Here is a 256,781-nt window from a genome sequence, read left to right as displayed (position 1 = left end):
GATTATAAAGGCCAGAGAGACCATCAGGATCTGGGAGAAGGTAGGATTCAAGTAGAGCACTGAAGGAAATAAAATTTGAATATTGAAGAATGGAATACATCACAAGAATAATGCCCATGGCATGTCAGGGTACAATTTACTTATGATTGCACCATGAAGAGTATTTGCAGTAGCAGGAGTTATTAAATTTGAGGTGGAATTATAGCATCACAGTTAAGAATGACTGGAGGCAGATCTGGGTTTGAATCCTGTTTCTACCACTCCCTGGTAGAGTAATGTTGTCAAATTTATCCTCTCTGAAGCTCAGTTTCCACAACCCTAACATGAAGACAGTGTTAATTACACCTACCTATAAAGTTGTTATGAAGATTAAATGAAAGATACTCACCACAGTTCTTGGCAAATAAGTGCTCAGTAGGTGATAGTTCCATGCTCTCCTCTTAAGGTCTAAGTTTGTGGCCTGAAACTTCTAGAAATAAAAAAAATTTTTTTTTAATGACAAAAAGTATATAACTAAACAGAGCTATATAGAACAGACAGATAGCCCTTTTGCTTTCACTCCATCCAGTATGGCAGCATTTTCCCTGCTGATTTCCATTCGCAGCATCTTTACTGTTTGATTTTGAAACATCCTTCCTAAAAGTACTCTTTCTGGAGGTACTCTCCCTAAAAGTACTCTGAATCATGCTCATCACCACTATCATCCCCATGCTTTTCTAGACAATAGACTGTTTATGGAGGAAAACAAGCAACTGTGCAGATTTTAGATTTGTGTTATTTATTCATTCATTGATCTAATATTTATTGAACACCTATCTTTGAAAAATGAGAAGCCATCAAGTGGAAATTCCTTTTACTTCCCACCTCCTGCTTGCACCTGTACCTCTCTTTCCTTGTTCTCCCCTGTTGCAGACAGGAACGAAGAGGCCCTCAGATTAAAGGCTGGACCCTCCACCTGTGCTTGGAGCTCTGGCCTTCCTTGGGGGCCTTTGCACTAGGATTATCTCTTTCCTGTTTCCAACATCTTCCTTTTTAATGGCTCTTTTCTATTCAGCATTTAAGTAGCTCTCATTATAAAAAAGAAAAATCCTCTTTAGTTCATTCATATCCTTCTCCAGCTCTCACTCTCTCTCTCCCCCTCTCCTTCCCAAACTTGTGGAAAGTGTTGCCTACACTCTCTCCCTCTATTTTCTCACCTCCCACTCACTCCTCAACACCATCAATCTGGATTTTGTGCCTGTCATTCCTCCATTCCTCAAAAACTGCTCTCAGTAAGGTCATTAATTTTTTATTTCTCATTTTACTTGACCATTCCCTCTTTGAAATGCTTTCAAGTTTCTGGTTTCATTCTTTCTTCTCTAGCTGTTCCTTCTTGGCCATCTTTGATAGATCTTCCCTTTTCTTTTTCTTTTTTAAAAATCTTCACCCGAGGATATTTTTCCCATTGATTTTCAGAGAGAGTAGAAGGGAGGGAAGAGGGGGAGAGAGAGAGACAGAAATATCAATGTGAGAGAAACACATCAATTGGTTTCCTGACTGGTTGCATCCCAACTGGGATCCTTGACCTGAATCCAACTGTAACCCTTTGGTCCGTGGGCCAATGCTCTAACCACTGAGCAAAACTGGCTGGGGTAACACATCTTCCTTTATGTGACCACTAAATGGGTTTCACATTCTGTTCTAATACAAACATCTCTTCTCACTTTGGCTTTTACCTAAGGTAAATGCATTCATCTCCATGGTTTTATTATCAATGATATACCTAAAATTCTCAAATCTATAGCTCCAGACCCACATATCCAACTGCCTGCATAAGCTCTCCACCTGAATATTTCACTGGACCCAAACCTGGTCCTCCTCTGGTGTTCCTTAACTCAGTAAGTAATAGTACCAGCTGCTTTGCTTTGAGTCCCATTCTCAACCATTCCTTCTTCACCATTCATAACCAATCAATTATTGATTTTGTCATCATACTGCCTAGATATTTCTAAAAGTCATAATTTTCTCCATACCAGCCACCACCATCTCTTGTCTAAGCTACTGCAACAGCCTCCTTTTGAAAAGGACAAATCTGTTTATGTCACTTTCAATGCTTATGACTGTCCACTGACTTTGAGATAAAGTACAAAATCCTTAATATTATCCACAAGATCTTGTATATTCTTATTCCTGCCTACATTTCCACCTTCATCCCATGTCCCTTTCCCCCTTCTCTCTCATCTCAGCCATGTTGGTCTCCTTTCAGTGCTTTAATACATATCACTCTCGCCTGGCCAGGTGTGGCTCAGTAGTTGAGTATTGACCTAGGATCTAGGAGATCGCGGTTCGATTCCCGGTCAGAGCACATGCTCAGGTTGTGGGCTCGATCCCTGGTGGGGGGGTGCAGGAGGCAGCCAATCAATGACTCTCTCATCATTGATGTTTCTATCTCTCTCTCCCTCTCCCTTCCTCGCTCTGAAATCAATAAAGACATATTTAAAAAAACAAACAAAAAAAATCACTCTACCACCTTGCTGTCTTTCCCTCTCCTATCAATCTCTACCCTTCACCTAACTACTCCTATTCCCCTTTTCAAGGTTCAGATTAACTATTCCCAACTTGGAAGCTGAGTTGGTTAGTTCTCCCTTTATATGTTCATATGATGCCCATCTTTTACTTTCTAACACTCCTCACTTTTATACTGTCTTCCCTAAAAGTCTATAAGCTCCAAGAGGACAGGGGCCATACCTGCCTTTCTTATCAATGTATTACCAGTGCATAGCAGTGTCTAGCAAATAAAATAATAGGTAATAAGTAATAAAATATTTATTAGCCCTGGCCGGTGTGGCTCAGTTGGTTGGAGCATCATCCCACGCACAGAAGGCCGAAAGTTTGATTCCCAGTCAGGGCACATACCTAGGTTGTGGGTTCGATCCCCGTTTGGGCATGTATGGAAAGCAACCAATCAATGTATCTCTCTCACATCGATGTGTGTGTCTCTCTCTCCCTCCCTCTCTAAAATCAATAAAAATATATATTTATTAATTGATTCATATAATAAGCTACAGATCAACTTCATCTTCATTTCTGCAAAGCCTTCCTTGAACCACCCAAGCAGAGTTGATAACTTCCATGTTAACATCACTATATCAAAGACACAATCTCTATTTTTGCACTTACCACACTGTATTGCAATTACTTACTTATTGTTTATTTATTTATATATTTACACATTTAACTCCCCTTTTAAAATGTGAGCTTCTTGTATATCAGGATTGCATCTTATTTATCTTTTTATCCCTAGCACTTCACTTGGTGTCTGGAACAAAGTAAATGTTCAGTAAATGTTTATAGAATTGAATTGTGAAACTCTGCCAACTTACTGCATTGTGAGACTTAAAGGAATATGGAAAGTCAGAGATAAAGTCTGAAGTGTGGCCTAGCCTTTCACAGAAGAGGAGAGGTTGGTAAAGCAGGGCGACTTAGAAAATAAATATATGCAGTTCTGAGCACAGGTATTGATAATGGTGGTGACAGAGGGGAGAATTTATACTGAGTAAGAAGGTCAATAAAGCTATGAAGTCCTGGAAAGGAAAACATGAAGATAATTTCCAGGTCAGGAAGTAGTCTGCTATAGCCAGGAGAGGGTTAATGGGTAGGATACATTCTAATTTGCCTAGGACGGTCCCAGTTTACACCTGTTGTAGTAGCATAATAATTGATGGTTTCTGCTCTCTTACACTTTCAAAAGTGTCCAAATAAATTATATGGCTGGCCTCCTAGAAGACCATAAAATTTGGAACAGGGCAAGAACTTAAGGGCAAGAACATTTAGGACAAGAGCACAGAAAAGAATTAGAATGATTTCAAGTTGCAAATAGTTTAGGGATATACTGAACTGAATGGCATTTTATAAAGATCTAACTATGAAATGAAACAGCCACTTTTAAATAAGTGATGTCATTTAATTCTCACAAAACCCTGATAGGCATTTTCATCCATATTTTACAGATATAATAATTGAAGCGAAATCAAGTTACCAGCTCCAAAAGTTAGCTAAAACATAGTTTAAAAGCAAAACATTGCTAGAAAGTAAAAATAACTAACTAAATATAAATAAGGGCAACCACTACTATCAAGATCCATCAATGTAACCTATAAAATCAGTGTCCACTATTTTCTGGAATAATGAGCTTCACTGTAAGCCATCCTTCTTTTCCCAAGAGAGAAGTAATTCCAGGAAGTTCAGCAAAATGAAAAATAGACACTTCCAATTGGGACACACCTGGCTTCAAAATGGGCTTGTAGGCCCCAGCTGGATAGCTCATTTGATTAGAGTGTGGTCCCCATATGCCAAAGTTGCGGCTTTGATCCCCAGTCAGGGCACATACAAGAATCAACCAATGAATGCATAAATAAGTGGAGCAACAAATCTATATTCCTCTCTCTTTCACTTTCTCTCTCCCCTTCCTTTCTCTCAAATCAATAAATTAAAAAAATAAAATAAAATAAAATAAAATAAAATAAAATAAAATAAAATAAAATAAAATGAGCTTGTAGGTAGAGAAAAATCAAACATGCAGGGGCAAAAGGAAGTTAATCTTGGCTAAAATGCATGTCACTAAGATATCATTGCAATGAAAGCAAAAGCAGGAAAGGGATAACCTAAGGAGAGCCCTGAAATTTATGTGGAGAAGTGAAAAGCCAAACAGAAGCTAAGCAGTGGAGTGACACAATGAAGGAACATGCAGAGAAGGAGCCATGCAGTACAAAGGAATATAAACATCTCGAGAGAACAACTTAAAGGTTCAAAGTTGGAAAATGAGTTGACTCTTGTGGTGGTTCCTTCAAAGTGAGTGAAAATTGCATGTTTGCAGTAAATATCCTTCAATCTTTCCCAAGAGTGAAATAAGGTGCTCTTTACTATGCAATAACAGTAGTTTCACTTTTTACTGCCTCCCTCATTGAACAATGCCTAATAAGCAATTATACTTTAGCTCTGCTCCATCTCTTCCCTCTCTTTCTTTTGAAGACCAGAAAGAGATGAATGCAACAGCACATATGCAGTTAGAATATCACTTCAAGGTGATCAGTTTTAAGAAGCCCTTTGCAAAAATGGGCTGCATTTAAGAATGCTTTTGATACTTCTGCCTTTCCATGGGACAACACAGCCCAGTGAAAAGAACAAGTACTGTAAGCCAAGAAACCAAGACATTGACTAGTTGTGGAACTTTGGTAAATCATATACTTTATTATTTTTTTAAGTTTTTAAAAAATCTTCACCCGAGGATATGTTTTTATTGATTTTAGAAAGAGAGGAAGGAAGGGGGAGAGGGTAAAGGAGAGGGGAGAGAGCAAGAGTGAGAGCGAGAGTGAGAGAGCGAGAGAGAGAGAAACACCAATTGGTTGCTTCCCATACACAGCCAAACAGAGGATCAAACCCTGACAGGGAACTGAATCCATGACTTTTCAGTGTAAAGGATGACGTCCCAACCAACTGAGCCACACTGGCCAGGGCATCTCTATTATTCTTAGTCTTTTTTTCTACCTATATGATATTGCAGGGGGTTCTTGGGGGGGGGGATAAATTCCACACAAAGGTAAGGTAGGTATTATTAAGAAATGCCTTTTAAATGTTAGAACCATATTTAAGTCACTATAAAAGCAGGTAAATAATTACACTTTACTTATTCCTTTCCTCTTTTTTTGTAACAGTCAAATAATTTTATTAAATAAAGACTTATGAACCTTAAGAGTTTGAAGAAATGCTGGAGGTCAAGTTAAAGTTTGTATTTAAGAAATAATTCAAATTATATGGCCTCTTCTTAATTTACATATTAGTCAATAAATAAACAAACATTTGTTCAATGCTTACTGTTAGGCTGTGTGGGGGAGTGAAATAAAGTACTATATTTCACCAAATCAAAAATAGTTTGGATTATAAGAAGCATCCCAATTTCTGAACTGTTAAAATGTGGAAAAATATGCATCTAAGAAGTGATTATATGTGGGTAAAAAATAAAGCTCTACAGTGAGAAAATAATAGAATATATCCATAAAAAATACCAAATAGTATTAGAGATAAAAAAGATCTCAGAAGTTTGGTGGAGCAAGAAGTTACAAGGTGCTGAAGGTGGTGAGGGAAGTGCACCATGCATGATACTGGCCTAGTTCTGCTAATGAATTTTCTATTGATTCTATAAGGCACTGGCAAGAAAAGAACAAATTGAACACTAAGCTTTATATTTTTCCTCCTTAAATGTGACAACTTTAAGTTTTGTTAGGACTTCTGAATTCTATTATTATACCAATATGAAGACATGATTTCTCTTGTGTTAGAATTTAACTTAACAAAAACAATTATGTAAATAAAAAATTAAGCAAATACATAATATGCTAAAATAAGAATTACATTTGGGAGAATTGGCCAAAACTATTTAAAATCTGAGCCTGCAAAAACAAGTGTAAATGTTTTGAAATAATAGTTTAGGCATCATTTCTATACTTTGGGAGTGAAAGTAAAATTTGTGCCCCAATGGAAGTTCTAAACTATAATTGTACCTCTAGATCTGGCTTCAATTCCTGGGCCACTACTAAATCCATTCTTCCATACAACCGACCTCAAGCTACAAGCACCAAGACCTCCAATCCCTGATTAATTAGGACACTAGTAGATTCTGAGCCTAAGACTCTAATCGTCTTAGGACCACTGTTCATCCCTCCCCTTAAAGAACCTTGAACCTCAAGCTCCTTTACTCCCATTACTGTCCTCTGCTGCATATACTGCGACTAATAATACTTATGCATGAAAAGAAATACTTACAGGACCTTCCAGACCACAGGTGACTTGCATTAGCCTGTGTCCACTGGTCACCAAGAGTCAGCTGGAACCAAACCTGCCAAGTTCCATTCCTATTTTCATAGGTCAAAGCCCCAAATATAAATGCCTGCTCCCTTCCCATATTTGTCCTCTATGGAACTATCATTCCTAAAATCCCCAAAATTCCTCAGACTTAATCTAATCCCTTCTTCTCTCCCTGCCCAAACCTTCCATTTGCCCTCTGGTATCCCACCTCCTCTAAGCCCTTGATCACTTCTCTGAATGTTCCTTCCACTTCTTTCCTTATCCAGACCTGGCTCTCTCTAAGCTATTTCCCTGCAGCAACCTCCAGTGAAGTCTGCTCATGTTCTCACACCTATGTTAGTGCAGGAGATAAAGATACTCCCCAGGGCTACTCAGAATCCACTGCTTCTCTGCCCTTTTATAAAAACCCCTGCCACCCTCTCCGATTGGTCATTGTAATCTACCTACCTCCTGTGTGCTCATGGTTCACAGAAGACACTGGATGTGGCTTCCTGTCTTCTCTCGTAACACAAATCCTGCCTTTGTCCTAAGTGACTTCATTGTGTCCCCCTACAATGCTAATGCTACCTGACCACTTACCCCACAGTCACTCCCTGAACCTTGTCATCATCACCTGAAACCCCTCCATGTTTCTCTACTTTTAAAATCACTAATTCTAATAGTCTACTTTCTGACCACAATCACCTATCCTTGGAGCTTGCTTATTAAACTAGCCTGACTGCAGTTGTTACTCCCTTTCATTTGAATATCAGAATATTGATCCCTTCACCTTGTTTCTATTACTTCCTTCCTATCTTCACATCTCTATTTCTCAAGCTTAGCATTTATGGTGCATCATTTCATTCGCTCTCTTAGAATTACTCTGAACTATCTCCTTGAATACACTCTTTCCTTGTCTTCTAGGACACCACATTCTCCCAGTTCCTCTTACTTTTCCAGCAGCCTTTTCACAGACATTTTTACTGGTTCCTCTGCTACTAAACCTTTAAATATCAGTGTTTCAAGGATCTGCCCTAGGAGCTCTTCCCTTTTCATTCAATACTTTCCTTAGGTAATCTCAACTCTTCCCATGGCTTCAATTACTATCAGTATGCCTTGCTCCTCAAATTAATACCTTGATTTAGAATTGTTTGAGCTCCAGCATGTTCAAAAGTTAACTCCTCCTTTTCCCATTAAATCTGTTCCTTCTAGGAATCTGAGTCATCTTTGACATCTCCCTCTCTCATATCTTCCCTCTTTCATATCATATTTAAATAATCACTAACACCTGTTAATTTTATTTCCAAAAAATTTCTCAAAATTTGTCTACTTTTTTCCACTTTTCTGGTCCAAGCCACTACCATTTTTCATTTAACAAGTTTTGCTCACTATCTGCCATGTGCCATAACCTATAAGTACTAGAATATAGGCCTTCAGAGCAGCTTCTTGCTTGGGTCACTTAAATAACTGATCTTCTCGCAATCATTCTTTCCCCTCTCCAATCTATTTTCCACATTGAAGACAGACCATGTAGGGTTTTTTTTTTTGTAAATGCAAATCTAATTATGCTACTCTGATGTAAGGATTGAACTCAATTATGTATGTAAGGGATTTAGTAAGTGTCTGGCATATGATAAATAGTCAATACATGCTAATCAGTGCAGATATGTTGAATAATTCAGTAAATGATTTTGGAATAACTCATAAGCCATTTAGAAAAAATAAAGCTCTATCCCTACCTCACTCCTTAGACCTAAAGGGGTAAAAAAGTGAAACCATAAAAATACTTGAAGAAAACATGAAAAAATATTTGTATAATCTTGGAGGTGAAGAAAGCCTTTCAAAACATTTCCCAAAAGCAGCAGCCATAAAGGAAAACTATTAATCACATACAAATGAAAAGATTTTACATAACAAGAAATGCTCAAAAATATATAACAACATGACTGAAAGATAAATAACAATAGGGAAAAACTTATATACTTAATTAAAAAGAGCTAATAACCAATATCTAACTAGCTATTATAAATCAACAAGAAAATATTAGCAACCCAATAGAAAAAGGTCAAACTGCACAATTAGACAATTCACAAAGTAAGAAATATAAATAGCTAAAAGAAAATGTGAATAAAACAATGAACTATTATATTTTACCTATAAATTGTCAAAGATTAGGAAGATTGACTAAACTCACTGAAGGTAAGGAAAATGGGCACTCACCTGCACTTTTGGTGGGAGTATAAATTTGAACAACCTTTCTGGAAACAATTTGGCAATGGCTAACATAATATAACAAGTGTATACCTCCTGATACAGTAATCCTAATTCCAGAAATTTACTCTAAAGAGATCATTTAAATGGTTCAAAAAGATGTATGCTAAGAATGTTCACTGCATAATTTACAAAATTGAAATATATATTTATTGAAACAGCAATGGTCTTTGGCCCTATTCTTGGTGTTGATGATACAGAAATTACAACAGAGATAAAGTTCATTTTCTCGTGGAGTTTATGTTCCAAGGGTCAGAAAGACATTAAACTAATAAACAGATAAGATACTCACAAGTAGTGACAAATGCTTTAAAGACATAAAATCAGGTACTTTAATAAGTAACTAGAGAGTGGATACCCTTAGGAAGAGTAGGCAGAGAAAGCTTTTCTGAGTAGGTGATATTAGAACATATAGAAATTTGTTTTTTCCTAAGAGCTATAGTTTGAGGGTTGACTAAGGTAGTCTACATATCTGTATCCTGAGGACATACGGTAAGGGTGAGGAATGTTTAGCTGCTATGACTGCTAACCCCACTATTTTATGAAACACTCTCTTGGTAATTCTAAACCAAAACAATAAAATGTTAAAAAGAAACAGGTACCCATTTATTAATTGTCTTAGAACTCTGATTGGCCTTGTTTGCATATGTGCACACTCCTTGGATTAATAAGGTTGGACAGGTATCATGAAGAATTTCCTTCATAATATCAGCATGATAAATATGTAAGTATAACACAGCAAATGGAGAAAAAAAAAGAAAGTAAGAAAAGAACATGTTATGCAAAAAATAGATAAAGAATGCACTGTTGAGGAAAATATATTCAGAGGAAAAGAAAATTGTCCATGAGTGGTTTGTGCTATAAAAGAAAAATTTTAAATCACAAATTAAATAAAAGACCTCAAAGACAACACGATAAAAACAACAGAATGAGATGAAAAGAGATATTGTAGAGCAGAGAAACTGAATTAGGGACTCAATAAACACTATTGCATAACTTATAAGTAAAGTAAAACAGCAAGAAACAAAATAATTCTTGGTTTAATTATAGTGAATCAGAAAAGAAAGTCAATTTTCTAAAAAATTTGAGAGAATTTTTTTTTTAAGGAAGACACATAAAGATGATACAACCAAAGGAAAATGGATGTCCTCGAAGAATGCAACAAATTAAAAAGAAAAGGTGTTGCCCAGCCAGCATGGCTCAGTGGTTGAGTGTCGACCTATGAATCAGGAGGTCATGGTTCAATTCCAGGTCAGGGCACATGCCTGGGTTGCGGGCTCCATCCCCGGTGAGGGGTGTGCAGGAGACAGCCGAACAATGATTCTCTCATGATTGATGTTTCTCTCTCTCCCTGTCTCTTCCTCTCTCTGAAATCAATAAAAATATATTTTTAAAAATTGTATCTTATGGAAGGGGTGTATCACTGCAATTTAATTCCCTTACTTAAAAGTGAACTTGAACCATTTTTAAAATGTTTATTAGACATTAATATTGGACACTTTTTCTGTGACTTTCCTAATTCATATCCTTTGCCCATTTTTCTGTTTGGTTGTCTTTTCTTTATTCATTATTAGGCTCTCTTAACACATTGAGGATATCAATCCTTTGTTATATATGTTGCAAATATGTGACCCCAGTCTATCACTTCTTTCAAATTTGTTTATAGTGTTTTTCATTGTATAGAAGTTTAAATATTTTACTTTGCTAATTTTTTCCTTTACAGCTTCTAGATTTTATGTCTTACTTAAAAGAAGCATTTCAAACACAAGATTTAAAAAATATTCTGTTATTTTTCTAAACAAGATGGCAGCATAGGTAACAGCTGCACCCGCCACCTCCCACAACCATATCAAAATTACAACTAAAATACAGAACCACCATCACTCAGAGCCTCCTGAAATCTAGCTGAACAGAAGTCCTACAACCAGGGAACTGAAGCAGCACCTAGACCGGTAGGAGGGGCGGAGACGCGGGCGGATCAGGGCTGAATCACGGAAATGCGGCCCAGGGCCCACACCTGGTGCAGTGGTTGAAACCCAGGAGGGACATCTCCGCAGTGGAGGTTTCCCGGAGGAGTGAGAGGTCCCAGCCTCACATCAGACTCCCAGCCCAGGGCGCCAGGGCTGGGAAGAGAAATTCCCACAACTTGGGGCTGTGAAAACCAGCGGGGACTGTCACTGAAGGACTCGGAAGCTGCGGGAGCCCCAGGCAGCTCCTCTTAAAGGGCCTGAGCATGGATTCACTCAGACACGCTCCCTCTGAGCCCCAGCACTGGGCAGCAGCCAGAAAGGAACCTGGGACATTTGTGGAGGAACTAACCTGCCTGAAATTGGGGCCAGAGCTGGAGGAGCAGCTTTCTCCCAGGCAGAAGAGCTGGAAGAGGCCATGGCTCCTTTGGTGAGCCCTCCCCCAACAGAGCAGGCAGGCAGGCAGGCACCATATTTGAATGGCCAGCACCTGACTCACACCCTTGGCCCCACCCCAGTGATTCCCCAAGGCCCCGCCCCTCCCCACCTGCAAGCTCATCGAAACCATTTCCAAAGGCTTTTCTGTGCAAGTGGCCTCTCAAGCCTCATGCTTAGGACTTTCCTAAAATCTCTCAAACAAGCAGCAGCGGGCCCCATACAGCTTGGTAAGTGGCCCCAGGCCTGGCACTAGCAGCAGCCTGCATTGGTTCATAGCTTCGCCTCTCCTGGACAATGCCAAGCCCAGCACAAATAGCAGCCAACTACGGTTTGCTGTGGAGCTCATGCTGGGTGGCACTGGCAGAGGCTGCTTTTGCACCTCCAGGGAGGCCCCAGAGACAGTGCACCTGGTGGTCAGACTCAACCACGCTGGATTACAACCTGCCACATCCACGAGTGACACACTCAAGGGGCACACTTGGTGAACACTAAAGCTCCACTGAAGTAAATCCTGCTCCATAGGAGTGTCTCCAGCACAGCAGCTCTTTGGCTGTAGTTGCAGCTGGTCCTCACAGCTGGTTGGCCTGGGGGAAAATTTCTCCCAGTGAAGCCAATAGCAACCAAGGCTCAACTACAACAGGACAGTGCACACAGCCCACACAGGGGAGCACCTAGAAGGCCCAGCTCAGGTGACTGGGAAGGCTGAGCCACTCGATCCTATAGGACACCTACTACACAAAGCCACTCTACAAATTCCAGGAGACATAGCAGCTCTACCTAATACACAGAAACAAACACCAGGAAGCAGCCAAAATGTGGAGGCAAAGAAACATGTCACAAAGGAAAGAACAGAAGAAATCTCTAGAAGAGGAGCTAAATGAATTAGATCCAAGCAAGCTAACAGATACAGAATTCAGAATTATGTTTATGAGGATGCTCAACCATATTAGTAATAGTATTACAGAAACAACTGAGAAAATCGATTACATAATAAAGTACCAATTTGAAATGAAGGCTACACGAACTGAAATGAAGAATAATTTACAGGGAATCAACAGTAGAGTAGAGGATGCTGAGAATCAAATCAGCAATTTGGAACATGAAGAAACAAAAAACACCCAACCAGAAGAGCAAAAAGAAAAAAGAATCCAGAAATATGAAGATAGTATAAGGAGCCTCTGGGACAACTTCAAGAGGCCCAACGTTCGTATTATTGGGATGCCAAAAGGAGAAGAAAGAAAGAAATTGAAAACCTTTTTGAAAAATAGTTACAGAAAACTTCCCTTACCTGGGGAAAGACATAGACTTACAAGTCCAGGAAGCACAGAGGGTCCCAAACAAGAGGAACCCAAAGAGGCCCACAGCAAGACACATCATCATTAAAATGCCAAAGATTAAAGACAAAGAGAGAATCTTAAAAGTAGCAAGAGAAAAGCAGTTAGTTACCTACAAGGGAGCACCCATAAAACTGTCAGCTGATTTCTCAACAGAAACTTTGCAGCCCAGAAGGGAGTGGCAAGAAATATTCAAAGTGATGAAAAACATGGAACTACAACCAAGATTACTCTACCCAGTAAAGCTATCTTTTAGAATTGAAGGTCAGAGAAAGAGTTTCTCAGACAAGGAAAAGCTAAAGGATTTTATCACCACCAGATCAGCACTACAGGAAATGTTGAAGGGTCTTCTTTAAGAAGAAGCTAATTAACAAAAGAATCTGATGAACTAAATAGATCCAGAGACACTGACGCATGCAAAAGATTATCATATTTCAGAGGAAAGAGGGAAGGGGGTTGGAGGATGGGAAGAGATTAACCAAAGAAGTTACATGCATTATAAGCATAACCCATGGATACAGTCAATAACGGGGTGAAGGCCTGGGGAGAGGTGGGAGCGAGGTGGAGGGGGTCAATTGGGGGGAAAAATGGGACACCTGTAATACTCTCAACAATAAAGATAAATTTTAAAAAATATATTCTCCTGATTTGTAAGTTTCATCTTTTTCACTTAATCTTTACTTATCAGATTCACAAAAACTAGTATTACCTGACTTTGATTATCAGACTCACATAAACAAAGAAGATGTAACTTTTCATTGACTAGTATTGCTTCGGACCCTAGCAGAGGCACCCCATCTCAATCCGTAGGTACCTGGGAAGCAGAATTAGTAAACCAGAACCCTGATGGTATTCCCAGAACTAGTCATTAAAAGAGGGGAACATTTCATCCAGAAGATCAAAAGGAGAAGAATGCCGGCTATCTTAACTATAGAAATAGAATGTACAATGGACCAGGACCTCTCCTGGCCAGAGGAAATAAATAGCCCTGAAAACTAATGATTGAAATGCTCAGGTTCTCCTGTTTCCAATATCTTTCTCTCATGGACATGCTGGATGCATTCAGCTAAATTTTATCTCTCTAGCTTTCCTCTATTTTGGGTTGTACTGGAGACCACATTGAAGCTTTCTTTCCTTAGATGTGTTAATAACACTGATTAGTAGTCAAGTAACTGTTCCCAAGGGCCTGGGAGACACTGGGTTCCTTTCATCACCTGCTGATTAAGTTAAATTCTCTCAAGGGCAACCTTATTTTCCTTATTTGTAGGCTCTAAGTACTAACTACAACAGTTTATCTGGGAAGAGAGATCTAAATTGAAGAAAAATTACTGAACCATACAAGACAGTATATAACAGATGCAGAATTGTATAGTAAAAGAGAGTTATTGAAGGGTTTTAGGAATGGAAATGAGAGATGAAAGTGATGAGGAAGGTTGGTTTATCAGTCACATGAAGGTGGAAGTTGGAGCTAGGGAATAGTGGGAGACTATGAAGGTAGAGAGACTAGTCAGGAGGCTGTTATAGTAATCTAGGCAAAGCCAACTTCAAATTCTAGACTATGAGGTCTTTCCAAATTCATCTCTGTATCCTTGGCCCTTAGCCCAAACTGAATTGGAACTTTTAGGTACTTTAAAAATGTTGTGCCAGCCCAGCCGGGCGTGGCTCAGCCGTTGAGCGTCAACCTAGGATCCAGGCGATTGGGGTTCGATTTTCGGTCAGGGCACATGCCCAAGTTGTGGGCTTGATCAATGACTCTCTCATCATTGATGTTTCTGTCTCTCTCTCTCCCTCTCCCTTCCTCTCTCTGAAATCAATAAAGATATATTTTTTTAAAAAAAGTGCCAAAATATTGTTTATACTGTTAATTTATTAATACTCTTAATTTGGCTCAGCAATACCTTCTTTGTAATAATATCAACCACTGATCAGGGGCCCAAATGTAGCAGACATTTAAACATTTTTATATAATTCTTACAACAACCCTATAATGATTTACAGATATGCAAATCAAAGTTCAGAGAGTTGTAAGACATGTAACTAAGAGCTCCTACTAGGAATAGAAGTAATTGCTGTGCTTGCATTTTTTATGTGTTATTTAAAAGTCATGTTTTCTTTGCAGGAATCTTTTAAGAAGATGTTTAGCTAAAACTATGAAGATGTTTAGCTAAAACTTGTTAATATAACCAGTAAATCCCTTAACTGGGCACATGTAAACCGTAATATGTCATAAACACTACTGTCAACCCCCGTGTTGTTGAATTCCTTATCTCACCTCAGCATACATCATGTCCCCTACATGACAGGTGACCAAGTGAATTACCAAGTGAGGGTGCCTGTCTCAATGTGTATGTCAAATAAATACAATTTCTTTCTTTTTAACATTAAAAAATACACGTAAATTATAGTTCAATTATTATCTTCCTGACCTAAGGAATCATCTCTGAAGACCCCTAGATTGTCTCAAGTAATAAGGTCAGAACTTTTCTAGTTGGCTTTCTAATTTTTAATCCAGAGTCTCCCTAAAATGCTATTCCAAGGAAGAAATATGTATGTCTTTTTGTTCACTTGCATGGTAGGTGAGCCTACTCTGCCCCTGAAGCATGGGGAGGAGCCAGGGCTTGACCTGGTCATTTCAGTTTTAATGTTCCAGGGCCTAGAAAAGTCATAGCAAAACTCTAGAAGTCAACTCTGCTTCTTCATATCCCTGGTGGCAACCACAAAAAGAGACAGAATCTCAATTGGGCTCGTTGATGAAAAAGGCTTTAGGGGAACCTTGTCAGGGTCCCTTGTCTCACTGAAGAAGGAAATGTGGGGCGAGGTGACCAAGGCCCCACAAGACCATGGGCCTGGGGTTTTCCAGGACTCAGCCAGAGGCCAGGTTTCTTTGTCTGCTGGGCTCATCTCCACCTCATTAACACTTTGAGTCAGGGCCAGGAACCCAGGTGTCCCCCTTCCCTAGGAGGCCAGAGCCTGGGAAACAGAAGCTGGCTGATTAGCACACAGAACAGTGTAGGCAGCGTAGGGCAGTGGTGCAGGCCAGCCTGCCCGCTGCATAGATGTCCTCCCCCACCCCAGATTCTCCTGTATCTCCCTCCATCCCACTCCACCACTCCATACCCTTTCACAGGCATCCCAGACTGTGCTCAGAAAGGCAAGAGAATATACCATTCTCCCCACTAGTCTCAGATGTAACATCTAGTCCAGTCAAAGTGGGTGTCAGGCAGCCCCCACCACTCAATGCACACCAAAAGACTGAGGATCTTTGATTACATGGAACCAAGCCCTCTCCTTTCTATAACCCCTTTGGAATTCTCTGGACTTTACCAAGAGTTTCCTCAGCACCCCACCATACATACCACTTTTAGCCTAAATCTTGAATCCCTCTCCTCACCTCCCCTTCACTTTGAATGACTCAGAAATTTACTTCCAAATGCCTGGTTTGGGCACTACAGGCACCCCCAGGCCCTCCCAAGTCTCTTCCAAGTAAGTAATAATAGCTAACCTTTAACAAGCACTTACTATATTCCAAACACTTTATATGAATTAACTCAATCCTCACAGCAAGTCCATGACGTGCATACTATAGTTATCCACATTTTATAGGTGAGAAAACTGAATCACAGAGAAGTCAAAGCCCTTGTCTGAGGTCATCTAGCTGATTAATGGTGAAGCTGGAATTTGCACCCACGCAATCCAGCTCCAGAGTTCTGCTTTGGTTTTTTGTGGGGTTTTTAAAAATATTTTTATTGATTTTTTTAGAGAGAGAGGAAGGGAGAGAGAGACAGAAACATCTGTGAGAGACAAACTGATCAGCTGCCTCCTGCATGCCCCCCACTGGGGATCAAGCCTGAAACCCAGGCATGTGCCTCGAAACAGCAACCTTGTGGTGCATGGGCCAACGTTCAACCAGCTGAGCCACACAAGCCAGGGCTAGAGTTCTTCTTTTAACCACTATATTATACATTAAGATGAACTTTATACAGAAAACTGATGTTTTCTCAAATTTGTAAAGTATGACTAAAAACGGCCTAAGAAATGTTATTGACCTGTATTATACAAGCTATACAGAGGCAACTTTAAGGTTAGTCCTCCCAGCTGCCTTCCAGCCGAACTGCTGCTGCCCCAAAGACCTTCCTACATAGAAATTCTGGAACTGCTGCTATCAGTGCCCTTCATTTTGCTCCTCCTTGAGATCCTTGATATCCCTGTGGACACCTTCCTTGGTGGTCTTGTCTGCTCTCAATGATATTCCTTTCTACTCCTCAAGGGAACACCTGCAGTGTTCACTAGCTGAATGTTTACTCCTCTTTCTGGAAGAAAGATGAAAGCAAGGAAGGAGAGCTGGGTACACAGACATCCATCAACTGGGCTTTTGATCTCTCTGCCTGGGAAGCAGATTTCACACCCAAACCAACTGCAACAAGTTTTACTAGTAAAGTTTCCTGTGATATTCCATGCAGTATGGAATTGAATCTTCACAGTGGTGAGTCCCCTCAATGCCATGCCCCCCTCTCCAAGGGCCCAGGGCTTGCTCTGGTTTAGGTGCAGTGAACACTCTGCAAATGATAAAACATAACTTGCAGTCAAATCCTGTGGAGTTTGACCCCAAACTCAGAGTTTCTACTATGTACAGAGCTCATTGTGTATCCATAGTTGCAGCCATAACCAGCAGAACAGGAGAGAGACTTGCTGGACACCATGGCCACCTCTGCCCAGGGCTGCTGCCCTTGACCCCTTTAATCCTTTTGCAGGATCAGGTAACCTGGGCACAAATAAACTGTCTTATGGCTCTGAAGTAAAAGGGACTTGGTGAACAGATGAGGGGGCTGCCAGGAGGAGATGCCAGGTGGTAGCTGAAGAAGAAGAAAGGCAGTCAGTGAACGCAAGAAGGGCAGGTCACCAGCTGTGGCAGAGGCCAGACAGCTGGCTGGCCAGAAGAAACCCTTTAGGATGTTGTTTAGGAACCTAAATGCACCCTTAGTAGGGTAAGTTATTGCAACGCCCTTGCAAATATAAAGTGTGCTGTACAAACACTAAATCTAGAATGGCTAATAATTTTGTTATGTTAAAGCATTTGTGTCAGGTAATTAATGTACTCATTATGATCATTTAATTTTATGGCAGGTAGTGTAGGGCTGGACAGAAATAGGGCTCTTTGGCCCAGTTCTCTCATTTCTCTTTAGATGAGCCAGCACCACATTCTCCCTGATCTACTGCGCCAAGTGAGGAGCTCTGCACCTGGACCAGCGTCCTCCACACTTTGGGAATTTCATTTTCCTTGGCCCCTGGTGTCTAGAGGACCTAGTGCCCCCTGGTGGTGCCTGGGGCACCACCATTTCCTCAAAGGATATTCATAGCTGAATTAGTAAGGAAAAGATAAAATTGGTCTCCTAAAGGAAACTTCTCCCTTGACGAGTGTTCCTCAAAGCCACCAGGTGTTTGCACAGTAAAGGAGCAGGTGGCATTGCTGTATGGTGCTCCTTGGGAGACCAGCAGAGCAAAGACTTTGTAGCAGTTGGAGCACTTGGAGGGAGAGTTCCCGCTATATTGCCCCAGAAAACCCTGAAGAGAAGCTATTCAGGCTCCTGTCCACAGCACAGGCCACTATGGTGCTCTTGTGGAGCGAGGAGCTCTCCTTGTTCCTTGCCCAGTCTACTGAAGGCCCAGTTTGCAGCAGTGACTCCATCTTCCCTCTGCTCTCTCTCTTCCTTCTCTGCCTATTACCCCTTTACTTCCTCAACATACACTGAGCCAAGGCAATTACTCTTATTCTTTTTCCAAAACCTTTGCATAATCCCTTCCATGGAGCCCTTCCTGGTTAAATAGGTCCCAAAGAAGAACCTCACCTATCAGCTCTCAGGTGCAGTCTGTGTGCCAGCCTGGAGCAGGGCTCAAGAGGGTGTAAGGCTAGGTAGGCCTTGCCATGCCATGAATGAGCTTACAATCTCAAACATGTTTATATTCACACAAATGCACAGACAGCTATCTCCATATTGACCTTCTTATTTATCCCTGTGTGACTAGAGGTAGTGACCAAAAGGCTTCTCCGTGCTAGATATAATAAGATTAGCTTGGCTAAAAGGTTAAAGACAAAGAGAGAATCTTAAAAGCAGCAAGAGAAAAGCAATTAGTTACCTACAAAGGGAGCTCCCGTAAGACTGTCAGCTGATTTCTCAACAGAAACTTTGCAGGCCAGAAAGGATTGGCATGAAATATTCAAAGCGATGAAAAAAAAGGGCCTACAACCAAAATTACTCAGCAAGGCTATCATTTAAAATCGAAGGACAGACAAAGAGCTTCTCAGACAAGGAAAAGCGAAACTAATTCATCACCACCACACCAGTATTACAAGAAATGTTAAAGAGCCTTCTTTAAGAAGAAGAAGAAAAAAATATATCAAAAATATGAATAATATAATAACAATAAATACATATCTCTAAACAACTACTTTAAATGCAAATGAATTAAATGTTTCAATCAAAAGACATAGTGTAGCTGAATGGATAAAGTCCCTTACATATATATGCTGTCTACAAAATACCTCATTTAGAAAGACACACAAAGGCTGAAAGTAAAGGGATGGAAAAAGATATTTCATTAAAATGGAAATTTTTATAAAAAGCTAGGATAGCAATACTTATACCAGACAAAATAGACTTTACAACAAAGCCTATAACAACAGACAAAGAAGGACCCAGTAATTCCACTTCTGGGTATTTATCTTAAGAAACTCAAAACACTAAATGGAAAAGACATACGCATCCATATGTTCATTGCAGCATTATTTAAAATAGCCAAGATATGAAAGCAACCTAAGTGTCCATCAATAGATGAATGGATAAATAAGTGGTGCATATATACAACAGAGTATGACTCAGCCATAAAAAAGAATGAAATCTTGTCATCGGCAACATGGATGGACCTAGAGGGCATTGTGGTGAGTGAAATAGACAGAAAAAGGCAAGTACCATATGATTTCACTTACATGTGGAATCTAAAAGAGAAAATAAGTGGACAAGCAGAAGAGAAACAGACTCACAGATACAGAGAACAATTCTGATGGTTGCCAGATGAGCGGAGAGTTGAGGGGATAGGTGAAAAAGGTGAAGGGATTAAGAAGTACAAGTTGGTAATTACAGAATAGTCATGGGGATGTAAAGTACAGCATACGGAATACAGTCAATAATACTGTAATAAATATGTATGGTGTCAGTTGCATACTAGATTTATTGGGGTGATGAGTATGTTGTACACCTGAAACTAATATAATAGTGTATGTCAACTGTAATTGAAAAATAAAAAAGTATTAAAGATGGAAAAAAAAGATTAGCTTGGTTAGATACTGAGTTATAACATATAGAATCCTTAACTGTGGTCATTGTGCTCTTGCACTCTTTCTCTTTTCCTCTCCCCTCCCTCCATTTTTTGTTGGACACCCGCATGCCAGGAAACTATAGCAGCCTGCTTGCCCAATAACTGACATATTTGTTACTGACCTAGAAGGGTTTTGGGGGTACATTTTTTATAGTGCCTTTCTATGCTAAAGTCAGCAACAGCTGTATGAATGACCCATAAACTCCAGTTTACTTCTAACCTGGTGGATGGGGGCACAGGGAAGGCAGTGGATCCAGCCAGTTGATCATGACCTTGCCAGTCTCAGAATCATTGAGTGTTCAGGAAGCTCTCTGTATGGTAGGACCCTACCTTGCTCAGTTGAGGGTGGGACATGACTACTGCCTTCCAGACCAGTATTTAGCCTAGAGCTCCATGCTTACTTACTAGCATGAGTCTCACAAAGGAAAATAACAATACTACTAGCTATTGAGGCATTGTCATATGCCAGGGACTGTAGAAAATTATTTTATGTATATTGTCTCATTTAATACACCCATTACTCATATCGGGGCCATCTGTGGCCTCACTTTACAGATGCAAGAACTAAGTCTCAGAGAGGTTAAGTAGCTTGCTTAAGGACACATGGTTGCTGGGTGACAGAGCAGGGATTTGAATTCAAGCACTCTGGCATGCAAAACCACTGCTCTATACTGCTTTCTTCTGTGCTGTCTGGACATACTGGCCTTCCATTTCAAAGTAATTATTCTTATCTTTCATGCCAAGCACTGTGCCAGGCCCTTGGGAGGGGTGGGCTTTATATAAGATTGATTGATTTATTGACCTTTCCCATTTGCCAGTCACTGTGTTAAGCTGGAAAGGAATCTGTACTAGAGAGTTAATAACTGCCGCATCCACAGCTCCTCATGAGGAGAAGGGACTCTGGGTGCTTCCTTATGCAGAGATGACCATGCTTTGTATCAAGTGACTCTACTACTTTGCCCAAAGCTAACTGAATCAGGGATGGACACTTGACCCAAATGCAGATCCTATTGGCTGGCTAGGAGTCCATGAAGTAGACTGGCAAGAAAGCTCTGCTCAACAGTTATTGACTGGGGTGTGGCCAAACCAACTATATTTTTTTTTCTTGGAAAATATAAACTCATGTTGGTTGGAAGTATTAGGTGCTGCAGAAGCAAGGACACAGTACTAAGTGACTATAATGGTATATACAAGAGTGGAGATCAATGAATGCACATTCAGAGGCAGCAATGAAAACACCTGATTTATAGGACTATGCTGTAGCCTGAGTAACTTTTCGGCTTGCACAGTTTTTATGGTTTCTGTGAAGTCTCACTGTGTGGCTGCCTATGTGTCTTGACTTCCTTATTTCCATCTATATCCTCACAATGATCCCCTATTACCAATGCAATCTCAGTATGTCCTCATTGCATTCACAATTAAGTGGGTAATAGAGACAGACAATGAGGTGGTTATAATAAAGTGTAATAAATGCAACCATGGTGGAAGCCCAGGAGGCTGTGAGAGCACGAAGGAGGAACCAGAGAGGCTGCATATAGTTAGAGAGCATCAGGGAGGGCTTCCTGAAGAAAGATGAGTAAGATACAGTCCCTATTTTACTCAATGCAAAGCCATCATCCTTGAAATGGCCCTAAATAATCTGGCGCTCTACCCCCATGTTACTTCCCCAGTTTCTGTTCCTGTCACTGTATTCCCCTTTTGCTCATCCTCGCTGGCCTCCTAGGTGCTCCTGAAACACACTGGCTCCTGCCTTAGGAGCCAATTTGCTCCTGCTATTCTCTTTACTTGGAATGTCTCCAGATATCCACTTGGTCAACTCTCTCACCTCCTTTAAATTTTTCTCAACTCAATAAGACCTACTTTGATACCTGATTTAATACTGCCTCCCTTCTTCAGCTCCTACACCTAGGACCTACTGATCACCTTAGTGTGCTCTACTTTTTCTACATTCCTTAGAACTTATCATACTTATCATAGTCCAACATACTTAATGATTTACTTATGTTTGTTGGTTTTCGCCTACTTCCTCCACTAGAATGTAATCTCAACATGAAAAGAGATCTTATTTTGTTTATTGACTGTCATAGGTTGTATTCCCCAGAAAGCAGATCTGGGAAAAGATTAGCATGCAGGATGTTTATTAGAGAGCAATCTTGGGATCAACATCAGCAGAGGGAAGCAGATTAGGCAGAGGGAGAAGGTAAGTTATAATGCAGTTTCAACAAAGGTCTCAACTAGTCCTATAGGGAGCCCTGGAACTGGAATGGTCTTTCAAAATTATCTGGAATTGGAACAAATGGGCTGGATCTTTATGTCTCAGTGTTGATCAATCATTGATGTGAATTGTCCCTGGAAAGAGATGGGACCTTGGGCATTGAAGCTTTCTTTGGCTATAGCAATTCCCCAACAAGGGAAATAGTTGAGGGCTATCTGCTAGCAGCACTCCCAACAACTGGAGGAATAGGTCCTTCATTCCTGGAGGAAGATCTAGGCAGCAGATCATAGCATCCACTGCAATCTACCCTGGTACTACTTGGATTCAGTTTTCATATAGATTCTGAGAGCATCTTCTCCAGGATTTCAGTAGGCCTCTCTTCCTAGGGGAAACGAAGAAGAGGAAGGTTTTCAGAATGAACTACAGACCCCACTGTTGCAGGTGGTCTTGGGGGGGGGGTGTGTGTGTGTGTGTCACAATTTATATCCACTATATTCCTCTTCTACTCACAATTCTAGATGCCTTTCCCCCTCAGCTAGTACATCTGTTGGTCTTGGTAACTGATCTGGTGTCATCACCTAGATTCTTACCTCAGATGGGTGGCCATGCCCTTCTCAGGCTGAGGTTATTGCTCTTGTCCTTATACCATCAAATTAGGGGAAGGGAGTGCCAATAGGTGCCCAGATATCAAGTGGATCAGCTGGCTGCACCTACTGTGTAATAGCAACCCTACTGCCTCCTGATGATCAGAGTCAACTACCTCTGCCAAGATATGGTGACTTTCTTCTTGTCTGTTGGTCCCTTGGCATGAAGAACCTAAAGAACCCAGGCAGCAGCCATATCATATAGTTCAATGGGACTCGTCTCCTAATAGAAGTGTTCCCCCTTTGGAATCAGCTTCTCTGAATTTGCAAAGCTCAGAGTGGTACATATTCCACAAGTGGATCACTGGGAGTAATCATAAGTGGGGGCTTGGTTTCTGGACCCAGCTGGGTACATGTTCCATATGAAGGTCTTTGATTTAAAATGTATACTGTGGCCCTGGCGAGTGTGGCTCAGTTGGTTGGAGCATCATCCTGTACACCAAAAAGTGGCAGCTTCAACTCCCAGTCAGAGCGCATGCGGGAGGCAACCAATCGGTTTCTCACTCACATAGATGTTTCTCTCTCTCTCAAATCAATAAAAATAAATAAATAAATAAATAAATAAATAAATAAATAAATAAATAAATAAATAAAATGTATACTGTGTCCTAGAACAGAATTTCTCAGCCTTGGCACTATTGACATTTTTGATTGAATAATTCTTTTTTTTTTGGGGGGGGGGCTGCTGTCCTGTGCATTATAGGATGCATACACAGCTTCTACCTACTAGATGCCAGTAGCACTACCTCTTCCTCCCCCATCCCCAGATGTGAAATGAGAAATGTCTCCAGACATTAGCAAATGTCCCTTATGGGGCAAAACTTCCCCCAACTGAGAGACAGTATCCAAGAAATGTGTCCCATTCTCATAAAAAATCACCTCTTAGCTGATGTTTCAGCTGTGCCTTCAAAAGGCCATTCCATTGCTCAATTAGGCTGACAGCTTCTGGGTGTTACGGCATGTGATACAACCAATGGATCCCATGTTATGGGCTTACTCTTGCACCTCTTTTGCTATAAAGTGGGTCCCTTGGTCTGACATGGTGGATATTATGGGATCCTAAGCTGGTGGATCAAATATTCTGTGAGACTTCATTTGTTAATGTTGCCTGAAGACCTGTAGGCAGGGAAGGCAAACTCATAGCTGAATACGTCTTTTCCTGTCAAAGTGAATTTGTTCCTTCCAGAGTGGAAAGGGCCCAAAATAGTCAACTTGCTACCAACTGACTGAATGATCGCCTCAATCGATGTGCCATACTAGAGACTTAGCATTTAATGGCAGTATATAGATTAGCCTTGGTAAGTGGGAACCTACCACAGGCTATTGGGCCTGTACACAACTTCCATCCATCTCTGCCATCATAGCTACTTCATTCATGCATTCATTGCGCTGATATTGAAGTAGCCAGTGACAGGCTGGCTGATGTCAATGGGCTGAGCCATTTTGTTTACTTGTTGGTTTGGTGCCCCTTCCATGATGGAACTCTCTGGTGGGCATTAACATGTGATACAAAGATCTTCACACTTTGTGCCCCGTCTCATGTGTCCAATAACTGGCCTCCGTGTCTGTGATCTTTCAATCTTGCTCCTTCTGAGCCCCTGACCAGTTGGCCCAGTCATCAACCACTGCCCATGAGTTCATATATATTCTATCCTTGAATCACTTTTCTTTCCACACAAAGTGGATGACCAGTGCACTGCCCAATGGGAGGATTTTCCTCACTACTATCTTTCAGTGTAGCCACTGTCCATTTTCAGCTTGTACCCACATATGTCAACCAGTCCATGAACCAAAGTAGGGCTTTCCCTCCTATTCCCTGGTCGTAAGGAACTCCTCCATGAAAACTAGGTGTGAGCTGAGGAGAGACACTAGCGCACCAGCGGTAGATGACACGAGAGTCTGGGATCCCTGCTCTGCATCTTCTGTTCTCTAGTCCTGCTCATGCTCAACTTCACATGTATCTCTTCCGTCTTAGGATGGATTGTTACTGGGCTTTCCTAACCTTATGACTTGGGTCTCAGTTTTTATTAAAGAATAAGGTTATAAGACCTGCCTAAAAACCATGCAACAGTAGTAGGGTAAGTACAGGCCCACAGACAAAGTTTTAAAGGAATATAAAAGTGGAGGTGAAGAGAGAATTAAGATGTTTTCTCTACTACTATTTTTTCTCTACTGTTTTAATTTTACTGAATCTTACTCCATCTGTATAACAATTACTTTCTGTGTACCAGGTACTGTACTAAGCTCTTTACATGAACTCTTATAATTATTAATTTAATCCACACAACCTATGAAGTAGGTGCTATCATTATTATTCCCATTTTACAGAGGAGGAAACTGAGATTTGGGGAGGTTAAGTAACTTTCTAAGGAGCGCAGAGTCAGAGTTGGTGAGTAGTAGAGCAAAGTCTGAATCACAGGACTATGTTACTCCAAAGTCTATTCTTTAAACAGCCACACTATTAGCCATTATCTTCATGCCAGTGTCCACAAGACAGAATGAGGAAAGAGGGGTGTGTGTGTGTGTGTGTGTGTGTGTGTGTGTGTGTGTGTGTGTGTGGTGGTGGTAGGGACTTTTCTACCTATGGCTGTGTTATGCTGTGTTGAAGAACTTTAAGATTCTTAGTAGTTCATTCAGTCCTTTGTCCAACAAACATTCACTGAATACCTAGTTAATATAAAAAGTAGTAAAGTAGATTGTCCTGCCACTATACTCTTGGCATTGCCCTTAGGGGAGGCTCTCCTATAAGGGGAGGGTTGCTGCTCAGGACAGGAGCAGAGAAGGTAGGGCCTCTATGGGGAAAGACTGTACTCATCTGCCCAGGATTGCTCTGAGAGTTGGAGAAAGGATAAGATGGCTTGACTATTTGGCCCTAAGATGCAAACTGCTCTCCTCTGCTTCTAAGAGCTGCCTCTGTGGGGTCAGAGTAGAGATGTTGACAGTCTGGTCCTCAAAGTTCCTTTTTATATAGCCTATGTGTTGGTCTTCCCCTTCTCAGGGATCTCCCATCCCTAATGTCTCAGCAGCACCTTGTCCCACTTCATCATTAGAGCGATTGATTACTTTCTGCCTCGTGGGCCCAAGTTTCTACTTATCAAGTAGTCATTTCTCTGCTGGTTCCCTGGGTGCATTTGGAGCTGCAGGTCCCTATTACTGGCCCAGTTTTTTTAGTTCAGCCTGAAAATGTTAACAGTCATAATAATAATAATAATTTACATTTAGTAAACACTTACTGTGTGCCAGGCCTTGTGACAAAAGCTCTATGGATGACTATAGTTAATCCTGTGTCAACCCTATAATGGAGGTCCAGGTACTGTTAGAAGTAGAGCATATAACTGGCATGCATAAGCAGCTCTTCTGGCCAGGGTTCTGCTGCCCCCCAGGCCTGCCCTGTACATTTAGACCACTATAGGACCTGGGCCTGCCACTCTGGCCTCACATGGCATAGACCATCCCCTGCTGAGCCCAGTGGTATAACAGACTGGGAGGGTTTTTGGTCAGTTTTCCCCTGCCCATTCCCTTCCCTGAACAGGCATCTCTGCCAGGTTAGCTCCCTTCCCCTTGGCTTCCCTTGTATTTTCCTGGCCTTGGCTCATGCTGTTCCTTCTGCCCAGAATCCCTCTTTTCCCTTTTCTGCCTGGTAAAATCCTTATTTTTCAAGCCTTGCTTTAATGTCTTCCTGACCTCCCTGCCCTCCCCTGTCAGAATTAATTGCTCCCTCCTTTGTGTTGCTCAACAGCACTTATCACTGTGAACTGTAGTTACTTGTTTCTCCACTCAGCCGGGGGAAAGAGCCAGCAGAGGCCCTGTCTGATTCACCTCCTTGTCTAGGGACTCAGGGGCGGCCCAGTAAGCATTCGCTGAAGCCTGCTGGGATTGGGGCAGGAGGCTGTGAAGCTTGACTCGGGACGTGCCTGGGACAGGACCTGGGCTCTCCCTGCATCCCTGCTGTCTGTCTAACCTCTTCCTCCCTGACTGGCCAAAACCAGATTTCAAGAACTATGACAGGATTCCCCTCAGCAGGAATATGTCCATCTTCTCTCCCCTCTAGATGGATCTCCTTCAGTGCCTACCTCCCTCCTGATATTCTCTCTAGCACAAGGCTACCAGCTCTCCCCATTTAGCAGCATCTGCGGATTTCATTAACTTGCTACTTAACCCCTCTCACTCAGATCAGCTCTGAAGATGATAAATCAGGCCTGGGGCTCATCCCTGCAGCGGCCATCCTCTCCACACCCCCCTCTAACGAGGCTCTGGCTGCCCCTATTCATCACTGGCTGCCCTCTCATTCTCCCGCAGTTTCATTGCCAGTACCCCCCACGCAACACACACACAGTGTCGATGTTGTTATAGCCAGACGCTTTGGATTGAATCCTGGAGCCAGATTTCAGGACAGATCCTGGAGCTTGTGGGCTTCCTAAGTCGGACCACCTCTGCCCCGGGACGACTGTGGGCCTTAGCTACCCTGGGCAGTGGGGTTAGGCCAAAGGCAGCAGGGGAGGGTGGATCCTGGCCTCAGAAAGGATGGGGAGAGGTAAGGGAGCACAGGGCTCCCTTTCTTTCCATAAGACCATGTTCATTTGTGCATAAGAGGGGGTGTGGGCGGGAGCTACAGTGGATCTATATTCTTAATCTCTTACTTTCTTCCTCAAGATCTCCACACCCCCACACACACACCTAGATTTTTCCCAAGAGCCCGTCTTTAAATCTTTGCGACCCTGATAGTCTCACAGGCACCCACTGTGTCCCCAGCTCCTCAGAGAGAGTGGGTGGGATGAGTATTGCTGTCCCAGTGACCCTGGGTGGAGGGGTATGCAGAATAGCATCCAGATTCCGCCTTCCATCACCTTGCTCTCCCTGTGGTGGCCAGGCTGCTTCTTCTCTGGGACTTCTTTCCTACCCTCATCTTCCTAGCTCACCCTTCTTTTGTTTCTCAAAGCTCCCCTGCTACAGTCAACCTGTGACCCCTCTCCCCTACTGCCATCTGTCACTGTGGCTGCCATTCTGCTCACAGGGTAGGTCACCTGGGCCTCAGTGGAGTGCTAGACTTCGAAAGCAGTGTGGTTCCCGCCCATTCGCAAGCAGAATGGCCCTTTTCCCTCCTACTCTCCTTGCTGGCTCCTTCCCTAAGCCTCGCCCAAATACGATCTTTAATTCTCCTTCCTCCATATAAGTACCTTGCCCTCTCTTCTTTAGGCCCTAGATCTCTCCTCTTGACTTCTTTCTCCTTCCGTCCCATGTCTCCTCTTCTGTTACCTTCTCCTATTTATAGACAAAGACTCCATAAAAGGGACCACCCCAAATGTCAGGGGCCTAGCCTTTTTGTAGTTCTAATCAGGGATTTTCTACTTTTTCTCTGCCCTTAGCAATCTCTCCTCTCAGACTCTCTTCTATCACCTCCATCTACCCTCATTCTGTCTCTCCCTTTATCCACCCATCCCCCACCCTGATTCTTACCTTCATTCCATCATTTCAGTGGGCTCTCAAAAAACATCAATTAAGCCCAAATTGGAGTCTCTTAATCCTAGTTCTTTCCCCACCCCTTCCTGGACCCTGTAATGATTCCCTGTTCTCCTCTCAGTTGGCACCCTTCTTCTGGGGCAGGGTTGGGGAAAGGGTTGAGGCCATTGGGTATTCACTCAGTGCCTTCCCCCACTCCCCCCCACCAATGTGTGTTTTTGTCAGGTGTTATTTCTACAATGTCTTCATTACCTCCTAATTGGCCAAATCTCTTTTCTTTATTTTTCTTGTTAAAGACAGATTTAAAGAACGAGTTCAGTAGCTCAGCCATTTTCGGACCATCATTAATTTCCCATCTTCTTATTTATTAATGGGGCAACTTCCTTGCTGGTATTTCTTGTTCCCTGGATATCTCTGTAAAAGCCTGCCTGGCTCATGCAGCCCCTGGGACCAGCGCTAACTCACTCTGACTTTGTGCTGTCCTCAGCTGCTCTGGCATTCCCTCCACAGCGCCCCCCCCCCCCTGCTTTCACAGCCCTCCATGGTCAAAGCCCCTCCAACCAAGGCCTGCAGGGAGGAGAGTAGGCTATACCCCATGTTCTAGACACAGAGGCTTCCTTCCTATGCATGAAAGGGACTGAGCTCCCCAGTTTTCTCCTCCATCCCACCTCTTCTTCCACTGTGTTCCAGGTCCTACACTAAGCTGTACACATGCTGTCACACTGACTCCTCAAGACCTTTAGGAACAAAAGAGGAAACTGAAGTTTAGGGAGTAGCAATGACTTGCTCAGGGCCACTTAGCTTAGAAGGGGCCAGGATGTGATTCTAGTTTTACCAGCTCCACAGCTTGAGCTTTTTCCTTTACGCCAGCCTGCCTGAGGGAAGCCTGTGTAGAAAGGTCATGTTTAGGATAAGTCTTGATTCAGAAGAAGAAACCATGACCAGAGAGAAGGCAGCAAAACTGTGGGAAACTGAAGTTAGTGGCCTGAGGATTAACAGGGCTGAGATCAGCGAACTATGTTGGATGACTCCTCTCTCCCTTCCGAACCTTCACCTCTTTGTATTCCATGCTCTTAGCCTCCCGTGTCAGTGAGCTAAAGGACTCATGTTCTAATGGTGACCTTACTAACATGTGAGAAGTTAGTTACCTAAAGACTCTTTCCATGCCTCTGAAGGGTGGGCCTGTGCACATTGCTCCCTTTGAGGCCTTCTGAATGTGTTCTGTTGATGTCTTTTGATACTAGTTCTCCAGAAGCCCCAGACTTTCTCTCCAGGTGAGGGGGTTGGCCTTGCTGCTGCCCCCAAACGCTTGCCCATGCATGGGTATAGGTAAGAGTCAGTAAGCCTTGGGTTCCTTGGGCCAACAGCTACTGCCCCATAGCCCAGGCCTGGGTCTAAGCATATGCTCACCCCACTGATGGCTCCTAAACCTTCTCTGAGTGATAGGGACTTGAGGTATGGTCTTGTTAGGATCCTCCTTGGGCTTTCCATAATCAGGAATACTGTTATCTCCTAGGCTCTAGGCTGTGAGCCAAGACTCCAGGTAAGGCACTATCTTGCCCAGGGCTAGGGCTGTAACTGTTTCCACATGCTTGTGAGTGATGGGATGGTGATGAGGAGAGTGATCCCAAGTCAGGGTGCAGACCTAACACAGATAGCCTGTGGCTGCCACCAAAGGCCAAATCATTGCTCTTCTCTTTGGAAATGAAAGCTCTGGACAGGCCTTTAGAAGGATCAAGGGAAGAGAGAAGAAAGAACTCAGGGCAGAACTCTCCTGCCCAATCTGAAGGCTCTGCTGCCCGCCAGCAACAGTAGCTGGGAGCAGCAGCAGTGTGCGGAAAGGAGTCCCCTGGGGCCAAGCCCTGGGAGCTATGTTTTTACACTAAAAGACCTTGTTTCTTGTCTCATCCTGGTCATAACCTTGCTTAATAGAGACATTAAGATGAATGATTGAAGCTGCCTCTTTCCCTGCAGTCGGAAGGAGGGGCAGTCTGGGTGACCCTGGATAGAGGGGACACTGTGGGGATGGACTGAGGTAGGAAGGGATCCACAAAGCATCTCCCTTCAACCAAAGCCTCAGCTTTGGTTGGCTGGAACCTCCTGCCCCAAAGGCTGCCTCATCCAGCAGAGCTTGTCTATGCTCACCATCCAAGGCTGCATTCTGCCTCCCCAGCATTAGGGAGGTGGGAGCAATGCAAACAGGAAAAGCTATCATAGGTGGACAAGGGGTGACAGGGACTTTTACTTATATAGGCTTTCAAAGGGCTTTAATAAGCTTCTATGCACACAGGTTTTCATATTTATAAAAACAATAGCTAACAGTGATTGGGTGCTGTCTGTGTTTCAGAGGCTGTGCTTTATATGCATTGTTACATCTGATTCTCACAACAGCCTCATGATATAGGAAGAATTATCATACCCAGTTTACAGATGAGAAAACTGAAGCTTAGAAAAGTTAAGCCATTTGTTCATCATACGCTGCCTCCAGTTTTACAAATTGATGTAGCCCGGAATTGGGAAGAGGGTGGGGGAAGACTAAGGTTTTTGTATCAGAATGAGAATTAATGTAGAGGTCAGAGACAACTGTTAGGGATATAGAGTCTCATCTCCGGATAGGGCTGCGGAAGTGGTGGGGCCCTGATACAGGCCTCATTTACCATGTTTACGACAGGTGTAGCAGAGGGCAACTCAGGGAAAGCTTCCCCTTCATAGATGACATGAACACTTTGGGCAGGAAAATGTCTTGCTTTTTGTCTTTCCCCAAACCACCTGCCCCCTGCACCTGGTACTTTGCTGGGCATGGAGCAAACATTCAGTAAACAGTTTCTAAAATACAGATGCTAAATACACATCAAGAGCCACAGCAGACTTGAACCGTTTTCAGTGGAAAGCAGAATGCTTCGTGCAGATGTGAGTGGACACAATTGGGGAAGGCAGGCTGATGAGATTGCACTGTCTAAAACCTTGTTACTCCAGATGTAGTCTGAGGACCGGCAGCATCAGTATCACCAGGGAACTTGTTAGAAATGCAGAATCTGAGGCCTTTCCCAGACCCACAGAATCACAATTTGAGTTTTAAAGAGGTCCCCATGTGTTTGGAATGCACATGAAACTTTGAGTAGCACTGCTGTAACACAGAACTGACCCAGTCACTGCCGTTTAAAACCTTCCGTGTTTCTTTACTACCCTTAAATCAAGTTCAAACACATTACGAAGTCTTGCTTATAAGACGATGCATGATTTAACTCTTGGCTACTTCTTCAATCTTCTCTTTCACCATTCGCTTTGCCATACTTTCTGCTCCAATAGTACTCAGTTGCTTCCCACCCACATGTGGGCCATTTCTTTGCCTCGTACCTTTGCTCATGCTATTCCCTTTGCCTGGAATGCCCTCTCCTTTTAACTCTTTTCTTCCCCTCCTTAGACCTGAGAAATTCCTATTCAACCTTTAAGATAACTTAAATGTCACCTGTTCTGGGAAACCTTTCCAGCTGTGATCAATGCCTCATCTTCAAACCCTCATTGCAAGTGGCCTCTATGATCACAGTTATCACTCTCAGTGACACTCAGTTCTTTACCGGTTTGTCTCCCTCATTAGAGTGTTAAGGTTTGTGAAGGCAGGGACTGTGCTTGTTGTTCATGTTCCTGTCTGGTGCTTTTAAGGAGCCCAGCACAAAGTAAGTATTCAAAGAATGTTTGTTAAGTCTTTAAAAAGTATGCATTTGGAGGATAGGTTGAAGCTCTTAGTTACAATCCAGGAAAAGTGAGTGCTGGAGTTGCTGGAGGAAATCCCCTAAAGGTTTTGGATGCCCTCTTAAAAGCCCTATGGCATTCTCAGGTCCTGGGGGCTGTTGAGCAAGTCCCTGTCCTGTGCACTAGTGAATGCAGTGCAGGACTTTGGGGCTCAGAGGAGAAAGAGGACAGTCACTTGGGGGATCAGGAAATGCTTCTTGCAGCAGGTCACATTGCTCCAGGAGTTCCGTAGGTAGAGAGGGGAACAGAAAAGGCATCCCAGTTGAGAGACCACCACCAGCAAAGGCTTGGAGGCAGAAAAGTGCAAAGCACTGTGATGAGCAATAATTAGTCCCTTTGGCCTGGAAGAGAGAGGAAGTTAAAGAACTAACTACTAGAAAATAAGGCTGGAAGAGTAGGTTGGAGGCCAAGTATAGAGGACTTGAATGCCAAGTCAAGACCAGGAAGGATTCCAGTGTGAGGATAAGGCCCTACTATTCTGAAAAAAGCAGTAAAAGGAGTTTATTTACTAAGTCCTGAAGGGGAAAAAAAGGCAGTGTAATGGAGGCCCTAGTGGGTTTGAAGCTGATATTTGGCTACATCCAATGTAGGGCATTAGGCAACATCCCCTGATCCAAATATGTATTCAATCAGTCGATGAGTAGACATGAGCCGAAAAGCCTCTTAGAGAAAAGCAAATAAATTTGAAAAAGCCCATAACTGGATCCGGTATATACCAGGATGACTAGAATAGGGGTATATGGACAACCCAACAGACACCATATTGCTAGAAGGGCCAGCAGAGATTCAGAGGGAGAACTAATAATAGAGGGAGGAAGAGTCTGGTAGATGTCTGCCAGTTTCCACCATAGGACTAAGGATTGAAGAGGGATTACGACTCTGGTTCAGTATGATGGTTCTTACATAAACTCACATCACTTACATAAACTCTATTAGGTGTGCACAAGAATAAAGTGGACTGGTTGAATAAGTGGAAAGAGCTGTCTCTGAAACACTTAAGAGCTCAAGCAACCTTGCTGAAGGGCTCCACGTCCCCCTAGCTGAATGTGATATAAATGGAGTCTTCCTACTTTTGAGAGTGCGCCATGCTCTCGCACTGTCATGGCTTCATGAGAACTGAACACATCAGAGGGATTCAAGGCCAGTAGCCAGTAGCTCTTAACGACACAAGGCAGTGGAATGTGGTAGCTTGGATGATCCATGGGCACAATTGAGGCTTTTTTAAAGAAACATGTTAGAGACTGGTATTCCTGCTGGAGCAAATGGGGGCCTAGAATTAGCAAGACTGGTGCAGTAATTAATGTTAATGTAAATTCATTGGTACCACCAGCTGTATAGATGGTAGGGTACATCTGCTTTGCTATAGATGAACTACAAGGCAGTCCAGGGAACAGAAACAGAGCCACCCAGAGGCAGAAGCTTGTGAGTGGATCTGAAAAAACTGAAGGAGCCTGGTCTTGAGAAGTTCGCACCACTCTAAAGGGGCCAAGCTAAATGCTGGCATCTGATCAGTGATGGGAAAGCTCCAGTAGACAAGAGGAAAGAGATGAACTTGAAGCTGAGATAGAAACAGGCAAAAGGTGGGAGTGCTGGCGGCTGACGACCAACCTCAAGAGGAAAATGATGAAGGAAACTTCACTCACTGAGCACCTACCTTACATGGATGGGCACTGTGGTAGATGCTTTCTTTGTTTTATTAGTTATGCAGGTATTATCTCCATTTGATAGTGGAGGAAACAGGCCCAGAGAAGGTGACTTTACTTATTCATCAAATATATGTACTTGTAATATAAAGATGATAAAGACACAGTCTTCTTCCTTAAGGATCTTAGATTATTTTAGGTGAGAGATATAGAGGCAAATCATTTTATTACACAGTAGTCCTTAGATAAGAGTAGATGTAAACACAAGGTACAATGAAACCACAAAGAGTTTCCCCAAGTCACAGGATCAGTAAGTGTCAGATCCAGGATTCAAATCCTGGACTGTTTGAATCTAAACTTCAGCACCTGCCACCACTCTGGCAGCATAGCTATAGTTGTCAGGACCCTTAGTTATAGTCTGAGTTCTGAGGAAGGGCGGTAGCCCTTGCTACTGGCAGGGAATATTCAAGAGCAAGGAGAAGACACTGGGAATTGGTATGCAGCATGTACAGGTGACCCAGTGGCACTTCAGGCCCAGAAGAGGAGATGATGGTGTCCTCATGGTTACCAGGTTATAGAGACCCTCCCTGGGATAGGACTGATTCTGGAGCCTAGAGGTGGCAGTGAGTGGTTCTAGCTGTGGGAGCGATTGGAGGCAGGAAACCAGGTTGGTTCTTAGAGAGGCAGATTGGGACCAAAGAATGGAGGGTCTGAAAAATCAAGTTGGGTTGGAGAGGAGAGGCCATATTGGGAGTGGCAGTGAGGATATGACAATGAAATCAGACAATTCTTGGGTAGGAAGGAGAACTTGCCCATTCTCTAGGATCATTATCTCGCTTTTGCTTCTGTTGCATTCAATGGATCCTGACAGGATTGTCTGCCTTTTTGGAACTAACTCTTTTGCTTAAAAAGCATCTCCCTTCTTAGAAGTAGATCTGAAGAGGCCTGGGGCCCCAACCTTTCCTACGTATGCTTTCCTCTGACTAGTAATTGGACAGCCCAAGCCAACCTTCCACAGTTGGGAAAGGGCTGTGAGCCACACCTCTGGGGCATGTGAATGACAACTCTCTCTGGAACACTGGGCAAGGCAGGGTGAAGTCAGAGGATCAGAGTTGGGGAGGGCAGGACTACAGAGGGGACAGGGAAGGCAGAGAGTGAAGCAGCTTGGGGAAGAAAGCCTCCCTGGGCAGGTGGCTCCATTTGATTTCTGATTTAAAGGGGGAGGCTTAGATAGCCAAGAAGAAAAAGGCTAATAAGAAAAATATTAAACTGCAGTGTGTGTTTCCCCAGGGACTTCCTGTTGCCATGACTGACCTCCTAGAGAGTGCCATTCGTTCCCGAGCATGGCAGCTTTATAGGCACTTGTAGGCCTGCAAAGAACACCAATTTGCTGCTGCAGTTTGTTTTGATAACTGAAACTTTCAATAAATCTATATTAAAATCAAAGGGAAAATTAACTAGGCCCCAGTGAGGGGCAGGGAGATAAGGGAGCACATTACCACCCTGGCCTCAGCCACCCCACATCCGTCTCTTAGTTCAGATTCAGGTCACCAGGGAGATGAATGGCTCAGGCTCATGGGGAACTGCCCTGGGGAGAGCAAGGCGAAGAAGGCATGGCCAGATTCAGCCCTCACTGCTCCTGGAGCATAGAAATCTGTGGGAGTAGGATAGGGGGTGAGGAGGTGGGGTGATGGTGGTCATGGTCGGAAGAGGAGTTGGGGAGGGATGGGAGAACAGCAAAAATAATAAGTGATAGCCAATATTTACTGAACTCCAGATACTGTGCTAAGCACGTCTGTGTTTAATTCTAATTACAAGCAGGTACTAGCATTATCTCCACTCTATAGATGAAGAAACGGAGCCTCAGAGAGGCATGGGACTCTCCTAAGGTTGCAGACTGAGCCAGGACTCAAACCTGAAGAGGCTCTCTTTGAGCTCGCACTCCTCGTACCTGCACTATGCTGTCATATGTAGCTTACAGGGACTGTGAATAGCAGGAGCAGTTTTTCCAGTTCTCAGATAAAAATGTTTCAGACCCAGTTTGGGTTCTCTCAGCTGTGCCAAGTTTGGGGGCTGCCATGTAATGTCCTTGGGTCCTGGGTTCTCTACCTTTTGATTGCTGGTTAAGGTTCCAGCTTTGATGACCATCTTGCTGCTTTTCCTGGTGGTTTGACAGGGCAGTAGAAGAACCAACTTGGTCCTCTTTTGGTCTCTGTTCTCAGTGTTCACTTTAGCTCAGTCACTTAAACCAGCAGCCAGGAGGCTTTCCAGGATATATCTATGCCTGGGTGCTGAATTCAGTTCATCTGCCTCCAAAAATTCACTTACCCTGTCTTCACCCCTTACCTTGGGTCTTGGACACTTGTTTTTGGGACAGCCCAGTTGCCACTACTATCACTCATTTACTAACACATCTGGTTGTCTTAGCCTCCTCTGGGAGGAGGATTAGGTTTTGAAAGAGCCTCCAATGTACTCACTGTGGTGGAACTGCAATGAAGCTAATTTGACCAGAGGCTACGTATGACTCCTCTCACCATTTCTAGTCTCAGATGACCACTGTGCATTAGGGTGTGGGATTTGGTGCTCCCTGTGACTCCCCGAGTGGTGGGATAACACAACCCTCTCCCTGTTTGAGAAGTGATGGTTCTACATGGCCTGTATGACAAAGCAACTAGCTGTGTTTTCTTTGAAGCTCTGGTCAGCTTTATACTACCTTATGTTTTCTTTCCTTCCTTCCCTGCCTCACTTCCCTTTTCCCCTTCACTCTTGCTGCCCTGGGATTATACTTCCTAATGAAGTCTTACCACATAAGCTTCACCTCAGGCTTTGCTTTCTAGAAAATCAGACAACAGAGGGAATCACAACAGAGTTAAAGGCTTGATGGAGCCAAATGCTGGGTTAGTGGTGATATAAGGCCCCAAGTGTAAAGAGAGCTTTTAACGTGTTCTATTACTTGAATGTATTTTGTCTGGTCTTTGTCTAAAAAGAGCTTAGAGTCTGGTGAAGTCCTAGAAACCATACAGTTCAGCTCTAGAGCACCAAGGAGGAAAATGCAATTCCGAGGGAATCAAGGGGACCATGGGACGTTCGGTGGAGAATACTGGGGCTGGACCTTAAAGAAAGACTCCAATCCAGACAGTGTAGATTTACTTCATTTTTACAGCCAACAAGGTTGGCTGTGCCCTATTCTCAGGCCAGACTCAGGATATAATAAAGCCAGAGACAGGAGAGGCCATCTCGGGGCCTTTATTTGTTTACTTTTATTTACCTACTTACTTACTTGTTTATTTTCTATTCTTCCTCACCCTTCCCCTCCTCAATATAAAAGCTCTTTGAGGATACAGGTTTTGTGTGTCTTACTCAGCAACAAAAACAGTGCCTGAAACTTAGCAGAGGTACCATAAATATATGCTCACTGACTGATCAACTGGGATTAATATTTAGATGACATTAAAGAAAGAGAAAGACTCAATTCCAGCTCCAAGAATCAGGGGATATAGGCAGATGAGCCTCCACTTTACTGACCTTGGGCTAAGTGACATCTATCCCTGCTGATGTTTATTCATCTCATTTGTCCACAAACATTTATTGTGTGCCTGCTTTTGCCTGGCACTATGTTGGGTATTAATGATACAGCATGAACATATGGAAACAATGCTTACCTTAAAGGCGTTGACAGCCCTGGGGGAGAGACAAAAAGGAAACAATTATAAAACAATGCAATAACTTCTGTAGGTGCAGAGCAGAATCACCTAATCCATTATGTGGGAACCATTATGTTAAGGTTAGATCTCACAGAAGTGGCACGGCCCAGATATGACATAATTTCTCTTAAGTGAAAATATGCACACAGCAGACAGAGGGCTTGGTGACTAAAGCTAGGCCCAGGAGGCAGCTCTTGACTGGGAGGCTGTCAAAGCCATCATTGGTGGCCGAGGCTGGGGTTTCCCAGCTCCAACCTGGTACCCATCACTTCCCAGAGAACAAAACCTGGATGAAGAGATATATCTCTGGCTTGGCCAGAGTTCTCTCCAGCTGACGGAAGAGGCTGGAAGAAGCTGTCTGTGGAAGCACTCCACAGTTGAGGCCAGAATCCTTTTAACCCTTAAGTTCTCTCCGGAGCCGACCTGAACAAGTCATTTCCCTCATCCTTAGGAAGGCCCTTGGGAAACCTAAGAAAAAAATTTAAGCATTCTCTTCTTAGTCTGAAACACCCCTCCTCTCGGTTCTCTCCCCGCCCCTGACCCACGACAGAGAGTGGAAGGGAACTTGTTGAATGAACAAATCATGAGGTGTCATCTAAATATAACGTCGCCTTATGAGCCCACACTCACCGTACTGAATATATTCTGAGGTGGACCTTGGGTCGCTCTAGGCCTTGTAAAGTTTTTGTATTTAAAAAAAAAAATTCTTTCACAGTCGGAAGTCATCCCCCCTGCTCCCCCCGTCACTCTTCTGAGTACGTGCAACCTCAAAACTACAAATCCCACAAGGCCGGCCTCGGGGAATCACCATCTTGAGGTACCTCAGAGCGCATGTCGGCGCGAGGGCGAACTTTTGAGGAGAATAAGCTCCGCCTACCTTCATCCCATTGGTGGAAGGAGCCCGTGGCAGGCTCAGCGGTTGGCCACTGCCCCCGCCCGTCCGCCGCGTCGACTGGGGTCAGAGTGCGCGGAGGTGAGTCGGTGTGTTGTGGACTCGTGGTGCTGGCTGCTGCTTTGAGGCGGCCGGGAACGGGCGGTGGGGAGCGGGCGGAGCTGGCCCTGCCTCAGCCCGGCCGGCGCCTCAGTCGGCGCGGGCTGCGCCCGTCGCCGTAAACTGCCCTGAGCGCCTGCTGAGGCCGAGGGAGACGTCGGGGCCTGCACCTGGAGGGAGCCTGCCGCGCTGGCCCCAAGGAGCGGGCGTTGCCATGGCGACAGCCTCTCCTGCTGCTGACGGGGGGCGGGGGCGGCCCTGGGAAGGAGGACTGGTCTCCTGGCCCCCTGCCCCTCCCCTTACTCTCCCCTGGACTTGGATGGGCCCGAGTTGGGGGCAACACCCCGGGGTGGGTGACGCGGAGAGGCTACCCAGATTGGGCCCTGGTTGATGCATGCGGGGTGAGGGTCGCGGCGCGCACAGTTTGTGCAGCTTGGGTGCTGGCCCATGTGCTCACCCTGGATGCATGATCTACTGAGTAACGCTCAGGCGGAGAGGGAGTGGGGAGGGCTCTGCGAGACAGACTGGGTGAGATGACTACGGGTACTGACTTCTCACATGGGGTTACCAGGGAGGAGGGAGAGGTTTGACCAGAGAGAATTGAAACCCAGCAAAGAAATAGTAGATAGAACATCCTCTCCACCCTCCCCAACACACACAGACACACAAGGTTAGCAGTTTACCTCTTTGTAGGGCTGTAACAGTGGTAGTAGTGATGGTGGAAGGAGTAAATAAGGGGCCTAACAAGGCTAGTTTTCTGTTTTTCCTTCAAATGTTACAGCAACAGGTGCTTTCTTAAAACAAAAAAGCATGAGCTAGGATTGGGGCTTGACTTTGAGTTCTTAATATAACTGCTCCTGTTGACTTAGAATATGCTGAATGTGGCCCCTCATTGGGGGTTTGGATTCTTTCCTTAGGGCTGGATTTTGCAAACTGATGGTGTCTGTTATTGCCTCTGCTATAGGTGTCTGGCCACTTCTATGGCATTAGCTTTTTATCAGTCTCCCAGCGGAAGGGCAAAAAAATACCAATCCCATTGGCTAAAGACTCTGCACTGTTTGAACTATAGTACGTTGTGATTGGCTGAATGATTTTTGATTGTAGAGTTTCTACCAGAAATTGGCTTCATCAAATTCTGCTTTATTCTGACTTTATCATACACAGCATGCCTTGTTCTAGTGGGTTCATGCCTGGAGCTTAAGTATATTACACCTGAATCCCCTACCATTTAAAAGCCAATTTATAAACAGGGACTTGGAGTGTGACTCCACTAATGTGTGTTTCTGTGATCTTGGTTAGAAACCCACTTGGCTGCCTTTCCTCAGAGAGGTGGGGGGTGGGGGAAGGGAGCAGCCGGGAAGTGATTGATAAGGTTTCCTTTATGGATTCTGTGGTGCTTCACTGGAGCTCAGAGCACTTTGGCAACTTAAGCACTCCAAATTAAAAGCTCATTAACAATTCCTGCCCAAAGATCCTGTAAATAATCGGCTAGCTAGGTCATAGAGCTTGGCTGAGAGCTCTCCTTCCAACTTAAAATTCGAAATAAAAGTGCTTTTATTCCCTTTCATCTTGAAAAGAGTTTTGTTTGTGGTGGGCTAAGTTAACGAGTGGCATTTTCTCAGGGAATCTGAGTAGAATAGTCTTAAATGTGATAGAGGGGTAGACAGGAATAGATTGATTCCAAACCTAGGTGTTTCTTTGTGCAAAGGACATTGCTGGCTTATAAGGGCACCTCTGCAACTTGTGGTCTTTGGAAGATCTGAATTAGGTGATAAATATAATAAGTGTCCATTGATGATTTGATTTGGGATTTGGTTACCTTGATTTTCTAAGAACTTGAGGCAGACTTGGAAGTATCCTGCAAGTGTTTCCTGGTTTATGTGGCCATTTGCAATATGACTTGTGGCTTTGTGGCAACCAATCCCTCCTCCAGTGTTGGCCTCAGTTCCTGAGTTCTGAATATTGTCATTCTTACTAGTGTCCTCTCCTTGACTAGACTAGGATTCTGAGATTATCCAGAGAGCCAACACTTCATGGCCCTCTTTTTCAGTCCAAGCTTAGATATTGTAAATGTTTAGTGTTTCTAGGAGGTAAGCCTCCTTAGGAAGAAAAATATTCTACTAGAGAACATAAAATTCATCATTCCAAAATATATAGTACCTAGTAGCTTCTGAAACTTCTGTACAGGCACTGTCCTTCCACATAGATGGCTGTTATCCCAAAGTAGTTTCAGTTTAGGAGTTTGAAATATACTCTTGGTACTTAAATTATTTTGAACAGCAGCCCCCTGAGGATTTGATCGTATGTATTGAAATAGACTTGTTGCAGAGATGTGTATTTATCCACAGCATTGGGGCTTTCCTGCTCTCACAGAACCTTCAGCATCCCCAGCTACCAGCCTTGGCATCTTCGAAGTAAGGAGAGGTGAGAATTCTGCTGCATGGTCAAGTTTTGCTTGACTTCTTTCTTAAAAGTATTTGTGCTCGGAGGGTGAGGGGTCAGGGTTGGTGAAGATTGTATTTGTCTGTAGCTTTTTCTGATAAGACACCATATGCTCAAAGACCACTGAAATTTACCCAAAGTCTTTAAGTGTGAGAGTTGGAGGTAGGGTATCCAGACTCTCAAGTTCTGTCATGATTTCTTTGTGGGCATTGCATGAACACCTACTTTAGGTTCAGAAAGGTTTAATAGAACTGGAATAGTTCTTTATCCTGAGAAATACCCATCTTTAGACAGTAGGAAGGAACACATTCATTAGACTTTTGATAATACCTTTGAACAAGGCCTTTGGGATCTTGGTTTAATTTGGGTTGCGAGTCACCTTTGGGTGGATGCTTAATCCCAGCCTTTCTCCATTTTACAAGGATTGGAGCTAGCTAAAAAGGTAGACTCTAATATTGATATCCAGGATCTCAGAGGCTGTTTCTTTAATAACTAAGGGCCAGGCACTTTGCTAGGTCCTGGGATTGTGGTGATAAATAAGATAGCTACTGCCCCTGACACCAAAGAGCTTACAGATTCATGCGGGAGACAGTAAAGAAGCAATTATAATACAGTCTGAGAGTGCTATAATAAGGTAAGTGTAGGTGCTTTGGGAGTACTCAGAAGGTTTCTCACCCAGACCAGTGCGCTTAGAGAAGGCTTTTCAGAGGAAGTAACCTCCTCATCTGAAATTAGATGGAAATGTGAGGGACCAAGTGTGAAGGTCAGAGCTTTGTTTAATTTGAGAAACTGAAGTTTATTGTGATTGAAAAAGTACTCTGTGGACAGGGTGCAGGTAAGTAGGGTGAGAAATGAAGGAGAAAGGGTAAACAGAAGCCAGGACCTTATGGGCTCTTTAGGAGCAGGTGGTGGGTGGGGAGAAAAAGTAGACTAGGTCAGCAAACTTTTTCTGTAAAGGACCAGTACATATTAAGGCTTTGCAGGTCTCTGTCACAACTCTTCAACTCTACTCAACTCTGCTGTTACAGCATGAAAGCAGCCATAGTATAAAAATGAATGAGCATGGGTGTATTCCAGTAAGTTTTATAAAAACAGTGGCAGCTGGATTTGGCCTGTGGACCATAGTTTGCCAGTCTCTGGATCAGACTTTCAGAAGAGGAGTAAGAATCCATGAAAAGGTTTTAAGCAGTGGACTGATAATAGACTTGTGTTTTGGAAAATTTGCTCTGATTTCAGTGTTAAGAATAGATCTAAGGGGACAATACTGGATAAGAGAGATCATTAAGGAGACTTGCAGTTACATGAGCAGCATTTTGTATTTCCCTCTTTGAGGCAGTATTTTGACACTTAAAGATTGAGTATAACTGAATCTTTGCATATATGTATATACTTGTTCCCTTTACTAACTTCCAGGTCATCTGCTGGAGCTTAAAGGATGGCTACCAAAGAATTTGTTGATGATACCAGTTCCTATTTCACAGACTAGAAAAGGTGTAGGAAAGGAAAGTTGGTGTCATGATTGAAAAGACTTTGGGAATTCTTTTCTATTTAAAGAAGTGATGAATAAATGGAGCCCCGGTAGGGATCTTGGTCTTAGGGCTCATAGCTTAATGTCAGTTGCTTTGAACTTCTTGAAGTATACACACAGAGGAGGACCCATTTTCCTAAGTTTTCCAGGAATTATCCTCATTATATGTCCTACCCAGCCTCTCCTTGCTTGGGGCAGAATGATGACTTTTTTTTTCCTGGTTTTGGGAACGTCTCTTAGTCAGGCATAGGGACCAAATGAAGTTGAGTGTTTGAATTGTCTTCCTCCTCCTACAAGCCCCAGTGTACTTGCATTGCTGAAGGGAAGCCTGTAGGTTTCTGATAATAGTGTTATGTGACCTTGGTTAAGTGACTTACCTCTATGAATTTAGCTTTCTTACCTGTAAAATGGAGATAATGGAACTTAATAGGGTTGGTTAAAGAATTTAATGAGGTAATGTATGTAAAGCTCGTAGCACAGTGTCTTTAACTTCTGTTACTAATGGTATTTTACACAATTAATAATTTTTAAAAAGGCAGGCAGTAATTGGGTGAGTTGGCTTTTGGCTTAGTATGTTTTGGGTCCTCACAGTTGTAATTGTGGCCATGTGATAGAAGCGGGGACCCTGGCAGAGGCAGTCAGCAGACAGTAGGCAGTTACAACTAAAGCAAGGCACTGCTTTTCATAATGGAAATTTTCAGACAGCAAGAGTTCTGTTTAGAATCCCAGAGCTTTCTTTAGGGTGGACCTTAGTCCCAGTAACATCAGTGAAGAGAATTGAGAGAACAACTACCCAAAAGAAATTCACTGAAGTGTGACCAGTCATCTCTCCCAGATCCATTGGGGTCATTTGTTGCCACCCTTGTGGCCCTACATCTTTGTAAAGTACCTCTAAAATGTCTTTTATTACTTTTTGCCACCACTCTGGGAAGTGGGTCAGGTGGTCAGCATTATTATTATTTTTCAAATATGTCTTTATTGATTTCAGAGAGAGGAAGGGAAAGGGAGAGAGAAATATCAATGATGAGAGTCATTGATCGGCGCCTCCTGCACCCCCCCCCCCCCCACACACACAGACACTGGACATGTGCTTTGACCTGGAATCCAACTATCACCTCCTGGTTCATAGGTCGACGCTCAACCACTGAGCAACACTGGCTGGGCAGTGGTCAGCATTATTATCCCTGCTACCCAGGGATGATAATTGAGGAAATTGAGGCCCAGTAAGGTTAAACGTGTTGCCCAAGGTCATCTGTTAGGTATTGTGAGAGCTAGAGCAGATTTGCCTCCAGATGACATTGTGTTAGTTTATTGCTATGATTTCTCTTCCTTTGAGTGAAAGATGTATAGTCACTGCAGAAATGCATTCTGGCGCATGCCTTATCCAGTTCTTCTAGGCTTGATTTGGGTCCTACTTTATCCACTAGGTCCTGTTGGGTTTTAATTGATGGCTGCTAGGAACAGGCCTGTTGGGAAGCAGATTCCCTTTGGGTCATTGTTTTTATCCCGTCCTCCTTTGGGGACATTCTTGGGGGAGCCTTGGGTTACGAGAGATTGCTTTGATATGTTCAAAATTGTGCCTTGTGCCCCACAGCTACAGGTAAAATCAAAAGGCGGATAATTTATGGGAGTGTCAGAGCTGGCCGCTGGCACCTCAGGAGGCCATTAGTATGCCTGTTCAGATGCTCTGTGTCCTTGCAATTGATTCCTCTTTGCATGAGCTTGATTTGGGAAGCTGTAGATCTGTGGGTAGTGATTGGATGTGACAGTCCAAACACTGGTTCCTAAATTAATCCTTTTAATAGTATTCTGGCAACCAAGGCAGTGTTTCTCTTCTCTCTGTAACTGGGAGGCCAGAATGGGGTGGCTCAGGCTGAAAGGGGGAGAGAGAGAGAGACAGACAGAGAGAGAGGGGGAGGAGGAGGAGGGAGGGAGGGAGGGAGGAGGGAGGAGGGAGGAGCTTTGTTTGGTGCTTAGGTTCTGCTTTGCTCTAACATGTTCTGATTCCAGAGCATTTGACATCATGACTTTGGGTATATACATTCATTCAGCAAACATTGACTCACACTTGTGCCTGGCTCTGTGCTGGGAATACAGAAATGAATAAAACGTGGTCCTTGCCCTTAAGGATTTATGTCTAGCTTAGTGTTTCTCAAACTTTTTAAACTCATGCACTATTTAGATGGAAAAAACTAATCTTATGCTTTTCTTTCTATTAAAGGATCTGACCAAAAACAAGTAAAAAAATTACCATGTCAGATACGATTTTTAAACACACGTGCACGTGCACACATACAACTATACCTGCTATCTTCCATCCTCACCTCCCTGAAAATGACTGGTAGGAGGAGAAACAGATAACTAAAATCTTACAATATAGTGCGATAAAAGTTATGGAATAGGGATAAACTGTGCTACTGGATCACACTTAAGCAATTCACTTTATGATGGGATATCAGAGAAAGCTCCCAAAAGGGGGAGATTTGAGCTGGATTTTGATGAAGGAGCAATAATTTGCCTGGTGAAAATAGAAGTACATTTTAAAACAGAGGAAGGAGCATTTGCCAAGGCACAGATTTGTAAAAGGAAACATCACATTTGGGGAGCTGAGCAAGAGCTGGTTGTCACCTTGCCTCCTGCCAGATTCTCCGCTCTGTGAGATGGGAGGACTGGCTCCTCTGGAATTGTGTTTGAGAAGAGGCTTTGAGTTCCTTGTGCTTCTGTTGTTTTAATCCAGGGTACCCTTTCCTGTTTCTCCTTTTTGTATCCAGGGCTGCAATTTGTTTTTCTAGTTAAAATATATTTTTAAAAATTTGTTATGCAAACAAATTTGGATGAATTGGACAAACTTAATTATTGCTTGTGGTTGAGTTACTTTGAGTTAAAGTCACACCTTACTTCAAAAGAAAAAACTGAAGTTGATATGCATTGTTAGCTTTATGGCTGATGGGGGAATCAGTCCATTGGGGAAATGTGGGCCCTCAAACATGGGAGAGGAGAACAGGACCCTAAAGAGGTAAGAGCCTCTGAGCCTTAGTTTTCTCATATGTAAAATGGTAATAATGTTACCCATTTTGTTTGATAGCTGAGAGGATTAAATGAGATGAAATATGTAAATTCCTAATAATGTGCCTGGCTTATAGTAGATTTTCAGAAAATATTGTTTTCCTTTCCTCTTCATCATGTATTAACAGTAGCTCCCTTTTCCTGAGCACTTACTATTGTGCAAAGCTCTTTGTATACATTGTGTTACTAAATTGTGAACCCCAAAGAGATAGGTATTATTATAGCTGTTATTACAAAGAATATGTGGTAGAGTCAGGATTTGAACCTAAGCTTGGCTAATACCAACATTTTGACAACTAGCTATATGACTCCTTGTTTCTATATCAGTTCTCCATCTTATAAGCAGGAGTATAGAAGGTTTTGGGGTCAGATGCTGCCTGTGAGTGTGGGAGGTGCTGAACAGGGTAAGAGTACCATATCCTGCCCTTCATCCATTTCTATCCTATTTATAGTGTATTAGGAAATAAGCCTTTGCCCCTTCTTGTATGCAGTGGGGTCACAACTGACTTGTAGGATTTTGCGAAGAGGAGTTCCCCAGCTTTGGCCCCTCTACGGAGTTTGCCCAAGCTGCTGGATGTGGCTGATGGGTTAGCAAATAGCAGGCAAGTCACAGTCGCTTCTTTTTATGTGCTGCCTTGACCTGCTGAGACAGGCATGGGGGGAGGGAACCTCCAGTGGTCTGTGATGTTGCCACCAGAATTTGGTGTTCCTGGAGGTCTTTAGTGGCTTTAGCTCTGCTGATAGTTTGGGATTAGCAGCTGCTTCTGATGTTGGGTGAGCTTTCCCTAGTCCTGTGTTGGAGCAGAAGTAGCTGTGGCTAAAGGCCAAGGAGTGACAGATTATAGAGAGGAGAATGTTTTGTTGAATTGAGGACCCAGCTTTAGAGCTCCTTCTCCCATTCCACTTTGGGGCCATCAGGAAGTTGTGTAGAGATTCCAGGGTATGTCAAGCTTTGTTGTCTCAACCTCTGCCTTTCAGCACACTAGACCTAGCTCTCAGGCCCTTGGTGTCCACTGTGAGATTGCACAGAAGCTTGGGGAACAGGTGATGACACCTTGTGTTGGGGCAGTGGTCCAAGGCCCTGAACTGGGAGTTGGGAGCTCTGGGTTCTATTCTTACTCTTACTTGCTATGTGAACCTTGTGGCTCATTTTCATTGGCTGGCTGGACTATGTTGCCTCTTGGGTTTTCTTTCACCTTTGACAGTCTGATTTTCATAGAAAGTGCTCTGGCAGTAAGGATGCGTTCATCAGATTGAAGATTATCACTTTTGAAGCCCTGCAGTTTATTTATATTTTTCCCAGGCTATTTTTAGCTGCCTAAGCTAGAGCCTGTGACTGAGTAAGTTCCAGGCAGGTATTACAGTATTCTCTGTTGATCCCTCTGCGACTCAGGTGCCTGAGTGGTTGTGGTATTACAAGTCAGATTGGGACAGGGTCTTGCTCTAGGGACTGGGAACGGGAAAGCTGCTGCTGACCCAGGTACTTCCAGTCAGCTGAACTCAGAATCTGCCTCTGGTGCCTTGGAGTTTCTCTGGAATCTTGTGCCTCCCAGTCTAGCTTTTAATGGAAAGGATTGAATCCAAGGATGTACAACACCCCCCCCCCCCCCCCCCGTTCCCTGATTCCAAGTATATGTGGTTGGGGAGATAGGGTGGGAGTAGATGCCGTATTTCACGATGGGCTTTTCTTCTTTTCCATCCCCCAGGCTCCCCTGGCCTGTGGATGTGGATGTTAAAGGATGGCCCCCCTCCCTTTACCCTCCCTTCCCCCCTCCAGTAATGGAAGGCTATAAAATGTCTATTTACCCAAGACACCAGAATGACTCCTCTGTGGTTCCACTAATCTGGTGATTTGGTGCTTCTCTGGTCTCTCAGGTAAATACAGATTGAGGCTTTTTATAAAGGCATATTATTTCCCTCATTAAATGTGTGTTTTGGCACATGCGTTATTTACCTGACCGACAGTAATGGCTGCAGAGGAGCCATTGGTGTCTGTTGTGTAAACACTCTGCACAGAGACCATCCTCCAGGGGCTGTGGCGCAGGCCTGTTTCTCCAAATCTGACTGGCCCTGTGGCAGTCCTCTTTACCCCTCCCCTGCCCCAGAGGGCTGATCCCTTCATTTTGAGAAAAGAATTGTTCATTTTCCTCCTTGCCATAGGCTTCTTACTACCATTAATTTACTAGGAGAAAGAAAAGAGTATCTGAGAATAAATGTGTATAAATCTTGGACTCTGATGAAAGATCGTGAGCAAAAATACACAGAATCATAAACTGTTCCTTTTGTGTTCTTCCCCTCAACTAGATACCCAAGTCCCAGTTGATAATATAAGTTCTAGACTCATATTCTGCAAACTTGTGACTGAAGTGTAAAGACATCAGTAGAAAAGAGAGACTCCTAGATGCCAGAGGAAGCAAGGGCAGGTGAAGCTCCGCTGCACTGAGGGTGGGGGTGTTTCCCAAGGAAGCTGTAATCTTGGCAGGAGTGCCCAGTGAAGGGGCACCAATTGGGGGCTCTTATGATGGAGACTAGCCAGTTCCCTGCCAGAGGAGAGCATGCAGCCTACCTTTTGCGGACAGTGCGGGGAGATTGCTACCTTACACACTGTCTGTTCTCGGTTTCTTTTTTTAAACCACATTGCATATGGATTAAAAGGTAATTTTTTTAAAAGTTTGAAATAGACAAAATTTACATAAAAGTTGGAAATTTAATATAAAGAAAACATTTTTTGAACCATTTGAGAGTTACGTTGCCCACCTAATGTGCCATCACCCTGAATACTTTGCATGTATTTCCTACATGCAAGAACATTTTCCTACCTAACCAAAATGCAACCATGAAAACCAGGAAATTAACATTGATAACGTTACCTCTATCTAATCCTCAAACACCATTCAAATTTTTCCACTTGTCCCAGTAATGTTCTCTGTAGCAAAATGACCCAATTCAGAATTGTGCTTTTAGTTATCAAGTCTCTTTAATCTCCTTTAGACTTATCTAAGTAACTATACCTTGACCTTCACAACCTTGATACTTTTGAACATTATAGGCTGTCCCTCAATTAGTGTTTGTCCAATATTTTCTAATGATTATATTTAGGTAGTGCATCTTTGACAGGAATATCACAGAAATGATGCTTTGTTCTTCTCATTGCATTCTATCATGTGGTGCATGACTTTGATTTATCTCATTATTCATGATGTTCATTTTGTTCAGTGGATTAAGGTGATTCTGCCAGGTTTCCCATTGTAAACTTACTCCCTGTAATAATAAGCATTCTGTGGGGAGATACTTTCAAGCTATATGAATATCCCTTATCAAACTTAAATTTATTTATTTATATATATCTGTATGGATTCATGGGTTTCCCTTTTATTCAGTGCATTATAATCTATTAATATTATTTTGCCAGTGGGATTCCCTTGAAGCTGACTTCTGCATCCTTTTGATATGTTCCTATCATTGAGAATTTCCTTGCTGACACAGGATGTTCCAGGTTCATCTTGTCCCTTTCCCTGCCATAACCCTGGAATTAGCCATTTCTCCAAAGAGCTCTGGAGAATATTATTTAGAAAGCAACTGGGTGTGTGCTCACTGCTATTGGAGTGTTGTTCCTCCCAGGCCCTTCAGTAGACAGAGCTAGAAAATATATATGTGTGAGTTTATATATTTGTGTATGTACTTGTGTGTGTATTCATACATTTGCATCTAGCTTTATTTTTATATATTATATATCAGAAATTTATTTTTTCCCCTTTTTCCATATTTTAATTCTATCCTCTAATAGAAGGGTTTCCATTACCCTTAATATATGCCCTCTTTAATTAATTCCTCTGTATGTAAGTAATCTCCCATTGTTGCCACTGCTCTTTCCCCCTCTTGGGTGCCTTTTTACCCTGCCCATGACTCCCCACATCAGACTCCTCCAACCACTTCCCTGTGGGTGCCCTCCATACCCCACAGGGGCTCTGAATACTAAAACATCACGCCTTCCTGCATCTGTATGGATGCTCTCTTCACCTACTTGGGTTCTCATACTAACCTTCAGACCCTTCTGTTTCCCCCACTCCAACTGTTGTTAACACCTACCTAAAGCCATTAGACTGAATTTTTCAGTAAGGGAAGAGGAAGAGGTGCCCTCTGTTTCTTGACTTGAACTTGGTTTTTAGAAGCAAGGGAAATATAAAACCCAGTGACTGCTGGCATGTGGAGGCCTGGTCTCCTGATGTCTGCTCTCAAGACTTCCTACAAGAGAAGCTATTTGATGTGGGTGAAATCAGGTGAGAAAAGTATGGTCTGCAGTCAAGAGGACCTCTGGCCATCAATATGTTGTCCATGGAAGGGGATGGAGCATATATATAGTATGCTATATGAGAGGTCTAGAGCATGCAAGATGATATAGGAGACATTAATGTTACTTTCTGAGAGTGCCTTATGCATTAAGTAGATTTACAGGCCCAAAGGATGGGGATCCAGGTTTGACCAGGTGGGCATAGCCCAATAGGATAGTAGTAATAATAGTAAGCTAATATTTATTGATCTATAATTTAGTTGTAAATCCAGTTTGGTGCCAGGAAGAGGTGAGTGTAGCTTCTACCTATTCTGCAGCCATCTTGGAGTCTCCCAATAGTAAGCTAATATTTATTGAGCCCTCATGTGCCAAACAATTGCTTTTAGTGCTTTACGTGTGCCCTCTCATTTCATTCTCACTTAAGGAGTCGGAGCTGTTATTACTGTCATTTTACAGGTGAGGAATTGAAGAACAGAGCTTGCCCATTGTGCCATGGTAAATTACTGGTAAAGCCAGTATTCAAACCTGAAGTCCCCCTTAATCACAACACTTAATTGCCTATAGCATCTGGCAGATGAGGTCTGGTTGACTATATATACACCTTATACACTATATTCACACACTTGAGAACATTAAGTCTTTCAAAAGTCCTTATGCATGGCCTGACTTTGTGGGGTTAGAGAAGTATTCTAAGGCCCTGAGGGACTTTAGATCTAAACTAGAATGCATAATCTGAGCAGACTGGTGTCTCCCATCTCATCAAGGATTCAGTACTGCTCAGGATTGGGTGATGTGAAGAGTTATTTTAGATTCCAGCTTTCAAAGTAACATTGGCCCATTTGCCTTTCCAAGGAATTCCCTAATGAAACTTGAGAGAAGGTTCATTATCTACCCCTGGCTGAGTTTTGGCTGCATTTTTGGAGAGGCTGTGAAGCTATGATGAAAACAAGCACTGTGCTTATGCAGGAACCATGAAGAACGTAAAATACTTTTTGGTCTTAGCTCTACTGAATCCACATGGAATCTCACTGTAGAGATAGGGAAATTGAGAACACACACTATCATGTATCCTAATAAATGTGCAGGCAAGTTATTGTAGCTCATTCAGTGAGTCGGGAGAGCCAGGATGAGAAATGATACTTGGTATTGTCCCATGTCCACCCAGATAGTAGTGACTACACAGACTGCTTTCCCCCTCCCCCTACATGAGGGAGCAAGTGCCCATTTGCAGCCTTTCAGAGCCAAGCTTTTGGCTCTGTAAGAATGGGGTTCCAAAAGGCATTAACTAGGGCCATTTCTGTATTGGCAGTGAAACTTTTTTGACTTTGAGGGAATTTGAGTATTTAGTATAAAAGGGGGGGGAAACACCAAATTTCTGCTTTGTTCCTTTTTTTCTTTTTTTTAAAGAGAGCTTGAGTTATTTAAAACTTAGGCTTTGATTTTTATATTTAGTTAGCCCTCTAAGGAGCAGACATTCTGCAAATTTAAAGGGAAAACTTGAAAAGTCATTTGGATTTTTTTTTTTTTTTTTTTGCACATGTTCACTCAGAAACTTTACTAGACTTTTAGCAATGCTCCCATTACTGCCACATCTGGGTTTTCTCTTTTTCTTCCCTATTTAAAAAAGTCCTGCAGTCATTCAAGGCCTCTAGTGGAGAGAGTGATTCTAAAGGCAGCAAATGGGAAGGCCTAAGGCTGTTGCCAGCTGTGCTCTGCAGGCCTTATTCATCTCCCAGAGTGCCACTTACTGGTGTGGGGGCTGGAGATCAGCAGAATATCACGAGCAAGTTCCCCTGTGATTGGCTCTGTTTGCTTTCACGTTGGAGAAGGAAGGAAAGTATGGAGAGATGTCAAGATACAGACAGGAAAGCTAGGGACAAATGGCTGGGAATGGAATTGAGAGAATTTTGAGTGTTTTCTGCTTTCTGTCTGAGTCTACTTAGCTCCCAGGACTACTTGTGCAACTGGGTCACCTCCTGTTACTTTGGGACGCTTAGCTTTAATATTAACTGTTGCCACGTGAGAAGGGAACACAGAATTTTTCTCTCCTCTTTTGAACTTGAGAGCTCCATTTAAAGATGAACACCAGTTTTGCATGTTGTTTTGAGAATGATCTGGACAACTCCAAGCTGTCATAATGCTGCAGGAGCCAGTATTAGGGTCTTGAACTTTAATAATGAATACGGTGATTTAGGAAAGGGGCCCAGAAACAATCTGGGGAGTGGTTCATGTTGTGTGACTATCCCTGAAGACTAGATGGAACAGGGCCACAGTGGGAGGGAAGTAACCCAGGCTCTCTGTTTTTTTGTGTTTTTTGTTTTGTTTTGTTTTTTAAATTTTCCTCCCCTAAAGTTTTAGATGCTTCTGGATGTTCAATGCTAGCACCTTTGCAGACTGGAGCAGCTCGATTTTCTTCATATTTACTTTCAAGAGCAAGAAAAGTGCTGGGCTCCCACTTATTTGCTCCCTGTGGTGTTCCGGAGTTCTGCTCCATATCCACCAGAAAGCTGGCGGCCCACGGCTTTGGCGCATCCATGGCGGCAATGGTGTCCTTCCCTCCCCAGAGGTATCACTACTTTTTAGTGCTGGACTTTGAGGCCACGTGCGACAAGCCACAGATTCAACCTCAGGTAACTGTTGCATCATTGCTTCAGAAAAGGCGGGGTGGTAAGGAGGGAGGGAGGATAATCTTGCTTCCTGGGACCCGGAGGAACTTTCTCATGTCTTCCTGGCTTCTAGCTATTTATCTGGACTTCCTGCCTAGGAAGCAGGACTTAGGGTAAGGCAGACATGCTAGGGTAAGGCAGACCTGAGAAGTCTCTGGAGAGAACTGGGTACATTGTTTCTCTCTGGTCTCAGCTTTTGGGAATCAAATATTTCCTTTTGTCCCATCCTTTCCCTTCCCGCCTTCCTTCTCCCACTGCTACTGCTGCATGTTCTTTAAGGAATGCTGTGGTAGTCACCCTCCAAGATGGTCCCCGGCAATCCTTGCCTCTTGATAGTCATACCCTTGGTAGTTCCCCTCCCACACTAAATCAGAGCTGTATAACCAATACAATATAGTGGAAGAGACATTCTGGGGCGAAGTCATAGAAAGCAGTCCACTTGCTTTTTTGAATCACTTGTTCAGGAGGAAGCTAGCCACCATGCTATAAGGACACTCAAGCAGCCCTGTGGAGAGGCACATGTGTAGTGGAACTGAGGCTCTTAGCTAAAAGCCAGTATGAACTTGCTAGTCATGTTTCTTGGTGCTTTCTTGGAAGTGAATCTGCCAGCCCCAGTCAAGCCCTTAGATAATTCCAGCCCCAGTGGACATCTTACTTCAACCTCAGGAGAGACCCTGAGCCAGACTGGCCAGCTGAGCCACTCCTGAATTCCTGGCTTACAGAAACTGTGAGAGATAATAAATGATTATTGATGTTTTAAGCCACTAAATTTTGGGATGATTTGTTATGCAGTATTAGATAAACTGAACAAATACCATTGTGGTCTGTTGGAAAGGAACATTTTTTTGCTTGTTTTTTTTTCCCTAGTCACCAACTGTATCCAGAGACCTTTTAAGGTAGTGCTACTAGGAAGCTTGGATTAGCAGCAGGGGGACACCTTTGCTAGGTGATCTCAGAGTGCTTGGTGTTTGCTTTGGAGGAATGATTGGGAGCTGATGCGGCGTTCATTGTAGTGTGGGGACCTTGGGTATGCCTGGCTCTAGGACTAACTCTTCCCTGTTCGCCTGGGTTATCAGGTGTGTAGTTCTGGGATGCATTAGACATATTGATTGGGAATAGTAAGGAGAAGGGGTAAAAAAAGACTGGCATCAGGCACTTGGGAGACAGGGAGGAGTGGGGTCCATTTAGAGATAAACAGTTCATTGCTCATGGTTGATTTTTTCCCTCTCCCAGTAAGGTGTTCTTTCTTTAGAATACTAGATTGTTTTTCATAAAGCAGATACCACAATCCTTTTTCCTTCCCATTTCTCCTCTTTTCTATTCTCCCTTAAGCAGTGTCTGCCTTTGAGGCATTGGAATCAGGCCTACTAAGGCTTCAGAAGACAGGAGCAGATTGAGGAGCATGTCCTAAGGGAAGGAACCTTGTATGAAAGGGAATACAGCTTAGAAGCTACCTGAGCCACATTTACTTTCTCAGCCCATGCTGTAGGGTCTTCTCTGCCTCCCAGAACTGGAGATTCTGTGGTGGGTGTGGCTGGGTGGTGGGTGGGGATTTTGGTTATGTAGATTCTCTTAGACTGGGAATCAGGGATCCATATCCTAATATACCCTATTATTTCCCTTACTGGTATAGAATCTGAAATCCAACACATCTCTGTTACATATGATTCATCCCTCTTCTGAACCTCATGATTGCTTGGCACCGCCCTTATTGCCGTCCCTATTTTTTCTGCCTCCTCACCAATGTATGTTTGTTTCTGAACTTTTCATTTAGATTATAAGCTCAGATAATTGTGTAGCTCTGTTCTCTTGTTTTACAGAGGGTCCTACCAATGTTGTTGAAGGTGAAGCCTGATTCATGTCTCAGTTTGATGTGTCAGTATCACCTTTCATCTCTCTTTCAAGGACATTGTTTTTTTTATTTTTATTTTTTAAAATTTATTTATTGTATGCTGAAGACATAATGCAGTACAGATTTAAATCATCTGTATAACCAACTTCCTTCCCAGACTTAGGCACCAAGGCCTTTCAGACTTAGGCTGAGCTAGGGCTTCATGCTGTTTACCAGGATCTGGGCCTGATTAAAGATTATCTACAGAATCAATGAACCCTGATGATGTGATTCCAAGGGCACTTAAGGAATTGGCTGCCCTGGTTCATTATTAGCAAAGCATTAGCTGCTGCTTTAGAGAACTCAGGAAGACGCATTTGCTGTCTTGCTTATCTTTAAAAGGGGAATACGAATGATCTTGGAAATTATAGACCTGTTAGTTTACTGTGATTCCAGAGAAGATACTTGACCTGATCGTCAGATAATCAATCAACAAACAGCTAGAAGAGCAGAGGGTACTGAGTAATAACTTACATGGGTTTGTGAAGAAGAGCAAATCCTGTCAGATCAATCTAACTTCTTGCTGTGACATAGTGATGGATTTGAGTGGATCTAGGGCAAGTGATAAATGTAATGCATCTCTACTTCATTAAGCCTCTACAATGCTGTGATCAACAGGTAGGAGAGTGAGTTTGGGGCCAGGCAGCTCCGCTGGACTACCCATCAAACCAACGCCTGGAAAGGGATGGGCAGCTCAAGAGAAACTTATTGTTAGTGGCAACTTAAAGGCCCTATCTTCCTCTTTAAAAAATATATATATATATTTCCTAAAGTTTGCAGGTAACAGGATCGTGAAAAGATTCAGAGAAAGTTTGGAAGATGGACTAAAGAAGTTGTCAGTCCCAGATAGGACAGCATCCTTCCACTGAGTTCATCATAGTTCAGGTTCTCATTAGAGCTTCTGTGCTATTTTCATCTTCTGGTCAACAAGGGCAGTGGAGAAGTTACAAAAGCTCAGGATAAGAGAAATAAAAACATTAGAAACACATAAATAAGACTTAGGAAGAAAAAAAAATGAATAAGGTTTTAGTGACTGATTTCTTGTTCAGACTAAATAAATTTATGATGTGGGAAGTAATTGTTCCTAAGAGTGTGAAAATAATTTGCTCTTTATTTTAATATGGACAAAAAAAGAAATGAATTTAAATGGAAGTAGGAAAGATTGAGATTTTTGGGTGAGAATGAACTTTTAGAAGATATAGAAAATGGTGTGCTAGTTAGATCAGCCTTCCCTAGTGCTTTCTCAGATGGCTTGATGGCTGTCCACTTGACACAGACTTTATGGGCAGGTCTGCATGCCTCCTGGAATGGGCTTGGGACTGTGAATCAGAACCATCCAGCTCCCCTCCTGCCTGGCTTCTAGGAGCTTTCAATACTTAAGGCCTCTGCATAGCACAACTTCTGATTCTTGTGGGAGTGTGTCATACCCCTCAGTTAGGTAGGAGACTGAAACAAATTTTGGTACAGGGCCTATCTGAAGGCTTGGCATTGGGTTTTTCTCTCATCTGTCTCTCATTTTCAGAAGTCCCTGAATCAACTTACTGGGACTATCCTAAAGGAATGCCACTATGAAAAACTAACAGGTGTAAGCCCTGTTGTTCTTGGGTGAGTAACAGTATTGGTTATAAACATGGTAAAATGTGGTATTTTCCATTTGTCATCATTTTTGCTGTTTATTTTTGTACTTTGTTCAGTTAGGTGAAACTGGAGTGGTCTGTTTGCCAGTAATAGGCTTTCACTTTCTGGTTTTTGCACTCATTTTGTTTTACATGTTTTGATTCAGATTAACATAATAGGTATTGGTTGAATAAGAGACTTTTTCCATTTGAAAACATTTTTTTCACTTAAATTTTAATTTAGGTGGTTTAAAATGTTTTATAGACTCTAAATTTGAGGAATATGATTTCTTTCTTGCTTTAGGAATTATTTCCTGATATGAAAGTAGGTTTTTGTCTGGTTTGGGAGAATCATGGCTCCTTTATCCTGTTAGTAGAGGTTCATGTTGCTCATTTTGGTGTGGATGTGCTTGGAATGGTGGTGGTTGTGACCTCCAGGCCCAGGAGCAGCCTGAAAGCTTTGGTGGGATTCTACATTGTGTATCTTTAACCTGCAGGCAGTTCTCTCACCACCTCAGCGTTCAGAAAAGACCAAAACGTATGTAAATGAGGAAAAGGAGGTATAGGCCACCGCAAGAGGGGTGGAGGAAGTAACCCGACCTTTCCTGATAGCCAGGGATAGGGCAGCGCAGCTCTCCTTATCTGGAAATGGGAGGTTCTGGCTGCTGCCTACCCTCCCCCCCTGAGTTCCGTTTGGCCATCCATCTGCCTCCTGGGTATAGTTTTTTTCTCACTGCTCTGTAGCCCCCTGCTGACTGTTGTCCTTCTTGTCTTGTGTTCAAGTGCCAGTAACTTTGGAGAAAGATGACCTTTGGGATTGGGTATTTTTTTAGTGTTTGGTCTTTGTCCACAGGGGCTTTTTTTTTTTTTAAAGGAAACCTTAAAGAGGCATCTGCATTTTGAGTTAGAACTATGAGCAAAGGAGTTTCTTTTTTATAGAAAATTGCCCAGGTGCTGGGTTATTTTGGAAGGGGAGGGTTGATGGTGACATGAGAAGAAGTAATATAGAAGAGAGGCATTTGAAGAATTTCAGTATGACTTAGAGCTGGCACATCAGTGTTAGTCTTTTGTGAGAGACATTTTGGAAAACTTTATAGGAAATTGGTTAAGATTCCTACAACTAAACTATATTGATTCCTTTCTCCATTTAAGGCTGAAAGGAAGGATCCCCCTACCCTGTAACGCCCCCACCCAATACACACATACTGTTCTTGCTCTGTATTCAGCTTCTCCTTCTCTCTGCTCTTGATTCCTGCACACACAAGTAGACAGAAAGGCAGTTCCCTAGGAAAAGAACCCACTGTTTCCTCCTCACTCACTTGTCTTGGCTGCAGTTGCTCCAAGTGGGAGGGGTCGGGCCAGGTTTTTTAGCAGGAGGCTCAGTTGTTGGGTTGTGATCTGTCTGCCTATGGCCCCAGTCAGCCTGCACTTTTTTCTGTACAGACAGGCGAAGGCACTGACGCTATTCTTCTAAACTGGGAAATGAAATGCAAAACCGACGTTAATGTAACATTATGGTTGAGATTAAATGCACCAAAATCAGGAAATTCAAAGTTATGCTTCCCACAGCAACTATAACTCAGCCTCATCTGGCGTGTGTAGTATTTTGTGTTAGTGCGGATGGTGTTATATGTTAAGACATTAAAGTTAACACCATAAGCAGAGCACAAAATGCTTGAGGGCGCTGAGTTATGACGACTATGTAAGCCGTAAGTGTTCTTGCATAGGCTCCCAACTCCTGGAATAATTTTCCCCCTGCCCATCAGACCAATTATTGCCTCTCTTTTTAGTTATATCTCTGCTTTAACATATCTCTTCTTCTAGGGTCACTATAAATGAATTCCTCTATTGGTGACCAGTGATGGTGGTGGGAATGGGGCAGCTCACTGGCCCCTTTTGTCCTTTTTGTTGCTGCCTCCGTAAATGTAGTGCTTTCTCCTCCCCCTCCCAAAGCCCCCCTCCTCCACCTGCTGTTTCCTGGTGGTCCCTCATAGGGATGGGCCTCCCCCTGATTCTCACTGTGACTCCTCCCTACTGCTCCTTGAATGGGAACAAGCATTTGCTGTGTCCGTTTCTTGGCCCTGTTGTAACCTTATGTGAAAGCTGAAGAGCCCTTCTTTATTTGGAGCAGACATAGCAATGTAAAAGCAAAACATACATCTCAGGGAGTGGAGAAGTTGTGCATGGTGGTGTTACATGATCGAAGTGGGTTTGTTTGCTCCGCTCTTCTCTACCCTCTACCTTTAAGCTGCCATGGTGTGTAGTTAGGCTATGGAGTTGCCTAGGGGTGGGATGAGGAACTTTCCTTGGAGAGCACTGGGTCACTGGTAACAAAATCACCACATAATTTAGTGCAAATCAAGAAGCATTCTCCCCCCTACTCCCAGCCTATTATCCTGGTGGCCTCCCCAAGACTGAGACAGCTGTTGGAATGCAGATTTTGTTAGACACTGGGCTAAGGTTGGTGGTGGGGAAGAGCTCTAAAGAATAGGGCCATTGATAAATGATGAATGAAATCAGGGACTATAAACTAACGGTGACACTGAGCTGCCTTTTACGTTTTTTGTTGGACATGACAAAACCAACGAAGTGGGCAAAGGAATGGGGAGGACCTTATTGTAATCACCTTAAGAGGCAGTGAAAAGGCCTCTTTTTATTCTTTGGATAGTAACTTCAAGCTCTGTGTTAGATGCTGAGGATATAAAGATAAATAGAAAATGGTCCTTACCCTCAAGGAGCTCATATTTGAGGAGAGTAGATACTGTTTAGCAGTATGATAACTACTATCACATAGATAAGTACTTGGTACAGTAGGACACAAAGGAGGGGATTGATCAACCCTACTGTCAGTGTAGGGAAGCGTCTCATAGGCTTCCTGGTAAGAAACCTAGGAGACTAGAGAGGGCCTAGTAGGTCTGAGGCTTCTCAGAACTTTTGTAGAAGGTGCTCACAGACTTAGCCAGGAGGAATTGACCTAAGTCTGGAAAAAACTGACCTGGATTGCAGACTTGTTTGTGGGAACATTGAAAATGAGGAAGAGGGAGGATGAAGACTTTAAACCAGCAAATATTTTACCATTTGGTTAGTAGGTTTATTTGTGTCAGTTACATGGTGTTTCTCACATTCAAGCTAGAAGGTCTTATTGGGATGCTCTGCCTGAGAAGAGGTTTAAGAGAATTTTAGCCAATAAAGTGTGGGCAAAAAGGGTGAAGGTCACCCTTAGAAATATGTGACCTGAGGCCTTCAGGCATCCTCATGGAGGTTTCATCTGATACCTCAGCTGCCATTGAAGGCAGCACTGAATTAGGCTGCTAGGTCTCTAGAAAGAGGCAAGGACTAGGGAATGACATGACACCCCGCCCCCACCTCCAGAAGTACTGACTGTTTGGATCTGGATCTGCTAAGCATGCCTTGGGAAGACCCACCTTCCATTGATTAGGGAGGTTTGTACCCTTCAAACAGATAAACGGTGGTAAAGGAAGGATTAATGAAGACGCAGGAGGCCTGGGTAACTAGGGAGGATTTGCTACTTCGGAGATGACTGGAACACGTGTGTGGGGGGGGAGTTGAGCTCTCCCTCTGAGCAGCCACAATAGGTACAAAGCCATAGAGAGAAAGCCAGTAGGTCAGGAAGGGGTAGTGGGGAAGTGAAATCCAAAGGAGTAGTTATGGTAAGTCCACAGACTTCATTTTTCCCTGCCCCCCCATCCTGTCTTGCTTCTTTCTCCCCAGTATTGATTACATTTCTTACTTTGTAGACTGATCTCAGTTGTTTGACATGTGGAAACTGATGTTAGGAGACGTTTTCTCCATCTCTGTGTCTTGTCGGGACAAAGGATCCTGCATCATTTTGATTAAGATGCCATTGAGATGATTATTTTTTATTCTCTTATCCTGGGTGTTCAAATACTTAAAAAGCTCCCACAGTCACACATTTATGTGATGTTTTGAGCTCTAGCTGTGAAAATTGAGTCATAGCCTAAAAGCCTGAAATAAGAGCGTTCCCTGATTGACAGGAGCCCCCCAGGCTGGCAGGTCTGCAGCAGAAGGGTAAGCAGGCTGGGACAGGCAGAGAAGGGTTTGTGTGTACTGAGTGCTGCCATGGGCAAAGCCCTATTAGGTGCTGGGAGAATCAGAAAGGAGGTAAGTAGACTCTGGAGGGAGAGACAGACAACAGGGAAGCTTTCAGTCTGAAGGTGAGATGGGCTGCTGTTTTGGTCCCATTCCTGTATATAGTTGGCCAGTGGAGGATCTTGGTCTGTGGGCAGCAAAACATCTGTTACATGAGGTTCCACTTTTGTTCTAGTGCTGTGGTCAGTGTCTAGTCCTGGGGAGGTTCTTCTAGCCAAAGCCTGGTCTGAATGCTAAATGCTGGCAGAGGCTCTTAGTTGGAGATGCTGAAGTTGCTAAAAGGAAAGGAACATGCAGAGTCCACAGTGAGGCTGGAGGCAAAGTCGGTGAGCCAGAATAGGAAGTGTGAATGTATTGTTGAGAAGGAAGGAAGAAACAAATAGACATTGTAAGCCAGAGCTCATGAGAATGGAAGGGAAGGTGTTCCAGGGGGTTGAAAATGGACATAGGGAAACTGGTTAGGAGGCATTATTTGAAAGAGATGTTAGTGGGTTGAACTGAGGTGGTGATGGTGGGAATGGAGAGAAATTAGGTGGTGCAGCCATTACATGTACTGGGAAAGAAATGAGCTTGAGAAACATGCTCTTAAATAGCTCATAGCTCCTGTGGATACTGGTGAGCTCCTGGGAGTCAATGGTGCTAAGAGATTTAGTAAGGAGTGGAGTGTGGGACCGAGGGTGGTTATAAATGGGGGACTCTGAGCTGAAGATCTCTATTGGGGAGAATTGATATAGGTGAGTTCCTTAGTGGCGATGTAGGTGGTTACTCCTCTAGGATCTGTTTAATAAACTGTTTGTCCATTGGCCTATGGGAGATAGGTAGTAATGATTATGTAGATAGGATGATAACTGGCTAGAAAGCTTGGCATCTTGCTCTCCAAAAGTGAGATGGAAACAGAGCCATGGCTTGAGATTGTGGTGTTGGAAATGGAATCCAGGGACTATCAGCATTGTTCAGGATTTTTTTTCAGCATTTGAATGAAAGGCCAGCTGATCAGTTGAAAGGGACTGGTAGGTAGTTGGGGATGGAGGAGTCAGACTGATGAATGGGATGAAACATGACATTTTGATAAGGTCTACTTTCACATGACTAGAGAGACAATACTGGGGGTGGGGGGGGGTGGAGGGAGAGGCTTACAGGAAGTTGATGATGATGGTGTGAAATGTGGTAGTTCCTGATGTTAGTGAGGAGTCCCCAGCTTAGTGCCTCAGGATATTGCACAAACTTTGGCAAGCATCAGAATCACCTTGAGGGCTTATTAAAGCACAGATTGCTGGCCCACCCTCAGGGTTTCTGATTCAGAAAGTCTGGGGTAAAGGCGAGGAACTTGCATTTCTATTAAGTTCTCAGTTGATGGGAAGAGAGCATGTGTTGAGAACCACTGACTACCTTAGCTTTCTCCTCTATAAAATAGGGTAGTAATTCCTGCCTGCCTTCCAGAGATGTGGGATCAAACGAGCCAATGTGTGAGAAAAGTGTTCAGCACATTGTGGGCCAGATGCCAGTCTGTATATTGCTTGCTTTCTGGTCAGTGATTTTCAAAATCTGTCATGCTAGCACAGCCATTTCCCTGTCCTGGCATCTGGCCGTCGTCAGGTATGGACAGAGAACAGGGAATCTATGAAGCACCTCATGGGAATGCAGTCTTCTGTGATAAGACCAGCAGCCCCTGGAGCTATGGATAGGGTTCCTGAACAAGGCCTCCTGAAGCCCAGCCAGCCTCTCTGGGTTCTTATCCAAGTTGCCTGATCAGAACCCTCTGTCTGCCTGAGTGGGCCTGGTCCTGTCTTCATCGCCTGTTACTTACCCCTTACCTCTTCAACCTCAGCTAATGGATCTTTAGTACAGTATTTGTATTGATCGGAAAAATGGGCTTTGTCCAACCAAGCCTTAGATTCATCTTGTGGTCTCAAGCATGTTGCATGACTTATCCCCACCTTTTTGGGTGATTAACTGAACAGGCTTTGGCTGCATATGACCAAGTCCCAGAATGTGGAATCTAGACCTCCAAAGTGAGGGGAGCTGGGTAGACTCTGTTCAAATGAGAAGCTGTATGTCATAGTGGTTCAGAGCATGGACTCCAGAATTGGACTCTGTGGATTTGAACCTAGTTTCCACCACCTACTAGAAGTATGGCTTGCCTTGGGCAAGGCACTTGTATTCTTTATGCCTCACTTGCCTTATTGGTAAAATGGGGTTAACAATAGTACCAATCTTATAGGACTGTTGGGAGGATAAATCTAAGTGCTTAGAATAGTGCCTGGCATGTAACAGCTATATGTGTCAGCTCTTGTTAGTAGAATTACTACTAGTATTATTCTGACTCACAGCCTCATGGTAAGCTATTGGGATACACCCTTCTACTTCCATGCCCTCCCTTAGTGCTGCCTCCGGGGGCCTCTCCTGCACACAACCTGAGATTTGTTTAAATTAATTCCTGACAAATATATGTATACAGGTAGCTACAAAGAAATCATATGGTTGTTTGCTGGCCCGAAGGGTCGACTTCACAGAGGCCACTAATATCTGAAATTATTACAATTGAATATCTAAAAATGTTTGAACTGGGACTGATCGAGAGTCATGTGCATGGGGAGGTAGACACGGGCATGCACACCCCTGGATGAGGATGCAGTTTTTAAGACTTCTGATTTCCTTCATTTATTGGTATTATATACTTTTTTAAAATTTAGATTTCAGTAAAGTAAATCGTAATTCACTGTGCCCCTCCACCAATAAAAAAATAGCGGTATTCATTTTCAGCCTTTTTTCTACGTTTTAATTGCTTTGGAATCTGTGGGGATGGGGAAAGAGGGACGTGTAGGTGAAAAATCAGCCTTTTAAAGCTCCAATTCTTTTACCCTTCCTTGTCCTGAAACTTCGAGCATCAGCTCTCATCTGTCAAAGTGTAAATCAGCAATTAAAACCCAAACAGCCAAATGCCAAAGATGACCCGAAGCACAAAGCAACTGACAAACAAGTCCGGACAAATCGACGGGTAATTTATAAGCTTTGCCCTAAAATCTAATTATTTGGCAATTCGAATTTGCAGCCAGCCAGGGCTCGGCAATAAATTTAACCCGCCATAAATTATTTAGGAGCAGGCTGTGGTGTAAATCAAAACCACGAGTGTTTGTTTAAGAAATAAGCTCCTTGTGCATAAAATGTCTTTTTTTTCCCCCAAAGAAGAAACTGTTAAGCAAACCTTTCCCCATTCATTGCCCAGTTCAGCTCTTACTTCTCCCTCTCAACTTCCCCTCTTCACCCTGACCAGGAGGCTCTTTGATCTGTTGGAGAAAGGACCTGCCAATTCATGGGACTTTTATCCAAAAACCAAGTATTTGGATAAAACCCATGTTTTTGCCAAATACTACTTTTTCTACCTTGTGGTGTGGTGTTGCTTTTGGATTTTATCAAACCTTTCTGTGCAGGGGCACACACTCTTTGGAATTGTCTTCAGAGGGTGGAGGGAAGGGATAGATTAGTTGTTACTGTCTGTAAATTGAGGAAATGCCAGTTCCTAGGTTGAGAGGGGGAAGCCATGAAAAATGATCTGCTCATTCCCTTATTTCAGATAGGACCGTAGAACCATCAGCTCAGGCAAAGGAGAATCTGTGCTTTGGAAAAAAAGTCTGTAAGAATGCTACACTGTTAAACCCTCTGTCCCATTGTCAAGAAATTCCAACAGTCTAACCTAAGTCCCTCCTGCTTAAAATCCTTTTGTCGTAGTTCTATCTTCAACTATAATCTTATCACTACAGACACTTTAGTTGAAGGGAGTTTGAATACCCTATCAGCAATCTACACATTTATTTCTTGTAATCTACTGATTGTGGGTGTGAAATTTCATTTGAAATGCTGTTGCAGTTTTGTCCTCAGTATATCAAGAAAATCTCTGGGATTCCTAGTTGAGCAATTAGAAAGCAGCTGCATTTAGAATCTTGGCTCCAACTTAAACCTCTGCTCACTTAAAAAGGTAAAAGAATATTTACTTGATGCTTCCTTTTTACCTCTCTATCTTCCCTCCCCTAAAAAAAAGATTTGCAGCAGGCGTTTTATTGAGGGAGACGACATACAATCAGTTTAGTACCATGGATACTTTGAAAAACCCAAGTTCTAAGGCTTTGACCTTAGTTGTCAAGTTGTGGCCAATTCCCATCCACCATCAGCTTTTTGGGTTTATGGTGCTTTACTCTCGGACAACTTAGTGGTGCAGGCAACTTCTAGATGGTGTAGGGTGACGAACTGTCCCAATTTTAGCCCTAAAATCCTGTGTTCCAGGAAACCCTTGGTTTGAGCAAACAGAAAACTGGGACATTGGTGGTTTTTAGCAGTTGAGGGAGGAAGAGAAACCACTTAAAGATGAGAGGCAGGGGATCTGGTAGAAAGTGCTTTGGAGCATTCCATGTCTAGGTTTGAATTCTAGCTTTGTCACCTTAGGTAGATCACTTCACCTCTCTGTTCCTCTGGAGAGCTCTGTCAGAACAGAGTGGTTTCTGTTAGAGCCACGTGCTTGGCCTTTCTGTCTTGCCATTTATCATCCCCTTCATGTGCTTACCAAAAGTTGAGAGAGTGAAGTCTGCGTGCTAGAGTGGAGCTGAGTGCTGGTGATGCAAACTGAAGGCTCATGGTTTCTGCCCTCCCCAAGCTTAGAGCATAGTGCCATCTGTGTCACTGCAGCCATAGTGGAGGCTGTTCAGTAGTAGTCCTTAGGACTTGCTGCCTGGATAGTCCACATTTATTGCTCTGGTAACTTGAGAGCAGTCTCTCTTACTAGGAGATAGTAGACTGAGATCCCTAAAGACAGCCTTTCAGACTAAAAGAATCAGGTCTTCCTTGACCCTTCAGATTTTGAAAGCTTCTAGTTCTACTCTCTTTAAGTCTCTTTTTCCCCATTTGGAGTCCCAGCTCTGTCTCTTATTAGCAGTATAACCTTGAGCAAGTGACAACTTCTTTTGGGGCCTTAGTTTATTTGTAAAATAGAGGTAATAATGATTCCCACCTCATGAGTTGTTAGAGGATTCAATGAGATCATTCCTGTTAGCATTTAGCAGAGTATCTGCCACATAGTAAACAATAGATGGAAGGAATGAAATGATTCCATTTTCTGCATGTCTCCAAGGGTGTTGGGGTACCCCTTGCCCAGATTCTGAGCACCTCAGAAAGAGGAGCCACATCTCATTGCATTTATCTGTGTCCATACCCAGCCCGTACCTGGTAAATAGTAGTTGCTTAATAGTATTGTTTTATGACCTCATGATGATGATGATATGACCCATCTTTCAGAATTAATAAGGGTAAAATAAGAAAATATATTTGAAAGCACACTGTAAACTGAAAAACCTAACAGTCGGTATGTTCCTCCGCTAAGATATTTATCTTAGTGCGTTGTTCATTATTTGTTAATGTATCTTTTCTCCTCACTAGTCTGTGGACTTCTCCAAAGTGGAGACTACATCTTAATTCTGAATCCCATTCCAACACCTGTACAGTGTCCCTCACACAGTAGATGCTCAGGTGATTTAGTTGAATTCAAATGACATACAAATGTAAGGAATTGTGAAACTATTAATAAGAGAAGAAAAAGGGGCTGGTAAATGCAAATTGGTTCTTCTTTCCTTCCTGGTGCTACCTTTATACAAGCAGACACTCAGCTATTCCTTTAAAAAGGGACTTCTTTCATCATTCTAAAAGAATGATGAAATTGAGGGAGGGGAAAGGAGAAGGGACAGGAATAACTTTCATTCTCAAAGCAACTGCCCCTAGAAGCTGGCACTTAAGCACATCTTCATAAGCTCTTGAAATTAATGTGGTCATCATATAATTTGGGGGTAACCTCTCTGAGTTACCCCTTTTTTTTCTTGGAGCTGAGGCTGGCTTGTTCCTCCTCTCTAGGAGGGCAATAATGAGCGTGAGCACGTAGGTTGGTTCCATTTCCCCAGGGGTGAAGCCAGCAGCAGGAAAGTTGGAGCTGCAGTGGGGAAACCCACAGGCCAAGTTTTCAGAGAATCTACTGGGGATGCTGACTCGGTGCTGGTCAGAGCAGGAGCTGAAGCGCTTACTATTTTATAATAAATACTAATGAAATTTAGATCCATAATAACATTTCAGATATCTAAAACAAACCATGTGCATGTAAAAAAGTGGAAAGAGATCAACTTTAAGCCATAAATTCTTGGTAATAGAGGGGGTTTTTCTATTTGTGTTTGATAGATATTTTTGTTTCCAGAGGAATGTCAACTCCTAATTTCATAATGTATCACGGGTTTAAGAAAATTGAATTTAATAAAAGCCAAAGATGAATGACATCTTTAAAGGTCCCAACACTTGTCTTTATTAGCAGGACAAACTGCAGGTCTCCAAACACTGCTTCTCTCGAAATGAAAGTTTAAATGAAAAGTACAGTTGTGTCACAGGTTAAATTTCATTGTGGGCCCAGCTAACAATGTTACTGAGGAACTGGCTGTATTTGTTTCCTGAGACACCAGGGCAGCCGAACTCACCAGGCTATGGAGCTCTTTCTGTTGGGTAAATATTTTTTCTGCTTAGTGGGAGATGAAGGACACATCTGAAATTGAAGAGTCAGATGAGCGTGGCTCAGATGAGCCCCACCTCAGAGTTAGCTCTTGGAGATCTTGGATATCTGATTTTTCAGGGTAACTAATATGTATATTGTATGTGTGTATGTGCCTCAATTTTGCTTTTTAACAACACTCTCTTCCACTTGGCCAGTTTTGTAGAGCATTGTGGGGAATGAGAGGCCCAGGGAATTGGGGGGCGTGTTGAGAGAAGCATCACCTATTCTAAGCAGCAGCCTGGGCCTCCTCTCTGCCCCCCTTCAGCTTCAGCATTGCAGCCTCTCTACCCTTCCTATTTTGGGGGCTCCTGTGAGCTTCCCTATCTTTGGGAGCCACCCCAGGGAGATCAGGCAACCAGAACCTTTGAATTCCTCCAACATGAAATCTGACTGGCTTGATTTGCTCTTCAATCCTGCTGTAATGTGTTGGATAAAAATAGATGCTTGAAAACAAGCCCAATAGTAGTGGGTATGTTTAGGGGGCTGGAGGAAGGATACCTGTCTGCCCTGGGGTATCAAGGAGATTGGCCATTTCTCCTGCCTTTCCATGTGCCTGTTTCCTGAGTGTAGTCAGGTGTCAAGAGCTTCACTGCTGCTTTTCCAGGCTGTCCCTGAACAGAACCAATTTGCCTTGATTTTAGTGATGCTAGAAAGGTCCTCTCCAGAGTGGGGGACTTGGGATAGGGATGCCACTGGAACTGACTGCTGGGACGACTGAGTGGGCAGAGCCCCCCTTCTCTCTCTCTCTCTCTGCAGTGGAGGCCTTTTCCACATGCTAATTTTACTCAGAGGATTTTGCTTTTATTTATTTTTTTTATTATTTCCTATTTGTCTCTTCCAGATGTTTTCAGGGCAGTTTTTTTGTGTTGTAAACTAATTCCATTCATGTTTTAAAAATTTATGAAAGCGCTAATAAAAATGTCAAAGTGGTAAAAATGTTAGCTTTTCCTGTGCTTTGATTAAATTTTGCAAACTGTTTTTGAATATTAAAAAGCAATAATTTTTTTTATTCTCTCTGCTTGCTTTCCCTCTTCTCTCTGGTGTGTGTGTGCTCTCTCCTGCCCTCTCCCCACTCTGGTGCATTCCTCCCTTCCCAGGAGCGATGTATGAGGCTTGCTGCACAGCCAGCATTCTGCAAGCCTGTTTGCACACCAGGACCTTGGTGCTGTGCATCTCTATTAAATAACGGAGACAAATTAATCTTAGAGACACCAAACAAATTGTCACTCCTCCTTCTCTTCCATTACGTTCCAGTGGACTGGGAAGGTCTGGTTAAGCAATTTGGGGTGGGAGATCCAGCTGGGGGGAGGGCTTAATGCCTGAAAGAAAGGTGGAAGGCACCAGCTCTTATTACTCTTACTCAGTTTTCCCCTCTTTAGTATCCCCTTTGGCTTTCCTTTCCCCTTCCTTCCTTCCTTCCTTCCTTCCTTCCTTCCTTCCTTCCTTCCTTCCTTCCTTCCTTCCTTCCTTCCTTCCTTCCTTCTTTCCTTTCTTTTCTGGCAAAAACTGATGAATAAACTCCTCAGCTCTGTTTTAATTGATATACAGGAGGCTGTGCATTGGTCTGATGGCTAATTATCTATATGGCTGGAGATCCAGGCCCCTTCCAGGGCAGGGACCTGGTTAGGGGAAGGAGGGGCTGACTTTTAGGGGCTCGAGTGAGCAAGCCTTTGCTAGAGAACCACTTGGGAAAACTGGGGCAGATTGCACTACTGTCTTCCTTCGCCTTTTTAGAGACAAGGGGAATGGGGATGGGGCATGAGTCCAGTCCCTGGAACCTGTGAGCATATTCATAGTGGGAGGGTTAGGACTGTAACAGAGTTAGCACCATCTCACTCAGTCTTGGATTTGGCCTGGCAGGAGGTAATGAGTTCAAAACACTACCTCATTCTTGACTCTGAGTTATTATTTGAAGTGTCTTTGCTATTCCAGGAAATCATCGAGTTCCCCATCCTGAAGCTAAATGGCCGGACCATGGAGATTGAGTCTACTTTTCACATGTATGTCCAGCCCGTAATCCATCCACAGCTTACTCCCTTCTGCACAGAGGTAAGGGCCCTAGAGCTTGGCAGCAAGGGCCACTGGGGCAGGAGCTTTTGGATCACTGGTATACAGGGAAAGTTAGTCTTATCAGTAGTTAAGGCAGGTGCACGTTGGACCCAGCTGTTGGCTCTTTACAATCTGCTACTCTACTTGGGCCACTCTGGTCATTGGAGACCCAGGGAAAGCAGTGGCACAATCTGTCGCAGCTTCCCCAACATTTTCCCTTCCTTGTAATCCCTACCCTTCCTGGTGGCTGGACACTTGGAGTCAAGGAACAGGATGGTGCTTCTGGGGCTCAGATTCTTTTCAGTTTCATTTCCTGTAGGGTCCCTTGGCAAGTGGTGAAAATTTCAGCTTCTTAGAAGGAGAGGTTCAGGCTTTCTTAGCTTTCTGATGATGTTTCTCTGTTCTTGTGGAAAGTGGCCCTATGTGAAACATTGGTTGGGTTTGTGGGAAGCACACTCTATCACCAAGGAAAGGGAAGGGCAATCCAAGTGGGGCATGAGCACAGCCTGGCCAAGGCTGAAATGTCCTATCCTTGTCCTAGGCCAGTACTGTACGTAGCCACCTTGTCAGCAGATTAGTATTGGCCCCATTTTACAGACTGTGAAACTGGGACTAACTAAGATCTTCATTTCTGCTGGAGGTTCAAGTGAACCGTTGGCAGAGAGGAGGCACAGTTAAGAGTTCTGACTCTCATGAATGTATGGAGAGCCTTCTGTGGCTGCTTTCCCCTGTGATGTGTTATGTTATGCTCTTTGTGGTGTCCACAGGCTGTGTAAAATCATGAGAATGGTCAAGAATATGATGGGAGAACATGAGTATTTCTAGAATTCTTTCAGAATTTGGGGCTGGGGTACATTAGAGACTTTGTGCCTTCATTTAGAGACCTACTTTTACATATGAATGAAACAGGAGGAAAGACATTCTTGAGTAATCCCAAAACAATCTCATTGGTGTGGAGGAGACTGGGGGAGGGCCTGCCTGCTACTGGTGGGAGGGCCTAGATATGAGGTCCTGAGGGTCACTCTTGGGCTTGATGCCAGTGTTTGCTCCCTGACTCAAGTGGGCGTTTTTGTGGCAGGCATCCATCTGCCAAGGTGTCTAGTCTCTCAGGCCTTTTGTTGTTCCAGCTAATGACATTGAGGTTCTTTCTCCCTTTGGGGTCTACTGTTTTTCCCCCCTTTCCCTGGGAATTGCCTATACCACCAGGGGATACTAATTCACCTTTTTGCCCCTTTTGAAAAATCAACATTTTAATGACATGGAAATCCCCTTCCTTACGGGAGGAGAAGGGAAAAACGTTCCTTAAACCAGCCAGTTACCTGAGCCCTCCACTGGCCTGAAAGTGTAGTGTCCTCTGTCTTTCTCTTCCTCTTCTCTGTGTATAACTTCCCCTTGGGGGTCCAGCTCCAGCTAGGTGCTTGGCATAGACAAGGAGGCCCAAATTTGTCAAGGTTGCTACCTGTTTAGGGATGGAGCAGAGCACTTCTGGAGCTCAGCCTGGGCAAGAGTGGATGCTCCATAGTATTGGGAAAAGTGATCTTTTTTAAAGTAGGGCTGCAGCTGCTTTATTTTTTTTGGGAGGGAGGAGGGATTGTTGGACACTGATGAAAACTATGTTTCTTTTTTCTAGAAAGTTTCACTCAAGGACATACATACATAATTTGGATGGTAGGCATGATGGTATTGGGACTTCCTTGTTATGAAAGTAAAGGTGTGGCTGTGCTGCAGGCACTGAGTCTTCGTTTTGTCTCAGGCTTCTGGAGCTCAAAACTCTCCCTGACCTGGTCCCTGCCTTTTTGTCCAGCCTCATATCTCCCTGCTTCATCTTCCCCTCACTCCCTCATCCAAAGGTCACCCTCTCACAATCCGCCTCTGCACATGATGGTCCTTCGCCTGAATGATGCTCCCGCTCTCCGCCCCCAGCCCTACTTGTCTCCCTAGGATTCTGCTTAGGGTCATCTTCTCTGGGAAGCCTGGGAAGGCTGGATTGTGCTCAACCCAATCTAACACTGATCATGTACATTATACTGTAATTACTTACCTGTCTTCTCACTAAACTGAGTTCCTTGAGGGCAGAAACTAGATCTGATCCATCTGTGTCCCTCATTAGGGCCTGGTACCAAGCAAACACTTAATACATGTTCCTCATATGGATGAATATTGTCAAGGAATTATTCAACCATACCTTTTCTCCCCTAGAGTAACTGTACTGCTGACTTGCTCTTTTGAGTAAGTAAAGTGTTTGGAAAACCTCAGATCATCTAAATATTGCCCTATCTCCATACCATAAGAAACAGCTATGTAGAGAGAGGCATGGACACCAGATGGGGGTCATTGTTCTCAGACCTCATTCAAACTGGCAGTAACTGTCTTTTTCTAGCTAGAGGGAATCTTTCATTAGTAAGTGTGAGGAATAACCCCAAAGCTCCTGGTTGTGCCTAAGCAGCTCCTCTGGTAGAATTTTCTCTCATGCACAAGAAGTTCTTAAGAACTCTGGCAGCTGTGTGTATGTACACACACATGACACATGAGCACACATTGAGCACATGCTTGTGGGAGGAGATAGGCTCAGTGCTGGCAGAAGGAAGAGGGATTCTGCTTTGGGTGAGTCTGTAGCCCACATACAGACACTCTTACTGCTCTGTGTAATGAACATGTTATTGGCCTTCTTGAGGTCCTTTCTTAGTTTCAATTGATAGTCGGTCTGGAGACATGGTTCTGACAGAGATAGGATGGGATGTATTTCATTCTTTCCCAAGCCCTTTCCCTACCACCTCTAGAATATGCTCCAACTCATCAAATCTTTGTCACCAGCAGCTGGACTGCCACCTAGTCCCTGACCATGGGCAGTCTTTTTTGTCATTGTCATTTTCATGAAAAAAACTAGAAAAATAGCCATTTTGCTAAATGCCAGTAAAGGGCTTTGTCTTGCACCTGTACTTATAAAGGGTGAGATTTATTGGTCTCTTTGAGCAGAAAGAGTGGGTCTGATTATCAGATTGCACACCAGAGACAAGTGCTTATGTAATCAACAAACTGTCTTGGTGTCAGGATACGATTGTGTTGGAGATAAACTGTGAAAGGAGAAAGTGCTGGATGCTGACATGCTCTTGGCACTATGTCCTGGGCTGCTTCCTGTAGTTGCTAGTGTGGTGAAGCCAGCTTGTTCCTGGACAAAGCCCTTGTGTGGGTTGGGGATCTCAGTAACCAGCCATGTTATCAGTCAGGGTCAAAAGCCCCTTGCCTTGTGGTTTCTGAGTCTGGAGAAGCGGGAGTTAATCTGTAATCCCTTAGTGAAAGGAGCCACAGAGCACACATTAATTCTTTCTCTCACCTCTCTTGCTTTAAGTGGTTAAGGTCTCTGAGCTCTGTTTAGCCTGTGAGCTCTGGTTCTCAGCTTAATAATACTTGGTTTTGCTCTAGTACCTTTTATTTTAAGGATGTGAAAGCTTTTTACAAATATATATTAACCCAAGTGGGAATGAGCTTAAACTATAGCATGAAAGATTTAGGTTATGCCTAAGGTAGAACTTCCCAGTAGTTATTTTATTAAATTGTCCCTCTCCCTCATAGCTTGTGGTATAAGTCTTACAGGTGTCTTACCAGTTGTCAGCATCAGGTAGGGGGACTAACTTTCTTAATTTCACCCCCTCTTCAGATCTAGTGCCTTGTCAGAGCTGATAAGGTAGTAGTCCATCCTTGGACGAATTAATACAGGGGAATGAGGCCTCCCCTTGGAAGACTGACTCTAGTTGAACCAAGAGCTCAAGCCCTTGTGTCTCTGGGAGTAGAGTCAAGTCCTTTAGGAAGTCAGCTATAAGCCGCGTCTTGCTGCACCACAGGCTTGATATGGGAAGTATGGAGAGAGAGGGAGCGGAGCTCACTGGCTTCCTCCCAGGCCAATGATTCTAGGATTACTGACCACTGGGGAGCAGTTTGAGAAAGCCCCAAGATCCTAGAGCCCTACCCCGCACCCCGATGGTGGAAAGAGGCAGGCCTAGTCTGTAGTGAGAGCTCCTGTAGAGCAACAACCCTGGTTTCCTTTTTGGTAGAGTGATTTTCTCTCTGAAGTCTGTGATTTTCCTTCGGCTCACAGCAGGTGCTTCTAGGGTACACAAATGCTGCCCTTAAGTTCCATCTCCAAGGAGGGGAGGGTTCTTGGCAAGAGTGCCACTGGTTTCCTGTGTGTCTGGAAGCCCTTTGGCATTCAGCTTATCTGAGTTACCCTTGGTGGGAGTCAAGAGAAGGAGTAACCCTACCCTTACCCCAGAAACTCAGACCAGGTAGGAGACCGGCATGCAGACCCTCGAGCTTTCCAAGAAGTAAGAATGACTGTGGGCCCTCTTTTCCAGGATAGGCCCAGCTCTAGCTTGAGGATGTAGCTCCACCCTAGAAGAACTAAGTGGGAGAGAAGCTAGGCCAGAAAGGGCAGTTGTAGGTACATGGACAGTAGTCAGTAATCTGGATATGGGAACTGGAGTTGGTAACAAGTCTACTCTGGACTCTGGCACTTGTGAGCCTGAGACAAAAAACACAGGGCAACTGCCTGCTCAGTGTATGGCTCTGGAAGGTGTACAGGTTCTGGGTGCTAGCGGGGCTGGGCATAGGAGAGAGCTGCCAAAGAGAACACAGATCCAATAAAGGTTTTCATGTTTTTCTTCACTGCTAGCTCCCTAATTTCTAGAATGATCCCAGCACATTGTAGGCTATCCACGAATAGTTGTTGACTGAATAAAAGGAGTCTTAGCACTCCGAGATTAAAGCTGCTGACCCAGGGCTCATCTCCTCCCCGCCTCCCCCCCCCCCCCCCCCAGTCCCCGATCCCCCTCCTCAGCCCTCAGTAGACCCTCTTTTCTTCTCTTTGGCTCAGGCCCTCCCTCTGCTGGGCAGTTCTTTGGTCTCCCAAGCAAGGAAAGGGTGTGGAGGTGCCAGCCGGGTGGGCATGCTGTGGGTTAAAGCCTTGTGAAACAACAGTGTAGTTAATCTTTCTAATTTATTTTCCTTTTAGACCATGGGAAGTCTGTAGGCAGCAGCTGTTACCCAATTAAAATACAGATTAATATAAAAACAGTTTCTGGAATATAAAATAGAGTGGCTGTGTCCTTACACTTCCTTAAAATACCACCTAATAATGACTTGATGAACTACAGAAACCCACCTAGAGGAACTCAGCGTTCTTAAAATGAAAATTTCTTCCCTGAAAGGTGTGTATTACCATTCCATGTAAGTCTCTATGAGAAAATAACCTTCCCTCTTAGTGCCAGCGGTTTCTGTGAGTTGGGTATTTGGTATTCATTAAATGTAATTATAGTTTAATTGGAGTTTAATCTGCACCCCCAACACTTAAAAAAAAAAAGAAGTTTCCAAGCAAGCCTTAGATGCTACTCTTTCTGGAAGTAGCCAGGGGCACAGTGGGCACGGTGATTCCTAGCTGAGTCCAGTTCTGTGGACGGGGACCCCCTGCCTCAGATCCTTGAGGCAGTATGTTCTAGTCTGTCCTTGAGGGATATTTTCACTTCAAAACAAAGCAAAACAAAGCAACAAGCTTGTTTCAACCTAAGCCTGCCCTGGGTGGAGCATAGGCCTGTGAGTGAGAAATTCTCTAGACCAGATTTGTACCTTAGGCCTTTTTGCCTGAGTTTCCCTATCAGTTAAAGGTGCCTGTTTCCTGCTTGGCTAGTTGGTATTGAGGGCCCAGGTATGCAGGGTGAAGAGTGGGTGCCTGTGGGACTCCGCCGGCCCTTCACTGGTGTTAGAGGGGGAGATGCTGGACCTTGGGGCCCAGAGAAGGGTGGACTTGAAACCAAGTGTGCCTGTCCTGCCTGGTTATTCCCTAAGTCTGACCGGAGTTTCTGTGAAGCTTGGAGGGAAGTTTACTTTCGGCTGTAGTTTGTGGGGAGTTATTGAGCCTATTAAGCACAAAAGACAGGCAAAATCTTTTTTTTCTTTTTGCAAATGAAAGCTGAAAAGGGTGTGAGATGTACCCTGTGATCAGCACATAGATGTGTATCCCCATTTCAGGGCAGGATATTGTTGGGAAGTTTACAGTGTGTCCTGGGACTTTATTCCCAAGGCTTCTGTCAGCTTCTCAGCCTAAAGCAATGCAGGTCAGAGTTCTTTACAGTAGAAGGAGAGAAACAGAAAGGAAAGGATTCAGCCCAGCTGTGAGTTTTCCATTCATTGGCTCTTCATCTTTTCTTTTAGCTCACCGGGATTATTCAAGCCATGGTGGATGGTCAGCCAAGCCTGCAGCAAGTGCTGGAGGTAGGTTGAGTGACCTTTAATTCCTGACCTCTCACCCCTTCTTGCTGCCTTTCTCTCCCTCCCCTCCTGAGAATATAGCTGTGTAATTTGACTATGATTATGGCTTGATTAGAATAACATTTGCTGTCACATCAGTGACATGCTGTTGAGAGTATTGAACCATTGATCTGTCATCTCCAGCTGTTCCCATCAGGGTTACTGACAAGATGTCCCAGTACTTCCAGGAGGTGGGCAGAGGGCCCCCACCCCACCCCTTCCAGTGCTGGCTAGTTCTGGGCAGCCTGTGCTGGGCAGCTTGGGGAGTAGGGGAGCTGAGCTGAGGCACTGTGGGACTGGCTCCAGGGATTGGAGGGGTGTTTTTGTTTAGCTTTAGTGTTGGTTTCTTGTGGCATGTGAGCACTTCATTAACTCCCCCAGAACTCCCCATCGATGGCTTTTGTTTGCTGTCGGTTCCTCCAGGAGGTGCAGCTGGGCCCGCCTGCCCCACTGCAGCTTGCCGCTGGACGCATTGTGCTTGTTGGGTACAGAGGCTGTACTGGGTAATGATTCTTAATCAGAATAATTACAACAATTGCCTGTGTGAGGGAAATCAAATTAAAGGCTTTAGAACCCTTGGCAGAGACCACACTTCTAGGATGTTTTCCCTCTAGGAGCTGGAAAGGTTAAGGTACAGCTTCTTGTGCTCCAGCCTAAGGGAGAGAGGAAGGGCAGTGCTCTGCCTCAGCTTGTCTCCCAACTCCCTCCACCTGGGGGTTTTCAGAGAGGGAGAAGTTCCCCTTCCCACTCCCTTCTCTCTGGGGGCCCGGAGAAGATAAAAAGCCTGTGGATGTCCTTGGGTCCTTTATTTATCTTTAAGACCAAAACACCCAGAGCTGAGCCCCTGTGAAAGCACAGGAGAAAGCAGACTTTCTGGGGGAAAGCAGGGCACATCTGCTTTGGAGGTAGGTAGCCTAGAGAAAGGAGGGTGGTGGCAGGGAGAGGGAGGAACTGTTTATTTAGCCAAGAGGGCCTGTCCCACAGGGAGGGAAAATGCAAACTGAATTTCCTGGGGCTCCTCAGGATGGAGCCAGGGCCAGAGAGAAGGGTTTAGGCAGAGTGTGTTTCCTGTACCTGACAGTGTGCAAGCCTAGGCTCTGTGACCAGTCAGGCTCTGGGCAGGGGCAGGGTTAGGGTACCTGCAGTAGGTTGGGAAAAGATAAGATGAGCTCTACAGTTTCTCCCAACCCCATTGACCCTCTTTTTTTGATAGAAGATTCTCTCTTGTGACTGAGGGCCTCCTCAGCATGGACTGCTCCCCAAAGGACCAGACTCAAGTAGAAAGAAGGGACCTATCCTTCTCTATGTTATAGCCAGCATCCCCAGATAGGGCCTGGCTCCTGAGGGAGGCTCTAAGACAGACAGCTTTCCAGCAGGCGTGGCTCAGCAGTTGAGCCTCAACCTATGATCCAGGAGATCTTGGTTGGATTCCTGGTCAGAGCACATGCCCGGGGTTGTGGGCTCGATCCCCAGCAGGGGGTGTGCAAGACTCAGCCAATCAATGACTGTCTCTCATCATTGATGTTTCTATCTCTCTCTCCCTCTTCCTTCCTCTCTCTGAAATCAATAAAGATATATTAAAATAAAATAAAAAGATAGGCTGCTTGTTCTTGGAATGTCTCTGTTTGGGGTCCTAGGAGGAAGATGCTGATTCTAGGCTAGTACCACACCAGGGCTGGTGGGGTTAAGAGGTTTTTTTCCCTCAGTGGTGCCAGTTGAGGAGGAGATGTAGTCTTCAGAAGGCCAGCCCTAGATAGGAATGCTCAGAGGATTCTGAGTCTCACCCAGGAAGGGCTTTCTGCTATTCCAGCATACTTTATGGGGAAGAGGGAAGATTTCTGACATTGGCCTGAATAGGGAGTCTGGCAAGATAAGAGACCAGACTGGGCTCTGCTTTGTCTCATTAGCCCTAAGTTATTTATAGAGCTAAAGAGCTAACTTTTTGTCCTAAGCAAAGCCCTGAGCAGGTGTCTAGCTAAGTGTTTGCCTGACTCATTAGTTCTTCGTATTTTTTTCACCTTCACTTCGCTCATTTGGCCTGGCCATCCCCCACCTCCCTTGTCCATCGTGGAGCTGTTGGAGCCAGCAGAGAGAGAGAGAGGATACAGAAGTGAATGGTGGTCATTCCTTCATCCCAAGACAGAGTCATTTGATGAACTTTCTAGGCTCCTGAAAACCCATCCATCCATCTATCCATCCATCCACATAGCCATCCACACATTCATGCTCCACACATCCACTCATCTATTTATCCATCCATAGTCCACCCATCCATCTATCCATCTGAATTAGATGTTCTAAGTAGGCTCAGGCTGGGCTCCTCTAGACCTTCAGTAGCTGGAAGGGTCTCCTAACCTAGTTTCCAGCTTCAATTCCTGTTCCTCCTTCCTATACTCTGCGGACTGTGGTCACATTACTCTCTACTTATATTTCAATCAATCTGAAATATCTATTGAGAAGACACTGTTCTGGGTTAAAGATTACCACAGTGACTAAGACAGGTAAGAGTTCCTGCCTTCATGGTGCTTATAGTCTGGTGGGGAAGAGAGACATTCAACAGATAATTAGTTCTAAAATACAAAATGATTGGGCCTGTGCTTCTGCCTTTAATATCCTTTTCTCTGTTCCATCCTGTGAGGCAAACCCAATCACCAAGCCCCTAATTCAGTTATCTTCCTTATGTAGTCTTTCTGACTCCTTTCCCTGTGAATGGTAGACTAGCCACTTCCTCCTTTCGGTCCTACAGCATTCTGGTCACTTCCTTACTGCTTCATCTATTAAATTGTATTATGATGCTCTACCTCTCTCCCCTTCTTAGCCTACTGTTTATTTTGTGGTAGGCACTTAAATACATTACTACATTTAATTCTCAAAACAACCTGTAAGGTTAGTCATCCTACCTCGTTTTATAGATGAAGAAAACTGAAGTTCAGAAGGATTAAATGACTTTTAACTTCTCATCAGTGACACAGCCAAGATATTGAAGAGCCAAGGTTAGAACGCATATGTATCTGACTTTCAATCATGTGTCTCTAACTACTGTGCCATATGGTCTTTAACAATAATCCTGTGAGTGCAGCAGTGGTGTGATCTGTTGCACTCCTACCCCATGCCTGGGATCGTCTGAAAAATAGGCGATGCTTCATGAATTATTAATGATAATTCTGTCATTATATACTGATTTTTAGTATTTGTACTTCTAGTGTGAGTGCAAATAATAAAACCCATCAAAGGGATGAAGGGAGAACTAGACTTAAAGTGGTGTTTAGGAGCAGTTTCTTTCCCTGCCTAGGAATTGAGTTCAGCCTTCAAAAGAATCCACTGAACTTGAATCCTCAATGAGGAGAGGAGAGATGTAAAGTCTGGGGCTGGTTATAAGCTTTGCTTCCGCCCAGCAAAGGGGCTGCTTCTGCTAGACACATGGTGGAAATCAACTTCACTTTCATTTGGGGAATAACCAAATTCATAAGTTTGGTTAATAAACATTTGGTAGGAGGGTAAAATGAGTAAGTGAATGAATGAACCTGTGGACTGGAGTTCCTGCTTGGGAATCTAGCCTGTTCTCATGGCCCAGGACAGCCTATGTCTATGCTAGACTCTGCCTTTGAGGGCCAAAGGTATTTGAATTGATTTACTGGTATCTGTCCTTATCCTGTCTGGGGCAGGCTGCCAGGTAACAGGTGTGGAGGGTCTCCTTTCCCCCTCCCCCAACACTTGGGCTTGTGGGATCTTCCTGCAGGGATTGTCCTTCAGTTCTGAGCCAAGGCTGAGAGCCCAGAGCTGAGCCATGGCTGGATAAGATTACAATTTTCTCCTGCTCTGATTACAAGCAGCTTATCTGCGGTTCACTGTTGTGGCTCTTCACAGGCTCTGGGAGGGGGAAAAATAGGAAAATCTCATCTATTCTTGTGTACTTTTCAGAGGGTCGATGAGTGGATGGCGAAGGAAGGCCTCTTAGATCCAAACGTCAAGTCAATTTTTGTCACCTGCGGAGACTGGGACTTAAAAATCATGTGAGTATGAGAGGGGCTACTTTGCTGGCAGGGCTTGGAATCTGTGGGACCAGTTCTTGCTTTTTACAGAAATAAATGCCCAAACATGCAGGCCAGCTGGGTCAGGGAGTCCCTGGGTTTTTGGGCCTGCCGGGATGAGAAGAGGGCTGGGAGCCCTGCCTTCTGCTTCTGAAGCAGGGAATGGACAGATCAAGGACTCTACTGGGACTGCTGTTGTTGGGGCCTTCCTGCCTTTGCCAGGTCTTACTACTTAGGACAGCCCTTCAGTTGCAGGGCTACGTGGCATTGCCCTGGAAGGAAGGAGTTAAAAGAAGGTCTTTATTTTTTAACCAAATGCATAGTATTTATTATTCTGTGTGCATTAGAAACAGTAACTCATTTTATAACCATAGGTACTCTTATTATTTCTACTTTTATAGATGAGAAGATTAGGGTACAAAGAGGTGAAGTATCTTGCCCAAGAACACACAGTCCAGGATTCAAACCCAGGCAACCTAGCTCCAGGGTCCTTTTTCTTAACCGTTACACTGTGCTATTCCCTTATCTGGGATACAAGGCCCTGATGATCCAACTGAGATCCCAGTGGTAGGATGAGAGAGGGTTGTTTCTAGGAAGCTGCCTAAGTCACCAGCCTCCTCTATTCTTTGTCCCATTGCTTTTTCTCCTTTGTCTCCTGATCCTGGAAGACAAAACTGGTTCCTTTGCTGGGCTGACACTTCTGTCTCTTGTCTATCCTCATGGATACCTGGCTTCAGGCAGCCCCCAGGGAACTACAGTGGGGTGGAGGTGGTGGGGGCATTATTTGCTGAGGATTGATAGAATCGATAACACTGTGTTCTTTGTGACTGAAGGTGCCAGCAAGCACTATGTGTGTGTGTGTACACATACGAGCTTATGCCTGTGCTTTTGAGCATAGGGTGGGGTGTTGGTGGGGAGTTGGGAGTAGTGGTTTGGGAGTGACATTTCCTACCAAATCAGGCATTATTTTCTCACCAAGGTCCTTTTTATGCCTTTTGGATGCTGGGCATTGAGGCAAAGTTAGGTACCCAGCTTGGTGGGTGTCAGGCCTGCAGTTGGACACCAACTCTCTAGGTGAGACAGGAGGAAGAACAAGCCCAGGTCACATAAACACCCACATGCCTCATTTCCCACATCCCTTAGGTCATGTACACACACTGGCTGCACACCTTCAGGCTTACACACACAGCTCCCAGAACTCCAGAGGATCTCTGCTCTCCCGGATGATACCCATTTGTCAGGGAAAATTGTACAGGCTGGGCTGATATGAATCAGAGGAGGGTTCCATGGAGAAAGGAGGAGGAAGGCTGTTGTTGTTTATGGCATACTGGGCAGCTTTGTGCACTTGAAGCAGAAAAGGGACTTACGTGGGGCTCCACAGCACATGAGAAGCTATTTGGGGTGGGACAGGGTGCAGGCTGTGATATTCAAGAGTTCTGAAGCTCATGTGGTCTAGTCCAGAGGCCTGGTTCCTCCAGGTAGCCTCCCAGGATTCCCACTCTTCTAGTGGTTGCCTGTCTTTGGCGTGTTCATGTCCCAGATTCCCGAATTTCAGAATCTTTTGTGTTAACTATGGCTGGCATGTACATACATAGCGTGGGGCAAAAGTAGGTTTGTGAGTACGTGAAACAGAGTTTATTATTGTATTATTTTCCACACAAAACCTACCTTTGCCCCATCCTGTATATGCCTATGAAAATTTTCCTGGGTATGAGGCTGGGGACTGTGGCTAGGCCCCCTCAGCTTGGAGTCTGGCCCATTTTGGCCTACAGCATGGTGGGCCCTGGCAGATTTTGATGAATCAGGAGGCCGCTCTATATCTTCACAAGAAATTATGTTATCTAGAAGATGTGATCAAGAGGAAGGATTAGGTTGTTGAATCCAAGCATTTATGAAAAGGAACCACATTTTAATGAGCACATAACCATATGTCATTCAGTTCTCCTATCTTTTCTGGTAGGAGATGGTATCCTTTTTATAGCTGAAAAGGACAAAATAAAATTAAAAACTGAGACTCAAATTGGTAAAGACTCAGAGCTGGACAGAATTGAATTCTAAGACCACATTGCTTCCAAAAAGGAAAAAGGGGTTGGGCAGACTTGAGGCACTGGTTTGGGTTTGGGTTGGGAAAGCCACTGGAGCTCTGAAGACGTGTGCAGGGGGAAGCAGATGTCAGGCGGTAGGGATCTGGGGGAGGAGAGCTCTGTGGCTGCCTTTTAGAAGCAGGACTCCGCGTAACTGCTGGGAAGCCTCTTAATTAAATGTGTAACAAAATAAAAACAGCCAGAGAGGAAACGTAAGTAGTGCTGCGTGACAGCGCACAGCTTATCAGTGTTCCTGGAACCTCTCGTCATATGGCTCTCGTCAGAGCCCTCACCTTTTTATGCTCCTGGTAAAGGCTGATGATGAGTCTGACAACGGTGGTGGTTGACTGACACCCACAACTTGTTAGTATGTGGCTTAGTTCTTATTTTGACATCCATTTTCAGATTTAACTAAGTCTAAGGAATTCAGCAAATATTTTCATTTCCCACTGTAGTTTCCTAGAGCCATGGCTCCTCATTGCTGTCCTTCCTGTCTCTCCCAACCCCCGCTTCCCCCAGCCAGCTTCACATCACTTTTGTTGGAAAGGCCTGATTAGTGAAGCACTGAGAAATGGGAACTGAAGTGGCAGCAGAAATCCCACTGGAGAAAAGAAATCTCCCATCCTGACAAAATCATTTTGTGTCCATCTTTTGTCAAAACTGGATGAGTTTATACTCCAGGTTTACGTGGGCTTCGATGCTATAGTCACAGATCCTGCTTAGGAGGGTTTTAATTTAGTAAGTGCAGATTTAATTTTCTCTCTAAATATGTTCAAGGTATGACACTTTTTCTGGCATTGGCCCTTGGTCTACTTGCCTTCCCTACCTAACCTACCTTTGCTCTGCCTTACCTTGTGTTTTTTGAAGCTCCTCATGGGGTGTAGTGTTCTTTCACCAATTTTCTCTCTTCTCTTCTTACCTAGGCAGGAATGTCTCTGTAAAGGAATTCCATCTTTGGCGTGGTGGGAGGGTAGAGCTGGTGCAGAGTGAGGAGTGACACCAGCACAGGTGCCACCCTTGAGAAATTCAGAATTTAGCCCTGAGTGTGAAGATCTGGGTTCACCAACTGAACAGCACAGAGTAGCTGAGAAGCTAGACCAGAGTCTTTTCCAGTGGCCTGTGAGTCTGAGAAGAGGGGCAGATCAAGAAGAGAGAAAGATGGGGGTGGGAGTGAAAATGGAGGGGGTAGGGAAGAGCTGACATGAAGGAAAGCCGGGTCCTCAGTGCAGTCTGAGAAGAGGACCTTTGGAGAGGATCAGGATAATCAGACTCTGCTCTGGTAGAGCAGGGTCTAGGGCTGCTCAGAGCCTGTTGTGAGGACCCTCACCAAGCTCAGCCTCAGCTCTGGAATAGGTTTTCCTTCCATTGGAGGTTGAAAGTGTAAATGCTGGGCTGCTTTTCTCATGAGGTGTGCACACTACACCCCTCTGTTGGTGCTGTGCAGTATGGACCTGAAACACTTCAGGTTTTAGGAAATCTGGAGATTAAAAGATACTTGCTGAGATTACTCAGTTTTATTTGGTGGAGATGAACTCAGTGGGGACTACTGAGGGTGCCCTCAGAGCTGCAGTCAAGTGGCCAAGTCTGTTGAAGAACTATAGTCACCTGGAATGAAGTCCCATAGTAATGGAATCACCCACCTAGGAGAGAACTCTGGCGTAGTGAGTCCTGTGGGATATAGATGAGAGTGTAGGATATAGATGAAAGGCTGGGACCTCTTGGCATCATTCAGCAGAGCTGACCTGACCATTCCATCCTTCTTGGAATGTTCTTTATCTTTATTTTTCTGTCTCCTCTCCCTCTGGCATTTCCTTCACAGTGTCTTATGGATGCTTCTTTCCTTTTTTCTTAAATTCTGTTTCTTAAATATTGGTGTTTCTTTGATCTCTGTCCTAGCTATCTTTTCTTTTTATTCTGCACACTCACACTTACCAGAGTGATCTCATCTTTTGCCATAGATTCAACTATCCCTTTACTAATCTTTTTCTGCAACTGAGAAATGGAAACTGACATGGCAGCAGAGATCCCACTGGAAAAAAGACACTTCCATCTGCCGTCTGAATTCTAAGCCTTCATATCCAGCTCCTATTCTCCATCCCCGTCTAGATGTCCATGGGCCCCTAAAAGCTCAAGGGTTAGCTTTCTCTCAACACTAGACCTCCAGCATTCCCTCAGATACTGACTCATAGCTCTGTCAGAAACCTGAGAATCAAACTTGGTTCCTTTCTCTAGCCATAACCAGTTAGTTGCCAGATCCTGTTGAGTCTTCCTCCCAGAGCTTTCTCAGGGTCATTGCCTTCTTCCTATCCCTATTTCCACTGCCCTAGTTAAGGTCACAGTATTCTTTGTGGATTATTACAAAAGTCTACTAATTAGTCTTTTTTTACTCCAGTCTTGCTGCTTCTATTCCATTTTCATAATTGCAGCAGATTATTTCACATCCCTACTTAACACCCTCACCTTTGTTTGCACTGTGTGGCAGAGCCTTGGGATGTTCTCTGATTTCTTGGCTGCTGATACCTGGTCTGGTGTTGGTGGACCAGGGCTATTACATTCATTTTGATGTAGGGGCATGGTTGGCGAGGAGGTATGGTGGTGGACGATTTGAGGCTGGCTGAGAGCCTCCTTGCAGAGCTACAAATGAATGAATCCTCAGATCTGTTTTAAGAAAACCACTGCCAGGCACTGGCCTCTGTGGCTCAGTTGGTTGAGCATTGTCCCACACGCTGAAAGGTTGGTGGTTTGATTCCCAGTCAGAGCACATGTCCGTGTTATGGGCTCAATCCCAGGTAGGGGGTGTGCAGGAGTCAATGTTCTGCTCTCACATTGATGTTTCTTTTTCTCTCTCTCTCCCCCTCTCCCTTCCTCTTTCTCTCAAAATCAATAAAGAAATATTAAAAAACAAACAAGAAAAAAAACACCACTACCAGTATTGCTTTGGGCACCTCTATCTCTTAGTATGTTTGAAAGCATGTGGACCCTCTAAGCATACAGAACATCTTATTATGTCACTAAGCCCATGAAAGCCTCACCCCTTGCTCATGGGTGTGCCAGAGGGTCCCAGCACTGAGCTGTATCACCTCTGATTAGCAGCCTGCTGGGGGAAGGAGCTTGAGTAAGAAAGAACTCCTGGGCAGTCCTGACTTGTCTCATTTCCTGATACTTTTATCTGTCACTGCAAGCGCTTGGGCTCTCCTCCTGAACTAATTAAGTTTGCATGTGTTTAGACACATTGCCAAATAGGGCTTAGCAAAGCGGAACTGAGCTACATCTCTTTCTGAGTAGGAAAGGAAGGGTATATGAATGCTCCCCCATGAGGGCCCGGGAGAAGCATGGATGATGTGGAGTGGCTGTGTGTACAGATGATAGGCATTCTGCCCTGGCCCTCCTAGGGACACAGCAGGCCTGCAAAGCAACCTTCTGATTGGCTGGCAGGGGCAGGTGAGGCCCACCCACCACCTCTCTTAGTGAATTGGGCATTCTAAGAGGGCTGAGGATGGATAGAGGGCAGACTCTGAGGGATGACTTTTTCCAAGCACAAGCAAAACTGAATGTCAAGTTTAGTGGGATTAGCAGGGGGAGTTTGTAGGGCTGTGTCTATTTGCTGCCAGCCTGAACCTACCTAGGCCTAAAGCCACCTGTGTGGCTAGCGGAGTGCAGGTGGCCTTTCTAAGGCTGTGAGTACAGTGGAAATATGGACAACCGAAGGCCCAAGTTTTCCTCTCTGCCTACAAGCCCTCAGTTCCCCTGCTCAGTCTCAAGATCCTTGTGAGGTGGTGCCAGGCAGAGATGGAGAGAACGAGAGTAGCATTGCTCAGAATCTCCCCACCCCAGAGGTGGGGTTTAGCCTAATGGTTCACCATAGTGAGGTGATGGCTGACAATCTGTTTTTGTGTCAGATTGATGCCTGCCTTTTCCTTAGTGCTGGGCGCCTTGAGGGCTGAGATGCACTGGGTCAGGATATACTTGGGTCCTCTCCAGACAGCAGTTATGGGGGCATTTCCACATTGTGGCCTCCTCTGATGTAGAGAGTGAGGGTATTTTCTACAGAAGGCAAAAGAGTGAGCTGACAGCCATGGTCAAAATCTCAGTCCTATAGCTCTGAGGCCAATGGGATAGCTTCCTGGCCATGAAGAGGCTCAGTCAGGTCAGGCTTCCAGTGCACACAGTGTATGTATGTGTTGTGGGGAGGTTCTGGAGGTTGTATAGGAATTCTGGGCCCTTGAGCTGCAGCCAAAGCCCAGAGAGAACAAGAACCAGACCTTCTGCCCTCCCTTTAGCTTCCCTAGAGCCCTCTCGTCAGCAAAGGTGCATTGGGTTAGCCCCAGGAAGGCAGCTTGAGTTGATGGGGTCATGTTTCAGCTGCAGCTAATCCAAGTCACTCGATATAAATCTGTCCCTGCTGCCTCTCCCCTCCCTCCCATCCCCAACCCACAGACAAGGAAATGAATCCTGGCCCTCACCCTGAATACATCATGGGAGGCTTGCTTCTAATGAGAGAGGCCATTCATTGTGGGGTGAAGCTCCCTGCAGAGCCTGGGATGCCATTAATTAAAGAAGAGCCACCTGAAGCCAGTCGTGCGGTACAGCCTGCCACATGCTCAGATGGAGTGGTGGTGGGGTAGCCTCGTTAGCCTGACAGTTCCTTGGGCTGAGAGTTTCTGAGCTTGGAGGAACGACGGGTGCCCCACCTCCACCCAAGAGCTCACATTCCTCTGGGGCCAGCATCCTCACAAATGCATGAGACACCCCCACTTCTGCACATGTCTTGGGTCTTAGAGCTTGCATAAAGGGGCTCCTGATTGTGGGTTTGGCCATGGACTATCCACTTCCCATAGGCAGGCCCTAGGGCAAGAGCAGGTTTCTGTGGAGGCCAAGCAGGCTCCTGGCTCCCTATCTGTGCTCCCTTCCCAGTCTCCTCCATGTTCCTAGCACTGCAGGTCAACAGGCAGCTCATCTTGTATCCTTCCCTCAGAGCCTGAGTTTGTGGAAGTTGGTGTGCTCTGGAAGGACTTGGGGCTTACAGGGGCAATGAGGGGGATGCTTGTTGTCTCCCTGGCAGACAGAGCCTCTGGAGTTCCTCTTTCTGGGCACTGCTAGGCTAAAGGGTGAAACTCTAGTGGCAGCCTCTTCTCATGCCTTGGGAAGGTGTCAGAGGGTCTAAAGAACTAGTGATTATAGGAACCTCCAGAATGGAAGTTTTGCTCAGTTAAAATCCCAATAAAAGATAAAGATATTTGTGTAGTAAATAATCAGGCTTTGAGATGTTTTGGCAGTGGAAGCCTCATGCTTTGGTCTGCTATAGAGCTACTGGCAGGATGGCTTTTTACTGCTTAAAAAAACAGACTTACAACTGGAGCTCCCCTAGACCATCTGTGAGGGTCTTATCACCTCCTCCTTGCTGGCAGGAGGGGCTGCCAGGCATTGAGACCTTTGCTATAGCCCAGTGTTGGGGTAGCTCAGCCAGTCTCTGCGCAGGTTGTCAAGAAGACAAATTGGTCTTGTGTCTGTGGCTCTTCAGAGCAGTCTTTGGAAGTCTGGTTCTACTCTCTGTGGCAGAATTTGACAGACACGCTGCTTCAGAGAGCCTCAGAAACAGCTTGGAGCACGGCTTGGCCATCTGATCTGTCTCTGCTTCCCTAGAGCCCGCCAGGTGTGAAATAGAGGGTGCGTGGGCCTCCGACCAGGCTACAACGCCTAGGACTTGGGCTATACTCTTTCGTGACTGAATATTTTTGGATCTTTCGAGGCCCTGGCCACTTGCTTGGGCCCTCTTTCCTCTGGCAGATAAAGAGTAAAGGCTGAAGGGCTTGTGCCCTGAACTCAAGAAGGAGCCACTGTTGGCTTGGAAATTGTTTTCCTTTGGGTGAGATATTTTTGCTTTTTTAAAACTCTTTGTGCGACTCTTGAGACCCAACTTTTTGAAAAATATTTCTGGAAATTAAGGTATGAAGTAATTGCAGTGGGGTGCATAAAATATACAAATGTGAAGTGTACATCTCATTATATTTTTATACACATACACACCTGTGTAACCACCACCCAGATCAAGATGAAAGAGCTTTTCCATCATCCCAGAAAGTTTCTTTGTGCCCCTTCCCAGTCAGTAATGCCCTCCCCCTGCTAGGTAGCCACTGTTCTGACTTCTATTACTTTTGCTTGTTCTTGACATTCATATAAATGGAATCATGAAAGATGTACTGTATTGTTCTGACTTTCTTTGCTCAACATAATGTATAAGAGATTCATCCATGTTATTTTATGTATCAGTTCAGCCTTTTTATGGCTGTATAGTATTCCATTGTGATAATATACTATAGTTTATCTATTCTCCTTTTGTTGGACTACCTACCTTCTTTAGTCCTTGAAGACATATTTGTTGAATGACTATGTGAATGTTCAGTCTGATATGAGAATCTCCCTAGGCCTATCAGCTTGTCCCAATCCCCCTCATCTTTTAAAACTTAATTCCAGTCCCTTGGGTATGTGTTCTTTCTTGTCCCTTCTGAAATCCACACTGGCCTCCCTCTTCTCTGAACTCCTATGATAGGAAGAGGCTGGGCTGACCCCAGGCCTGTGGAAGTGGCCTTTGAGCCATACTGACCCATTTTTTTATTCTTTCAGCAGGTGTTTATTGAATAGCCATTATATGCCTTGCACTGTTCTAGGTATTGAGAGTATAGCAGTGTGCAAAGAGCTCAAACTTCTGAAACATAGTCCCTTTGTGGAGTTTACATTTCAGTGTATGCAGTTAGCACTGCCCTCTGCCTCTTGGACTCCAATGCCAGAAGAATCTTAGTCTGTTCCAGGCTCCTCTGTCCTGTGGGATTCTGCAGGAGCTAGGTGGCATTGGCCCTTGCCACCTTGATAAGGCCTCTCTAGGGCTTGTAGGTCTTGGTCTCCGTTTCCTGCTGCTACTGCTTGGCATTGAAAGGGTTTCTCAATATTGGTGCTTCCCTTCCATTAGCCAGGAGTCTGATTCCCTCTGTGAGGGAGAGAATTAATCTCCAACTTTCCATGCCTGTAAGGTGAGTGACCTCTGTTTTGTCAGCGCTTACCAATCTGTCCTCTAATTCCCAGCCAGGGTAATGGAGACATTACTTTGTGCTAAAGCAAAGCACCAGTTCTTTGAGCGCAGATGCTACACCCTTCCAGGCACTGGGAACGACAGGGAAGCTCTGTGGGAATCTCCTTGCAGGTGTGCAAGTGCTGGAGGCTACCGGGGCATTGGCACCTGAGCAGCTTTGGTCCTGAATGGTGTTTGGCAGATTCAAGGAAGGAAGGTACCCTGTCTTTATATTCTCCCTGACCACCGTGTATGCCAGAGGGGCAACTGCTTCATTGTGGTCTGAAGTAGGTTTCTTTTGCTGGGCTCCTAAGAGCGTGGAGAGGTTTTGAACATTCAGAAAGGAAGAAGGGTCAGGGAGCAGGGATATTGAAAGAGGAAGACCAGGGAACTCCAAGGCTGTGGCTGGCGTAGTGGCCCAGGGTTCAGTGATTTGTGGACTCGGGCTCAGCTCTGTGGGGCTTTGGGAATGGTGGCTATGAGATGCTGGAATCAATTCCCAGTGTTCCTGGCTAAAGGGTGACATGACTCAAACTTGTTAGTTCTGTAAAACTGTTTCTTCCAAAGCCTGCAAGGATGTTGGTTTGGGGAAGAAAGCCAGCTAGCCCAGAGACTCCGGGGAGCCTGACAGGCCTTTTTCTCTGCGATTCTTTCTTGCAGGCAGCCTGAGGCAGCCTGTCTCTTTGTTAACAGAGTGACAGCAATGTGACACCATGGAAATAATTACTAACAAATCACGGTGCTGACTGCAAACAGCTCTCTGTCTTCAGAGGCACGTCAGGGTGCATTAGAGCAGGACTGGAGGAGCGGCAATGTGGGGGCTGAGGCGCAGCCCGCACTCAGACACTGTCCTCTTCTCCCACCCTGACCCCTTTCTGCTATGTCTGACTTTCCTGCTTTTTCCCCACTCGGTCAGCTAAGGGACCAGCTGGATAAGCAGCATGTGGCTTGTCCCACTTCCTCTGGGAAGGTAGCTGAGATGCCCGTCTTTACTAAGGAACACCTGGGTAGTGATAAGATCCAGGAATTTTTCCCTTATAGAGCCTTCAAAAGGCAGGAGCCTATTCCATTTCTGACTTACTCTCTGCCAGTTGGGACTAGCTTCATCTGCCAGCGGTTTGGGGGGTGACAGTATTTTCTGCAGCTGGACCCTTGCATCTCAGTGTTGGTTCAGCTCCCTTCCCCCACCAACCCTGGTTTCTTCTTCAATTGCCATAGTCAATTTTTGGTAAGTCGACTTTGTCCATTCCCTCTTGGTTAGCAGTGTGATTGCTCTGTCTGTCAGGGCTGTAAATAATGTTCCTGGCATGTGTGGCTGGAGGCAGCTGTGTGGGATGGGGAAAGGAGTGGAAGGAGGAGCAGCACTCCGATGGCTCCCTAGTTCGCCCCCCTCCCCTCTCATACAATATTTATCCAGGGATGGGAGTCAGATGCAGCGACCTCAGGGGTCACCCAGTTAAATAGCTTCTGAACCTCCCTGCATTCTAATTGCTGCAGTTGTCCTTTGCTCTGGAGACTTCTCCTCCCCATTGTCTGCTGAGGCACACACTAATGGCTGTCCTCCCTGGCCCTGCTGGGAGGCATGTGTGTATGGGGGTGGGGTGAAGGGCTCATTGCTACCTTCCTTTCCCCAGAGATAAGGGAATCTAGGGCCTATTAACAAGTGGCTTTAGCTAGGAGGAGCACAGAACCCTGCCTCCCCCTTGCTTCCTCCCCAAAGCTGGCCAGAGGGGGACCAAACCGTGGGCTTGGTTAATGGGGCCAAGGGGCTTCACCCATTTCTAATCCTAGTGACTCCTCTACAGGGGCACAGACCCTTGCGTACTCAGCTGAGTACTATGGTTATCATCCAATATTCCAGTGGATCTACATTCAGGGTTTAGAAACTTAAGAGTGATATTTCCTATTGGAATGTGCTGTATTTTGCCCAAAGATTGGCCACATGCAGAAGTCTCTTTGGTCCCTTGGAGGTCAGTTTCAGTGATTGATGATGGTAGCAGGTATGCCCCGTTTGTTGACTTAAGAGTGCATGTGCCACACATCTTCACTAGGACTTTCTTTTCAATGTAAGTTAGCCTCTACTGCAGCTCTTTTCTTCTAAGGGATACTGTTGGAAACTTCATTGAAGGTGCTAAGTACTGCATATCCTAGAAGCACTGGCATTTCAGCAGTAGCCTGAAGTTAGCCCCTGTTGAGAGCTGCTCTGGGCCCAGTAAGTACTGTGCTGGGATCTGTAGGGACCGCCAGGTGATCAGGACAGAAAGAGCAGCATGTGTATAACTAACCACTAAGTGAGGTAGAATATGAGTACGCTATGAAGAAGATACAAAACAAATACTATGAGAACCCAGAGGAGCATAGTAGAAACACTAAATAGGTAGTATTTTTTTTTTTAGCTATAAACTTTTTTTAAAAACCCAAAATATTAAAGAAAGCCTAATTACAAAATATACAAAAGCTGAGCTCTTCTGGTTGAAGCTGGGACAAGGCCCAGCCCATTCTTCTTCCTCCTGCCCCAGTCTTCAAAGTAGCCTGGCATCCCTCCTGGAACCCTAGAGCTCCATGGAGCACATTTTACAAACCACTAACCTGTTCTAATGCCCACCCAGAAATGGTCTGTGTAGACCATTTGCTCACATGTCTTGAAAGATTCAAGGGAGCTGGGATCAGGGCAGAGTAGATCAGCCAGGAGTTAGAGGGAACAGGTGTTTCATTGGTGTATTGGAGCAGAGGCCAAACTGTATTCCAGATCCTGAACGCTTTGCAGGATGCCTCTCTGTGGAGCCTCCAGAGGGCAATGTAGGCCATACAAAGGCAGCCGAGGCAAAGGGTCAAGATGGCCATAGGCCAAGTAGAGACTAGTAGGGGATAAGTGAGGTATATTGGAGACAGTTCCAACTGCTAAGGAGCTCCTAATTTTTCCAGCAAAAGAGAATAAATAGCTCATCAGCTGAGACACTGACCAAAGTGCCCTGGAAACCTCCCATCCCCTGCTTCTTCTCTTCCTTCTACCCCACTCCCTGCTGCCTGCTGAGGCCTCTGCCATTGATCTGGGAAAGAGAGCTCTGGCCAGGTCCTGACAGCAGCTCCAATACTTCCTGCAGTCACAACAGGTGGAAGAATTGCCCTGGGAGGAACCCTGGAAAGACACTTGTCTCGTTTCACTAGAAAGGGGCTGGAGAGATACAAGTTATTTGATTTCAGGGGAGTATTTGTGGTACTGGGAAGGCGCATGTTATATTGTTCCAAAGGATGTCTGTGGCACTGTGTGCTTCATGTGGTCATTTATGTGGGCTCCATGTAGGAGAAATGGGAGTAGAGATAGTTGGCAAGTGGGCCAGAAAGCAGTGGAGCAGAGAGTCGCTGCATACATACATGTACAGTGCCTTTTGGAGGCTTTGAGCAACTGCCTGGCAATGGGGATTTGAGGTTGTTTTTCTCCGGAAGGACTGGCAACCTGGCCTATGGGGCGTCCCTCCGCACCCTGTGTTCTGGTTTCTGTTTGGGAACTCTCCAGAGCAGCATGTCTGGGAACACTTCCAGCTGTGCTGCCAGACCCAGACGCAGGTGACGGCCTTTCGTCTGTACCACAGGGAAACCGAGAGGAAATTAAATGTCATTTGCCCCCTGCATAGCAGGTCGCTGCCAGATCAGACACTGCTGATCAGAGCTGTGCAGAGGGCACCCAAGGGAAAGCTTGTGCCCGCAACCATGCCCTCTGAGCTGTAGAGACTCCCAGGTGATGGCCTGGCTCACTCCCAGGCCTTTCTTTGCCAGTCTGGGTTCACCCTGGCCTGGAGCCCAGCTCTGTGCTACATGACAGCTGTGGCCCATGCCAGGCCAGAGGTGTGTGTGTACCAGTGGGAGGGAATAGAGGACACAGGAGACAGTGAGGTGATCAGCCCTCCTTCAGAGGAGCTGCTTGGTATTGTGGAAAAAGATCAGGGCCTTTATTAAAAATTGAGAGAGAGACCTGGGTTCAAGTCCTGGCTCCACTACTTACTAGTTATAGAATCTTGGGGAAGTCACAATACTACTCTGAACCTCCATTTCCTCATCTGTAAAATGGAGATTATAATAAGCTCTTCCTCCTGTCATCTGCAGGGGAAGTAGCTTCCTTTTGGGACTGGTGCCAGAGTTTCCTCACCCTACTTCCCCTAGGTCTCTAGAAGGATGGTCTGGAGCCCCCTGCTCATCTGTGAAGTGAGTTGGCTGAAATTGATGGAAGTGGGATAGGTAGTAAGTCTGGTCAGGAAGGCACAACTGGTAATCTTTCCCTGCCTGAGGCCTTTCCTTCCTGTCCTAGTCCTCTCAACCAAGCATCATAGACTGTTATGAATGAGTATGGGTGATGGTGGTCACCCTCCTCTAACCATGGGCCTCAGCTGGCTCCCTCCAGCCTCACACTTACACTGCCCTTCCTGTTTGGGAGGGTTTTAGGGCTTATCCCAACACCTCCCTTGCCTTGAAGTCCTAGTGACAGACCCTCTGCAGTGACATTTATTAACAGGGCTTTGGGGAAAGATGTTTTAATACTGTAAGAGTTCTCCCTAGAAAACTCCCCCCACTCCTCCTCCATCTGAAGCATGGCTTGCTGGTGGTGAAATTCATTAGTGTTCCCTGACAGGCAGTGGCGACAGAGGTGCTCGCTGTCTGCTTCCCGCTCCCTCGCTCTCGTGCTCCTGCTTCACGCACACTGATATTTAAAGCTGATGGGATGCTTATAGACTCTTGTACCATGACAAGTTTGGGGAGGGGGGTGGGGGAGGAAGAGACAGACAAGAAGCCAGCTGTCACACTGGTATTTCAAACAGCACTCTCTCCTGACCCTTTGCAGGCTCCAGCAAGTGTATCATCTTTCTGAAGCCTGTGGTTGGAATTGTAACCTGCAGCTGTCCCAGAGGATGGGGGCAAGTGTGGGGCAAAGTGGGTTGAGAAGTCGGCAGTGCATTCTCCCAGGGCTGTGAGCAGGCAGAAAAGAACAGAGGGAGGGAGGGAGGGAGTGTGTGTGTGTGTGTGTGTGTGTGTGTGTGTGTGTGTGTGTGTGTGTGTTTTCAAAGAAAGGTCTTGTAAGTGCCCCCTGACTTTGTCCTCCCATCACCAGAAATGAGATTGCCCTTACTCAGTAGTCTCTCCTGGAGCGATCATTACGTTTTGTGCTGTGGCTATCTTCTGGGTGGGCCTGGAAGCTACCTGAGTATGGGAATCAGGCTTGATTGGCCTCTATCCCTTGAGGGTCCTGAGTCTCAATGATACCTGTAAATATGTGGTGGCAATTGAGGTAGAAAGTTATCCTATTTTGTGTCTAGACGGGGGCCTTGGCTTTTGTTCCCTGATATTTGGATTTGGAGAATGAGTCCCAAGCTGCCTCCTCCACCCACAACTTCTCCCTTTACCCCCAAGCTTCTTAGAATTCATTTTTGCAACTGTGGAGTGGTTCTGGAACTTCCCCTTTGGCTGTCATCCTCAGTAGTTTTCCCCAGTATCCAGAACCTGACTAAGGCACTGTCTTCTTAATGCAGGTGGCCTGGAAGCATCTTCAAACGTTGTTGCAGGTTTGGTTTCAGCTGACTTCTTATAGCCAGAATCATTCTATGAGCGCTTATTTATACAATGTTTCCCTTGGCTGGCTTCTTTAACCTTCCCAGAGTAAGGCATGGAGGTGAAGTAGCCTGCCTAAAAACACATGGTCGCTTGACCAGTTGTCTCTTAGTGTGACAGAGCCATGTGCTAGGTAGAGTTCTACTGCATTCCCTCTCCCCTACTCTGCCCCCCATCAGGGGCCCTTCTAGCCCCAGGCTCTGCAGTGGGGGAAGTCACTGGGGAGTAGACCAGGCTCCTCTACTCCCTGTTCTTTTAGTCTTGTCAGTGCCATCAGTGCTGCTGTTGGCTTCCTCAGTTTCAGCACAGCAGTGTATGTGTGTGTCTCCGTTTGAAGGCTGAGCAGGGTTTCTGGTAAAAACACCCTGGACATCTGGTGGAAGGTAGAACCAGAATGCCTTTTCTGTCTATAGACTCAAGTGTGTTGAACAGTCCAGGGTTGTCTTTAATATGATCACTTCTTTGCTCCCATCTTATCCCCTACTCTGCACTCTGTCCTCTAGGCTTCTAGAAGGGGTTGCTGGCATGAGGCTGCTGTCTATAGGCAGTGCCTTTCTCTCCCTTCCTGTTCTTGCTGATCCTGCATTGGCTGAAAGCACTGGGTTCTCAGCCCACCAAGGGTGGCCGTGCCATGTCTTCTGCCATGGTGCCATCTCGCAGGTGAGATGGAAACTAACTGGCTTTGATAAGTAGGAGGCTCAAGCATTAATGTTTTATACATCAGCAGCAGCCAAGTGAGTGAATTCAATTATTAGTCCGCTTTCTCTCTACCCTCCTCCCCCCAATGTGCTGGTTCAGAGCAGAAACTAAGGAACCTGTTGAAATGAGAAACCCCTATTTCCTGACTTGACCCCCTCACTAATTCGGGTTAAATTGCTACGCTATTGCAGTGGTGACACATTGTGCCTGCCTGTTTGTATAAGAGGGCTGCAGTGGGGGAGGAAGGACCAATTTGTGCAGAGATAAAAGGTGTCACGGGCAGATAACTAACGTCCCAGCCTCGTGCCTGCTCTCATTGTTGCTCAATTTGCTTCATGTGGAAGCCCAGCCTTCCCTTTTTCTCCCTTCCCTCCCCTTGCTCATATTTTACCTCGATGCCACAGTGTAATGATGCCCTGCGTAGTGGGGGAGGAGATAGGCACCTCTGGCTGACAGCCCTTCCTGATAACCAAATTCCAGCCCATCCATCACCAGCTACTCTCCTCAACTTGAGGAAAAGTGATCATGAAAGGCGGGCCGTTTATCACCCGGGTCTGTTTATCTCCTCTGGGTGGGGGAACAGAAACAGGAGGGACAAAAAGCTGTCTCCCCAGCTCAGTGTGGCCTCAGCTGGGGTAACCTGCTCACACTGGATGCAGACTCACATCCTGCTGACTGGAGGCTCTAACTAGGTAGGACTCCCAGACTGGGACCCAGTAGGAATGGAACCTTGCCTGAGGCTCACCTTCGGGACTTGGGGAGAAGCCTAGGAAGTGTGGCAGTCCTGAGAAGCAGGACAGCCAGCAACAACATTCCATGGGAATGTTTGTATTGGAATGAGCAAGTGGAGAGACCTTGCATGGAAACAAGCCCCACCCACCTTTCATACCTGTCCCCTTGGCAGGAGTTTCCATTTGGCTGGTTGGCTGGATCTGTTGGCCAACCTCTTCCCCACACTAGGCCTTCCGTGCCTTCATGGTCCGGCTATGACTGAAGAAGATAGAGCCTTTCTCCCTGCTCTTCTCCTTTGCTCCTCAACACTCCCCTTTGTATATCAAACAGGACAAAATAGTTTGCCCTGGCAGGTGAACAGTATGTGCATGTCCTAAAGCTTTTGGACACCAGAACTGACAGCCTATATCACTCCAAGGTCTGGGTCACAGCCTTTTCAGAGAGGCAGAAAGGGGCCAGATGTGGCTCCAGATTTGGCTGACCTCCTCTTCTTTAAAGGCTTGAGCCTGCTGAAAGTTAGAGTGGCATGCATCTCCCTGGTTTGGGGTTGCCCCTGAGACTTGCAAAGAGAAAAGCACAGAAGGAATAGTGTTCATGACCTTTTTTGTCACTGGTGCCTGCTCTCCTGCTGGTCCTAGCTGTTGGTGTCTGTCAGACCTCCATGGATGCTGCTCGCCTCCTTGACTCAAGACTAGCAATTCTAGCAGAGCCTCCCAGCACTGCTTGACCTAATCTTCAAAGCTGAGCTCCTGCTCACAATGGCTTCATCCTGCCCATACCCATTAGCGCGGGTGGCGTTCCCTTAATGAGCTAGTCCCCTGCCTTGGCTTGCACCCAGCTCCTCACACCTGTTTGCCATCAGGGCTGTCTGGACCAAGCCCGAGTGCTGGGCTGCAGGTGGTGGAGCTGGATGAGGGGTGGGTGGGGAAGGCTGGGCTCCTATTGCTTTGTGCTGTATACTTGTTGAGGGGCTGTTTCTCACAACCCTGTTCCTTCCATACTGTTCTCTCTTTTCTGAGCAGGGAGGGCTCTCTGCTTTTTTTGTTACTTAAAAGGATAATAAGGAAATGTGAGGCATATCCTATCTTCTCCAACCTCCCCCAGATGCAGTAGCAAGGAGCCAGTCAGGTGTCTGAGAGTAGGGTTTGATGTTCTGTTTTGATGACTCTAGGGGTCCAGTGTGATAAGAGCAGGGCTACGTGTTAAATGCCAAAGGCGGGGAGGTCTGGCCCTAAACCCCACAGTATTTGGAAAGCAATCATATTCCTCAGCTTAGAGTCCACAGGCAGGACTGGGGGGCCCTTCCTTAAAGGGAGCCCCTTGCATTCATGAAACTGAAGGAAGTTTTGATTTGGTTGAAAAAATCCCATTCCTTTTTATGGCCTGGACATAATTGGCTCTTTTCTATTGGCCATCAGTGATGTCATTCCGACCCTCATAAAGAAGGGGAAATCACACCTGTGGACTCGGTGCATAAAATTTCATTGGGCAGCAGTAATAAGTATGGCCAGATGATGTTTGGGCAGTTGAGGAGCTTTGTGCCCATGATTCCAGCTGCATGGAGACCTGGGCACCATAAACCTGCCTGCATGTTCATGCCCGTAGGCTAGTCCAGGGCCCACTGCCAGTGGCTCTTTTCTTGGGATCAGTATCTGGTAGGAACTCGCAGCACTCAGACCCTTTGTGCCAAGGGAACTTCTACCCTCTTCCTTTCCAAACTGGTGGGAACCATGTACCTACTTGTACCCACTGACCCTAGCTATAGGATCCTTTGAACCTTGGACCCAGGTGTGACCATGAGCCATGATCACCATGCTACCTACTTCTCTAAGGCCCTCCTAGACCTTGCCTTCTTAGGGACTGTGAAGAGCTCTGAGTGCATCTACATAACTGATTCCTTGTGCAGTCAGAAGACTTAGATTCCATTTCTACTTCTGCCCTTGGCTTGTTTTATGGTCAAGCAAGTCCTTTTTCTTCTCTGGGTCTCAGTTTCATCTTCTATGTAAGGAATGACCACTCAAACTCACCTTCTTCACAAGTTACTCTTGGTGCTCTCTAAGCTGGGATAGGGTTCTGTCACAGAAATGGGTAGCTGTCTTCCCATGAGGCACCTGACAGTTCAAGTTGCAGCATTTGGCTCTGTCCTTTGTGTAGATGGGCCTGGGCCCTGCTACATCTGTACTTGTGTCTTGAAGTCATAGGGCTAGGACCAGCTGCAGGCTAGAGGACTCAACAACCGGAATGTTTGTGAGTGCAAACTGCATGTGTACCTGCAGGTGACTGGAGCCCTGAGTGAGAATGATAGTCCCCTCTCCTCTGCCTCAGTCAGTTATGGGATACAGACAGCAGTCAGGATTGCTGCTGAGCCATACTTGAGGCTAAGTGTCCAACCTAACAATCTGTCTGCCTCATCTGTCCTCAGTGTGGCCCCTCTGGTATAATTCAGCTTCCAACAGGAGCAGGCAGGATTCTACTGAGCTAGACCCTTACTACCTGAGTAGGAATGTCTATACCTGATGTCTACTTTTGAAATCTTGCTAAAGAGGCTCTCTCTCCCTCCCCCAAGGCTAGCCACAGCCTATAGCATTCCCAGCCTGTGTCAACTAAGAGAATCAGGGTGCTGGGCTTGGCTAACGGAGAATATGATCGGTGCCTAGGACCTCTGCCTTTTGCTGGCTAGTCCCCCTGACTGTTCCTTTGTAGACTCTGCTGCTTCCAGTAGCCCCCTTCACTCACAGTCCTAAATGTGATTTTTCAAAAGTAGCTGAGCTCAGCAAACATTTTCACACATAATAAGGATTAGGAACATGAAAAAGAAATTGAAGAAAATAAAATAATCCAAACATTGCAGTTCTGCTTCTTAGGCAATCACATTCTAGCTCCCAGGCTACCTTTCGTCCTTCAAAACCTTCCCTGGTTTTCTTGTATTCTTCGTCCTTGGTTCCCACATGACACATCCTGCCTAGATACCCATTCAACATCTTGACCTCAGCAGAATTTCCCTTCCAGGAAATTGACTGGTTGTGGTTAATGTCACTCTGCCACCTGGATGCTTGAGAAGAACCTTCCCTTCAGGTAAGCTATCTCAGGACTTAGAAAAGTAAATCCTTACTGTACTGGTTGACACATGGGGATCAACTTCCTATTGGTGTCTGTCAGATAACTGAAAAGGAATGGAGGGAAGACTGAGCTGCCCTGAAACTTTCTGGGGTGGAATCAGTCATCTCAACTGTATTCTCATTGCCAAGCTTCCTAAAAGAGGAGTTTGTACTTGTAGTCTTCACTGTTTTATCTCTTACTCCCTCTTAAACATGTTGTAGGCTACCTTCTGCTCCCACCAGCCCACTGACACCAAATTCTTGGGTTTTTCTCAGCTCTCATCTTGCTTGACCACTTGATGGCATTTGACACTAATGATCTGCATTTTTAGCTCAAAAATCAGTATATACAGGGTGTAGCAAGAGTAGGTTTACAGTTGTGAGTACACAAAACACAGAGTTTATTCTTGTATTATTATTATTTATTAATTATTGTATTATTTTCCATATGAATAACTGTAAACCTGATTTTGCCCCACCCTGTATAGGAACCCAGAAAGGGGAAGCTTCCTTTCACTGTAGTTTAGGTTGACCACAGGTGATGTAAAATGGGGTCAAAAGAGCATGTGTGGCCCTGGCTAGCGTGACTCAGTTGGTTGAGCATCATCCCATGTGCCAAGCGGTCGCTGGTTTGATTCCCAATCAGGGCACATGCCCCCATTACGGGTTCAATCCCTTGTGGGGAGTTGTGCAGGAGTCAGCCGATTGATGTTTCTCTCTCTCCTTCTCTCTTCCTCTCTTTCTAAAATCAATAAAAACATATAGTTTTTAAAAAGACCATGTGTGGCCAGCTAGGCGTGGCTCAGCGGTTGAGCGTTGACCTAGGATCCAGGAGATCGAGGTTCGATTCCTGGTCAGGGCACATGCCCGGGTTGCGGGCTGCAGCCGATCAATGACTCTCTCATCATTGATGTTTCTATTTCTCTCTCTCTCCCTCTCAATTCCTCTCTCTGAAATCAATAAAGATATATTAAAAGTAAATAAATAAATAAATAATAATAATTAAAAAAAAAAAAAAAAAAAGACCATGTGTGATTTTGGATAGCTAAAATAGGAATGGGGGTGGGTTGGGTGAGTCCTGACTCATGATACATTATCTCCTGTGGAATTCTTTTTTTTTTTTTTTTTAGTTTAAAGTAAAAGTGAGTCTATTAGTGAAGCAGAGAGACAGAGAATGGGCCACTCCACAGACTCCTGTGGAATTCTTGAAGGAGCACAGGGTGTGTGACCTGGAGAAGGGAACTCTGGGGGAAGCTTAAGCTTCCTGGGCTCTCAGCTCTTGGGAAGGTTCTGCAAGGAAGAGATGGATGTCTCATTCTCTGTAGTTTCTAAAGACATTCCTCAAGGTGGAAGTTACAAGGAGACAGATTTTAGTTTTGTATTAAGGAAGGATGGTCTAAGAATTGAAGGAGTCCCAAATTAGAGCTGAAGCAGTGAGTTTCTTGTGTGTGATAATGGTCTGGTAGGGGTGGCCGGGTTCTATTTTAGCTCAGTAAAATTTACGAGATATGGGCCCTCTGTTCCTCTCATGCCATATTCTTCCCAGGTGATCTTTTTTTTTTCTTTTTTTTTAAAAATATATCTTTTATTGATTTCAGAGAGAGGAAAGGAGAGGGAGAGAGAGATAGAAACATCAGTGATGAGAGAGTCATTGATCGGCTGCCTCCTGCACATCCCCAACTGAGGATCAAGCCCGCAACCCAGGCATGTGCCCTGAGCAGAAATCGAACCCCGATCACCTGGATCCTAGGTCGACGCTCAACCACTGAGCCACGCCCTGCCGGGCCCAGGTGATCTTAACCTATTCTCATGGCTTTAATTTTACTTAAATTACATTAATGATTCAGCATTTTGTATGTCCAGTCCAGACCTCTCTTGAAAACTGGATATCCAGCTGCCACTTAGATAGCATCCCACTGCCGAATGTCTCATAGGCACCTCACACTCAACAGATACTGAGTGCTTACTATGTGCCAGCCACCTACCTAACACTACATTCCCAAACTTGTACCTCCTTCCAGTGGCGTACTAGGGGTGAGGCAGTGGGAGCAGTCCACCCTGGTTTGGGTAGAAAAAGGATACAGTGTATATAGAGAATTTAAAAACAATAATAAAATTGACTAAGTGTTGGTCTGCTCTGGGTATCAAATATTGCTCTCTCCGCCCTGTCTCCTTTATATCTCTCAGTGAGTAGCAAGAAGCTAGCCAAGGCACAAACCTCCTTTGAGTTGGGTTCTACTGCTTTCTCTCACTGGGCCCCACATCCCCTTCAGTCCTCTTTTACATCTCCAATATCTGGACTATTGTCTATTCTCCTGGCTTTTTTTAGTGTATTGTTTTTGTTGCCTCGGTCAGTATAAACCGCAACTCTTCAAAGGCTCTCTATTGCCTGAGGCTAAGCTCTTCTCTTAGCAAGAAAACTCTTATGATCTTCCCCAGCTGATATTTCTAATGTCTTCCTCCATCCTTCCATGTACCCCAGTGCTCCAACTTAAGGCTGGGTTGTCTACTTCTTTTATTGTCCATCCCACTGAACAAACTGTGAGCCCCGTATGAATACTAGTTAAGCCTTACTGTTTGAGTCCCAAGTGCCTGACGTTTAGTAAACATCAGCAAATGTTTGGGTGAATGGATTTGTGTGGGTGAAATGGCATCATTAGCTCAAAGGGTAGACAGTTTATAAATTTGAATTTAAAGAAAAAACAAGAACAGACTCTTGGCTTAAATTTTGACCTCTTCTCATCCGTCCACGTGGTCTCTATCTGTAGAAAGCATGTTGCTAGAGACTTAAATGTGAATGAAGTCGCTGCCCAGCTATCTCTAAATCATGTGCTCTTTCTCTCTCTCCTCATGGGTTATATCTCTGCCTCTCTGTTGTAACAAAACAACAAGAAGCTAGTATGCCCTGGAGAGAACATAGGCTTTGGAATGAGACAGACCTGGGTTCAGTTCTTGGCACTGTTATTTCTTTTAGCTCTGGAATCTTAGGTAACCCCTCTGAATCTCATTTTCTCATCTGTAAAATGTAGTCCACACTACCTACCTCAGAGCACCATTCTGAAGAATAATGTGAAAATTTTAGTAAGGTACTTAGCATAGTATAGGCCATCAGAAAATAGTAGCTGCTATTATTTTGAACAGTCTTCAGGTTTTCACATTTGGATCTGAGGGCTGGATCTGGAGTCTAGTGTCCAGGGTGCTGGAGATGGGGTGCCTTTCTTGGGTGGGGTGGGACCCATGACTAATGAGGTCTATTTGTCTTGTCTATAGGCTATATGTTGGATTTTGTAGCTTAAGACTCCATACCTGTGACGTGGGTGTCCCCAACTTTTCTGTTCCGTTTCTTGTAGGCTCCCCGGCCAGTGCCAGTACTTGGGCTTGCCAGTGGCAGATTACTTCAAGCAGTGGATTAATCTGAAAAAGGTACTGTATCTGAGCCCCACTTGTGTGCTTTGTCTGGTTTTCCTGTGCCTCAGATCTCCCCTCCCTTGCTTTCTTTTCTCATTTCTGTTCTTTTTGTTGTTGTTATCTCTCCTTTTCTTTCTGTTCTTCTTTTCTCAACATCCCTCTTTCCTCTTCCCTAGCTAATGCGCACTGTAAGGTTATGGTTATTTCTGGGAGTGGGGAGCTGCTGGAAGGACCAGGCTGCTGAGTGGAGTATGACACTTCCCTATTTGGTATCACCTAATATGCAGAGAAATTCCATTTAAGGGGATTTTCCAGGTTCTTGCTCAGAGCTGAATCTGTGGGCTGAACTGTATTACCTCTAGGAGAGATGTGGTGGTAACTGAGTCTTTGGGAATGTCTCTTCCTTTGATGCAATCATGAGTGTAGCTTCTGACCCTGCTGACTAGCCCTGGTATCTTCCTCTGGTTGGGAGGTAGAGTTGGTTCACGCTGGCTTTGGTCCTGCCTAGCCACAGCAGAGCCTTGCTCAAATGAGAAGGGCCACAGAAACTGCAGCCCAATTCCCTTCGAGCACCAAGCACCTGGGGAGTGGGCTGAGGCTGTGGGCTGGGAGGGACCCCATGTAGCTAGGAAAGTGGGCCCTGGCAGAGAATGAATCACTCAGAAAACTGCCCTTTCCTAGCATATGCTGTACTTCTTAAGTAAGCAGAAGAAAGGAGGTGTAGGAATAGACTCCCCAGATCCCTGCTCTAGTAGGATCCTTGTTCCAGGAGGCCCAGTCCACTAGGGAGGCTCATCCCCATAAATCCTTGTAATGTAAGAGCAACAGCCCTGGGGCATCCTCAGGAACCCCATGCCACCAGTCAGTAGTCACTCCCAGGAAGCTCGGAGAAGGGAGACCACACCAGGGATCAGAGTAGTGGCTTCCAGGGGGCTCAGAGAAGAAAGGTTATTGGAGGGTCAGGCTGGGATTGTAACGATTTCAGTCTTGAACTGGGCATTTCAAGGAAGGTGAGATATGGATCTGAGGAAGAGAGGCTTTCTAGGCAAGGGGAGCAGTGTGCATTTGGTATGTGTGGGCCTGGAGCTAAGCGAGCATGGGAAGGAACAGTGGGAGAGAATGACCTTGGACTTTGTTCTGTAGGTCTCAGGGCAGCCGTTCATTCTTCATGGCAACGGTTGTGAACTCCTTTGCTTTCCCACGGTATGCAGGTCCTCTGCACTCTGGCTTCTTTGTACTTTGACCCCTGCCCACCTCTCTGCCTATCCCCCATGCACCTAAACAGTAGCTACTTACTACCTGCCATCTGGCTGAGGAAGCCAGGCTCTGTGCTACCTTGGGCCCTTGGCCTGCGACCTTACTTCTCTGAAGTAACCCCCAGTCATCTTCATATTTCCAGTCATCGGCATATTTCCTCTTAAAGATTCAGCTCAGGTATCACCTCTGCTCAGAAGCTTAGCAATCAGTCTCTTGCCTTGAGGCTCCTTGACACTTTGGATCTTAGAGTGTTGAAACAAAGTCTGTGTGTGTTTCCTTGTAGACATGTCTATCTGGAGCACAGAGACTGAATCTGGTTCCTCACTGGTACCTAGCCCCAGTGGCCAGATTGGGGCTAGGTACAGAGTATGTGTTCTGTGAATGATTGCTGGCTGGCTGACTGGTCATTGAGAACTGGTTCCATAGAGGCCTTCTCACGCAGGATTTGATAGGGTTGCATGTGCAGGCGTGGTTAGACCTGCACTGCTGGAAGACAGCATGCCAGCTGTCAGAGTGCATCTGAAGCTGCTTGCTGGCCTCAGCAGATGCAGTGTGAAGGCCCAGCCAGGCGAGGCAGGCGCTGACCATAAACAATTGCTCTGTGAAGTTCACTAGACTTTTGGCATTTGGATAGCTCCCTGCCTCTAGGTTCCTTGGCGGAAAGGCAGGAAAGCAGTTGACCCCTGTGGTAACATTGCCACTCAAGGCTACCTTGGTGCTGCTCGAGGTGGAGGTGGGCTGTCCTGAGCCTGTTCAGGTTAGCTCTCTACCAGACTGTGCTGAGCCATAGAGGGGAAATGGGCACAAGGGGAAACTGAGGACTCTATTCCCAGTTGGCCTTGTGAGGTAAACTTAGCAGGTCTAGGAAAAGCAAGAGATCTAACCCCTTCTTTTCTGCCCTCCAGCCACATTATGTTGCAGCTTTGTTTGAAGACCCAGCAGGAGAGATGTCTTAATTCCAGACTTCGGTTCAGTCCTTGCCAGCAGCCATTCAAGTTAGGAAGGCTGCAGGGCCTTGGAGGGGGCATGGTGATCTTTCTGACCTTTATACCATATGACTTAGTGCAGGCTACACAAAGATACCTGCTCCCTTAAAAAGAGTAACAATAAAAGCAAAGCCAGAAAGGTCATTGCCAAGGTTGTGGGAGTATTATGCAAAAGCCTTACTTACTCCATGCCTTCTTTCTTTATATATGACCCACACTCTGGCTATCTACAGGGTCCTCTCCTGTCCTTGATCTTATTTTGTCCCTCCTTCCTTTCCTTCTCCTCTCCTCCTCAATTCCCCTACAGAACTTTGCCCCATTAAAAAAAAAATGGGGAGAGTTCTGGCCTGCTTGGCCACCTAGACCTGCCTAGTAAGTAAGCGACTGAGGCTGAATTCACCATCCCAATTTCCTAAGGCCTCTAATCTGAGAAGAGGCTAAATGTTTTCTTTCACCTGCCCTCTCCTGTCCAGAAACAGTGTGGGTTGCATCAGGGAAGAGCAGCTTTTCAATGACCAGGTTTCCACATCTCCCGCCTCCACCTACTTCTCCTGTAACAGAGTAGAGCAAGCCAATGTTTGCTGACATTTGGAGTGTCATTGAATGATCTTATACTCTTATTGAACTGTCAGCTTAGAGAGGACTTGGGGCCCTGCTCTCAGCTCCCTCCAGATCAAAGTTGCCACTGAAGAGCCGGAAGAATACACACACACACAGATATACACATGTATAGTCATGTGAATGCATACATGCAAGTGGGCATACCCAAAAGTGTTTATGGGTACCCATACGTACATACACATATATTCACATAGTCACCTGCAGAATATATGCAAATAGACATAAATGTGTTTATACAATCATATTCCTAGAGTATAAATACACATGCATATAAATAAACATACACATCTTCATCAATAAACAGATATTCTTGAGTGCCTTCTGTGTTTCAGGTACTGCACTAGGCCCTGGAATATAAAACAGAAAAGATGAGTATTAATTGTGTTGCAAAACTAAAAAGTTCAGAGTCATGGGATTGTTTCATAAGGGGACCTGACCTATGGGGTCGGAGAATGGTCCCCTGAGGAAGGGTGGCTAAGCTGAGATCTGAAGGATGAGCAGAAATTGGCTAAGTATATGACAAGGCCCTGAGGTGAGGAGAAGCCTGGCTGCTTCCTGGAATTAGAATGTAAGTTCCGTGAGAGCAGAGAATTTTTGTTTCTTTAGTTCACTCTTCTGTCCCCATCATTAATCATTATCTGTTGAATGAATGAATGACTGCCTGAAGCATAGTGGATGTGGGAAAGAGAGGAGAGTGGCATGAGATGAAACTGGAGGGGGAAGTGGGAGCTTGTAGTCCACACTTTAGGCTTTGATCTTTGTCTTTAGGGTAAGGGGAAGCTATTGAAGGGTACTAAGCATAGGGAGAGGCTTCAAAGGAGAAAGGGCAAGAGCTGTGGTGGGACAAGTGGGTTGAGGCAGATTTTGTGGTTTAAGATGGAAGACATGTGTGCTTGTTTGTAGGCACTATTAGAGAAGGAAAGGTTGAAAATATAGGAGTGAGAGAGGTCTCTGAGAAGGTGAAAGGAGGTGGGATGGAAAGCCCAGGTTCTTGAAATTGGCTCTCCTCAAGAGGAAGAAGAAGATGGGTGTGCATAGATGCAGGTAGGTTTGTGAGTTTGATGATGGCAAGTTGAAGTAGTTCCTATATGATGGCTTTTTTTCTCTCTGTGAAGTAGATGATTAGTTATTTGCTGGTAACTAATAGGGAGAGATGGGAAGGTTTGCAGGAAGTGGAAAGGGATTGCTATAGTTTTAGTAAATAGACGTGTGAGATGACTTAAGAAGTATAGTAGGATTTTAGGCAGTGCTGAGGGTTCAGTTGAGGCTGATGACATTAATTTATAGTGGAACTACTCTGTTCAATTGCATGACTTTTATTTAGCAGAGCTCAGCTGCCTGGCTGTGGGCATGCGGAAGACAGACATTTGGATTCATCCTGGGTGGGGATTTTCCCATGAAGTGTGATGAAAGGAACAAAGGAGTTGAAGATATTGTCAAGACAGTGGTTACCAAGATGGACTATGGGATCTAAGCTGGATATTGAGGGAAGAGAGGACAGCAAGAAGCCTGATGGAAAAAGTAGATAGGTCCTAGTAAGATGAGGAGCAGTTATATGGGGTGTAATTGAGCATGCCAGATGGAAGGATAATAGATTATGGTTAGACAGTAGAATGTCTGGATTAGTGATTTCAGAGATGAGGCAGTTATAGGTGTTGGCAAGTTCCAAGGTATGCCCATGGGAGTGGGTAGCTAAGGTTGGGTGGAGGAGAACATTGTAAATAAGAGGTCAAGAAATGAATAGGTCAGATGAGGCCTCTATAAGGACGTGAATACTATCCTTCCTAAGGAAGGATATATACATGTACACATAATATATATACTCACTGCATATGCTTGGACACATAGGTATAAATATGTGTACAAATGCATGCCTGCACATATATGTACACAATTCATGTCCATTCAGACTAAGCCATGCAGATGCAGGTTTGTGTACATATACTCGCAAAAGGTCTTGAATTCTCTCTGATGCCTGGACCTGTTTAGCTAGGCTTCTGGAAAAGCAGGCATGCAGCCTTAGGATTCTGTCTCAGTCTTGGCAGGTGGAGCTCAGCCAGTCATGCTCAGAAGTTGTAGGAATGGGAGTCACCTAGAATTTAACAGACCCATTTGTAGCAGGGTGTGACAGTTGTTGCTCCACTTTTCTTCTGCCATCTGTGCTATACACCCTCCTGCAATTTCTGGGTGCTCTGAAGGGGGTGAGGCTGAAACCAGCTGTGACAGAGTAAGGAGGAAGAGACCTTCTTGGGCCCCTCCAAGAAGTATTTCTGCCTCCCCCTCCCCTGGGAATGGACAGCAGGAGAAACCGGTGAAGGGAGGGTTGGTATCTACAATTGAGTACGACTTTTCCTGACCTTGGAGCATTCAGAGTCCCAATCAGCACAGTAATAAATTAAGGGCTTATGGAGGAATAAATTCTCGGCCTTAATGAAGTTCTTTGCTGGGGGCCATAGGCAGGTCAGCAGGTCGGGATGATGCAGATTGGAGGCTCCAGTGAGTGAGCTAAGCTAGCTGGGAAGCCATCAGAAGTGGAAGGATCTGAAATTCTGTTTGTCAGTTCACTTTTTGGTGTTGTGGGGATAAAGCTGCATGGGTGGTAGGTAGCCTGACAGAGACTGGGACTCTTTATAGCACTGTGGCTGCATGGTGCTGGCTGCAGAGCCTCTCAATTGGGGCTATTCAGAAGCTAATTTGGAAAAAACAAGAATGAAACAAAAATGAAAACCAAGAGAGGCATGAAGATCCAGGGGCCCTTCAAGGTGTTTGTTTTGTTATATTTTGGAGGGGAGAGGACCACTCAGTGGTAGGAACCAGACGGGCTATGGTCCAGGTCTTTGGCATCATCTGAAGTACAGAGTGTTGTCTGTGGGGCAGTAGGCAATTATAGGCTGCTCTCCTGGTGGGAGCCAGTTCTGAAGCCAGGAAGATAAGGGCCTCTAGCTGTCTTTGGGAAGAAATATGTGCACAGAGGACAAGACACAGGCACCAGGTATAAATGAGGGAGAGGTGGGAGCACAGGCACGTGACAGAGAGGGCAAATGGGAATGCAGCCTCGAACTTGCTGCTGGATTTGATGCTGAAGCCCTGGGAGGGGGGCTGGAGGCTACTGAATTGTAGAGCTGAAACTAGAACCCAGGCCTCAAAACTCCACATCCTGAGCTCTTTCTCTTTTTATCCCACCCTCTACAACATCTGCCCTTGGGGATGAGCTCTTGGGATGTAGTCCAGAGGTAGCAGAGGGAACAGTGCTGTATTTGGAGTCAGGGGCAGTTGCAGCTAGAGAGAATGTCTCCTTTCTTCTCATCTTCCTGCCCCCATGGTGGAGTGCCCTGCCTGGGCTTTTCTTTTAAATATGTCTTACAGCTGTCTGAACTCTGAAATTTCTTTCACTCCTTCCCTTGCCTTGTTAACATGTGTTGCCTTTGGGGTAATCAGGGAAAAAATATTATGTCCTTTTACAATTACCGGGTTTTGGAATATTAAAATGTCTCGCTGCATCGGCACTGTTATTTTGATTGGTATTCTAACCTTTGACTAGCCCATAAAGCGCGCCGCTCCTGAAGCCAATATTGCAGGACTGAAATTTAATTCCGAAATGATTCCAGATAATAGGGAGACAGATAATATATGCATGAAGGATATTATGTTTGGACTAACTGCAGCAGGGCCAGGGCTGGGGAGCTGAATAATAGCCCAGAGTGAGTTATAATCTGTGGGACAGAAATGCCTTACTGTCAGGGCCAGGAGAGGAACTCTTAAATCAAAGGCCTGGGAAAGGGTGCGATTGCAGTGTGCTTTTTTTGACAGGAAGAACACTAGAGCCAAGAGAATAGGTATAGAAGGCTGTGGCCCATCGTTTCTCTTGAGCAAGATACCCAAGGCCCTGGATGAGCTAGCTCTTTGTAGCATCCCTATCTTATCTCCTGTGCCTCTCACATTCCAGCCATATAAAAGTTTTTGCTGCTCTTCAAGTATATGTAATTGTTTCACTTCCCTTTGGTTATTCTGTTCCCTTTGCTTACATTGCCTTTCTTCTTTTAGTGTGTTAGAAAAAGTCCTGTTCATCCTTCAAAACTCTCTTCTGTGAAGCCTTCACTGATGTTCTCTCACCTCTGGTAGTTAATCGCCTCCGTTGTATGACTTCAGGACTTTGTAATAAGTGTCTCACATGGTCTTGTGATTATCTGCTTACATGTTTATGTTTTCTATAAGACTGAGCCACTTGAGGTCTACATACCATCCATCTCTGTATTTCCAGTGCTCAGCACTGGGCCTGACACACACTAGGGATCAACATGTATTAGTTGGACCATACTGAGTATGGGGCTTGACTGTAAGCTCCAGAGTCCAGATGCTTATTCCCCTGCTAGATTTCTCAGACAAATAGATATAGAGAAGTTAAGTAACTCGCCTAAGGTCACATAGCCAGGAAGAGGTAAAGCTCGGATTTGAACCCAGGTAAGTGTGTTCTTTTCCCCAGACCATGTATCTTAGGCAGGTGAACAGGCATGGAGTTGGAAGCCAGGATAGGAAATACAGAAACTCACTTCCCTGACTCCTTCGTTCCATAGCTCAGGACTTGAGTCCTCTTTGCTGGAGACTGCATTGGTTCTTAACATTCATGGGACTCAAATCCTGGAAGGGATTGTGCCTCCTGTTGCTACTAATGACCTTTGGACAGTTATTTCACATAAAGGCTACATGTGAGATTTACCCTTCACTTAGTCTTTTGGTGGTACTTGGTGTGTACACTGGCCCTTGGGGATGTGGCTCATAGGCTGGAAAGCACTGGTACAAGAGAAAGAGCTTTTGGAGCCTGACGAGCCTGGCTCAAACTTCTAATATCACTGCCAACTAGCTGTGTGATCAGGAGCAAGTTCCCTAACCCCTCTGAACCTATAAAAGATGACTAATATCTCACACACAGAACTTAGTCTCTGGTGTCCAGTAGACTTGATTTAGAACCTTAACTCTGGACTTACTAGCTATGGGGTTTTAGAAAAGTTACTTCACTTCTTTCAACCTCAGTCTTTTCCTCTGTAAAACAGGAAAAACAATATCCACTCCTAGCGTTGTCCTGGGCTTGAAATGGTAACACTATTCTTCTGTTCCTCCCTTGTTCCTCACACTGTCTTCTTCACCCCTAGTCATCTCATCTAGGCTACAGGGGTGAAGGAGACAGAAGCTCAAGGTAGCCATACAAGCCTTTGTGGGCAGGAGCTAGAAAAAGAGGCTCCCCGGCGGAATCGAAAGGAGCACCAGGAAGGAGGAGCCTAATCCCAACCTTAGACTAACTGATCCTCAGCTCACTCTGAGGAACAGAGTTGATCATCTCATTGTCCTTGATTCCAGCTGCCATCAGCATGTCGTCAGTCCAGTGGCATACAGTCACATTCACCTTCTAACAGTTGCTGGCTCTGTCACCTGCCTGTGTTATGACCTTGGGCAACTTACTTTCCTTCTCAGAACCTTGGTTACCTCATTTGTAAAGTAGAGATAATAATAATAAACAGGTATTGCTCTAAATGCTTTATATAAATTAGCTTAATCCTCAAACAACTGTTTAAGTACAATTATTAGCCATCTAACAGATGAGAAAACTGAGGTACAAAACATTAGATGCCTTTCACAAGGTTCGACAATGAGTGGTGGAGTAGGCACGTGCACCTAGGCAGTAGACTGCAGAGACTATGTTCTGAATTTATTTGCTCTGTTGCCTCCAGTGCAAAGGAGGAGGAGTCATTTTCACCTGGCATGTAGGAGAGAAAGTCAACAAAGGTTTCATTAAGGAAACACTTGAGTGGAGCCTTGAAAGAGATTAAGTTTTCAGGAGACAGGGTGGAAAGGGCATTTCAGGCAGGGAGAGCAGTGGACAAAGGCCTCGAGGGGTTAGACAACTTGCTGGATTGGGGAGCTACAAACAGTAGTTTTCAGGTTTTTTAGGCTACTTATGTGGGCCAGCTATGTGTATGCCCATTACCAGAGGAAAAGCAGAGCAAGCAAGCACAGTAAGGAACCACTGCCCAATGTCTAGAGTAGAGGCAGCCTAAACTGCTTTCTAAGAATGAGGCAGTAGCTCCAGAAAACTGCCATGTTCATGTCCATGTGAGGGGAGAGTCAGTGGACCCAGGAAAGCAGGGAGGGAAAGAGACCTCCATCCCTTATAGCAGTATTGACTGGGCAGTCTAAGACTGCTACACCAGAAGACCTCAGTATTCTTATGGCAAAATGTGCCAAATTACAGTGTGAGGAATCAATTAGGTAATGTTTGTAAGCTCTCCAAGTGCTGGCTTGGTGTGTGGGTGGGCAGCCTGGCACAGCGTCAGCCAGGGAGCTGAGCTGGCCTGCTTTGCTCTGCATCCCATGTAAGTGTGGTCACAAGGGGGAAGGAGCAGGGGAGGGAATCAGCTCAAGGCAGCTGGGATTCTTTCTACCTATGTGAGGTTCCCTGCAGCTGCTACAAATCGACCTCTACCCTGGAGTTGCTTGCAGTGCCCTCAGTGTCAGGTCTTAACAGCAAGGCCCGCCTCATGGTCTGCCTGCCTGTTACTGGCTGCTGCTCAGAGTCTGTACCCTGTCAAGTGATGCAACCTCTTTGTCCTGGTTCCACTATGAGCCTCGTCTGTCTTTCTCTTGTGTCCTTGAGGAAGTGAATTTTGAGCTCACTCTGGAGCAGGGGAGAGAGGGGAGCTCTCCTCAGTGTGTTTAAGGCCTAGACTTAAACCTAGGCATCCTGCCCATAGAGCCCATACTCTAAACCTCATCCAGGTGCTAGGGCCTACAGTAGCCCAGGGTCTATGCCTCCTGGTTATTGTGTGTGGCCTGATCTGTCCCTGTGCAGGACCACGAGCCATTCAAGGAAAGGGACTAGATCTGCTTCTTCTCTGAATCCATAGAGATAGGCAAGCAGAGGGGACCTCAGGAGGCTAGTAGAGGTGTAGGTGCTGTGGAAGAGCTGAGGGCACTTTGGGAGAGGGGTGAGGCAGCAGGGGAGAAGTGGACTCATCAGTGCTCAGTATTAAGTCTGAGAAAACTAAAGGAACCCTTAAAAATCTTCTCCCAGGTTTTTTTGTTTTTTTCTTTTTGTTCTTTTTGTTGTTGCTGCTACTCTGGACCATGGAAACTGAGAGGAGTTGCATAAAAGGAGAGAAAGGGAAAGGAGACTTCCTTGAAGGCAGGAGGCACAGCCCTGCCTCTCATCTCCCACATTGCCCCATAGACCACTCTAGAAAGGCAGGTTTGACCAGGTCTATGGGTATTAATAATAGAGCACCAACGTACTGAGCCCCAGTTAGTGCCAGCCTCTGTGCTAGGTGCTTTACACACATTATTGCACTTAATCCTCAGCTACTCAGCAAGGAAGGGGCCGTTGTCCCTATTTTATGGGTGCTGAAATAGAGACTTGGAGAGATTAAGATGCTTGCCCAGAGCCACATGACCAGGGTGTAGATCCAGTTTCTGTCTTTCCATGGCTTTCTTCTTGTCACTTGTCCCATTGCAGATACCCCCTGAAGGTAGTTCCTCTTGTCTGGCCTGGTTTAAGCTGGAGGCCTGGGCAAACATATACCAGCTATTACTAGCCTTATCAGTGAAAGTCAGTGATTAGGGAGGGATAGGCATTGGCCTCCTTGGTCTCTTGGGAGTGATGCCTGTTGTATGGGGATCTGTCTTTGTGTGTAAGAGGATATGCCCCTGTGTACGTGCATGTCTATACATGTTTAAAGAAGTATATCACTCCATGTGGGGATGTTTGTGTATATTTAGGTGTATGCACATGCCCATATGTGGGAATATGGGTGAGGATGTAGGTATGGGATCTGTGGTTTAACTCAGGCTCCTGTAAGTGGGCAGATGAGGCCCTTGTCTCCAGAAGACAATGTGGTGCAATAGAAAGAACCCTGGACTGCACTTGAAGCTAGATCAAGACATGGGCTCTCGTGTTGGGTCTCTTGCCCCTTCTGAGGCCTCCATTTCCTCATCTAACAAATAAGGGAGCTGGATGAAGTAAACTCTTCTAGCTTTGCTGTTCTTAGATCATTCATGGTACCTTAAGTGTTGTTTTTTTTTAATATATATATTTTTATTTCAGAGAGAGAAAGGGGGAGGGAGAGAGAGATAGAAACATCAATGATGAGAGAGAGCCATTGATTGGCTGCCTCCTGCACGCCCCCTGCTGGGGATTGAGCCCGCAAGCCTGAGCGTGTGCCCTGACCAGGAATCGAACCTTGATCTCCTGGATCATAGGTTGATGCTCAACCGCTGAGCCATGCCAGCTGGGCTAGGTTTTCTCTTTTTGCTACTAGCAAAAAAATGAAACAGACACAAGGAAGGTAAGAGATTTCCCTCTTTTACCCTGACCTACTTTGATCTTTAGCCTTGAAACTACTATGCTATTCCACTGGGAAAAGTTGAGGGTCCAGGGAAGGCAGGGTATTGTGAGAATATGGAGTGAGGAGAAGCTTGTTGTTTCCCTATTTCTTAATGCAGGCTGCAGCCCAGGCCCTTCCTCTGGCCTTTGATTCTCTGTGTTGATTGTCTTGGCAGATGCAGAGTGATGGCAAGGTAGGCCAGGAAAGGTAGCTGGACATGTATTCACATTCATATGGGACTACCAGCTCATCGCAGTTTCTGTCTGTGAGCTCAGCTGATCTGTTATCAGCTATCTTGGGGGAAGAGTGATTTAGAGTTGGGTGCCTTCATTTTCCCTGGCTGACTCTTCAGGGCTTATCTGAGTGGTTCCTAAAGATGGGACCTTTGTCTGTCTCAGTCTGCAAGTGGGATTATAGCCGGGCTTTGCCTGTTCTGTGCCATTAATTAGCCATCCATTCCCTGAAATTTCCATTTTGACTAGCTGGGTCACTAGAGAAGGAATGGGCATTGTGTGGACTCACAATGCAGTTCCTTCAGTGCTGGTGAGGACTTCTCTCTGCTGTTTGGGCTTAGATTAGCCTGGACCTAATCCTCAGGTAGCAAGTGACCTGTGTTATGCCGGGGCCAGGACATCTAAATTAACATGCAGCCACTAGTCACTCACTGAAGCCTATGTGTTAGAGAATTTAGACTCCAGTGAATCAGGTCTATTTTCCACCCTTACAGAGGTCCTGTTCTAGCATGGAAGATGGGTGGGTGAAGGCAGATGAGGGGGAAAGCACAGTAGAGGTAGTAGTAAGTACAGTGATAGGAATATGTGTATGGTGTGGGTAAAGTGTATTTTAAAAAAATAATTTATTTCAAATTCAGCTCCGCACTGAGTTGGAATTTACAAGAGACAGAGTCTATGTAAGCATGCCCGTGTGCTCATGTGTCCCCTGCTTGTGCAATTTGATAAGCTCATGTCACTTTGTCAAGGGCCTTAAGGCAGTGCCCTTGAGAGACCATAGACTGCCTTATTTAGAAAAGAAGAGAGGCCCTCCTGGGGAGATGAGGTCCAGGCTAGCTGCTGAGGAAGTATACTTGTGTGTGGGTGTGAGCAGGTGTGCTTGTGAGTGTGCACAGGCATGAACCCAAGTGTGCATATGGCGGTAGCCGGTGGTCTGACCTCAGCACCACAACCAGGTTTTATGGTGCTAGGCCTGGGCTTGGCACCTACTTGGCTGCAAGCAGGAGTAAAGGCTGTAGGCAGATCCCAGGACAGCCATGAGGCCTCCCCAGTGGTGTGTTTGCTGTGCCTAATTACCCGGCAGTTGTTTAACTATGCAAGCTGCGTGCCTGCCTTTATTGCGCTGTGATTGCTGAGCTGCCTATGGGGAGTGTCATAAAAAGATATAAAATGCCCATTATCTGTCTGACGCCCTCCTCCTGGACTGTGGGTGTTTGTGTTTTATTTTATTTTTATGGCTCGAGGGAAGCTCTGCAGGAAGAAAAGGGAGGGGAGGGGAGGCCCTACAGGAATTGAAGAAGCCCCCTTCATACTGTGGTCAGCCATGAGCTGAAGAGCTCTCCTGAACTGAGGGGAGAAGCGGAAATGGTGGATCTCCAGGATCTGGACAGTGCTCAGGAAATAAGGCCCAGACCTTACCCTCCTCATCCAGCTGCAAGTCCTATTTCCACTCTACCCATGCTGGCCTCCACCCTACACATAGACCTGCTGCCTTGGGTTCAGGGCAGTCTGCAGAGGGTTCTGAGAATGATCTGTGGGAATGGTCTCTTATTGCCACTCAGTTCTTTACTCGCTTTGAGGACTCAGATGGCCCGCTGGCCTCCTAGAGCTCCATGGCTTGCTTTGGGACAAATACTGTGGGCACCACTTCCTGCTTCTGAGCCTTCCTACCCCTACAGCTTCAGTTACCCTTTTCTTGCCAGCCACAGTGATGTGTTCAGGCCCAGCCTATTTAAGAATTCACTGGGTCTTAAGGAAACCTCCTAGGCCAGGAGAGGGAAGGGAATTAATATGATTTGAACACCTGCCCTGTGCCAAACAGAATCTGTGTATGACACTGAGACAGAGATCACACAGGGGTCCTACCCTTGAAGAGCTCACACTATGTAACCAGAGTTCAGTTTCACAGTAGGTGTTGAATAAATGTTTGTCAAATGGGACTAAATTCAACAGTCATTCATTCTCATGCGGTAAATGGCTATTGAACACCTACTGGGTCAGGCACTCTGCCAAGCACTGGAGGTAAAACAGTGAACAAAACAGACAAAATTCCAGCCTTCACTGGTCATTCCAGTTTATTGGGAGAAGGATTAAAAGATTTAAACCCTGGATATCTTAACTCCAAAAACCATGCCCTTTCAACTATGACAAGCTGTTTCCATGCAACCATCCAACCCATGCCACCATCCTGTACTGACCATCTGACTTCCCTACTTGAAAAATCTTAATGTCTGCTGAATGATTAGTATAAGCTCTCTACCCTATCCTTTGAGCCCCCCCCCCAAGTACCTTTCCAGTTATACCAAGATAGCCTGTATGTTCCACTTCAGGCCTTATTCACATCTGTCCCATTTGCCTGTAACAAATGCCCTTTGCTGCATTCCTGCCTACTGAATTCCTGCTTATCCTTCAAGACCTAACTCCTTTATGTCCCCTGTGAAGAATTCCAGTTTCTCATTGGGAACTTCCTCCCTCTTCAGACACCTATACTGAGTGTCTAAACACTGTGCTAGAGTTTTCCCTGGCTTTGTTCACTGTTGGTGAGCCAGCTATAGGCACTTCTTCTGTTGTAGTGTACTTAAAAAGTTTTATTGAGATATAATTCACATACCACACAATTTACCTCTTTAAAGTTTACAATTCAGTATTTCTTAGTATATTCACAGGGTTGTACAACCATCACCACCATCTAAGTTTACAAAATTTTTGATCCCCCTGAAAGAAACTCCATTAGCAGTCAGTTTCTATTTCCCCCAAATACCCTAGCCCTGAGCAACCACTAACCTAATTTCTGCCTCTATAAATTTGCCTATTCTTGCAGTTCCGGGAATTTCTTATATGTGGCCTTTTGTAACTAGTTTCTTTTACCTAGCATAATTTTTGAGATTCATCCATGCTGTACCATGGATCAGTACTTTTATTTTTATTGCTGAATAATATTCCATTGTATGGATATACCACATTTTATTTATCCACTCATCAATTGGTGGACATTTGGATTGCTTTCACTTTTTGGCTCTTATGACAAATGCTGCTATGACCTTACATGCACAAGTTCACTTTATTGGGTTTTTTCCTTTTTCTTTTTCTTTTTTACACTTGTCTCTCTTTCCGAGTAGAGTGTGAGCTCCTGACCCTGAGACTAGGGGGTCACTTTTTTTTTTGTAATGTATTATAATTGAACAGTGTTTTCTTTTTATTTATGTATTTTTTTTAGAGAGAAGAAGGTAGAGAAACATTGGTGTGAGAGAGAAACATAAATTGGTTGCCTCCCACACACACTCCATCCAGGAATCGAACCTGCAACCTGAATATGTGCCCCTGACTGGGAATCGAACCTGCCACCTTTTGGTGTGTATGGGACGATGCTCCAACTAGTTGAGCCACACCAGCCAGGGTAGGGGTCACTTCTTTATTGTTCACTGCTGCATTCCCACCACTTAGACCATGGTTAGCACTCAGTAAATGTCAGTGAATGAATACATGCATGCTTTCTAATTCTTTTTACCCTTTGGGATATAATAGCAAATTATGGGGAGCTGTTTTAATCCCATTACTCACTCTGCCCTTGGTATAACTGCATACACATCTCCACCACCCATGTTTAAGCATAAGTTCATTCATTAGTATCCCAGACCACACCCTTTTCATTCCATTGTTGACCTCTCCGTGTAAGTCCGTGCCCAGCAATAGCTCATCTTGGAAATTTTCCTGAGTTTCCTCCATGATGACAGATACAGCGTCCAACTCAACACTGAGGCAGAGATTGATTCTACCTTTCTCTCTTCTTCCCTCTTCTGAAGGGCCTGGATTATTTTATACAAGGAAGGCTAAGCCTGTGGGAGAACCTGGAGGGAAGGGAGTGTTGGACTTTTACAGGCTGGCTTTGTGACAGCTCCAAATTCCTGGGCATCTGGGGGAGGAGAATATGCTACCCCTGCTATTCCATTCAGTAGCCTATATGAACCAGGTCTGTAGAAGTAAAGGAATTTCTAGAACCAATGGCTCTGAGAGATTAGTAAAACTAATATTTCTCTTTTCTTTGTACTTACTCACCCTAATAGTTTGAGCCCATAATTGGAATTGGGCTTTATTAGGCTAATTAGGAGATAGGAATGTTGGCAGGAGGACATGTGGAGATGTATCAGGGTGGTGGGCAGTAAATCTAGGGTTTTAATAGGTTTGTTCCATAATCAGGTGGTCTGGAAGGCTGATTGGGTGGCTGGGCCCCCTCCCCTCCCTTCTACTCCCATCACTCCTTGAAGTGGCCTTCACACTTTGTCGTCCTTGTCCTCGATACTGGCAGTAGCTCTGGGATATGGGGGACTGGGGAGGGAGGAGACCCCACCCAGAGCTTCATTGCCTATGCACGCGCCGTCCAGCCTGGCGGCATGATTACCTTGCTGAGAAATCCGTCCAGGCGCAGGGCTGCTGATAGCAATCATTGATTAAGAGGGTAATTGTCCTGAAAATTCAGATTGATCAGAAGGCAGAAATGATAACTTGTGTAACTGTGTTTAAAGCCGCGTCCTGTCAATAGAAAAGACTGAGATGTATCGCGCCAAGAGGGGGGTAGAACGGATGGGTGTGTGTGGGCGGGTGGGCGCTGCCATCCTTCTCTTAGGGCTGAGCAGGATGTTTCTTGTCAGTAACCTGGACTATTGGAGATTCAATCACTTTTATCTCCCCCTCTCTCTCTCAATCCAAATGCCTTTTCATATTAGGAAATTAGAATTGGCCCTGCTCATGCAAGATTTATTAGCTCTGCTGAGCAGTTGCACCGAAGAGTAAATGATTTTGCTTTGCTGGAGCTTTTACACATTAGGACCCAACTTCTTCCCTGTTCTATGCCACTGGCTGCCTTGAGGAGTGGGCTCCAGAACCAGATACTCAGGAAGTGAGCTTTCAAAGTCTGGTTAGGGGGGGAAGCATCACTCAGGTCTGGCTTCTTGATCTGCCAAAAACCCTGTTGTGTCTGGCTGATTTCCTCCTATCTGATCCCCAGACAGCTCCCTTACTGGAGTATATGTTGTCTTGCTCAACTAAGGGGGCCAAGCCCCCTGAGGAGTTGGGGTTCATCCCTCAGAGTTGGATGACATGGTAGAGGCTCACCTTGGGAGGAGGCAGTGATACGTGTATTACGTTAGGACTGGCAATAGAGGCAGAAAATAGAGCACTGCCATGACCTCTCCTCTCAGAGCCTGGGAATGTTCTCCTGTTAGGACTTAGGAGAGTCCCCTTAGTTGGACTCAGAGGCATATGGGCCTGTGTGGCCAGCTAGACCTAGCCTGCCCTCGAGGCCAGGCACCAGAAGGTTAGGTTGGCTGTAAAATAGAGAAAATAGGGAAGACTGCTCTCCTTCACTGAGGCTGTGTCATCATCTCTCCTTGCCTTCCCTCTTCAGCCTCCCACCTCCTTGGGCCACTTGGACCCATGAACAAACATCTCACTGTCTTTCTTCCATCCTCCCTATTTGCAAGGTGTCTGATCTTTGAGTCCTGCTGGAGCAAGTGAAAGTGTGAAGAGTCCTTCTGATGTGGGGCTAAGGGAAGGTTAATGGAATTTCTGGATCTTTTGTGAAAGGGATATGATCCCAAGGACTACCTTCTACCCACTTTGCTCTTTTTCTTGGCCCTATGAAGGCTCCTTTTCTCTGAGCTTTTGAGTTATTTCCCCAAGTAGAGATGTAACTAGGCTAACCTGAGAGTTGGGGCTAGAAGTGATGGAATCCCCAGGAGTGAATAGTGGGAGTAGGCAGCAGCCATTTTGATCCAAAAAGAGGACTGTGTTTTGTGGCAGGGAGTAGAGGAAGGTTTTTTGGAGGAAAAAATCTGGCAAGTGCCTGCAAGATATTCCCTAGATGGGACCTGCCGCTAAATAGACCACTGGGCCACCAGCTTTCTCCTGAGGGTCTACTCCATGTCTTTTCTACCCATTACCAGACTCTGTCCTCAGAGAAACCTTGACAATCTTGGGAAGCTCCTACTAGACTGGGTTGGGCAAGGCAGGCCTTCCTTCTGCACATGCGCCATCACACCCTCCCCTCCACTCCCCTCGGAGGGTATGTTGGGGGATAGAGTAGTAGGTGGGGGGCTGCTGCAGCCCCCCTTTCCCCTCACCCACTCTGATTGTGAAGGGATTGGTTGCATAGAACCAATGTGGAGCGCTTCTGCCTCTGCCTCTGAGCTAGGCTTGCCAGCTGCCTAGGAACACTTTGCAGTCCAGGGGGAGGACTGAGCCATGTTTGGCTTAGTCTTCTGCTAGGGCTAGTTTTGGCAAAGTCAAGAAAGAATGGAAGTGCTATGGGCAGCTTGGACTTGGGAATAGAGAACTCAGAAGACAGACTTCCAGTGGAGTGAGAGACAGTCACTACAGGGTAATATAAATGGTGTTGCCTTTCAGAACCCGGAAGAGGAAATGCCTGAATTATCCTGGAAGAGCTCAGATGGGCATCCAGAAGGAGAGCCCCTTGAACTGAGTCTGTGAGGAGGATGGGTAGTGTGCTATGAAGACAAGTGTGGGCAAGCATCTGGGCAGAGAGAATGATAAGTGTCACAGATAGTTGTGCTAGGACTAAGGCTGGAGCCAGTGGGGTTTATTTTCTCTGTCACACTTCATTTTAGTTTAGAGGAATGGCCTACCTCTCTTTTAGCAAGCCTGAAGGGTACCTACTTTCACCATCTACCTGGGTTGCTGGGGACTACAGGCCTTGGATTGGACCAGCTGGAGTGTTACGTTGGAAAGATGTGCTAGAGAGAGCCTTAGGGAATGGACCTCAAGCTCTCCCTTAGCTCTATTCCTTCTCTCATTCTGCCACAACACAGGGAAGGGAGCAGAGGTTCAGGCTAAGGAAATGGCTCTGGCGAAGCTTTAGGCCAGTTTCTTCCACTCTTGCTAACTCCATTCCAGCCCTGCCTTGTGCCGAGATCCAGCTCTGTTGCCAGGGCCTGGCAGGGAGGCTAGGAGGAGACCTGGAAGCCAGAAGACTCATTTTCACTGGAATTTGACCTAAAGCAGGATTGGAAAGGAAGAAAAGAATTTGAACAAAAGTGCAGGCAGGAAGGAGCTGTTAATGAGCCTTTCTTTCTCTTGGGGACAGAGCAGAGCGCATAGCGGGGTGCAGCGCCTGCTCTCCTCAGTGGCTCTCTAAGGTAGCTGTAGTCTCTGGCCGCTGCCTGCTCTCTCTCTCTCTCCTTTTTTCCCTCTCCTCTTTCTCGGCTCTCTCTATTATGGGGACTTGCTCCAGCTCTTTCTCTCTCTTCTGTCTCTCCTTTTGTTCTCTCTTTGTCTATTTATCACACTGTGAAGGTTGAAAGAGATGTTATTAATCTGGGAGAATGAAGGCAGGATTAGTGGTATGAATCGGATTTTGAGAGGTGTAATGATAGAAAGACTCGCTCGGCTGGCGGCCTGCGTGAGCTTGATAAATGGGGAGCACTCCAGACTGACTCGCGCCTTCCTCCGCGCTGTGCGCCCTGCCCGCTGGGGCGTGCCACGCTCTCAGATCTGCCAGCCAGCCCACCCCGCTCCTACCTGAACCGGAGCAAAAAGCCAAGGGTAAAGCAGACACAAATATCTCCCATCTCACTTGGAGACATCATTGCTTTCAGCACCCTTTTCAAGTGGAGGCCTGTCGAGTTCTCAAAGGAGTATGGGCAAAGGGAGCAAGGACCTAGACTCCTGCCTGCTTCTAGGCCCTGTGAGAGTAGAGTTTCCCTCTTGCCTTGACATGGATATCAAGGGTCAAGGAGTGGTAGGCAGTCCATAGGCCAGTCACGTAAGAGTACCAGACCATATGTAATATGCAATTAAGCCAAGTGCTGTTGGGAGAACTGTGATATAAACTGTGGAGGTCAGGATTGGACATGGAAGAGGGAGGAAGAGAAATCAAGAAGGGCTTCCTGAAGGTGGTGTCCTGGCAGACAGGTAGGATTTGGAGAGGGTAGAGGGAGACTAGTGTTCTAGGTGGGGAACTAGCATAAGCAAAGGTGTGAAAACAGAAATAAGCCTGACTTTTGTGGGAGGTTGAAGAGCCTCAGATCTGGTGAATTTCAGATCAAGAAGGGATGTAAGAAATCAAGCAATTAAGTCCCTCACTTTCCACTGGGGAAACAGGCCTGGGGACTAGAGTTGCCATTTTCTATTCAAGTCCTGTTATTTGTTATAAAGGTGCCCCTTCCATCATCCTGGGATGATACAGTGAGCCTTGCCCTCTTCTCTCTTCTGTAACTTTAGTTATAGCCTTACAACCTTCATCTTTGCAACCAGGAGATCCTGGCTTAGGTTCACCACTTCTTAGTCTCCAGCCCTTTCCTAACCTTGGCTCGGGGTTCTCCTCACACTCCTGCCCCCAGCCCAATCTGCAGTCTGCGTGGAGATTTCTGTCCCAGCCAGTTGACTGCTGCTTGTGTGGTGAGGAGAGGAATAGGAGACAGCCCACCCCATTCTGGGCTCCAGATGCCTCTGAGCCTGAGCATTTTCCTCCTTTATATCCCTCTGCAGTTTTCTCTGATCACTCTTTATTGCAGTGATTGGGCACTTATTGGAATCCATGTCTGTTTCTTCTCAAAGGACAGTGGGTTCTTTGAGGACAGGATCTACATATGATTCATTTAAGTTGCCAGGGTCTGGCAGGCCTTCAGTGAATGCATATAGCCTGGCATATAACAGGTTCTCAGTAAATATTTGTTGTGAATGAGTCAGTGTGATTCCCAAGTCCATACTCTTCCATCATATTACACCTGAGTAGAGTGAAGGTAGAGGTGACAAAGGGAGGTACAGGGACCCAGAGGTTGGGCGTGCCTGGAGAGGAGGCTCTTTGGGCCTTATCTCTGGAGGCTGTAGTCTCTCAGCCTTCCTTCTCCCCCCTCTAAACATCAGAGAAGAGAAGGGCCTCATCTGACCCTAAAAGCTTTTATTCTCTTCCTGGGTGAACTTACCTACTCCCACAATTTCATGTACCACCTGTATACTTTCTTAGAACTGTCTTATCTCAGCTCAGACCACTGAACTGAGCTCCTGGTCTACATATCCACCTTCTCCAGGCAGCCCACCTTGGATGTCCCACTGAAGACCATTTTGGTCTTTCTCAGTGATTTTCTTCCAAGCCTGGTTAGGGTTTCTGCTCTTGCAGGTCCTCAACCCCTCACTGTGTGTGAGTTTACATACATTTTTACATGTCTCTCCTTCTAGTTTGGAAGCCCCTTGAAGGCAGTGGCTTAGTTTACGTGATCTGTGTGTCTCTGGCACCTAGCAGAGAGCTTGGCACATGGTAGTTGCTTAGTAAGTGTATGTTATATGAGCAAGCCAGTGAAGAGGGAGGGGGGATCTGGGGTGGAGGGGTTTTTTTGTTGTTGTTGTTGTTTTTTAAATATATATCTTTATTGATTTCAGAGAGAAGAAGGGAGAGGGAGAGAGAGATAGAAACATCAATGATGAGAGAGTCATCATTGCTCGGCTGCCTCCTGCACACCCCCAACTGGAAATCGAGCCCGCAACCTGGGCGTGTGCCCTGACCAGAAATCAAACCGTGATTTCCTGGATCCTAGGCCAATGCCTGGCCGGGCTTTGGTGGAGGTTTTAAACACCCTTTTTATTTTTTTAGGGAGCAAGAAAGTGGAGGTGCATGTGTTGTGCACAGGTATGCACACACCTTCGTGTTTGCGGGGTGGGTGGCGCTAGTTGTGTCACATGCTCAATAAAGGATTATATTTTAATTTGGAAAGCACTTTAGAAACTTAAAGTGCTTTGCCTAAGTGCTGACTGCTATTAGTGTCTCCTTTTTATTAGGAAAAAGGACATGATTTTTCTCTTTTATCTTCAGGCCTGTCCAACTTCTGAGAGTCAAACTTAGCAAAATGCCTGCCCCTCACTGAGGACTAGTTACATGCCAAGTTCAAAGCTTTGGACTTGAAACACAGAATTTTGCTTTGCAGACTGGTTCTGACACCCCTGAGGGGTTAGCCCAACAGCTCAATATCAGGAAGGGGGTGGGAGAGACAGGGTCATTTGACATAGTTCAAGCTATAGTCCTGAGCCCATCCCATCTCCATATAGGCCTGAGTGGGAGGGCATAAGAACTTGAACCATTTGGGGGAGATAGGGGAATGACCCCAATGGTTATCAAAAACCCACTTGTCATAATACGAAGAACCAGACTTCAGAGAGAAAATTGGGGAGGAAAGGCCCCAGGAAGAATTGGGTTTGTGTAGTTCAGGGATGATAGGACCAAGAGGCAGAGTCATCACAGCTGCTGGACCTGGTGATGTTGAGAACTGCCACCACTAAGAGCTAGGTCAAAGGGAGGGAGTATGTGTAGCAGTAGCAAGAGGAATTCTTGTCTAGGAGTCCTTGAGGCAGGAACTGGCCTTATAAGAACTTTTGAGGGCTTTGCTGGTTTGAAGGAAAGGTAACAACCCTCCCTAAGGAGAAGATTTGGTGTTATAGTGGCAGGAGCTCCGGAAGGCTCAGCTGAGTCTTGTCGTTGGGCCTCTCTGTATGGCTTCTGCCCAGACTCTTTCCTGAGTATCCACAAGACAGACAGGTCTCAGTCTGGCCTATTTCTGCCAGCCCTGGATATGGAAAGCTTTGCTCATGGCTGAGGCACTGGGAGGTGGGGGCTTTGCCCTATCTTGCTAGTGCCCTGCAGTCCCCATCTCTTAATCGAGCCCAATCTTGGGGAGCTAGGGCAGGGGTGGGGTGAGGGGAGTACATCGAGCCTTCTGTCTTAACTTAATTTTCATACCTCCTGTTGTTAATTATAGAGATGTAATAATGCAATTAGTGCACGATTAAAAAAAATCCCTGATATGATTACCATGGATTTAATATCACATGATATATCATTATATCGTTATGCAGTGACAGATGTAATTGAAATACACTTATTGGAGCCAGGGGTGGTATTTCATTCAATCCCCAGCACCCCGGGGAGGAAAGGGCTGGCTAAAAAGAAGCAATGGGCGAGGAGATTGTAATGAAAACAAAGAAAACTCACAATGTAACTCTCACCCTGGGCAGTTGGCTCAGACTGACCTGCTGCCTTGACTCTGTGACAGTACACGTGGATCCCCAGACAGGCCAGCCTCTTCTTCTGTAGGGGCCAAGGCAGTGTGGCTGAGGAACTCCTTATCTGGCTCTCATCCCCAAAACCTCAGTGTCCCCAGGTCCTCTCTGACTCCGTAATAAAGCTCTGGGAATGTGAGGGAGAATACTTCACCTGAAAATAGACTCAGGACCCTCATGGGAACAAACTGAGCTGGCAGCTGTTCTCCAAATGTTGTGGTCCCTGGATGTATGGTGCAGCCCGTGCTTTTGCTGTGGTGGTAGTCCAGTGCGCTAGAGGCAGCTGTTCTATAGTAGGCAGTGAGCAGGAAGGTTAAGTACACAGAGATGGTAATTATCCCACTCAGGTTCTGCTGATGGACAGAGGCAGCAGCAGCTCTGGGGCTCCTGAACTATGCTGGTAGTCAGGGAACACTGAGCATACCAAACTACAGGCTGGGAGTAGAGAGGATGGGTTTGTGTCACCTGATGCGAGTGTCCTTCCTTTCATTGCTGGCCAGGCCTTTGCTGGGCCTGAGAAATGGGGGCTACCCATAAGGCCAAAGAGTTCAGAAAAGGAAAAGGGGTCAGGAACAGTCTCCTTTGCTGACACAGGAAGCTGAGCCCCCAGTTTTAAGGACAGTTATCAGGATTGCTGTTCTGCTAGGCAAGAACAGCAGTGGTTCCTGAAGGAGACTGGGTAGAATTGATTGACAGCAGTAGCAATTCTGAAAACCAGGCCTTCCTGCTTGGCAAAATTATAACTAAAGAGAGGACTTTTTTCTCCTTCCGTCAATGGAGACCATTCAGGGAGGCAGCAGTTATAATCCCTGCCCCGAGGATCTCCTAGCATATGGGTAACAGATTTATAAGCAGATCTAATGTTGCAGGTACTGTGTAGAGTATGGGTGGGTTTAAAGACAATATGAGTAAGACCCTGGCTGGGTGGCTCAGTTGGTTGGAGCATTGCCCTGTGCACCAAAAGGTTGCGGGTTTGATTCCTGATCAGGGCTCAACCTAGGTTGCAGGTTCAATCCCCGATCGGGGCATGTACAATAGGCAACTGATCGGTGTTTCTCTCTCACATCGATGTTTCGCTCTCTGTAAAATCTATAAAAACCATATCCTCAGGTGAGGATTAAAAAAAAAAAAAGGCATGAGTCAGGAAAGACTTAGTAAAGGAAGGTTCTTTTTTGAAAAATTGATTTCAGGGAGAGGAAGGGAAAGGGAGAGATAGAAGTATCAATGATGAGAGAGGATCATGGATCAGCTGCCTCCCACATACCCCCTACTGGAGATTGAGCCCACAGCCCGGGCATGTGCCCTGGCCAGGAACCAAACCATGACGTCCTGGTTCATGGGTCTACTCTCCGCCACTGAGCCACACCAGCCAGGCAAGGAAGGTACTTTTGAGTTGAGTATTGAAAGAGGAATATGTGTTCATTAGGACAAAACATGGGAGAAGTCAGGGCATTCTCGGTAGGCTGAAGAATTTCTTGAGCCAAGTCTGAGAGGCATGAAACAGCAATCCCAGGACTTAGTGGGTAGTAAGGAAAAAGAAGGAAGCAAGGTTGACCCCCACTTTTCTGATAGACCAGAAAACAGTGTTCACTGGAATTTCTAAATCCAGGTGGAGCCCGGTTGGTGTGGCTCAGTGGATTGAGCGTTGTCCCATGCACCAAAATGTCACTGGTTTGGTTCCCAGTGAGGGCACATGCCCGGGTTGCGGGCTCAATCCCCAGTAGGGGGCATGTAGGAGGCATCGGATCGATATTTCTCTCTCATCGATGTTTCTGTCTCTCTTTCCCTCTCCCTTCCTCTCTCTCTACAATCAATAACATATATTTTTTCAAAAATCCAGGTGGAAATGCCAGGTAGACAACAGAATATATATGTTTGACACTCAAGTAGAGGCAAGAAATATCAGTTTAGAAGTTGGAGAAGTTGAAGACTAGGAAGTTGAAGAAATTACACAGAAAGAGTGGTAAAGTAGCAAAAACAGGAAGAGAGAGCTCATGAGCACACACATTGGATGACCAGATGCAGAAGAGACTGTATAAGAGATTGCCAGGAAAACGTCAGAGATGTAATAAAACTCAGAGTGACTGAAAACAATAACTATTTTATTAGCTGATGGTTTCTGTAAGTCAGGCATTCATTAAGGGCTCAGTTAGGTGGTCTGGCTCAGGTTCTGTCATACGCTTGTACTCAGTGACTGAGCTGGTACAATGTGAGGTTGGACCAGCTGGAGGCTGGCTGGGCATCTCTCTTTACCTAGTCTTGTGGCTTCTCTCTGTGGCCTCTCTGCATGGGCTTGTTTGGGCTTCCTTACAACATGGCTGCCTCGGAGCAGTCTGACTACTTCAGGGCAGCTTAGGGCTCCGGGGCAAGAGTTCCAATGAATGAGGAGGAAGCGGCCTTAGCATATAGCATTTCTTAAAGTTACGTAGCATTACTTCTGCATTACTATGTTGCTTGAAATAGTTAAAAAAAAAAAAAAGCCCACCCACCCTATTTCACAGGGAGGTGACATAGACTCCCCTCTTGATGGTGGGTGTATCAGTCACATTGTAAGAACATGTGAGGTGGGAGATAATGTTACAGCCATCACTGGAAAATATAATCTGCCACAATTGGTGTATTAGTACCCAGAAAAGGGAGAGGGAACAGCATTCTCAAAAGCAAGGTACACTTTGGGTGTTGGCACCAAGGATATTTGGAGGTGGCAGTGGGAGGGGCATCCCTAAGTGATCTTAGGCATACCTGGAGGAAAGAACTACCATTCTATTTTATAGTACAGGAAACTGAGGCTCAGAGAAGTTTGACAACTCATCCAAAGTTAAAGCACCAATAACTGGCAGAACTGGGAACCAGATCCTGGTTTGTCTGACTCCTGAGCCCAGACACTGCCCTTCTGTAAGACTGGACTCCCAGGCGTGCCATCGTCATGTTTACCTGTGGTCTCGGTACTCGGTTCACCAGCTATAGAAGTATTGGCCAGTTAGATAAAAAGGTTAGGTAGTGGTTATGTCTGTCAGACTTTATCTCCCCCTTCCTCCAGAGTATAATGTTTATGGCTTTGTCTGTTGGGTGTTTATGGGGATGGCAGTTGATTTTACTCTGTTCCTCATCTTGGGAAATGGCCCATCAGCCTTATGCCCAGGGGATGACAGTCACCTAGAGATCCGGTTAAAGGCCTCCTCCTCCCAACTTGTGGAGAGGCTGGATAAATCAATGTGCTGGGGTTGGCTTGGAAGCCCTGTGTTTTCTGGAATTTGCAGGGTGGTCTGTGCTTCTGTCTGCAGTCTGATCTGGGTTCATGCTCACTCTATGTCCGCTCTACTCTCAGGGCCCTGGTAGGTAGCAAATGGGTAGGTAGAGACACCCCAGCAGCTGTCGATGCCTCTTCTTTCCTCTTTGAAGGATCTGATGCTGCTGCCAATGAGGGCTACTTCATCTATTAAACCCAATACACTTGTCGCAGCTGCTAAGCCCCCGTAAGCCGCCGGGCGCCGTGTTTGTGATGGGACTGACAGTGCATGGAGGAGGCTGATTATACACGATTCCATTTCGCGGGCCCAGCAATGTAATTTCACAGGGCGATCAGCGTTTGCATGTAATAGCAGGCTGTGCTGAGGTGTCAGAATATTAAAGGCGCTAATGGCAAAGCTCCCTGTTACACAGGGGGCCACCCGCCGCGCCTACAGCAGGGCTGCGTGGCAGGCCCGTCGCAGATGGCTGGCCACTAAGCTAATGGGGCAGCAGCCAAGGCAGGCAGAGCCACAAGAGGGGAGAGCCAGCCGGGAGCAGCTCGGCACCTGCTTCCCTGCGCATGGAAATTACAGCAGCCCAGGGGAAAGGAAGTGTGCATGCCTGCCTGGCACAGGGCTGGGATGGCACAGTTTGGTAGACCAGTATTTCTCACCCCAACTCCATCTGCCCTGGATAGGACTTGGACTCCTCAGACATCCTTCTACCTGCCCCACCCTCTGGTCAGGGACCCATCAGGTAGGCCCTGATGGCCGGGAGAAGTGCAGCTGGAAAAGTGGCACCCAGAGAATTTGGAACCAGCATGGAAACGGGGCTCAGGCACAGATCTTGGCAAGAGCTCTTAAAACAGATTGCTGCCCTGTACTGATCAAGGTCAGAAAGCTTCTGGGTCCCTTACCCCCACACCGCACAGGCTGGCAGGGGGAGGGGGGGATAGGAAGCAAGCAGGGGGAAATGGGGTAGACTAATTAGGGCCCCTCAGTTGATGCCAGTTTGCACAAAGCTGAGAGGCAGCACTTCAAGATATGGCTCCTTCTGTCCATGTTGGCTACCCCAGCAACACCCAACCCTTGCCTGTGCACTCACTAACCTTGCTCCTGTAATTCTCCTTTGCCCCTGCTATATCTTCTACCTGGTATACTCCAGCACCACTCCTTCCAGGGAGCTTTCCTAGCCACCTCTAATCCCACAGGGCTATCTGTTTCCATTGTCCCTGTAGGCAACCCAAGGGGACAGCCTCCCTGAATCCTGCTGCTCTGATGGTTCCCTGGGTCCCAGACTTCACTTCTCAGCCAGAATCTAAGACATAGTCCACATGGTCCTGTCCTGAGCTAGACTCCCAGGAAGGCTCTGCTAAGAATCCTGGATGGTTATGATCTCTTAGGGGGGATGTCAAGAGGGAGTGGGAAATGGAAGGGCAGTGGAGAGAGCAGGGGCTTTAGAAGGCAGGGGTGTGCTGGAGGGGGGGCAGTGGGCATGTGGGTACAGGTGCATAGGGCAGCAGGTACAAGTACCCAGACCACACATTGGTAGGAGCACAGGTTGCTGTAGGACCCTGTATTCTCTGGGTGGCTCTCTGTGTCCACTGGCTGTGCCTGAAGGTTACCAGAAGTGGCAGGGGTAGCTTGAGGTGCTGGTCCATCTTACTGTGCCTAGAGGGTTCCATGAACTGGTGGTCACACGTGAAGTTCAGCTCTGCAGGGCTGTGTGGCAGTACCTGGAGGAAACATGCCAGGGTTCTCAGTCGGGCAGCAGGGGGAGGGCCCAGGCTGAAGGAGAGCAGTTTTAATTAACCATTTTTAATATCATTTTGGACTTTGGCTGGTATGTGAAGGCCCCGCTGGAAGCAGCATTTGTAAAAATTAAATCCCTCTTATTAGGAGCTTGCCAGACCCATGTGCACGTGCTGTTCCTCCCCCCTCCCCTGCCCCCCTGAGGAAGTGCTGGATGAGGCCATGTCACGGTAGCAATTGGTTATCACGCCTTATCTGGGAATATGAAACTGTGCGGCATAACACCCGCGGCCACGGTGGAGACGCCAATTCATCTCACCCTGGCTCTGACAAGCTAGACTGCCCTTCCTGAAAGGCATCCGTCAGGCGGGACAGGGGCTGACGCCTTGCTTGGTGCCCCTGCTTTCCTGACATGGGTGCTAGCTTGCCCTGGTCCAGCCTGGTCCTCCTGGGCTCACTGCCCTCCACCCCCCCTTCCACACGTCCCAGTCTGGGGAAGTTCTTGGGGAGTCATTATTATAATAATAATCTAATCATGCTGACACGCATTGGGGCAAGCGTCTAATGTTATCTGGAGTGGTCTTCCCGCTTAACTGTGATAAGACTCAGGATGACGTGCAGATAACGTTGAGCTGCCCTGTCCCCGAGCTGAGAGCAGAGCAGAGGGGCCTCAGCAGCCCTGCCGCCCGCCGCTTTAAGCCGGGAAGCGGCAGCACCTGCTAATGCAAGTGTTTAATATTTGATGGGCTGGGATAAAGCAGGATCACCTTCGAATTGAATTGAGTGTCAGCCGAGAATCTATTACTGAAATTCGGGTGTGATTTGACAGCAAAGTAGACGATGTTATTCTTCACTAGTTACTGCAATCTTCTCCCCGACATCACTTAAATATTTTTTTCTTTGCTTGAGTAAACACACATTATCCTTCTTTTTTCCCCTTCCTTCCCTTTTTCCTTTTTAGAAGGAGAAAAAAAAACCCATCCAGCTTGCCTTCTCCAGGCTGATAGAGTAGATTGTTATTTCTTTATTTGTCCTATTAAATGGAATTTCTGATCGTTTAATCCGGCCTTTGTAAGTGATTTTAAAGTACTTGAAAGCTGGCCCGCCACTGCTCTCTGGCCCACTGCACTCCAGCCATGGCCCTGACCATGCATAGCAGCTTCTTCAGCTATGCACCACCCACTGGCTGCTTTCCCTGCCTGCCTGTGTTTCCTGGGCTCTGCCCTAGCTCAAAGCCAGGGACTTCTCCCCTGTCCTTGAGTCTTACATTCAGCCCCCAATTTGTGGTTGGAGCTGTAACTTGGGAAAGGGTGGGAGGGTTGGCTGGGGTGTTGGGCTGTGGCTGGTACCCCTGTGGTAAAGGAAAATGGCTTTGGAGGGTGCTGAGGGTGAAGTACACTGGCTCCTAGCCTTTCAGTGCCCATGGGGCTGAGGCTTGGTTCCTGCAGCTGGGCACGAAGGGTACTAACCCTCTGCCCAGCTTCTTGCCCCTGGCACAGACTATGTGCAGCCTACTGTCTTTAGTTTCTGAACCTTTGCTGGATGCTCTCCTTTGTGAAGGAGTCTTTAGTGGGATGGGGACTTCCTGGGCCCAGTGAGGGGCACTTCAGTGCCTGTCTGACCATGGCTGCAGTCACTTTAGTATCATGAGCGGACTCACCATCTGACTTCTGGGGACTCACCCAAGCTTCATTCCCATTCACCATTGTCCCACACTCCTCCTGCTACTAGGAGAAGGGCAGCCTGATGTTTGGGGACTTCTAAAGTGAGGGGATGGGTAATGTTTGAAGTATCAGTTAGCTGCGCAAGCCCACTGGTAGAAGCCCAGGACTTTGCTAGCAGGCTGAACAGGAATTAAATTCCCATTGGACCACTTAATAGTGTTCTAACCCTTATATGTCTCTTCTTTCTGGGTCTCAGTTTCCTTACCTGTGACATTAGGTCTTCATGCCTGTAAGGAATTGTAAGAACAGGTGCCATTCATGTCCTACCATGTGTCCTACCCACCCCCCTCCATGGAGGTTGGAGGCTGCCAGGTGACAGGAGTAGGGGATAGAGGGGGGCAATGAAGTGCCGGGGGTCTGAGCAGATCGATGCCCCCAGCACTTCCTTCCCCAACCCCAGGAAAACAATTAAGTACAGATCGATGGGTGGCCGCTTTGAATATGCATAAGTGAGCACTTGACCTTCAGCAGAGATCTGCTTCCCCCTAACACACACACACACACACACACACACACACACCACCCCACACCACCCCCCTTCCTGTGCTCCCCTCACAGCTGCTTGAGTCAACCAGGTGACCTCACTCCTCAGTGGAGCTCCCACATGGCACTCAGCCTCTACAACCTCACCTGTCTCTGTGTCAAAAGCAACTTGACCACAGGCAGGTGGTTGGCCCCCTCTCGCTTCGATTTTCATATCCGTGAAGTTTGAATACATTGGCCTCCAAGTCCTTCCAGATACCAGTCTCTGTGACCAGTAATACTGTGGGGAGGGGGTCCAGCAGAGTGCTAGGGACTTTGGAGAGGAAGAAATTTACGGGCAAAGGAGGTACCCTAATGAGAGGAGGAGTCCTGACAAGAAGGATCTTAGTAAATGGGAGCTCTCTAGAGGAGCTGGTGAGGGGGCACCCAATGAGGGTCAAGGCTCTCTGATGGGGAGAGATGCCCAGGAGAGAGGGAGCTCTGGAGGAGGAAGGGGTTTTCTGATGGAAGGGAGACCCAGTGAGGGGACTCTCATGAAGTGGTATTATGAGTCTTGCGGGGAAGATTTGGTGGGGGAGGGTGAGTGATGGGTTGGTTCAGGGGTCAGGGCCTCTGTTAACCATTCTTGCCTCCTGTCTTCTAGGCTTACAGCTTCGCCATGGGCTGCTGGCCCAAGAATGGACTTCTAGACATGAACAAGGGCCTCAGCCTGCAGCACATAGGCCGGCCCCACAGCGGCATTGGTCAGTCCTTCCACATGTCCCCCTGGCAGCTCAATCAGTCCCCTGCCCACATGTCCCAGTCCCCTAGCACACAGAGGGGTTCTGTGGCTCTTCCAGTGCTCTTAACAGCGTGCTCTCTGTAGCTGGGGAGAGTGGGGGAATGGAGGTGGCGTCAGGGGAGAGTGGAACCAGGCCACTGGAAAGGGTCTCTCAAAACAATATTTAGGAGAAGACTCACAGGTAGCCTTGGATTCGAGCCAAGGTACCCCCACCGTGGGCTGCGTCTCTGGTGGTTGCGTCTCTGGTGGGTGATGTCCTCAGAGGGGTGGGCACATGTCAGCTCACCCACCCCCCATGGAGCTGGAAGAGGCTGTTTAATATTGTTTCAAGTCTGTGGCCACTAAACTGGGCAATCAATGGGAGTTAAGGAGATGAATTATTTAAACCTCACCAGCTTTTAATTAGTCGGGGTCCTTCTGACCGATGGCTCCATCCACAGGGTATTGACTCCCCCGCAGGAGCAGCAGCCTCCATTGAGCGGTGCCTGGGTTGGGAGGGGTCATTTGGGGTACCAGGTGGGGGTGCACCCTCAGGGAGATTATTGCTTGGGAGGGGGCTGGAATGGCTGTGGTTCTAGGCATTGGAGGCTCTGCTAGCCTCTGATCTGTCAGTATGGATACGTTTCTGTCTGTGAGTGTGTGTGTGTGTCTGAGTGTGTCTGACAACTTCAGCTACTTGTCTCCATGTGTCTAAGAGTATATATGTGTCTGTGTACATCTGTATCTGAGGGATGCATGTGTGTGTAACAGTACATACATATTTTCTTGAGGTCAGTATCTGTATATGGTAGCAACTGTCAGCTTGTCAGAAAGTATGTCTGTTCGTTTCTGTGTATCTTAGTGTGCATATGCACACATGTGCATGCAAATGCTACCAAGCAGGCATAAGCTTTGTTCCAAGTGGGGAGGAGCAGCAGTATTCTTGGGTGGTGCTACAACATTATCATAACCTATGTACCTTTGGGGAAGTATCGGGTTGAGGGGAGGGGACTGGCAAAATACACCAAAAGGGCCCAGTCGCCTGCTACAAACAAGTCCGTCATCCTCTCCACAGATACCACTGGTGCCTGGTGCGTGCTGGGCATTCTGAGTAAAAGTTCCTGTCCTCAGGGAGCTCACATCCTGGGATGAGACAGAGACTGAACTGGGCATTTGCCACCCGAGGCACTGAGGGCTGTGATAGAAATATCAAGGCTGCCCCAAACAAGGTTTCCTCAGTTACCAAGGGAGCTTCTACTCCTTCATTTACATCCCACTGACTTCTGGGATGCCCTGTGTCATTCTTTTTTTTTTTTTTTTTAAATATATCTTTAATGATTTCGGAGAGAGGAAGGTAGAGAGAGAGAAACATCAATGATGAGAGTCATCGATCGGCTGCCTCTTGCATGTACCCCACTGGGAATGGAGCCCGCAACCCGGGCATGTGCCCTGACCGGGAATCGAACCCCAATTGCCTGGATTATAGGTCAATGCTCAACCGCTGAGCCGCTCCCGGCCGTGCTCTCGTGAGGTTTTGGTGAGACAGAGGAGGTTTGTGAGTGAGAAAACAGCACGATCAGAGCTCTGATTCAGAATCACTGAGGCACTCTGCTGCACAGACTAGTTCTTAACAGGTGCTCAGTTCAATCAGGTGAATGAATGAATGAGTTGATGAGGCAATGGAAGAGTGATGGGAAAGGTCCACAGAGAATGAGGACCAGTGAGAGGACTTGCATTGGCCCAGGGGAGGAGGAACTGCCTGTAATTGAGTCTGGCTAGTGGGAGGGAGCAGGACTGGGTTAACTCATCCTGCCCACCCTGGAGCTGGGTGCCTTGCTTCTATGTATCTGTCTAGGGTGTGTTTTTGAGAGGAGGCTTCCTTGTTTCCACTCTTTGCTGCCTCCTGGGACTCAGTGGTGTCCCTCTTGTCTCTTCACTCATGTTGATTCTGGGTTAGGACCCCTTAAGTGTTCTTTCTTCATAGGAGAAGGTTTTTCCATCTGGGTGGGCCCCAGGGGATAGCCCAAGGCTGTGAGTGACAACAGAGTAAGTAAGGGCTTTGGAGCCAGAAGTTCTAGTTCTACCATCCAGAGCCCTGTGACCTTCCTCTCATGGTTGTTGGGAAGGTTCAGTGAAGTCAGCTGTGTGAAGGGCTTGTGCAGTGCCTGGCACATGCAAACAGTGGGTGCTCAAGGACACTGGGGGTTCCTGACATTTGGTGTTTGTATTTTTGAATGAAGAGGGCTGCCCTGCCAGCTCCTGGCTGGTTCTGAGGTGTGGGTGAGGGTGCTTGGAAGGGAGGGAGGATGCAGGGCATTAATTGGGCTGGGAGAGGCGGGGAGGGGAGGCATGGGTTTTGAGCAGTGAGGTTAATGGCCCTCGCGCCAAAGAGACAGCTTTAATGAGCTTCAGCTGGCGGTGCCCCGAGTTACTGTGCGTGCTAAAAGGGTCGCGCTGTAAGAGTTTGATGTGGACTATTTCCCAGCCCTGGGGTCAGGGGTCAGCTGCTGTCACTGGCCACTCAGGCTGGTCCTCAGTGACATGGTGCTAATTAACTGTGTGAGGAGCTGCCAGCCTGGAGTGGGGAGTGGTATGTATATTGAGGGGTGGGGGGGAGGTAGCACTGGTTATGCTGGGCAAGGGTCCTGCAGATTCTCACAGTTTAACAATCTCCAGGATCTGCTTGGTACTCCCATAATGCCATGGGAGGGGGTAGTGGCTCAATGTGCAAATCACCAATGACCCTTGGCCCATCGATGATCCTGAGCCTCTTTCTAAGGTATGTGTGGCAGGGGGAGCCTGTGGGGCCTACTTGGCGGGGACTCCTGCTGAGCATTGGGTGGTGGAGGTGCTGAGAGAGCAAAGGAGCAGGCATACTGGAGGGGTAGACTGATGGGAGGGGCAGAGAGATCCAGCTATAGAAGGGGAGAAGGCCGCTGGGATGTATATGGGTAGCTGAGCTGTTTGAGGGGGAATGTGGGAATGTTCAGGCAGAGAAGTGACCTGGTTAGAGTTGGGCTTTGGTCAGAGCAGCCTGAGAGTACACAGGGAGGACTGCTGAGGAGAAATTGCAGAAGGGAAGGTGCAGTGAGGCACATGGAGGTGATGGTTAATTCAGAGCCAGCAGTGGCTGTGGGAATGGAGTCAGGACCAGGTCAGTGAACATTTACCTTGCTCCTACTATGTGTCAGGAGCTGTGATAAGTGCTAGAAATATATTGGTAAAGATGACAGACACAGTGCCCAGCCCCTACAGAGCTCACAGGCACAATTCAGGATGGGGTAATAGCTTTGCCTTGAGGACTGAGGAGGAGAGAGGGCTCAGGGACGGAAGCAGTGAAACTCTGGGAGGAAAGGGGCTATAGGGCTGTCAGCATGACCTCTTAGTCAGGGGAGGGATGCCTCTTCCTTGGGAGAGTGGATTTGGCCTTGTGAGCCTGGTGACCAAGGTGGTGCTAGAGTGGCCTGTGAGTGAGGAGGGACTGCATGTATGTAGAACTTGCTGTTTTGTGGGCTCTGTCAGCTTTCTTGGCTTGGTCCAAAGGCTCTCGGCAGGCAGCCTCCACCAGGGACTGCTGAGTGCTGTGTGGTTTTGTTTTCATTTCTGCCAAGCGTCAGCAAGGCACTCACATTATTTAGGGGCACTTTATGTTAACTAATTTAATTTTCACACCAGTATTATGAAGGTCAGCATCATCATTCCCATTTTATAGGTTAGGGAACTGGAGCTTAATTAGTTAAGTGACTTGCCTGAGGTCACACAGCCAGTTGACCTGAGGAGCAAGATTCAAACCCAGGTGCATCTAAATGCAGAGCCTGTGTTCTAACCACTGTGCTGAACTCGAAGTGCTTTTTTGGTGTCAGGCTTTGTGCTACCAACAGAGACAATGAGGAAGAACACAAGTTCACTTCCCTCACTTCCTTCAGTGTGATGAGAAACATTTAGGCCTTGACAAAGCTTCAGTAGCAACAACTGAGGAGGAAAGGAAAGGAGGTGTTGCCACCCCTTCACTTCCGCTGTAGTCTCGCTCAGAGCTAGGGCTCCGCAACCATTGGCTTCTGACCTCCTGACGTCTTTCTGACCCCGACAGTTCTTACTTTGTGAGTTGGGTTTGTTCTCTACCTCTTGGCTCAGGAAAACCTGCCCATCTTCCAGGGGCCACCTCCTCTTGGAATCTTGCCTGGCCTTCCCAGTGTGAGTATACAGAATATACCTTTAGGCCCCAATTATAACTTGTTTACTAATGATCAGTCCCCATATACTTTACCTCTCTAAGGGCAAGATCCAGGCCTCCTTTGCTTCTTTCTTTTTGGAAATCTGCACAGGAAATGTTAGTAAAATCTAACCAGTTATTGGGACGTGGAGGCCCCATAGACTGTTGGTTTCAGCTGGTTGGGAGAATAACTGGAACCTTCCCTGATGCCCAGCTGGGTGGTCCTACCCTTGTTGCTTCACCCCTCTGCTCAGGGATTGAGGAGGGCCCCTCCAAGGCTCATGGTAAGGCGGGGTGGCCAGACAACAAGTAGGTTCTCTCAGGGACTTATAGCCCAGCACAGTTTGGCAAGAGAGCTAGGCTGGCAAGTGGCAGGATGGGGGTCTGGCCCCAGGAGGGCAGTACTGGCCTGTGGTCTCCCCTGAAGGAGTGGGGTGTCTATCAAGAGTCTAGTCAGAGCACATTAGCTTTGTGACATGGATCTCATTAGCGCCTTGAAGAGGTGTCACTGCGGGAGAATCATCGGCTCAGGGAGACTCTTGTACCAAAAGGAAGAAAGGACAGTGACAGCCTTTTCTCTGCTGTCTCTGCCACCAGCTCCCTGGGCCGCCTGCCCTCCTCCTCCTAGTGGGGGTGTGGGGGTGCTGGCTAATGAGCTCGTCTACAGTACAGCTTTGCCTTCCCCTCCTTGAAGTTCTCCGGGTCCCTCTGAAGACCTCAGGCCTAGGATTAGCACACACCAAACACCAGCCCCCCTCTTGCCCAGCAGGGAGTTCCTTCTGATCACCCTGCCTGCTACCATAGGCAAGGGAAAGGAGGTGGGGCCAAGACAGCCACTGTGGCCAGTGGGTGGGGGCTTTCACCTTTGGAAAACTTAAGCCCTCTGCCTCCCTTAACCATGTCCACTTCTGTGCAGTGGGCTCTTCCCAGATTTGTGATCTTCTCTGCCCCTCTTTCCCCATGACATCTCCCATCCTGGCAGGGTCTCCATCCCTATGATGAACCTTCCTCCCAATGCAAGGAAGAATTTGGGAACTCTGGCCCAAGGTTCAACAGAATGTGGCATTTAGATATGATCTGATATAGAATTTTTTGGCTCATCTAGGACTTCAGAATTAGCAAGAGCCCAGTGTCTGGGCTTCAGATGACCTGATGGTGAAGTATTGATATGAAGGCCCTGCAGACCTGATAGCCCTCTTTCTAGCTGACCTTGAGGGGTACCTCCGCAGCTCCCCCCTGCTTCAGCTATCTTCAGGGCTGGGAGGGGAGGAGTCAGCACGGCTGCCTTATGGGGAGGGCACAGAGACAGCTGGAGTACATGCTTCCCCAGCACTACCCCCACTCCTGTCTGTTCTTTGTGGTGTAACCCAAAGAAAGTGAGGAGGATGGATAGCCATGAGAAGAGAGGACTCTCCAGGCACCCACAGTCTACACTGGCCTGCTTGGATAGTGCTCAGGGAGAGAGGTACACACCTTCCTCCCCAAGCTGGCATCCTTGGAGCCCCACAGACATCTGAGGACTTGGTCCTTGCCAGACACCATGCTCTAGTCTTCAGTAGCAACCACAGGGAAAATGGATAGATGTATGGACACATGGATTGATGGATGGATGGAGGAAGGTTCTGGTATATGTACGTATATGTTCTGTGTGTGTGATGCACTGGGAAGTACAATCTTTGTTTCCCTATATTCCTAGCCCCAGGCCCCAGCTGGGCCTCCCCTTGTCTCTCTCTGTATCTCCTGTCAAACCACCGCAGACATAAATGACAAAGAAATCAGAAAGACAGATCAATGCTGGCCAAATTAGCACTTGCAGATAGACTGTGTGGGGATGTCAGCGCCCTGACCCCTGGTGATCTTGCAGCCTTCACTGCTGATATTATGCAAATTGCATCCATCTGGCAGGACCCGCGTGCTTGCTGCTTCTACTCAGAGGAGTAATGGGCTGGGGGTGGGCGGGAGTATTGGAGCAAGAGTCGGTGGAGTAAGTGTGTGTGCGTGTGTGTGCATGCGTGAGCATGTACTTGAGTGTATGTGAGGGCGTGCGGTGCCCACCAAGCACTGGGTGGTGATGGAGTGATTGACAGGGCAGATAAGGGGCTGCATTGGATTCCTTTGGGCTGAGGGATTAGGAGCAGCCACAGATGGGAGATAACCGGACTTCATTTCAGTTTATTTTCCTCCTTATCCCCTCTCCCCACCTTCGCTCCCCGAAAAACACAATCTCTCTAGTTTGCGTTTTCATCAATATTTGCAAGTCATTACCACTGGTTTAAGGTGAGAGACAATGTCAGGGCCCAGACTATGCCGGCCCCTCCCCCAATCTTGTGCAGGCCTGGTACCCTGAGAATGAATTCCTAGAGCAGCCCAGACAGCCTGCACTCCAGTGGTGTTCACAGCAGCCCTCCTCCCTTGCCCACAGTACTCACAGGGTGACCCATACCTCACGGACGAGTCCTACTAACCTACCTCGTCTGGGTCCCTGCCCCTCCCACCTGTTGCTGCTGTGTGACATCCTTGCCTCCAAGGTTAGGCTCCAGCTTAGGTTCTTCTGCCCCTGGTATTAGCTGTGCCCCTGGGAGCTGTTCTTCTTCAGAATTCTAGTCCCTTCCTCACAGGTCTTCCAGTCCTTAACACTATTGGCCAGGGCCCAGAGCCCAGCTGGGAAAAGTGGGGCCTGGGGCCTACAGAAAGGGGAATGTGTTTGGTCTGGCCTGAATCCCCATCTATATCAGCATCCTTCCATGACATTTGCTGAGTGTCAGAAGTAGTAAAGATGACTTTATGTCTGTTACCTCATTGAATCCCCAAACCCTATGAGATAGGAGATATCACCAGGTAGGAAACTGAGGCTCAGGAAGGTTGTCATTCACCCAAGTCTACAGAGCAAGGAAGTGGAGGGCTGGAATTTAAATATACATCTCTCTAGGGTCAGAGCTCTTAATCAGCAAGTTGTACTACCTCACAGCCAGGCCTCCAACATCTCACACTCAGACACACACATCACCACACCTGTCTCTATTTAAAGGAACCGTCATGTACAGTAGGCAGATAAATTCCTTCAGCTTGTAGCCTCTGAGCACAAACCCTGACCCAGACTAGATCCCCTGCCAGGCTGAACTAGACAGAGGGAACAGAATTCAAGCACATGCTGCTCTCAGGAGCTTTGTGTCTGAGACAGTTGGGCTGTAGCAAGAAGGACACACAGAGGACAGAATGTACCCAGCAGCTGAGCCTGTCCAGGGATATGTCACAGCATGTGGCATTTAGGCTCCTACAGCTCAGGGATAGGGGCTGAGTAGCTCAGGCCAGCCAGCTGTGGTGGCTGAGGGTATAGCTGTCCCAGAGGCCCCTCCAAAACTGGGTTCCAGCTGTACCCACCCACCAGGCAAGGTTGGGAGCTGGGAGTGTTGGGGACATGTCCGGGGACACGTGTGCAAGGGGAGCTTGTTCTAATGAGGAGAACATGGCTGCTAGTTAGGCGAGGGGCGGGCGGGGAGCCTCAGAGTTGATTGAAGGCAGGGGCAGGGGTCAGACAATTAGGCCCAGATCCGGCCGTTTGATGTGAGTTCTGAGGCCTCAAAGCCTCCCTTCAGCCCGCTCCCTTCACTCCCTCCTCTCCCTCCTCTCCCTCCTCTTTCCTTTCTTCTTCTGCCCAAAGGCAGGAAGGATGGAAACGCTTACTCTCACTGTTACTATTATTAAACTCTGTGGCAGGCCAGCCAGACCCCAGGACTCCTGCCCACAGGGGGCCCCCCAAGGCTCCTTGGGCCCCAGGGGACATCTGGTCAGTAGCCAAGGCCAGGGACAAGGTGAGACCCAGGGCAGTGTAACCCTTCTGCCTCTCTTGCTTCAGAGGCAGTAGTGAATGGGGCCTCCCAGTGGAGATTCAGGCCTGGGGCTGCCAGGGCCACATCCCAAGCCTGCTTTGACCATCACCTCCTGCAGCCACCTAGTTCTTATCTGTTCTCTCCTGGGGTTGTGGGATGAGGGCATGGTTCATTCACTGCCATACCCAGTCACACAGTTGTCTACATCAGTCACACCAAAACCTTGCCCCTCGAGGTAAAGATAAATAGAGCCCCACAGTACTGTCATACACCAAAGGGTAGACAATGTCCCCCTACCCCCAGCCCAGGTGTTATAACCCACATTGTCACAGGGTCCTACTCTAGTCATACACTGGCTTGCACAAAAGCCATGACTGTCCCCTAGACAGGGCCCTGGGAGCTAAGCCCCTCCCCCAGAGTAGCTGGGAATTGCAGTAAGATCTTGTGTCCGGGATGGGTGGGGACTGGGTCTTTCCAGTCCCGCATCCTAGGAAATAAGCCTTTCCAGCTGATACTGACCAGAGAGTGGAAGAAAGCCAAATTGGGGGGGCAGTGGGGAGAGGGAGGGTGGGAGCAGAGATAAATGTTAGCTCATTTCTTCCGTAATTAGTTACTCCCTCATCCCCGCGTTGTAATTGTGAACAAGCTGTAATGTTTAATTAGTCTGTAAATGAAACCCCAATTTCATAATGGCCTGGCTGACAGGGCTAAGTGAGCAGGGGAGGAGGGGAGGGGAGGTAATAGGGAGGGCTTGCAGAGGGGGAGGGCGGGCTTGTGGAATCACCTCCTCTTCTTTCAGCCCCAGTCTGGCCTCTGTAGGGGGAGGCTGAGTGATTGGGTCCAGTACTTGCACTCACCTTTACTAGCCTCTGCACTGGCCCTTCTTACCAGAGAAAGGAGAGGGAAGGGAAGGTTCCTGGCATCCTTATTCCACCTTCCCTGCCTCCCCTTCAGTTCTGTGGTTGGGATACCACAGTCACAGTCCAACCTAGATGCATCTGGTTGGAGAAACCCAGGTTTGTGACCTCAACAAGAAGGATGATGCTTCCTCCGCAGGTTCAACCTTCCCTCTCCCAAATCACCCAGCTAAGCAGCCTTTGCTTAGCACCTGGACCTCAGGATCTGGTCCTTCACCTAAAGGAGCCAGTGATTGGCACAGGATAGGCCCGTCTCCACCCATCCCACTGCTTGTAGAATCTAGCATCTGCGCCATGTTGACACCCAGGCCAGGCATTCTCTCAGTAGGTATCACAGCAGACTGTGATAAACGGGAGCTGCCGCAGGGGGGAGCCCTTGGCCCCACCGCTGCCTCATCGGTCTCTCCCTGTCTTCCCCACAGCATCCCCACTGCCTGCACACACCCCACCCGCCTGCCGCAGCCATAAATCTCAATTTACGAGGGTGGCTCTGGTGGGGGAGGGAGGCAGCGCCGCTAATGACGGCTCCTCAGCCGGATTTTTCATGTTGCACAGTCATAAATTTTTAAGAACAGCATGGGCAGCACGTTAGCGAGTTATCGAGGCTGCCTCTGTGCTGGCTGCCTAGCTCCAAGAGAGCAAGCAGAGTATCTGGGTAGGGCAGAGGAGGTGTTTGGGGTGGGGGTGGGGCTGGGGCCCAGCAGCCAAACTAGTGTGGAGGCAAGGGTAAGGCTGGGCCAAGCAGGCAGCTAGCATGAGCCTTGGCACAGGGTGGGGAGTGCTGCCAGAGCAGCTGGGCGCCAGAGACAGATGCATGGGTGGGATCAGGCGTGTGGGCACACAGACCATAGTATTGGGAGCCACCGATGGATGCCTCTGCTCCAGGACTTGACACCATGATGTACGGGGAGCCTGAAGACATATGGATTTTCAAAGTGGCCACTTTGAATAGAATTACAAACCCTGGCAGAGCAGCACTTGATTCATAAGCCAGGTGCCTTTTAGGATTGTTCTTGGGAGCTAAGGTCCCTGGAGTCACCAAGAGAGATTCCTAGGGAAATGCCCAGAGGGGGTGGATCTGTGAATATTCTGGAGCCTTTAGTTAAGGCTCATCACTTCCAGGTGGGGTGTCCTGAGTAAGCCATTCACCTTCCTAGGCCTCTGGTTCTTCCCCTTTAAAGTGGGGTTGATAGCTCCTGCCTCTCCAGGCTTCCTCCGAGGATTTGAAAGTGCTATAAAACCCTGAGTACAAGTTAGCTCAGTTGTCTATTTAAATCTCTGGGAGAGTTTTGAGGATCATGTCTGGGGAAAAGATCTCTGCTAGGCATTTGCTTTTTTTCAGTCATTCAGAAGTCCAGTACTGGGTTTTCAGAGGCGAGGGAAGTCCCTTCCTAGTAGGTGATGTGAACACTTGTGGCTGAGGTTGGTCAGTGTTCCCCACCCTGTGCCTGGTCTCCCCTTGGGGACCATGGGCAGGTCCTGTGCTGTTGTGCTGTGGTGCACCTAAGCCTCCAAGTGGCTCTAAACCACCTAGGCCTGCACAGGCCCATCACAAGTCCTCAGACCAAGTGCTCCCCAGAGCTCCCTATCTGTGCAATTGAGGATTAATGGTTTTGATCATCTCTCAGGAGCACAGTCAAGAAATCAGATACTGCTCAAGTTAGCAGAAGTGATGTAAGTGTGTGTTTGTATCAAGGTGTTCAGGGTGACTCTGTGGTAATCCACTGGGACTGATTGTTTAGGAAGAAGAGCGTCCCCAAACTGGGCCTTGTTGGTGTAGGGACAGTCCCCTGCCCCTTCTCAAGCCACTCTCATGTTCCCTGTACACCAGCACAATGCCTACCCTCATTTCCTGGAACCTTCCATGCCTTCTCTCACCTTAAGGCTTCCCACATTCATTTTTCCCCTGGGAGCCCCTATTCCCACCTCTTGGTCTAATTAATACCTGCTCATCCTTTGAGCGCAGCTCAAATTTTGCTTCCCCAGGGAAGTCTTCCCTGTTCCCCCGTGCACTCGATAGCACCCCTCACTCCCTTTATACACTCTGTCACAATCATAATTAAGAAATGAGTTATTTAATGCCTCTCTCCCCCACTAGATTGTAAGTTCCCTGAGGGCAGGAACTTACATCTGTTTTGTTCAGTTTGTATCCCCAAAGCATAACATAGCATCTGATTCATGTAGGCAGATAGTAAATAAAATGTATTGTTTTGAATTGAGTTAAATTGAGTTGAGATGGCCCTGGCCCACCCCTGTGTGCCAGGGCAAGGGAAGGCGGAGAGAGAAGTGCCTGGAGCTGAGGTGGTTCCCATTAGTCCTCATGATTAATTCACAACCACACTGTGATGGAGTAGGCTTTTCCCCAGTCAGCCGCTCCGCTGGGGCCCACCTGTTAGTGACAAACAAACAAAGGGGATAAATAATGCATTGGGAGCTGAGCCAGGCAAGGCTGCGGTATTGAAATTAATAGGGATTAGCTGAGCAGCTTGAGGATGAAATATTTACCAGGTGAGACTGGGCTTAGGGAGGGCAGCCCCATCTGAGTCCTCAGGCATAGCCAGGCCTGTGTCTAGGGCATCACTGGCTAGGACTGGGGAGCCCCAGCACCATTACTGCTGCCCCCAGTGCCTTGGTTTGCAGGCCAGACTGGCCAGAGTGCTGAGAGCTCAGGTCCCATCCAGCCTCCTGGCATGGCAGGTTTTAGAGAAACCAAGATACTAGGAAGGAGTGGAGGTAGGGAAGGGCCTGGAGCCCTGGGGATGGGATGATAACTGATTTTCAGGGCCCTGGCATGTCTAGGCTTTAGGTGGCAAATGTCAGGGCCAGAGTAGGTTCACCTGTGATCTTGACACACCACCCTTCCCTCCTTTTCCTCCATCCTTCCATTCTTCCACTTAATACATGTAGACTGGGGGCCTCTAACATTAGTGCCCTCAAGGGGTTTGTGATCTAGCAGGAGGTAACCGAGGCAATCTTAGTGGGGAAGCACATAGAAGGGATTCCTAACAAAGGTGGGGGCCCAGATAAGGCACCCCAGGAAACAATAGCAAGCCCAGGTTCTGAGGGATCGGGGGAATGCTAGGGGAGAAGAGGAGGGAGAAGTTCCAGGCAGAAGGAAAAGCATGTGAAAAAGCTGAGCAACAAGAGAGTCTGAACTACAGTCCCTCTTCCACCCACCGCCTTCACACAACAGGAGAGTGGGGCAGATGGGGCCCCAGTCCTGGGCAGATCCCCGGACTTTCTGAAGGAGTTTGGACACTGTCCTGAGAGCAGTGAGGCACTGTTAGAGGTGATGGTTTGTTGTTTTAATTATTAACTCTTCAACTTTTTACTTTGAACTAATTTTATATTAACAGAAAAGTTTCTATATATGTTACCCAGCTTTCCCTAGTGTTAACATCTTATATAATCATATTGCAATTATGAGCACCAGAAAATTAACGTTAATGCTATACTCTTAACTAAACTAAAGGCCTTATTGAATTTTACCAGTACTTCCACTAATGACCTTCCTGGATCGTTGAAGGGTTTTAAGACAGGGAGTGAACTGACCAGATTTGTAGTTTAGACAGACACCATGGAGAAGATTGGCAGGGACACTAGTGTCACCTAGATGAAAGATGGTGGTGCCCTGGACTGGGATAGTAGTAGTGGGAATGTAGGTTTAGAAATTATTGGAAACTATATGGTAATTAAAACCTCAGGGATAGATGAGGTTGCCCAGGGAGAGAGTAGAGAGTGAAAAGGGAAGAGGGCCAACGACCGCTCTGAGCAGCACCCACATCTTAGGGGTGGTCAGAAGCAAAGGCATGTACAAAGGAGCTGGAGGAGGGTTGGATAGAGAGAAGATGGTGTTCCTGGAGCCAAGAAGTACGTTTTGAGGTGTAAGTCCATTGGATCAGATCCATCTAAACCTGAGAAGCTTCCATTGGACTTCACCCCTGTGAGGTCATAGGAATCATTAGAGAAAGCAATTTGGTAAAGCAGTGGTGAGGGAGATTGCAGGGTGGGAGATGAGTGAATGAGACCATGAGTGTTAACAACTCTGAAGTCTGGCTATGAAAGGGAGGAGAGATTAGATACTAGCCTCATGGGAAAGGAGATTACAGGGAAGTTTTTAAAGATGGGAGAGATTTAATATATTTACATGCTAATGTGAAGGGGCCAGTGCAGAAGAAACATTTGGGGTCACTCATAAGGCCCTGAAAAGGCAGTGAGATTGGACTCCAGGTGGAGTGCAGGGATGGGCTTTAGAAGTGACATCAGGGTGGGTGCTCTCTTGTAACAGGATGAGAGGAGAGAGCTGGCACAGATGCAGGAGAGTATTTCCCATGAAGTAGGAGACGAGTGTGTGGGTGAGGGGATCAGGGCTGATGTTGGGGGTAGGGCACTTGAGATTGTGGCAGCAAAAGAAAATTTAAAATTGTCACTAGGGAAAAAGGGAGAGAGTGTGCACACTGACCAAATTGGCTGGGCAGTTTTATACAGCCAGTTGAGGTTGATGACTGATTTTATGGGTGAGGTGAATCTATATGGTTGTAGTTTTCTCTGATTACACTCAACCCAAATGCAGGCATAAGAAAGGCAGAGTTTGGGTTTTTCCAGGCAAGGGTGATGGAAGGAAAGAGGGGCAAGAGAGTTGAGAATATTGGTAAGAAAGGATTGACATGATGGGTCATGGAATCCAAGTTCCAAAGTGAGATGGATCAGTTATGATGCTAGAACAGAAATTGCTTGATACACATCCAGTATCCATTGTCCTTCTTCCTCACTAAATAAATCCCCTGTATAATTAGGGGCAGCAGTATGTACCCAGTTAAAAAGCTAGTTTTTTTAGTTTCTCATACAGTTAGATATGGTTATATCTCTGAGTTCTGTCCAGTGAGATAAAAGGAAATATTATGTGAGACCTCCAGGAACAGTACTTAAAAGGAAGTGACTCAGCTAGATATACATTGTTCTTGCCTTTTCCTTCTTCCTCTTTCCTAAAATGTGGATGTGATGGTTGGAGCTCCAGCAGCCATTTTGGATCATGAAATAACTTGGAAATTAGAAACAACATGCTGAGAAGAGCAGGGTGGAGAGAAGCAGCCCAAGTCTCATGACTTTGAGGAGCTTTGGGGCTTTTAGTCAACTTAGATTGCAAGCCACAGACTGAAAACCTTTCTTAGTGAAGTTATATTTTCTTTTCTCTCTGTTTCCACATGGGTTCCCATCTAAACTGGACTCTTTTTGCCTTTTTAGTAGCATGGCATGTATCCTGAGATGCAGCAGGAAACAATTTGATCATGTGTATAGAGAGCATGATAAGAGTTATCATCTTTCTAGCCTGAAATATCAGTGTCCTCATTGACCTTTGCCCTCCCTCCTTCATTCAGCCAAGTTTACATTATAGGGTTCATTTGTTATATCAGTCTCTTTTCTGTCTTTATATTCTGTATCAGTTTGTATGCTTTCAGCTACAAAGAAAACCCAATTTAAAATATCTTAAATAATAAGAGGATTTATTACCTCACAAAAGTTTGGAGGTGATCCTCAGGCTTTTAAATTCAGCATCTTAGCAATGTCATCAGAGACCCAGATTTTTTGCCTTTTTTTTTTTTTTTTTTTTTTAAATATATTTTTATTGATTTCAGAGTGAGGAAAGGAGAGGGAGAGAGAGGTAGAAACATCAATGATGAGAGAGTCATTGATCGGCTGGCTACTGCACCCCCTGACAGGATCGAGCCCACAACCCGGGCATGTGCCCTGACTGGGAATCGAACCCCGATCACCTGGATCCTAGGTTGACGCTCAACAGCTGAGCCACGCCCAGCCGGGCTTTCCTTTTTGTTGTTGTTATTTTATCTTCAGCATGTTTTTCATAGGCTAACTCGCCTAAAGGTTGGAAGATGGCTACTGCAGTCCCAGACGTGTGCAAACATGAAAATAACCAGCAGGACATAAAGGGCTATTTCCCCCTGTGCTTCTCTTCTTAAGAGTGAAGAAATTTTCCATGAAGGTCTTTTAGCTAACTTACCCTCCTGTCAGTAGCCAGAACACATGGTCGCCCCTAAATCAGTGACTGGCCAGGGAAATAGGGTCACTACCAATGGCTCAGACCACGGAGCATTCACCCTGGTCACATGAGTGAGGAGTGGGCTCTGCCAACTTGGCAGAAGAGGCAGGGCTGTTGCGTAAGCAATCAAAAGTGGACAGGGAAGAAGGTGAAGGCAAGAGGGGTGATGTATATGGAGAAGCAGAATTATAAATGGTTTCAAGTGAGATGAAAGAAAAAATGTATTAACATCAGAAACTAGGAGTATTTGAATTTAATATTTTAAGAGCAGTAGAGGGTATTAAAGAGGTTGAAGGTGTGATTGTGGAAATGGTGGAAATAAGGTATAACAGACAAGGTCATTAGTGCTGAGGTCAAAAAACCAAGAGGCTGGCAGCAAGTTTCTCAGAGGACAGGATATAGAGGCTGTCACAGGCAGGTCTCAGGAAGGTGGTAGTCATGGTCTGGACTGATTACACATGCTCACAAGAAATTCTCCAGATAGGCTGCTGACACATGGGTCTGGGGCCAGGTGACAGGTACCTGGGGCAGCACAGGCAAGTAGCCTAACCTCTCTATATCCCAGTTTTGGAAAGCATCTGCCCTGGTTAGGCCATTTAGGAAGGAGGTGAGGCCCTGGTCACCTTCCTATTATAACCACTCAAGTACCCCCAGAAGATAGTCCCACAGGACACTCCTTAGGGACAGGTTAAGGTGGAAGCTTGGTTGGACCAGAGGTGGCTGCCAGGTATGGCAGATGTGCTCAGCTGTTCTCAGTAACCATCTCTTCCCCTCACCCCTCCCTGGCCAGGTCCCCTTTACTTGGCCTTAGCTTATCTAATATCCTCTGGCATTTTTAGCTATGGCATCCCAGAGCCAGGAGGAAGGTAAGGCTTCTTGGCCCCTCTACCTGGATGGGGCCTTGGCTAGAAACAAGTGGGGGAAAGCGGGCACCCGTTATAATGGCCAGAGCAGCCTCCCTGTTACTACGGCGTATTTCACTTTTAATTCTGACATATAATGTAATGATCTTTTTTAAGGCCCGATGATATTATCTGCCTGACTAGATTATTGAGTCTTCATCATCTCCAGATAAATTTATGGCCAGGATGAGGCTCAGGATTTATCATCAGTCAATAGAGCTCGATACTCTAACAAGGCGTGTAATAAGATATACATATTTAATGATCCAAGGGGAGGAGCGCTAATGGGAGCCCAGAGTGAGTGGTCCACGGGGCTGGGGCTCTGCCCTAGGGCTGCCATAGCTGTAGGGGCATAGATTTGGTCTTTGCCCTGTAGCCCCCAACTCTGGCCTTTCTCAGAACTTCGTCAGTCTCCTTTTTGTCAAGACCCAGAGGGAGAGGCAGCACTAGGGACAGTATCAAAGCTGGGGCCTAGACCTCTTCAGCCCAAAAGGTGTATATACCCCTTTGGAGAACTCTCCCTGTTGTGAGCCATGGAAGGCTTGGAGATATCCTTAGACCTGTACACCCAGGCCCCTGAGCACAAGGGCGGGCCCACAAGGGGAGGGAGTGCCGGGCCTGCGTGCCCAGGCCACTGATGGTGACGGATGGTTTTTCATTACAGCCTCTCAGGTCCTGCCCGCGCCCTGTGTGGAAATTCTATTTATTCCCTAATTTGTAAAAATTCCCTCTTTATCTGATCCCAATCAGGGCGGGGTAATTGGCTCTCTGGGGCAGCGGCTGGGGTCCTTGATGAAGAGCTATGTGGATGTACCCAGTCCGGCCCCCGCCCGGCCCGCCACCAGGGCCCACAATTAATAATGATTTGCAAATGGCAGACAAGCAATAACACAGAAAGATGTGGCGTCCGTGCTGCCTCTTCATTTCCTCCCCTCGCAGATATAAATGGCCACAGAACAAAACCCCAGCACTATAAATTCTGGAATTAGTTATTCACCGGGATAAATGGGGCCTGGAGCCACCAGCCCTTCTCCTGCCACCCTTCTTGCCTCCTTTCCCCGGACCAGGTCTGTATCCCCAGGTGTGTATCAAGCCTGGTCCCTGCCTTCTCAGCGTCTTTGACTCCCAACTCAGTTCCGTACCTCCCTCCTAGCCCCTTCCTGCCACTCTAGCTGCCCCTTCCTATGTGGCCCATAGTGGGGAGTGGTCACCTGTTCTGGGTCTGTAGCTTCCTCAGTCTACTTCTCCTCTCACTAACCAACCTGGCTTCTGTCCCCACTCTGCACTGGGATTTGAATGGAGTTGACATACCCTGCCAGGCCTGGGAGTCTGGAGCAAGCTTAGTCTTAGGCATCTTCTTTGGCTTTTGGGACCAGTCTTGTCATTTGCCTGGCTAAGTCTGAGTTGGGCCCTGGTGGCTAAATGTGATGTAGGTGACATAAAAGGTATGATGCTGTGCCTACTGGTCAGGCTGTTGGATATGTTGGCACAGGCGTTTCCGGGCACTTTGCCCTCTCGACCAGGAGCATCCTCTCCCCACCCCCCAAGTGGCTGTGAGCTGGCGGGTAATGGGCGTGTAATGGCCTCATTTCCATGCCCGGCCTCCAGGAGCAGCGGTAAGTGTTTGATTGCCTTAATTTCCAAACACATCATTATCCCAGCTTTACCAGCGCTTAATAAACACTTTATGAGGATTTTTTTAAAAACATCTTCGGTCCGCATACTTCTCTGAAGTGATAAACTCTAATTAAGTCTAATATTTAAAAATATGGTAATGGTGAGTTGTTTGAATAAGTGGACTGCATTTCTGTAATTTCATTATTACGTAAAACACGCTAATTATTTGGAGCGTGCTTATTATGGAGAGAGAAATCGCCTGCTAATCAAGATGAAATTGCCTTTTCCCCTTATTGTGGAACCACCGTCATCCTTCACCATCAGCCCTGTGGCACCTCCAGGCACCTCAGTGGGGTGGAAGGGGATGGGGGGGCACTGAAGAAGGGGTCACTTTGGAGTTGAGGCTATAAGGGCCCTGTCTGTGGGAGGGGGAGGGAGCTGTGGGAGCGGCGTCCGTGGAGAGACGGAGTCTATGTCTGGAGGGGGCGTGTTAGGTGGGCCAAGGTGGCACTGTGGGGAGGGCCCAGGAGACTGGGGGCCATGCCTGGGACAAGAAAAAAGGGGTTAGGAAATATCAGAGTGTTACCTTTGGAATAACAATATTACTATTGGAAATTATTAGAATAACAACAACAATGATAATAATTAACCCAGCCACTGTTTTAAACGCTTCACAAAAACTCATTTCATCTTTTTTTAACAACCCTTTGAGGGAAGTAATTGCTCTAATTATCACTTTTATTCCCATTTTAGAGAAGAAGAAATCGAAACCAGAGAGGTTAAATAAAGTACAGTAACTTGGCAAGTTCACAGTTAAGTGGTAGCATTTGGATTCAAACCCAGAATTTAAGGGTATGCAGTGTCCCTCTGCTGGTTCAGTCCTAAATTCACTGCCTTCCCTCTGAGCTACCCTTTGCTGTTGTATCTTGAACTGCACACAGCTGTAGCTTAGGATGCTGGCCTCCAGCATAGAATTGCCGATTTAATAAATAAAAATATAGGACATCAGTTAAATCAGAACTTCAGATAAACAATTTTTTAGTATATGTATGTCTCAGGTGGGGCTGGGGACATATTTTGTCTGACAAACCTGTGTCAAGCAGGCTAGGATTGACCCACTGGCCCTTTGTCCTCAGGCATGCTGCTGCCCAGATGTCCAGACAAACAGAAAGATGTGGCGATAAAAAGAGCTTCTAGAGTGTCTACACAGTCTTCCCATGGTTCCTGTTCCTTGCACTGTTCTCCCTACACGGCCTTTGCTGGTCCCTGCTCCACGGGTCTGGCCCCATTCCCAACTAGCTCCTGGAGATTACTAGTAAGGTGTGTCACCAGGCTGGGCTTTTAGGCAGGAGTCCTCAGGTTGTGTCTGAATCGTTTTTTAGACACACTGCTTCATATTCCCAAAGGTCATGTCCCCTTTGCCTCTTTGATTGTTTCACCTTCATTCTCTTTCCTGGCTCCAATAGACCCAGGTTTGGGAATTGTACATATGATAGAGGCATCATTTCAAAAGGGTGAGGGAAGTGCAGGTAGTTCAATCAATAGTGATATAGAACAACTGGCTATCCACTAGTGAAAAAATAAAGTTAGATCTTCTGTTTCTCACCATATACAAAATAAATCCCAGACAGTTTAAAAAGTTAAATATAAAAAATGAAAGTTGCCCGGCCAGGTGTGGCTCAGCAGTTGCGCATCGACCTAGGATCCAGGAGATTGTGGTTTGATTCCTGCTCAGGGCACATGCCTGGGTTGTGGGCTCGATCCCCAGCAGGGGGCATGCAGGAGGCAGTCTATCAGTTGCTCTCTCATCGTTGTTGTTTCTCTCTTTCCCCCTCTCCCTTCCTCTCTCTGAAATCAATAAAGATATATTAACAAAAAACAAAAACTGAAAGTATTAGGAGAAAATAAATGATAGCTTTCTAATAACGCTGGGATAGGAAAGGCCTTTTTAAGCAAGATATAAAGGCTAGAAGCCATAAAGGAAATATCTGATAAGTTTAGATGTTTCATAGGAACCTCAAGACTTAACACATTCGAGCAAAGTTCATCACTGCCCCAAACCTGCACTCTCTCTTGGTTTGTCTTATCTCAGTGAGCACTAAGATCCTAGACTCCTCCCTCCTCCAGCCCTTCCCATCCCCTCATTAAGACTTGCTCATTTCATTTCCTAAAAACTTCTTGCCTCCATCAACTTCTCCACATCACCAGTAGACCTCCACCTCTGTCTCTGCCTGCACCGGCCTAGTTCTGGGCCACCATTTCTGGCCTGAACCATAGTACTGTGTGCTAATTGGTGTCTCTGCCTTGAGGGTTAATTCCTCCCATCCTCAAATGATAATTCTGAAACACAGATTTGGTCCTGTCATGTTTCTCCTTAAACATGTTAGTGTCTCCCAATCATTCCCAAAATAATAAAACCTTAAGTTCCTTGCCTCGGTATTTGGGGTTTTCTCTAGCCGGTCATTACTGACCTCACTAGCTTCATCTCCTTCCACTCCCCTGCCTCTTATTCTTCATCACCCCCACCAACACCACCCGCTAAACTTAAGTATTTTTGGACACTCCACATTTTCCCTCCAGAATGTGCGTATGCTGTTCACTATGCAAGGACATGGCCTCCACTTAAACCCCAATATTCTGGCTAGCCCCTCCCACATGCCCCTCGGACCTCTGCTTAACTTCGTCCTTCCAGGAACTCTTTCCTGATCCTCAGACTGAACAAGGTACCTTTTCTGTGCCTCCTTTTGTCATAGCACTGTTCACACTGCACCACCTACAGGTCTGTCTCTGAGCTCTTTGAGGGTACGGAGCTATAGAGTCTGCAGCCCTGTGGCCAACATGTCCTGTGTGCACCCAGTACACAGAGGTGTCAGTGTTTGCTGAATGAATGAGTGCATGAATCAATGACCCTCCAAGACTTTCCTTGGCCCCCTTCCCTCCTTGGGTTGGCCCTGGCCCAGGCCTTGCTTCCTGTCCTCTACTGTTCAATTCCCAAACAAGTGCAGCTAACTGGAGCATGTCAGCCTCAGGTGGTTGCCCCCTGTGAGCTCTCACTGGGTGTCCCGAGTGATCTGAGCTACCCTTCCACTAGCAGCTCTATTGCCAAGCAGATACAGGACTAACTAAACTTGGGCCAGGCCAACAAGCTTATCCTTTGTTAGGTGTTAGCTCCACTCACCTGTCTGAAAAATTTATGCTACTGCTGCACCCCTCCCATTATGGTGTTGACAATATAAAAATATTTTCAACATTAAGTATTAATGCCCATAAAAAGAAGGTCTTTTTTTCACAAATTGATGACCCTGCAATAACATAAAACAGGTTAATTTTCTAGAATTTGGAGGTGAGAAAGACCTGTCCTTGGAGGCCTTCAGTGTGAGCACAAGGCTGTGGACCACCTCTTGTCTCCTACCCTGTAACAGCTTCAGGCTTACCTCATCACTCAATAAGAGGTGCCAGAAAGTGGGGCTGCTGACCCAGGTGGCCACAGGGCTTCAAGCAGAGGACTCTGAGAGGCCATGTTGTCGCCAGGCTCATCCTGCTGCTGTCTCTCTGATCGTATGGCCTGTTAAAGGACCCAGATCTGTCTCTGTGCTTCTGCCCAGTCCCTCATTTTCTAACTGTGCCATTGACTGTTTAAACTGTTCAGTAAGTAGGTTGCACAGACTCTTATGAAGGCTTCAAGGACGGGAAAAGGCCTGTGTGGAAGCCCTTAAGTGCTGTGCCACTGACTTGCTGGGTGAACTGAAACACGTCTCCCCCGGTATGGGTCTCTCTTTCTTCATTGTAATGGACCAGTTGCAACTTAGACTCCACAATCTCCAGTAAACGGGACCAGCAGTCAAAGTTGGCGGAGTGAATGATGGTTTTACCAAATGTGCCAGCCCATGCCATCTATGCCATAGATTGTACAGTGTACACTTTCTCACCATGGGGCCATCCAGAAAGCTAGCATCCTTGCCTTCCCTTCAGGAAGAGGTATTCCAGACAGAAAGCATGCACAGAGACACGCGGGCGCATCACCTGTTGAATCCTCATAACACTGAAGGCAGTGTCCGTTGTCACCCCTAGCGGAGGAGCCTGAAGTTCAGAGAAACTAAGCACTCACCATAGGGTGAAGTTCAGACTACAAACAGGTCTGTAAAACTCCTACTTTGTCATTTTCAGAAAACAGTAAGTGGTTCCTTGACATTGGAAGATAGGGGTTAGGACTTTAAAGAGGAAAGGATGTGATCAGGTTTGTGTAAGAAAGATCACTTTGGCGACAGGAGAATGGATTAAAGGGGAAAAGAGGACAAGTTATTGTTGTAAAAACAAGAAATGATGAGCTGGCCAAGGGGGTGACTGCCAGAATGACGGGAAGTAGATGATTAGACAGAAAATAAGATAGAATCTGTAGTTCATGTGTGATTATTATTTGGGGAGTGAGGGAGGCAAGATGTCACACTTGACTCTCACGTTTCTTATTTGGGCATTTGGGGTACCTTTTACTGAGATGGAGAACACAGGGGAGTAAAGAGGCTTGGGGGGGGAAATCAGTTTATTACTGGGCTTTTTAAAAATCTTTATTGTTGAAAGTATTACAGCTTCCCCCATTGATCCCCTCCACCACCCCTTTTTTTTAACTTATCATTACTGGGTGTTTTGAGTTTGTATGGATATCTAGAAAGAGATGTTCCAGAGCATTTGGATCTGTGGTCTGAAGCTCAGGAGAGAGGTCCAGGCTGGACACTGTGATCCTCAGAGGTAGCTGAAGTTCCAGCTGTGAATGAAGCCATCTCATGTGTAGTCAGAAGAGGTCAAGGACAGAGGCTGGGGCACATGGATCTTCTCCCAGCTCAGGGCCAGGCACAGGTGGGAGATCCGTACTTGCCCTCTGGATGACTGGTGATCTAGGGGAGGGGCTGGGCACTTTCACTTGCGCCAGGGGAGGCAGATTGAGCACTTTGTCCAGCAATGAGGGAGGAGCCAGATGAAGTCAATAGAAAACTAATTTTCTTTTCTGCTGGAAGAAATGAGGTGTGTGGCCGCTGGGTAATTGCAGATAACAAGGGGACTTATTCTTAATATGCAGAGCAGCTATAGTCCCCAGAGTGCAGGAGACAGGAAGGATTGGAGGTGCCCTAACAAGACCAGACTTTTTTGGGAAGAAAATCACCCTATCAGAGCCCCTCTTATGGTGCTATCACAGCCCTGGGTCCTATCATAAACCTTCCCCCCTCCCAGGGTCCTTTCTGCCCCCTCCCCCTCCCTCTCAACTGCCTACCTCCTCCTGCCACAGCCCTCTCCCTTTACTCTCCACCGCCACAGCACGGGCATACACACTAAGGGAGACAAATGATGGGGCCTCAGATGAACAGGGTGCGTGTCCGGCCCATAAACCACGGGGATGGGTCACGTCTGGAGTTGCCATGGCCGCCACTATCCACCCATCTGTCTTCCCTCTGTTTTGCCTCAGACCAGCCCTTGTGGCTTCCTGAGTCCCTGGAGGAACAAGGTGTCCCTGTGTCTAGGTCCTGGGTCACCTGTCCATGCTCACATCCACCATTGGTACATTCATGTTGAGCTCTGCAAAGACAGGTCTGAGGGGCTGCAGAGCTGGTGTCTGGCTGATACCTGCCCTGGGCTGACCAGAGATTTCTCCCACTCCTACAACCCTTTTCTAACTCTGGTGGGCCCCCATTTCCTAAAGTCCTGGCAAGGGCAGGTTGGGGCATTCTGGAAGGGGTTGTTCCTTGGCAGCTGTGGAGGCCTCCTGACCCCACCTTGACCTTACCACCCCCCATACCTGATTATGACATCGATGTATAATACTTAAGCCACCACAGCCATTGATCCCATGAGGGCTGGTGGAGGCTGAGGCCCTGGTTATGGCCCAGGAGCCTCTATGGGAGATGGGAGAGTAATGGGAGGAAAGGCTGGTGAAGGGATAGGGAGTTGGCAGCTGCTCTGGACAGTGGAAAAGAAAAACTCAGGCACTTGGTCCATTTCTGTCCTAGGCTTACTATAGTGGGACAAGCTCTGGGTAGTCGTACCTCTTGCTGGTGGTGACAGAACACATCCTGGCCTATGTCCATGATACTGAGGCCCAGGAGTACCTGTTCCTGTGGCCACCAGGGTTCTGGGACAGCTTTGAACATGGGGAACAATACTGGTGAAATTGCCATGACAGGGTCTGGCAGACAGAAGACATATTTAACCTGAGAGACAGCCAGACAGGGCTAAAGCCCTACCAGTACCAGCTTTGAGCCCAGTAGGTCAGGGTGGAAGAGGCAGGGCGTGGACTCAGGTAGATCCAGTAGGGAACCATAAACCTGGACCCTCTCCACTGATCTGGGACTGCACAGGAGCAGGTGTCCAGGCAGGTTGCTGGTTGAGCACATAAGCCTGGGAGCCAGGGCAGGTGTTTCCCAGGGCCCTGACCCGAAAGTGCCAAGGCTTGTGCCTTGTCACCAGTGATTATGGCCTGGGCCACATCTCCCACACATGCAAGTGCCGGCAAAGTCACCCTGGCCGTGGGCGTGATGAATGGCCGCACAGTAATGAAATGGAGACATCAAGGCGGGTGGCGGGAAGACGGAGTGTGGCGGACAGGCCGTCCCCACGCGGCGGCAACAAGAAGGATCGCCCAGCGGCCGGGGGCCGTCAAGGGAGAAATTACACATTTACTCTGCCTTTTTCTTACTGCGACGGCGCCCATACATCACCGCTGGGGCCGGGGCGGGACACGCCGGCCAATTTCGAGCATGAATTATGGGACTGAGAAGCATTGAGACCAGGCTTCCTGCCCGGCCAGCATCACCCAGCTAAACCTAAAGCTGGAGATACTGCCGCAAGGGAATGGGGCCCCCTAGTTTAGTGTCTGCCTCCTGAATCTAACCATGCTTCCCACCCCACCTGTGTAAGAGCACCTGTGGGCATGGAGGGAAAGGACCTGGGGCCCACCTAAATGTCTTCTCTTCCTTTTTTTAGATGACTGCAAGAATATTGCCAACATCATGAAGACACTTGCATATCGAGGCTTCATCTTCAAGCAGACCTCGAAGCCGTTCTGATTGGCCAAGGATGGGATGGGGCAGTACAGGATAGCTGCTTGGCCCAGCCCAGAACCCTCCTCTCCCTCACCAGAGGAAAAAAGGGAGAGTGGCACAGCTCTACATCAAGTGACCCCCAGCCTTCCCTGTGGGCCTGTGCCCTAGGTAAGGGCTTGGCCACTTGGTCCCTCTGGAGCAGATACATTGTGCCCCCCCCCCATCCCCACCCAACCTCAGCTCAGTATTAGCCCCTCCCACTATGGGCCTGGGCTAGGGGGACCCAGGTACTCACTGCCTCCTCCCCGGTACACAGGCTTCTGCTGGGACCACCAAGCCCCCTGTGCCCCCTCCCATCCATAGTGCATGGTGTGTGGTGCCCCCAGGGCTCCAGGACAGATCGGGCCCACCTTGTGTCTACCCCATCCCCACTGTGAACGTGCCACTGAATAAAGTCGGGGAAACAAGGCCCTTGATATGTGTGTGGACCAGGTATGCTGTGCATGACACTGTCGGGAAGGGTAGGAGTTTGTATTCCAGGCTGCTCTGTGCTCAAGGCCACCAGTGCAGCTACTTGTCACTGAAGTGCCTCTGAGACCCTCAATGAATATGCACAGGGCCACAGCAACTGAGCACAAGGCTGTTTGAATCTGCTGGTATCTGACGCCACCGCTGCATATGAACCATCTTGAGTGCACAACCTCAGGTGTTCCTGGGCACAGGTGTTTGCGCAACATGGGCACTGGTTAATGGTTAGAGGGCTAAGGGCCTCCATGCAGGCAAGCCCCAATGCCACCCATTAAGTGTGTGTGGTGACCCCTCCTGCCCACCCTCCCAGCCAGGGGCAGCAGAAGTGGTGGGAAGGAAAAGGAAGCAGCCCAGTCCAACTCGGCAACTCTATTTACACGGCAATACCACCCACACCCCATGCGGCCGCTCACGGCTTCTTGGCTTTCTTCACAGAAGAGGAACTGGAGGCTGATTCCCGTCGCTTCCTCTGAGGAGAGACACGGAAGGTGTTGAGGTCAATGGCCGGTCCCTGAGGCCTGATTCAGGCTTGGTGCATATTTCACACTGGCCACCCACTCCTGTCCTCAGTGTCAACCCCTCAGAGTGACAATTCCCATTACAGGCACTAGAGGGAGCAGAGCCTGTGCACAAGTGTGCGTGAGCTCACATGCAGGACCATTTCATAATCTTCCAGCTTGTCCAAGCTCTTACCGAATTGGGCGTGAGAGGCGCACCCACCACATCAATGATGGTGTCCTTGGTGGGGTCAGGACCGAGACCAGATTCAGGTACCACTGACTCAGCAGAGACTGGGGCTGGGCCTGATGCTGGTGTGGCAGGGCCTCCTAGCACACCAGCCCGGGCCAGTGCCTCGTGACGGTGCCGCAGCATCTGCAGCTCATACTCGCAGTTGGCACAGGCCTGCTTGAGTTCGTAGAGCAGCACCAGGTCACTCCGCAGCTCGTTGAACATGTGCACCAGCTCCTCCGTGGGTGTGGGGCTCAGCTCTGCAGGTAGTGGTGGAAGGCACAGGGACAGAGCCAGGGTATGCTGGAAGGCTGGTAACAGAAAATGCCCTCCCTGTCTTTACCCACAGCCCCCCATCCTGAGGGGCCCAGCCTTCACACTCACCCACACCCAGCTCCAATAGCATCTGTTCCAGGGCCTTGATCTTCTTCTGTCCCACAGAGCTTGGCAGCTTCATCTGCAATGAACCAGCAACTCAGCCCTCTCACCCCACAAGCACCTTAGGATGAAGGGGACTAAAGGCAGTGGGGGAGTGGAAGAGAAGTTAAGCCCTGGAGGCAGCTCTGGGTCACAAAGGAAACAGCAAGTGGTGGAATACAGTGAAAGGTGTGACCTCAGCCTGGCCACATCCCAAGGCCACCTCTACCTGCAACACATGGCACAACCTCTCCTACTGCTCCAGCCCCATGGCCTGCAGAATTTGGGCCACAGAGCGAGCACCCAGGGCCCAAACACACTGAAGGAAGTGACACATACCCGCTGGCTCCGCAGCGTGACCCCTGCAGACTTGAAGTCTGGAAACTTGATGCCTGCAGTCTCGGGAACAGCCTGTGGGAGGAGGAGTTATGAAGACCAAGGTGTCACAGCGAGAGGGCCTAGTGTTAGTCTCCACCCTGCCAGCTCAGGGTGCTCTCAGAGCTAGGGTGTCCAGTGTCAGGCGACCCCTCTGCCCTGAGCTGGGCTGCTTTAGTCTCCACACCGGTTTCTCAGCCTCCTTTTTCTGGGGTAGCTTCTTCTTGGGGGCCTTGCGTTCAGTGCGCCGCTGCTCTGCAGTAGTGTCTGCCGCTGTTATCAGCTTCTGCAGGTCCTGACTGCGCTTCTCCCGCTCCTTCTTCCGGGCCTCAATCTTGCGCAGCTCCTGTAGCAGGTATTCCTCCTCTGCTACCTGAAGAAGTGAGAGAGGCTTAAGAAGTACATACAGGCTCGTGGGGGAGTGAGGGTAGACAGGGAGTGAAGGGGTGCTGGGCTGTCTGTGAGGGAACCTGAGAAAAGATCATGAGGGAGGTGAAGGGCTATGAGAGCAGAGAAGGTGTCCAGTGAGGGGTAAGACTGGTGTGAGGCACACTGGTAACCAGTGGGAGGCAGGGGGACCTGGGGGTGAGTTGAGGGTATTGAGGATGGAAGCAGTGGGTTTGGGGCATGAAGGAGAGTTTGTGGGCTCGGGGCTTACCTGCTCTGGGGTCCGGTTGTACAGACGCTCCAGCTGTTCCTTCCGCCGCCGCTCATGCCCAGCATCAAATACTGGAATCTTAAGGTCTGTTCCTGGCACGGCCCGCACATTGGCAAGCTTAGCACAGATGTGGTAGTACCGTTCCTTCAAATCCTCCACGGAACGCTTCTGAGAATAAAGACATTGGGGGGGGCACTTAGAGGCATGTGGAAGGGATGGCATGAAACTAGTGGGCCTGCTAGGTCTAGGGGTTAGGCACACATGGAAATGAACAACACCAGCTCACCTTGAACTGCTGGTGGTCATACCGGTCATGGATAACTACAAAACGAAGGTCAAAGCGGCGGCTGAGATCGAAGAGGTGGTCAGTTTCTGCTTTAGTCCAAGCGTCATCATGAAGATAAAGCTGGTACTCCTGCTCTGAATACACGGGCACCTGCACCGTCTACTGGCACAGAGGGGCAGAGTTGGGGCATGCCCACATCATGTCATGTCTAGTAGGCTCCAGTCTCCTTTGACCATAGCCTCTCCTGTTTATTGCCAATCCCTGGGTTGGACAAAAGCAAATCCTCTGCCTAGGGCCTTACACCGGGCAGCCTGGAGATGGTGTTTCCAAAGTAAGGGAAGAAACTGCTTAACCAGAGCCCAGGCCAGCTGTGGCACTGCAGCCTGCCTCTGCACTCACTCCAGGAGCCACTCTACCATGCCTTCAGCTCCAGAGCCCTGGTAATAGCACACATGTTCCTGCCCCCATGGTTAAGGTGACAGGCCCACATGTAAGCACTTCTGTGGAGTCCAAAGGTCAACTCTGGAGTAGGGCAGATGGCTAAATACTGGAAAAATGCCCAGGCTCCCCTAGTCCGTGGAACACTTGTCTGAAGCACTACTGCCATCCAGTGGTGACAGTGAGAATTGCAGGTCCCCCAGAGGGGACCAAGTTCACGTAGCTCTCTACAGAAAAGGCACCTGAATCCGACTTCCAACATATGCACCCCAGCCCATGCCCATGCCCTAGACCTCCCTCAGGGACAAGCAACACCACCATGAGCTGGGTCTGTCAGATACCCCAAGGAGTCAATACTAGGTTGGAGCAGGGAATTTTCTCTATCGAAAACCACAGGGCTCTGAACCTGCTCTCAAGACTCTTAATTCCAGTATCTCCTGAGATATTGAATATCTCCTATGGAGGTCCCACATACAACTATACATGTTCAAGTGATAGAAAACTGACAAGACTTACTGTGGTAATTTCACAGTATATACAAATACTGAATCATTATACTGTACACCTTAAACTAATAATGTTACATCAATTATATCTCAATTAAAAAAAACTAAAAAACTTAGTATGTTCAGTACTGAGCTCATCACCCTCCCTCAAACTTATAACTCTTCCAGTCCAGATCTCAGTCAAAGTCACCATCATTCAACCCAGGTGCCCAAGCCAGAAACCTGGGAGGCATTCTTTAATTCCTACCTTTACCCTTGATTCCCCTCCCTCTCCACCGCATCTGTGGCTTTTATCTCCGGAATCTCTCTCCACTGCCACATCCCAGTCCAGATCACCACTACCATTTTCCTGGATCAGGAAAACAGCCTCTCATGGTCTCTCTGCCTCCATTCAATCCTCCCCGAAGCAATTGCCCATCTGCAGCCAAGATGGGATCTCTGACCAGTGCAACGAACAGCCTACAGGCCAGTGCTGTTTGCAGACTTTTATCCCTTGTGTGTGGTAAGTAAGGCAATTGAGAGTAGGCATTTAGAGACCTTTGTAACGATTTTACAGTAATCATACACCGCTGAATCTACTATGAAGAAACACGGACTTGTACTTTGTCTTACAATTTTACTATATCAATCTCTGATGGATTGGAATTTTTTTTAATGTCCTTTACCATGGATAAGTTGAGAAGCACTGTTCTAGAATATATATCTGATCATGTCACCCAGCCATCCATTTTTAAACTCCTCAATGCTCTCCACTAGTCTAAAAGCACATTAGAGATAATTTGTAAACTCCTCAAGAGCAAGGGTTGTCTCATTCACTTCCTACCTTCCGGGTTCAGCCCAGGGCCAGGCACTCTATAGGTGTCAATGAATATTTCTGAATCAATCACTGAACACGGGTGAAAGACCTGTCTCTCTGCAGCCATTGTGCCTCCTGGACCTTAAGTTCCAGCCAAATGACTAGCAATGTCCCCCTCAGCCTCCGTTGTTCTTGCCTGAAATGTCTTCCCATTTCCACATTCCTTCTACCTAGATAACTTCTCATGTCCTCTGGGAAGTCTCTGGTTTCCCAGGCTTGGTTAAGTATCCCTCCTGTGCATTTCAATTCCATTTAATTAAAAAAAAATATTCAAGAACTGTGCAGCCAGTCCTACTTTCAAGTGAGGGAGCCATTCATTCATTCACCAAACATTTATCATGAACCTACTAGACCTATGCTGGGGATACAGTACTGAATAAGATGGACAGGAATCACAGTCCAGCTGAAAAAATAACTTAGAACAGTGTGGCAAGTCTGATGACAAGGGCATGCCTAGGGTGTAGTGAGTGACACCTGATCCAGACTGGTGTTGGTCAGGGAAGAGGTAAATGAAGCCTGGTTCAATCTTAAGGTCAAGCAAAAGTGAACTGGTGAGGGGAGATGGTGGAGAAAATCCTAGGCAGAAGGGGCGAAACAGAGATGAGAAACAGCCTAATGTGTGCGAGCCTGACAGGGACACATTAGGGAAACAGTAAAGGGCAACACAAGGAAAGGTGTGAACAGAGTCAGAAGAGGCCAGCTGCTGCAGGCCTTGTGTGAGCCAATAAGGTTAGTTTTAAAGAAAAGAGCTGAAATGGTCATGATTCTCTTGCAAAGAGCACCCTGGCAGCAGTGAGGACAGATGGGGTGAAACAAGAGCTTGGAAGGCTAACTGGCAAATTTAGAAATAACCCGGGTGAGAAGTGAGGAGGCCTGAAATAAAGCAGCACAAGTGGAAGGTAGAGAAAAGGGCACAGTCTTGAGATGCTTTAGATTAAAATCCAGAGGACTTGGCAACTGGACATGAGTGGAGAGGAAGTGCTGACTCCTATGTTTTCTGGCTCAAGCAGAGAGCAACTGGGAGCCAGGGACTAAGAGCGGGAATCCAGAAATAAGGAGTATTGGAGGGAAGCACATTTGTTCAGTTAACTGACTTCATTATCCACTGTGGTTACCATGATCTTATTAAAACTGAAATTTACAATTTCAGTGGCCACCCAAGACATCAGGGCAAAGCCCAAATTCCTGAGCCTGGTTGCCAAGCCCTGCCTGACCTGGCCCCTTATCTCCCACCATGTTCTGCCTTGAGCTTTAGGCTTCATCTACAGGGAGATGCACAGAGCATCCCATACATGTGACTGGTTTTTAATTTGTGCCTTTTCCTCATGCTGTCCCCTCTGCCTAAAAAAAAATCACCGAACTACTTCCCTAATATCATCTGGTGACATCCTTCAAGACAATTCAAGTTCTAACTTCTCTAGGAAGCTTTCATGACCTTCAAAGCCTCCCACTATAGCACGTATCCTACCAAATCATAGTTGCCTGTGCCTCCCCCGAACCCCTCCCCAACAACATGGAGAGTTTCTCAAGGACAGATATTATGTCTGATTCACTTTTGTGTCCTCAGTGCCTAGGGCCTGGCATGCCATGGAGCGATATTTACTAAATGCAACATGAACATTCTTTTGTCTTCATTTCAAACTCTCATCCAACCTTCTCTCCCACTGCCTCAAATGCCTCACTTCTTGGTTGTCCCTTCTCAATCTTACATCTCCAGCCTCTCCCTCCACTGGGCCTGAGGGGCCTAAGGATGGTGGTAAGATGGAAGAAACCAGGTTTGGGGCACAGGGGAGAATGACAGGTCACACCTGGGCATGCTAAGTCTGAGAAGCCATCAGGGGGAGGTATCCAGGTGTAGTGGGATATATTGGATTGAGGGAAAGAAGTCAGGACTTGGGAGTCCTGTGTTTAAGCTCCCAGTGTTTTCAGGCTCAAAGAGCAGGCTGTTCCAGGCTGCAGGGAATGCAAGGTCATATTGTACAGCAGCTTAAACAGTGGCCTAGATTATCCTAGCTCAGCACAGCTCTGCCTCTCACTGGCTGGCTGAGTCTGGATAAGACCCTGCTCCATAATCTAAACCACAGATAATTCAGGTTGGACTAGGGTGCTGATACAAAGAATGATAAACAGCAAGATGTGATTTATCATGGAAACAGAATCCATGTGACTCAATGATTATCACTCAGGTCTAGCTCAAATGCCACCTTCTCTGAGAGGTCCTTTCTGGCCACCCTATCTAATGAAGTAACCCCTTCACCTACAAGTTCACTCTTTATCTCATTTCATATCCCATTAACATCCTAGTTTCATTTTGTTGATAGCTCTTTCCTGGAAGAATCCAATTTATTTGCTTATGTTTCTGATCTGTCTTCCCCTACCTTCTTCGTCCCACTGTTGATGGAAATAATGTGAGAGCTAAGGGAGGAACTAAGTCAAGAATGATTCCCAAGTTTCTGGTTTAGGCAATTGCATGGATAGTGGTACCATTCACTGATATAGGGAACAGGTTTGGGAGAAGGGAAGAAAGAGAACCTACTCAAACTGAGGCACTTGTGGAACCTTCAGGGACAGACATTAAGCAAAAGATGAGATATGTGGGAACTGTTGCTCTGGACTAGAAGTATTAAGTTGGGGTCAATGGCATACAGAGGGTAACTGAAGCCACGGGGTAAATGAGACGTTAACTAGGGAAAAAATACAGAATGAGAAGAGTAGAACACCTAGGACACAGCTCTAAGGAATAGCAACATTTGAAGAGTCAAGAGAAGCCACCAAAAACCGGAGCAGGTCCAGGAAAGGACAGGAGCCCACTGCAGAAAAGACCCAGAAAGTCCCACCCTGGGGGTATTTGCCACAAGACTGAGTGGTTAACCACTGTTGAAACAAAGGCTTGAGCCTGCCTCTAGAGCCCACACAAGTGGCTCACGGTGTGTGGACAACCGTGGCCTATGTCCAAATGGTGGTGGCTCACCTTATTGAACCTGGCAAAGGGGTAGTCTTTACCCTCCTCAGCCGCTCGTCGCCAGTGGAAGAACATAGCTCCATCCTTTCGGGCTGGGTTAGTGAATGGCATCCACTTCCAGGGCCGTACCTTCTTAGAGCCCAGCTTGGCCTTCACTGTGCGGTAGCCTTGACCAGTGTCACTGGGTAGCAGTGGGGGTGCATCCCTGGCAGCAAGGTGTAGGGAGGAGAGAGGTTAGAGTCAGAGGTGTGGAGAGAGCCTTCGGGCCCAGGTCTACCCAGGAAGTCAGATCCTGCAGAGAGAGATCTGAGCTCCTCCTGCCGCCTACATAGTAAGCAGGAGCCCTGGCTAGGGCAGAGAGACCGGAGAGAATTAGCAGAGAAAACTAAAAGTTAGGGACATGCAGGTGGGACTTGGGATTCTAATACTTGCTTCTTGTCAGAGTAAAGCAGTGCATAGACCTCTCGGTGCATGCCCTCCGGCCTCTTGAAGGTCAGTGTCTCGGAGGACTTCTTGGACTTTTTCTGAGAAGAGAAACCACAGGAGAGGAACCACAGCCTAGACTCCCTTTCCTGAGAATTCTTTATCCCAGCTCAATCCCTGAACAAACCAGCACCTACAGGTACAATGACACACATACACACTATGACAAATACGGAACACAATGACACTATGAAGGCAGAGAAACCCACTCACAAGGGCACCCCCAGTCTGAGCAGATCACTGCCCTCCTCAGCCTCACCTCACCTGGGTAGAGTCCCAACCTGTCAGAGTAGAAGATACCTTTCCACCATCGCTCAGAATATCACACCAAGTTGGTGCCCCCCACCCCAATATTTTACGAGTATCACACTCTCTTGGACCCACCATTTCCCACGGGTGTCTCACCTCCTCTGTCCCATCTCACGAAGGTAGCACACATTCTGTCAGGTTATGTCACACTTTTACCTCCCATCTCACTAGAAGGGTAGCACCCCATCACCTCACCCATCTCTCTTCCGTTGCCTCTCCCCACACGTCACTCCCGCTACCCCGCGCCCTCAGGCGCCCCCGCTACCTTGTCCGGGTTGATAATGTCCTTCTTGCTGATGGTCCCAGAGGCTGCATCCCCCTCTGGGCCCCCCAGTTCTAGAATGTCCCGCACATCCGCGCCCGTAGCCATCGCGCCTGACGGGGGAGCGCCCCCAGGTCACGGGTCAGCGCCTGAGGAGGGACCAGGCTCAGATGAGGGGGAAGAGCCACTTTAGCCAAGCGGGGGCGGGTGAAGAGGCAGCCGCGAGGAGGGGGCCCGGGTCAGGTCGGCCTTCCGCCTGTGTCCAGCCGCTTGGGTCTCCCGGGCGGCCCCATCGCCTCCGCACCTGTAGCCCCCAGCGACCGCCGCCGCCGCTCCCCTGGCTCGCAGAGCCGCGGACGGAAACTTCCGGTCGTGCGCATCAGAAACGCGGCCGACAGGAACACTTCCGGCCTGTGCTTAGCAGGAACCGAGCTCCCCGGCAACACGGTGCGAAAGCTGCCGGCCTCCGGGAGCCTGCCACCGGCCGCGGCTCCCGCCCCCCGCCGGGCGCCTGCGCTGCTTGCTCGCTGGCATTTCTCCCTCCGCTGCCCCGTTGCATTTCAGGCAGGGAAAAGAGTGCGCTGATTTCTCTGAGCCCATTTCTTCATTTGTAAAATGGAAGTTGTAACGGTACCTGCTTAAGTGAAGTACAGATAATCCGTGCAGAACGTGAACACCGTGCCTGGCACATTTAATTTTTTTATTACATGAATTAGTGGCATTAAGTTCCCCTGTTCATTAAGTGCTACGTATGTACCAGGTGCTTTGCTAAGCATTTTGAGATGAAGAGATAAACCAGACAAGGCGGGGCTACCCAGGGGACTGCCCCGATGGAGGGGAGTCTGGACCCTCGCTGGCACCGCCTTGGCTGGAGGCGTCTGTGGGCTGCGGCCTCGTGGGGCTTCCCCGGCGCCCAGCTTCCTGACACTTCCGTGGTGCAGGAGCTGACTGCGTTAGTGTGGATTACAGAGGGCCGGGAGCAGGGCCCTAGCGGAGAGAAGCTGAAAGAAATATCTCTCGCCCCGCCGGGCGTGGCTCAGCGGTTGAGCGACGACCTAGGATCCAGGTGATCCGTTCGATTCCCGGTCAGGGCACATGCCCCGGTTGCGGGCTCGATCCCCAGTCGGGGGCCTGCAGGAGGCAGCCGATCAATGACTCTCTCATCACTGATGTTTCTATCTCTCTCCTTCCCTCTCCTTTCCTCTCTCTGAAATCAATAAAGATATATTAAAAAAGAAAAAGAAAGAAATATCTCTCAAGGGAAGAAACTTGATCTCCCTGGAGAAACTCCTAGAACAGGATGTTCTGAAGAGGAGTAGAAGGGATGGTGGAAGCAGCTCCCAACTTCAGCTTCTGCAAATCAACCAAGAGTATACATACAGTGGGCACTGAGAATGGAGAATAAAGTGGGGCTTGTAAAGGCATTAAGGGGACCAGACCCCAAGCCAAAGCTTGCTAAAGACGCAAGCAGACACTGGAGGAGCAGACAGCCCACCAAGTTGGCTATGAGTGTAGCCTGTTCTGGCTTGGGGGATACAGGGACACAGCAGCTGCAGACACAAGCCTAGCTAGATCCCAAAACTTTGGAGAAACGGGCCTGGGGGTACAAACGTTGCCTTGTTTCTGAGACCTGATTTCTGGGTGAATCCTCTGAGCTCTTTACAGTTTCCAAGGGGAAGCCAGGGTCTTGCAGCGGAAGTTGTCCACAGGGTAAGGGAATGGTCCTTGGAGCCAGAAGTGGACAGAGCAGGGGAGAGGGTCCTACACCTCTCCCTCAAACACTTGACTCTACTTACAGTTAATTTACTGTGTAATTATTTGTCTAACATACATTTCCCTTAATAGACTCATTTTTTTGAGGACAGGGATCATGGTACATAAATGTATGTACTGTCAGGCATAGTTAGTTCTAGGATCTGAGGACGCTGTGGGTGAATGACAACTATTTCCTGATGGGGTTTATATCTAGTGGAGGAAGAGAAACATTGAGCATATAAACAAAATAGGTAGTGTAACTTTTGATGGTGACAAGAGCTATGAAAAAAATAAAATAGCGTAATAGGATGGGTTCAGGGAAGGTTTCCTGAGGAGCTGAAATCTGAGCTGAGTTTAAATGACAGAAACAGCCACAGAATACCTGGGGAAGTAATGTTTCAGACAGGAGGAAGAGCAAGTGCAAAGCTCCTAAAATGGAAGGAACACTATATGCTGAAGGGACAAAAATCAAAAAGGACAGTGTGGTCAGGGTGTTGGGTGAGAAGGAATATAGGAAGACTTAAAATCAGGGGCAGCCCTGGCCGGTGTGCTCAGTGGTTAGAGCATAGGCCCATGCAACAGAGTGCAACAGAGGCTCCGGGGTTCAATTCCCAGTCAAGGGCATGTACCTGGGTTGCAGGTTTGATCCCTGGCCCTGGTTGGCCACAGTTGGGGCGCGTGCAGGAGGCAGCCGATTGCTGTGTCTCTCTCACATAGATGTTTTTCTCTCTCCCTCTGCCACCCCTCCCGCCCTTCCACTCTCTCTAAAAATCAGTGGGAAAAATATCTTTGTCTTCGGGTGAAGATTAACAAACAAACTAAAATCAGAGGCAGGCACTGGGGACCATGGTCAGGAGTTTGGGTTTTACCTTCAGGGATTGTATTTCATCCATTCTTGGTCATGGTCTGGATTCTACGCCCATCCTTGGAGTGCCACCTTAGCTACTATCACTGAAAATCCCCCAGAGCTCCCTTGGGGGGACTGAGGGTATCTTTTCCATTGATTTATTTTTAGAGAGAGTGGAAGGGAGGGGGAGAGGCACATAGATGTGAGAGAGGCGCATGGATTTGGCTGCCTTTCCCACGCTTCCCAACGGGAGTCAGGGATCAAGGCTGCAGCTGAGTGACCAGAATCAAACCCAGGACGCTCCCGTCCACGGGCAGATGCTCTAACCACTGAGCCAAACCCTCCAAGGCAATGACGCCCCCTCTCTCGCTTGACCCTTCTGGGAAGCCACTGGCCGCGCTTCCTCTACCAGACTGCAGGTGGCATCAGGTCCCACTGCCAGCCCTGGGAGGAGCTTGCTCTGCAGGGCTCACCCAGGTGGTCCACTTGGGGAACCCAGGGTCACTTCTGAAAAGACTCTGGCACCACAGTGGCCTATTAAGGGGCCTGGGAGAGGGACTTAAGGCTGGAGCGCTCTGGGGCTCTAGAGCCAACTTTAAAGAAGTTTTTACTTAATCTTGAGAGCAATATGAAGCCATTGAAGGGCATTGGGGGTGGGAGTGCAGGAGATTTGGGGAGAAGGCTGAAAAGAGTCAGATTCATCCTTTAGAAAAATCGCTGGTGGCCTGCCAGTGGGGAAGGTGGAGTTAGAGGCAGGAGAACCAGGTAGGAGGCAGTGGAGAGTCAACTGGGACCAACTGGTTGGATGGAGCTGTGGGAAGTAGAATGAAAGGGCCCCAGAAGACCGTCCTTCCTCAGCCTGTCCACAGCCGGACCCAGAAAGAGTAGGCCGGAGCCCCCAGTGCCTGGCCTTTGGGCCCTCCTCTCCCTTCTCCCCCTGCCCTCTGCGTCCTCACACTCTTCCCTTCTCCCCGCCAATCCTATGCGCTCCTTAAGCGTGACAGTGGCTCTCCTCATCCTCCGAGCTATCCCAGCACGTGGTGCACATGTGCCCTATTGGCAGGGGCTCCTTAGAAAATGTGGCAAAGAGAAGGTCCTTTGTATATGGTGAGATCCAGAGCACCTCAGTCTGACCTTGTCTTGCTCAGGTTAATTATAAACAACATTTTCCAACCAATGGCAAATTTCTTACTTATCAAAATGGGCAAAGAACATGATTAGGAAAGTCACAGAAAAAGAGTAACAGCCATAAGATGTACAGGTAAGCATTCTGCCTCTCTGATATTCAAAGAAATGAAAAATTTAAAACTGTAATTAGATACCATTTTTGCCTATTAGATAAGTAAATCTTTAAAATAGTTGTGATATGCATCATGACAAGGAGATGGATGAAACAGGCAATGCAAGAAGACCACCAAGCACCATATTTCAACTAACCTAATCAACCATCAGCTGAAATGATACGATGACGACTGAGGTCATTTGTAGTCTGGCTTTGATGCATGTAACATGAATACCTGGTCTTGAATCCATTGTTCTGAAATTGAACATGCATGCTGGAAGTTTCAAGTTGTTTTAGAAAACTTATAGTATTTAATGAGTAAATCTAGGTACCATAACTTTTCAATTCAGATGCTGGATTTTCTTTAATAGGATTAATGATCATCTTTCATTAGCCTTTAAGTGTAAAAGACAAAGTTGTCATTCATCCAAAAAAAGAAAGAAAGAAAGAAAAGATGGAAAACCACCCCACGCATTTTACTGACTAGCAGATCCTGAAACCAAAGCCAGGTAAGAACAATAAGAGAAAAAATATATACATGATTCCATGTATGAACAATGAAGCAAAAGTCCTAAATGAAATGTCAACAAATTAAATTCAACAGTGTATTAAAAGAATAATTTATCATGCCAAAGAGGGCCTGTTCCAGCCTTGCTAAGACCGTGCAGTGTTAGAATATATATCAATTTGACTTATGTGAATACATTAAAAGTAAAAATATTACCTTAAATTCAATACCCATTAATGATACAAAAGAAAAACATCCCCTGCCAAAGTAGAAAAAAACAGCCTTAATTTTTAATAGTGTTTGTTTTTAATAGAACAATGATAAAAAAAAAACCTCCAGCGAATGCCATGTTTACTGGTGACTTCCTCCCGAAGTCAGAGACAAGACAAGAGTGACCTTTATCATCACCATTACTCAAAGTGGTATTAGATGTTCTAATTCAAGATGAGACTGAAAGCAGGAAGAGGTATAAATGTTAGAAAAGAAGAGGCAAATTGTGATTATTTGCAGATGGCATGACTGCTTACATAGAAAAACATAAGAAAATCAATTGACAAACGATTAGAACTAATAAGAGAATTCAGCAAGGTGACCACATATAAGATCAACATACAAAAATCAATAGCTTTCCTATATACCAGCAATAACCAATTAGAAAAGGTAATAGAAAATAAGACTCCATTCACAGTAGCAACAAAAACTATTAGCCACATAAGAATAAACCTAAAAACAGAATTTATTTGGGACCCTCAAGGATAGTTCAAAATTAGGAAATCTATCAACCTAATTAATCACATTGATAAAGTCAAATTGAAAACTATATAATTAGATTACATAACAGCTGAGAAAATTCAAGAACCATTTTTGGTAGAAACTTTAAGTATAACAAGAGACAAAAGACATTTCCTAAGCTGGTTGGTTTTCTTTTTCTGAGAAACTACAAGTAAACATCATAATAAATGTCTAAATATTAAATGCACTGCCATTAAAGTCAGGAACAAGGCAGGGACCATTGCTATCCCTCAAAATTGTTTTGTGTAAAAATGAAATAGAGGATTTGAAAGTGGGAGTAACAACATAGAGCAGACTTCATTCCAGAGCCTGCCAAAGTATAGAGGGGAATGACCACCTCTATAAACGAGGCTACTTTGGTTTTGTATTACACAAGAGGATGGAAACTGAATCTCACCCAGACACACAAACTTATCAAAAGAGTCTTAATTTCCTTTTTCCCCTACGAAAGCCATGGCCAAACCCTATCCAGACACTCATACTGTTCTGCCCTCTGCTTAAAGAAAAGACTTCTTTTATCCTCACTCAAGGATGTGCTTTTTTTTTTTAATTCCAGAGGAGGGGGGAGCATCTATAGGAGAAACGCCAGTCGGTTGTCTCCTGTGCACGCTCCGAGCAGGATCGAACCCACAGCCTCTCGGGGTACAGGGTGACACTCCAACCTACTGAACCATCCGGCCAGGGCCGGCTGAGGGTCTTGAAAAGCAAACTCCGAAATTCAGACACTCCAATCTCTGTTTAGGGAGTGCTGTTAGTACCAACACCTGTGGAAGGAAAGGGAGAAGCAGGTTTGGGCTTTTCTGTTATTAACATTATTCTATTAGTCAAAGGGAGAAGTTGGAATATTATCTTTAAAAAAGAGATTGCTAAATACATAGGATAGAGTATTTTGCAAATGTATTATTGTAAAGATAACAATTAAAACAAAATATAAAACTCCCTAAATTCCAAGAGAAACATTCTTTAAAAGATCTGGAGAGTAAGAGAGAGAAGCAGGCCTGGCCGGCGTGGCTCAGTTGGTTGGAACGTCTTCCCTGTGCACTGAAGGGCCCTGAGCTTGAGTCTGGTCAGGGCACATACCCAGGTTTCGGGTTCCATCCACGTGCAGGAGCAACCGATTGACTGCTCTCCCTCTCCCTCCCTCCCTCTCTAGGATCAATAAAGCACACATCCTCAGGTAAAATATTTTATAATTGAAAAAAAATGGTGTTTATCAATAATATAAATGAGGCTAACTCACATATCCAACAAAAGTATTTCCAAACTGTCAAGAAAAGCAAAGTTTAACCATATGGTACATATAAGACATGCCAAAACAAAAACAATAAGAAAGTTAAAAAATAAAAGGATGGCCCGGCCAAGCGTGGCTCAGCGGTTGAGCATCGACCTAGGATCTGGGAGATCGAGGTTCGATTCCCGGTCAGGGCACATGCCCAGGTTTGGGCTCGATCCCCAGTTGTGGGCGTGCAGGAGGCAGCCGATCAATGACTCTCTCATCATTGATGTTTCTCTCTGCCCCTCTCCCTCCCTCTCTCTGAAATCACTAAAAATATATATATTTTTAAATGGATATCTTAGGCCATAAAGAAAAACTGCAATCAAATGCAAATAACACAAACAGTGCTCTCTTACTACAATGCTGGAAATTGGTAACAATAATAAAGTATTTCCATTTGGAAAAAATTTTAATTGCACATACTTTTCAATTATTCCTGCAATGAAGGTGAAAAAGGCAATATGCAGAAGAGTGTGTTATACTATTATACTTTTTGTGTAAAAATGAAAGGAAACTAAAGTATGTAATTGCTTCCACTGTTTTCAAAATTTAAAAGTGTCGAAAACAAAAACTAATAAAAATAATTACTTATCAGGGAAAGAATAGGAATGGAAGCTGTTTTTCTCTGCATATACCTTGTTTTATAGTTTTGATATAATAAAATATACAGGTAAAAATTAAAAATAAAAGATACAAATGATTCGAAAAACAAACTTAACTACAAGAAAATAACAAGCAATCACTTTTAAAAACTGAATAAAAACAAACATTTTTGTATATCAAGTTGTGTTATGGCCGTACAGAAAGAAACGTTTCAAGTGACTTTGAAACACAGTGTATTAGCTGTACAGTGTATAGTGAGATAAATCTGAAGGACGAAAACAATACCAAGAGATCTTAAACAGTACTCAGTAGACTTACTGTCAGTAACAGTGTCGATATTTCAGAACTATATAATAGGGTAAAGAAAATGTCATTAGGAACCAAGATTTTCAGCATAAGAGAAAAAAAGTATGTATGTTTAAAGTCAAAGAAGTTGAGTAAAAACTATATTGAATTTGAATTGAAAATATCAGTTTGAACTCTTGTTTACTTTTTTAAAAAATAAAAAACACACACAAGTATTTCCTTCCTCTGTTCACTGGAGAGCCCTAGAATTGATGGCAATCAAGTAGCCATGAGTACCCCTAATGGTCAGATGGTGGTCTCTAAAATGCCATTTCCCTCTAACAGGAACCAGGGCTCCTTGCAGAAACAGCTGATTCCAACTCTGGAGCAGAAAATATACAGAATGAGCCTAGGATATCTTGTACCTGAAAGTAAAAACGCTATCAAAGACAGGGGCACCTGTCAGAGTGACAGGCACCAACTGGAAGGGGCTCTCGTTGGGCAAATATGGAACAATTTCAGCACCAAGAAGAATGACTACAATGAACAATAACACATGCAATGTATAAACATTCATGAGCTCATGATTATAGTAATTTTTGAACCCTCACTGCTATATGCTGATCTTTTGTGACTTGTGATTTTGCTGCCATAATAAGCCACCCCAAAACTTAGTAGCTTAAAAAAACAAAAACCTCATTGATCACCGCTGGACTTTTATATTAAAACTATAAAACAAGGTATATTCATCTCATTATTCTGAAAGTTGTTTTTTTCTAAAATGGAAGGATCCAGTCAGGCCGGTATGGCTCAGTGGTTGAGCACTGACCTATAATCCAGGAGATAGAGGTTCGATTCCAGGTCAGGGCACATGCCGGGTTGTGGGCTTCATTCCCAGTCGGGGGCGTGCAGGAGGCGGCCGATCAATGACTCTCCCATCATTGATGTTTCTATCTCTCTCCCTCTCCCTTCCTCTCTCTGAAATCAATAAAGACATATTAAAAAAAATAGTAATAGTTTGTATGTGATAGAGATTTTTACTGAAGAATTTACAAGTGAATGATATGTCTTGCAATGTTTAAAATACTCCAGCAAAAGAAAAAAAAGTAGTGGTGGGGAGGGTAGAGTATAAATAAGAGTAACAGAATGTTAGTAATTGTTGAAGCCGGTGATAGACACACGGAGGCTTATTATAGCATGCTCTCTATGTATGTTTGAAATTTTTCATAATAAAAAAGGTATGAATACCTCATTCATGTCTCCCCAGGTGAAGCCATTGAACTCAAAAGAGAAAGATCAAGTGTTCAATCAAATAAAAATTGTATAATATAAATTACTTTCTTTAAGTTGCTTTCTTTGGTCTTGAAAGCCTTTTAACAGATAGAAGTTAAAATATTATGGAAAAATGAAAGACCAGTGTCACAGTCTGTTAATCCCATATGCTTCCCATGAGAAGGATAAATAGTTATATGGCAGTTTTATGGGATCCAGGACGCAATATAGGGAAATTTCCCAAAGGGCTCTCTAACACCACATCTTTCCTTTCCTTTTTGCTTTTTGTTTGTTTTCTAATCCTCACCTGAAGATATATTTTTTATTGATTTTAGAGAAAGGAAGGAAGAGAGAGAGAGAAACATCGATGTGAGAGAGAAACATCAACTGGTTGCCTCTGATTCTTGACCCAACAGGGCATTGAACCCTCAATCTAAGTATGTGCCCTGACCTGGAATCGAACCCAAAATCTTTTGGTGTACCGGATGACACTCCAATCAACTGAGCCACCTGGCCAGAGCTGTTTGGTTCTTTAAAATCAATGGGGCAGATGGGAGGAAATGAGGTATGAAGTAATCTCTTATTTGACTAGTTAGAGCGAAGTAAAAATGAGGGCTGGTAGACTTTGGTTTGAGATAGTCTGGTTTGATAGAAACATAAGAACATTAAGGCTACAAGGACAATCGTTTGAAATTGCCAGGTTAAGCTGACTTTACCCTAATAAATAGAGTATCATATAGAAAGCATGTCCTCTTCAGCAAATGGCTCTTCTTTTGAGAACTAGCACCTGGCTTGCTCCTGGACTCCAGGAGAGTATAAAAACACTTAACAACCTGGCCAGCGTGGCTCAGTGGTTGAGTGTTGACCTATGAACCAGGAGGTCACGGTTCGATTCCTGGTCAGGGCACATGCCCAGGTTGTGGGCTCGATCCCCAGTAGGGGGCGTGCAGGAGGCAGCTGATCAATGACTCTCATCATTGATGCTTCCATCTCTCTCTCCCCTTCCTCTTTCTGAAATCAATAAAAACATATTTAACAAAAAACAAACAAAAAAAAGCACTTAACAATGAAATACTTGATGACTAGGCAGCCCAATCTGATCTCAAACCATAACATAGAGAGCACTCCATCCATCAGGTGGGAGTGGTACTTATAAGACCAAGCCCAAGTCTGAATATACAAGTAAGTTGCAGGAGCTGTCTGCTTGCATTCGCAGGATGTCTACTCCTATCAAATGCCATCCATCCCTCAGCTACATCTATGACCTCACAAAGAGTTTCCTATGATCCGTGAGCAAAGAGGGACAACTACTAGCTTTTTTAAGAATTCTCAGCACAGTACACTATTGTGTTATTATGTTATGTTCAAAGGGTCCCTGGAGGACTGTGGAAAAGAGAGATTCTTCTAGTGGGTAGGTTTCAAGTAGCACAGCTTGCTGTCTGCCTACCTACTAGGGAAGATGTCCTGAGGCAAGATCTTATGTGATACACAGACAGTGGCAAATTGTTAGCTGTTTGGTCAGGGACGACTTGGAAGGGGCAAGATAAGAAAACGGATGACAAGGAAGATAGGAGAAAAGGTATGTAAATGGATTTAAGACCTTCCTGAAATGGGTCCAGACTGTGAGAGTATTTATTCACCTTGTGAATCCTTAAAATGGAGGAGATGCTCCATAATCGGGTAGACAAGATGACCTGTCCTGTGGGTGTTAGTCAGCCTCATTCCCTAGTCATCCAGGTTTGCTCAATAGATTCATAAAGAAAATGGGCTCAATGACATGGACTTCCCCTTACCAAGGTTGACATACTTATTGCCATTACTGATGCCCAATTTGCCAGCAACAGTAACTAATCCTTAGCCCCTTGAACTTGGGGACAGACAGCCAGACACCTGGAGGAAAGATGATCACATCATAAAGTGGCAGTGACTTGACCCCCACAGGAATAGACACTTATTCTGATTTGGATTTATTTCCCCTGCTCACCAAGTCTCTGGCAGGACCACTGTCCAAGGCTGGTTAGGTGCCTTATGCACAGTTATGGTATCTCACGCTCATGAATAGTGCTAATTTAAATGCAAAAAGACACCTACACCTATGTTTTGAATATGGAATCCCATTAGTCATAGATTTATCTTTTCTTGTGCATGAAAGGAAAAGAGAAAAATTTCAATCATGCCCAATAAAGAGTACATCTGTGAAATTATAGTATGAAATTGAAAATACCTTTTTCTTGATTGTTAGGAGATGGTGTTCCCCTGCAGAGATATTATGTTCTAAGTAGTAAACCCAGGTCACAATAACTGTATATTTTTTTTCCCCACAAAAGCACGTGGCTCTTTTAGGCTATACAGGAAAGATGTTTTATTTGCAGGCATCTACTGAAGGAAAGAATAGCAATAGATCATCCCTGTGTTGAATAAGACTAAACAACCTGGAAACATAATATTATTTAAGCCCTTTTAAATAATTTAGTAAAATACAGTCATGTATCATTTAACAGTGGGGATACGTTCTGAGAAATGTGTCATTAGGTGATTTTGTCGTTGAGTGCACTTACACAAACCCAGATGGTATAACCTACCGCACACCTCGGCTAAAGGGTGTAGCCTACTGCTCCCACGCTACAAGCCTGTACAGCAGGTGACTGCATAAAACAACAGGAGGGTCAGAAGTTCGAGCTTGCAAGAGGCCGGGCCAGCCACAGCTACAAAAACTAACCCAGATCCTACCTTGTTATTAAAAAGATTTTGGATGCTGAAAAAAAGAAAAGAAAAGAAGACAAGACAAGAAACATTTTTCTACCTAGTGTTGAGTACAGATTATATACCCAGGGCCCAATTGTTCTCTTCTGTGCTACCAGTCTCTTTTACACATTTCTTATATTTGCTAATTTTATTATACATTGAAAGTCAAGTATGTACAACTGCACATATTTATAAAGTCACATCAAACAGTATATTTAAATGATAATATCATGTAAAGCTTTAAACTGTTTTTAAAACAAAATTAATCTAATCAGCCTCGTTCTGGGCCACAGTTACACAAAATAGTCTTGATCTGCAGGAGTAGCACCATTTCAGAGTTGGTTAGGTTCAAACCCTGGTCCTACTCCAGACCTATGGAATCAGAATCTCCAGAGGTAGGACCTAGAAATCTGTATTTCAATAAGCTCTCCAGGTGATTCTTATAAACTAAAGCTAATGCAAAGATGCACTATGTTAGGGCAATGATTTTTAGACATAGATTGACTTTACATCTTAATTTGAACATTATGAAGAATGAAAATATAGTCAGGAATACATTGGTTAAAAATTCATTTGAAGATTGAATGGCAATTAAGAATTTTATTTTTTTCTCCCCTTCCCTGAATTTGAATTTCTTTGGAGGCTTCCAGGTAAACAATAACTACTAATTATCTCAATATCGTATTAGTCCAAGACCCTGAAGTCAGTTAGCAATTTTAGATAATATAATTAAATAACCACTAAAGAATAATACAGTCACTGTTAATAATAAGAATCTGACAGTGCCCTGGCTAGTGTGGCTCAATTGGTTGAGTGTTGCCCTGTGCACCGAAGGGTCACCGGTTTGATTTCCAGTCAGGGCACATACCCAGTTGTGGGTTCGATCCCCTGTTGTAGTGTGTATGGAAGGCAGTTAATTGATGTTTCTCCCTCACATGGATGTTTCTCTCTCTCCCTTCCTCTCTGGCTAAAGTCAATAAAGACATATTAAAAAAAAAAAGAATCTGACAGAGAAATATGACCCCTTAAAACTTTACCCAGTTAGTATAGTTAGCATAATTCCAGAGGCTCACATAATGTTCATTTTTGTCTGAGATTTACAAGGACAAAATTTATAAAGATACTAGTTATTTAAATTATGATTCAACTTAATTATACACTTATGTTTACATTTAGAATTCTTAAATTTAGTGTGACTAATAAACTGTATGACTCATAAGGCAATTTTATGGAATTTAGGTGAGTCTTTTAATTTAGCCGTTTTATTTAAACCAGATCCAGAGTCTTACATAAAGTACAATGACATATTTGCATGTTTATTTCTCATTGTGGTAAAATCAAGAAGTCTTATAGCCATCTTTTAAGCCCCTGACGCCTCCAATAATTTAATTTATCAAAGGGTTTACCTTATTAAGTATATTAAATTAATTTTGATGGAATTTTCATTTCCTTGATCTAGCTAACTTTCTAAATCTCAGTTAAAAGGCTTAGTACAAAAGAATTTCTTAAAACCTTTTTTCTGTTGTTGACTTGATGTCAACTTTCCCGTCTTCATTCTTTTTTAAAAATATGTTCTTTTAATTGATTTTAGAGAGAGAGGAAGGGAGAGGGAGAGAGAGGGAAGCATCAATGTACATGCCCCAACTGGGTGATCAAACCCACAACCTGGGTATGTGCCCTGACCTGGAATTGAACCAGCAACCTTTTGGTGCACAGGATGACTCCCTACCAACTGAGCCACACTGGGCAGGGCATGTCTTCATTCTTTATCTCCAACCCAGCAAGGGTACTAGAGCCAAAGGTAGTTTTTCTCTTTGTTACCTAACAAACCTTTAGGTGAAGGAATTATATTAGAGAAATACTATTTAAAATGTTGCCAGTAACTTAGTTGTTTACATAGTTATTTACACGAAGTTCTAAATTTTTAATAGAGTGTAATATTTACCTTTTAACCAAAGTTTTACAATTCATTCTAGTCCAATTTAATTATTTTTCACTTGGCAAGCACATTTTTAAAAAAAATAGAAAACCATCATAAGATTCAGACTACTAAAGACTAATTCCTTCAAGCCATGGACTGTATTTCTTTAACTGATCAATATAAATTCAGTCAGCAACACTCAATTTAAGAGGCTTATGCCCTTTATTTTTACGCCTCTATGAAGGTCATGGCCTGCCTTATTCAAAGGTAATTTCCCAACTTATTCAAAGGTAACCTGAAAAGGAACCGGTTTCCTTTGCCCTGGTGGTTGCTCACACCAAAGGCTTCCTTACTTGCCCTGTTTCAGAATCTGAAAAGCCGGTCTCTCCTGGGATCCAAAGTCCTCTTGGCTGGCCCCTCCTCAGTCCCTCTACTCACGCAAGGGAAAGGGCAGCAGTTAAAGGAGCGCGCTAATTCTGTATCCACACCGACAGTTCCCAAGACGCACATCCTGTGAAAACAGGCAAGTTTCAGAGTAAGTGCTGGATAATGCCATTTATATACATTTAAAATCATATAAAACACTATACTTTGTCATTTCTATACATGAAAGAAAGTAGAGCAGTGGTTGCCTGGGGATGGAGGGTGAGGGTGAGAAAACAGTCTGGATTACACATTTATCCCACGACAATAGCTGCCTCTGAGCGAGGGGAGAACAGGCAACTGGAGGTGCACCTGGGACGGGCCTTCCAACAGGGACAGGCCTTCCCACAGCCTGGAGCAGAAGTCCGCCTGGGAGCCCTGGGCCCCGTCAAGCTCCCGCTGGCCCCCTGGCCTCACCTAACTACCCATCCTGGGCCCCAGGCAAAGGGGTGTGGGCGGCTAGCATTAAAAATTGTAGAAACTTATTTTAACCCTATCACCAGTATGTATTTATTCTACTCTGCTGATAACACTGACAGGGACAAATTCAGATTTACCATATGAATGTACAGGCTATAGGTGTCACTGCTCCTTATGAAAATAGCTTTAGTGACCAGAAGGGGGGGGGGAATCAGGTAAAAATAAACAAGGGATAAGTTTAGTCATAGAATACTTGGAGTCTCAGCCTCCAGCTAGCTCAGCAATCCCACCTCCAGCAATTACACCAATGCCGGGCTTTCATCATTTTGCATTTTTGCACCTGAAGTGTGTGAAAGCAGCTCGGTTCCAAATGCCACACCGTTTTACCCTCAAAGGCCCATGTGCTCCCGTGAATCACAACGAAATCAGCGGTGGTCCTCAGCCAACCAGAAAGAAAAATAAAATAAAGAATTGTAGCGATCGAGGCTGGCGGGGAGCCCTAGAGAGGACGGGGTCTTCCTCCAGTCGCTACGGCCAGGCTCGCGGGTGACGGAGGGGCCGCGCGGGGCGGGGATCCCACGCAGACCCCAGCGCAGGCGAAGGCGGTCAGAGGTCACGCGCAGGCGAAGGCGGTCAGAGGTCACTCACGGCCTCGGGCCTGTGTCCCCCGATGGGCGAAGCCGGCTCGGCTCAGTGGAGCTTGAGGGTGTGGGTGTTGGGGGAGGGGTCGCGGGAGGGTGGGCATCCAAAGAGGCCATTACCATCTCCAGGCCACCCGATCGAATTCTTAGGATTTCGCCCGAGAGGTAATCTGATTAAATTTACGGTGATCAAAGACATGTTACCTACAGGATAAGCACTTGGGTCCACTTAGGGGTTACGGCCTCCGGTGTTTAAGGACTCGGGCAAACCGCTGGGGTTTAAATCCAGGACCTACGGCGGACCCTGGGTTGCGGCCCCGGCGAATTCCCCGCCGGGCCTCCGTCGGCCTCGCAGGGTGACCGCAAACCCGCCTCCGGGCCGCGGGAGGCGGCGGCCGGGCCCTGCGGGCGCCGCCCCGCGGCGGGAGCGCCTGGAACCCAGGCCCGCCGTGCGGGAACGCGATTCGCCCGCGCCCCGAGGGGCGGAGACGCGGCGGGCCCTGCCCGGCCCCACCCCCGAAGGGCGTGGCCGGCGGGGGCGCGAATGGGGCCCCGGGCCTCGCGCGGGCGCCGTGAGAGGCGGCCCCGCGCCCGCCCGCCCGCCCGCCCGCAGCTCCGCGCTGGCTCCGCGCCGGCGGGACGCGGTGGCTCCGGACCGCACGCCGCCCGGCCGATGGTGAGTCCGCGCCTCCCGCTCCGGGGCAGAAGTGCGGGCCCCGGGGTGGGAGGTCAGAGACCCAGGAAGACAGCGGGCCTCCTAGCAGCCCGCGCGCCGGCCCTGCCCGGGGGCGCCCTCGTGCAGACACCCAGGCCGCGGAGGAGACAGTGGCGAGACGGCCTGCTGCTGCCACCGCCGAGGCTCCTCGAGGGCATGGCCGCTGCCCCGCTGGTCCCCGGGACCACCGCCTGGGCCTGGGCAACTTCGGGCATCTGTGGAAGGGACGGAAGGATGCGTAGAGCCGAGGCGGAGGCGAGGAGGGGCCTGGGTGGATTGGATTGAACATCAGAGATCGGGAAGGCGGGCCCGGCCTGGGCTGGTTGGGCTCAGTGGTTAGAGCGTCGGCCCTCGAACCGAAGGCTCCTGGGTTCGATTCCCAATCTATGTCTCGATGTTTTTCTCTCTCTTCCACTGTCTCTGAAAAGCAATAGAAAAAATATCCTCAGGTGAGGACTTTAAAAAAGGTGGCTTCTTTCCTTTCTTTCCGGAAAATCCTTTTATTTTTATTTTCCCCAGCTTTATTGAGGTATACAATTGACAAATAAACTCGAATATATTTACTTTTTAATTTTTTTTGTTAATCCTCACCTGAGGATGTTTTTTCTATTAATTTTCAGAGAGAGTTGAAGGGAGGGAGGAAGAGAGAGAGAGAATCGATTGGTTGCCTCCTGCAGGGGCCAGGGATCAAATCTGTAACCCAGGTACGTTGCTTTGACCAGGAATCGAATCTGTGTCCCTTCGGTGCACCGGCCGACACTCTGTCCACAGAACCACACCAGCCAGGGCAAAAGTTCATCAATTTAACCAAATTTCCAGTACCATGTCTGGGAGGCTGAGCATCTTTGGAAAAGTCTCTGGGGCAAGATCTCTGCTGGGAATGGTTGGAGCAGTCAGGCATTCATCTAGATTCCCATCTCCACTGGAAGACAGGAGAAGCATAATAAGGGTTTACATTTTAGAAATGTTCTCCTGACTGGGTGTGGAGGAGAGAGTTGGAGGACAGGCACACCAGATGGACTCAATTCCAAACTCAGACTAATTAAGAGGAAATTGCAGGCTTTTAGGCAAAAGATGATAGTGGGCTAGACTAGGTTGGGTCAGCAGGGATGGAAAGGAAGGGCTATATGTAATTGGGATTTGAGTTGGGTAGGATCCCTGAACTTCTAACTTTTTTGCAGGATCCCACAGCTGAAGATCCACTTCAGTTATCAGGCAACTGCAAAGAAACTAACTCTTTTCTTCAGGCACTTGAGGACATCGAGGAACTTCTCCAGGACCTCTCTGAGACACATAAGGCAAGAACCCCAGCTGCACCACAGCCACAGCTCTATATGCCTCTGACTGCCTGTGGTGAGAACAGCCAACATGAGTCCACTCAGAACCAGGTGATGACTCCCTTGAGGCCCACCATGATGATTTCTGCATGTTCTAACACCCCTGGGACAGTCCTTGGCCAGAACTCAACATCACTCCCTGTTAAAGCCCTTGATATGCCCCCTGGAGAATTAAGTGAGACTTTCTCCATGGACCAGAAGGTGACCTCCTTTGATCAGAGAAAACCCACAGAAACCTCCTGGATGACAGATGTCATTGACAACCCAAAGACATCGTTCACTGATTGCCAAAAGACAATCATCACTGCAAACAACATGCCAATCTCCAAGGAAGGTAGCCAAATGAAGACCCTCAGTGGTGAACAGATCGTCTATGGAGGCCAAATGACCTTCAGTAGGGACCAAATCCATTATGGAGGCCAGGTGACCTTCAGTGGGAACCAGACCTTCACTGGAGACCAGATGACAATATATAGCGTTGACCAGACTCTCTATGGTGGTCAGATGACAACCTTCACTAATGACCACACTCTCTATGGAAGCCATACAATGCCATGTCAATCATCATCATTGCTATACCCAAGATTCCTATATTTTTCAAGTTCCCATTTGACCCAAGAACAATCCCTAGAAAAGCAGTCAAAACTTGAGACCCAGGGATGTCAGTTACAGAAGAATCTTGACATTTTGAAGCCCTACATTTGCACATACCAGGACTGTGGGAAATCATATTCAAAGCGTTCCCACCTCCAAATCCATGAGCGCAAACACACCGGTGAGTAAGGTCCAAGGGTTAGGGGTGACAGGTAAATCGAAAGATTTGTGCCTTTACAAAGCTTTGGGATCACTTGAGATTGTTCTCTCGTTAAGACTGGGACCCTAGCCTGGCCGGTGTAGCATTGTCCCGTGCACCAGTTTGATTCCTGGATCCAGCAAGTGCCTGGATTGCAGGCTTGATCCCCAGTAGGGGGCGTGCAGGAGGCAGCCAATGAATGTTTCTGTCTCATTGATTTTTCAAAAATGTTTTAAAAAACGACTGGAACCCTAGTAAACTCTAGAAAAGGTTGGCAAATTTGAAGGGGTGGATAAAGAAGCCCTAGGGACAGACACTAGTTCTCAATCAAAGCCAACCTGGCTGCAGCCTTTTGCGTGTTGCCTCTGCTGGGATGATGGGAATAGAGGAGGGATTTGTTTGGCCTCTTATGAATGGTTTTGACACTGCCTCTACTGGGGCTGTCAGTTCCTGGACCTCTCCCGAGACCCAACAGACCCCCTCCACCCACGCCCCGTCTCTCCTTATCCTCCTGACCCGTACTTCTGTTTTTCTTTTTCTCTTCCTTTCCCTCCTCCCGTGTTCTCGTCCTTCCAGTTCCTGCTGCCCCCTCCTCTTCCTCTTTCATTCACTCTTCCTGTGTGTGTTCAAACGCCCTCTGCAGTCTCCTCTCCTCTGGCTCTCCCTCTCCCACACTAACATTCTCAAAACCTTTTTCTTCTGCACTCACTTTCAGCTTCCTTGTCCCATGCTACCCTGAAGCGTGACAAGTCTCTTTCTCTCCTGTCCAGGGGAGAAGCCTTACAAGTGCAATGTGAAGGGATGCACATGGGAATTCGCCCGTTCCGATGAGCTCCACAGACACAACAGAAGGCACAGTGGGGAGCGACCCTACCTGTGTACTCTGTGCAAGAAGAGTTTTGCACGATCTGATCACTTGAAGCAGCATCAGAGAGTCCACTGCTGACTACGAACCCATCAGCCCATAAGGAAACGAGTACAACCAAGATTCTCCCTACTAAGACTTTGTTCAGCACCTGGCACTGTGCCACCACATTACTATGTGCTTAATATTACTTGTAAACTTTTAAGGTTTTTATTTTCTAAAACATAGAAGAAATACATGCATACATTTCAATAGAATCAGAAGCACTTAATCTATTCAAAAGGTGAACCTCCTGTCCTGACTGGTGTGGCCTCAGTTGGTTGAGCGTCACCCTGTGCACCAAAAGATCGCTGGTTCAATTCCTGCTCAGGGTACATGCCCAGGTTGCAGATTCGATCCTCGGTTGGGGTGCGTATGGGAAGCAACCAATCAGTGTTTCTCTCTCCCTCTCCCTTCCTCTCTCTAAAATCAATAAAGACATATATTTTTTAAAAGTTGAACCTCCTGTTATGGCTATTTCTTCTCGCAGGCAAAGTGTCCCCTATTCCCCTCTGTCTTCTCAATATGTTGTCAGAATATGGGGGGGGGGGGCATTGGAAGAGGGATGGTCAGGTGCTGGCTAAGAGGGGAAGGATCTATTTTTTCCACGGGGCCTTGGGCCCTTTTCTTCCTTGTTTCTGCTGACATGTCTGCAAGCTGGGGTGACCTGTGGCCTGTTTTCCTCACATGGGCATGGCTTGGCATCTGCTTCTGAGGAGCTTAGCCATCTTCCCTGCTGACTGGGTCCTTCCCCCAGCTCTTGCAGGCCCTTGCCTCCTAGGTTTGGCTTTGACCCCCATCCAACTCCAGCTTGTGTAGTCCCCGCCCTGAAAATAACTCAGTAAAGTCAATGATGTGATCTGTCCCACTTCTTATTTCCAAGAGGGGGCACTTTGAAAGCTCTTTCCACCCAGAGCCCTCAAAGGGAAGTGGACCTCAAATCCCCAACATTTCAGGTTCTTCCTGACATGTTACTTTACAAAGGCCCCAGAAGCTAGATCCCTGAGCCTTTTTTGAGGGACCCAGACAGCATTTTAAAACATCAGCGTGGGCAGTTATTTCTTTTTCTCCTCCAAGCAGCTAATACAGTTTTGAGTAAACAATGGTATTAGTCATTGGTAGGTAACTGGGTGGTTCATGGGCCCACTAAAATGCAACAGTTCTTATCAGAGATTTGGGGCAAAGGCAAGTAGCGGTACGCATAGACAATGCATCTATACCAATAATATATTCAATAGGGAGCCATACACAGCAAAGGAGGTATGTAAAGACCTGAAAAGACCCACGAGGCTTGGGCAAGGGTCCCAGTGGTAATGGCCTCAAACCCAGAACCAAAGAGCTTTATCTGTTTCCCCCTCATCTTGGAGCCAGGGTTTCAGGAATCTCAGTCACCTGTGCACAAGCAGCCAAAGCCCAAGAAGCGCATTTCTCCCTCACATCCTCAATGACCTTTGACCTTGGCATAAGGTCTCCAATTCCCCATGGGGACAGAGGGACCTTGGCCTAACCCTTAATCTTATTTATTTTTGAAAGCCAAGAGGTCCAGGTAAAATTGGCAGTACTTTCTGATTCATCTCCAGGGTCACTGAGAACCCCATCAGGTGTCCCTTGGCGTGGTACTTGGCCCTTAACTCCTCCTTTGAGACTGTCTGCCAGAATCAAATTCAGATCTTTTTGCCCAGGTTGGCCAGGAGAGGGCACTAGGTTATTACTCTTAGCTGCTCTTTCTCCTGGTGAATCATCATTTTGCCAGTTGCCACTGTTTTCATGTCCAGGAATTTGTTAAGGTTTGGGCTGTGTTCTGGACCAATTTACCTGACCTCAGGAGGAGATTTAACGGGGCCCAGTGACCAACACCAGCAGGAACAGCACAGACAAACTTGGAAATTTGTCTAGCTAACAGTCTTACATCTACTGTTCTCAGTCCCTCACTGTAGACTCAAAGGACCACAAGGATGGCTTGCAGGGATGTTAGAACCTCTGCAAGTGTGGTCCAAACAAGAAACTTGTCATGGGTGGGCCAAACATTCAGAGTCAAATAGTACCCACTGAGGAAGGCTGTCCTAAATGCTCACACCCTCTCAGCCACCTCTTCTTCTTCCTCTTTGGGCAAAGTGGCCACTGTCACGGCACTTTGAAAGAGTAGTTCTGTAGTAATGCACCCCACAAGGCACTTGCTCTCCGTCACTAACTTTAACAAGATGATCTTTTTCATTGTGGAGGCAAACTAACCAAGTCACTAAGGTCTCTTTGGGCCACTCAACAAAGTGATTCCAAGAGACTCTACACTCTCACTGAAGGCATGAGTTGCAGTAACACCAGGCATCACAGGATATCCCTTGGTCCCAGGGACCTGCTTAGAGCCAATAGTTATTGGATGCGATTCAGCATGCAAGGCCTCTGACAGTTTCTGGTCCCACTGCTGCAGGACCACAAGTAGCAGCCAGAGAACTGCTTCTGTAGCTTTCCTAGAGTCTCTTCGTTGGATTTCTAATTTGATCAACTGGGAGAACCTGGACAGGGATTAGAGGGTAAAGGGGACGAATGATTCCCCTAAGAACTGAAGTTTCTGTAACTAACCCACCAGCACTCCCCAAGGCCCAATGGCATGACTGGGAGAGTGCCCCCAGGGACCCTCAGGCTGCTTATTCTTTCAGAAGCGCTTTGTGCTCAATTAGCCACCCTGCTCACGTCATCAATTTGTTGAGTTGCCAGGTGCCAAGATGGTTAATTATAACAATGAGCCAAATTGAAGATAAAAATCAAACCTTTATTTGCTTACTGTGACAGTGCAAGAAGAGGTGAAAAGGAGGAACACTGGCTCCCTCCTGCTCCGCTATCTCCAGGGAACAGCACCTGGCAGGGCCACATGAATGCAGGCAGTCAGCGGAGTCATCTCACTGCCAGCAGCCCCAAACAGAAGGTCCCTGCCTTTTCAGGGACCTGGAGGACCTGGGGGAGGAAGAGGAGGAGAGGCTAGGAGTGGGAAATAAAGGAGGCCTTTGATGGAGGTGACCGGGCTATAAATGCCAATATGCATAAGAGCACGTCTGGCCCAGAGGGCCCTGAGTCCATGCAACTCACTTCAGAAAACTTCAGTGCCCCGGCTGTGCACCAGGTCTGCTGTGGGGAGGGCAGCTTCCCCCATGAGGCCAACCAGGCAAAGCCTTATGGTCAGGCCTAAAATATCACTCATAGGATTTTGGCCTGGAGCCAGACTCCCCACCCAATTTAAGAATTGGAATATTATTGATACTTTTGCATTTACCTATGCGTTTCTCCCATCCAACCGTCTGTCTATCCTTCAGAATTAACTACTACTCTGAACTTTGTTACACAAATCCCCTTGATTTTCCTGCTATAGAGTTATCACAAAATTTTTTTTAATTTGAGCTTCATATAAATTATGTTCTCTATAATTTTCTGGAACTGGCTTGTTCTCAACTCAACCTATTTCTAATATTCATCCGTGTTTTTGCTAGGACAAAAAAAAAAATCCATAACAACCCCAAATTTCTATACATTATTAACATACTAGGGTAGGGAGATCAAAGAGATATGAGAGTGTACTTGGGCCTCATGTTAAGTGCAACCACAAAAAGAAAAGAGATTCCTGGCCAGTTTGGCTCAGTAGTTAGAGTGTCAGCCCTTGGACCCAAGGGCCTAGGTTCAATTCCCAGTCAAGGGCACATACCTTGGTTGCAGGTTCAATCCCCACCCTGGTTGGGGTTCGTGCAGGAGGCAATCAATCAGTGTTTCTCTCTTTTTCCCTCCCTTCCATTCTCTAAAAATCAATGGAAAAAACAACTTCGGGTGAGGATTAAAAAAAAAAAAAATAGAAAAAATAATGCAGCCATCCCTCATTACCCAAATTAATCCACTGACATTGTCTGAAAAATATGAAAAATGGTAACACATTCCCAACCCATCTGAAAACCCCAACCACTTCCCTCAAATCTCCTCAAACACTCATATAACAGTCCAAGGATTTCACATTATATAAAACACTGAAACCCCCAATTACATTTTTACTTAAAGCATAATGAACTCACTGACAGACATGGGTGGTGTGCAGTTATGCAATGATGCCGTACAGTATCGGATGCTAACTGCATTCTTACACACAAGAATGCTCCGATTGCATCAGTCTGAGTCCAACATCAAGCAGTCTATCATGTGAGCAGACTGTGAGTCAGGGGAACGGGAGGGACAAAAAATTGACAAAACAAAGGCAAATTTTTTACAAATTTTATTAAGACTATAAGCCTTTGGCCCTATCCGGTTTGATTCAGTGGTTAGAGTGTTGGCCCAAGGACTGAAGGGTCTCAGGTTCGATTCCAGCCAAGGGCATGTAACTCGGTTGCTGGCTCAATCCCTGGCGCTGGTCAGGATGCATGTGGGAGGCAACCAATTGATGTGTCTCTCTCACATCCATGTTTCTCTCTCTGTCTCTCCCCCTCCCTTCCACTCTGTCTAAAAATAAATAAAACCTTAAAAAAAAAAAAAGACTATAAGCCTTTGGATTGAAGCAGCTCAAGGAAGCCCAAACAGAATAAAGTTCAAAACAAATCACTATATTGTTTAAGATTAGATACATATATGGTAAAAAACAACAAATAAAAGCAAAAGCAAGATTAATCAAAATTCAAGATAGTGGTTACCTCTATGGAGGATGGGGGTGTGATCAGGGAGAGGAGCTCCCAGCTTCAAATGTATTAGCATGCACTTTTTCTCAAGGGACATAAAGGGTAGATAAGTTTTATTATTCTTTAAATTGCATAAATACAAAATAATACTTTTTGCATGATAACAGAGATCATAAAAATAGAAAATAAGTTAATTTCTTCCAGTCTTCTATGCTATTACACAAGCCAAAAACCTGGGGCCATCCTTTACCACACCCCCAACCAAACCCAATTATCACTCCTAAACCTTCCTAATCTTCTCCTTCCACACACAGGTCCAAGCCCCCTTCAGCGGTCACCTGGAGCACTGAAACTCCTTCTTCTCCCTTAAGGCAGTCGCAGAAACCATTTTTTAAACACGACTGTTATCTTTTTAGTTTGAATCCAATCTTGCCCACTTGCTATCAGAAGCAACAGAGATAAGTAAATTGTCCAAGACCAGAGAGCCAGGAAATGGCAGAGACAGGGTTCAAAATCTAAGTCTTTCCTACCCACTACCCTGCCTCGTGTGGAAAAAGATACTGCAAAAGGCTTAGCCCAAACCTAGCATAAAGTAATCACTTGTTAAGCAGGGGTGGAGAAACTTTTTTTCTGCCAAGGGCCTTTGGGGTATTTATAACATTTGTGGGCCATACAAAATTACTACCTTAAAAATTAGCCTACTATATTTGGTCAAATATTTAATTAACTCGCCCCTAATGTGATGGCTGGAACTGCTTCGTTTTGGTGAGACCTTGGCAGAGCCAGACCAAATGATTTTGTGGGCCGGATGTTCCCCACCCGTGTTAAAGGACAGATTGATTTCTTCTCCAGTCAACCCCTCACCATGGAAGGGACCTAGTGCGCAGGTGGGAATAAGAGATCTTCAGTACTCGAAACCTTGAGTCCTTGGGGCCAGTGCCCTCTTACCCCTACTTTAAAAAAAAAAATCATGTCCTCCTTCCTCACTTGGAATTTGGGTGGAAGGCACCTGAAAGCCTGGCCTGGGTACACTGGGGCCACTAGAACAGACCAAGGTGGCCATGCAACAGTTAGGGTGGGGTGAGAGAGGCAGGTATAGCTAAGGCTGTGGGACTTCCCCAGCTGCCCAGGGAAAGTTCGAGCCCCCAGAGGTTCAGCTCTTCACCTTGGCAGTACTGTCAGAATTTTTGTCCGTTACCTTTCTACCCTACAGCAAGCACCATCACATTCTGTCCAGCACCAAGCATGACCAAGGGCAGACATCCAGGAAAAATGGGAGGTCTAGCTAACCCCCATGCGCTTTTCAGGTCTGACGCGGGCACCTCCTTGAGAAGTCTTTCTTCCCTGACACATTTTTGTTGTTTCCATGCCACCCACCATGAGTCCCCACAGCTGTGATGCTCTCTGAATTGTGGACTCAAAAATATTTGCAGAGCCCAGCGGTGTTGATCAGTTGATTAAGCATCGTTCTTTGCACCAAAAAGCTGCCAGTTTGATTCCCAGGTTGCGAGTTCATGCATAGGAAAGGCAACCGATTGGTGTTTCTTTCTCTCTCCCTTCCTGTGTCTAAGCATGACCTTGGGAAAGAATTTACTTATATATATATATTTGCCGAATAAATGAAAGCTTGTAGGCTCGCTCCCCTCTGAGCAGTTGCCAGGATCTTCTCCCTGCCTGGGATTCTCTCTCTTCATTCAGCATTTAAGGAATTACTAAATGTTACATACACTTGCTTGCTGAGCTCAAGGGTCACCTCCTCCAAAATGCCTTTCTTACCTTCCCCTTTAGGTGTTCCTCCTCTCCATGGTCACTGCACCTAGGCAGGCGGACCTTTCAACCCCCAGACCAAATGGTTCCTGGACCGCAGGAACCAGTCCTAATTCATCTCACTGCGGCCATCACCTGGCAGTGCTTTGCATCAGACTAGGCTCAGGCAACCCCTGTAGAAGGATCTGGAGTAGACAGATCCTGGTTCGGATCCCAGCTCTGCCACTTAAGAGCTTGGGCAAGTTCCTTTCTATTAGTTTGCTGGTCAGTAAAATGGCTGGCTGAAAAGCTCAGAAATGAGGTTTTGAACTACCTCGCTGAGTTGTCAGGATAGCCCTTAGGCCCTCAACCCAAGGGGAGGGGCAGGACAGGCCCTCTAATACATGGTATTTGGTACCTGAGCTCTGTAGGGAGAAGGGGAAGCTACAGGGTGTTTGCCCTTCTCTGCCCCAGTCTAATGTCCCTCACCATGAAGTCACCTAGAAAACAGAGCCCAAAACAAGAACTAAGTACCAATGTTTTATTTGGATGGTGTAAACCCAAGGTACTGAGAGTGAGAAAAGAAAAGCAAGGCAGGGGAGAATGGGAGGTAATGCAAGGCGGCAGTAGGTGGGGTCCTGCTTCACCACAAGCCTTGAAGAAGCACAGCAGGTGTGTACACTGGCTTCTTGGCAAATCTCCCCACTGGCTGTACTGTTTGGAGAAACAGTGCCTTGCAGCAATTCAGGGAAGGGAGGGGAGAAGAAGGAATTTCTCTGTCTGGGTCTCCCAACTCCCTTTAGCTCCCCCACGCTTTTGTGTTGCTAGTGGCTACTTGAGATGCCAGATCCCATGCCCTGCAGTGGGGCATTCCATCCAAGCCTGGAAGTGGCGGGAGGAGACAGAAACTCTGGGCATGTGGCTGGTGAGTGCCAGGCAGAATCTGACTCAATACATGTGTCCCAAACAGTCCAATAGTGTTTTTCTCATTTACCAAAAGAGGAAACATGGCATAGTGATCAAGGACCTGTCCCGAGGTCACATGGCTAGCAAGTGGTAAATTCAGGATTTGAACATAGCCTGGCTCTGGAGACTGTGGAAGACCAAGATAAGGAAATTGGATTTTATGCAGCAGGCAAAGGAGAGTCACTGAAGGGTTTCAAGTTGGGGAGTGGCAGAAGATAAAGAGCTTTTTAATGAAGCTCCCAATCTCTACTTTGCTCCATCTTTCCATGTGGCTTAACTCAGCAAAAGTAGGTGGCCCCAGAGAGGTAAAGGCATCCAAGACAGTTTTGGAAGAGTCCCTGACGGGGTCCAGAGCTCATATGGGCTTCATTTAACACTGCCTCGTAATCTTTCTCGGTCGGCATCTAAGCCTATACCTACCAGAGACTAGCTGGTCAGAGGCAGGCAGGATCTGGGTGAAGCCAACATGAAGGGAAGAGGAGACTGATCTAAAGACCAGGAGCAGGAGGACCAGCCATCTGTTCACTGTTGGCCTGTGGATTGGGGGATTCTGGCACCCGCAGATGAATCCTTCGGTGTTGCCTGAGATGGTCAGACCTCATGAATTCGCGGCCACACTGATCACATCTATGAGGTCGGTATCTGGTGTGTATCCTTGTATGTCGTCCAAGCTCATCAGAACGGAAGAAAGACCATGTACAACCTTCCCACGTACATTTATAGGGCCTCTCACCTGGGAAGGGAAGTGACAGGGAGAGAAGGAATTAAGGACAGGAATTTAGGCCAGCAGGTGGGAAGGAAGGGGGCTGACTCCATGAGGCAGAGCTGTCAAGGCGGAGCCATCAAAAGGAGAAACACAGGAAAACTGAGGAGGTAACAGCACCGGCAGTGCCCATCATTTTGGTACAGCCATACTGGACTGTGGGAAAGCCAAGGGATGAGGACAGAGAGGAAGGTCCCAGAATGGAAGGAACAGGCTAATCACCAACCACTACAAACCAGTGGTCCAGCACAAATCTAAAGCCCAGACTCCTCCCTCCCACCCCGCCTGTCTGACACCTCATTCACCTGTGTGTTTTCGCTGGTGACTCACGAGGTGGGAGCGCTTAGTGTAAGCTTTTCCACAGTTCTCATACTGGCAGCAGTAAGGCCTTGCAACTGGGGCTCTCCTCCAGGGAGCCCTTTCCAGGGCCCTGCAATTCTGCTCTGCTCTTTGTGGAGCAGGTGTGAGCTGCTCAGGTAGGAAGGGGTCTTCCTGGGAGGCTGGCTGTCTAACAAAAGAGTCCTGGGATTCTAAAGTCAGTAATGATGGGGACCCAGCTGGGGGCATTCCACAGCTGTGGGGATCTCTAGGGGACAACATTTGAGCCAAAGAGGGGAGCACTGCCTGGCCCTCAGGAGAAGGCATGGTTGGGGGCAATAACATTTTAGGTGTTAAAGAGTCTCTAACAGAAGGTACTGTAGGGTGGCCAGAATGAGACATTGTTGGCGTCCTAATGTGGGACATCATTAGGATTTCACTGGGAGCTGTGACTGGTGGCCCATTTCGGGGCATTCTTAGATTCCCACGGAAGGTCATGGCCACCCCTTGAATACTGGGCTCTCCTAAGGACATCATCTGGGCTCTCCTGAGGACATCATGCCACTTTTCCTTGAAAATCACCATTTCTGGTTGAGAGGGAGACATTCCCTGAGAGTAAATCATTTGGGAAGGATGGCGAGTCACTTGGGGGCAGTAGTTCACACCATGCTCAGGCAGCAACACACTGAACTGTGGCCCCATTTCATTCACATTCTGCCTGGGCGCCTCAGCAGGAACCAAGGGGATCCTCTCCAGCTGTGGACACTGAAGGATGTCTTGCTGAATGCCAGACGAGCCACGGTTCCAAGGGGTGTGTACTCCACTGCTTCCAGGAGATGGAGACATGTCCAAGATGCACATTGATTTCTCAGTATCCTTGGAGAGGGAGAGTCAGGTGAAATTAATCCTAGCTCCAATTCCAGTTCCACATGTCCCTCCCACCATCTCTAGACCACACCCGAATCCATCACTCACCTCTTGCCTGTATTATCCTACCTCCAGGCCATGTTCCAGTTTGGGCTTTTCTTTTTTTTAATCCTTACCTGAGGATATGTTTTCCTTTTTTAAACTGACTTTAGAGAGAGACAGAAACACGGATGCAAGAAACTTCGATCCACTGCCTCCAGTGCATGCCCCGAGCAGGGATCGAACCCAAAACCTTTTGGTGCACAGGAAGATGCTCCAATCAACTGAGCCACCCGGCCAGGGCTCCAACTTGGGCATTTCTTTTTTTCCTTCTACCTGTGCATGCTCACTTTACCTGTCTAGACCTCATACTCAAGCCCCAGCTCTACAGCTCTGTGATGGTATAAACTACGGCTGTCTACTAAGTGAGAGGTGCAAAGAAACACTGACAGCAGACTTTCTTAAGAAGCCCCTGGTCTCTGGGATGGATAAGACAGAGATGCACACACAGAAATATAACATCACAGAAGCCAGCTGGTCGCCCTCACCCAAAGGCTAGGTGTCCTCAGTTTAGGGAAAGAAAAGAATGGCCTTGGGGTTGGGAGGGTTCAAAGTGGTGTTCTTTGAGGCAGGGATCAAATTTGAGAGATAGAGGAAAAAGGGCATGCTGTAGGGAAAAAGTGTGAACAAATACTCAGGGGTTAGCATGAGTTCAGTATCATAGGGCAGATAGTGAGTGGGCAGGGTGGCTTTTGCAAAAGTTTCAGAAGGCTAATAGGGCCTGTTATACAGCATGGCCAAGCTCCCAGTATCACGGGGACCCCAAATCTCTTCCCCGACTTCCCAGGGATCTCTACCCAGGATTGAATGGGGTTGGGTTCATAAAAAGGAAAGTCCTAAATGCCACATAAAAGAACAGAGTTGTAAGCATCAGAGTGTTACTAGAAGAGAGTAACACATGATAAGCAGAGATCTGGGAAGTTGAACCAGGGAGAAGCCTGCAGGATGGATCAAAGGAGGTAAGAATAAGGCAGAAAGGCTGCCTCAAGAAACCAGGTGGGTAAAGGGTCTAACCAGAATAGGCCAGTAAGTGGAAAGATAGGGATGGATTTGTTTCTCTAGAAATACATTCCTCTTTGAAACCTTTGGGGCTTTTCTTTTCTTTTTTAAATATATCTTTATTGATTTCAGAGAGAGGAAGGGAGAGGGAGAGAGAGAGATAGAAACATCAATGATGAGAGAGTCACTGATCGGCTGCAGCCCGCAACCCAGGCATGTGCCCTGACCGGGAATTGAACCCTGATCGCCTGGATCCTAGGTTGACGCTCAACCGCTGAGCCACACCCGGCTGGGCCCTTTGGGGCTTTTCTAAGATGCAGGTCTGGCTGATAGGACCAGTGGAAGCTTAGGTGTGATTCATGCCACTTTTCCTCCTTGGCATGTTTTTATTATTTCATAAAAAGCAACAAAGAGCAAATAAAATATTACACAAACTACACCTTCAACAAAACTCTGAGAAAACCTTCAAACTCCAGATTACATGTGAGGGTGAGAGAACATCTCAAACCAGCAGGGTAGGTGCAAAGAACCACAAAGGTAGGAAAAGTAGAGACTTCAGCTAGGTCCCAGCTTTAGCAAAACTTACAACCATCTGTAAATACTTATTTACCTACAGAAGAGGGTCTCACCTAAATGGGAACTGCTGTGGGCAGGTCTGAGGTCAAGCACTGGAGGAAGTAAGAAAAAGAGGCAGACTGCCGGCTGGGCGTGGCTCAGCGATTGAGCATTGACCTAGGATCCAGGCGATTGGGGTTCGATTCCCGGTCAGGGCACATGCCCGGGACACAGGTTCGATCTCCAGTCGGAGGCGTGCAGGAGGTGGCCGATCAATGACTCTCTCATCATTGATGTTTCTCTCTCTCTCTCCCTCTCCTTTCCTCTCTCTGAAATCAATAAAGATATATTAAAAAGAAAAAGAGGCAGGCTTTGAGATGAAGAAAAAAGTGATTGGTGGCAGAACCTCTTGAAACAGGATAGGATTCAAAAATTGTTTTTTAAATCGTCTGTTACTGTAGCAATAGAGCTCAAGCTGGGAAACTGGGAAAGCTACCCCATCGTGTCTCCCATCCACTCCTCCACTGGGACAGTGCAGAAAAAAACAATCAAATATGAAAACCAAAACATAAGTTAAAAAAACACACTATCACCCTAACTGGTTTGGCTCAGTGGTTAGAGCATTGGCCCTCGGACTAAAAGGGCCCAGGTTCGAGTCTGACCAAGGGCACATACCTCGGTGTACCTCAGTTGCAGGCTCAATCCCTGGCCCTGGGGCATGTGGGGGGGCAACCAATCAATGTGTCTCTCTCTCCTCTTTCTGAAAAGCAATGGAAAAAATATCCTTGGGTGAAGATAAAAAGAAAAGGAAGGGAGGGAGGGAGGGAGGGAGGAGGGAGGGAGGGAGGGAGGGAGGGAGGGAGGGAGGGAGGGAGGGAGGGAGGGAGGGAGGGAGGGAGGGAGGGAGGGAGGGAGGGAGGGAGGGAGGAAGGAAGGAAGGAAGGAAGGAAGGAAGGAAGGAAGGAAGGAAGGAAGGAAGGAAGGAAGGAAGGAAGGAATTTCTCAAAAGAAAAATAAAATTCATCAGAAAAATGCTGCCACAAATCAAAGAAAAAGAAAGCAGAACTTAAGAAAGCAATTGCAGCTTTTATACCAATTACAGAATCATAGAGCAGAAGTAAATGAATTCAAGGAAGTTATGCTCCGACAATAGGCTGAGTTATAGTGGGGGGGGAGGGCATTGGAGGGGCTTCTGTGGTATGGCAACATCTCACAAGTCCTTACTTTGTGATAATTCATTAAGGTGCACACTTTAGATGTTTATACTACTAAATAGTTAAAGAAGAACATCAATGGTTTTCAAATTAGAAAATACTTCCTAACTCATTCTATGAGCCCAGCATTTCTCTGATACAGAAGCCCGACAAAACATCACAAGTAAAGAAAACAACAAACCAACTTGGGGTGGTAAACACACAACACAACATACAGGTGATGTATTTTAGAATTGTATGACTGAAACTTATAATTTTATTAATCAATGTCACCCCAATAAATTCAATTTTAAAATATATAAAAATAAAATAAATTAAGCCACACATCTAATGCAATCCTTCCCAATAAAACAATAGATAAGTCTTTTATGAATATAGATGCAAAAGTCCTTAACAAAAAACTAGCAAATCAAATCCATCAGCATATTAGTGGATTATACAACATGACCAAGTGGAATTTATCCCAGAAATGCAAGGGTGATTCAACATATGAAAATCAATCAATGTAATGTACTACATAAGTAAAATAATGGGGGGGAAATCATCATCTCAATTGATGCAGAAAAGGCATTTGAAATAATTCAACACTCTCTCATTTAAAAACACTCAAAAACTAGAAATAGAAACTTCCAACACAATAAAGGGCATTCATGAAAAACCCACTGCTAACTCTAGTGGAAGACTGACAGCCTTTTCTCCAAGGTCAGGAACAAGAAAAGGATGCCCACTTTCATAACTTCTATTCGACATGGTACTGGCAGTTCCAACCAGAGCAAGTAAGCAAGAAAAGAAATAAAAGGCATCCAAATTGAAAAAAGTAAAACTCTGGTCTCAGATAATACAATCTTATGTGTAGAAAATCTGAAAGACTACATACACACTGACACGATCTGTTAGAAATAATAAACAAATTGCCCTAGCTGGTTTGCTCTGTGGTTAGAGCATCGGCCTGTGGACTGAAGGGTCCTGAGTTCGATGACAGCCAAGGGCCACCTTGGTTGCAGGCTGGATCCCCACCCCAGTAGGGGTGCATGCGGGAGGCAACCAATCGATGTTTCTCTTTCTCTCTCTCCCTTCCACTCACTCTCTGAAAAGCAATGGAAAAAATATCCTCAAGTGAGGATTAAAAAAAATCTTTTTAAGAAAAAGAAATAATAAATTCAGCAAAGTAGCAGGATACAAAGTCAACACACAAAAATCAATTGTTGCTAAACCCTATCAATGAACAATCTGAAAAGGAAATTAGGAAAACAATTCAATATATGATAGTTGAAACTTCTGATTGAGGAAAAATTAGTATTTGGTTGAAATCAGTAGGTATATGAATGGTGGGAAACTGGGACAATGGGACTCATCCAAGGTAACAGTGCACAGGTTACTTTCTGACTGTAAGGCTAAAGATAAACTTGGTGACATTTTTTGCACGGCCGGTGTGGCTAAGCAGTTGGCATCGACCTATGATCCAGGAGATCAAGGTTCAATTCCAGGTCAGGGCACATGCCTGGGTTGCGGGACTGCAGGAGGCAGCCAATCAATGACTCTCATCGTTGATGTTTCTGTCTCTCTCTATGCCTCTCCCTTCCTCTCTCTGAAATCAAGAAACACATAACATATATATATATATATATGTATGTGTGTGTGTGTGTGTATATATATATATGTATATGTGTGTGTGTGTGTGTGTGTGTATATATATATATATATGATAAGCTTGAATAGAAAGATCAATTCAAGGGCAAATGTGGAGAGCCAGATGCAATGCAAGATGAAGCTTACCGAACCTATGAGACTTTCTTACCAAAAATCAAAAATCCAATTAAGCCTGGCCGGGCGTGGCTCAGCAGTTGAGCATCGACCCAGGATCCAGGGGATAGGGGTTCGATTCTCGGTCAGGGCACATGCCCGGGTGGCAGGCTCGATTCCTAGTAGGAGGCGTGCAGGAGGCAGCGGATCAATGACTCTCTCATCATTAATGTTTCTATCTCTATGCCTCTCCTTTCCTCTCTATGAAATCAATATATATTTTTTAAATCCAATTAAGCTTTAAGATCTAACTAATTTAGAGGTAATACAAGAGATAGAACATCAAGCTAAATGATATGAGAAAGCAATCTGATAAATCCAGAAAAAGGAACATTTTATAAAACAAAAAGTAGGATTATGAAAAAAGGAAAGTAAGTCAGGAAAAAAGAAAACTATATTAATTTCAAAGATACCCTAAGGACATAATAACCAGATGCAGTGTGCGGTCTTAAATTGGATCCTGGTTTGGACATATCAGCTAAAAGACATCTTAGGAACAATAAGGGGAATCTGAATAAGAATTTCACTAAAATGTCATTAAGAGATTATCTATCATTAATTTTGATAGATTTGACAATGTTTTGACTAGGGAGGGAAAAAAATTTCTTAAACCCTGCAAGTGTTGGGGAGATCCTGTTTTATTCACCACTATATGCTCAGCAACTAGCATAAGTAGACACATAATAGGCCCCAGATAAATGTCTATTGGATGGTATTTCTGGGGTGCGCATCCCCCTTCCCCCCCCCCAGTACTGGCCCTCTTTTATTTTCCTGATCCTTCACCGGTAAACTTTTTGAGAAATGTCTAAACTCACTTTTACCAATTCCTCAACTATTCTCCCAAATTCACTCTGGTTCCCATTGCTCCACAGAACCAACTTGCATAAAGGTCACTGATGACTTAAGTCCAAAACCTTGTCAGACTCCTCTTTGCTCGCCCTCTCAGGAGCTTCTGAGAGTACTGGGACTCTTCTTGAGATGTTTCCTTCCCTTGGCCTCAGGAGCACCTGGACACACCTGCCTAGTTTTCTCCTTCCTACTCTCTGGCCCTCCTCCTTCCTTCTCAGGCTCCTTTGCAGATTTCCCCGGCGCTACTCTCAGGGCAATCTTTCTCATGCTAATAATCCATTTCTGTTTATATTCCAATTATTCTCAAAACAATAGCTCTGGGGAAGATCTCTCCAGAATCCTCCAGCTGCCTAATGCTGTTCATTTGGATGACCCACAGGCACTTTGGACTACGTCCAAAATCCTGATTATCTTAACCCAACCCCCAAAACACCCCCAGGGAGGGGGGAAAAAAAAAAAAGCTTAATCCTGTTCTCATCTCTTCCTCTCTCAGAAAATGTCACCACTATTCTCACCGAATTGAGCAAACCAGAAACCTGTTAAGTCATCCTGGATGCCTCCCTCACCAACTAGATCCAAGTAATTATCAGTTCTTGTGGTGTCCACACCCGAAACACCTCCAGGATCCCAGGATCTCCATCTCCACCGGCACCCCTTCAGCTAGGCCGCCATTTTCATTTCCACTTGGATTATCACATTAGCTTCCTCACTATGGCCTTGAATTCTGCCCGCAACTGACAGGGCACTCTTTTAAAAAATGCAAATCTCAGTTGACAAAAAATGCAAACCTAATTGTGCCTGACCACGTTTAAACTCACCACTGACTTCCCACTGACCTTGCGATAACCACCTGAAGCCCTGGCACGGCCTCCAGGACGCCGGAGGCCCTGCCTCGCTTCCCTGGGCCTGGTCTCACGGTGCCCCTTCCCCTCCTCCCAGGAGGGGCCTGCAGTCTGCTCTCAGGGCTGCAAGCCCTTCGCCTAGCCAGTCCTCGTCCCAGACCAAGCCCACTGCTGCCTCTCCATGCCCGAGACCCGACCACGCACCTTTATTTGCTCCCGGGGCTCCTGTACTTGACCGTACACTTCCAATCACCCGTGATTTATTAATAAAAAGGTATACCGTCTTATGGAAAACTCGCCACGTATTCCCATAGGCTGGCAGAGGCCTGCCACTTCGTAGGACTCCAATAAATATTTACTTTTTCCTCCCCGCCCACGTCCCGCTGACTTCTACCGCGGCCTCCCTCCCTCGGCGCTCAAGTCCCCCCTGGGAGCCGCCCGGGGCCGTCTACCCCCAGCGCCCAGCGCCGGCCCTAAGGCTCGGCGGGCGTTAGCGGAACGAAGGACGCGTGGCTTTTTGGTAGATGTACACGGTGCCGTCCACGCTGCAGAAACATTGCACCTTCTCCAATCCCTGTTCACGGCCACTCGAACGAACACGGCCCGGCGAACGTCCCAAGCCCGGCCCTCGAACCCTAGGACGCCACCCCGCGGCTGCGGCCCGGCCCGGCCCGGCCCGGCCCGGCCCAGCCCGGCCCACCTCCGCCGGCGGGCGCCCCGCCGCCTGCCAGCCGTCCAGCACCTGCTCGCCCCGGTCCATCGCCAGCCCCGAGCCGCCGCGCCCCGGCCGCGCGACGCCCGACGCCCCGGCCCGGCCGCCCCGCCGGCGTCGCACGTCGGCGGCCGCGCGCCTCACGCCACAATCACGGCGCTCGCTCCGCTTCCTTCCCGCCGCGCGGGGCGGGGCCAGGCCGGCCCCACCCACCCACACCTGGCGGCGCCTCGCCGCCCCCCGCGGGTCAGCCGCCCGCCCGCCCCGCCCCGCCCGCCTCGGCCTCAGCTTCTCCGTTTGGCCCCGACGGGGCTGGGGGACGCTGGGGCTTCAGACGTGGGCCAGGCCTCGCTGACCGGAGGCTGGAGAGGGGGAGACCGGGCCGTAGGGAGCCCCACGCCGCCGGCCGGGGCAGGGCTCTTGCCCCAGCTCCTGGGGCCCCGATCTCCTCCGCCCGCTGCCGCCGCCCCACCTGCGCGCAAACCCCGAGCCGCGCGCCCCGCCGTACAAGGTGTTTTAGTCTACGATTCGCGTGGAGTCCCCGTTGTGTGTCAGGCGCTGCTTTTTTGGAACTAGGGGATACAGTGGCACACAAAACAGAACAGAGGCCTTGCTCTCGAGGAACTTTCATCCTCAGTGGGCAGGCAGAAAAATGAATATAATAAAGTCAATAATATAATTTTAGATGGTGACGAGTATTATGGAGAAGACATGATAGAGAAATGTGAGCCGAGAACTAACGGCCTAAGCGGAGCCATGCACTGGAAGATTGAAGGAATCTGAGGCGAGGAAGAGCCTGGCATGCTGGACAGAAAGCAGGACAGCCGGGTGGCCTCAGTGATGCGAGCAAGAGGCAGAGAAGGATGGCATGAGGACAGAGATGGGCAGGGTCTTGGACATGATGGACAGTGGTTTGGATTTTATTCTAAGTGTGATGGGAAGCCACAGAAAGATTTTAAGCAGGAAATTGGTGTAATGTGATTTAAGTTTTTAAAGTAATCATTGGGCTCCTTTGAGGCTTAGAGATTATAGGGGACAATATGGAAGCAGGGACGCCAGTTAGAGGGCTGAAGTAGCTCTCCAAGAGCAGATGTCTTTGGTGGGGGTTGATGATGGTGATTAGATACTATTTTATTACTATATATTTTTAATCCAGACCTGAGGATATTTTTTTCCATTGCTTTTCCAAGAGAGAAACATCGACATGAGAGAGATACATTGATTGGTTGGTTGCTTCCAGCACGCGCGCCCTGACTGGGGCAGGGCATCAAACCTGCAACCAAGGTACGTGCCCTTGGCCAGAATCAAACCTGGGACCCTTCAGTCCACAGGCTGATGCTCTAATTCCTGAGCCAAACTGGATAGGGCCAGGAAAATTTTCCAAATGCACCATCTGGTTAAGAGGTGAAGTCTGGAGTTAGGGCCTGGGTTTGAATTCCAGCATTGGCTCTGGTTCTGAGATTTTGGGATCTGTGATCTAATCTTCCTGATTCTCGTTCTTTATTAGCAACCAGCACCCGAAATAATTAGCTTTGTGATTTATGAATGATCCATTAATTCCAACCATAAACAATCCGTTTATTCCATTAACAATCCCCCCTCCTCCCAGGGCAAGGTAGGACAGGACAGAGCCATCCCCACCCTTCAGCTTTTTTATCCAGAGCCTGTTTCTGTTATGGAAGTCTGGAACGCCAGGGCTGGAGGGGAAGGGGAGTTACTCTGGAATCCTGCCTCCAGCCCCAACCTAAAACTACACCCCATTATCCACTGATGTCCTACAGAAACATGCCAGGGGCCTGGGAATGACTCAGGCACAGGCATGTCTCCTTGTTCTCCCTGTCACCCTCCCAGAACCTGGGTCATTCTGGGCTCTAGTCCTGGGTCAGCGAGCTGTCCACCCACCCACTGCTCCCAAGGAAGAAAGGGGTCACGAGAACCTCCAGTCTGGAGCCAGTCAGAAGCACAAGTAACAACCTGGGGCAGGGAGTCTTGTGGGACTGAACCCTTAACCTCTGGAATCTAATGCTGTCTCCAGGTAGATAGTGTCAGAATTGAGTTGAATTGTAGGACACCAGGCTTGTGTCTGAGAATTACATACATATACATTCATACACATTGGAATTAGGCCCAAGAACCTAAAAGAGTTTGATAAAATGTTTGTTCATGATAGATGGTTCTTAATGTCTTACCTCCCCATTCTCTCTGAAAGAGGAACTAGCTACTTGGATAAAAATGATAATGAGGTGATTGAGGCTGTAGCAGGAACAGTGGCAGAGGAATGTATTGTGTATCAGAATATTCACATTGCATGGCCGGCGTAGCTCAGCAGTTGAGCATCGACCTATGATCCAGGAGATCCTGGTTGATTCCCAGTCAGGGCACATGCCCAGGTTATGGGCTCAACCCCCAGTAGGGGACATGCAGGAGGCAGCCAATCAATGACTCTCTCATCATTGATGTTTCTCTCTCTCTCTCCCTCTCCCTTCCTCTCTCTGGAATCAATAAAGATATATTTTTTAAAAAAAAGGAATGTTCACATCAACTATTCTCTTCATAAGAAAACAAAAATAAATCTTAAAAATCAAACTAAAATGTATGTTTGCACCATACTCTGCACTGGTAAAATCAGGAGACAGACATGTTTGTTTTTAAGGCAAAACTTCAGATCAGTCTAAAGATTAAACTTGGCTTGATTACATGAACTTGGATTTTGTATAAAATTGCTTCTGAGCTATTAGTGTCTATGAGAAAGGGGTTTTTGTTTTGTTAAACCCATTTAAAGTGTTAGAATTTCAGCTGCTTTGTTTTCTGGGAGTTTGGGCAATATTGGATTTATGTAAGCTCTTGTTGGTCTCTATAAACCCATCAGAACAAATATACTTTCATTTGAGTCTTCATAATCTAATCTGTTAATACCCTTGGGAGGTAGGAAAACATTCTACACTTACACAATGAGATTTAAGGCTTTTCTCATTTATAGGCTTACGGATGCCCGGAGCTAGCAGCTTTGGTTTTACAACTTCGGTCACTACTTGGAGTGGGTGCAGAACCACAAAAACTCACCAGTCCAGATCTCAAAGGCCTCCTCCGTTCCACTGGGCCAAAATATTTTAAGTGATTTGGTCTCACAAATCAACAAGGAAACAAACAAAAAGACTAACAAACCAGATTCTCTGTCATCTCTCACTGTACAGAGAGATCTCATCCTCCACCCAGCAGAGATCAGCAATGGTCAAACCATAAAACCAGCTCCTGACCATTGCGGCTCCCCATGGAGGAAATGCATCGGCCTGCATAAATTAGACTCCTGTTTGCACAGACTGCCCTCTTAGCGATCAGTCCAGCCTGGCCTAGTGGCCTCATACCCTCTTGTAAAGGACTTTCTAACTCCTGAGTAGGGCAAAACCCAGTCCTTCCCTGTTATGTCTTTATTCCCTGTGTGTGTCCTTTTACTTTTGCACAGAAGACTTCACTTCTCCCCCACCAAGCAAGTCTCCAACACCAGCTGGGTGTCCTACAATTTCACTTAATTCAGACACTATCCACCCAGGGACACCACCAGATTCTACAGGCGGAGGACTCAGCCTCACAGGAGTGCCCCCACCATTTCAGGCTCCAGTTGCAAGCCCAGGTTGTCACCTGTGCTTCTGACCTACCTGCTATAGGTGGGAGGTGCCCACAACCCCCTTCTTGGGTCTCACTGTTTTGCTAGAGCAGCTCACTGGAACTCAAGGAAACATTTTACTTACTAGATTACCGTTTTATTATAGAAGGATACAACTCGGGAACAGCCAGATGTAAAAGATTCATTGGGCAAGGTATGTGTAAGGGGGCGGGCTGAGCTTCCACACACTCTCCAAGTGCACCACTCTCCCTGAGTCTGCATGTCCACGGGTCTGGAAACTCTCTGAACCCTGTCCTTTCCAGTTTGTGTGAAGGCTTCATTACAGAGGCATGATTGATTAGATCATTGGCCATTGGAGATTGATTCGACCTCCAGCCCCTTTCCCCTCTCTGGATGTCAGGGGGTTGAGACTGAAAGTTCCAACCCTCTAATCACATGGTTGGTTCTCTGGGCTACCTACCAGCCCTTATCCTTAGGGGGATCCAAAATCACCTCATTCACACAACAAAAGACACCTTTATGCCCTCATCACTTAGGAAATTCCAAGGGTTTTCAGAGCTCTGTGCCACAAACTTGGAAGAAGACCAAATATATATTTCTTATTATAAATCACAGTATCACAGTAGGGAACTGGCAGAGTAACTTAAGCTCAACTCTCTTCCATGGTGGCCGCTGGCCTATAGGCGACTCCAGATCAGGAGTACAGGCTGCTCCATTGTCGTATCCTCTTGTTACCTTGCCATCTCTCCAATTTCCTTTCCTCCTGCTCAACCAGTCACAGAAAGCAGACCAAATCCGCTGCACGTCCAGCATGGGCATGACGTGCCAGTCTCCTTGTGATGACCTCCAACGTCTCTGCAAGTGATTCTCTTAGACCAGCCACTCCTGGGGAGGGGTGTGGACTATCCCCCTCCTCCTTCGTGTGAAGATGAAAGAAAAGCCACGGCTCTTCTCCCTAGGCCAGAGACTCCTGTCTGTAACTCCCGTTCCCCTCTCTCCCTCCTTTTCTTCTGCTTACATGGAGGTGGGGAGTTTGGGATGGTGGTTAGGGATAGCAGAGCTGATGGGTTAACTCAAGTCCTCAAAGGGGTGGCTAGCCTTTAATTATTGCAGGATTTTGCTTTTTTTTAGAATCTGGAGTATTTTGTGCTGCTTTGTCCTCAACATTGGTCCTAGAGGACCCTTTGGAATAAGAGGAAAAGTCCCTTTCAGCATCCTTTTTTATTTTTAAAAAATATATCTTTATTGATCAGAGAGAGAGGAAGGGAGAGGGAGAGAGAGATAGAAGCATCAATGATGAGTCATTGATTGGCTGCCTCCTGCACGCCCCCTACTGGGGATTGAGCCCGAAACCCGGGCATGTGCCCTGACTGGGAATCGAACTGGAATCTCCTGGATCCTAGGTCAGTGATCAACCACTGAGCCACACCGGCAGGGCCAGCATCCTTTTATAACCATTATTGTTGAATTGTTCTCTCCTCTGGGTATAGAAGTGAGTGGTTTATCTCAGCATGAACTGAGACTCAGAACAAGGTATGCTCTCATGAGGTCCAGCCATGGATGCTGGAGGGTCTATGTTCACTCCGTTTGAGTGTGCTCCTTGTATAAATTGAGTTATAAAGTCTTCTAGGAGAATGTTGCCAGATGCTCATAGCCTGAGGCAGTTTACCAACTCTTATTACGGGCACTCCTTCCAATCCTTACTATACTTCTTGAAGGAGACTCTGGGCTCCAGACTTTAGAGAATAAAGGGAGGTAGTGGCCTGTGTGAGAAGGTGCCCAGAGCTGGCTGGACCTCTTGGAGAGTGGCTAGGTATGGGCTTCCTTTATCCAAATCCACACTTTTCCACTGACCAGTCCCTACACTACACCACACTGTCTTAATTACAATAGTTTTGTAATAAATACTGCTCCCTGACAGTGTAGACCCTATGAGACAGGATAAGGGTCTCAAGGTCTGGGCCATCCTTACTAAATGCTATTCTTACAAATGTTAAAGTGTAGCCCAGTACAGCATTTTACAGACCAGATGTAAACAGAATGCGCTTTACAGTGACTCAGCCTGATAAATGTAGCCAACTGCAAAGAAGAAATCAATGTGTAATTGACCAAATAGTGTTATAAGCAATAGCTAAGCCTCCCTTCTGGGACACAGAGGTTTGGATATGAATCCCCTGTTTCCTTTACTTACTGTAGGAAATAAAACTGCTCTGTGACAACCACGGATCTGTTCTTGAATAGAACACCCCAAGCAGTGAAACCCTGAGTCTGGTAATAGTCCTGCTGCCTTGTTTTCCTCAGGAAGTAATTGGTAATTCTTAGCCCTTTACATTTCCACAGATATCGTACAATATTCTGGTCACATTGGAATCTTTTTTAGGATTGCATTGAATCCGTTTGGACAAACGACACATTTAAAATATTGACTCTTCCAATTCATAAACATATCTTTCCGTCTATTTAGATCTTCTGTAACATCATTAGTTTTATAATTTTCCCTAAAGAGGTCTTGCACATATTTTGGTAGACTTGCTCATGGGACTTCATCTTTTTATGGTATTATAAAATTTTTAAATTTAAATTTTGATTTTTTTACAGGGGTATGGAAATACAATTGATTTTTTAAGGGGCTACAGTGACCACAGTCTTTTTTTTTTTTTTTTTTTTTTTGTAGAGAGAGAACGGAGAAGGAGAGGGAGAGAAAAACATCAATGTTAGCTGCCTCCTGCATGCTTCCTACTGGAGATCGAGCCCAAAACCAGGGCATATGCCCTGACCGGAATTGAACTGCGATCTCCTAGATCACAAATTGATGCTCAATCTCTGAGCCACATTGACTGGGCCCAGATTGACTTTTTAATGTTGATTTTATACCTAGAAACTGTGCTAAATTATGGTTATTTTTATATATTACTGATTTTAGAGAGAGAGGAAGGAAGAGAGAAGCATCAATGTGAGAGAGTAACATTGACCAGCTGCCTCCTGCACACCCCCTACTGGGGAACAAGCCTGAAACCTGGGCCTGTGACCTGACAGGAATGGAACCAGTGACCTTTTGGTGCACAGGAGGACGCTCAACCAACCGAGCCACACCCGCTCTTTTTTTTTTCTTTCTTCCAATTTTAGAGAGAGTAAGGGAGGAGAGAGAGAAGCATCCATGCAAGAGAGAAACCTTCCTCCTTTCTTGGCTAAAGACTTTGTCTCCCTTCTGGCTGAACTGAAACACCAAAGTTGTCTCCCAGGAGCAGAGAGGAGCAGACCAGTGCAGTGCAAAGTGCACTGGCAAGGAGCAGAGCAGACCTTCAAGGAGCAGAGCAGAGTTGTCTAGCCAGACAGGGGACTGGCCCCAGGGCGACCTGGCCGAAGGGCTGCCTCACAGCCTTTATCACAATTGAGCTGTTCTAAGCCTCGCAGCCTTGGTTCACCTCGCCCCCAGCTGGGGATTCCTGTTGCTGTTGAGTTGGTGCCAACCACCAACGGTTGACCCTAGCAACTGTCATAGCTTTTTTCCCCCTTTATTTAAAAAAAAAAAAAATCTCAAGTGCGTATTGTTTCTTTAGCTTAAAGTAAACAGACTTTTTTGAAAGCGGAGATAACCAGGCTGTTCAGTTTGAATTAGCAGAAATCCTGACTTAGTCTTTTATCCAGCCACACCCATCAATTATAGAGCCACCGAAGCAGCCTGAATCTCGCCAGCTCTTTAAACACTTTGTATATCTCAAAAGCTTTGAGTCTGCTAAGGGATAAACAAAATGTGGTTTATACATACAATGGACTATTATTCAGCTTTAAAAAGGAAGGAAAAGGGGGTGGGGGAATGGTATGAAAGTGGTCAAAAGGTACAGGCTTCTAGTTCTAAGATACATGAGTACTGGAGATGTAACGTATGACCCGGTGACTATCGCTAACACTGCTGTGTGGTTAAGGTGGAAGCTGCTAAGAGAGTAGATCCTGAAAGTTCTGGTCACAAGGGGAAAACATTTCTTTTGTAACTATATGAGGTGATGGATGTTGACTTACTGTGGCAATCATGTATGTATGTATGTATATCAAGTCACTATGCTGTACACCTTCAATTTATACTGTGCGTATCAATTTTATCTCAATAAAATTGAAAACATTAAATTTTAAAAGGAAGGAAAGTCTGACATTCTAACATGGGTGAACCTTGAGGACATTATCCCAAGTGAAATAAACGAATCACAAAAACACAAATACTATGTGATTCCATTTCTGTGAAGTTCCTAGTGTAGTCAGATTCATCCAGACAAAAAGTAGGATCATGCCCAGCTGGGCATAGCGCAGCAGCTGAGCGTCCACCTAGGATCCTGGAGATTACGGTTCGATTCCCGGTCAGGGCACATGCCGGGGTTGCTGGCTTCATTCCCACTCGGGGGCGTGCAGGAGGCAGCCGATCAATGACCCTTCATCATTGATGTTTCTCTCTCTCTCTCCCTCTCCCTTCCTCTCTCTGAAATAAAGATATATTTTTTAAAAAAAGAAAGGATGATGGTTGCGGTGGGCTAGTGGGAAGAGGGAAATGGAGACTTGTTTAATAAGAATAGAGTTTCAGTTTTGCAAGATGAAAAAGTTCTGGAGATTGGTTGCACAACAGTGGGAACATCACCGAGTGACTCTTTGCCTGTTACCAGATCTCACAAATCTGCCTTTGCATTTACATTGATCACACAAACAAAAAAAAGTGGGAATATCCTTAACACTACTGAACTGTACACTTAAATGGTTAAGACGTGTTAAAAAGAAAAAAGCCCAAAATGGAGTCATTTTTGCTAAGCCACACCAAAACTTGATACCTAACCTAAATGCAGTTTTAGCCTCTCCTAGGGATGGAATTTTAAACCAATCAGTCAGGAAATAATCCACTCTTTTAATATCTTTGTCTCGCCCTCTTTCTGCCAATAAAACCTTCCATTTCTATTTACTAGATGGGATGCTGCCTGATTCCTGAATCCTTGAATAAAGCCAATTAAATCTTTAAATTTACTCAGTTGAATTTCTGTTCTTTAACAGATGGTAAATTATGTGTGTTTTAGCACCCACACAAAAAACTTCCCGTCTTTAGCAGTATCAGGGCATCTGGCTGATAACAAATCAGGTGTTTGGGGTTTTTGGTTTTTTGTTTCCTTTGTGGCATCATCAGTATTTTTGTAAAGACTAATCAATTTTTAAATAATGACAGCTGCACTCACAGTATAACAGCACTTAGCAGTATAACAAGCCAGAAAGTCCTTTAGTGGTAGGAGTTTCACTACTAAAGATAAAGATCTGAGCTCTGAGCTGAGTGTGTACTTGATCAGATTCTTTGGGGACAGCTGGAGCTGTGTTTCTCTGAAGGCTGAGTGAGGAGGTCCTGATCCATCTTCAAACTCCTTTCCTCCTTGTATCCACCCCTCAAACAGCTACCTGAGCCCAGACAGCTCCTCTAATTATATTTTTAGTGAAATCCTTAAAGCTCAGAGTGTCCACTAATGTAATACTTTGGTTTCCTACTTCGTCATCTCAATATCCATCATTACTTCCTTTTCCCTGTCTTCGCTAGTGTCATCTGAGCTTGAAAATGTGAACAAGAATTTTCCAGCCTTTTTAGACTGCTGTTCATCACCTCTGCACAGATCTTTTTAAAAATATACCTTTATTGATTTCAGAGAGAGGAAAGGAGAGGGAGAGAGAGAGATAGAAACATCAATGATGAGAGTCATTGATCGGCTGCCTCCTGCACGCCCCCTACTGGGGATCGAGCCCTCAACCCCGACATGTGTCTTGATCGGGAATTGAACCCAAATGGCCTGGATCCTAGGTTGACTCTCATCTGCTGAGCCACACCAGGCCGGCTCTTTTTTTTTTAATCCTCATTGGAGGATATTTTTTCCATTGCTTTTCAAAGAGAGTGGAAAGGAGAAAGAGAGAGAAAAACATTGATGTGAGAGAGACACATCGATTGATTGCCTCCCCCACTTGTTCCATCTGGGCCAGGGATGGAGCTTGAAACCCTGTTAAGTGACCCTGGCTGGAATTGAACCAGAGACCACTTCAGTCTGTGGGCAGACACTCTAACCACTGAGCCAAACCAGCTAGAATGGCTTTACACAGTTCTTTTGCTTATATTATCCAGAAGAAAAAAGGGCCCATTGGTGACACCATCAACCAGACCTATATGACCACCAGGCTGAGCAGCCGATATTCCTCTTACACTTTCCCCAGTTCTCCATTAATGAAAAGCTTCTAGATCTTAGTGGTTTGGAGCAACCGGATCTATTCTTGCTCATGTTAAATTTTTGGCTGCAGTATTCACATTTTCTTTTCTTTTTTTTTAGTTTTTATTTATTGATTTGAGAGAGAGGGACGGAGGGAGAGAGGAAAACATCAGTTTGTTGTTCCACCTATTCACGCATTCATTGGTTTGATAGTGGGGAAGGGCACATAATGAGAATAGAGCCACAGATGTTTAATAATTATTCACCTTACTAACTATAGATAAGAAGTTTTCTTACAGACCCTGGGAAACTGGAGGATGAGACAAGGCTGTAAAAAGATAAGATGCCTCCATAGGTTCATCACTCAGAAAATAAATACATTTCGAAAACAGACCAAGAACAGGATACGCTTTGATTTGGGTCCTGTGCCTGGACCCTGACCCTCTCTGGGAGTTTGCCTCAGGAACGCTGACCATTCTCTGGTCCCAGGAACAGGCTGAGCTCTTTGTAACCTCATAGGAGATTAGCCACCTGGTTATCAGACTTCGAGCTCCTGAAGGCCGACTGCAGACCCTACCCCTTCCCCCCCTTTCTCTGTTACACTTGTAGCTCACAGCTGCATGTAGTTACCTTCTCCTTCACTGATATATAATCAGCCAACTGCCAAGGGGAGTTAGAGCAGAATTTCCAGGGTGACCGACTACTCTCCCATTTTGCGGCAATAACGGGATAAATGCTCACATATGATTCAACCCTGTCACTGCTTAATTTGGCTCAAGTAGTGACAGGCCTCCTTGGACCCCTTGTGTCCAGTTTCAGGTTGATTCTTGTTTGTTCCCTGACTTAGGACGAACCTGCAACCTTGGAATATCTGGACGATGCTCTAACCAACTGAGCCAAGCGGCCAGGGCCCACACTTTCTTCATTCAGCAACCTAGGTGGGTAAAGCAGCCCTCATCTGGGACATTCTATTCATATTGCAAAACCACACAATGACTCCTAAAGCTTCTCCTCGAAAATGACATGTGTCACTTTTACACACATTTTATCGGCTACAGCAAGTCTTTTGACCAAGCTTGATGCCCACAGAGTAGAAATATAATCCTCTTACAGGGTGGGGCAACAAACAATTGAAAGCAATGACATAGCATACTAATGTTGTGTTTAAGATTTTTGTATCTATGTTTATGGGTGAGACTGGCCTACAATTTTCCTTTCTCAAAGTATGCTTGTCAGTTCTCATCATAAGAAAAAAACTTTGTAACTATGTATGGTGAAGGATGTTAACTAGGCTTATTGTGGTGATCATTTTGCAAAATATGCAAATATGGAATTGCTTTGTTCTACACCTGAAACTAATTATAATGTTATATGTCAATTACACCTCAGAAAAAATAAGAGGAAGAGATACCAGATCTCTCTTTCTCTCTCTTTCTCTCTCTCTCCATGTATACATAGGAGAGGCCCTGTGAGGACACAGTGAGAAGGCAATTGTCTGCAAGCCAGGAAGAGAAGCTTGACCAGAAATCAACCCTGCTGGCACTTTGATCTTGGACTTCCAGCCTCCAGAACCTTGAGAAAATAAATGTTGTTTAAGTCACCCAATCTGTAGTATTTTATTTATTTTTTATATTTTATAGACACGTTACTTTTATTCAAATATATATAGGGTATCCAAAAAAATGTACACATACTTTGAATGATTATAGAGTCAGTGTTTAACATACAGCTCAATTTCAAAATTGAAAAGACTCTACAGAAGTTGTTCGCCAATGCCTATTTTCAAACTTATTGTGGTATTTTGTTATGGTAACCCGAGGTGACTAATACATTTTCTTACCCGTTCTACCATAACCAACCATTGCAAACACCCTCAACTCCCTTGGCCAAATCTCAATTTGTATTACTTCCTTGGCAAAACCCAAACCTTGCCGAAACCCAGGCCTCCCAGCTGCTCCACGTCTGCATCGGTGCCGCCAAACATGGCCGAGGAAAAGCAACCCTGTTGCCTGGGCTGCTTTAAATTCAGGACCACTTATCTCCAGTGGGCACTTGGCTTCCTAGCAATTATTCGACATTTTTCTAGTCCATTAACTCTCTTAGTTAATTATTTCACATCTTTTCCTCCCTTTTCATACAGGTTCCATCCTAACTCCCTGCTGCTGACCTTGCTTCTTATTTCACTAATAGATGCCACCAGGAGATAGTTTCCACAGCTCCTGCTGTCAGCTCCCCCAACCTACCGGCATTTATCCACCCGCACTCTGCCTTCTCTCCCGGGCTGTCTGTGCCCTCCCGTCGCTCCTGCAATTTCCCTAACTGTCCCATAGCATGGCCATTCACTTGCTAATGGGTAATTGCCGCCAACATCAAGACATGCTGCACTATCTCCCAACCCCCGCCCTCCAGAAAACAGTAAGGCAAAGACTTCCCTCTACCCTACTTCCCCTTCTAGCTATTGTACTATTTCCCTGCTTTAAAGCAAAATCCTTCAGAACAATAGTGTGTGCTCACCATCTCCAGTTTCTCTCCATCCGCTCTCCCTGGAAGCCATTTCAGCTGGGTTTTCAGCCCTTTCGCTCCTCCAGAGCTGGCTGCTCTCTGCCCTCATCCTACTCAACTCAGCAGCAGCATTTGACACAGTTGGTCATCACCTTCTGCTCCTTGAACACATTTTCTTCATATAGTTTCCTGTTTATCTTTCCACCTCAGTAGAGCTTTTACTGGTTGCTTCTCATCTCTCATACTTCTTTATTGTTTTGTTCTGTTTTTTGATTTTAGAGAGAAATGATGATTTGTTGTTTTACTTATTTTGGTTGATTCTTGTATGTGTTCCTACCGGGGATTAAACCCACAACCTTGGTGTATCGGGACGATGCTCTAACCAACTGAGCTACCGGGCCAGGGCCGCATTCCCATACTTCTAATAACAGGAACACACCAGACCATTGCTCTCTTGTTAAATGGAATTTAACTGCAGAGAACTTACTAGTAATCTTGGAAAGCTCTTCCTTCACATATCCACAGGGCTTTCTTTTACTACCTTCTGACTTTATTTATTAGAAGGTCTCCTTCCCAGTGAAACCCTGCCCTGGCTACTGTATCTAAAATTGCAATCCTCCTAGCGTCTACCACATACACACTTCCTACCCCCTTCCTTTGCTTTATTTTTCTCATTAGCGATAAGTACTACTTAACATAATATTTTTTATTTCTATACCTTGTTTGTTTTCTGTCTTTGCCATTGGGATGTAAGCTTCATGCAGGAAGGAATGCTTGCTTTCTTTAGTCACTTCTTCATCTCCAGCATCTGGAACAGTGCCTGGTATATAGCAGGTGCTCAATAAATATTCACTGAATAAATGAACAGTAACACCAACTTACCCATAAATACAAGTAGCTCATCTTCTACCACAAGGACATTTGTAAATAGTTTGGTTATTTCTACCATGCAAAGAAATGCTGTTCATTTTGTTTTGACTTGGTAATTCACGTATGTTTTTAGAACAGAGACAAACTCAGCAATGAGCAAAGGCTTACACAGCCACCATTAATCAAAGACTTCTAAAGAGCTTCATTCCCAGGTTTAGGCAACTTGATCCTTCCACAGGGACCAGGGCCCTCAGTTTTCAGGTCAAATTGTACAGAAAGTGTGTAAAGTCTTACTGACAACAGTGCTTTCACTGCTCACATCACCTCCAATTAGCTCAGGATGGTTGCAAGCCAAAATGAGATCTCAGAGTAATTGGCCAAATATGGAGACCAAAATGGCCAGGTGTCTTGCTCAGAATTCTCAGGTCTGTGAGAGGTATAGCCAAAAGAATACTGGGTGGGCTCGTGGAACTTTCTGCTAATATTTCCAGTGGCCATCCACTTGGAAAACATTGATGCATTAAATGGCATTTTGCTACATTATTACAAATCATTACTGAAGTGCCCTGGCCAGTGTGGCTCAGTTGGTTGAGTGTCGTCCCATGCACCAAAAGGTCCCAGGTTTGATTCCTGGTCAGGACACATGCCGGGGTTGTGGGCTTGATCCCCAATAGGGGGCATGCAGGAAGCAGCCAATGGATGTTTCTCACATCGATGTTTCTCTCTCTCTCCCCCCTCCCATTCCTCTCTCTCTAAAATCAATTAAAAACACATATTTTAAAAAATCATTACTGAAGTGTGTCAAAACTTTCTATTCACAAGAACAAGAAGGCTAAACAATCAACCTAGCAAAACTGAGCTATAATCTACAAACTGAAGATTGAATATACATTAAGATTTGTCAGAGGAAAGCAGCAGCCCTTGAACTTCACTGGAGGGGGACATCCCAGCTTATACTTACCACCCCTGTATCCTGGTCCAGGCTTCCCACTTCAAGAAGACGTCTGTGTCAAGGGCATGGCAACTTCCTATACCTATTTCATGGACTTTTAACCTTAAGAACAACTTGGTGAATAGTTTATTATTATTTGCCTTCTGGATACCAACTGAGACTTATCTGAACAAAGGGGGCTGAGAGTGGGCCAGTTTATGAGCAATATAAAAGGCTACAACTTTAAAGAGAATAATTCTGTTACTAACCTCTCTTCTGAAAGAAATAAAAAAACTTCTAAAAATTAATGATTTTTTCCCTCTGGACCAATAAAAAAAGGCCTTGTCAGTTCTTATCTCAAAAGCGTAGACACAGTGAGTGTGCTGCTCCCCACTCCCCCTGTGAAGACACCAAAGGATGAGATCAGCTCCACCGGGCAGTCTCCACAGCATTGCCGACGTTGGATCAGTTCCCCCGGGGTACCCACGATACCAGTGTCCCTCCTCAAAGAGGCTTTTGGTGCCCTAGCCATTTTGGCTCAGTGGTTAGAGTGTTGGCCGGTGGGTTGGAGGGTCCCAGGTTCGATTCCAGCCAAGGGCATGTACCTGGTTGCAGGCTTGATCCCCGGCCCTGGTCGGGGCATGTACCAGAGGCAACCAACTGACGTGTCTTTCACATCAATGTTTCTCTCTCTCTCCCTTCCACTCTCTCTGAAAAGCAATAGAAAAAATATCTTCCAGTGAGGATTTAAAAAAAAAAAAGACTTTTGGAGCCTAAGGACACAAAAAAGTTGTTTCTGATAGCTGCTGGAATAAGACCAATAAAATCTTCCAAATGCGTCCTGTCTCCAGTGTAATTTCCAATACTCCCATACTCTTTCCACAAATAGCTATCACCATTAAAGGGTTTTAATGTTTCATTCAAAATGGATTAGTTCCTGTGGCCAGTAGCCAATGTAATTATAATGAATGTTGTATTAATTCTTACGATATTTCCCTGAATTCAATACATCACTCTATCTTAATCTTCCGCTATTCAGTTGCTCAATTGCCCAATTAGACTGTTGGTGATCATTTATGGGGACTTATTTCATCTGTGGTACATGAGCTTACTTTTGGCACCCAAGGAATTGGTCTGGCGTATGTAATTATGGGGATATTATCCCGGTTCTGCACCACTTCTAGTATCTCCCCTAAGCAAAATTATAGGATCTCAGAGAAAGAACTGAAATGGAAAGGCTTTGGACATTAACTTTCCCAATATATGGCATTGCCAGGTCCATTAAGAAAAATTATCTAACATTTTAGAATAAGTTGGTAATGTCACATATAGTGACACTCTAGAAGATATTGCAACAAAAAGACTTCTGCCACCAGCAGTATGGCTCACTGGATATTTTTAAAACCCCTCCTGCTTAAAAATGTACTAATACTGAATAAATTTCAATGAATACATATTCATACACTTTGCTAGAACTTCGAGACACTCTAGAAAATCTCCAGGGGCCTAAAAAACAGATAGATACAAAGAGGTGAAATCAGTGATATGCCAGCATGGAAGCTAGGCCATCATGGGGAAATTGCCAAAACCAGAAACCTGAAGTTTGAGGGGTAAGTAGACATTATAAGAAATGGGAGGTAGGTCTTGGGCATACGCAAATCAGGGCAATAAGAAAATCCTGTCTGTCTCGGTTGTGACATTGAGTGAAAGTAGTAATAATAATAGCCTCCCCAGAGATGACTTAACCAAGAACCTGCCCTCTCTGGAGTCCTGGGTTTTTGTATAATCTTAATCTTACAGATTGTTTAGCCAAATATTAGTAAACAATAAAAAAAGAAAATACGAGGAGATAAACCACCATAGGATAGACTCGGCAGAAACAGCAACAAAACAGATTTAGAGTTTAACCTTTAAAAAGCAATCAGTGTGCTTCATCATAAAGAAAATATAAGGTAATCTCATTACAACTGGGGAAAAAAGCATTTGATAAAAATCCAGCGTAATTGTGGGAAAAATTTAAATGGTGGAAGGATATGCTTTACTAGGCACCAAGATTTATTATAAAATACAATAATTAAGACATGAAGGCATTAGTGCAGGCACAGGCAAATAGAAAAATGGGATAAAATATTAATCCTGAAACAAACTCAAGCACATTTGGACTATTGATAAATGACAGAGCTGTCACTGAGAGCAAGGGGGAAAATATGTTTTTTTCACTAAGCTGTGCTGAGATAGTTGGCTATCTCTATGGAAAGAGTGAGGCTGGACTCCTATCTCATACCATATTCAAAATCATTTCCAGGTAGATTACATACTTAGTCAGGGTGCTGTCAGGCAAAAGAAACCACACCAGTAATTTAAACTGGGAAAATTTAACATAAAGAATTACTAACTAAATAAACAACAATAAATAACTTAAAAGAATTACTAACTAGTGACAGGGGATTTACTAAAGAAGTAGAGAACTTCAAACAATATGGGCATAGCAGATGCAGTGAACAGCCACCACCTCTATGGGGAGTGCTTAGTACCCAAGAAAGAAACAAATTGTTAAGAGAGCCCCACCAAGGCTGAGACGCAGAAGTCGTTGGATGGGGTGCAGTTGGGCTCCACTGTATGGGAGAGAAGTTGCCACAGACCAGGATGGGCATGTAGGAAACTGCCCAGTGGGGTGCTGGGGAAACTTGCTAGGAAATCATCCGTCAGGTTCCAGCAAAACTCCCTGAGAAGCCACCTGATAGCCAAAAAACCACTTACTGGCAGCCACACCCTTGGAACAAGAAATAGAAGGATCCCAACCAGGAAATGTACCCTCCTCTTGCAGTGTCCCTCCAGCACCCTCTTCTGGCAAGAACTAACATTGTGTCAGAATCGTTTATAAGACTCAGCTCTAGCATTACAAAGCAGGGCAGAGAAGGGTAGATTTGGAGCTGAGCAGTAATGAATTGATAACTGCATAAATACTTATTTGTGACAAGTAGAACCATAGAGCTTTAGAAGATATTATAAAAGAATAGCTTCATGGCCTTAGTGTTCCTAAGACAACTATAGCACTAGCCATAAAGAAAAAGATTGATCATTTAACTAAGTTAAAATAAACTTTTATTCAACAGAAGATATCAAGATAGTGGAAAAGTAATCCTGCAAGTGGTGGGAGAAACTCACAGCATTTATAAAAATGAAGGACTAATATCCAGAAAATATAAAGAACTCCTATACATGGCCAACGTATTTTCTAAATATGTATTTTCCAGAGATGGCATCATCTCCCACCCCCTGTACTCCTATCCAATATGAATTGGTGCTCCTCCATTGAGAGCCAAAGTCTAGGTCCCCTCCTCTTTAGAGATGGCCTTGCAGCCAACAGAATACAACAGAAGTGACACTGCATAACTCCCAAGGCCGTTCCACTGCTGCAGGGTTCAGAGGGGACGCTTGCTGTTGGAACTCTGATCTGACTGACATGTAAAATTTCCAACTTGAGCCCTGTGCTTGAAGCAGCTCAGGTCACATGGAGAGTGTTCCTGCCAACTGCACCAGTCATCGGCCAGCATCAGCCACTGACATGTAAGGGAAGACACCTCCAGATAAATGTAGCACTGCCCCCATCATTGAGCCACTCCCAGACTTTGAGTATTGCCAGCTGAGAGCCCAGAATCACGGAGAAGAAAGAGCCATACCTACTGGGTCCCGTTCGTGAACTACAAAATCCATGAGCATAGTAAAATGGTGGTTCTATGTCACTAAGTATTGGAGTAATTTGCTATGGAGCAATATTTAACTGGGACATCTTACTAATCAGTAAGAAAAAACCCCAAGCTCACAGATACGGAGAACAGATTGGAGATTGCCAGGGGCGGGGGTTGGGGGGTAAGGGGTTAAAAAAAAAAAGACACAACTCTGTAGTAAATTAAGTAAAAAATTTCAACAGACACTTCACAAATTAGGCAATTCAATGGCTAATAAACATAAAAAGTTGGTCAACCTCATTAGTAATAAGGAAAATGTAAATTAAAACCATAATGAGATGCACCCGATAGAATGACAAAGTCTGACAATTTCAAGTGGGTGAGGAAATGGGGTGATGGGAAGTTTCTTAGCCTGGACACTCTGGAAATCAGAGCCTGAGACAAGGCGTAAGATGCCGAAGCTTTATTTGGGATGTGCCAGCTAAAGGCAATAAGGTAAGGGAAGAAGACGAGTGAGGCAAGGAGAGACAGGACACAGTGTGACGTGCTACTGTTATTACCGTCTGATTATGACTTTGCAGCAGGCTTCAAAGACATGCAGCAGGTTGTTCATTAAAGTAACGGCCCTTCCTGCCGGAAGGGTTGCGGAGAGGAACTACACTTCAGAAGAGAGAAAGCAGGCTCCTGGCTCCCTCCCATTTCTGGCTTCTATTAGTCCAGGTTTCTGTCGCACGCAGTTGCTCCCCACGGGCCCTGGCAGATCTCCAGGGTGTGGATCTCACCCAGACCGGGAAGCGGCGGTGACCAGGGGCGGCTGAGGCCATCTGAGACGCCACGTGACGTTTGTGTCACAACAAAACACATTCGTACCCACTGCCGACAGGATTCTGGATTCTTACGACCACTTCAGGAGGAAGTGTGGCCGTATCTGGTGAAGATGAAGATGTGCGTGCCATGTAACCTAGCCATTTCACTCCAGGTTAACACCCTTTAGGAATCTGTGCACACAAATGTTCACAGCAGCGTTATTTGCAGTGGTCAAAGCCAGAAGTTACCCAGATGCCCACCAACAGAAGAATGGACAAATAAGTTGTTGTTTGTTCTTACCCTGTTATACTGAACACACTGAAGGTAAATAAGCCACAATTACACACATCCATATGGGTACTCAAGAACAAAATGTTAATTGAGAAAAGCAAATTGCTGATTTGAGTATTTACACAACACTCAAAGATACACAAAATTTAACAATAATTTTAGGGTTAGGTACATAATCTGTAATTAAATGATAACAAGAAGCAAGGGGATTATGTACTCAAAATTTAAAATAGGCATTATCCTTGCAGGGGGGAGGGGAATGCAAAAGGCTTCGAAACTACTGGTGAAGCTCTGCTTCCCAAGCTGGGTGATGGGTGCACTGCTGTCCCCTTATGCCCCATGTTCCTTATACACTATCATTCCCTACAGTATTATTATTTGTTATATTACTTTTTGGGATGCAAAACAATAATTTGTTTAATAAATTATAAGAAAACTTAAAAATATGTCAATCTGAAGGACCTTGGTTAGTACGGACCTTGAACAAAGCAGGATTCTTAGAAGTGATTGTGAAATTGATGATACTTACCCAAACATTTTGTAGAAGAGAAAGTGACACGGTCCAAGGACTCTATGCACTTGATCTCAATGACAATGTATCCCTATTTTAGAAATCATTTATTAGATCTTAATGCAAACACATTTTTAAAATTGATTTTAGAGAAAGAGAGGAAGGGAGAGAGAGAGACTTGCTGTTTCATTTATTTTTGCATTCACTGGCTGCTTCTTGTATGTGCCCTGCCCAGGATCCCCTCAACCTCGGTGCACCAGGACAATGCTCTGCCCAACTGAGCTACCCGGCCAGGGCCCAAACAGGCATTCTTTAAATTAAATTTTTATACAACAGTAATGGTAGCAAATTCAACCGAGGATTTTACAGAATTCCATGTCTTGATTTTCTTCTAGTAAAAAGCACCAGTGAAGAACACTACTCTATGTTCCAGAAATTTTCAAAGGAAAAGCATCAAACACCAGACTGAAAGTTGAGACCTATGATCTTGGGTTGATATTTCACTAAGAAAACTAGGAATAAAATGACATAAGGAATCATAATTATATTGGGAATAACAGGTTTTTTGTTTGCTGGTTTGTTTTTTTTAATCCTTACCCAAAGATATATCTTTTTATTGCTTTTCAGAGAGAGTGGAAGGGAGGGAAAAAGAGAAAGAGGGAGAAACATCGACATGGGAGAGACACGTCGATTGGCTGCATCCTGCGCTCACCTGACTGGGGCCGGGACCGAGCCTGCAGCTGAGGTACATGCCCTTGGCTGGAAGCAAACCCGGGACCCTCCAGTCTGTGGGCCGACACTCTAACCACTGAGCCAAACTGGCTAGGGTGGGAATAACGGGTCTTTTTTTTTTTTTAATAGTTTCTTTTTTAAAAAATATATCTTTATTGATTTCAGAGAGAGGAAGGAATAGGGAGAGAGAGAGACAGAAACATCCATGATGAGAGAGGCTGCCTCCTGCACGCCCCCGACTGGGGATCGAGCCCACAACCCGGGCATGTTTCCTGAGTGGGAATCGAACCCTGATCGCCTGGTAGACGCTCAACCGCTGAGCCACGCCAGGCCGGGCATAACAGGTTTTTTTTAATATATGATAGTAGCTAGTTATATGTTAATTAACTATAATAATATAAACTTATTATAATATCTCTATATTATATAATAAACTCATTCACTAGTTAGAACACACACACCCACATGTGTGCATATATATATATTTGGTCCAGCCTTGAATAGAAGGGAAGTCTAGGTCAAGGTCACAAATTGGCAGGGAGAGAGTAGCAAACTCTCAGGAAGCTGAGACTATTTATTCAGGTGCTAGGGTGATACTTTCTTTTGAAGGTAAGATGAAGGGTGCAGGGTGCTTACAACCCAGTGAGCACCGCAAAAAGCCTTGTCAGCTGGCTACTCAGTCCGAGGCAGAGACTGGAGTTCAAGTGAGATTCAATTTTAATTGCTCTGCTTTTTTTTTTTTTTCTCTCTCTCTCTTTCTTGTGAATTTGTTTTTATTGGGACATAGGGGATGGGTAACTGGTTAGTTATACTCCACCAGGGTACTGCCCACTCTAATCTTCCTGCTCTGCTTTTTCATCATAACTTACAGATATTCTCCCATTGCTTCCTGACATCAGACATTAAGAACAGGGCCCTCTGAGAAATCAGATTGTTTTTACTACAAAGATTGTCTTAATCTCTCAGGCTCGGAACCCCTAGTCCCAAGGCTCGTGATAATGCCAATATTTGCAAAGCATACCTTAGAAAATTTCAGAAAGTCATTCATTATGTCTATGGTAGGGAACCGTGCTAGTTCATAAAACATGCTTGTTAATATTTACTTAAGTCACTATGAGAAGAAGCAGTTCCCTCTGTCTGCCCCAGCTGCCCGAGGTATCCGTGGCCCTGACAGCTTCTACCCAACACACAAGGCAAAGCCATGGCTGTGTCCCGGGGCCACGAGAGGGATGAGGTGGCCATGGCGCCAGGGGGGCAGGAGGGAGGGAGGAGGGGACCACGGAGGTGGACACTGTGTGCTGACGGCAGGAGAATGGAAGGGGGGGGACAGAGGCAGTGCTGGGAGCGGGGGTGAGGCTCGTGGCTCCAGGGAAGGAATCCAGGTGAGTGGTGGACGCGTGGGCAGGAGTTAAGGCGAGGGCCGGGGAGATGAGGCAGACGAGGGGGCCGGGTACCCGCAGGGCAAGGATGGCATGGGGAGTGCGTGGGGTGGAGGAGGGACTGAATGGTGTCCTGAATGAGTGAGTGAATGAATGAATGAACGAGTGACTGGGGAAGGAGAACGGGAAGGGCTGTGGGTTACAGAAGGCTGTGATACAAGTAAGAATGGAGGGAGGAAGGAGCGTGGGGGCACGGTTCCCGGGGGTCACTGGGCCGCTGCTGTGTGAGGCTCTGGGATCGGGTGAGCAAGGGCAAGTCTCTCTTTACGCAGAGTTTATATTCTAAGGACGCAGACAGAAATAAGCCAATCTGTTATGTCCTGCTGCTGGAAGAAATGCTCCGCATGGAAATAAAGCAGGATAACCCGGCAGACGGAGACGGGCGGCACCGTCCTGGAACGGTGGTGGGAAAGGCCTCTCCCAAGAGCAGAGGCTGGGGCGCGGTGGGGGGAGAGGGGGCCAGGCCACCGCTCGGAGGAGCCCCCGCCTTGCGCCAGCCCCTCTGCTCAGGGAGTAGGTCCCTTCCCCGCTCAGTCCCTCAGGGGCCCTGTTCCTCCAATACTTCTTCTCTCTGCTTCATTAGCTGGCGCCTTTTGGGTTGGAACAGGGTTCCCTGACTCACCCAAGCTGTCGGTGGTAAAAGTAGACACAGCCTTTGCCTCAGCACCCCCAAGAGGGGGGCGAAGGGAGGAAGAGAGACCACCAGCCCTGGCAGGGCCTGCTGAGCCTCCTCTGGCCAAGGCCCCTCCTGGGGACGCTCTCACGGCTGCCCAGGCCCCTGTCCATCAGCTGGAAGGATGGAGGAACTGCCTCCCACGCAGGCCTGTCAGCCTCTGCCACGGGGTGCGCTGGCTCTGACGTCCTGTGGGAGGGCCCCTGGAGATACAATTCCTGCTGGGGTGGGCCCTGGCCCGCAGAGGGCATGCTGCTGGGGAGGGGAACTGCGTGCAGAAGGCACCGGCATGGTCACTCAGTTAGTGATGGCACAGTGGTGACCCCAGAAAGTCTAGGTAGAATGGCGGAGGGTGGCAATTGTGTTGGAAAGAGGAGTGGGCCAGGGGACACACAGTTTTTACTCAGATTGTTTCTTAGATGGCCAGGTGAGAATGAGGAATGTTCGGAGGGTCTAAAGGCCTCCAAAGGCTCCCTTTGATGCCACCCTAGAGAAAACAATTTCAGAACCCGGGGTTCCGGCCCTGGAGGATCATGCTGGCAGAGCAGGGGTTAATGCCCCTGGCCTGCCCTCCTGCAAGGCCAGAATGTTCCACTCGGGAATGAGGCAGGCAGCTTGGGAAAAAACTGCCCGTCACCCAATGAATCAGATACCACGCTGAATGGCGCACTCTCAGAGCCGGAGATCAAGGCCAAGGCGGGAGGAGGGGATGGAAGGGGCAGGTTGATAAAAGCCTCAGTTCTCTCTGTCTGAGTAAGAGGGAGGGTGACCCTGATGACTGGGGGTGGGGTGATGAGGTGCTTGGGACTCACTGGAATGAAGAGCTAAGGGGAGGGCTTGGCCTGTCTTTCCCGTGTCCTTCCCCAGATGGGGAAGAGAGGCCTCTGCTGCACATCTCAAGGCACCCAGGTTCGTGCTTCCAAGGTTCACGGACAGCCCCAAGTATATGTGTACAGCTTCTACTGCCCTCTTCCACGCCCACCCCCCACCTAATCCTCGTCTGGTCCCAGACCGCCCCCTCCTTCCCGGTGAGGTCAGTCTGGTGTTGGGTCACTGCTGGTGCTCGGCCCTGGTCCGTGCGCCCAACCCAGCAAGAGCCACTGAGGGAGCTGGTGGCTCCTCCTCTGAATAATATCCCTCAGCCATCTGAAAATCAACTCCCCCAGGGGGTTACACGCCTTCACTGGGGTGCAAAGGGCTGTCCTTTCCCACTTGCCTGAAACAGGAGCCAATTCTGTGGTACAATCCATGCCCCAAGTCTCCCTGCAGAACCAGGCCAAGAATAGTCTCTGGGTGAAACCACATCCACACCCTTGCTTAACTTTCTTCCCCTGTCCTCTACTGCTCCCCTCACTCCTATTCTCCTGAGAGAACTACAATAAATCGCTTAAGTCAGAATCTCCGTGGCAGACTCTGTTCTAGGAACCTCAGCCTTGTGTCACCCATAACCAGCATTATCTAAAACACCTTGTCAGCTACAGCCCATCGTCTCTGAAAATTCGGCTTTACCCAGTACCTAATACCTTATAATAAGTCCCTTTCTCCTTAAACTGTGTATTACAGATTCTGTGGTCTGCAGCCAAGAACCGTGACCAATACAATGATTCACAGAAACAGTTGCTAACTAGCCCTCGAGGGAGAAGGAGAGGGAGCCTGGCCTAGGAGTGGGGTTGGTCATCTGACCTAGTTGGGTTTGAAGGCAATGAACACCCTATTAGTATCAGAGGATGAGACAGTGAGGACTATTTCTTTATTTCCTGTTTTTGTTTTTTTAATAACCTAATGAACACTCATGAGTCTGACACTCATCCCAACAGCTAAAATATCAGTAACTTAGGTCTACCCACGTGCTCCTCTCCTATTCTGTACCCATGTGTCCCCAAGAGGGCACCACTGTCTGAGGGTTTTATCACATATGTAGATGCCTAAATAAGATATTGTTTTGTTTTATTTGTTTTCAGTCTTTATGAAAAGAGTAGTCTTTTGAGGCTTGCTCTTTTGCTCACAATTATCTGCTAAGATTTATCCATGCTGTGGCATGTAAAGGAGCAGCATTCATTTCTACTGCTGTGTGAACATAACACAATCTATAGTGTCATCGGCAACATCCTTGTCACACGTTTCTGACGTACAGGGCAAAATTTTCCCTTGGGTAAATACCTGAGAGTGGAATTTCTTAGTATGTGATTGTTCAATAGGATAAGGTAAGGCCAAGTTGTTTCCCAATGTAGCTGTTCAATTTGCAAACCCACTATTAATGTATAAGGGATCTCACTGATGCAAGTTCTCCTCAACGGTCTTGTCACACTTAGTTTTGCCAATTGAATGTATGTAAAATGGTATCTCATTCTGGTCCTGATTTACATTTCCCTGCTTATTAATAAAAGTAAGCATTAATTTATTGACCATACATGTTTCCTTTTCTGAGAATGCCATTTGTCATTTTTTTTACTATATTTTTTTACTTCTCTTTTTCTTTTTGTCTTATAGGAGTTGTTTACATATTCTAAATATTAATCTTTTGTTGGTTTATATGAGTTACAAATATCTCCCCCTTGCTTGTGGCTTGAATTTTTATTTCTTCTGAAGTGTCTTTAAATAAACAGAAGTAATACACAGCTGTTAAAGAGTATTTTGATTAATGTTATGAATAATTTTACACCAAACAATTCTCTAAAATTGGAGTTATGATACAACCTGATCACTGGTATTCTGATTTATATTATTATTTAAATGGTTATAAGCAGTTCTTTTTTGGCATTGATTTAATATTATTATATTTTTAAATACTTAATTTTATTTTCAGTTACAATCGATATACAATATTATATTAGCTTCAGGCGTACAGCATAATGATTAGACATTTATATAACTTACAAAGCGATCCCCCCGATTAATCTAGTACCCACCTGACACCAAGCATAGTTATTATAATATTATTGACTCTATTCCCTATGCTGTGCTTTCATGACTGTTTTGTAACTAGCAATTTGTACTTCTTAATATCTTCACCTTTTTCATCCAGCCCCTTAACCTTCCTCCCATCTGGTGACCGTCTATTTGTTTTCTGCATCTATGAGTCTTATAAACAGTTCTTGACTTTAAAAAATATAAAGTTCTTCCTAAAGATACCTAGTTAACATACTTTATCTTAAAAATTGAGTAACTGTCAACCTATTTCTATACCTAATTATTCGAAAATTCTTAGTCATTGTTTTCGTATACACAGTTCAAAGCTTTCAAATCACCGTTAATTATGATAGTATTTTACTCATGAAATATTAAATACACATTTGTACTTCAACTGACATAGAATTCAGCATATAAACCAAAGGACATTTTTGCTGAGATACTACATCTTGAATGGTTATCTATATTTGAAAGTGAATGTTTAGATATTAATAATAAATGTAAATAACACTTCTTGCTTCACTTTCTGATATTGTTATGTTGATGAAATATTGTGGGAATCTACACAGTCCTGACCATGGATCATACACAAGTTCAGAAATTATACTGAAGTAGGTATCAGCTATTGACGTTTTTAAGGACTAAGGCCAAAGCCACAGCTGAAGAGCAGATGTGAGCCAAATACCCAGTCTGCAGCTAAACTTTGGCACATCCCTAATGAGAAATTATTTCACATTGTACATTATAAAATTATTTCTATCCTGGCTTGTGTGGCTCAGTGATTAGAGAGTTGGTTCATGCACTGAAGGGTCTTGGGTTTGATTCCCTGTCAAGGGCATGTACCTGGGTTGCAGGTTCGATCCCCAGCTCAACGGAAAAATATCCTCAGGTGAGGATTAACAATAAATATTATATAACAACTGGCTCTTTAAGAGAGAAAGTCTGACTTGTAGAAATTGCCAGTTTCTGTGGGGTAAATACTTTTACCAGGGCTGAACTCTCACATGTATCTGGTACTTTATAAAATGATTGGAAGATTTCTACTGAAGTTGAACATATGCATGTGCTGGGAGAGGGCAATTCCACTCCTAAATATGTGCACCAAAAGATTTGTATTATTTATAGTAGCCAAAACCTGAAAAACTAGAATGGATACTGATTATGTATGCATTCAGTGGAATGCTATACAGCAATGGAAATGAGCAAGCTGCTACTGCACATAACAACATGGATGAAACTCACAAATACAAGAATGTATGCTGTATAACTCTAACTATATAAAGCTCAGAAATGGGCAAAAGTACTCTATGGAGTTAGAAGTCAGGATAGTGATTGCCTTGGGGAATACTGAGAGGGTAGCAATGGGAGGCATCCTTACTGGATTTTATTCTTACTGCTTGTTGTATGGACTGAATGTGTCTCCCAAAGTTCATATGCTGAGGCTCTAACCCCTGGTATAATGGTATTAGGACGTGGGGCCTTTGGTGGGTAATTCGGTTTGATGAGGTCCCAATGATGAGATTAGTTCCCTTATAAGAAAAGACTAGAGAGCCTCCTCTCTCTCCCTCCCTCCCTCTCTCCCTCTTTCTCCCTCTTCCTCCCCCTTTCCCTTTCCACCATGTGAAGACACAGCAAGAAAGCGGCTCTCTGCAGCCAAGATAGGGCTCTCACCTAGAACTGAATCTGCCAGCACCACGAACTTGACTTCTTAGCCTCCAAATCTGAGAAATAAATGTCTGCAGGTTGAGCCACCGGCCTACAGTATTTTGTTATAGTAGCCTGAGCAGACTGAAACAGCTATGTTTACACTGATGTGTTCAAGTTGTAATGCATTAAGCTATGTATTTATGATTTATGAACTTTTCTGTGTGAATGATTTCAATTAAGCTTATTAAACTAATATATTTATATATTATTTGCACACACAAAACTGAAAAACAACATCATTATCAAAATAAATCAACTTTTCAACCTTTCTAATTTATAGATAAATCTTACTGTGTTCATAAATTAAAGTGTTATTAAATTATACTGTGGCCAGTCGAACACATAAAGACAACTTCACCAGGAGAAATTTAGGCTCACAATGAAGCAATTTATTTGCATACTTAATAGAAGCCATTCAAGCAAAAAGAATGTTTTCTAAATTTCCAAACACTAATTTGTAACCAACAAGCTTTAAATTCAATCATATCAAAAACGTTTCAGGCTCAAAACACAAAGAGTGTAGTATGTTCTTAGAAGGAGAAAACATTAAATACACATTTAAACACGTAAACAGCCACCATTAAGAAGAAACCTGTGCCCTGGCCAGTGGCTCGGTTGGTTGGAGGGTCCTCCCAGACACCAAAAGGTTGTGGGTTCTATCCCTGGTCAGGGTGCGTGCAGGAGGCACCCAATGGATGTTTCTCTCCCACGTGGATGTTTCTCTCTCTCTTTCTCTTCTCTCTCTAAAATCAATAAAAACACATTCTCTGGTGAGGATTTAAAATTTTTTTTAAAAAAAGAAGAAACCTCTAACTCATCTGCTTTCACCTCCTTTTTCCCCACTAAGCCCTTCTATTTCCCTGCTGACAGACACCCACTTCATGTCACTGTGGGTGTGATATCTCTCAGTCTTCCTTCTGCTCCGGGTGAACCAAAGGAATCAGTGGAATCAGAGTACTTCTCAGCTTAGCTGGACATCCACAATCACCAGGCATGCATCCAATTCTGCTTAGAAAGTTACTGGCTGTAGCTTCTTATTAAAATCACCCCACTCAGTCTGCTTCCAGAAAGGGGGAAAGTTCCTACCTCCACAGCCTTTGGTTTTCTCTCATTTTTGGGTCATTGCCATCAGCTATTCTCACATTTTGCCTCTTTAACTATTTCCCTGACTTTTGCATGGTGAAGTTGAGAGAAGCCACATAGCTCCCAACACACACACACACACACACACACACACACACACACACACGCCCTGGCGCACACACTGCCATTTCCTATGGGCCTACTTTCTTTCATTATATTGTTGACAGTATTACAGATGTCCCCCAGTTTTACCCCCCTTTACCCTCTCCTCCCAGCGTTCTGGGCCTGCTTTCTAATCACTCTGGTAAATAACCTTGCCCTTGGTGGCTTTAGCCTGCCTTAATTTGCCATGTCCAAAATCTGATATTGTGTAAATTCCTAAAACGTCCACTAGAGGGAACTATAACCCCACCTCTGGCACTAATTTGTAGCAGAATGGTTTCTGGAAATTCCCAGGGGCATCTTCCTCTTCCTATCTAACCCACTCACATTTTTCTATCTGATTATTCCTTATACTAAGCACCTAAGAAGGAAATAGGTGACAAGAATAAGGAAGGAAGTAGCACCCCGTACATGCCCCTATTCTCGCGCCCCTGGCCCCAGGGCAAGATACTCTCGTGATCCAGGCATTCTTTCCCTCAAGACGTATGCGACTGATGGCAGATGTGTTGCTCGTGAAGTTGATTTCACTGTGCTGGATCTTCGTCAATGCTCCAGGAAAAGTCAAAAGGTTGGGGTGGGTCTTGGGTCATCACTCAAACATAAAGGATTTGTCAACCATGGCAGCCCTATCTCCTGCCCAGGCTAGGTCCTATCTAGACTAGTTCTCCTGGTCATCGCCACATCTTCCCTCCTCCACCTCCTCAGCCTCTCCTCTCCCCCCACCCTTCACCCCAGGACCAGCTCTTATTGTTTTCTCTCCCCAAGGTTTTTCTATCAAAAGTCATGATTAATCTTTCATTAGCCCATTCAGAGGAATGGGTGCCTTAATGCTATTAGCACAACTGCTTTATCTTAGAAAAACAAAAATGAGCAAACTTTCGTAATGGAAACAGTTCTATGACCAAGCCTTGCTAAATATATAACATCACTTCTTATTGTACATTTAAAATCAAATGTACAATAATCAAAACCAATATCTAAACATAAATGTGTTCTAGAAGGTGGCTGTTGGGAATGTGTGTTTTAAAGCCAGACTGCCTTGGAGCAAATCCTGGATTTGCTATTTACTAGCAAAGTGGCCTTGGGCAAGTTACTTAGCCTCTGTCATTGGTGTCCTTAGCTGTTAAAGAGGAAAGTAAGAGTATTGACTGCACAGGATTGTTGTGACGTTTAGAAGAATTAGTACATATGTATATGACCTGACACTAGTAAGGACTCAGTAAGTGTTGGCTATTATAATCCTTCACCAAGTGTTGTGGAAAATTCCTCAGACACAGGCCAACATCCACTTTCGTTTTCTTTATTTATATTCCCAAGTAAGCTCATCCTAAATGGAATACAAATAGCTTTTCTACATAGGGCAAGACTGGATGTCAATGAATTTATGTCTGGATGGCACAAATCTGTGTCACATTAGCTGGCGATGACATTGGGTTACGTGCACCTTAGGAAGAGTGATTCTGTGTGCTGATAACGGCATCTAGAGAACACTGAAATGGTAAATGACAGTGGGAAATACACGCTCTGGGTGAAAATGGGCTTAGGGTTAATTAAACTGGGGTTAAAATAGCTTTAGTGTAACACTGGGTTGTATGTGAAACTGGGTTAGAGTTGAGAAAGGATTTCAGTGACATGGGGCTGTGGGTAAGACAAGGTCTGGATAAAACCACGTTTTCATGTCAATGGGCAGTAGTGTGCTGACAACTGTTTATCTATTGTCTCTCCAACAAAAACAAGGAACTCTGATTTGTAGCGTTTTCACATTCTGTGGTGTAAACACTCCCATAATGGCAATTTCAAGTTACCAGTGAGATAGCACCATGAGCCACTTAGAAAGGGCTGAGAAAGAAAAGCGAGTATGGGATTGAGCCTTGAGCACCTCCACCATTTCTAGGATAATGGTAGAAGCAACCAGAAAGGAGGCTGAGAAGTTGCCACCAGAGAGGAAGGAGGAAAATCAAGAGATGATGTTATCAAAAAAAGCTAGAGAAAAAGTGTTATAAAGCCTGACCGGCGTGGCTTAGTGGTCGAGCATGGACCTATGAACCAGGAGGTCACAGTTCAATTCTGGGTCAGGGCACATGCCCGGGTTGAGGGCTCGATCCCCAGTAGGGGGTGTGCAGGAGGCGGCCGATCAATGATTCTCTTATTGTTGATGTTCCTCTCTCTCTCTCCCTCTCCCTTCCTCTCTCTGAAATCAATAAAAACATATTTTTTTAAAAAGTCGTATAAGAAGGAGATTGGTCAAGAGAGTTGAATATTTCTCAGAAGTTAAGGCAGATTCGCTCTCAGAAGCCATTTACACCATGGTGCCACCTATAACCCTTAGATCAGATCCTGCATCAGCCCAGGTTCATCCACACTCCCTGGGGAAGGGGCATCTGTCATCGTGGCCTCACAGGTGCCCTTCCCTCTTTGTTAACAGCATCCCTTCTCCCATGGAAACAACTTCCCCTCCCCAATCAGGTGGCTCTGATCTCAATCAGGGCGCCCTGCAAAACATGGGCAATCTCAGGACCAAGCAGCCAGACGGAGCCTGTCTCCGGATTTATAAGCCCTAAAGCAGGGAAAACCTGTGTCTTGCCCTCTGACATCACTGAGCCAGCATGATGTAAGACTTTCGGAGCTGCTGTTGGCCGTGTGGTTTCCTGCAATGGAAGAAGCTTGTCTGAAGCAGGAACTGTAAGTAGAAGGGAGAGAATGTTTGACTCCCTGAATCCAGATCTACTGTTCTCTCCAGAGAGGAGTCAGTACACAGCACTTATTATATGCCAGGCACTATTCTAAACACTGTACTAGTATCGACTCAGTAATCCCAGTAACCTTAGGAGGGTACTACTTGAGTTCTCCATGCTAGAGATGAGATTTGCCCAAGGTCTCAGAGTGTGAGAGCTGTGAGTTCAGCCTGGGCCAGATCATTCTCCGTTGTGAGGTACTCTCCTGTGCTTTGTGGGATGCTGAGCAGAACCCTGGCCTTTCCCCAGTACATGCTAGTAGCACATCTTCCTCCTAGTTGTAACAACCAAATGTGTCTGCAGATATAGCCAAAAGTCCCCGAGGAGGGGTGGGGATTACCCCCGGTTGAAAACCACCGCTGTTTCTCTACTGCCTCCAAAATCCTTTCTGAATTGCTATAAGCGAGTCATCCACATCCTGTGTTAGCCACAACTCAGGGTCACAGAATCTATGTGTCAAATACAAACAACCCAGTGTTCCTCAAACCCTGGGCCACCTACAATGCATTGCTACCTAAAACCTGTGTTGTCTAAAACCCCATGTCACCTACCAGTCTGTGTCCTAAGACTTCCTGTCATCCACTGTCTTGTTGAAATCTGAGTAATGTTACCCAGTGGTCTAAGTCCTCCGCCACCAACCAGTTTCACAGGGTGAGGGCCACGGACCTCTTCATAGAGACAAGGCACAAAATACACTTGGAGGCAGAAACACAGATGCACAACACAAGGCAGGGATGGGGAGGGAAACCCACAGAAACAGAAAGACTCAAAAAGACGGAGACAGAAAGAGGCCTGACCCCCACAAAGGCCACAGCTGGTTATGCTAAATGGGTCACTGGGGACCCACCAAGGCCCCTCCCCCCACCTCAGGATTAGACCTGGGTGTGGGGAGGCTGGATTCTCAGGGTAAGGAGCTTAGACCCAACGTGACAGCTAATCACCCGCACAAGGCCTCTGTCTAGGTCACCAAGACCTGAGCAGCCCTACCCCCCACATTCACTCTTCTATTCCTCCATCAGGTACTCCATTGACAAAAATCTCATCCCTGATATGACACTGGGGCGGGGGGTGGGGGGGCAAGAGGTCAGCCCTCTCAGCCTCCCCTCCAGCTCTGCCAGCAGAATGCCAGGAGGAGACAAGAGACACCCACCAGCATCTAGACATTCTAGAGTGTTGGTGAGGGCCAGGGGGTGTCTGGACAGAGAGCTTGCGTTTCCCACTTGATTGTCTCAGAAAGGACCTGGCTGGGACTAGAGAAACTTCTTCCTCTGAGTTGAGAGACATGCTAGGAAATGGACGGTCCCTCCTTTTCTGGACCCCCTAATCCACAGGGCCCCTGAGCATTACCAATATGAGAGAATCAGGCCTATGTTTGGGGGCAATAAAAGGCTTTAAAGCAGCCGCACCCCACTCCCATGCTGGCCTGGCCCGGTTGCCATGGTGATGCTCCAGTTGTTCCAGAGGTGGCTGTTGTTGTTTTGTGTTTTTTATTTATTTATCTTTATTGTTGAAAGTATTACAGGTGTCCCATTTTCCCCCCCCCAATTGACCCCCTCCACCTTGCTCCCACCCCCTCCCCAGGCCTTCACCCAGTTATTGACTGTGTCCATGGGTTATGCATATATGCATATAACTTCTTTGGTTAATCTCTTCCCACCCTCCACCCCCCTTCCCTCTTTCCTCTGAAATATGATCATCCGTTACATGCGTCAATGTCTCTGGATCTATTTAGTTCATCAGATTCTTTTGTAAATTAGCTTCTTGTTAAAGAAGACCCTTCAACATTTCCTATAGTGCTGGTCTGGTGGTGATGAACTCCTTTAGCTTTTCCTTGTCTGAGAAGCTCTTTATCTGACCTTCAATTCTAAATGATAGCTTTGCTGGGTAATCTTGGTTGTAGTTCCATGTTTTTCATCACTTTGAATATTTCTTGCCACTCCCTTCTGGCCTGCAAGGTTTCTGTTGAGAAATCAGCTGATAGTCGTATGGGTGCTCCCTTGTAGGTAACTAACAGCTTTTCTCCTGCTGCTTTTAAGATTCTCTCTTTGTCTTTAACCTTTGGCATTTTAATGATGATGTGTCTCGCTGTGGGCCTCTTTGGGTTCCTCTTGTTTGGGGCCCTCTGTGCTTCCTGGACTTGTAAGTCTATTTCTTTTCCCAGGTAAGGGAAGTTTTCTGTAATTATTTTTTCAAATAGGTTTTCAATTTCTTGCTCTCTTTCCTCTCCTTCTGGCACCCCAATAATACGAATGTTGGGCCTTTTGAAGTTGTCCCAGAGGCTCCTTATGCTATCTTCATATTTCTAGATTCTTTTTTCTTTTTGCTCTTCTGGTTGGGTGTTTTTTGTTTCTTCATGTTCCAAATTGCTGATTTGATTCTCAGCATCCTCTACTGTTGATTCCATGTAAATTATTCTTCGTTTCAGTTCATGTAGCCTTCATTTCAAATTGGTACTTTATTATGTCATTGATTTTCTCAATTATTTTCATCATACTCTTACTAATATCCTTGAGCATCCTTATAACCATTATTCTGAACTCTGTATCTAGTAGCTTGCTTGGATCTATTTCATTTAGTTCCTCTTCTAGAGATTTCTTCTGTTCTTTCCTTTGTGGCATGTTTCTTTCCCTCTGCATTTTGGCTGCTTCCTGGTGTTTGTTTCTATGTATTAGGTAGAGCTGTTATGTCTCCTGGAATTTGTAGAGTGGCTTTGTATAGTAGGTGTCCTGTATGATCTAGTACCTCAACCTCCCCAGTCACTTGAGCTGGGCCTTCTAGGTGCTCCCCTGTGTGGGCTGTGTGCACTGTCCTGTTGTAGTTGAGCCTTGGTTGCTGTTGGCGTCCCTGGGAGGAACTGACCCCCAGGCCAATCAGCTGTGAGGACCAACTGCAGCTACAGCCAGAGAGCTGCTGTGCTGGAGACACTCCTATGGAGCAGGATTTACTTCAGTGAAGCTTTCGTGTTCACCAAGTGCACCCCTTGAGTGTGTCACTCGTGGATGTGGTAGGGTTGTAACCCAGCGTGGTCAAGTCTGACCACCAGGTGCACTGTCTCTGGGGCCTCCCGGGAGGTGCAAAGTCAGCCTCTGCCAGTGCCTTGCCCAGGGCCACCCACATGAGCTACACAGCAAACTATAGTTGGCTGCTACTTGTGCTGGGCTTGCAGGTGCCCAGAAGAGGCCAAACTATAAGCCAACGCAGGCTGCCGCTCGTGCCAGGCCTGGGGCCACTTATCAAGCTGTATGGGGCCCGCTGCTGCTTGTTTGAGAGATTTTAGGAAAGTCTAAGCATGAGGCTCAAGAGGCTACTTGCACAGAAAATCTACTGGAATAGGCTTGGAGGAGCTTGCAGGTGGGGAGGGGCGGGGCCTCTGGGAATCACGGGGCGGGGCCAAAGGTGTGAGTCAGGTGCTGGCAATTCAAATATGGTGCCTGCTGGCTGTGTGCGGGGAGGACTTGCCAAAGGAGCCATGGCCTCTGCCAGCCCTTCTGCCTGGGAGGAAGCCGCCCCTCCAGCTCTCGCCCCAATTCCAGGCAGGTTAGTTCCTCCCCGAGTGTCCCGGGTCCTCTCAGGCTGCTCCCGGCGCTGGGCTCAGAGGGAGCGTCCGAGTGAGTCCGTGCCAGGCCCTTTGAGAGGAGCTGCTGGGGCTCCTGCAGCCTCCTCGACCCTCAGCGACAGTCCCCGCTGGTTTCATAGCCCGGAGTTGTGGGGGCGTCTCTTTCTGGCCTGGAGCCCTGGGCTGGGGGCCTGCTGTGGGGCTGGGACCCCTTGCTTCTCTGGGAAACCCCCACCGCCGAGATTCCCTCCCAGGTTTAAACCGCGGTCCCGGGTGTGGGCCCGGGGCCACGTCTCTGCGATCCAGCCCCGATCCATCCGCATCTCCGCCCCTCCTACTGGTCTCGGTGCTGCTTCAGCTCCCTGGTTGTGGGGCTTCTGTGCAGCCAGATTCCAGGAGGCCCTGAGTGACGGTGGTTCTGTGTTTTAGTTGCGATTCTGATGTGGTTGCGGGAGCTGGCGGGTGCAGCTGTTACCTACGCGCCATCTTGTTTCCTCCCCGGCTGTTGGTTCTTGGTGTGTGCGAGCGCGCGTGGGGGGCCGGGGGCCTTGAGCCGAGGCGGGTTGGAGTGAGAGGTCGGTGCCGTCTGGGACCATTCTTGGCCATGGCTGGGCAGAAAGCCCACTGTTCATCTCCACCCCTGCTTCTCTCAGCTCAGGCCCATCTCCACCCACCCCCCTCACCTCCAGGCTCCACATCCTCTGCTGCTCCGAGTCTGAATCCGCCTGCAGCTCAAAGCCCAAGCACAGGTTCTGGTGTGAGGGCTGATGGAGGGGCTCAGGTACGAGGCTCAGGCTGAGAGCTGAAGCATATTGCCCCAGTAAGGACTCAGAGAGGTTCCAGTGGGGACGATGAGTGTGAAGTTTTGTCATAAAGGTTGGAAAAAATCCAGGAAGTCATTTGTGTGAGGGCTCAGGTTTGGGACACACGTGCCCTGGACATGACATGGGCTTCAGATGAGGCTCAGAGTAAAGGACCCAAACATGAGAGCTCAGGCACGGCTCAGGTGAGGACCTGTGCTGGCTGGCCTCTCCCTTTAGTGGTGAATTGCTACTAGAACAATTGTTAAAGTACTAAACTTTAGATGAATGACTTTTTGAATGTATAAATTAAAAGGGATTTAAGGTCAGTTACATTCCTAGAAGTTTCTCTTAACCTCTCTGAGGTTTTCTTATCTAGACATATAACATTGTGTAAGTCTAAGGTGAACAAGATATTGATTTGATACATTTATACAGCAAAGTGATCGCCACTGTAGTGCTAGCTAATACCTCTATCACATCATATATTAAGATCTAGTCTCTTGCCCCAGCTGGCGTGGCTCAGTGGTTGAGCATCGACCTCTGACCCAGGAGATCCTCCAAGAGATCGTGGTTCAATTCCCAGTCAGGGCACATGCCCGGGGTTGGGGGCTCGAGCCCCAGTCGGGGCCGTGCAGGAGGCAGCCAATCAGTGATTCTCTCATCATTGATGTTTCTACCGTTCTCTCTCCCTATCCCTTCCTCTCTCTGAAATTAATAAAAGTATGCTTTAAAAAAAAAAAGATCTAGTCTCTTAGTAAGTTTAATGTTTATAATACAGTTATCATTTAAAAAAAAATAAAACTCTAATTCAGTGGTTCTCAAACTTTTTCATCTCAGGACACTTTTACACTTTTAAAAGTAATTGAGGACCCAAAGAGTTTTATTTAAGTTGGTTTTATCTATTAATGTTCATTGTATTCTAAATTAAAACTGTGAGAAATTTAAAATATGTATTAATTCAAAATAATAATATAAATGTATTATATGTTAAGAGAAAAAACATGAAAAATAGTTACATATTTTCCAAAATAAAAGCTTTAATGAGGACAGTGTCACTTTTGGAAATCTCTTCAATGTCTGGCTTAATAGAAGACAGCTGGATTCTCATACCCACTTCTGCATTCAATCCACTGCAATATGTGGTTTTGGTTGAAATATGTAAAGGAAACCCAGCCTCACAACATATGTAGTTGCAAAAGAAAGAAGTATTTAAATAGCCTTCTCAGTTAATTGTGGATATTCTTCTTTGATACTATACCAAACTCGACAGGTGTAGTTTTTGTGTGTTTTTTTAATATCAGGCACATGGCCAGTTATTCAACAATACAAGAGAACACAGAAAATGGGGATATGAAAAGTGATCAAAGTATAAAGCAACAACATTTATATTCACAAAAGTTTTAATACAGATTTGACTAAAATATGCACACATTGAGTACTGAATCTCCATTCATAGGCAGCCAACAAAATCATGAATGAATTTATTAAATCAAACTAAACTTCAGGTTGTGCACTTAAAAGTTACAAGCCATTTAAAAATGAAAAACAACAATGGAAGGAACAGCTATAAAATACGATGGTATGATTTTAAAGAACGGGTTCAAGTATTGTTCGTAAAATTCTTCAGACACTAGTCTTTGAAAAGTTTGTACATTCCCCATCTTTGCATAGTAAAAGAAAAAAAAAAAGAAAACCAAACACACACATACCACTTGGTAAAACTGCAGAACTCTGTGTGATTCATGTTTCATAACATGCACCTATGTGCACTGCTCGTTTATTAATAGGAGTAGCTCTAATTCAGTGGGCTCAGGCAGTGTCCCGGGCGAGCAATGAAGCCAGGTGTAGTTTCTTAAAGGCCAATTGCAGTGTGGAATCTGAAGTGCTATCAATGATTTTTTTCATATTCTGTTACATTAAAATCCATTGGGCAGTCTTGCACTTATTTTTCTTTTTAAACCATCACCCGAGGGTGTTTTCATTGATTTTGAGAGAGAGGGAGAAACAGAGAGAGGAGAGAAGCATCAACGTGAGAGAGAAACATTGATCTGTTGCCTCCGGTACCTGCCGGGACTTGGGACCAAACCTGCAGCCTAGGGACGTGCCCTGACTGGGAACCGAAACTGCAACCTTCTTGGTGTGCAGGACGGCGCTCCAACCAGCTGAGCCACCTGGCTGGTGCAAGCCTGGCACTTTAAATAAATCTTTTATCCATGCATGATTTGCTTCCAGTACTAGTTATTCACTGAGTTATGCAATCTTCCAAATATTGACACATTTCATTTTACAATGCAACCCCCCACCCCACATTCATTAATGTCATTACCAATCTCATCAAAATTGGGAAGCTTTCAAAATCACAGTAGCAGATAAAAGTTTTCCAAATTCTAATTTTCACTTGAAAGCTCTAATTTTATCATTGGCAATAAACACTAAGTTTTTCCCCTTGAAGTGACAGGCTCAATCCATTCACTTTCTAGAAAATGTATGTCAAACATCCAAGTCTGAATTAACTTTTCATTTTTTATTTTTTGGTCATTTGTTCTTTTAAGTAAAACTAGCGTTCAGTGAGAAAAGTGACTTTCAGCTCACAACTCAACCTCGGGAGTGCTCCTCCTTGAGATAGTGATCATGCTTCAGTAGGCAGGGGACATGCTATATCTAGGCTTCCCATTAGTCATACAAGATATTAAGAAGACATATACTCAAGGGTTGAAAGTTGATAGCATTAATTTTACTGCTTCATCAAGGAGATTTCTAAGTGAAACTGGTCTCCCTCCCTCCCTCCCTCCCTCCCTCCCTCCCTCCCTCCCTCCCTCCCTCCCTCCCTCCCTCTCTCCCTCTCTCCCTCTCTCCCTTTCTTTCTTTCTTTCTTTCTTTCTTTCTTTCTTTCTTTCTTTCTTTCTTTCTTTCTTTCTTTCTTTCTTTCTTTCTTTCTTTCTTTCTTTCTTTCTTTCTTTCTTTCTTTCTTTCTTTCTTTCTTCTTTCCCATGGATGTATCCTGGCAGAGACAAATACAAGGACTAGAACAGTTGGGAGCCACACCTTGATTCCTACTTGGGTGCCAGCCGTCTTACCCACTGCTGCTCTTACATCATCAGCACAAATATCAACAAAGTGAAAATGGCAAGTAACAATTTAGGATTACTATGAAAATGACTTTTGCCTTGTGGATCCCCTGTAAGGGTCTTGGAAACCCCCAGAATCTGTGAACACCACCTTGAGAACCAATGAGAACCGATACATTCAAGTTAAAGAATTAGAATAGCCATATTTACTTTCCTTTTTTAATGACTTTTTAATTATTTTTTTAAAAATATATCTATATTGATTTCAGAGAGAGGAAAGGAGAGGGAGAGCTAGAAACATCAATGATGGGAGAGTCATCAATCGACTGCCTCGAGTCCGCAACCCGGGCATGTGCCCTGACCAGGAATCGAACCCTGATCTCCTGGATCCTAGGTCGACGCTCAACTGCTGAGCCACACCCGGCCGGGCTTTAATGACTTTTTTGAGATATCACTCAAAGGTTTTTAAAATGCTTTCACAAATGTTTCATGGAAAAAAATGAGAGCCAATTCCATTTGTGGTATTATTTGCTTTACTTCCGCCAAAAAAAAAAAAAAAAAAAAAGGCAGGGGGTAGGGGAGGAATAAGAACCGGGCAGGCCCATGGGGAGCGCATCAGGCATGTGAAGTCATCCATCATGTGTGTTGTGGTGAGCAGACACAGTCCTGGGACTGCAAGGGCAAGTGGTGCTGGGAACTCAGGGCCCTCTGTCACCTTCCCCCACAGTCTCACTAGCCACAACACGCCACTCCACCACACACACACACACACACACACACACACGCAGACCAATTTCACACAACATAAATGAGGAGCCCAACCATGGTTATACTCACACAGTACAATCATACAGCCACAGCAAAGCTACACAAAAACTCCCAATAGTCAAACACTCAACTTTACTGTGCTCAAAACCAATTCATACTATTTTATAACTGTGAGTTGGAAAATGTCAGTGGCCATACACCCAATCATAATTTCACTCTAACTAACAATATGGCACATAAAACCTCTACTGGGTCACCATGCATCTATGTGTACATAATGTTCTTAAGGTGAGAGCATAGGTTTTGGAGACAGACCAACCTGGGCTCAAGTTCAAGTTCTACCACTTATGATTCTGTAACCTGGGGCAAATTATTTAACCTGTCTGAACTTTTGTTCTAGAAAATGGAGATAATTCCTACCTTGTAAACTTGATGTGAAGATGACATAAAATAACCAGACAAATGACATTGTCTTGTCTGGCCAGATGTGCCCTGGGGATCCAGCTGTAACTGCCATGTATGGCTTTTGTCACCAGAGGGCACCAGGGCTCCAAGGTGTCTGTGGGGGTTGCTAGAAGAACCGATCCAGAAAGGCCAAGTGCAGGGATGTGCATGAGGCTACGCAGCCTCTGGAAACCCCAGTGAGGCCCACGCCACCCAAATGTGCTGCTGGGTAAGGTGGACACCTCCTGGGGAACATCCTGATCACACGTAGGATGGAGGATGAGTACTTCCCATATACCAGGCCTCTTCTGTGCCTACCTCACACATATTTAATCCTCACAATAATTAGTGGTGATTGAGTCACTACTAACGGTATTCTTATTGAGGAATATTGAAGAAATTGAGGCCCCAGTTTGCCCCCTATTAAGTGGAAGACCTAGGATACAAATGAGGCAGCCTGGCTTCAGAACTCATGCTCCTAACCACTGCTCTATGTTGCTCTCCCAGGGACCCTTCCCCTCCCTCTTCCTGAGATGCTGCCAGGACTCTGAACCCAGCTGTCTGTCCTGGAGCTCAGCCAGCCCCAGCTGAACCTTTCCCCTCTTCCAGCCAGGTCCCTGCCAGCTCCCTACCTGCTCTGCGGGGCAACACATGGTAAGAGGCTTATCAGGCATATGGGTGAGACAGATAAGGCAGGCCTGCCACCCCCGGCTGCTGAGGAGGTGCCAACAGATGGAGCCCCACCCACCCAGGCAGCCACACATCACCCACACCCAAGCCTGGTGTCAATCCCTGTGACATCATAGTTCCCTTTGATGTCATAATTTGTAGTGACACCGTTGCTCTGCCCCTCCTTCAGATCTGAAGGGTCACTTAGATGGAACTGGGGAAGCAGAGTTGGACAGGAGCCCTACCCAGTCTCTGGGTCAGTAGGCCAAGCCGGGTGGGCTAGGCAGCTGGGGCGTCAGGGCCCTCCCCAGGGTGGGCGGCTAGTTTTGTGTTGGCTGCTCCACTTAGAGGCACCATGCCTTCTGTCTTCCCAACCCGAGGAGGCTCTGGGGAGAGGGCCTGTGGGAGGAATCTCAGGCCTGCTGCAAGCGGCTCTGGGGATAAGTCTTCTGCTCCCCACAGGGAGGCCTGAGCCTCAGGACCTGGGGGTCTGAGGGAAGAGAGGCCTAACATCCCATCCCTTGGAAAAGCAGTGAGGCAGGGAGGGTTTACAAGGATGGCCAGCCAGATGGACATAATCAGACCCCCGACAGTCACACATGTCAACTTATTGACAGTCTGTGCTCACAGCCTCACACCAGCACTATCACATGCCAACAGCCATTCATTCTCATGCATGGGCCACACACAGCAACTCTCTCCTCCAGGGAGACACTGGCAGGCACACTGTTGCATGACCCATACAGAAGAACGGGAACACAGTTCTCAGCACACACTAGACATCACTCATAGGTGGTGAGTAAATGGACATTCATTACACAGGTCCTGCAACCCCAGGTGGGGCAGGAGCTGGGGAGAAGCTATCCCTCCTGCAGCCCCTCTTGACCTCTCCAGACCCAGGAAGGGGGCAACAAGGAAGAATTGCTGCTGCTTCCAGCACTAATCCCAGCCCCAGCTTCAGTGACGGCCACTCCCCAGAGAACACCATCACTGAAGGGACTTGGGTCATGCAGGGGCACCACTCCCTCCCCTCCAGGTTCTTTTCCAGTGAACTGGGACATTGGCTCTCTGAAAGTTGAGTGTTAAGAATATTGAGTGGCCCGGCCGGGCATGGCTCAGCGGTTGAGCATCGACCTGGGATCCAGGCGATCAGGGTTTGATTCCCAGTCAGGGCACATGCCCGGTTGTGGGCTTGATCAATGACTCATCATTGATGTTTCTGTCTCTCTCTCCCTCTCCTTTCCTCTCTCTGAAATCAATAAAGATATATTAAAAAAAAAAAAAAAGAATATTGAGTGGTCTAGATGTTGGGCACCCTGGGCATTAGGCCCCCTGGGTGTTGGGCACTGGGGGTTCTGGGTATTGGGAACTCTGAGTTTGGGGTTTATAGTGTGGGGAGCTTTGGCACCCTTGGCATTAGGAATTCTGGACTTTGGGAGCTCAAAGGTGCTTAGCTGTCTGGGTGCTAAATGGACAGCAAGGCTGCCCCCATCCCCTCCTGCCCCCCCCATGCCTAATTTTACCTGGGGCCACTCAGAGCCTGGAACCCTGCTCTGAGCCCCATGATTGGTTCATGGACCAGGGCCAGAGAAAGAACAACAGAGTGTCCTGAGGGGCACATGGAGCCCTGGAGACAGCTTCTAGATCTGGAAACAATCTAACTTGCTCCTCTGCATTGGGACAGGGAGGGAAGGTGGCAGGCACTAGCCACTGTGCTCCAAGTTCAAGGGAGGACAGCAGAGCCCAGACAGGCCACTGACCATGTTTTCTAGCTCCTGGGGCTCCAAGAAGGTGGAGACCACTGGTCAGGCCAGGCTGCAACTCAAAGCAATGTCCACCCTCCCCCAACTTCTCAACAGAGTCCCTCAGCACCCCTCCACCAAGGTGCCCAATGCTGCCAGCTTCTACAGTGCCCTCCAGAAGTGGCCCACATCTGCCCTTATCCCTATTTCCACCATACACACACCTATACTGATTCTGTGAGTCCCAACAGAGGCCTTGATCCTGCAGGCTGATGACTGAGGAAACCAGCACTGGGGATCTGATGCTGGGCGCAGTCCTCCAAGGAAATAGCACTGTGACTGGAGGTTCCTGAGACACGCCTTAGCCCACAGTGGGTGGGGCCCAGCCAGCTGCCTGTTCTCTTTCTGCCCTGCTCCAGACAGAAGCAGGCCAGATATCTAACCCCAGTAGTCCTCCTGTCTGTCCTCAGGCCTGATCCCCCCTACTCTGTCCACATACCCTGCCCACAGCCAGAAGCTCACAGCAAAGGATGAAGGTCATCCCAGCTTTGACCTGGGCTCAGCCCAGACCTGCCTCCCTTGGGGCCTCTTTCTGGCTGGAAAAAAACGGCTGCTCTAGTCCCTGTCTCATGGAAACGACTTTTCAAACTAGAATCTTTTCTCACAAGTTTCTTGGGATTCAACTCACTGGGTGGCTTCCTGAAATCCTTTCTGTATCAAGATGGGCAAAATACACACATCCATAAATCTTCCTATATGTATACAAATATACTTTGTGTTATGTCATCTGTTTGTCTAGCAGGGGTGGGGACCGTCCGGCCCGCGGGCTGTATACGGCCCGAGAAATCATTTGGTCTGGCTCTGCCAAGGCAACTGCAGGCTAGACTTGAAATTCAATAAATCTAGGAGCTTTTTCATAGCTAATTTTTAAGCTGATAATTTTTATGGCCTGTGAATGATGTTATAAGTACCCAAATGGCCCTTGGCAGAAAAAGGTTCACCAACCTTGGCCTAGCAAAACCCTCGTGGGAAAGTCCTAACTTTCCCAAACATCCCAGGGAAAATCTTCCCCCCACCCCATGGGCTAAGGTACTAGGCTGCCTCCCTGACCTCAGATTAATCCCAAACTCTCTGTCTTCCTCTCTTCTTGATAGGGCCCCAGAAGGCTGAACCCTGAGCATCCCACCCCCAGCCGGGCCTGAGGGGCTCCTGGGGTTCTGGCTCTGAGCATCTGGAATACCCCTCCAGCCTCCCTTGTATGGTGTCTCCAAGTATGAGCTGGAAGCCCCACTTTCTCTGGGCCATGACAATTTAAGAACCTTCACTGACACTCACTGTGCCCTCTTCTTGCTCCCCCAACCCCAGTCAAGGGGGAAGAAAGCCATTGGCCCCTCCTCTCACTCTCTTCCTTGTTCCTACTCCATTACATGGAGACCTCTTCCAATAGCCTCCTTCCTGCCTTCCCTGTGTGGGGGCTCTTTTCAACAAGCCTTAGTGGGGAGGGAGAACCAGAAGCAGAATGTATGTTCTGGCAGGAGAGGCAAGGAGGGCTTGGATCAGAACTGCCCAGTCCCCAGAGTCAGGCGCACATACACACCACTACACAGAGCTGCTGCAGTGCACACACAGTCACTCTTCCACACGGATTCACCTACACAAATCCACAGACACAACAGACTGCTCAAGTAGAGGTGCGTGCGTGCGCGCACACACAAACACACACACACACACACACACACACACACACACACACACACACACACAAGATACAGTTCGTTCATAGGAGAATATAAATCCCAAACATGCTGTACCTGCTAGGTTTGGGAACAAAGTAAAAATGAAAGTCTTGCTGATGAGACCAGCCTGTCTTCCTGCATCTGATCAAGTCTCCAACACGAACAGGTTGTAAGTTCTGAGATGGCAGGGCCCCGGGGAAGGTTTGTGGAGTGCACTGAGTATGGCCTGAGTCCGGTCAGCAGGAAGTGCCTGTGTCTGATATCAGCTATCTTGCCCTGTGCCTCTGACTGTAAATTAATAAAGTGGATTCTCACTCGTCAATTGATCTTGTGGGAGTTTGGCATGTGTGCCTCAGCTTCTTGGAGGCTGATTGTCCCCATGGGACAAATAAAACCTGTTTCCTGGACAGACAACAGTGAGGGATGTACTCAGGGTGCAGAGGGGAGACTCTCTCTCCAGGGAACCCCTTCCCCAGTAGGTGCCCCAGTAAGGCTGGGACAACAGGGCTATTCTGACAGCCAGTACTTACTGGCCCTTCTCCCTGGAAGCTGGTGACTCTCACAAGGTAAGCAAATGTGGAGCTCCTTTACACCACTGCCAAACGTCTCTCCCAGAGGCACCTGGAGCAACGTGTTTCACACAGAAGTATCTGTATTACCTTAGCTCAGGGAGGAAACTGAGGCTCGACAAAGCTCCTTTTGGCCAAGTCTCCTTTTGCTGATATTGGAACCCTGGTCTGCCTCCCTCCAGGGAGGGAAGAAGAGGCCCAGGTTTGTGTCCGCAGCCTTTTAACACAATGGCCAGAGTAGGGTTGAACAAGTCAGTGGCCAAAGGAGGGTCCCTAGAGAAAAGGTTACCCCCAGAGCTCCAGTTGCGAGTAGGACCCTGGCCTTACCCAGCTGTGCCCACAGTCCCTGGCTGCGCTGCTCCAAAGGGAATGGAATTTGCTCAGACTTCTCTCTAGGGGGAACGCAGGCGCAGAAGGCAGGGGACCTGGCAGGCTAACTGGAGCCCCAGCCCCCCGAAGTGCCCCAGGCCTTCTGGCTGCATTCCAGCCTAGCCCGAAGGGGACGACATCTGCTTCCTTCAAGGGCCCCAGCTGGAAGGCAGGGAGGCAGGGACGGAGAAGGGGGTTCTTTTGTGGAGCCCACTCCCAGGGGTTAGAGGGGATCAATCATCTGAAAGCTGGAGCGATTTGTAATTTTATTCCCTGGGAGGAGGAGCCTGAGAAGTCGGCCAGGAGGGGTGGGGATGGGGGGGTTGGGCAGCCAGGGAAGCTGTTCTGGGAGGGGAGGGACTTGGCTAGGTCTCCCAAGCCTTCTCCAGTCTCCAAACTTTCACCAAAGTCTTGGCCCCCGCCTCCCCGAAACCAAAACACAACAAGCTCCGGAGGAGCCGCGAGCTGCGCGGCGGGGCGGGCGGACGCGAGGCGGCAGCGCGCCGCGGAGGCTGATGCAACTTTCCCTTTAAGACAGCCACCTGGGCGCCCGCGGAGCGGCCGGCGCGGCGCGGCCGCAGCATGGTAAGCGCGCCGCCGTCCGTCCCGCCGGCCGTCTGGGTGTGTGGCGGCTCCCCGGGATTGAGCCAGAGGACCGGTGTGCTCGCGGCGCGCGCGTGTGTGTGAGTGTGTGACTGTGAGTGGTGTGAGTGTGAGTGTGACCGCGCGCATGCGGCATCTTTGGGTAAGAGTATGGGTGCACGTAAGGGGGTGTATGTCTCGTCGCTGAGGTCGGGGTAGGTGCGCGCGTCTGGGAGCCTCCGCAATCGCCAAGGAGCCGAAGCAGGCGGGGAAGGCGCGGTGGGGCGCTGCGTGCGGGCGCCCGCTCGGTCGGAGGCGGCGGCACAGGGCTGTGCGGGTAGCGCCGAAACCGGAGCGCGTCCCGGCCGGTGTGGGCGCCCGTGGGTCTGCGCGCCGGGGGCACTGGGGGCCGGGAACCGGCGGCCGCGTTTGCGCCCCGCGTGCGAGCCCCGGCTCGCGGCCCCGCGCCCCGCGGGCCGCCCGCCCGCCCGCCTATCGGGCCCCTCCAGCCGGCGCGGCTCCCTATCTGCGCGCTGGCCCGTGCGGGTTCCGGCGCGTGCGAGCCCCGGCGCGCGGCCCGTGGCCCCGCGGGCCGCCCGCCTGCCTATCGGGCCCCTCCAGCCGGCGCGGCTCCCTATCTGCCCGCCCACCCGCTGGCCCGCGCGGGCTCCCGCGCTCGCGGGTCCCGGGAAGCCGCGCGGGGAGTCACGGCGCCCTCGGCTCTTTGTCAGCGACTCCGGGCCACGGCTTCGGAAGGGGGCTCTGGCCGCTGAGTTCTTTGGGGGCTGCTACCCCGGGAAGAACGCGCGCCCTCCCCACCCCAACCTTCCTCCTGGGTGCTTGGAGGGCGGGCTCGGGCGGCCACAGGTGAGGGCAGGGGCCTAGCAGCCTGGGCGCCCCCAACGGCGCCCCGCGCCCCGAAGCCGAGGCCGGGAGGGAGAACGCGACCCGGCCGGGGGCTTGCCCGGAGGCCCGGGAGGGGCCGGAGTCGGCCCGGGGCGGGGCAGGGGGCGGGTACCTGGGCGCCCCGGTACTTTTCCACCGCAGGGGGCGGGGGCGGGACTGCAGCCTCCGAACCAGCTGAGAGGCCCACACGTGGGAGCTGATGTAACACCAGCCCCCCTTCCCACCTCGCACCCCGATTAAAGAGGACGCGCCCCGCTTCGAGGAATCGGGGCGCTCCGGGCGGTGCCGCAGCCCCAAAAGCGACCGCGCCCCAGCCCGCAGCCCGGGGCTTCCTTCCAGTGAGCGGGCCGCTTCTTAAAGGAGCCGCGCCTACTTTCGGGCCTGCTCTCCGTAGGCCACGCCCCCTCGTTGGTCTCTCTTAAAGGAGCCACGTCCCCGATTCTCTTGACAGTTCCCGCACAAAGCTTGGGTCTGTTTCTTTGCTGAACCGAGCCTGATGCTGCTGTGGCTGCTAGGTAAAGGTTGAAGGTCAAGGAGTGGAGGAGAGAAGGACCTGAGGGGTTAGAGACTCCCAAAGTGAGGGGCCATCAGAAGGTTGGAGAGTAGTGGGTGAGGGGATGGTTTTAGCCAGAGACTAATGGGCGACACTGAGCATGCCCAAATATTTACAAGCACCGCAGAGAAAACGCCCCCCTACTTGGCCTACACTGGGACTGCGGCGGTGCCGCTCAGTGCCCAGCCCTGGGGACACAGAAGAATCGCACCACTGCCCTGGAAGGTCTCTCCGGCTGGTAGGGCGCCAGATTTGGACACAAGTAACTGTGCTGCTGCACTGTTTGTGACGAGAGTGTTAATCAGATGTACACAGCGTGCTTTGGTGGTACAGTGGAAAGGTTGACTGCAACTGGAAGGAGGAAAAAAGGCGCCTTTGAAGATAGTGGCACAGGGACAGGTTTTGAAAATCGATAGGATATATACAAATGGAAACAGAGACAAAGATGCTGGAGGAAGAGGGAACCACCTGAGCAAAGGCACGGAGGCAAGAACCCTTGGAATGATGAATAGTCCCACACGGCCACAAGTGGCCCTGGATAGCCAGCCTGGACTCAGGGCAGAACCAAGGACCCTTCCCTGATCCCATAGTCCCTCTGCTCCCTCCATCAGTGAATGGAGATTATGCTTCTTCCTCTCTCTTCAATTGTGAGGTCCTTAGAAGCAGGGAAAGAGCCTGACCCCTTTCCATCCCTAGAGAGGACTCCAGGGCTTGGCCCAGATGGACCCTTAAAATTGACTGCTCTGACAGTCCTGTTTTGGGGAGAGGCAAAAACAGTAATGAGACTAAAGAGAGCCAGGTCCTGCGACTACCCTCTCACCATGCACCTTTGGGTGGCTCACAGGCAACTCAAACCCAATTTGCCTAACCCAGCCCATTCTCTCCCCACCCAAATCTGAAGTATTCCTGCCTCTGGAACTGACACTGGCTTTCTCCTGTTGCACCAGCAAAAACCAAAGACCCTTCCTTATTTCTCACTCCCAATGTCCAATTCATCACTAACTCCTACCAACGTTATCTTCTATATTTTACTCAAATCTGTATACTTTCCCCCACCTTATCGTCACCTTCCTATCCAAGACCTCATCTTTGGCCTGGCCTATTTCTAATTGATTTCTTCTGGTCCACTCTCCCTTCCCTCCAGTCCTTTCTCCACACTGTATCTAGGGTGATGTTTTCAAAATGCATATTCCACCAGTTGCTCCTCTACAATTACAACTCTGCTTTAAAACCTTCAGTAACTGTCATTGCCCTCAGGATAAAGACAAAAACCCAGGCCCCAAAGGCCCTGACGTTGCTCATCTGTCCACCTTCATGTTTGGCCGCTTTCTCCCTGGCTATCTGAGCCCCAGCCTCAGGGTCTTCCCACTTCATTTGCTTAAATATTTCTTCCTGTTCCTTTCCTCGCTATTGCCACTTTGCCTAAACTCCCTCTGACTCTCAAATAGCATTTCCTCGGGGAAGCCCTCTGTGACTCTCAGACAGGTCAGGACCCCTTGCTTTAAGAATCGTTCTCCTTCACACCCTTTATCTCAGTCTTTAATTGTATACATTTGAGACACCAGCTTCACTCATTCCCCCTGTCCTGTAAGCTACAGGAAGGCAGAAACCCACAAGTTCTTGGTGCTAGCACAGGTCTGGCCCAGAGCAAGCATGAAATAAATACTTGTGAAATAAATGAATTGAACTGTGGCCAGCCTCAAATGCCTGATAAACAATTTAGGCCGTATCCGGTTGGAGAACTATTAGAGAAAATCAGAGCTTTGGGGCTTTGGGAAGATTTATGGATTGGAGGGGAGGAAAATACCAGGGACTTATAGTGAAGAAAAAATGAAGCAGAAACTTCAGAATTTACAAAGGATTATTGGCACCACCTGAGAACACTGAGCCTCAGAGGGGTTAAGTAACTTGCTTGAAGTCACATACCTAGTGAATGGCAGAGCCAGAATTCCAGCCCAGAGCGACCATACCCCAGAGCCCAAGCTCTTCACTGCATGCTGAACTTCAGACCCACAGCTTGTCAATGGTGGCCCCTAATGGGTTAGGGGCAGGTCTGGTGCCTGGGTAATGTGGGTCTCCAACATCTAGAAGAGGGCCTGGCATGTCATGGGCATTCAGTTGGTTCTTTGTGAATGGATGGATGGGGCCATTTAACATAAATGGCAGAGGCTGGAGTAGCAACAAAGCTTTACACCTAACTTATTTTAGAGCAGCCAACAAGCCACCTTTCCCCACTAATCTGTAAACACCCTGAGGGCATGGACTGGATTTGCAATCAGTGCTCTGGGATACTCTGGGTGAGATCACTCTGCAGCCTAAATTCCAGGACAGAGTTGTCCTTAATTTACTCACCTGACCAGAAGACATAAAAATCCCCAATCCATGAGGTGGCTCTTAATGCCATCTACTATTATTACTGTCATCGCTGTCGTTATTATTTGTTGGCTGAAGAGGAACAGCTTTGGGGAAGGTAAATCTAGAGCTTGCAGCTTGGAGGGAGGGACGTGGTGAGTGAGGAGGACAAGGGTGTGATCTTAAAGGGAGTACATCCCCTCAACCTCCCACCCCCAACTGCCCCCAGAAGACCAAAGTCATGAGCGGGGGGCCTCTTTAGGAGGGCACTCTGAGAGTCAGAGGCCAGCCTGGTTGACTGACAAAAGGGAAATGGTTGCAAGTTACATCCCCACCTGCCGCGGGCTATGCAGGAGACCTAGGGGCCGGGACAAAGGCCTAAAGGAGCAAAGGCTGGTTTGCATAAGCAAAGAGCTTTTTCCCTGTCTCTTTGTGCCTTCCAAAGACTTCCTGGGCCTGTAGGTGAGAGGTGGCCCTTGACTGGTGACTGCAGGTGGGGCAGAGTGGCACGGAAAAGCCTTTGGAGTAGAGTCTGCTCCCTGGGAGTGTAGGGAAGGCCCCAGAAGCAGAGCCCAAGCCTTCCTCGGACCAGGCTCTGTGAAGGCTGACCACCCTTATCCATCCGACCTAGGTTTTTCTTCCTATGAGAGAATTCTTTGAGTCTCCCTGAAGGTTGATTCATCTCCTATGGAATCCTCAGGTTGATTCCTCTCCTGTGGCCTGTCAAAACCTGCCCTCTATCATCTGCATCTAAGATTAAACCTATGTACACCTACACGGTCCTTGTCCGCTCCTTCCATTTGTCTGCTGCCCCTCCAGTTCACCAGCCCCACATTGCCTCTCAGATGCTTCCTACAAGATCTTGGCTGACCTGGACCCTCATTCCAGTGTCTCAGCCTCACCCATTTCCTCCATCCAACCCACATTTCCTGCAAGCCGAGCACTGTGCTAGGTGCTGGGTACGGACGGACGGGTAAATGAAACAGACCCAAGCCCTCAGGCAACTCCCTGACTCATGGTTGACAGACTTAAAAGCAAATTAGTCTAAAATGAGTTGATAAGGACACTAGTAGAAAGGAGGAAGCAATTTGTTCATTCTGGTGAGGGAAAGACTACAGAGAAGAGGTGACATTTGTGCATGGTCCTAAAAGATTGGAAGAATTTCACCTGGTGAACAGGAGGGAAGGTGTTGCAGACCAGACAGCCTGGGCAAGGGCTGGAAAGCATGCCCACACATGGCATGTTTCATGTGTCCAGAGCCCAAGCTGAGTGGCACCGTGCCAAAGAAGGACCGTCTTGGCTGCCTGGGTGGGGTGAGTGTGCTGATCCAAGTTGGCTCCTCTTTAGGAGAAAGGTTGAAGCCATTCACAGACGATGAAGGAATTGGACCCTGTCCAGTTTTGTGTTCTTTTATCTTTTATAGAATCAAGCATCTGGAGAGTCAAAAATAGACCTTTGCCCCTTGGGACAAGAAGTCTGGAGACTAAGGGATGCAGGAGAAGGGTCGGGAGAGGAGCTAGGGAGGAGCTGATCCAGAGTCATCAAGAAAGGAACGAGATGAGAAGTGCCCTGGCAGAGGGGTGGCCATGGTGGGAAGGAAGTGAGGCTTGCCAGCTGGTGGCCTGGGCCCTGCACTACCTGCTCTGGAGAGCCCTGAGGGCCACACATGCTCTGTCCCTGCCTGCACCCGCTAGGTCCTCACTCTCTGCTCTTTCCACAGCTCTTGAGGTCTGTGGCCTGAAAAGTGCTGGAAGCAGAGCCTGTGATTGTGGCCTGGGAGTCCAGAGCCCCCAACCCACTGCCACCATGGTGGGAAAAGGTGCCAAAGGGATGCTGGTAAGTACCGGGACCAGACTGCAGGTGGGGCATGAGCACTGCCCCCTCTGGAGCCTTCTGCCAGCTGCTTGCCGTATGATAGGAGAGCCTAGGAGGCTCCATGGGGCCTGAGTCTGGCACTGCCAGGGCTCCTGAGCCCTAGGGTTTGCCCCAGGCCCTGGCAAGCAGCCCCTCACCTGGCTGGTTAGTTGGCGCTGCAGCTCCGAACTGACCCATAGCGGGGCAGATTCTGCCACAGAGCCCACTAGGAGGCAGGAGGTCCACTTCCCATCCTGTCACTAGAGACACCCTGGAGAGAAGGCTCAGGCTCATCCTGCTGGGAGGACAGCAGAACTGCTGGCATTGTCCTGGGGATGGGATCCCCCCCCCCCCCCCCCCCCCCGCCCCATGCTCTGCCTGCCACAGGGAGTGTTCAGTATGTGCTGATCAAAGGGTCCTTTTAACCTGGCTGGGTTTTGTGTACTTCCGCTCTGAAAAATAACAAAGAATATTTTGTTTAAATCCATTCTCCGGAGGCCTCTCAGAAAACCTCCCTCTCCCCCTTCCCCAAGCCATGGCCCTTCCTTTGCCCGCTGCCTCAGAGCACAGGAGAGGTGGTGGTGAGGTACCTTGAGAAGCAGAGGGTGAGAGCAGGGCCTGGTGAAGGCTTTCACTCAGGCTGATGGACAGAGTAGGATGGCACTGGCAGCAGGAACTAGCGAAAAGGTGCCAGATCCTGTCCCAAGGACAGTGCTTGTATTCCTTCTCACTTGGGACCTTGCCTCAGGGACAAGCTAGACTGAGGTGTTGTCAGGGGAGGAAGCTAGTGACTGAGCCTGGCTCCTCCCTTGGTGCCTCCCTTTCCCACCTCAATTCCTTCTGCTGCTTTTCTCATTCAATTAAGTATCAATTGGCCTATGGTCTCTGCTGAGCCCTCCCAAAACAAGCTGTCTGTCACCAAAGATTTCTGGGACAACCAACCTTGTCCAAAGGAATAGCTAGGAGTTGTTGCAAGAAAAGTCCCAACCTGTAGAGAATTTTTATGAGTTTATTTGGATCAAACTACCGACAATTGCTGGGAAGAAAAATCTCAATGGATGGAGAAAATATTTTGGAGAATGGCAGTTTTGCAGTATTTTATACATTACAATCAAAGGAGGAGATGTATTTTACAGTATTTTATACATTACAATCAAAGGGGGTTATATGAAATTCATTGGTGGTAGATTAGGGAGGCTGGAGAAGCAAAGCGGGGAAACCTCTGAGAATGGATACAGAGTAAAACAGAGTCGATGGACACAGGACAGTTAACAATTAACATTTATAGCACATAGAGATGGCGTTTGGGGAACCAGATAACAATGAGGGGTTCTGTGCTCTGATGTGGATGGTTGTGCTCTGAGGGTTCTGGAAAAGGAGATTACTCTAACATTTCAAAGGTATGTTAGTTTAGATGCAAAATGACAATAGACAGGCTCAGTAAGGTCAAGATTGACCTTTGTCGCCCTGGCTCCTTTGTCTCAGTGGTTTGAGCCTTGGCCCAAGGACTGAAGGGTCCTGGGTTCAATTCCTACCAAGGGCACTTCCTCGGTTGCAGGCTCTATCCAGGGGCTTGTGCAGGAGGCAACCAATTGATGTGTCTCCTCAAATGATGTCTCTATTTCTCTCTCCCTTCCACTATCTGAAAATGGAAAAAATATCCTCGGGTAAGAAAAAGGAAGGGAGGGAGGGAAGGAGGAAGGAAAGGAGGGAGGAAGGGAGGAAGGGAGGGAGGAAGAGAGAAAGAAAGAAAGATTGAGCTTTGTCAAGGTGTTGTGGGTGCTGAGAACGGCACCAGGTGTTAGACTGGTGAGGTCAGACCGGACCTGGGTTCAGCAACCTCAGTACTTGAGTTCTGGCTGGGAAAGAATTCAGAGCCACTACTCTGACTGCAAGGGAACATTTATTTATAAAATCACAGAGGTAGAAGGAGTAATTTGTAGAAGAAATGGGCTGAGGAAAATGAGGAAGGTAATGGTAAAGTGCCTGGGGGGAAGGAAGGGCAGAGGAGGGGAGGGGAAAGGTGAGGGAGAGCGAACTGTGTTCTCCGTCCTAAGGATTTTTTTTTTTTTTTTTTTTACTTTTTAAATTTATCTTTATTGTTGAGAGTATTACAGGTATACCATTTTCCCCCACAACTGACTCCCTCCACTTCGCTCCCACCCCCTCCCCAGGCCTTCACCCAGTTATTGACTGTGTCCATGGGTTATGCACATATGCATATAACTTCTTTGGTTAATCTCTTCCCACCCTCCACCCCCCTTCCCTCTTTCCTCTGAAATATGATCGTCTGTTGCATGTGTCAATGTCTCTGGATCTATTTAGTTCATCAGATTCTTTTGTTCATTAGCCTCTTGTTAAAGAAGACCCTTCAACATTTCCTGTAGTGCTGGCCTGGTGGTGATGAACTCCTTTAGCTTTTTCTTATCTGTGAAGCTCTTTATCTGACTTTCAATTCTAAATGATAGCTTTGCTGGGTAGAGCAATCTTGGTTGTAGTTCCATGTTTTTCATCACTTTGAATATTTCTTGCCACTCCCTTCTGGCCTGCAAGGTTTCTGTTGAAAAATCAGCTGATAGTCGTATGGGTGCTCCCTTGTAGGTAACTAACAGCTTTTCTCTTGCTGCTTTTAAGATTCTCTCTTTGTCTTTAACCTTTGACATTTTAATGATGATGTGTCTTGCTGTGGGCCTCTTTGGGTTCCTCTTGTTTGGGGCCCTCTGTGCTTCCTGGACTTGAAAGTCGATTTCTTTCCCCAGGTAGGGGAAGTTTTCTGTAATTATTTTTTCAAATAGGTTTTCAATTCCTTGGTCTCTTTCTTCCCTTTCTGGCACCCCAATAATACTAATGTTGGGCCTCTTGAAGTTGTCCCAGAGGCTCCTTATACTATTTTCATATTTCTGGATTCTTTTTTCTTTTTGCTCTTCTGCTTGGGTGTTTTTTGTTTCTTCATGTTCCAAATTGCTGATTTGATTCTCAGCATCCTCTACTCTACTGTTGATTCCCTGTAAATTATTCTTCATTTCAGTTCCTGTAGACTTCATTTCAAATTGGTACTTTATTATGTTATCAATTTTCTCAGTTATTTCCCTAACCATTTGCTTAAACATCCTTATAACCAAAATTCTGAACTCTCTGTTAGCTTGCTTGGATCTATTTCATTTAGTTCCTCTTCTAGAGATTTCTTCTGCTCTTTCCTTTGTGACATGTTTCTTTGCCTCCACATTTTGGCTGCTTCCAGGTGTTTGTTTCTGTGTATTAGGTAGAGCTGCTGTATCTCCTGGAATTGGCAGAGTGGCTTTGTGTAGTAGGTGTCCTGTAGGGTCCAGTGGCTCAGCCTCCCCAGTCAGCTGAGCTGGGCCTTCTCGGTGCTCCCCTGTGTGGGCTGTGTGCACTGTCCTGTTGTAGTTGAGCCTTGGTTGCTGTTGGCGTCCCTGGGAGGAACTGACCCCCAGGCCAATCAGCTGTGAGGACCAGCTGCAACTACAGCCAAAGAGCTGCTGTGCTAGAGACACTCCTATGGAGCAGGATTTACTTCAGTGGAGCTTTGGTGTTCACCAAGCGCGCCCCTTGAGTGTGTCACTCGTGGATATGGTAGGGTTGTAATCCAACGTGGTCGAGTCTGAGCACCAGGTGCACTGTCTCTGGGACCTCTCGGGAGGTGCAAAGTCACCCTCTGCCAGTGCCTTGCCCAGGGCCACCCACATGAGCTACACAGCAAACCGTAGTTGGCTGCTACTTGTGCTGGGCTTGGAGGTGCCCAGGAGAGGCCAAGCTATGAGCCAGTGCAGGCTGCTGCTAGTGCCAGGCCTGCGGCCACTTATCAAGCCGTATGGGGCCCGCTGCTGCTTGTTTGAGAGATTTTAGGAAAGTCCTAAGCATGGGACTCAAGAGGCCGCTTGCACAGAAAAGCCCCTGGAAATGGCCTGGATGAGCTGCAGGTGGGGAGGGGCAGGGCTTCCGGGAATCACGGGGCGGGGCCTCCGGTGTGAGTCAGGTGCTGGCAATTCAAATATGGCGCCTCCTGCTGGCTGTGTGCGGGGAGGACTTGCCAAAGGAGCCATGGCCTCTGCCAGCCCTTCTGCCTGGGAGGAAGCCGCCCCTCCAGCTCTCGCCCGGATTCCAGGCAGGTTAGTTCCTCCCCGAGCGTCCCAGGTCCTCTCAGGCTGCTGCCCGGCGCTGGGCTCAGAGGGAGCGTCCGAGTGAGTCTGTGCGCTGCCCTTTGAGAGGAGCTGCTGGGGCTCCTGCAGCCTCCAAGACCCTCAACCACAGTCCCCGCTGGTTTCACAGCCCGGAGTTGTGGGGACGTCTCTTTCCGGCCTGGAGCCCTGGGCTGGGGGCCTGCTGTGGGGCTGGGACCCCTCCCTCCTCCGGGAAACCTCCACTGAGATTCCCTCCCGGGTTTCAACTTCGGTGCCGGGTGTGGGCCCGTGGCCACGTCTCTGTGATTCAGCCCCGATCCACTTGTGTCTGCGCCCCTCCTCCCGGTCTCGGTGCTGCTTCAGTTCCCTGGTTGTGGGGCTTCTGTTCAGCCAGATCTCAGGAGGCTCTGAGTGATGGTGGTTCTGTATTTTAGTTGTAATTTTGATGTGGTTGCCGGAGGCAGCGGGTGCAGCTGTTACCTACGCTGCCATCTTATTTTTCCTACTTGATCTTTTTTCGTCCTAAGGATTTTAAGGGTGGAGATTTTAGGGCAGTCCCAGCAGAAGATCTCAATAGAATATTCAGCAGTTTTTCAGGTATGTCCTTTCAGTGTCTAGGTCTCCACTGATTGATTGATTAAAGCCAGGGCAGGGGGTCATTATTTAATACAGCTGAGGTCAGCCTTGGCATCCCTTGTCAGGTTTTGTTGCTTTTCTGGGCCTGGAGCTGAAATACAACTGAGACCTAGGTGTTATCTTCTGAAAGCATTTCTGAGGCATCCTGAACTCTGGGTGCTCAGAAATGAACAGAAATGGAAGCCTCATGACCTGAACACTTGCTAGGGTGGATGTTGTGATAGAACCAAGAAAGGCCTCCACTTTCCCAGGGAAGTCTTGGAATTGCCATGGGCATGTCTAGGAACTTAGAGATTCTGAGCCCCATGAAACCTAAGAAACCCTCTGCGTACTCCCTGGCTGCCCTTCTTTCTCTGGAGTGACCCTGGAAGGACTGAGGCAATCAGGCAGGAGGGATGTGGGACCCACAATGGGCCGTAGGGAGCATGAATCACAATGTCCCAGAATTCCTGCCAGAGCTGAGCTTCCTGGGACTGCAGGCCAGCCTGTCTGTGGAAGGGA

The 256,781-nt window shown here is 46.5% G+C and overlaps 4 protein-coding genes across 6 annotated transcripts in view; 2 read left to right on the top strand and 2 right to left on the bottom strand.

Annotated features, from left to right (window-relative positions):
* Positions 1-38,693: 38,693 nt before the first annotated feature.
* On the top strand, positions 38,694-157,410 carry ERI3 (ERI1 exoribonuclease family member 3). 3 transcript variants are annotated; one of them, XM_016199237.2, is made up of 9 exons: positions 38,694-38,965; positions 40,965-41,040; positions 52,296-52,573; positions 68,757-68,873; positions 75,078-75,137; positions 79,095-79,186; positions 101,835-101,907; positions 132,255-132,354; positions 156,881-157,410. In XM_016199237.2, the coding sequence occupies exons 1-9, from the start codon at positions 38,831-38,833 to the stop codon at positions 156,961-156,963; spliced, it is 1,014 nt and encodes a 337-aa protein (XP_016054723.1). In that variant the 5' UTR covers positions 38,694-38,830; the 3' UTR covers positions 156,964-157,410. The 3 variants fall into 3 exon arrangements, with proteins under 3 accessions (XP_016054723.1, XP_016054724.1, XP_016054725.1); XM_016199238.2 differs by lacking the exon at positions 68,757-68,873 and having other exon boundaries at positions 38,775-38,965; XM_016199239.2 differs by lacking the exons at positions 40,965-41,040; positions 52,296-52,573 and having other exon boundaries at positions 38,790-38,965.
* On the bottom strand, positions 155,600-166,086 carry DMAP1 (DNA methyltransferase 1 associated protein 1). The gene is made up of 10 exons (XM_016199236.2): positions 165,752-166,086; positions 165,127-165,218; positions 164,704-164,899; positions 159,933-160,091; positions 159,647-159,814; positions 159,176-159,361; positions 158,953-159,024; positions 158,581-158,653; positions 158,161-158,456; positions 155,600-157,936 (listed from the first exon to the last, which is right to left on the bottom strand). Exons 1-10 carry the CDS (start codon positions 165,854-165,856, stop codon positions 157,877-157,879), a joined length of 1,407 nt encoding a protein of 468 aa, XP_016054722.1. The 5' UTR covers positions 165,857-166,086; the 3' UTR covers positions 155,600-157,876.
* A 26,027-nt stretch (positions 166,087-192,113) lies between these two features.
* Positions 192,114-193,576, bottom strand: LOC107526747 (Krueppel-like factor 17). Its single transcript, XM_016199305.2, has 2 exons — positions 192,694-193,576; positions 192,114-192,358 (listed from the first exon to the last, which is right to left on the bottom strand). Exons 1-2 carry the CDS (start codon positions 193,565-193,567, stop codon positions 192,114-192,116), a joined length of 1,119 nt encoding a protein of 372 aa, XP_016054791.2. The 5' UTR covers positions 193,568-193,576.
* A 52,181-nt stretch (positions 193,577-245,757) lies between these two features.
* SLC6A9 (solute carrier family 6 member 9) overlaps positions 245,758-256,781 on the top strand; it is a 36,094-nt gene continuing 25,070 nt past the window's right edge. The window contains exons 1-2 of the mRNA XM_087820386.1: positions 245,758-245,840; positions 251,369-251,484. Of these exons, the coding sequence (XP_087676512.1) occupies positions 251,455-251,484 (30 nt within the window). The 5' untranslated portion in view covers positions 245,758-245,840; positions 251,369-251,454. The remainder of the gene's footprint in view (positions 245,841-251,368; positions 251,485-256,781) is intronic.

The sequence above is a fragment of the Miniopterus natalensis genome, chromosome 9 (assembly GCF_054644295.1).
Source record: "Miniopterus natalensis isolate mMinNat1 chromosome 9, mMinNat1.hap1, whole genome shotgun sequence".
NCBI lineage: Eukaryota > Metazoa > Chordata > Mammalia > Chiroptera > Miniopteridae > Miniopterus > Miniopterus natalensis.
This window is presented reverse-complemented; position numbering and strand designations above follow the sequence as displayed.

Coding starts and splice junctions, on each gene's coding strand:
- ERI3 (XM_016199237.2), top strand. CDS start 38,831: ATGGCGACAGCCTCTCCTGCTGCTGACGGGGGGCGGGGGCGGCCCTGG. Junction 41,041..52,295: donor CATCTTCGAAGTAAGGAGAG/GTGAGAATTCTG, acceptor CCTCCCCTAAAG/TTTTAGATGCTTCTGGATGT. Junction 68,874..75,077: donor TTACTCCCTTCTGCACAGAG/GTAAGGGCCCTA, acceptor CTTTTCTTTTAG/CTCACCGGGATTATTCAAGC.
- DMAP1 (XM_016199236.2), bottom strand. CDS start 165,856: ATGGCTACGGGCGCGGATGTGCGGGACATTCTAGAACTGGGGGGCCCA. Junction 160,092..164,703: donor CCTTTGCCAGGTTCAATAAG/GTGAGCCACCAC, acceptor CTGTGCCAGTAG/ACGGTGCAGGTGCCCGTGTA. Junction 157,937..158,160: donor CGCCTCTCACGCCCAATTCG/GTAAGAGCTTGG, acceptor GTCTCTCCTCAG/AGGAAGCGACGGGAATCAGC.
- LOC107526747 (XM_016199305.2), bottom strand. CDS start 193,567: ATGTGCATCTTGGACATGTCTCCATCTCCTGGAAGCAGTGGAGTACAC. Junction 192,359..192,693: donor TCACCAGCGAAAACACACAG/GTGAATGAGGTG, acceptor TTCCCTTCCCAG/GTGAGAGGCCCTATAAATGT.